The 288,358-nt window shown below is 35.3% G+C and overlaps 17 protein-coding genes, 3 long non-coding RNA genes, 1 other non-coding gene and 5 pseudogenes across 22 annotated transcripts; 14 read left to right on the top strand and 12 right to left on the bottom strand.

Annotated features, from left to right (window-relative positions):
- Positions 1–38,567: 38,567 nt before the first annotated feature.
- On the bottom strand, positions 38,568–40,583 carry LOC143556212 (uncharacterized). Its single transcript, XM_077045599.1, has 2 exons — positions 40,481–40,583; positions 38,568–39,406 (listed from the first exon to the last, which is right to left on the bottom strand). Exons 1-2 carry the CDS (start codon positions 40,550–40,552, stop codon positions 38,603–38,605), a joined length of 876 nt encoding a protein of 291 aa, XP_076901714.1. The 5' UTR covers positions 40,553–40,583; the 3' UTR covers positions 38,568–38,602.
- A 26,303-nt stretch (positions 40,584–66,886) lies between these two features.
- LOC143556211 (axial regulator YABBY 5-like) lies at positions 66,887–71,742 on the top strand. Its single transcript, XM_077045598.1, has 7 exons — positions 66,887–66,973; positions 68,032–68,193; positions 70,570–70,690; positions 70,769–70,817; positions 71,030–71,105; positions 71,199–71,270; positions 71,636–71,742. The coding sequence occupies exons 1-7, from the start codon at positions 66,887–66,889 to the stop codon at positions 71,693–71,695; spliced, it is 627 nt and encodes a 208-aa protein (XP_076901713.1). The 3' UTR covers positions 71,696–71,742.
- A 13,566-nt stretch (positions 71,743–85,308) lies between these two features.
- Positions 85,309–87,239, top strand: LOC143556210 (equilibrative nucleotide transporter 8-like; annotated as a pseudogene).
- Positions 87,240–92,630: 5,391 nt separating this feature from the next.
- LOC143556218 (EIN3-binding F-box protein 2-like) lies at positions 92,631–95,504 on the bottom strand. Its single transcript, XM_077045602.1, has 2 exons — positions 95,349–95,504; positions 92,631–94,753 (listed from the first exon to the last, which is right to left on the bottom strand). Exons 1-2 carry the CDS (start codon positions 95,371–95,373, stop codon positions 92,919–92,921), a joined length of 1,860 nt encoding a protein of 619 aa, XP_076901717.1. The 5' UTR covers positions 95,374–95,504; the 3' UTR covers positions 92,631–92,918.
- Positions 95,505–105,543: 10,039 nt separating this feature from the next.
- On the bottom strand, positions 105,544–108,633 carry LOC143556208 (uncharacterized). Its single transcript, XM_077045597.1, has 5 exons — positions 108,507–108,633; positions 106,955–107,165; positions 106,316–106,401; positions 105,926–105,992; positions 105,544–105,698 (listed from the first exon to the last, which is right to left on the bottom strand). Exons 1-5 carry the CDS (start codon positions 108,560–108,562, stop codon positions 105,645–105,647), a joined length of 474 nt encoding a protein of 157 aa, XP_076901712.1. The 5' UTR covers positions 108,563–108,633; the 3' UTR covers positions 105,544–105,644.
- A 13,343-nt stretch (positions 108,634–121,976) lies between these two features.
- Positions 121,977–123,754, bottom strand: LOC143556207 (uncharacterized). The gene is made up of 2 exons (XR_013139345.1): positions 123,513–123,754; positions 121,977–122,250 (listed from the first exon to the last, which is right to left on the bottom strand). It is a non-coding gene; the product is annotated as an uncharacterized LOC143556207 (long non-coding RNA).
- A 7,190-nt stretch (positions 123,755–130,944) lies between these two features.
- LOC143556216 (phospholipase D alpha 1-like) lies at positions 130,945–135,117 on the top strand. The gene is made up of 3 exons (XM_077045601.1): positions 130,945–131,107; positions 131,997–133,875; positions 134,656–135,117. Exons 1-3 carry the CDS (start codon positions 131,027–131,029, stop codon positions 135,087–135,089), a joined length of 2,394 nt encoding a protein of 797 aa, XP_076901716.1. The 5' UTR covers positions 130,945–131,026; the 3' UTR covers positions 135,090–135,117.
- A 4,796-nt stretch (positions 135,118–139,913) lies between these two features.
- On the top strand, positions 139,914–142,604 carry LOC143556206 (SPX domain-containing protein 1-like). Its single transcript, XM_077045596.1, has 3 exons — positions 139,914–140,193; positions 141,731–141,857; positions 142,066–142,604. The coding sequence occupies exons 1-3, from the start codon at positions 139,921–139,923 to the stop codon at positions 142,503–142,505; spliced, it is 840 nt and encodes a 279-aa protein (XP_076901711.1). The 5' UTR covers positions 139,914–139,920; the 3' UTR covers positions 142,506–142,604.
- Positions 142,605–144,358: 1,754 nt separating this feature from the next.
- Positions 144,359–145,801, bottom strand: LOC143556227 (UDP-glucosyltransferase 29 pseudogene; annotated as a pseudogene).
- A 4,376-nt stretch (positions 145,802–150,177) lies between these two features.
- On the top strand, positions 150,178–154,842 carry LOC143556205 (putative sugar phosphate/phosphate translocator At5g25400; annotated as a pseudogene).
- Positions 154,843–156,459: 1,617 nt separating this feature from the next.
- LOC143556204 (pentatricopeptide repeat-containing protein At4g32430, mitochondrial-like) lies at positions 156,460–158,748 on the top strand. The gene has a single exon (XM_077045595.1). It carries the CDS (start codon positions 156,460–156,462, stop codon positions 158,623–158,625), a length of 2,166 nt encoding a protein of 721 aa, XP_076901710.1. The 3' UTR covers positions 158,626–158,748.
- A 594-nt stretch (positions 158,749–159,342) lies between these two features.
- Positions 159,343–159,424, bottom strand: TRNAS-AGA (transfer RNA serine (anticodon AGA)). Its single transcript has one exon. It is a non-coding gene; the product is annotated as a tRNA-Ser (tRNA).
- A 664-nt stretch (positions 159,425–160,088) lies between these two features.
- Positions 160,089–162,579, bottom strand: LOC143556203 (uncharacterized). The gene is made up of 4 exons (XM_077045594.1): positions 162,453–162,579; positions 161,294–161,397; positions 160,400–160,531; positions 160,089–160,312 (listed from the first exon to the last, which is right to left on the bottom strand). The coding sequence occupies exons 1-4, from the start codon at positions 162,577–162,579 to the stop codon at positions 160,286–160,288; spliced, it is 390 nt and encodes a 129-aa protein (XP_076901709.1). The 3' UTR covers positions 160,089–160,285.
- Positions 162,580–164,423: 1,844 nt separating this feature from the next.
- Positions 164,424–165,558, bottom strand: LOC143556214 (chaperone protein dnaJ 49 pseudogene; annotated as a pseudogene).
- Positions 165,559–170,036: 4,478 nt separating this feature from the next.
- On the top strand, positions 170,037–172,726 carry LOC143556202 (adenine nucleotide transporter BT1, chloroplastic/mitochondrial-like). Its single transcript, XM_077045593.1, has 3 exons — positions 170,037–170,605; positions 170,688–170,849; positions 172,080–172,726. The coding sequence occupies exons 1-3, from the start codon at positions 170,057–170,059 to the stop codon at positions 172,551–172,553; spliced, it is 1,185 nt and encodes a 394-aa protein (XP_076901708.1). The 5' UTR covers positions 170,037–170,056; the 3' UTR covers positions 172,554–172,726.
- A 1,388-nt stretch (positions 172,727–174,114) lies between these two features.
- Positions 174,115–178,325, bottom strand: LOC143556215 (NADH-cytochrome b5 reductase-like protein). The gene is made up of 11 exons (XM_077045600.1): positions 178,152–178,325; positions 176,994–177,036; positions 176,827–176,902; positions 176,683–176,742; positions 176,061–176,111; positions 175,851–175,976; positions 175,710–175,761; positions 175,103–175,180; positions 174,926–175,015; positions 174,732–174,845; positions 174,115–174,331 (listed from the first exon to the last, which is right to left on the bottom strand). The coding sequence occupies exons 1-11, from the start codon at positions 178,314–178,316 to the stop codon at positions 174,206–174,208; spliced, it is 981 nt and encodes a 326-aa protein (XP_076901715.1). The 5' UTR covers positions 178,317–178,325; the 3' UTR covers positions 174,115–174,205.
- Positions 178,326–191,412: 13,087 nt separating this feature from the next.
- Positions 191,413–192,025, top strand: LOC143556200 (uncharacterized). Its single transcript, XR_013139344.1, has 3 exons — positions 191,413–191,738; positions 191,828–191,901; positions 191,985–192,025. It is a non-coding gene; the product is annotated as an uncharacterized LOC143556200 (long non-coding RNA).
- A 1,948-nt stretch (positions 192,026–193,973) lies between these two features.
- On the top strand, positions 193,974–195,000 carry LOC143556199 (uncharacterized). 2 transcript variants are annotated; one of them, XR_013139343.1, is made up of 4 exons: positions 193,974–194,195; positions 194,291–194,633; positions 194,724–194,797; positions 194,915–195,000. It is a non-coding gene; the product is annotated as an uncharacterized LOC143556199 (long non-coding RNA). The 2 variants fall into 2 exon arrangements; XR_013139342.1 differs by having other exon boundaries at positions 194,291–194,797.
- Positions 195,001–200,375: 5,375 nt separating this feature from the next.
- On the bottom strand, positions 200,376–203,068 carry LOC143556198 (protein kinase PINOID 2-like). The gene is made up of 2 exons (XM_077045592.1): positions 202,521–203,068; positions 200,376–201,363 (listed from the first exon to the last, which is right to left on the bottom strand). The coding sequence occupies exons 1-2, from the start codon at positions 203,066–203,068 to the stop codon at positions 200,478–200,480; spliced, it is 1,434 nt and encodes a 477-aa protein (XP_076901707.1). The 3' UTR covers positions 200,376–200,477.
- Positions 203,069–215,827: 12,759 nt separating this feature from the next.
- Positions 215,828–218,816, top strand: LOC143556197 (uncharacterized). Its single transcript, XM_077045591.1, has 9 exons — positions 215,828–215,858; positions 216,653–216,767; positions 217,235–217,271; positions 217,479–217,548; positions 217,724–217,828; positions 217,972–218,122; positions 218,278–218,339; positions 218,443–218,536; positions 218,614–218,816. Exons 1-9 carry the CDS (start codon positions 215,828–215,830, stop codon positions 218,696–218,698), a joined length of 750 nt encoding a protein of 249 aa, XP_076901706.1. The 3' UTR covers positions 218,699–218,816.
- Positions 218,817–219,295: 479 nt separating this feature from the next.
- Positions 219,296–221,275, bottom strand: LOC143556226 (deSI-like protein At4g17486; annotated as a pseudogene).
- Positions 221,276–222,953: 1,678 nt separating this feature from the next.
- Positions 222,954–227,450, top strand: LOC143556196 (protein arginine N-methyltransferase PRMT10-like). The gene is made up of 7 exons (XM_077045590.1): positions 222,954–223,142; positions 225,185–225,377; positions 225,451–225,556; positions 226,159–226,348; positions 226,432–226,617; positions 226,694–226,777; positions 227,039–227,450. Exons 1-7 carry the CDS (start codon positions 222,957–222,959, stop codon positions 227,213–227,215), a joined length of 1,122 nt encoding a protein of 373 aa, XP_076901705.1. The 5' UTR covers positions 222,954–222,956; the 3' UTR covers positions 227,216–227,450.
- A 4,139-nt stretch (positions 227,451–231,589) lies between these two features.
- Positions 231,590–234,290, bottom strand: LOC143556225 (cytochrome P450 734A1-like). The gene is made up of 5 exons (XM_077045608.1): positions 233,951–234,290; positions 232,877–233,100; positions 232,559–232,800; positions 232,098–232,470; positions 231,590–232,033 (listed from the first exon to the last, which is right to left on the bottom strand). Exons 1-5 carry the CDS (start codon positions 234,216–234,218, stop codon positions 231,590–231,592), a joined length of 1,551 nt encoding a protein of 516 aa, XP_076901723.1. The 5' UTR covers positions 234,219–234,290.
- Positions 234,291–250,808: 16,518 nt separating this feature from the next.
- LOC143556223 (F-box protein ETP1-like) lies at positions 250,809–251,734 on the top strand. Its single transcript, XM_077045607.1, has 2 exons — positions 250,809–251,291; positions 251,345–251,734. Exons 1-2 carry the CDS (start codon positions 250,809–250,811, stop codon positions 251,732–251,734), a joined length of 873 nt encoding a protein of 290 aa, XP_076901722.1.
- Positions 251,735–254,859: 3,125 nt separating this feature from the next.
- LOC143556222 (F-box/kelch-repeat protein At3g06240-like) lies at positions 254,860–256,160 on the top strand. Its single transcript, XM_077045606.1, has 3 exons — positions 254,860–255,025; positions 255,281–255,985; positions 256,033–256,160. Exons 1-3 carry the CDS (start codon positions 254,860–254,862, stop codon positions 256,158–256,160), a joined length of 999 nt encoding a protein of 332 aa, XP_076901721.1.
- Positions 256,161–270,981: 14,821 nt separating this feature from the next.
- LOC143556221 (TATA-binding protein-associated factor BTAF1-like) lies at positions 270,982–272,497 on the top strand. The gene is made up of 6 exons (XM_077045605.1): positions 270,982–271,033; positions 271,469–271,563; positions 271,671–271,888; positions 271,963–272,017; positions 272,096–272,177; positions 272,271–272,497. The coding sequence occupies exons 1-6, from the start codon at positions 270,982–270,984 to the stop codon at positions 272,495–272,497; spliced, it is 729 nt and encodes a 242-aa protein (XP_076901720.1).
- Positions 272,498–288,358: the final 15,861 nt, after the last annotated feature.

The following is a 288,358-nucleotide window of genomic DNA, read 5'->3' as shown; positions in this document are numbered from 1 at the left end:
AGGAGCATCCCTCATCCACTGCTGCAAGTTCTGACGAGATCTCCCTCTGATGAGGTAAATAAAAATCTTTTGCTCTCAAGCTTGCGTGAATAAAGTTACATATTATAGATATCTTCAGATGAAGTTTTGAAAAAAAATGCAAAACTTCGTCAACTAAATGCTGAATATGTAAAGGCTGACAAGATATATGTGAAAAGATTAAAACACATCACGATGATGTTGCAAATCTTAAGCTTAAAATCTTTCAAGAAGAGCACAATATCATCTATTACAAGGACATAATAAATAAATTAAAAGATGAACTTGAAAAGTTAAAACTTGAAGTTTCTGACAAAAAGGAAAAATAAAAACAAGTTGAAAGATTTGAAGCATCATCTGAACAATTAGATGATCTTATTGGAGCTCAGAGAAGTACTAGAGTCAAAACGGGGCTAGGTTATGATTATTCAGCGGTGCCTCCACCAATGAATGATAATTACACTTGCCTACCCCATTTTAGCTATAATGCTTCTCCTGATGAAGAGATGGACTATGGTATTGGTAAACTACCAAAACCAGTGAAATTTGTTTCTGCTGCCTCTCCATCAAAAGCTCAAATTCCATCATCTAATAAGTCTAACGTCAACATGTCTTGTGTAGCAGGTGATGTAAGTGGTGATTGTGGGAAGGTTAACCAGGGTTGTAAACCAAAAGGAGAGTTAGAACCCCGTTTTGTATCTTGTGTGGGTCTAACAAAAACGATTAACAATCCTGTCTGTAATAAAGTGTGTGAATCAATGTTAGGAAGCTTGATGTCAGGATCAAAAGCTGTGTTTTGTGAATCATCTAGTAATAAATGTTGTACAAATATTTGTAATGAAAGTGAAAGTTCTTCTTCTGATTCAGAATGCGAAACTGTTTTTGATGAAACCATTGAAGTCAAGGATAATGAACAGACTAGTCAGAGTTGTTTGTCAACTGATCATAATGTTGAGAACCTATCAAAAGAGAAATCAAAATTTGAAAATGAAAAACCAAGCACCTCCTGTAAATATACCACCTAAGAAAACTCCATTTTCTCAAAATACAAATAATAACAATAGTTCTCAATATTATGATCAATTTGATAGTACTTATTACTACTCTCGACAGAAACCTAGGCAATCAAATTATTTTGCAACTCATCATTCAAATACTTATAATTATCAGTCAGACGGAGGTCACCAACATGTTAACCCAACTACATCACCTTATCCCACATATCTCAGTGAGCAAGATGTCCATAAATGCAACCAAAGAAAGTGTTGCTTAGTCTGTGGAAATCCGTCTCATCTTGCAAGACATTGCAAGAACTGGCACAAACAACAAAAGGATTTAAACTGTAAGTTTGGTCAGACATTTCCTAAGGTTGACCCTAAACCTAAGAAGATGTCTAACCAAACTAACTCCACTGCCAGTGAGCCAGATTTCAAATCCAAAAGAAGTGAGAAACCAAAGAAACCATTTTGGCTAACCCAAAGAGAAAGAAAAAGGTTAGCAAAGGGTTTGGAAGCTGAAAAGCCAAAGAGCCCTTCAAATTTTTTCAACAAGAAATACACCGAGGACGTTGTTGTTAAGTCCAAACCTAAGCGAAGGCAATCCAGAAAACCTTTCCAAAACCGAGAAAATCATAATTCAAGTTCCTCGAGGGATTGCTCTTCAGATTCTGACTCACCAAAGGATTACATTTTCAGAAATCATAAAATTAAACTTGGTGATTTTGTGTTTAACTTTCTTGAGACAAGTGTGTCTCGGGAAACCCTCCACTAACTGGTTCTTCGTGTGTGTAGGGTCAGCCTGGACGACCTGTCAACAGTATTTGGTACTTAGATAGTGGCTGCACCCGACACATGACAGGAGACGAGTCACTGTTGTTCGACATCAAACCATTCAACTGTGGTCACGTTTCTTTTGCCGGTGACATTGGAGGAGAGATAACCAAACAAGGGAAGGTCTCGAATGGTACTTTGACATTCGATGAAGTCAATCTGGTGGAACATCTCAACCACAACCTGCTCAGCGTGTCTCAGATCTGTGATAAGAAATTCTCTACCCTATTTACAGAAAATGAATGTCTTATTTTGAAACCAGGCTTTAAAGTCCCTGAAGAGTGGATTATGATGCGTACTCCGAGGCACAACGATGCCTACATTCTGGACATGAGAAGCAATTATTCCATGCGTTCTGCTTCTTGCTTGATGTCCAAGGCCTCAGAGAATGATTCATCCTTATGGCATCGACGTTTGGGTCACGTCAACTTTAAGAACTTGAATAAGTTGGTTAAAGGTGGCCATGTGAGGGGTTTACCAGTAAAATCTTTTCACTGTCCTGAAAAATGTTTATCTTGCTCTAAATGCAAACAGCACAAACTCCCACATAGACCCAAAACCGTCAATTCGGTAAATTCCACTCTTCAGTTGTTGCACATGGATCTTTTCGGTCCAATTCAACAAATGACAATAGGTCAAAAAGCCTATTGTCTGGTTATTACTGATGACTTTTCGCGTTTCAGTTGGACATTTCTATTAGGGCACAAAGACGAGACGTCACAGTTTCTGCTCAGGTTTATTGTGTTGGTTGAGAATCAAACTGACAAGAAGGTGAAATGTATCAGAAGTGACAACGGCACAGAGTTCTGCAACAAGGTGGTGAATGAATTCTGTCACAACAAGGGAATTGTTTATCAACTCAGCGCACCTTACACTCCCGAACAAAATGGGGTGGCTGAAAGAAGGAACCATACGTTGGTTGAAGTTGCTAGAACAATGCTCTCATATTCCAAACTACCATTGATTTTCTGGGGTGAAGCTATCAACGCTGCTTGCTTTACCCAGAATCGTGTGCTTCTGAACAAAAGACTGAACAAGACTCCGTATGAAGTTTTCTATGGAACGAAGCCAAGTGTAAATTTCTTCAGAACGTTTGGATGTCCCTGTACCATACTCCAAACAAATGCCGGAACAACCTCCAAGTTTGCTGAAAAGGCGGATGAGTGCTATTTTGTTGGTTATGCTGTCCACAAGTGTGCTTATCGGGTCTACAACAAGAAAACTAGAGTAATCTTGGAGTCTTTCAACATTGATTGGCAAGAATTGAACCCTACTGATGCACACAATGGTCCGAACTGGATGTTTGATTATGAAAGTTTGTTCAAGCAATTTCGTGGAATGTACATGACTCCCACTATACCAATGGTTTCCCCCGTTGTTTCACCACCGGTTCAACCTGCTGATGATCAGTCTATCCTGATGCATGCGGTTTTGAAAGATCTTGAAAATGTTGACATAGCTTCTGCCACTCCCATAATCAACGAACAACCCGTGGCTAATCAACCAGCCCCGATCAATGATGAGCAGCCCTCTGCTGACACCACTGAAATGCCAGTTGTTGAAGACATGACTGATTCAGATTCTGATTCATATGTGTCAGCCGACAACAATCAAATCGATCAAGCAGAACCACCTCCTGCAGAACCAAGTGTGGTGGAATCTGTCCCCACACCTCCCTCAGAAGAAGACAATCAAGGTCCTGCAATGGAGGTCGATGAGCCAAATGTGCAGGTTGAACCAAGTCCGAATGAGACTTCTGATAACATCAACACAACTTCTGTTCCAGCCGTTGCTGTCCCATTTTATAACAACCTATGGGAAGGTCCCATTGCTCCAGAACACTTGGTCAGTCAAGAAGAAGATGAAGCTGATCCTCAACCAAGTGCTTCTGTCCCTGCGACCACTGTCTTCCATCCCATAGAGAGCCTGACCATTCAACTTGAGGCAACACCAGTCGAGCAAGTTCCACAGTTACCGATTCATCGTCGACATCCGACTGAGAACATCATTGGTGATCCGTCCGCTGGGATCCAAACACGTAGCACCTATGGTACCATTAACAGATATCTTTTTGCTTGTTTTATTTCACAGGTGGAACCCAAGGACTACAAAGTTGCACTGAAAGATAATTCCTGGGTAGAATTCATGCAAGAAGAGCTGTTACAGTTCAAGAAGCTAAATGTTTGGAGGCTAGTAAAGAAACCAGAAAATAAAAAGCCGATCGGAACGAAATGGGTGTTCCGAAATAAAAAGGATGACAAGGGGGTGATCATTAGAAATAAAGCCCGACATGTTGTACAAGATTTTTTGGAAACGTGAAAGTCTTGATTACGATGAAGTCTATGCACCGGTAGCCAGACTAGAAGCAATTCGCATCTTTCTGGCATACGCCTCGTACATGAACTTCAAAGTGTGTCAAATGGACTGAAGACTGCTTTCTTGTACGGGAAAGTAAAAGAAGAAATCTATTCAGTCAACCTCCAGGCTTTGAAGATCCAACTCATCCTGATCATGTTTACCACCTTAACAGCACTTTATGGTCTTCACCAAGCACCTCGTGCATGGTATGCCACACTGGCTGATCATTTAGTGTAGAATGGTTACAAGAGAGGAATCGTTGATCAAACTCTCTTTGTCAAGAAGGTCAACGGTGATTTGATTTTGGTACAAGTTTATGTCGATGACATCATCTTTGGGTCCACGAATGAGGATCTGTGCAAGGAGTTCTCTGAGGTTATGCAACAGCGATTTGAGATGAGTTCCTTAGGGGAGATGACTTTCTTCCTGGGCTTACAAGTTGAGTAAAAAAAAGACGGGACTTTGATTCACCGGACATCATGTTCCCTGTTTGTCAGTGTGCCAGATATCAGTCTAACCCGAGAGAATCCCACATGACGGCTGTCAAGCGTATTTTCAGATACTTGAAGGGTAGACCACGTTTGGGTCTTTGGTATCCAAAGGAATCTCCCTTGGAACTTCATGCTTACACCGACAGTGATTATGGGGGATGCAACTTGGACAGAAAGTCAACATCTGGTGGATGTCAATTCCTGGGAGATCGGTTGATCTCATGGCAGTGCAAGAAACAAGTCACCGTGTCCACCTCCACAGCAGAAGCCGAGTACATTGCTGCATCCAGCTGCTGCTCTCAAGTGATTTGGATCCAGCATCAGCTGCTGGATTACGGTTTGAATTTCTATGGATCCACGATTAAATGTGATAATGAGGCGGCCATTGCAATTGTTAAAAACCCGGTCCAGAACTCAAAGACCAAGCACATTGACATCCGAATACACTTTATTCGTGATTGTTATGATCGTAAGTTTGTCGATATAAAAAGGGTCCATACTGACTATAACTTTGCAGATCTCTTTACCAAAGCTTTTAGTCGTGCTTGATTTTTGTTTCTCATTGAGTCATTGGGCATGATTTATTTTGAGTAAATCTTATCTTCTAGGTTTTAAAACTGTAAATATTTTTCAAATATGTCACAATTTTAGAAGGAGAAAATGAGTTAACTTTAACTCACCAAAAAGATTTTAAATTTACTTTTAGTAAAACAAAAATCAAGTCACTTGACTTAACAAAAAGATTTTAATTTCTATATATAATACTAACTTCATCCTTACTCCCATTTAAGAAAATCTTAAGAAAACTTTAAAAGTGTTGTCCCGCTTAGAGGGAGCTCCTTCATAGAGGGAGTCGGTTATTTTAAAAATTTTCAATTAAGAATTTGATCCGACTCTTTGGAAAGTGATAGTACGTTGGTATGTAATGATTCTAGCGTGTTAAAAAAGTAGAACAAAAGTCTACAAGATCATTCATAGATGTGTAGGTAGGCTTGACAAACAAGTAAGTGTCGGGTGATATAAACTTAAACTAATGCCGTTGCCAGTGGCTATACATTTAATAAGCGGTTGCATGATTCCGTGAAGTCATATTCATGAAGGCAAAAATGTAACTATACATGTCATACCCAAGCCTCTCTTTACCTAATCACAGTAGTCTTATGAAAGTCAGTGTCAATTTTAATTTTCATTGAGTCAAGAAAAGAGTCAAGTAAAAAGTTAAGAAAAGCAAGAAAAAGAAAACAAAAGAGTCAGAAAAACAAAAGAAAAAGAGTCAGAAAAGGAGTCAGTCCTAGGAATTTTAAGTTATGCTTCATTTCTTCGTTTATTTTTGACTCAAGCCTTGGACTTTCTACGTTTGTAGTCATACAAGATCTGATTGTTAAGACCCTGAGTCTTCTGCTTTATTTTATTTTCTTTCTTTTGTTCAAGCCTTGGACTTTCTCTGCGCGATAATATGGTATTATCCGACCTGATTGTTATGGCCTGAACTTCTGCTTTATTTTAATCTTTCTAGATCGAGTCAAGTGTGCAAAGCACAAAGTGTCATGTGTATAGTGTACAATAAGTCAAGTATGTTAAAAAGGATACTGTGATCAACTAAGAAAGGTTTAAGTCAAATTGAGGTGATATGTTAACACAAAGTAAGCCTGAGATACGATGGAATTAGTAACATGTCTGATTAAATGGGGACCACATAAGCACCATGCCTAATCAAACTTCAAATGTATCACTCTGGCATCAAAACACTTGTCAAGTTAAAAAGGAGGACAATATCTGCAGTCAATGATGAACTTGTGTCACAATAATTTCAAAATGGAAATGCGATCTAGGGCTTTGCAAATCAATATGATTCCTTGTCGCGATCGCTCTTTGTAAATTAACTAAAGAATAGATCTATGTAAATTAATTAAATATTATACTTTTAACTACAAAATGTTTTAAATTTTCTTTTATTTTAGTTTATTTTATTTTATTTTTTTGTTTTCTAAAATATTCAGTACCTGTATAGTATAATATTTTCAGTTTCATCTTTAATTTTTAATTTTTATTTTTATTTTTATCTTTTCTTTATTTTATTTTTATGCTTATGTTCAAGAGATCGTTAGTGCAAAGTTTAACAGTAATAGACCGACAAAAGAAAATCATAAAAAGTAAACAAGTGCTCGGATTCGATGGGTAAATGTTTTTCAGGGTTTGAAAATGCAAATATTTTTAAAGAACGAGGACCGAGAGTGTATTTTCGGTGAGTACTCACGATGTTTTGACTTTATCGCGAGATAGGCTGACCCTATATATATGGGAAACCAAAATATCTTTCACTATTCACCAAACATTTTTACTTTTCACTCTCTCTCTTCTCTCTCATCTTCAAACCTTTAAACCCTAAATTCTCTTCAAATCTTCAACGATCCATCCTTCCATTATCAAATATGCCATTGAATCCTGATTATCCTCCCTCGGTATAACTTCATAAACATCACCGTTCATCGATTCATCCTTGTTTCTGGGTTCTCACGGATCAAGACGGCGGTTCACTTGAACCGTCGGCTAGATCTAGTTTAGATCTTCATAAATTAGTGTTGCTATCATGCTTAGATTCTGATATTAGGACCTTAGATCGGGTTTATCATCATTAAAATTGTTAGTTTTAGGTTTGTTTGTTATACAGTTTGTAGATCTAGGCTTGTTCATGTGTTCAAGGGTTCAATTGACCATGTAAATCTAAGGGGTTTCTGGTTCAAACTTTCCAGAAACCCAATTCAGGGCTAGGCGACACCAATGAATGAAAAAGAAACAAAAAATTGATAAGTTGAACTTTTTCGCATAAGAGATTTTCGCTTCCCATGAACATGCGAAGCGAAATGATCTTTGTTTTGCTTCGCTTGTCCATGCGAAGAGAAATGATCTTTGTTTCGCTTCGCTTGTCCATGCAAAGCAAAATGATCTCTGTTTCGCTTCGCTTGTCCATGCGAAGCGAAACTATCTCTCTTTCACTTCGCATACCCATGTGAAGCGAAACTGGACCCCATGCGAAATTTTCATGCGAAAAGGTCACACTTGGAGAATTTTCAAAACCTTAACAATGACAGCTACCGGACTGTTTTAGAAAATTAGATTGCTTGGACACTTGGACTGTTTTGGACCTAATATTTGTACATTTTGGACTAAGTAACTTATATGTTAAATTAACTTTTCTATTTATTAAATCTAAAATGTATATAATTAACCACCTACTAGTAATTAATTAAAATATGTAACATGTACATACTTAAAGCTTATATATATATATATATATAACTTATTTGTTTTGTTTGTGTCTTAATGATGATTCTCATGATCATATGGTTTAAATTTCAGGGTCACAATCTGTCTGTGCTCTCGAGTTGCCACAGGCTAAGAAGGACAAAGTATTCACATCTATGGTAAAGGGGCTCAAGCTATCACCCCTTGCACATGCCATCTCAGCTGACCCAGCTATATATTACAAGTGGATTTTGGATTTCTGGGCATTTGGGAAGGTTGCTGATGATTCTCTGTCCTTTACTATGAAAGTTGCTGGGAAGGAATTAACAATTACTGAAGCTGATATTAGACGGGTATTGAAGATAGCTGACGAGCCAGATTATAAGTATGAAAAAGGGAGACAGGAAGAAGTTGGAAGACTTTTTGGTAAGTATGGGATATGATACAGAGTGGAAGAGCCTTGAGAAGAAGCATCTCCCACCATACTGGAGATTTCTCTTTCACATAGTGATTCATTGCTTTGCAGGTATACGTAGGGGGCTTAATAGCATGAGTACTGACTGGGTCCGCATTATGTTTGCATTGACAGCTGGAGAGAAGTTCAATTACTCTCGAAGGATATTCCTATGCATGTTGGGGAATATCAGGAGCGGAGCTACATGGCTTATGTACCCGAGATTCATACAGATGCTCCTTGATGATCTGATCCCAGATGTTCCAAGGCTGGGGACAAAGAAAGCTAAAGACAAGAAATCATTTCCCGAGCCATATCATGTGCATGAAATCAAGACATCAATCTTTGGTGTGTTGCTTAGCACCAAAGGAAGGGGGCATCAGTATCAAGGACCAAGACCGGGTCCTAAATTCGGGTTATTTGAGGAAACTGAGACTGTGGGTGATGAAGATGTCGAAAGTGAAGAGATTGAGGAGTTGGATGCTGAGATTGAGGTCGATTTTAGTGACGAGCCGACCGAGGACCGCACAAAAGCCAAACACGATTTAAAAAGGAAGAAGGCTGAGAAGGGAAAGGTTATAGAGCTTGAGGAGGAAGAAGAAGACCAGCCACCCTTGAAGCGTTTGAGGAAACTTGAGGACTCCCAGAAGTCAACCAAGTTTCTTGTCAAGATTCCCTCACAAGACAAACCATCTGACCAACCCAAAATCACCAAATAAGCCCTAGCCCAAGCCCTCAAAGTATTAGATGTAACCAAAATCCAAATCCCTGCCTATAAGAAGCCAAAGACCCGAAGAAAACCAAAGCCAAGCTCCACGACTCACCAGAATCCTCACCCGAACCTTCACAAACAGACCAACCCATATCAACATTCCTGCCCCAAATACCAATCTCACCACCCTCACCACCACAACAACTAACCCAGACCGAACCAGAATCTTCCCAAGTTACAACACCACCCACCACTACAACTTCACCAATCCTTACCCAACCCATTATCCTACCTTTACAAACAACCTCACCACCCACAATGTCCATCACACCACCATCCATAATCATCTCACCCAAACCCATAGCCCGAGGGAAGTCTTCGACTCCTCCAGTGTACGCCGATCCTATTCTCGATAGGATCGTTGCACTGGAGGAATCCAACGCTAAAAGGGTGGAGCGAGAAATTGTGCTCCTCAAGTTTATTAAAGAAATGAAACAGAAGGTGGTGGAGGATGAGGAAGAGAAGGCGGCTCTAAGGGATAGGATAAGGGTGTTGGAAGAGCAAAAGGAAGCAAGCGACGCACTTGTTGAGAATCAGAGATTATTGACCAACACCTTCCACACCCGAATCCAGAATTTGCAAGTGCTTATGAACCGTGAAGCCTCTGATAACGCAAATTTGAGGGCAGATCATTCAAGGCTTGGAGACAGATTGGCTACACTTGAAAGAGACTAACCAAGTGCTAGTGCCCTCAGATCAAGTGTAAATAAGAATATCGAGGATGCCACTAGGAAATGGAATGTTGAACAGGAAGCTACAATCTCCCGAGTTACAAGTTTGGAAAATCAACTTGCTTCATCCGCCTCTCTCGATACACTCAGAGCCGAGATGGAAGCTGTTCAAGAGAAGCTCAAGAAACAGGATCGTCTAAACGAGCTTCAACTTAAGACGAATGAAGACATGGTGAGTAAGTACCAGGCAGTCTCAGACCTTTTGGGCATTCATGAAGATGATATTCATGGTCTGGAAGATAGGCTGGACGCAGTGTTTGGGGCTTTGAGAAGGTCTGGAGAGACTTCTCTGGCTGGTGGTTCACAGCCTACCGCAGGTCCATCTGTGACTATGCGAGGAGTTCAGGCTATAGCATCTGAAGGTGAGGCGAATGTTGGTCGGTTAGTACAACAGGGCGGCCAGTCTAGTGGTAGTGGAAAGGAAGGTGATAAGAAAGATGTTGGTGACGATGGTGATGATGAATATGATGAGGATGATGATGATGATGATGATGATGAAGAAGATGATGATGATGATTACGTTCATGATAGTTTTGATGAGGATGACGACGGTGATGATGATGGCGGAAATGGAGGAGATGGAGGGGGCAGGGCAGCAGGAGGTAGAGGTGGAGATAACACTCAATCACCTCCACAATCTCAACATGATATTCAAGACCCTGCTGATCCAGACTCTCCAGCAAAGTGAGGGGGAGCACGACTCGCAGATTGACGATTTATATAAAGATGTTTTTTCTGCAGGTAATGTTACAGGGATGGTGGATGCTTTTATTGAGGCGGGTATGAGCTTTGAAGATTTTATAACAAGAACGGAGGAGGCAGTGAAAGAAGCAGATGACGATATCAACTACTCGCCAAATCCAGATACTCCTCCTGCTCAAGCTTCAGATGCACCTGCAACAGATACCGTCTCAACTCCAGCAGCCGACTTGACACAAGAACCACCTAAGAAGAAGAGAAAGACGCACATTGTGTCAAGTCGTGCGTGTGCCCACTTGCTCAATTACCCTTATCATGACGATTCGCTGATCGTTTATGCAAAGTATGATAAGAGGAACAGTGTTTGGGCCATCAGAAGATATAGCGGAGACCTTATTTATCTCAACCACCACGAGCTAAAGTCCCTACCAGAGCTTTATTGACATCAATTATCTCCGAAAAGCTCTAGGTCATGGTGCAGTTGGGAGTACGTTAGAAAGATGGGTCCCAGACTATCTCCAACGTCAATCAAGGGTGGACTACAAAGATTTCGAGCCGAATAAGGGTCGCAAGTACAAGAACCCAAAGGAGATAGATCCAGTTACCGGAGAGCCTCGCACCATATGGAGATACAGGGCACCGAAAGACTGTCACGAAATTTATCACGGCGAGCCTTATCTTCCCAACACTCTCCGAGATTTCATTGACTGGGAGTTTGATAATAAAACCGGTGAGGCCGTCATCCACTACCGTGAAATGCACGAGATTCGAGTGTTTGATGAGCATGAGCTTATGGGTCTACACATTGAGGATGTAAAGAAGCTCTACAATAAGCCACTGGGAACCGTCGAGGACTTGGGACGTCAGAATACAGACCGGATAGTTGAAGCCTTCAACAAGTTCGTACGTAGACTTGTTGAGCTTCCACTAACCGAGGACGAATGTTTGGTCTACGACACCGACGGGTTTCAATATTAAAGACTAGAGGGAGATAAATCATTGTATGTCCCAACGTGGGTGGATCTAACAATAGTCTTGGATCAACCGAGCTTAGTGCTAGCGGAAATCACACTAAGCCACCTAAGCGGTCTCGGATCTTGAGATGTTATTTTCGGATGGTTTGAGAGAAAGAAAGAGAGAGGGCCGAGAAAGTGAGATAGAGAGATTTTCAAAAGGTTTTTCCATAAAAATGAACAACCAACCTTACTTCTCATGGCATGCTTCCTATTTATAGGGAAGCATGCATGAGAAGTAAGTCACATCAAATGCCCAATGGGTTTTACAACATTATTTCTCTTGGGCATATTACATTTAGTACTAACAACTAGAGCCCAAAGCATATAATTACAATACAAAAGACTAAAATAACAAAATGGGACTAACAATAGCCTACCGGGACCATCTCCATCTTGACCCACTCCTCATACGTATTAGCTCATATCCGATCATTGATCAAAAATGGATTGAAATGAAACCGACTGTTCATAATATCATCAATGGTTTGATTAATATCATCAAAATATCATCATAATATTAGGTAACCTTTTAGAATATAGTTGCCTCTCGTAAGTATTAATATGTGCATCTTAAAAGAATATAAAGTTACCTAACATCTAAAATTATTCTTGTTAATTACATTATTTTTTAAATAACGTATTTTTAAAAAAGTAAAATAAAATTAAAAAAATATATAAAAAGATAAAGGAGAGTTGTCAAATCAAGTACAAAATCACTATTCATATCCGCCATTTGAAATGACGGATGTCAGTCAAATATAATAAAATACAATGAACTTGTCAATCAGTGGTCAGAAGAAGGTACATGGCACTATTCACATCTGCCATTTGAAATGACGGATGTCAAGAAGAGGACATTTGTCATTTCAAACGGCGGATGTCAATCAAAAATACTTTTGACATATAAGGGTAAGCTAGGTGTACCGCCGGTCAACTATAAACTGACATCCGCCATTTCAAATGACGGATGATGGTCGGATGTATTTAAATAGTTTAATTTATAGTTTTTATTTAGTTTGTAGTTAAGATTATGGTACTTCAAATGTGTTTTTATGTTTTGTAGGTTTCAAGAGAATATGAGCTAAAACGTTGAATTATTCTATTAAACATTTTAAGGACGTGTTCATGTTTGCATTTGACTTAAAGATGGGGCAAGTGAATACTAGTAAAGCTATAATAATAATGGCTAGATTTGATTTAGTAATTTAAGTGGTATGAAAAAGAATTAGTAAAGGGAGCAGCAATTGGTCACGTAAAGGATGATAGCTAGCTAACTAAAAGTCATGTGGGCTTGAGTAATTAAATGAGCATAATATTGAATCAGTTGGAAAGAAAACCGGTTCGTTACATTGACTTTGAATGATATATCAAATTATTAATTGGATTATTTAATAGGGTCATCAAATGGGCTGCAAGTTGACTCCCCACAAAAGGAAAGAAAAACAACAGCCTTGGCTGTTGGGGGTTACGGACCCAAAGAAAAGGAAGAAAAATTAAATTCTTTGAAAAGGAGTTACGAGATCAGGGAGGAGAACAACAATTATAAAAAAGGTTCAACATCATTGGAGGTCATCATTATGGAAGATTGCAAAAGAAGATTGAAGATTGTCTCCACAACCATGAGCATCTAATTCACCCTTAATCATTTCTGGGTGTAGGGTTTTGTAAGTTTTAGGTTTCCACATTCATAATTTGAGACAATATTTTATGCAATTATTTGGTTTGAAAGACATTAATTAAGTAATCTTTTATTATTATGAACTTGCGTTGTTAAGATTTCCTTGCGTCATTGACTTCGTAAGATGATAATTGCTATGATTCTTTATTTGTGTTCAAGGTTGTGAATGTTCTTAATCTATATTGCATATATTTGTCCATAATTCATATTGTGAAGGTTTTCCTTGCACCATTTACTTGTAATAGACGAATATTGATGCCTTTCGTTATGAATTATTTGCTACCTAAATAACCATTGTGATTACTTGAGCTCATTTTTATAGTGTTTTTAACCCGAATTGCTTATAAAACTTGAAACCCGGGTTTGATTCGTTTCATAATCATTGTTTACAACTCAATTATATTTCTTGAAAATTGTTATTTGTTTTCATTAAAACTTAAAAATATAATTATTTCAAATCAAAATTATATTTGGTATATACGACTACTCAAAAAAGCTTCATAATTATTAATTGATTAAATTTAGATCACCGACTACAAACTCTTCGTGGTTCGACACCCTTCTTACCCTAACTAGTTTAAGGTGATTAGGAACACAATTATTCTTTATCTTTGACCGGTCCGACGACGATCGATCAGCGGAACACGAATAAAATATACAAGATCCGCCATTTGAAATGGCGGAACACAAGTGTCTGGTCAACCTCACCAGACAAAAACTGACGATGCCTATATTTAATTTGAGATCCGCCATTTCAAATGGCCGTGGATCTCCTACAAATTAACCATCACCAACTTTTCTCCCTCTTAAAAACTATTTTATCCCTACATATTTTCCCATTTTAAAAAAATAAATTCCTTAAGTTCCCAATGTTTACATATCATGACATGACATCACTTTGATAAACTAAACATCACCTGCAACACATTGTCTACATCTTGACAAATAAGTTGCTAACGTTAACTATAAATTACGTTAAATCATAGGCAAAGTGTAATAATCAAGTTCACTTTCTTCTTCATTCAATCCAAGAATGGAATATAGTTTTTTTTCTTTCGCTTTTTTAAGCAGCAAGCAAGGAATATAATTAAAATCTATGCATGTGCTGGGAGCAAGGAATAAAAGTGTGAGTGATTTTTGTAAGAATGATTGAGATTTCTTGTTAAATGGTTAATACCTTTCTTGTAACCACACATATTCTTTTACATTCCTATATTTAATGGTGCATTGGGCTCTCAGACATTATTACTCTCTTTGCAATTTGCATGGTATTCAACAATTTCTGAATTGAGAAGGAAATTTCATGGACACTACAATTGGTAGGTCATTTCACTTGTTAATGATTTCATCTTAGAGCATTCCCAACCCATCCCCTAAAATTATGTGAGGAGGGTTTGTAAATTATAGGATGGGGTTGTGAGTGTAAATAATAGGGTGGAGAGAGAAAATGTATTGATTTTTTGTAAATTTGAAGAAAAGGTAGTGATTTTTTTTTGTAAATTATAGGGTGGAGAGAGAAAACTGTAATGAAAAATATATAAAAAATATTATTTAATTGAATAGGAGAGAGAAATGTAGTGTTTTTTTAATGTAATTATATGATATATATGGATACAGGGATAGGGAACGGGATGAGAATGCTCTTATATTTGTTTTCAGTGCTAATTTAGGTATGTATGCTTATGGAATAAGGCGGTGAGTAGGCAACAGTTATCATTAGGATTGTAAACGAACCGCACGTTCAGCTAACACTTTCTGAACCATTCGGCCGGAAGTTTGTTCGTTTAATAAATGAATGAACATGAACGAGAAATTATGTTAGTTTAGTTAAATGAACGAACGTGAACAGCGGCTGCGTTCATTCATTTGTGTTCATTTGCGTTCGCTTGCTTATGCTTGCTAGTTAAAAGGTTTGTTTTATTTTAATAATACTTTGTTTGTGTTCAATTCGTTTCGTTAATAGTTCGTTTTGTAAATTCTTGTTTCAACTAACGGTAAATCTAACTTATGCTTCGTTGACATTATCGAAATAAAACGGCAGGTTTGGGAATGATTATGTTTATGATTATTATTATCTCAAGTGCTTAACTTTATATTTAATTAAGGAGATTATGTCTAATGTTTTGGATTAATTATGTTGTTTGTTTCTTCCCCCCCCCCTAAATAGTGCGTGTTCGTTTGCGTCAAGAACAAGTTCAATTCCTTAACGAAAGAACACAAAAAAGTTTTTTCATTTGGCTAGCGTTCATGATCCGTTCATGAATAGCTAGTCATATGAACAATAACAAAACTTCGTTCGGTTCGTTTGCAGCCCTAGCTATCATGCTTATGGTACCATCTTAAATGTTACCCGATGACGGTACGAGCGTAACCCGGAATAGATGCTTAACCGGCACTGGTATGCACACAACCTGTTATCGGGCGCGCAACTTGTGTCGCTACGCCCGTAACCGATGCCGGTACTCGTGCAACCCAACATTGAACGCCTAACCCGATGCCGATACACACGTAACCGGTGTCGGTACTCACGTAACCTGAAGCAGTACACGCGTAACTCAAAATCGAACGCCTAGCAGGTGCCGGTACGTGAACAAACCGCCATTGAACACGTAACCGGTATCGGTACACGCATAACCCCAATTCGGTACACGCGTAACCTGAAATTAGACTTGTAACCTATGCTAGAAACCATAAGCAAGCTGAAATGCACAGTAATTTCAAAAACAACAGTTTCTAAACCTCCATATTTTGATCTGAAACCCGTTCTGGCCTGACCCCTTTGACCCGAACTAAATCAACCCTTTTTTGAATTGACCCTTTCCGACCCTAACCCGTCTTGACCCGAACCGCCCGACCCGATCCATTTGCTAGTCTTAGCAGTGAGAGATACAAAGCTACTTTGTATTTCTCTTTTTCTTTAGAATCTCTCTTACTCGTAGTGATCACCGAAGGAAACATTAAATTTTTATTTTTGAAATCATGATCTTCTTCTGGCTTTATCTCATGTTTAGTTTCATTTACAACTTGAAATCATGATAAATATTTCATCGATGTAGTTGCAATGGACCAGATTGATCACTTTGATCACCCTCATCCGCTGAGTCTTGTACATCTGCAGCAGCCTAGTAACAAAAGTGAAGAAGATGACGATGAAGATGAAGAGAAAGAATATGAAGATGAATATTTAGATAATTTTGTGGAGAAAGAGCATCATGGTGGCACATGCAACCTGTGTAAGGAACAGATCTGGTCATTTCACTTGCGTTACTACCAGTGCAAGTCCTGTGACTACTCACTGCACAAATTTTGTGCAGAACTACCCTCGATCCTAACAAATCACCCATCACATCCTGACCACAAACTTTTTTATGGTGATCCTAATGCATATACTTGTTTTGTTTGCAATAATAAATGGAGCAATGCAGGTTATTATGATTGTTTAGATTGCTATTTTCGCATGGACATAAAGTGTGCCACAATTTCAAAACAGAAGATAAACCACCCTAGTCACCCTCACCAATTGGAACGAATGTGTGGGCACATAGTATCTAGTTTTCACGCTTGTGGTAATAAACATGAAGGGGTCTTCTATCAGTGCATTACTTGTCTTGTGTTTCGGATATATGAGGACTGTGCATTATTGCCTGCCAAGTTACTAATACAAAGTTATACTGATGGGACTTTCACACATTCTCATCCACTTACCCTTGCCTATTCTTGTCCCCGTGTGGAACAAATAGCTCTTTTTTACCCCAACTGTCGAGTCTGTGGCGCTCGTTTCCATTCACATCTATGGCTTTACAAATGCGATAAATGTCGATATTACGTGCATGTTGATTGTGCAACTTCAAATACAGAGCCATTTTTGTCCATCCTCCCGCCTGCAAGTGAGCAATCTCTTCTTTTAATTTTATTAGTATCTGCGAAGATTATCTTAGTCTAATTTCAAGTATGCCATTAATCAGTTAACAAAGATGAGTATCCGAATTTGCTCCACTGTCCATTTCCCGATGAAGGTGACAACCTTGTCAAGATGCTTATGCCTTTCTTGTAACCATACATAATCTTTTACATTCCTATTTAATGGTGCATTGGGCTCTTAGACATTATTATTAATAATCTGTTTGCAATTTGCATTGTATTCAACTTTCTGATCTAAGAAGGAAAGGTATGTCACTTGTTAATTATTTCATCTTATATTTGTTTTCAGTGCTAATTTAGGTATATATGCTTATGGTATAAGGTGGTGAGCAGGCAACAGTTATCATTAGGGTTGTAAACGAACCGCACGCTAAACGAACAGTTTCTGAACCATTCGGCGGGAAGTTTGTTCGTCTTATAACTGAACGAACATGAACGAGAAATTTTGTTAGTTTAGTTAAATGAACGAACATGAACAGAGGCTTCATTCATTTTTGTTTGTGAATGCCTGGTATTGTGTTCATTTGTGTTCGTTTGATTATGCTTGTTAGTTAAAAGGTTTGTTTTATATTTTAATAATACTTTGTTTGTGTTCAGTTCGTTTCGTTAATAGTTTGTTTTGTAAATTCTTGTTTTAACTAACATGAGGGTGAAACGATCAACCATTTTAGTCATCAACATTCACTCGTCCTTTTTGACAAGTAAACATCTATTGGGAAAATTCTTCACGACCCCATGAAAAGAGTTCGACTATTATGTGACGGATGTGTGAAACCAATCATGAAAGTACCATTTTACATATGTTGCCAATATGTTGATTGAAAATGTTGTTTTGTTCTTCATGAGTGGTGTTCCAAGCTACCCTCGGGGGTACGACTCCCTACAGTCCATCCTGAGCATACTTTTCTTCTCATGTCAAAAGTCTCTAGTAAGTTTTTTGGTGTGTTTGAATGTACCATTTGCGAATTACCATCCAACGGTTTCGCATATGGGTGCACAACGTGTGGCATTTATGTTGATATCAATTGCGCATTCATACCAGGAGAAATCACACATGACGCTCATCCAGATCATCTCCTATCAAAATAAAAACCTTCAGCTAATTTATTGGTGAGGTATTGCATAGAATGTAGTTTTTGGATGCAATCCATTTGGGGATATCATTGTCCCTCTTGTGATATCTACATCTGTTGTATAAATTGCGTACCTGGATGATGAATTCAGTCAAAGATGCAAACTTGTAATCTTGATTTCAATCTTGGTTTTTTGAACAATTGCCTGGATTAATCTATGAATCGTGAATCACTTTCAGATAAACCTATTTGTGGGTTACACACAATGATTTATCGGATAAGACAGATAATTTCTGCACATGGAATTGAATTTTGATTGTTCCATTTGATGAAGAACCAGAGAGAACCAGTAACCGTCATCCTCTCATCTGTATATTCGATTGATCTTAGTATGGCTATGAAAACCATCGGTTTATTAAAACCAATTACATGAGCCAAGTAATAATCCATTACAAGCCCATTTAAATTTACAATTAAGTCCAAGTTGATAATTACTTAAGCCCAAATAACATTAGTTTTAAATTGAGCACGCACTTCCGCGTCACCTAACTCGTTTAATCTCTAACGTTATTTCCTCGATCGACGAGTTAATCCAATAGCACTAAAATAACCAACACATTCATGTAAAGTGTGCTTTGTTCTGGCCTAAAGTGATTAAGCACAAGTGTGATAAACATCCTTTGAGCCTAAGGTACGAGCCAGTGGAGAACCATACTAACGAATACTTTTGTGAAATATGTGAACTTGAATTTAGCCCTTGGGGTTGGTTCTATCATTGCACTGCATGTGCCCAATCTATGCATACCCGTTGTGTGCCCTTAATACTTCAACGTGAACAATCTACAGGGGCTGGGGCCTATTTTTTAGGCCCTGTCTACAAATTTCTCAATGTCAAATTTGGAGGAACGCTTGAGATAAAAGGCCATTCACACCACTTGACCTTTGTTGAAGGGCTTGTGAATGATGGAGACTGCATTAACTGTCCTTACCCTTTACAGAATGACATGATATTTAAGTGCTTGGAGTGTAAGCTTGCAATTCATTATGTTTGTGCTTCTTCATTTGTTAGTTAATCAAGCTCTATGGCTTATACTATTGTAATTTTGGATTCGATCTTTTATCAAGTAGTGCCAACCATTTGACTGTTGTAAGCTTTTTATGTATGCCAAAGTGTGGGAACATGCAAATGCAATAAAATAGCACAAAACTATTATTAAATTATATCACCTAAAATAAACGAATCCGTGGCCTGATAGCGTATCGACCTGTGACCCGTAAACGAACCGACTAACCCAACACTGTGAATAGTACTAAACACGGTCTCGTTCTTCTTTGGTGTCCAACCTATCTTTAGCAAGCAGTGCATGTAAAATCCACCATACAGGTATTTTAGGTATTTCACAAAAACGTCGCACTTGACTAGGGCTGTAAACGAATCGAACCGGACGAGACTTGTCCCTGTTCGTCCATTAAGTTTTTTATGGACAAACAGACGGTTCACGAATACTCTACCAACGAAAATTCTTGTATGTGTTCGTTAATTAAGCTTTTATCGGACTAACGGATGCTTCATGGACAAACAAACACATGAACACTAATAAACCCTAATGAGCGTTAATGGACAAAGAGCTTAAACAACTCTAATGGTCAAACAAAGATAAATGACTTAAACGGACAAACAGACAAACCCACAGCTTTACACGAGTAATCGACGCCGATTACGTGTGTTTAATGTCAGTCACGGGCATTTCGTTCTTAAACCCAACAAAAACTAGGTGTCACCTCTCTCCATTACCATTCTGCTAACGCCCAACACCATCATTACAATTCTTGAACGTTTTTTTACGGTCCATCCATCACGTTCACCATAACTTGTTAAATGGCCCACCCCACATACATGGTTAATGAGTTAGTTATTTAATGTCTCACTGTCTGCATGCCAGTGACGTGACATCATTTTGATTAACTAACCATCATCCGCAACACACCGTCCAAACCTTGGCAAATTAATAAGTTGCTAACATTAACTATAACTTACGTTCAATCATAGGCAAAGTGTAATAATCAAGTTCACTTTCCTTTTCATTCAATCCAAGAATGGAATATAGTTTTTTTTCTTTCTTTTTTTTAAGCAACAAGCAAGGAATATAATTAAAATCTATGTATGCATGTTCTGGGAGCAAGGAATAAAAGTGTGAGTGACTTTTGTAGGAATGATTGAGATTTCTTGTTAAATGGTTAATACCTTTCTTGTAACCACACATATTCTTTTACATTCCTATATTTAATGGTGCATTGGGCTCTTAGACATTATTATTAATCTGTTTGCAATTTGCATGGTATTCAACTTTCTAATTTGAGAAGGAAATTTCATGGACACTACAATTGGTATGTCACTTGTTAATTATTTCATCTTATATTTGTTTTCGGTGCTAATTTAGGTATGTACAGTGGTGGATCCAGAAAAATTTTTCACAGAGGTCAGAAATATTTTTTGGGTCGGTACTCGGCTATATATATGTTTATATATATAAATATATAAATCCGTTCGGTTGGGGCCGACCGGGTCAGGCCAAATCGGGTTATAATTTTGTTTTTGTCCAATTCGGTAGTTCCAATTGTTCATATAATGTATTAGTTTACATGTGTGCAACTGCCTTTACGAGAGTGTTTGCAAGCGGTTTGATGACCAAGAATGGATTTTTAAAACAACCAACAACTGGTTGGGTTGGTTGAAGTAATCAAACTAACCAATTCGGTCAATTTTACAGTGTTTTCAACAATTAATGAGTAAATCTTTATGTATTGCTATATAATATATATAATTTCTGGTTCTGAGTCGGGTTAGGTCGAGTCATATGATAAAAGGATAAAACTAAGTTAAATAAACTTGTATATGACAAAAATGTTTTCTATATATAAATAAAAGTATACATTTATATATTGATAAACTTAATGTGTTTATAATAATAATTAAAATGAAATAGAAGAAACTTATAACCTATTCAATAAGTAAAAAGGATAAAACTAAGTTAAATAAACTTGTATATGACAAAAATGTTTTCTATATATAAATAAAAGTATACATTTATATATTGATAAACTTAATGTGTTTATAATAATAATTAAAATGAAATAGAAGAAACTTATAACCTATTCAATAAGTAAAAATATTATACATTAAAAGATATAATATATAAATTATCAATACAAAATGAAAGTAAAACCCAAACATATTCTTGATCAAACAAACTAGTAAAAAGATAAACAGGATAAATTATTTAAGTTAATTACTTTTATTAAAGCTATTGTACTTTTCAATATTTTATAGCATAATTTAATGAAGTGGTAAAGAGCTCATACTTCAATATCTAATAAAAAATCAATAATAGTGAGAGAGAAATACAAGTTATCATCTTCTTTTTCATATGTATGTCCAGACTCCAGACCTTCATATTTCCACCCATAGCTCTTACTGGAATTTTTTTTATAATAATCTTTTTTTTCTTCTCATATCTTACAGGGGTCGATCGGAATTTTATCTTTCATATAACACTAATTATTTTTTTTCCACAGGGGTCGGCCGACCCTCACGGTAAAGCGTAGGTCCGCCCCTGGGTATGTATGCTTATGGTATAAGGCGGTGAGTAGACAAAAGTTATCATTAGGGTTGTAAACGAACCACACGTTCAGCGAACAATTCCAACAATTCCTAAACCATTCGGTGGGAAGTTTATTTGTTTAATAAATGAAAGAGCACGAACGAGAAATTTTGTTAGTTTAGTTAAATGAACGAATATGAACAGAGGCTGCGCTCATTCATTTGTGTACGTGAATGTTTGGTAATGTGTTCATTTGTGTTTGTTTGCTTATGCTTGTTAGTTAAAAGGTTTGTTTTATATTTTAATAATACTTGTTTGTGTTTAGTTCGTTTTTTTGATAGTTGGTTTTGTAAATTCTTGTTTTAAATAACAATAATCTAACTTGTGCTTCGTTGACATTTTCAGAATAAAACGACAAGTTGGGAGATGATTATGTTTATGATTATTATTATCTCAAGTGCTTAAATTTATATTTAATTATGGTGATTATGTCTAATGTTTTGGATTAATTATGTTGTTTGTTTCTTTTTTTCTTAAATAGTACCTGTTCGTTTGCGTTCGAGAACAAGTTTAATTCCTTAACGAACGAACACGAAAAGGTTTTTTTGTTCGGGTAGCGTTCATGATCCGTTCATGAATAGCTACGGTTCGTTTACAGCCGTAGCTATCATGACGGTACGAGTGTAACCCGGAATCAACGCTTAACCGGTGCTGATATGCGCACAACCTGTTATCGGACTCGCAACTTGTGTCGGTATGCCCGTAACCGACGTCGATAATCATGCAACCCAACATTAAACGCCTAACCCGATGCCGACACACGCGTAACTCAAAATCGAACGCCTAACAGGTGCCGGTACACGGGTAAACTGACGGTGAACACGTAACCGGTGTCGTTACGCGCATAAACCCAATTCGGTACACGCATAACCCGAAATTGGACTTGTAACCTATGCTAGAAACCATAAGCAAGCTGAAATGTATAGTAATTTCAAAAAAACAGTTTTTAAACCTCCCTATTTTGATCCGAAACCCGTTATGACCCGACCCTTTTGGACCCGAACCAAATCAACCCTCTTTTGAATCGACCCTTTACGACCCTAACCCGTCTTGGCCCGAATCCGTTCTGACCCATGACCCGAACCGATCCATTTGCTAGTCCTAGGGGCATGGTTGCAAAAGTCGCTAGGCGCTCCCAGGGCAGTCGACTAGGAGTTGCGAGTACTCGGTTTATGTGGAGAGTACTCGGGGAGTACTCGGACATGGTAAATTATAAAGAAACTTATTTTTGGGAACTTATATATAGGTCAGGTATCATACATCTGCTAATATTTATAATGAATATAAATAAAAAAGATACATCTTTAAATACATCTAAAATTTGAAAATCATTAATTAAAAAAATGACAGTCAGTCTTTAATGTTATAGAAATATGAATTATGTTTAATTTTTTAAAGTCAAAATATGTTTGAGTTGATCGACTAGATCCAATTGTGGCGGAGGTTGACCATTTTTTATCAATTTCGAGTAACAAGGCGGAGTTAAAGAAAGTTGACTCGGCACCATACCTTGTAGCAATTACTCAGTGAGTACTCGACGCCTAGACGCCTAGTCAGGAGTTTTACAACCATGCCTAGGGGTGAGATATACAAAGCTATTTTGTATTTCTCTTTTTCTTCAAAATCTCTCTTACTCGTAGTGATCACCGAAGGAAACATTAAATTTTTATTTTTGATTTTATAGTCAGTAATCACGTTTTGGAGTCCCTTTCCGTGACATACTTGCTTACATGCCCAGAAAGGATCTTGTGACTTTATCTCATGTTTAGTTTCATTTACAACTTGAAATCATGATAAATTTAATATTTCATCGATGTAGTTGTAAAGGACCAGATTCATCACTTTAGTCACCGTCATCCGCTTAGTCTTGTATATCTGCAGCAGTCTAGTAACAAAATTGAAGAACATGCTGATGAAGATGAAGAACATTTTGTGGAGGAAGAACATCATGGTGGCACATGCAACCTGTGTAATGAACAGATCTGGTCATTTCACTTGTGTTACTACCAGTGCAAGTCTTGTGACCACTCATTGCACAAATTTTGTGCAGAACTACCCTCGATCCTAACAAATCACCCATCAGATCCTGACCACAAACTTTTTTATGGTGGTCCTAATGCATATACTTGTTATGTTTGCAATAATAAATGGAGCAATGCAGGTTATTATGATTGTTTAGATTGCTATATTCGCATGGACATAAAGTGTGCCACAATTTCAAAACAGAAGATAAACCACCCTAGTCACCCTCACCAATTGGAACGAATGTGTGGACACATAGTATCTAGTTGTCACGCTTGTGGTAATAAACATGAAGGGGTCTTCTATCAGTGCATTACTTGTCTTGTGTTTTGGATATACCAAGACTGTGCATTGTTACCTGCCAAGTTACTAATACAAAATTATACTGATGGGACTTTCACACATTCTCATCCGCTTACCCTTGCCTATTCTTTTTCCCGTGTGGAACAAATAGCTATTTTTTCCCCCAACTGTCGAATCTGTGGTAGTGATTTCCATTCACATCTATGGCTTTACAAATGCAATAAATGTAGATATTATGCGCATGTTGATTGTGCAACTTCAAAGAGGGAGCCATTTTTGTCCATCTTCCTACCTGAAAGTGAGCAATCTCTTCTTTTTAATATTGTTAGTTTGTGTGAAGATTATCTTAGTCTAATTTCAAGTATGTCATTCATCAGGCCTTGGAAAAACTTCTAAAAACTTTAACGAAGATGAGTATCCGAATTTGCTCTGTTGTCCATTTCCCGATGAAGGTGACAACCTTGTCAAGATGCTTATGCCTAACCAAAATGAGTCTAATGGTAGACAACATGATGGTGAAATGGTCAACCATTTTAGTCATCAACACCCACTCATCCTTTTTGACAAGCAAACATCTGCTGGGAGAATTCTTCACGACCCCATGAAAAGAGTTCGACTACTATGTGACGCATGTGTGAAACCAATCATGAAAGTACCATTTTACATGTGTTGCCAATATGTTGTTGGAAAATGTTGCTTTGTTCTTCATGAGTGGTGTGCCAAGCTACCCTCGAATGTACAACACCCCGTGGTCCATCCTGAGCACACTTTTTTTCTCCTGTCGAAAATCCCTAGCAAGTTCTTTGGTGTGTTCAAATGTACCATTTGCAATTTACCATCCAATGGTTTCATGTATTGGTGCAACATATGTGGAATATATGTTGATGTCAATTGCGCATTCTTACCCAAAGAAATCACACATGACGCTCATCCAGATCATCTCTTATCAATAGTAAATCCTTCTGCTATTTCTCAGAGGAGGTATTGCAAAGCATGTCGTTTTCTAATGAGCTTAAGTTGGGGATATCAGTGCCACTCTTGTGATTTCTACATTCATGTAGCGTGTGCTTTGTTATTGCCTAGAGTGATTAAGCACAAGTGTGATAAACATCCTTTGAGCCTAAGGTACGAGCCAGCAGAGAACTATACCAACGAATACTTTTGTGAAATATGCGAGAATGAATTTAGCCCTTGGTATTGGTGTAAGTCTCCCGCGGGGCGTCGCCGATCGATACGAGATCCGCATGAGGTCTAAGAGTGCGGAATCCTCCTAGACTCGTTTATGGTGTAGAAGACGAAGAACACGATTACACACAAACACATACACGAACAAACACACGAACGGGATAAACACATCTGCAGATCTTTTATATCATAATCATAACTCGTTACATACCGAACATAAAAACAAATGACACGGCCGACCCGAGGTGAGCTCTACCTCGGGTCGTCCCACACGGCTCTCCCTCTCTGTTTCTCTCTAGACAATTGAACTGTAACACAAATCTCTCTAACTTTCTGGATTCCTAACCCTAAACACGACACACATATATATATATAAACTTCGCGGGCTTGGGCCTGTAGGCGAAGTTGTAACAACTTCGCATATTGCGAAGTTGTTACAACTTCGCCTATGGCGAAGTTGCTCTAACTTCGTACTTCCACAACGCTGAACAGAATTGCATAGCGACGGTCACAAAACATGCACCAACAGACTCCCCTTTGACCGTTGCTCTCAATTCTAACAAACACAAAAGATCATCTGTTACAAAACATGCACCAACAGACTCCCTCTTAACTGATGATCTTCTGTTTGTTCTTCAACCAGCCGTGTCTGAAACTGTCTTGTAGCTTCACAAATCTACCAATCACCCAGCGTCTTCCATATCAGATCTCCCCTTCAGTGTAAGCTTCTTCGACTATAATGATTGAGGTCTTTGAAATGCATGCATCCCCGTGCCTAATTGATCATCTCAACCAATCACGTGAGTCCTTCTGACTTCACCAACACGTGAAGTTCTTCTAACTTCACCAACACGTGAAGTTGGGCTCCCTCCACAACTTCACCAACAAGTCGGCATACGATAAGGTTTAATCTTCAACTACTCAACATCAAGTGATCAATTTCATCACAAAACCACCTTGACAGAATCTAACACACATGACCATTAATTAATCCGAAGCATCTTCAATCACCAGGGATAACAATCAAGAACATAAACACTTTAATTCCCGATTAAATCCAACTTGTTCCAGAATTTTCACTTTAATAAATAAGCATCACGTTTCAGGATCCAATTCTCGAACGCCTTGAAAATAACATAAATAATATGCTCTGACCGCAATCCAGTAATGACAAAAACCTTCATTTCAATTTGACTTTCTTCAGTTGGTCAACCTCGAACAACAACTATTTTATTGCCCACAAACACCCAAATATGTGTCAATATCCAGTTTCAATCAATATCCCATTCACAAACTCAACTCCATATCCAGAGTTGACACGTATTTGTTCACACGTAAGACCAAGAGATAACAAATTTCACTCTTTGACGGAACAACGTCTCCGGTCTCACAATAATCGTGTACACCTGGCCATACAGACGAAAACTCCAAAACACCTTTTTTTTTCTCGTTAACTTCGCCTAAAGTCAACATCGCCTGTCCATAACTTCGTCTGGCTATAACTTCGCCTGGCTATAACTTCGTCTGGCTATAACTTCGCCTGGGATAAGCGAACTTGTGAAGTAGGCGAAGTTGTGAATAACTTCGCTTAACCTTATATCTTCGCCTAAACCCTAAAATTTAAGCGACAACTTCGCCTGAACCCAATAACTTCGCCTGCGGCGCTGATCGGCCAGAAATGCATCAGAAACGTGCCAGAAACACCAAAACGCAGATCTCGAACCATAGCATAAGAGCCTAAGGCTTTGATACCACTTGTAAGTCCCCCGCGCGGGCGTCGCCGATCGATACGAGATCCGCACGAGGTCTAGGAGTGCAGAATCCTCCTAGACTCGTTTATGGTGTAGAAGACGAAGAACACGATTACACACAAACACATACACGAACAAACACACGAACGGGATAAACACATCTGCAGATCTTTTATATCATAATCATAACTCGTTACATACCGAACATAAAAACAAATGACATGGCCGACCCGAGGTGAGCTCTACCTCGGGTCGTCTCACACGGCTCTCCCTCTCTGTTTCTCTCTAGACAATTGAACTGTATCACAAATCTCTCTAACTTTCTGGATTCCTAACCCTAAACACGACACACATATATATATATAAACTTCGCGGGCTTGGGCCTGTAGGCGAAGTTGTTACAACTTCGCCTATTGCGAAGTTGTTACAACTTCGCCTATGGCGAAGTTGCTCTAACTTCGTACTTCCACAACGCTGAACAGAATTGCATAGCGACGGTCACAAAACATGCACCAACAATTGGTTCTACTATTGCACTGCATGTGCCCAATCTATGCATACCACTTGTGCGCCCTTAATACTTCAATGCGAGCAATCTATGAAGAACTATGTTAGTGTAGGTGTCTATAATCTTCTCAATGTCAAATTTGGAGGAACGGTTGAGATAAAAGCGATGGAATGTGCATTAAGTGCCGTAACGGATTGCAGGAGTGCATGATCTTTAAGTGCTTGGAGTGTAAGTTTGCATTTCATTATCAGTGTGCTTCTTCATTTGTCAGTTAATCAAGCTCGACGGCTTATACTATTGTAATTTTGGTTTCGATCTTTTATCAATTAATGCCAATGACTTGACTATTGTAAACTTTTTTTATGCGTGTTCAATCAGTTATCAACTTTTATGTCAGTTAATCCGGTTCTTTCAACTATTGTAAACTTTTTATCGTGTAAACACTTGATGCAAAATTGGAGTATTTTGCATATAACAACTTTCCTAATTATAATTGAACTATCAAAATTATCCTAGATGTCTATAAATTCGAAATTATGGTCACTATTGATATAATGATACAGATACTTAACAGTAAAAGGAGATTGAGTGTTTGGTAATTTTATGATGATTCTCATTAACTCAAAAGTAAGTTTACAACTGTATTGTATATTCCACAATAACTAACTAAGCATAATATTAAAATAGGGATGAGCTCAGCCCTGGTATCGGTATCGTATCAAACCGGTAACGGTACTGATCTCGATTGATAATCGTCAAAAACGGGTTGTCCAAGCTGCTCGCCGTTCGCTCGGAAATCGTCGGAAAATGGTCGTTTTGATTCCGTTTGTTTAGTTTGAGTTGTTTTTAAGTTTATTATTATTATTATAAAAATATACAATTTTTATAGTTTTCTTTGTTAATTCTCTTTTGTGTTGACTTCAAAGTTTAATTTTTAAAGCAAGTATATCGGTAAACAACATGATAGTGAAATGGTCAACCATTTTAGTCATCATCATCCGCTCCTTTTTAACAAGCAAACATCCGTTGAGAAAATTCTTCACGACCCCATGAAAAGAGTTCGATTGTTATGTGACGGATGTGTGAAACCAATCGTGACAGTAACATTTTACATGTGTTGCCTGTATGCTAATGGAAAATGCCAGTTTGTTCTTCATGAGTGGTGTGCCAAAGCTACCCTTGAAGGTACAACTCCCCGTGGTACATCCTAAGCATACTTTTTTTCTTCTGCCAAAAATCCCTAATAAGTTCTTTGGTGTGTTCAACTGTACTGTTTGTGAATTACCATCCAATGGTTTCGCGTATGGGTGCACAATATATGTGACATTTATGTTGATATCAACTGTGCATTCATACTCGCAGAAATCACACATGATGCGCATCCACATCATCTACTATCTAAAGTAAACCCTCCAAGTAATGTATTGAAGTGGTTTTGCAAAGCATGCAATTATTCGATGCGCTCTAGGTGGGGATATCATTGCGCCTCTTGTGATTTCTACATTCATGTCGAGCGTGCCCTTTTATTGCCTAAAGTGATTAAGCACAAGTGTGATAAACATCCTTTGAGCCCAAGGTATGAGGCTGTGGAGAACCATATTAACGAATACTTTTGTGAAATATGTGAGTATGAATTTAGCCCTTGGAAGTGGTTCTATCATTGCACTTGTAATATATGAATATTTGAAAACCCTAAAATAATAAATATATTGTATTAATGTGTTGGATTTAAACGAATTAAATATATAAAAAAAATCAATTTAAATGGTGTCGACTAACCCAATACGAGATATAATAAACTAGATTTTTCACCCGGCGCATTGCGCCGGGGCAATTGGTAAAACCTCAATGTTGAAATCTGGGCATTAGTAAAAACCCGAGCGTTACGTCGATGAGTTGACGCGAATTCAATTAGTATCGTTTACGTTCATTATGGTAATTGGTAAAATCTTATCGTCCAAAAAGAAATATATTCGTTAAATTAACATAAAAAATAAATTATTTAAAACGAAGTTTATTTTGTTGGTAATTTATTTTTAAGTCTAGTAATATCCCATAATAAGTAAGAATTAAATCAATAATCAAATCAACAAATGAGATAGATACTACTTCCTTCAATCAAAGGTATGCATACATACAATCTATCCTTTAAAAATATTCTCTTATAATTAGACTTGGGCCCACCAAAATATTGACCACAAAAAATAATACAGCATTTGTACTACCGAGTTGCAATCCGGTAACCCAGCGCCCAAACTAATGGTAACACAATCCGGCCAATTAAGAAGTTATTGATTAATCATAGAATAATTATCATATATACAAAAATTCAGGAAAACCAATTGTGGCACCAAACTCTTCTTTTATACTAATTAGATAATGTTACTTAATCGATATACTTATAATAATAAGTTTAGGGTGTTTAAAATTTACTTCTTAACAAAGAGGGTTAAATGTTAAATTGATTATAAAAGAAACTTAGGGATCATTTTTTGCCATATATTGAAAGTTAATTTGAAGAAATAATGTGCTCGTCTTGTTCACCGATTTCCCAGCGGAAGTTACCAAAATTATAATTGTAAAGCAAATAAAAAACAAATCAATTATACCGATAATCAAGGTGATTAACATTCGCTTAAAAGCAGGCTAACGGGTTCATAATCATCACAAAAACCCTAAAACTGTGTTCTTTTGTTTGCCGCCAAGACCACCCGCTTTGTGAATTCGCCAGAAAACTGCACCACCACCGTTCCGTTACCGCCCCCTCCTCGCCATCACCCTCTGTGCTTCCGTATTAAACCGCCCCTGTTGCCGCCGTCACCGACGCCGCCATAGCCATACGCCGCTGCTCTCCGCCACCCTTGTTTAGTCCGCGTGAAGCCTCAGCGCTGTAATCCGTTTGCCACCCGAACCGCCATCGAAGGTAACCCCATATGGATTTATGATGTCTGTTTCATTCTATCGATTTTAACAAAGGGTAGGATTAACAAGTCTTAGCTAGTGGAGTTTAAAGATGAAGGTAAAACGTATGCTTAAAAATTTTCAGAACCAAACTCCTGGCCACGTATTACATACTAACCATTGTTCTTGAAAACACCTCCATGGCACCATGAATTCACACGTAACTTGATCTTAATTTTGCATGGCACCTTGTTTTTGAAACCCAATATCCAACTACAAATTTTAAAACGTTATTTAATTAATTATTTATTTATTTTTTGTTAACTACTTGTGATCCAAAGGTATTGGTGACTAAATTATATAAATAAAAATGTAATTATCTGTTTGAGTTATGTTGAAAAGTTATGTTTGTAACATGAGGTTTAGTAGTTTTAAAATATATAAATGAAATTCACGTAAACAGTTTTATGAATATTAAATAACTATTAAAGCATGTAGTATATATTACTGAAAACTGGGAAAAGGTAATTATAATAAGACAATTATATATATACATATATAAAGGACATCACCAAATAAATAAAGAGTATATGGATATCAAAACATAATCTAAATTACAATAAAATTGTAGGTCCTCGTGAAGTTTAATTCAAGCTTAATTCTTATTATAGTTATCGCCATTCGCTTATAAGGTACGGATTCTGTGGTATTTAAATTATAGCGTAAATATTGTTTTCATCGATCTCATAGTGTACGGGTTTCGTCACCTTACACTGGTAGCGTTATATTGTGTCATTGTTTTCGGAATATATCGGTTCTTGAGTTGTTAGTCGTATAATAGTTTTTGATCCACTTCATAGTATCGTGTCACTTCATCCTTATTAAGTCATTTCTTTTTATATTGCAAATTGTTAGATTGCTATTGTTAAATTGATAACTGAAATGCATGCGATAGAATATATTTTGTTGCAATCATTATCGCATGTTTCAAATAGACCATTGTATATTGACTTATTGTTATGGAGACATATTATATTGATATTGACCATTGTTATTGTCTTTTATTTGACCTCAATACCCGAGCATTTATCCATGGGGACATAGGGCGTCAATCGAGGCACCTTTGACGTGCTCTATCTTTGGCGGAGCGATTAGTCCACAGCTTCTCTATATTATTGTGCGACGAGAGCACTTATTGAGTTACTGATTATTGAGAGGCGTATGGATCGATCCTAGGTAAATTGTTACTGGAGTGAGATGGTTAGGTGTGTGTGCCCACATTCCTATCTCACTTAATTATTGGTGCATTAGTCTGCAGCTAATGCGCATACTGTTATTGTTACTGTTACTGTTACTGGCTCACATGGGTATTTCCATAGATATATTGTTATTAACTGACTCATAATTGATCGTTCAGCGTATTGTTACTGGCTCGCGTACTTTATTGGTTTCTCATTTGATCATTCATTGTATCGTATTGTTCTTCATCGTCTATTGTTATTGCTATTGTTTCCTCCGTCACTGGGAAATTTTTGGCTCAGCCGTGTTTCTTTGTTTTGTGTTTTCTTTTATTTGATACAGATACTCATGGGAAGCAGGGGAATGTGTGATAAGAGAGTAAAAGAAAAATGCTAGAAGTGGGAAAATCGAGGAACTTAATAAAATTTCTTTTGAGTTAAACAACTTTTTTTTTTGTGGTTTTGTCGAGCACTTTAATTTGAATGCTTTTGTACCGTTGTACAATTTTAAAAATTAGGGTTAAGACTTTAATGAAAACGTTTTTAATGTCTATAATTACCGTATCGAGTGGCACGTCAGCCCTAACCGGGCCGGGGTGTTACAGCACTACTTGCGCCCGATCTAAAGATGCCATGTGTATGCCCTTAATACTTCAATGTGAACAATCTAAATATGCCTATGATAGCATAATTGTCTATAAATTTCTCAATGTCAAATTTGGAGGAAAGCTTGAGATAAAAGGTCACTCGCACCACTTGAGCTTCGTTAAAAGGGTTTGAGAGCGATGGAGTGTGCAGTACGTGTCATTACCGATTAGAGCATGACATGATCTTTAGTTTGCGCTTCATTATGGCTGTGCTTCTTCATTTGTATGTTAATCAAGCTCTATGGCTTATATTATTGTAGTTTTTGTTTCATTATGACTGTGCTTCTTCATTTGTGTGTAAGCTTTTTTATGTGTGCCAAAGTGTGGGAATATGCAAATGCAATAAAATAGCACAAAACTATTATTAAATTATAACACCTAAAATAAACAAATTCGTGGCCTGCTAATGTGTCGACCTGTGACCTGTAAACGAACCAACTAACCCAAGACTGTGAACAGTACTAAACACGGTCTCGTTATTCTTTGGTGTCCCACCTTTCTTTAGCAAGCACTGTATGTAAAATCCACCATACGGGTATTTTAGGTATTTCACAAAAACGTCGCACTTGACTAGCGCTGTAAACGAACTGAACCGGACGAGACCTTGTCCCTGTTTGTCCTTTAAGTTTTTGACGGCTAAATGGACGGTTCACGAACACTCTACCGGCCGAAAATTCGTGTATGTGTTCATTCATTAAGCTTTTGTCGGACTAACGGACGCTTCATGGACACTAATGGACAAACAAACACATGAACACTAATAAACTTAATGGACAAACAAACACATGAACACTAATGAACATTAATTGACAAAAAACTTAAACAACTCTAATGGTCAAACAAAGAGAAATTAATGACATAAACGGACAAACGGATAAGCCCACCGATTTATAAGAGTAACCCGCTTCAATTACACGTGTTTAACGTTAGCTAGTCACGCGCATTCCATTCTTAAACCCAACAAAAACTAGGCGTCACCCCTCGATCTCCATCACCATTCTGCTAATGCCCAACACCATCATTACAATTCTTGAATGTTTTTTTCGGTTCAGCCATCACATTCACCATAACTTGTTAAATGGCCCACCCCACTACACATGGTTAATGAGATAGTTATTTAATGTCCCAATGTCTTTTAATGTTCCACTGTCTGCATGCCAGTGACGTGACATCACTTTTATTAACTAACAATCATCCGCAACACATTGCTTAAATCTTGGCAAATAGGTTGCTAACATTAACTATAAATTATGTTAAATCATAGGCAAAGTGTAATAATCAAGTTCACTTCCCTTTTCATTCAATCCAAGAATGGAATATAGTTTTTTTTCTTTCTTTTTTTTTTAAGCAGCAAGCAACTAATATAATTAAAATCTATGTATGCATGTTCTGGGAGCAAGGAATAAAAGTGTGAGTGACTTTTGTACTTAATGATTTGAGATTTCTTGTTAAATGGTTAATACCTTTCTTGTAACCACACATATTCTTTTACATTCCTATATTTAATGGTGCATTGGGCTCTCAGACATTATTATTAGTCTCTTTGCAATTTGCATGGTATTCAACAATTTCTGAATATGGACACTACAATTGGTATGTTACTTCACTTGTTAATTGCTTTATTTTATATTTGTTTTTAGTGTATGTATGCTTATGGTATAAGGCAACAGTTATCATTAGGGTAGGGTTGTAAACGAACCACACGTTCAGCGAATAGTTTCTGAACCTTTCGGCTGGAAGTTTGTTCGTTTAGTAAATGAACGAACACGAACGAGAAATTTTATTAGTTTAGTTAAATGAACGAATATGAACAGAGGCTACGTTCGTTCATTTGTGTTAATGTATGGTGATGTGTTCATTTGTGTTCGTTTGCGTTTGTTTGTTTATGCTTGCAAGTTAAAAGGTTTGTTTTATATTTTAATAATACTTTGTTTGTGTTCAGTTCGTTTAGTTAATAGTTTGTTTTGTAAATTCTTGTTTTAACTAACAATAAATCTAACTTATGATTCGTTGACATCTTCGACATAAAACGGCAGGTTGGGGGATGATTATGCTTATGATTATTATTATCTCAAGTGATTAACATTATATTTAATTAAGGTCATTATGTCTAATGTATTGGATTAATTATGTTGTTTGTTTCTTTTCTTTTTTCTTAAATAGTACATGTTCGTTTGCGTTCGTGAACAAGTTCAATTCCTTAACGAACTAACACGAAAAAGTTTTTTCGTTTGGCTAGCGTTCATGATCCATTCATGCATAGCTAGACATACGAACAATAACAAATCTTCGTTCGGTTTGTTGACAGCCCTAGCTATCATGCTTATGGTACTATCTTAAGTGTTACCCGATGACGGTACGACCGTAACCCGGAATCGATTCTTAACCGCGTGCTGGTATGCACACAACCTGTTATCGGACGCGCAACTTGTGTCGGTACGCCCGTAACCGATGCCGGTACCCGTGCAACCCAACATTGAACGCCTAACCCGATGCAGTACACGCGTAACCGGTGTCGGTACTCACGTAACCTGAAGCGGTACACACGTAACTCAAAATCGAACGCCTAACAGGTGCTGTTACGCGGACAGACCGACATGGAACACGTAACCAGTGTCGGTTCAGCATAACCCCAATTCGGTACACGCGTAACCCGATATTGAACTTGTAACCTATGCCAGAAACCAAAGCAAGCTGAAATGTACAGTTTTTTCAAAAAAAAAAACAGTTTTTAAACCTCCCTATTTTGATCTGAAACCCGTTCTGACCCGACCCCTTTTGACCCGAACCAAATCAACCCTTTTTTGAATCGACCCTTTTCGACCCTAACCCGTCTTGACCCGAATCCGTTCTGACCCATGACCCAAACCACCCGAACCGATCCATTTGCTAGTCCTAGTGGTGAGAGATACAAAGCTATTTTGTATTTCTCTTTTTCTTTAGAAATATAAGTTTTTATTTTTGATTTTGATAGTCGGTAATCACATTTTGGAGTCCCTTTTCGTGACATACTTGCTTACATCCCAGAAAGGATCTTCTGGCTTTATCTCATGTTTAGTTTCATTTACAATTTGAAATCATGATAAAGATTTCATCAATGTAGTTGCAATGGACCAGATTGATCACTTTAATCACCGTCATCCGCTCAGTCTTGTACATCTGCAGCAGCCTAGTAACAAAAGTGAAGAAGATGACGATGAAGATGCAGATCATTTTGTGGAGGAAGAGCATCATGGTGGTAAGTGCAACCTGTGTAAGGAACAGATCTGGTCATTTCACTTGCGTTACTACCAGTGCAAGTCTTGTGACTACTCACTGCACACATTCTGTGCAGAACTACCCGAGACCCTAATAAATAACCCATTACATCCTGACCACAAGCTTGTTTTCCTTGGTAATCCTATCTATAGATACCTGTGTTCTGTTTGCAATAATGAGTGGGATGACGTACGCTATTATGCTTGTTATGTTTGCGGTATTTTCATAGACATAATTTGTGTCACAATGCCAAAACAGAAGATAAACCACCCTCACCAACTGGAACGAATGTCCTGGCACATAGCATCTAGATGAGGGGTCTTCTATCACTGCACTACCTGCCTTATGTTCCGGATACATGAGGACTGTGCATTGTTGCCTGCCAAGTTACTGATACAAAGTTATACTGATGGGACTTTCACACATTCTCATCCACTTACCCTTGCCTATTCTTTTCCCCGTGTGGAACAAATAGCTATGTTTTCCCCCAACTGTCGAGTCTGTGGTAGTCATTTCTATTTACATCTATGGCTTTACAAATGCGATAAATGTAGATATTATGCGCATGTTGATTGTGCAACTTCAAAGAGGGAGCCATTTTCGTCCATCTTCCTGCGTGCAAGTGAGCAATCTCTTCTTTTTAATATTATTAGTTTGTGTGAAGATTATCTTAGTTTAACTTCAAGTATGTCATTCATCAGGCCTTGGAAAAACTTCTAAAAACTTTACGAAGATGAGTATCCGAATCTCCTCCACTGTCCATTTCCTGATGAAGGTGACAACCTTGTCAAGCGTCATATGTCTAACCAAAATGAGTTTGTTAGCAAACAACATGATGGTGAAATGTTCAACCATTTTAGTCATGAACACACACTCATCCTTTTTGACAAGCAAACATATGTTGGGAAAATTCTTCACGACCCCATAAAAAGAGTTCGACTATTATGTGACGGATGTGTGAAACCGATCATGACAGTACCATTTTACGTGTGTTACCAATATGTTGATGGTAAATGTTGTTTCGTTCTTCATGAGTGGTGTGCCAAGCTACCCTCAGAGGTACGACTCCCGGTAATCCATCCCGAGCACACTCGTTTTCTCCTGTCGAAAATCCCTAGTAAGTTCTTTGGTGTGTTTGAATGTACCATTTGCAATTTACCATCCAACGGTTTCGCGTATGGGTGCATGTGAAATATATGTTGATATCAATTGCGCATTCATGCCCGGAGAAATTACACATGACACTCATCCAAATCATCTGCTATCAAAAGTAAAACCTTCAGCGAATTTATGGAGGTGGTATTGCAAAGCATGTCGTTATTCGATGTCCTCTAAGTGGGGATATCAGTGCCCCTCTTGTGATTTCTACATTCATGTAGCGTGTGCTTTGTTATTGCCTAAAGTGATTAAGCACAAGTGTGATAAGCATCCTTTGAGCCTAAGGTATGAGCCCGCGGAGAACCATATTAATGAATACTTTTGTGAAATATGTGAGAATGAATTTAGCCCATGGGAGTGGTTCTACCATTGCACTGCATGTGCCCAATCTATGCATACCACTTGTGCGCCCTTAATACTTCAATGCGAGCAATCTACATATGCCCTTGATGCATATACCCATAGAAATGTCGGTGTTTATAGCATTGCTTATAAATTTATAAATGTTAAATTTGGAGGCACACTTAAGATAAGAGGTCACTCGCACCAGTTGGACTTTGTTCAAGGGTTTGAGAGTGATGGAGACTGCATTAATTGTCGTGACGGATTGCAGTATAACATGATCTTTAAGTGCACAAAGTGTAAGTTTGCATTGGATTATGAATGTGCGCGCATGCTTCTTCTTCTCCTGGCAATTTAATTCATAGAGCATGGCGCCGTACACTATTCTAGTTTCGGTTTCAATCTTTTATCAATTACTGCCAACCACTCGACTATTGTAAACTTCTTATTTGTGTTCAGTCAGTTATCAACTTCTATTTCTATTAATCCGGTTGGTTCTTTCGACTATAGTAAACATTTTATGCTGTAAACACTTACTATAGAATTGGAGTATCTTGCACATAACATTTTTCATAATTATAGTTAGAACATTCTAAATGAATATTTCAACCCTATAAATGACATTGGAGTAATTCAAGAAATAACGCATATTGATATATTATAAAAACTAGTAGAGCCCGTGTGATACACGAGTGGCTAAAAAACAACAAAAAAGTTAACTTAAGCTTCGGTTATTGACAAATCCCGTGTAACACATGGTTCAAAAGCTAGTAACAGCATATATAACATATAATTTACTTTTATAACTATTTGTTTGGAAAATTGAGCCATGACTTTTCTGACTTTCACTTTTGTTATTGAGTGTAAATTAAGTATAAACGTATGATAATTGCGCTATTAAGATTACACTTGGAAATGAAAATAAAGTTATGAGTGTCACTGACCGAACGCTAACAATTGATTATTACCTGCCAATAGATTATAGTTCGGATTAATAAAATCCAATAGTTCCAATTTTTAAGCAAATTCACCTAAAAATCCTCAACAAAATTTTAAAAAACTTTGTGAAAATGGCAGCCAATTACCTTCACCGCACAGTGAAGAGAAATAGTGTGTGAAATCTTGCATAGAGCAAACAGTTATGCAAGAATTACAACAAAGACCACAAGAAGACATTCAAAAGGTCCGGTTTCATGGTGGATTTATAACAGCAAATGTCAAATATGTCCCTTTAATGTTCCTAAAGATAAGGTTTTCACGATTCCTAATTCTATGACAGATTACAAAGTAACAGATTACAGACATGTTCCATCAGTAAAAAAGATCATCATTCATAACCACTTACTCTATCTTTATCTCCTCCCACGAAGGTTTGACCTCGTTGACTTCCACCGCTGGACACCCGTTCTCCGCTGCACTCTCTCCTGCTGCTTCTGGTTTTGTTACCGGGACAGTTTCCTCAATGGCAGGCTTGGTAATTACTTCAGCCGGTGGGGGCGTCATCGGGTTTTCAAGCACTTCTTCGTTAGCCTCCTCGCCTTTTGACTCTTGTTTGTTGACTTCTTCAGTTACAGGGTCAGCTACTTTCTCTGGTGAGGGTATTTTTGGTATTTCAATTGTTTCCTCAGTCGCCGCAGTAACGGACTTAGCTGCTTCCTCGGAGGGTATTTTTGGGATTTCACATGTTTCTTCATCAACCTCTTTTTTCGACTCGTCTTTGACCTCATTGACCGGTGCTTCTTCAACCTCCTTTTCGGACTTAGCTCCTTCCTCCGCCAGGGGTATTTCTGGTATTTCAGTCTTTTCACCGACCTCTTCTTTTGCCTTCTCATCATCTTTCTCAGCCTCCTGCATTTCAACATCTTCCTTCTCTTTCTTGTCTTTCTTTCCAGATGTTGACTTTCTAGACCGTTTCTTGACCGGCTCGGGTTCAGCTGGAGGTGGAGTTGACTTTGACTTCTCACTGATCCTTGTTGACCTCCTTGGAGTCTCGCCACTTCCCCAGTCAAACTCTGAGATCTTGGGCCCACCAGGGTGTGATTTCAGATACTGTTCTAACTGCTTCTTGTTCGTTATCTCTTCCCCTGTTGGTGCAGTGAACACAGTCTCGTTCTTCTTAGGCGTCCCTCCTTTCTTTAGCAAACACTATATACAGAATCCAACATAAGAGTATTTTAGGTATTTAACAAAAATGTCAACATACTTGACACTACCGTCACATTATATGTTAAGTAAAATTCGTTTTGTTTCAAATCATGTTACTTTTCATATGCTAACTGGTTAAACTGAGAAAACAAAAACTAAAAATTATACCTAGAATTCAATTCATACAATAAAATGAAACAAAAACTATAAATCTATCACCAAGATCTTAACTTTACCGATCTTTAACCCTAGATATGATCAATCAGACCAAAGTTCATATTGAAACAAATCAAAGATTAACAAACTGAAAGTGTGGAAGAAAGTATCCAACCTACTAGGACTGGAAAACGCGTCGGTTCGGGCACGTTCAGGTCACGCTCAGAACGAGTTAGGGAGGTCAGGTCGAGCCAATTCAAAAAAGGGTTGTTTTGGTTTGGGCGGGGCGGGTTCGGGTCGAAAGGGCTCAGGTCAGAACATGTAGATTCAAAAAAGGATTATTTTTGTTCGGGGCAGGATGGGTTCAGGGTGAAAGGGGTCAGACCAATACGGACTTTGGGTCAAAACGGGTCTGTTTAAAAAAATTTTCTTTTGAAATTACTGTCCGTTTCAGCTTTACTTCTGGTTCCCGACACCGGTTACGAGCGTTCAGGCGTTGGTTACACGGATTCTGGTGCCAGTTACACGTACCGGAGCCGGGAAACACGCTTAACCCAACGCTCCACACGAGTAACCAGCATCCATTACGCGTGTTTCACGCATTCCGTTATCACATAACTAAACTTAAAAACCCTAATCCCAAAATTAAGCCACAATGTAATCCAACAATCAACCAAACACCTTAAAAACCCCTAACTCAAAACCCCCAAATTCATCAAAAAAACCCTAATTTTCAAAACCCACAAAACGAACCAAAATTCACCCAAGAAAACCAAATTCAACCCAATTAAACCACAAATCTAACCTCAATTCACATAATTAACAACCAATTAACCCCAAAAGCTAACAACTAACACAACCCATATCATTATTATTAATATTATTCAGTTTAAGATGAAATGTAGAGAGAATAAGAACCGTTTTCTTCCATCCTTCGGGTGCAGGAAGATCCATGGAAGCAAGTTCATTGTTTTGACCAGAATTCGCCATTTGTTCACAGCAAGTAAAAGCTTTGATTTTTGAGTTTTGAGTCTTCAAACTGAAAGAAGTGGGTGTTTACATTTAATTAATAATAAAATGTGTTGGATTTAGCCCTTGAAGTGTAATAAACACTGCATTTATGGGCCCTGTGGTATTGTTTTTATTGTTTTCGAGTCCTTATTGATTTATTAAACTTAGTAGGAGAGTGAACTAATTTGAGCTACTTTAGATCGGATTGATAAAGAACTTAAAATAAGTCAAGTCTTGTTGGGTCGGAGTCTGAGTTTTGTGTGGAAAGCTCGTTTAGGTTTGTCGAGACTTAACGAGTCTAGTGCATTTTAAGTTTTGACTCTTATGGACTTCTATGTGTTAATTTCAAAATGCATAGCCCAACTCAAACCAAGCTTTGGCTCATTTAGGGTACTGTAGATGAGCTTAAGCTCGTTAAGGTTTTTTTTTTCTAATGTATAAAAATGTATTAAATTCAATAGTAAATATAAAATGAGTTGAGACCCAATTGAGCCTAGTCGAGCTTGTGCTTGGATCAGGTCTAAATTTTTCTTTTTATTAGGTGATTTTTATCTTTCAAGTTTTTAAATAATTAGATATATCAAACGCTTCGGCATCTGATTCCTATGTCTTCTTAAACCTATTTTATCATAATTGCTATTTTTGGTATTTACTGAGTACGGTCGTTGTTGTTTATTTTTGAAAATCATGCAATCAATTTCAATGCACACCTGTGGACATCCCATTGTAAGATCATAGCAACCACTTTTGTGAAAAAAGACCCCAAAGTTTTACTTTGTTGTAAGCCTTCAAACTAGTTGAGACGCTCTTGATTTAAAGTAAATATAACTAAAATTAGACCAATGACAAAAAAAAATTGTTTTGCTATACTTTCATCATATAATGTTTTATTTTGGTTAATATGATCTAAATAACTTCATGGTGCATATTCTCAAAAGTTTATGAACTTAATTTACCAAAAAAATCAATTAAAGTGTAATAGTTGTGTTAAAGATAACTACACCTAAGTTTGGTGTTTATTGATTACATAAATAAAGATTGAGGGGTTAATCATACAATGTAAATTGAGTTATGGAAAGTTAAGTTGCTGATCTAGTCAACTCACTCTTGAAATTCTTAAATAATAAAAAGTCAACTATCAATACATTAACTAGGAATAGTATTTCTATTGGTGTATGTATATATACTTGAAATTGTTTGATCTTGACCCAAGACTTGTTTTCACGAGAAATATGTTGTTTCAATGATGACAATCACCAACTTTTTGAAATATAGTTGAACCAAGTCTTCAGAAAATGTGTTGATTTGAGTAGTTTTTAATTGTTTACTAAATATGTTGAATTAGTTATACACAAAGCGTCAAGCTACATAATAAGTAAAAATAACCAATTTTATTAAACTTGATAACTTAGGATGTGTTTATATAGGTGAGCACCATCACTAGTCCACTGCTACTTACTGCCCATCACCACAAGGCCGTCGTCACCACCATACCACCACCTAACGGTCTGTCACAACCAGCGTCGACAGAACTGTCGTCATAAATTATATCTCTCACCATTATTGTCGTTACCTCATGCATTGGTGTTAGCGACCAAGAAAAACATATATAATAAACAACGAAATTTTCACTCAAGCTAATTTAGTCAAAATCTAATTTAAAAGTACTTTTTAAAATGGTATATTTCGACCCGAGTCGGTTTTAACATATTATGTGGACCGACCGGACTCGACACTCCCATTTTGCAAAGCTTAATGAAAATTCAAGGTATGATATATGCAATTGATGGGTTAGGAAATAGGTGGTCATCCAAATTTCCTTTTTTCTTCAAAGTTTCATTTAACTACATTAATACGTGTCATCAAAAACACTTCAATGATGATCATCACATTTCAAATTGCCTAAGTATTGATGTTCAAAGACACAATTTATATCAAATGTCTATATCAATTTTTGAAAATAAATATTCATACATCACAATACACTATTATATGTTATTAACATTTTGTGTGTATAAAATGAATTTGTTTTAAAATGAAATATAATACTAACAAACACTAGATGAGAGTTAGACTCTAGCCTTTGAACCAACACCATCCACACCATTCCTTCAAATCTATGCAAGGTTATGACAAAAAGGAAAGCAAAAAACAAAATACTAAATACGTACACAACATCAAACATAAAAGCACCACAAGTACTATGCAATATCTTATGTTTATTATAATCTTTTAAAAGATCATGGCTTGTAAAAGATTGCCATTTCACTATTACCGAGGAATTAACGGTTTCACCATCAACACACATTTTAGGTTTTATAATTATTCAGTAACTAGTATTTTATCTGGTGCGTTACGCTGGGCATGTTGATAAAACTCAGGCGTTGGTAAAACTCAAGCACAGTAGGTCTCTGCTTTGAAGCGGTAAGTCGACACGAATTCGTTTAGTGTTGGTTATGTGCGTTATGGCATCATAACTAAAACGAAAACAATTTAAAAACTAAGGTGGACCAATGAGGTGTCATTGGTCACTAAAGCTCGGGCTTTGGTAAAACCGGAGTGTTGTCGATCTCGGGCGATGAGTCTACACAAATTCGGTCGATCTCTGTCACGTTCGTTATGATACTAGAACTAAAAAAACAAAAATAAAATTTGTATCATGTCCGTCTTTGTTATTGTGCCGTTGCTAAAACAAAATGCGGTGATTGCACGCAAACTCGGTCGGTTTCACTTAACAACACAACTATCCGATCCACGTTAAAGTTGATGTTGAAAGACAAACCATTCTATCATAAACAAAAACATAAATAATACAATTAAAAAAAATAAAGGAATGATTTGCTATAGCTAGGATTTGAACTTGGGTTGCAAACTAACACAAAGAGTTTCAGTTACCAACACAAACCACTCAACCAACACCAACACCAACACCAACACCAACACATGTGCTATATTTCAAAACCATTAATAAATATACAAAAACAAAAAGAATCTACTTTTGTGACACCAAAGTTCTCATTTATACTAATTAGATAATTATGAATGAAGCTAAGTCACTAACCAAATCATATATATATATATATATAGATGCTAGAGAGGTATCACGTAGGTTCTGTTTGTTTTTGCTTAAAAGGTCTGCAAGGGGCTTACGTCTGCAGGCACGCAGACATAAGCTCCTGAAGACTGTTTGTTTTTTTTTTTTTAAAAAAGATCTGAAAAATGTTTTTATTGTCTTAAAAAAATAAGCTATTGTTCAACTTATTCACACATCTTCACACTTCTTCACATCCTACCAACATCCAATGTCCAACATCATCACCACCCATCATGAGCCTCCACCACCACCCACCGTCCGCCGCCACCATCGTCCACCACCCATCACCACCACCATCGGCCACCACCATCACCCACCCTCCCCCACCACCACCAACCCCCCCCCCCCATTCACCGTCCACTACCACCACCACCGTCAATCACCACCGCCACCACCCACCGTCCGCCGCCACCACTACCCCACTGTCGACCACAACCACCGCCCACACCACCACCACCCACCATCGACCACAACCACCGTCCACTACCACCACCACCCACCGTCCGCCACCACCACCACCCATCGTCAACCACAACCTCCATCCACCACTCACCGTCCACCACCACCACCCACCCATTCGCCGCCACCACCACCGTTCACCACCTACCGTCCACCACCACCACCGTCCACACCCACCATAATTGTCCATCACCACCACCCACCGTCCTCAACCACTGTTCATCGCATACCATAATCGTCTACCACCAATCGTCCACCACCACCCACTCTCACAATTTGTACACAACCACCAATTTTTTAGCATTTACAGACGTTAAATGACCTATTTCTACTATGATATATATATGATAGATAACTAATTTTCAGCTTATGCAGACAATATTCAGTTTATAAAACAAACGGTATTATATTTTCAGATTACAGATCTTCAGACCACATCTTCAGTTGCAGACATAAAATCAGATGAAATAAGATTGCAGACAGTTTTTGTCTTAAAAAGCAAACAGCACCGTAATGATGTCGTCATCATCATCATCATCGTACTCAGTATATCCCACCAATAGCAAAGCTATGGTAGGGTCTGAGGAGGGTAAGATGTAGACAGCCTTACCTCTACCCTATAAGGATAGAGAGGCTGCTTTCGGTGAGACCCCCGGCTTGATAGTAGTTTTGCATCAAGCCTTGGACATAAGGCACATAGCACTCAATCATCGGGACACCGGCTGATCGGTGCATGTACCCTTGTCTTTCGGCTATCAACGCCACTACATGATGTCTGATTAACCGTCCGTCACTTTTAACGTTATTTTCACGAGATTAGTAAAATAACATCAAAATTAGTGCAATTTCACTTTTGCCCACCGAGGGTTCACACATATATACATCATATGTGCGCACCGTAATGATGTCGTAAATAAAGGTATTGCTAACCACGTAACATGTTAATCTTTTTTGAATTTAGGAAAAAACCATATATAATAATACTTTACACAAATTAATGAGAAAAATAATCGTTTTTATATAGTTTATTGTTTTTTTAAATATTAATGTTTTAAAAAAGTTACGTCCGTGTAATAATTGTGAGAGAACTTGGTTTAAAAGTCAGCAATATGGTTAAAAAATTCAACCACATATTTTAAAAGTTATAATCGATTAAACAATCATTCATGCATATATACATATAAGGTGTGTGTATATATATACAACATGCATGTATAAGGAGAAACATAAGCTTATTTTTGTCCTTTTGATCCCTTAATTTTATGATTTTAATTAAGGTTGACACGAAATGTAAGTTGATTTTGTGAAGTGAAGAAAAAAGTTGAGATTCACAAGATACATGGACAAACAAATCATGTACTCATAACAAAAAGACCATGTATCATGCCTGTTTGACAACACATAAAGTGTAACGTTTGAAAAAAATTGTTGTCCTTTGAGAATTGAGACGTATATATCAATGCGTATGCATATATCTATGAATGCACATGCTACATGTGCTATCGTACGTGATAAGACTGAACTAGCAAATATCTATATATATTGAGTAAAAAATGAAGCTGATTATGTGAGCCATGCTCATTTATCAAGGTTTTACTTAAGACGGGGTTTTGCTTTCACTTCGTCTTCCTTTTTTTTATTGTAAATAATAATCGATATAGATAGACCCGTTGGCAAAGCAATGCAATTGACATGCATATAGACGTGACCCTGACACTAGAAAATATACTTATAGATTGCGCATATGCAACATTTCGGCCACTTGTGAATCCATGAAGTTTTGTGTGAAGCTTGGAAACGAATATACATAATCTAGTTATTATGACAAACATGTATAGCAATGTTTTTACTGTCTACTATGCGCGTCCCATACCCGCATAATCAATGACGGATTAGGAATTTTTTTCAGATTGTACACTACTTTTAGATGCTTAAATTTCATGGAATCAGATATAAATATTCCGGGTCGGTTCGATGGTTCGAGTAGGTTCATTATATAATAAAAATACGATAAAATAATAAAAAAGACACCATCATTCAAAATTTAAAAAAAAACATATAATAAAATAAAATGGTCTTTATGAATTAAAAAAAATACTTATAGTTGTTCCATACGAGTCTTCATCTTTTGAAATTGTTGCATAATATAAATACGATTGTTCGGCCGGATTCCCGGACTACCGGAGGAAGGAGGTGTGGCGCCTGCATAATCATGGTGGAGAGGGGAGAGAGGCAGAGAACAGCGTTTGTAATTATATCTTGGTTTAAAAATTTTGGTTTATGAAACCCTAAAAGGCTGCAAAGAAAAAAATAAAAATAGTGTAAAACGGAGTTGAACTCTAAAAGGATGCATAGAAAAAAAAATAAAAAAAAGTCGCGTAAAACAAATTTGAACCTGTGACCTTCACTTAACTAACTTAGAGGTTTATCCACCAAACCAGCAGCTTATATTAAAATTAATATGGTTCCTTTCTAATTTATAAGGTGGTTCACTCTATTATTTTCTATATACTAATACACTATTATTTCGAAATCGGATGGTTCTTGGGAACCACCCATTTACATGGTAGAACCGCCCATTTACATGGTGGATCCGCCCATAGCGGCATAATATATATCTATTTAATTTTTTTTTCAATTTCATACCCAGTGTTGTACCCAAATACCCGTCCCGGCCGGTTTGGGCTTTTTTTTCACCGTCCCTACTTGGAACCTTGCTAATTAAAGGGTCCTTGCCATTCATAAACCAATAAATCAAAATGTACTCCACATCTTTTAACTCGTATCGTCAATTAGTTTCAGTTCCTTTTATTTTAAGTAAATGCAATTATACAAATATAATCATGATGACACTAAAATCATCAACAATAGATATCCGACCCATTTAATCTTAGTTTTACGAAAACTAAACGTACATGGCTAAACTAACATGGATGCAATATGAAGAAAGTTGGACTAAACAAATGGGCCTAACCACTACTTTGACCATTTATGGGGCATTATTGCAACTACATTGACCATTTATGTTCGTCCCTTAACCACTACTTTTCTTTCTTGTTCCTTTTTTTGGGTCCCAATGTTTTGGTAGGGCAAAAATTCGGTATTCAACGATTATCAAAGTCGACATATATACTGTAAACTTTTAGCATACCACAATATGATCATGGACTTCTTTAATTAGTTCTTGTTAGTAAGTGTTTGTTGGCTTGAAGTTCCTGCATGATTTTTACTTTTTGTGAACAGTGTTTGGAACTGCCCTCGATTATATTGAGCTGGGCATTTCAAAGACAAGATGCCAACCGTCCATATGATTTAAGCGTTTCAGGCCTAATTCACCTAGGAACATCATTAAGGAGAAAACCCACCATTGTGGAAAACTCGAATCTGAGACTCTATGATTCAAGCCTTAGCCATCACATTTATGTCATTGAACCAGAGGGGCGAAGGCCAACAGCTCTGCATGGTTAATAGTAATAGTAAATCTTACGTCGGTATCTAGAAAATCTTGCCGTACACACACAAGTTTCGTTGTAATACGAATTATTGTCCCACATTATTAATTGCAATATTATACTCTTTTCTATCAAGTTATTGAGGGAAAATTAATCACATCCTGGTACACCAATAACGTATTATGTAATGTTCGTTTATAGGTGTCTGAAATTTTCGATGTTCGAATATCAAGAGGGATTATATTTTTCGGTTCGGGCCATTGAAACCCTTTTAGTAGAATGAGTCGGGTCACCAAACTTTTTCTTATGGAATTGAATCAGGTCACTGGCCAGGTTTTGATATAGATCTAAGGTCTTGTATTCGGTTCGTATCTATAGAGTTTTATATGGTTCATAACTCATAAGTCATAACTTCATTTTTGTAGATCAACTTTTTATATTGCCTAACATTGAAAGCCAATAATTTAACACTTCACGACTAAGTAATATACTAACCAAGTAACACTTAATAAAAGATCTCAAGATTTAATGTGCATTCAACTAAGAACTCAATCTAACTAGTAACTACCAATATTATCTTTTATAACTCTATTGTAAATAACAAGGTTAAGTGGTTTGGCTTTGGCAACACTTTTTTGAATGCCTTTTAAAGCAGCTCTTAAATCTCCTACTGTCAGCGGCGCGACTATGTCTTTCATAACAGTTATTTATATTCCTTTCACAATGCGTTCTGCTTTGCCTGCACGTCGCATCTCATGGCTCGATATCCTTTCACACGTTCCTTCTAGTCCATCCACATTGTCCTTGTTATAGCATGGTGGTAAAATACAAAGATAAGCCAGTAGTTAGTAGTTTGTCGACAATAAAAAAAAGAATTACATTATATAATAAAGTTAATTACAAACGTTTAGAGAAGGACAACGGTAGATGATGTTGTGCAAATGATACTCAGTTTTCTAGCCGTAGTTTCTTAAGGGAAAAAATAGAACAAACTACAGGAATATGATGGTGTTGGAGGTCTTGTCACATTCATTGTCACATTTAGTGAAAATTGCTATATCAAACACTAATTTGTGTGCATTTAAGTGATGTCAAGTATAGATGGTATATATTTGGAATTTTGTAAAGGATGAGCCTGTTCAAATTTGACCAATTTTCTAATGATGTCGTGAGTTTTGTGAACATCATATAGTCCGTATAAAAAGTGGTTGTTGTCGTTTTTTTATGTCGATCCACCTAACTTAAAAACGGTTAATATAAATGCATCATACATATTCAAGTTGTTTAGTATGTCTTTATAGTTCATATCGTATCATCATCTATATATACGCATATTTTTTGAACTCTCACGACTTACTATACAAGTGACTTCTATTTTCATTCCTTTTTAACATTAATCAGCCAACTTATTTTGGGGTGTTTGGGACTCCTTATTTTTATAATCTCCTTATAACTTATTTTTTAAATCATTTATAAGTTATAAGTTACAATATTATAACTTATCAACTTCACATAACAAATAATCCCAAACACCTTTTTAACTTTTTAAAAAGTTTAAGTTAATTATAAGTTGACTAAAATCAGCGATCCCAAACACCCCCAAAAGACACAAATACACAAAATAAATATATAAACATTTTGTTTACATGCTAGCCTATTTATAATTATGCTCAAACTAATTTAAAACCCAATAAACATTTAAAGCGCATTAACCTAAACTAAACTAGTAGCAATTTGGAAGAGAAGGGCCGGTCAATTTGATAATTCAATTAGCAGGTGAACGATAGTCAATTTGATAATGCATTTTTTTATATATAAGAGTCCAATTTTTGCGTATTAAATCTAAACTCTCTAGGACCGACCCCATAGCTAAAAATGTTCACATATATGTTTGATACGATATTAACATATGTATCAGATTAAGCTAACACACTTTGTCCTTTTTACTAATTTACCTTCAAGAGTTGCAAGTTTATTTGATGTCTCCGTCGCTATATTAGTAAAATTGCACGATCACGTGGATGTGTGGAGTATGTAGCACCAATAATTCAGGAAAACACTTGGCCATTTATTACTCTAGACAATGAAAAGGACTCGGGGCCTGAAGAAACACTAAGTGACCCCGGCAGATTACGGATAATCTTAGGGTCAAGTAGATGTTTCCCACGAGGGTTAGGTCCGGCAAAGATGGTTATTCTTCTGATGACCTGCAAAACAGACACCGTGAGCTCGTCACTGAGAAGGGGGGGTACCTCCTTGTGACCACCCTCCGGCGTGAGAATCAGACTAGATTGCTCTGAATATAAATGTATATTAAGAGAAATAGCTAGAGCAGATAAGATATGTGATTGTATAAGATAGTATATAAGATAATGATACCGTTCCAATGTGTTGGAGTATTTATAGCCGAAGGTAGGTTTCCAAGCAGGTACAGCCATCTGTATAATATTCCTTTTCTACCAACTGTGGGCTACGCACGTGCCATGCTGGTGGTTGGTGGGTAGGCAGCGGCTGATAGTGACATGGCCGGCTGTGTACTATTCCTTTTCCACCAACTGCAGGCTATGTACGTGCCACGATGAGGGTTGGTGAGTAGGCAGCGGCTGATAGTGACATTAAGTACTAGAGCGTGCTGCTCGTCGTACTGTTGTCAGTGAGCTGTCACCCTGTGATTGGTTCATGGGCTGCTTTGGTCAGATCTTGTCTATTTTGTCCATACCTTGGCAAGTATAGTACAAAAGATCCTCCAGAAGCGTACGGACTGGCTCATTTGGGCGGGAGTATTCCCGCCTTGCTCATTCCTTCTTCAGGTGACATTACTGAATTATTGAGAGTTAGTGCCTTGTGCGTGTAGCCTTGCTATTAGTGCGGGTAGCCTTCCCTGATGGCTTGTATCCGCAGCTGCGGGAACAGGCGGGGTACTTCACCATTGGGAGGCTTTTCCTGCGGGAACAGCTTGCGTACTGCGCGTAAGGTCTTCCTCTCTCTGAGCATGGTGGGTCCTGCGGAACCAGTTGGTCTTTGCGCAGACGTCCCTCTTCAAGGTGAGTCTTGCGGGTCCAACTGGGCTCTGCTGGGACCTACCTCTTCAGGGCCAATTACAAGATAAGCCCTTCCCCTTTTGACAACCTTTGTCTTTTCACATTTTTTTAACGACATTTCTAGCTATCCCTAATACCTGCGTGAGGCTTTTTGAAATGGAGTGTCAACAATTCATACTGATTTTGACGCTAAAGACTTGACTTACCCAAGAACATCATCAAGAAGGAAAACCACCACTGTAGAAAAAGCCATGTTTTAAGTCTGAGACCTTAAAGATCCCAAGCATTGATATTCATCGCCCATGTCATTGGACTAGATTGCCTTTTCACAAGTTTTAAACTAGGATTTTACTTTTTCTCACTTCAACACTCCCCAAAATATTACCTATTCTTGATATGAATCTCAATTTAACCTTTGTTTTTGTGATGTTCATGGGGAGTTCCATTGCAACAAAACATATACATACATATATAGATACACACATATATATATATATAAATCAAATATAAATAAAATTAACGTGCTAATTGTGATAATCAAGTAGATTAATTATGTAATTACATAATTACTCTACATATGGTGTAATCACATAATTACTCTACTTGTATATATAACTACTCTACTTGATTCTCACAATTGGCACGTTAATTTTATTTGTACGTTAACTTTCCCATACATATATATATATATATATATATAATCAGGACCATGTGAGAACTTTTTGAGAATTGAGAACTATGAGAACTATTTAGGACCACAAAAAAACCCAAAAATAAAAAAATCATAAAACAAAAAAAAACACAAAAATAAAAAAAAGTAAAAAAACCAAAGTTCTTATTTATCATTCGGTTTCTTAAAAAAAAGTAAAAAAAAATTCTCGGTTTAGCTAAATTATACATATATGTATAGTATATACATATATGTACACACATGTTTTTTTCCTATACACATATGTATAATTTAAGGTAAATGATAATGTACATTATGTAACTAGAGATTAAATGAAAGTATACATATGTGTATACGTATAATACGAATTAAAAAGAAAAAAAAAATCGGTTTTTTTATTATACATATATGTATAATATGTACACACATGTTTTTTCCTATACACATATGTATAATTTAGGATAAATGATAATGTACATATGTGTACAATACGTTACTAGAGATTAAATGAAAATATACATATGTGTATAGGTATACGAATTAAAAAGAAAAAAAAATCGGTTTTTTTTTACTGAAACCGAAATGAAATATAAGAATTTTGGTTTTTTTTACTTTTTTAAAATTTTCGGTTTTTTTTTTGTTTTATAATTTTTTAAATATTTTATTAGAGGTTTTTTTTAGTGGTCCAAAGTGGTTCTCAAAGTTCTTAATTTGCCAATGGTTCTCTTAGGATCCTTACCATATATATATATATATATATATGTGTGTGTGTGTGTGTGTGTTAATCATGGTTTTTTTTTCAAAAGGAAAACCTTATGACCGTTTCGAATATCATATTGTCACGAGGCCGTCACAAGTTGCGTGTGGTGTCCTTATCACAATAAGAACTAGCTTTTCGTCAAGTGTATAATCGAGATTCGCTGGTTTGTACTACCTTGAATCTATAACTGGTTTCATCCAGTGTGCTTTGACCATCATTCCTTTTAGGCAAAGTCTATTGCTTTTCTCAAAATCCTCAAGTGGAGCAATTGTCTCAACAACACATAGAGTATGTTTGGCAAAAAAAAATTTTTAAGAGCTTTTAGTTTTAAACTTTTAAGAGAAAGCTCATAATCAATAAAAAGCTTTATTTTGTTGAAGAATTTTCAAGCTTCTAAATTTAGAGAAAAAGCTTTATATTTAAACGTTACCACTACTATCGTTTGAGAAAAAGATAGAAGTTTTTACATTTGAATTTACAAGTTTGTTACTTAAACTTTTATCAACTTTTGTTAATTTGCATAATAGTTACATATTTTACCCTTATTCAAATCTAACTACCCCCATGACTTTTTAAAAGACCATAACATTTTCACACGTTAATATTTTTTTAAACAAATTAATTACATCATAAAAAATAGCATTTAATTCTCTTTAATTTGAGTATGATATTGCTATACTTTTTTAACTTTAAAAAAATTAGTATATTACGTGATTACTGGTTAGGATTGGCAACAAGTCGAGTCAGACGAGCTCGGGTCATGTGTAAGACCAAATTAGGGTCGGAACGAGTCGATACAAAAAGGGTTAATTTAGTTTGGTTCGTATCGGAACGGGTTTGAGTCGAAAAGGTCCAGGTCAGAACATAATTCAGATTAAAACGGTGTCAGGTCGGAAAGGGTTTCAGATCAAAAGAGGTTGGTTTAAAAAATTATATATTTGAAATTACTGTATATTTCAGCTTTGTTTCTTGATTTTCGCCACCGGTTACACGCTTACTGCCTTTGCACGAATTAAACGTCTGCGTTCGGGTTATTTGTGCACTATATCAAGTGAATCACGTACCGACACTAATTATGCGGTTGATGTCAGGTTGCGCGCGCACTTCGCCGCATTGCGCGGGCACCCAACTAGTTTTATTAAAAGCTCCAACTACTCTGCCAAACACCTAAATATATCTAAAAAGCAACAGCTGCCAGCTAGCAACCATCAGCCTCTAGCTAACAGCTACCAGTTAGTTTTGCCAAACATACCCATAATGTCACCTCTTGTGACATCCAAATAATGTTCTATATAATCTTACTATAAAACCCTATTTCATGGTTAATCCAATATCCATCGGGTATCATACCCGGCTACCAGTTACATGTCATGGATCTTAATATGAAAAGGCAAATATATACATTGATTCCAAGCTCTCGCCATGATAATTTTGTATAGTTTATGCTTTTAACAACTATAACAAATAAAATACGATAAACACATACTAATTACCCGACTTAAAGAAAAAAATAAAAAGAAAGAGTTGCGGGTATGCTCTGGTTAAAGATACGCGTATATTTCTAATCGGACATGATATCACCTAGAACTATACCCATACCCAAATCACAAATTCTTTTTTTCTACTAAACTCATACCCAAATTCTCGTTCCATTATCAATCCTAAATGTTTCGACTTTCACGGATTTGTTTTTCATCCATAACATGTTATTATTAGGCAACTAGTCTCATGATAGTGTGCCTCTTTCTAGTGTTCTTTCATCTAAAAACAGTGAAACACATGTACTCTAATAATTTATTATTCTTTAATTTTGAAGCTCTAGTTTTTCAATGTGAAAGAAATAATTGAAATGGACAAAAACTTCGCCTCCTAGTACGCTGTACAAGGTCCCACGATTATCAAAACAGAAAAGTAACAAAATCTTTTCTCCCTTATCATAGTCATCAAAATTTATAATTCTTTTCACAAAAATTTATTAATTTACTTTTATTTTTACCATTAACATTATGATCAACATTATATTGGTTTTCATAGATCATAGTTAAGATCTTAGACATCAAATGTTTGGTAGGTTACGGTTGGGTCTTCTCCCGGTTTCGTTGATTTCTTAGTGTATCGGTCTGCACTGTCTACCACATTCATTTCACTCGAACTATATGATAATATCCGGTCTAGTCCAATATTCCGTCCCTTCAACAGATAAGGCATTGGGTGGTTGATATTCGGCCCTAGTTCGGAGATAATCATTTAATTGGATTTCTTCATAAGTAATGTGAAGCGTACTTCCTATCTTGACCTGAACATTGATTCTAGGGTTGCCGGATTATTCAAAGTTAACCTTTGCAACTTATTTTACATGTATGTTGACTTTCATGCCAGTCTAGGGGCTATCCCAATAGGCAGCAACACTCAACAACCATGTATACCATTTAATCTCACCTTTATCAAAACTATTGGTAGAGCTTGTGAAGCATGAGATATAATCAAATCATTGTAGGGCCAATATTCTATATTATTTTTAGGATTGCATATGTTGTTTTAGTTTGCTTTTAGTTTGTGTTTTACGTACTCGGTACGTTTATTTTGTAGGTTTATTATGTAAAGTTTGGAGAAATGGGGACCCTATATAAAGGGCACTTTACCCATTTCTCCATAACTCTTTCACAACTCTTGGAAATAAAAAGAAGTTCTCTCTCCACTTCTCATTTTTCTCTCTTTTACATAAACAAACTAAGATCCGAGATCCGAGTGTCGTTGGTGATTTCCGCTAACCAACAACACGGATTGATCCGAGTCAAGTCTTAAGATCCATTTAGAGGACCTACAAGTGGTATTAGAGCTTCGGCTCACTAGTTAAGGGTTTTTGGATCACAACCTTGGGTTTTGATCTTAAGAAGAAAAATACAAAAAGAATCGGCAAAATCTTCATAAAAATGTCTTAGAATGTGTTCTTGGTAAATATAGCAAGTGTTCAAGTTCTAGATCCAAAAGTTTTGGTTATAAATGTGTTAAAGTTAGTGTTTACGGGTTTGAGAAGTGTTGAAATTAACAAGCAAAAAAATTTCGCTTCTCATGACATGAAAATCAGTGTACCAACCTTTGACCTAATACTGACAAGTTTGGTGGAACAAATCCCAAGAAGATCTCTTCTAGAAAACTGAACTTTTTCGCTTAAGAAAGTTTTTTGCTTTGCGTGGTTTTTTGCTTCGCTTGGTGTTTCGCTTCCCTCAGAATTTCGCTTCGCTTACTTTTTCACTTCGCTTCACTGTTCACATTTCGCTTCGCATCGCTGTTCATCAGAAGTTTTTCGCTTCGCCTGGAACAACTTTTTCACTTCGCTTAGCTAAGCTTTTTCGCTTCGCTTAACTACATTTTTTCGCTTCGCTTGAAAAGGTGTTTCGTGCGAAAAAGTTAACTGTCTTAAAATTTGAAGCTGTTTAAAGTTTGTTAAGTGTTTGAGACTACTGAAATCATGACAAGCACGGATTCTGAGCTGTTGAAGATGTATATGTTGTTGGAAAACCAAGTGGGAACACCTACAAAGCCACCAAAGTATATGACCTTGGATGATAACTTTGCAGACTTCAAATGGAGATTCATGAACTATATCTCATTTACTGAGACTTATTTGATAAGATGTTTTGAACAAGGTCCTCATGTTCCCGTGACTCGCACAGATACTGGGGAACAACTTAAGACTCCTGAAAACTATGATCAAGCTGACAGGGACCTGTTAGCACAAGACAAGAAAGCCTATCTCATTTTAACTGTTTGCCTTTCAAATGAGATCACTGAAACTCTTCGTGAACACACAAGTGCCAAGGGTCTGTGGGAAGCACTTGTTGAGAAAGTTGAGGGCAATGCTGAAATTAGGGAAAACAAGAAGGCCCTATTAAAGGAAGAGTTCAATATGTTTAATCATCGTCAAGGTGAAGCTGTTTTGGATTTGGTTAAGAGATTTGAGAAGTTGATGGTAAGAACTAGGGCTGCAAGTGTCAACATTGCAAATGCTGAGGTCAATCACAAATTGATGAATTCACTACCATACAGCTGGAGTGCCAATACAATTACAATCAAAAGAACTACAAATCTGAATGCCATGACAAACAGTGATTTGATCTCCACCATCAAGTCATTTGAGATGGATGAGCAGATGAGAATGAATAATCATCTAAGTTCCATAAATCAAGCTAGAGTGAGTTCAGCTTCCTCAATGCCAACTGCTTTCATAAGCAAGACTCAACAGAATGTGTATCCCGTGACCACTCCTAAGTACTCCCCAAATGTGTCTTCACAACCAACTGCTTTCATCTCAACCAGCAATCCATCAGACTCCTCAAGTACAAGTTCATTTCAAAAGGCAGTCGACAGTGCGGTTGCCCAAGCATTAAAAACTCAAGGGATTTCCTCATCCTCAGAACCTCAACCAAGCAAACCTTCAAGTTACTGTGAAGCTCTTCCCTTGCTGAACGACTCAAACATCGCAATAGTTCACGGTTTTCAGTCAAGTCACGAAGAATTGATACAAGGAAATTTGTTGCCACCACAGTTTGAAGCTAGAGATTTAAGAGATATCAACCAGAAGGATCTTGAAAAAATGGATATCAAATGTCAAATGGCAATGGCTATGCAAAGAGCCACAAATTTAATGAAGACGTATGGGAAGGATAGCTTCAATGATTCTGAAAGAAAAAGGATCGGTTTCGATAAGTCAAAGCTACGATGCTACAATTGTGGTGAAATGGGTCATTTTTCTCGAGAATGCACGAATCCATCAAAACCTGCCAATGATATTCGTGTAACTGAAGTGACAGAGGAAGAGAACAGCAAGGCTGCAGGAAAAAGACATGAGGTGCAGAAGCCAAGCAGCTCATCTCAAAGAGTTGGAGGTCATCCACACAAGGGCAATTCAAGCTTAAATTCTAAGGCCCTTGTCTCCCAATCGGAGGTCCAGGTTGGTGTGGATTGGGATGATCAATTTCAAGAGTTGCAGAACCCTCTCAACATGGCAGGCATGGCTTTCACAGAAAACGAAGGAGCATCCTCATCCACTACTGCAAGTTCTAACGAATCACCTTCTGATGAGGTAAATAAAAATCTTTGCTCTCAAGCTTGTGTGAATAAAGTTACTTATTATAGATATCTTCAGGATGAAGTTTTGAAAGAAAACGCAAAACTTCGTCAACTAAATGCTGAGTATGTGAAGATTGACAAGATATATGTTGAAAAGATTAAAACACATCATGATGATGTTGCAAATCTTAAACTTAAAATCCTTCAAGGAGAGCACAATGTCATCTATTACAAAGACATAATAAATAAATTAAAAGATGAAATTAAAAAAATGAAACTTGATCTTTCTGATAAACGAGAAAAAGAAAAACAAGTTGAAAGATCTAAAGCATCATCTGAACAATTAAATGATCTTATCGGAGCTCAGAGAAGTACTAAAATTAAAACGGGGCTAGGTTATGATTATTCGGCGGTACCTCCACCAATGAATGATAATTACACTTGCCTACCCCATTTTAGCTATAATACTTCTCCTGATGAAGAGATGGCCTATGGTATTGGTAAACTACCAAAACCAGTCAAATTTGTTTATGCTGCCTCTCCATCAAAAGCTCAAATTCCATCATCTGATAAGTCTAATGTCAACGTGTCTTGTGTAGCAGGTGATTTAAATGGTGATTGTGGGAAGGTTAACCAGGGTTGTAAACCAAAAGGAGAGTTAGAACCCCGTTTTGTATCTTGTGTGGGTCTAACAAAAATGATTAACAATCCTGTCTGTAATAAAGTATGTGAATCAATGTTAGAAAGCTTGATGTCAGGATTAAAAGCTGTGTTTTGTGAATCATCTAGTGATAACTGTTGTACAAATATTTGTAATGAAAGTGAAAGTACTTCTTATGATTCAGAATGCAAAACTGTTTTTGATGAAACCACTGAAGTCAAGGTTAATGAACAGACTAGTCAGAGTTGCTCGTCAACTGATTATAATGTTGAGAACTTATCAAAAGAGAAATCAAGTTTTGTAAATGAAAAACCTAGCACTTCCTGTAAATACATACCACCTAAGAAAACTTCATTTTCTCAAAATACAAATTATAACAATAGTTCTCAATATTATGATCAATTTGATAGTACTTATTATTACTCTTGACAGAAACCTAGGAAATCAAATTATTTTGCAACTCATCATTCAAATACTTACAATTATCATTCAGACAGAGGTCACCAACATGTTGACCCAACTGCATCACCTAATCCCACATATCTCAACGAGCAAGATGTCTATAAATGCAACCAAAGAAAGTGTTGCTTTGTCTGTGGAAATCCGTCTCATCTTGCAAGACATTGCAAGAACTGGCACAAACAATAAAAGGATTTAAACAGTAAGTTTGGTCAGACATTTCCTAAGAGTCATCCTAAGAAATTGTCTAACCTCACTCACTCCACTGCCAGTAAGTCGGATTTCAAGTCCAAAAGAAGTGAGAAACCAAAGAAACCATTTTGGCTAACCCAAAGAGAAAGAAAAAGGTTGGCAAAGGGTTTGGAAGCTGAAAAGCCAAAGAGCCATTCAAATGTTTTCTAAAAGGAATACACCGAGGACTTTGTTGTTAAGTCCAAACCTAAGCGAAGGCAATCCAGAAAACCTTTCCAAAACCGAGGAAATCATAATTCAAGTTCCTCGAGGGATTGCTCTTTAGATTCTGACTCACCAAAGGATTACATTTTCAGAAATCATAAAATTAAACTTGGTGATTTTGTGTTTAATTTTACCGAGACAAGAGTGTCTCGGGAAACCCTCCACTAACTGGTTCTTCGTGGTGTGTAGGGTCAGCCTGGACGGCCTGTCAACAGTATTTGGTACTTAGACAGTGGCTGCACCCGACACATGACAGGAGATGAGTCGTTGTTGTTCGACATCAAACCATTCAACGGCGGTCACGTTTCTTTTGCCGGTGACATTGGTGGAGAGATAACCAAACAAGGAAAGGTCTCGAATGGTACTTTGACATTCGATGAAGTCAATCTAGTGGAACAGCTTAATCACAACCTGCTCAGCGTGTCTCAGATCTGTGATAAGAAATTCTCTACCCTATTTACAGAAAATGAATGTCTAATTTTGAAACCTGGTTTTAAAGTCCCTGAGGAGTGGATTATGATGCGTACTCCGAGGCACAACGATGCCTACATTCTGGACATGAGAAGCAATTATTCCATGCGTTCTGCTTCTTGCTTGATGTCCAAGGCCTCGGAGAACGATTCATCTTTATGGCATCGGCGTTTGGGTCACGTCAACTTTAAGAATTTGAATAAGTTGGTTAAAGGTGACCATGTGAGGGGCTTACCAGTAAAGTCTTTTCACTGTGCTGAAAAATGTTTATCTTGCTCTAAATGCACACAAACTCCCACATAGACCCAAAATCGTCAATTCAATAAATTCCACTCTTCAGTTGTTGCACATGGATCTTTTCGGTCCAATTCAACCAATGGCAATAGGTCGAAAAGCCTATTGCCTGGTTATTACTGACGACTTTTCGCGTTTCAGTTGGACATTCCTATTAGGGCACAAGGACGAGACATCCCAGTTTCTGCTCAGGTTTATTGTGTTGGTTGAAAATCAAACTGACAAGAAGGTGAAGTGTATCAGAAGTGACAACGGCACAGAGTTTTGCAACAAGGTGGTTAATGAATTTTTTCACAAAAAGGGAATCATTCATCAACTCAGCGCACCTTACACTCCCGAACAAAATGGGGTGGCTGAAAGAAGAAACCGTACTTTGGTGGAAGCCGCTAGAACAATGCTCTCATATTCCAAAGTACCATTGATTTTCTGGGGAGAAGCTATCAACGCTGCTTGCTTTACCCAGAATCGTGTGCTTCTGAACAAACGACTGAACAAGACTCCGTATAAAGTCTTTTATGGAACCAAGCCAAGGGTTAACTACTTTAGAACGTTTGGATGCCCCTGCACCGTGCTTCAAACAAATGTTGCCACAACTTCCAAGTTTGCTGAAAAAGCGGATGAGTGCTACTTTGTTGGTTATTCTGCTGACAAAAGTGCTTAGCGTGTGTACAACAAGAAATCAAGAGTGATCTTGGAGTCCTTCAACATTGATTGGCAAGAGTTAAACCCTACTGATGCACACAATGGTCCGGACTGGATGTTTGATTATGAAGGCTTGTTCAAACAGTTTCGAGGAATGTACATGACATCAGCTGCACCAACGGTTTCCCCTGCTGTTTCTCCACCTGTTCAACCTGCTGATGATCAGTCTATCCTGATGCGTGCTGTTTTGAAAGATCTTGGACAAATTGACATAGCAGCTGCTGCACCTATACTTAATATACAACCCGTGGCTAATCAACAAGTCCTGGTTAATAATGAGCAGCCTTCTGCCGACACCACTGAAATGCCAGTTGTTGAAGACACGACTGATTCAAATTCTGTTTCATATGTGTCAGCCGACAACAATCAAAATGATCAAGTCGATCAAGCAGAACCTCCTCCTGCAGAACCAAGTGTGGTGGAATCTGTCCCCACACCTCCCTCAGAAGAAGACAATCAAGGTCCTGCAATGGAGTTCGATGCATCAAATGCTCAGGTTGAACCAAGTCCAAACCATGCTTTTGATGACACCAACACAACATCTGTTCCAGCCGTTGTTGTCCCATTTTATGAAAACCTATTGGAAGGTCCCATTGCTCCAGAACACTTGGTCAGTCAAGATGAAGATGAAACTGATCCTCAACCAAGTGCTTCTGTCCATACGACCACTGTCTTCCATCCCATAGAAAGCCTGACCATTCAACTTGAGGCAACACCAGTCGAGCATGTCAAGCAAATTCCACAGTTACCGATTCATCGTCGACATCCGACTGAGAACGTCATTGGCGATCCGTCCGCTAGCATCCAAACACGCAGTACTTTAGGTAACATTAACAGATGTCTTTTTGCTTGTTTTATTTCACAGGTAGAACCCAAGGACTACAAAGTCGCACTGAAAGACAACTTCTGGGTAGAAGCCATGCAAGAAGAGCTTTTACAGTTCAAGAAGCTAAATGTTTGGAGGCTAGTAAAGAAACCAGAAAATAAAAGGCCGATCGGAACGAAATGGGTGTTCCGAAATAAAAAGGATGACAAGGGGGTGATCATTAGAAATAAAGCCCGACTTGTTGTACAAGGTTTTTGGCAACGTGAAGGTCTTGATTACGATGAAGTCTATGCACCAGTAGCCAGACTAGAAGCAAATCGCATCTTTCTGGCATACGCCTCGTACAAGAACTTCAAAGTGTATCAAATGGACGTGAAGACTGCTTTCTTGTACGAGAAAGTAAAAGAAGAAATCTGTGTTAGTCAACCTCCAGGCTTTGAAAATCAAACTCATCCTGATCATGTTTACCGCCTTGACAAAGCACTTTATGGTCTTCACCAAGCACCTCGTGCATGGTATGCCACACTGGCAGATCATTTAGTGAAGAAAGGTTACAAGAGAGGAATCGTCGATCAAACTCTTTTTGTCAAGAAGGTCAACGGTGATTTGATTTTGGTACAAGTTTATGTCGATGACATCATCTTCGGGTCCACGAAAGAGGATCTGTGCAAGGAGTTCTCTGAGGTTATGCAATAGGGATTTGAGATGAGTTCCTTAGGGGAGATGACTTTCTTCCTGGGCTTACAAGTTGAGCAAAAGAAGGACGGGACTTTGATTCACCAGGAAAAGTACATTCAAGACATTGTTCAGAAATTTGGTTTCAAGGACTTATCATCTTTCATGACACCAATCGCCACGCGACCTGTTCTAGCTCCTGATCCATCGGGAAAACTAGTCGATCAACACCTTTACAGGTCAATGATTGGTTCCCTGATGTATCTCACTGCAAGCAGACCGGACATCATGTTCCCTGTTTGTCAGTGTGCCAGATATCAGTCTAAGCCGAGAGAATCCCACATGACGGCTGTCAAGCGTATTTTCAGATACTTGAAGGGTAGACCACGTTTGGGTCTTTGATATCCAAAGGAATCTCCCTTGGAACTTCATGCTTACACCGACAGTGATTATGGGGGATGCAACTTGGACAGAAAATCTACATGGGTGGATGTCAATTCCTGGGAGATCGGTTGATCTCATGGTAGTGCAAGAAACAAGTCACCGTGTCCACCTCCACAGCAGAAGCCGAGTACATTGCTGCATCCAGCTGTTGCTCTCAAGTGATTTGGATCCAGCATCAGCTGCTGGATTACGGTTTGAATTTCTATGGATCCACGATCAAATGTGATAATGAGGCGGCCGTTGCTATTGTTAAAAACCCGGTCCAGCACTCAAAGACTAAGCTCATTGACATCCGAATACATTTTATTCGTGATTGTTATGATCGTAAGCTTATCAACATAAAAAGGGTCCATACTGACTATAACTTTGCAGATCTCTTTACCAAAGCTTTTAGTCGTGCTCGATTTTTGTTTCTCGTTGAGTCATTGGGCATGATTTATTTTGAGTAAATCTTATCTTTTAGGTTTTAAAACTGTAAATATTTTTCAAATATGTCACAGTTTTAGAGGGAGAAAATGAGATAACTTTAACTCACCAAAAAGATTTTAAATTTACGTTTAGTAAAACAAAAATCAAGTCACTTGACTTAACAAAAAGATTTTAAATTTACATTTAGTAAAACAAAAATCAAGTCACTTGACTTAACAAAAAGATTTTAAATTTTTATATATATAATATTAATTTCATCTTTACTCCCATTTAAGAAAATCTTAAGAAAACTTAAAAGTGTTGTCCCGCTTAGAGGGAGCTCCTTCATAGAGGGAGTTGGTTAGTTTAAAATTTTCAATTAAGAATTTGATCTGACCCTTTGGAAAATGATAGTACGTTGGTATGTAATGATTCTAGCGTGTTAAAAGAGTAGAACAAAAGGCTACAAGATCATTCATATATGTGTAGGTAGGCTTAACAAATAAGTAAGTGTCGGGTGATATAAACTTAAACTAATACCGTTGCCAGTGGTTATACGTTTAAGAAGCGGTTGCATGATTCCGTGAAGTCATATTCATGAAGGCAAAAATGTAACTATACATGTCATACCAAAGTCTCTCTTTACCTGATCACAGTAGTCTTATGAAAGTCAGTGTCAATTTTAATTTTCATTAAGTCAAGAAAAGAGTCAAGTAAAAAGTCTAGAAAAGCAAGAAGAAAAAGAGTCAGATAAAGAGTCAGTCCTAGGAATTTTAACTTCTGCTTTATTTCTTCATTTATTTTCAACTCAAGCCTTGGACTTTCTACGTTTGTAGTCATACAATATCTGATTGTTAAGGTCCTGAGTCTTCTGCTTTGTTTTATTTTCTTTATTTTGTTCAAGCCTTGGACTTTCTCTGCGCGATAATATGGTATTATCCGACCTGATTGTTATGGCCTGAACTTCTGCTTTATTTTAATCTTTCTAGATCGAGTCAAGTGTGCAAAGCACAAAGTGTCATGTGTACAGTGTACAATAAGTCTAGTATGTTAATAAGAGTGTTGTGATCAACTAAGAAAGGCTTAAGTCAAGTTGAGGTGATATGTTAACACAAAGTAAGCCTGAGATATGATGGAATCAGTAACATGTCTGACTAAGTGGGGACCACATAAACACCGTGCCTAATCGAACCTCAAATGTATCACTCTAGCATCAAAACATTTCTCAAGTTAAAAAGAAGGACGATATCTAAAGTCAATGATGAACTTGTGTCACAATAATTTCAATATGGTAACGCGATCTAGGGCTTTGCAAATCAATATGATTCCATGTCGTGATTGTTCTTTGTAAATCAACTAAAGAATAGATCTATGTAAATTAATTATTTTTAACCTCAAAATGTTTTAAATTTTCTTTTATTTTAAGTTTATTTTGTTTTGTTTTTTTTTTCTAAAATATTAAGTACATGTACAGTTCAATATTTTAAGTTTTATTTTTTAATTTTATTTTATTTTTTTTTTTATTTTTATTTTTTTTAAGATTTTATTTTGTCGGTTCGTTACTTGTTAAACTTTGCACAAACGATCTCTTAGACAAAACATAAAAACACAGTAAAAGAAGACAATAAAATAAAATTAAAAATAAAATAATAAAATAAAATTAAAAAATAAAACTTAAAATATTGAACTGTACAGGTACTTAATATTAATAAAATTAAAAAATAAAACTTAAATATTGAACTGTATAGGTACTTAATATTTTAGAAAATAAAAACAAAACAAAATAATCTTAAAATAAAAGAAAATTTAAAACATTTTGAGGTTAAAAATAATATTGAATTAATTTATATAGATCTATTCTTTAGTTGATTTACAAAGAACGATCGCGACATGAAATCATATTGAAGATTTAAAACATGTTGTAATCTTTCTCTCAAAAATATTAAAATCGTTAGAAAATTCTGTAAATATTATTGATATGTAATATTAATTTCATCTTTACTCCTATCTTTTATTGTTTATTTTGATTTTGTTTTATTTTAGTTTCAACTTCAAAATGTTATGTATATATTTTCGTTGTTTTTAAAATATATGAAAATGCCAAAAAGATTTTAAATTTTTATTATGTTCGTACATATTATGTTAAACTCTGTGTCATTCAAAATCATGTGTTTTGTTGTCAAGGTCGTTCATGCAAAGTTCGTTGGAAATCTGGGACTTAAACAAATCATTTACAAGTTGAGGTACTGAATCTGGGAGGGCCTATGAACGATTTCTTTTTGACCCTCGAGAGGGTCTGTGAACGTATCTTATTTGTTCTAAGTTTTGTGCAGGTGTACATGGATAGGTAGATCAAGTCTGCTCGGAGTTGCAAATGTTGGAATGCTTAAAAGAAAAGAGAACTTGAAAGTTGGTGATTGAACCTAAAGATGAACTGATTGTTTATGAAGACAAGGAAAGAAACCAGTCGGCTCAAGAAAGTCAACAAAAGAAAATTAGATGTCGAGCCTCCCGCATCTGATGTTTCTAAAATTTGCTGATTCCGATCCTTCCCAGAAAATAAGATTGAAGTTCAAGTTTACAAGACTGGAAAATAAAGAATTGTCCGAGATCCAATCTAGTTCAAGCTACTGGATCAAGACAAATACTAGTTTCAAGAAATAAAGACGAAGCAAAGAACTTGACGAAGGTTCCTCGACATACTCAATCCTAGAGGGAGATTGTAGGGCCAATATTCTATATTGTTTTTAGGATTGCGTATGTCGTTTTAGTTTGCTTTTAGTCGGTGTTTTACGTACTCGGTACGTTTATTTTGTAGGTTTATTATGTAAAGTTTGGAGAAATTGGAACCCTATATAAAGGGCACTTTACCCATTTCTCCATAACTCTTTCGCAACTCTTGGAAATAAAAAGAAGTTCTCTCACCACTTCTCCTTTTTCTCTCTTTTACATAAACAAACTAAAATCCGAGATCCGAGTGTCGTTGGTGATTTCCGCTAACCAACAACATAGATTGATCCGAGTCAAGTCTTGAGATCCATTTAGAGGATCTACAATCATACTTCTATTCTAGAGGATAAAAATGTGCTTCTAGGAAACCCTCTCCAACACCACATATGTATTAGTTATTAGGTTTATTATTAGTAGCCCACGGCTTATTGTGGTCTCATAATAATAAGCTAATATTAGAAACACTGTTCTTCACATGGATTTAATGTAATTAGAAGAAAACATAAAGAATTATAAATACAATAAAAAGTATTATAGTAGGCTACAAGTAAGAGAAACATGGTGAAAAAATTTATCAGGTATATATCATAGAAGACAAGCATACGACCATAAAAATATAACAAAAATTAAGTTTCTAATACAAAGTTAAGTCAAAACTGTATCATCACCTAATAATTCTTAACTTTAATCTCACGTCTCTATTACTATCCATAGAGAGATATACTTAATGATTTTGTCGTGAAATACTGCGTTTTGGAGTGTGTGGTGGTCAAAGAATTCTCTTTGATTTAATTCACGGTATAGGAAAATCAAAACCTAAAACTATCTCCAACGTGGGTCGTCGAATCAATTCGTTGCTTGTGAGAAAGAGATAAATATATGTAGGCAAGGATGACTTGGTAGGAAGAGAGAAGGTGAAAATGCTTCTCTATGGCATGGAAATGGCAAGACTCTGAGAGGGGAAGGCCAGGCGTAATGGTGATTATAGAGGCATTATAGAAGCGGAGAAAGTCTATCCCCCCCCCGGCCCATTCTAGGGGCGTGAAGGACACGAGCATTTCTACTAAAATGTACATCATGCATATATGGCTTGAAGCCGTAACAATTGAAGGGAATTAAGGGTACTATCCGTTACACATGTTTTTAATTAAAAACACTTAGAAAGTTAAGATGATGTAGCGGAAAATGCCCCTTAAAGAGAATTAGCCATTATGCGTGTCTTTAGTTTGGAATAAATGTATCAAAGAAAATGAATTTAAGGTAAATCACCTGTGCTAGCTTAGTCTTACACAAAGTATAATAGACATACTCAAAATATGTTATGATGTCTTAAATATATGGCTCGGACCAATTGAGTTTGTGCCGATTTGGTTGCATGGATCAGGGCCCGCATGCACTATCTGAACCTACACCTTTTGCTATAATGCCTTTGCCCCTTAGCTCTTTGGATCCTATCCCAATTCCCTATTTCTTATTTCCCTATTCTCTCTCCCTCAAATATTGCATATAATCTATCGTTATATGTTTCTTCATCTATAAATAGAAACAACTTGAAACAAACAAACACCATAGTGATCACCTAACTTCAACAATATTTACACACAAAGATTTGAAGTTTTTATTAGTTTTTAAAGAGAGATGTCAACCAGCAGCTGCATAGATGTAACAGCAACATCTGAGCAACTGTGTTACATCCCTTGTAACTTTTGCAATATTGTTCTAGCGGTACACGCTCTTAATTTAGCTTTGTTTTTCTTGTGATTTGCGTGTGTAGCTTGAGAAGGATGGGAAGAAGAATATGGGTTGATAAAAGATGATAATATAAATAGCATATGTGTTATTGCTTGAGATCAGATTAGTTTTGTGTACATAATATTGAAAACAAGATTTGGTCCATTGAAATCAAGTTTCTTTTTCACTTTGGATGCACACAAACTCATACAGTCAAGTCTCCATCCTTTGAGGCTTTCCTTTTTTCATTTCTTCTTCAGTTTGCAGTCAAAAGAAAAAGTCCTTCAAATATATGAACTCTCTCTCTTTCTCTATTTCTCTCACACAGAGAGAGAGAGAGAACCAAGGACAACGCAGCTTGGTACCCGTTTACCTGGCACTTTTTTGTAATCGTTTAAATTGGAAATGAAAAACTTGCTAGTTTGTTCTTGTGGAGATTATCCATCATCAAATTCAGTTGATTTAGCTTTTGAACAAATTAAAAGAGCCATTTTAGTTCCCCCTAAATATCATTTCATGTGAGTACACTTCCAAAAAGCTTGTGTTTTTTCATGTTCATGTAACAAATCAAGATCCCACTTGTAAAGATTCTTCCTTTGTTGGTTCAAGCTAGTATTACTTTGGATTCTTGGTTCTTCTTAATCTTATGTTTTGATCTTTATGTGCTTGCAAGAGTAATTGTGGATTGGGTTTCAAGATCAACGAATGTGATTTTTAAAACACTGGGTTTTCAATTCAAAAGGGGGTAGCAAAGTGGCGCAGCTTGTTGCCCGTTTGCCTTGTGTTTCGATGTAATCACTACCTTGCTTATTACAATTTTATGGAATTTTGTTTAATATGGCCTTCAAAGTTTTAACTTTTAAGGAAAATATTACTTAAAGTTCATTATTCTAGGGTTCTTGATCATATAAAAAGTTGCAATTTTGGAGCCCTAAAAGTCTTGTTTTTAGGCTTGATGACAAAATTGAGTGACCAAGATATGTTCTTGATTGAGTTTCTGAAATGGGTTTACTTGATTTGGAGGTAATAATTAATGCTTGGTTAAAATGCAGGTGAGTGTACCATGCAGCAGCTTGTTTGACATGGTGACAGTAAGATGTGGGCACTGCTCCAATCTATGGTCTGTGAATATGGGCATGGCTGCTGGCTTTCACCAGTCTCTCTCAAATCCCAACTCCAACTCCCCAAATTCTATTTCTCATCAGCATAACCAGGTGATGTTAATTAATATATATTTATTAATTTATTATTTGTTTTTTTATCATAACCCTAGTCAATTAATTTCAGCTTTCTTTTTCAAGAAATGTTAATTTCAACTTTAAACTTGACACTCATGTTAGTAATTAAACTATTAAAGTGTCCTTTTTTTTTTGAAATTAATGATTATGAAAATGGAAATGTATTAATGGATTTGTCTTTCTATAAATAATACAAATATAATTCTTTAAAACCTAAAAATATTGCAAGTAAAACCATATTTTCATCAAAATTTCTTAAAAGAGTGTGATTTTATAAAAATGCAGGTAAAACCATATTTTCATCAAAATTTCTTGAAAGGGTGTTACTAGGTGAGCCAAACATGTAATGTTAAAATCAGTTTGTCAGCTCACTCAGGTATATGTTGTTAACAAAATAGATTGTGATTTCTTAAGAAACAAAATTATATAAAAAAAAAATCAAGTGTAAGAAAAGTAATTTTTTTTCAGTTCAATGCATTAATTTACTAACATGGTTGTTTAATATTTTCTGCTATAAAAGTATAAACTGAAATATTAACTATTTGACTGGTGCTTTCAAAACTCAAATGCAGATTGGTAAATGCAATTTAGCCTGACTAGGGTTAGGTTTCAACTTTTTTCAGAATTTATATCACTACATTTTGCTACTTTTTGAGAATTTATCAGTAGATCTACATACTCTAGGTCATACATTGGATAATTTAAAGACTTTGCTGTTACATCATAGATTCAAGCTGTTTTTCATAGGGTTTATTTTTGCGGTCAACATCTGTATAAAATGAGTCAGGGATTCTCTCTTTCTTTCCTTCTTTTTTATTATTTATTTTTATATTTATTTTCCTTAGTTTATTATTATAACCCTTTTCCTTTGCATATAATTTGCTTCTTAATCTAATTAAAATATCAAGTTAATTAAACAAGTTTTAATATATGAAAAATTCCCAAAACGTCATCCAGAAGTGTTCCCAAAATCTCGAAATTCTCATAATGTCCCCGTCAAATTAACGTGCATTCACACTGTGTTTAGTAGTTTCCCCGACGTGTTTGAACTCCCAATCACAACATGCCCACTGAAAACAAACGATGTGTCTGAATTTGGTGCACAAAAACGCCGTCATGACATACTTATTGGTGCTCAAAGACGTTGTCAAGACGTATTTGATGTGCAAACACGTCGGCTCCAAAATATTTCTCAAACTTGCGTCAAGACGCATTTGGTACGTAAACACGCCGTCAAGACGTATTTGATACGTAAACACGCCGTCTAGACGGATTTTGTACAAAAATACGTCATCAAGACGTATTTGATGCGCAAACACTTCTAGCAGTCCTAGAATTTTGAGGCTTGTAGAGACAATTCTAAGATATCTCACTTTAAAAATGGATATTTTGGAAAATTTTCATTTTATTTTTTTTTTCTTCCAAGGTTTTTTTTACCAAGATTTTGTCGGTTTCTTCTGCAACTCTTTACTGAGATTAAAAAAGTGGTAGATATGTTTGGGACATAATGACAGAAATGTCATTCAATTCTGTTGTGTTTTTTTTTTGTTTTAACCTTTACCTTTGCTTCCAACTGATTCAGTCACTTCAATCTTGTTAGTTCAGTTTCTTTTCACAAAACATCGTTTCAAACAGTAACATCTAAAGTAATAACAAGACCATATTTAACCTGGAGAGTTAGTAGTTGGATCTTGTCTTTTGTTCGGTTTTTAAGGTGTTACATCATTTATCTAATTAAAATTTTTCATTTTTAGTTAAATAATAAATTTAAATTGTATTCATATTGCACCAAGTTTTTATGATTTTTGTGTCAAATATTTTATGTAGTCGTGCATTCTAAATCAAAGAATAACTTTCTTTTAAACGACAATTGTCATAAACAATAGCGAGACGCTACGAAAAAGCAAACAACAAAGAAAACCCTAAAATTAAAACAAAAACTTACACCGGCCAATCATGCCATGAAATACTAATTAAAGAAGAGTGGTACTTGATCCAGAGGTAACCCTAAGACCAACGAGATCAATGTATAGCACGTACATTTCATGAAACGCTCAAACCTAAGCAAATTTTGAAGACAAAGTGGTAATATGTAGCGATTAGGTGCGTTATGTAACTACAAGTACAATTACAAAGGAATTTTTATTTCAAGGGTTTGCTACAAAACAGTATTTTTAAGTAGGAAATTATGTAGAGATCAACTTATAGAAATTATGTAGAGATCAGTTGATCTCTACATAATTTCCCAAAGGAAAATACTTTTTCCCACGCTTCAAATTTAGTTATAATACAATAGTGAAAGAAGTCATTTACATTAATTTAATCATAATTATGCAATTCTTGATATTTCAGAAGGCTCCAACCCACATTTCAAATTATAGGGTTGATTTGGGTTCCTCTTCAAAGTACCACAACAGGATGCCAATGAGGCCATCTCCGCTTTCCATCACCGCTGATCAAAAGATCAATCGCCGTAAGTTTATTCATTTTACATAAAGATGTAACACTCAATTTTAATGGTCCTTATACACGAAATTTTTGTGTTTTTTAGCTCCGGAAAAGAGGCAACGGGTTCCTTCTGCATACAACCAATTCATAAAGTATGAACGCTATTCAATACCTCTCAATTGTTTTAGTTAATAAGACAAATAACTTTTATTTCTAGTTTTGAATTGGGAAAACTTTATATAATAGTAACCAACTTTATCAGTGTACCAATTTGGTTACCCTAAAGTTTGAACAGGTTTTATGATTTATCTTTATTTTTTCCTTGATTTTCTCAACAAATAAAATGAAGTATCATCATTTGTAGAGAGGAGATTCAGAGGATTAAAGCAAATAATCCAGATATCAGTCATAGGGAAGCTTTTAGTACTGCTGCAAAAAATGTAAGTGCACATGATAACATGCATGTGTGCACAATGTATGTATCTTTTGAGTTATAAATTTGACATGTAAATTATTAATCTCTTGCAATATAGTGGGCACATTTCCCTCACATTCATTTTGGATTGATGTTGGAAGCAAATAATCACCAAACAAAACTTGATGAGGTATGTTAATTCATGTTTAGATTTTTTTTCAATTTAATTTTAATATTTGATATCATGATAACTTTGCAGAAGTAATTCATAAGATTATACTTTTTGTGCATGTCTACACAATAACTTTTACTTTTTTGTTTTCTTATTTATAAATTCAAGTAAATTTAACACATGAATATAGTGTTTGTTAACAACTGAATTTTTTTTTAAAAAAAGATATGATTTAATAATTGTAATCAAAGAAGATGCTATAAATGTCATATTTTTCAAAAATAAATCTCAAACATATTACTAAGCGTGTTAAAATGGTTCTTGCAGTTCTAAACTTTATGTATGTGCGCACGTGTGTAAACGCGTGTTGATTGTGTATGCAGGTGAATTATGTGCAAGGATCTGAGAAGCGACTAAGACTGAGAGCTCCATTCAAGAAATGATTAAAGAAGAAAATCAAAGCAAACGACTTATATATTTATATTTTGAGGGGAGCCATGGCTTTGCATGCTTTTAAGGACATAAATTTATATTTGAAGATTTTCAAATTGTATTTTACAATCACGAGTGGTGTTATTTGTGTATTATTGTTTGTTGAACAAATGGTAAGCTAGTTTGGCTTATCTTTTAATAAGGTAGCTCCCCAAAAAAATTGTCAATTTGCTATGTGTATGCCTGAGATAATTACAGTGAGTAAATGAGTAATAGCATGCATCTGTCCGTACAGTACTAGAAAACTGCTCATTATTCAACGATATTGTAATCATCGTTGATCAGCACGAAGAATATTCAACTAAAATTTCCTGCAAAATTCCTACAATATATAATTCCTAACAAATTTCATACGAACTTCTAAAAGAAAAAAAAACAAAAAAAAATACCGATTTTGCTACATCAGTGCAACAAATTAGTAACAACATGATTTTGCGTTGGAAAATTGTTAGTAAGTCTCCAGAAAAAAAATACATTTATTAATTATGTTTATTATTTCGTTGAAAATTGTTGAAAGACATTATTATATTTATATAATACAATTATAAAGTTTGGTGCCACAAAGTCCCAACTGGGCAATTTTGCGGCACCTTATTGGTCCCTTTAGCTTGTTTCAGTTTTGATCTGTAACGAAAATCGGCCGAATACCTTATTTGTCATTTTTGGTTTGTTTTAGTTTCAGTCCATAACGAAAACCGACCGAATGTCAATTTTGTTTTTTTAGTTATACTACCGTAACAAACGTAGCTAAAACCGACCTAATATCGATTTTTTTTTTTTTGTTTTTGTTTTTGTTTTTGTTCCGGTACCATAACGAGCGGGACAGAAACCAACTGAATTTGCATAGACTCACTGTCTCAAAGCCTGGGATTGACAACGGTAGGGTTTACCAACGCCTGAGTTTTACCGGCCGACGCCACTTAGTCCACCTCAAATTTTATTATTTTTTGTTTTTATTTTGGCTTTAGTTCCCGTACAATAACACAAATTCGCGTCGACTTACTGCCTCAACATTTGCGACCGATAATGCTTGGGTTTTACCATTGCCCGGATTTTACCGACCTGCCCCGGCGCAACGCGTCGGGTAAAACGCTATTATAAATATAATTACTTGAGTAATTCGAAGTGTTAACTTTGCAACAACATCCTTTTCCAGGAAGTTTTATGGGAACAGTGGTTGGAAATGATTTTTTTTTCAAAAAGTGTGTTTCTCACGCAACTTTTTATAGGAAAATTGTTAGAAAACAGGGTTCCAACGAAAACCACACGTACCGTGAAGAATTGACTCGTTTTCTAAAAGTGATACATTTGTGTGGCTGAGACATGGAACAACATATTGATCGAGAAACCGTGTATTCAACCGGCCAAATAAGACAGTGGTTTTGGGCCTCTATTATTTTTAGGCATTCAATTTTATATTGGATGTATTATATCTTTTAAAAATGGGCCTTTTTTTTATTAAAAACTTGTTGATAGGCCACAAGTTAAGAGTAAGGTCCATGTCGTTAATGATTCATCCTTGTATTATGGTAGGGGTGTTCTTCGAGTTTCGTTTTTCAGGTTTTAGGTTTTTCGGGTCGGGTTCTTCGGGTTTCAAAGTTTCAAATCTTAACCCGAAACCCAACCCAAATATCTCATGGGTTTTTTGGGTTTGGGTAATTCGGGTTCGGGCTTTTTAGGGTTGGGTTAATCATGTTTCGAGTATCCTAGAATATGAAACGAAAAACAAAAAAAATTAGAAAAACTTCAATGTTAAAATTAAAGCAGCATATTATTCTTTGCTCTTAACGCAAATAATCAAATAATAAATCAACATAACTTGATAAAATCATAAAACAATTTAATAGAATAATAAAACTAAGTAACTAACACGAACCATAAATCATCTTCAGTTAGACGTGATTTGGTTGTTCGATTACGGTTGCTATTAATAATAAACGAAAAATATAAATTAACAATAAACAACCGATCCATAATGGTTGGAATGACTACAGTCGATTAGCTAGGCTCAGATTCTGATAACTTTAGTGACTAAGACTAAGCCAATTCAGGTTTTTCGGGTTAACACGAAACTTATAAATCAAACCTGAGAACCAACCCGAATTATTTCGGTTCGGTTTCGGGTTTTTCGGGTCGGGTTAGTAGGGTATGGGTTTTTTCGGGTTGGGTTTCGGGTAAAAGTGACAACCTTATATTATGGTATAAAAAATAATATAAAAATAAGGATATGAACTAATGGCGCCGATAATTAGAATCTTAGATTATTTATAGTTATATTTTTTATAATGTCAAATAGAATTCAAAAGTTTGAATCGGGTCATTCTAAAAGGTTAAAGAAACAATAAAAGTTGTAATTCCGCCAACCATAAACTTATTAGTTTATTATTTCCGGTCCCAAGTCCGGGAAAGAAAAAGGTTTTACATCAAATAGATTTTTGAAAAAGGTCTCAACATTTTAATTTGCTTTAGACCTCTACAAACGTTGAGACGGCCCTGTATTCGACATTGATACACTAAGTTAATAATGAAAGTGATTTAATTTCCGTATTATAGGACTATGTTAATACGTACCGAATTGAAGTCTGTCTTGATGAGTTAAATGCGGTTACATGCAGAAATCACATGGTTTATTAAGTGTTGGAAACAAATGCAATTTAAATGAGTGGCCGACAATACCAAATCGACCAACTTAAATGCGAAAAAATAAATAAATAGAAAAGAAGATGCAAATTTATTGTGTGTACTTGAGACATAAAGCCAAAAGGTACTAATCTATTTTGAATTTTGAAAGTAGAAATAGAAGTTGTAAGATTGAAAAGAATTAATATATTGCTATATTCATATATCAGTTGTCAACTTCTTGTGAGGTTTTCCCAGAGTACTTGCCTAGAGAGTCATGTTAAATGGCCTTGCTATATTTAGTAAGTGAAGCCATAGCCATTGATTCTTGATCTTAATCATTCATTGAAAGATTCACTCCAACGCTAGCCATTGATTCTTGATCTTAAACATGAAAACTTGGGTTATAGCAGTCCAAGGTAAACCCGTCAAGATATTTTCCCCTTTGCAAACTCATGCAAGACGCATCTTGGTAGAGAATGTTTCCACCCCCTTATAAGAAAGGTTCATTCTACTCTCAACCGATGTAGAACTTACACCCCCCCCCCCAATTAGGGGCCTAACGTCCCCCGCCAGCACAATAGCTCTAATGTTATTTGTAGCACCAAGGGGCTATTTGGTTCAGTGTCACATTCAGCGACAACATGGAGTCTGACTGATTCAGACCAAATATTCAGAAGTTTTTCTGTTTGAAACCAAACAGGTTGAAGTCTGAATGAATCAGATGATTCCATCTAAATAGTTCCATATAGATGTAAACAAGCAGCCCCTAAATCGGCCAAGATATTGTACGCTTTGCCCCCAATAGATTGACCATGCATCCAGGAACTGACTGTTTTGTATTCACTCGACAAATTGCTTGTCCAGGTAAAACACGTCTTGGTAGAGAAGGTTTTTATCTTCTTATAAGGAAGCTTTCGTTCACCTCTCACCAATGTGGGACTTGCAAACCCATTAAATAATAAGAGCTTAGAGTTGAATAATTACATACAATGATACAATTATATGTATAGTATTATTATGTTAAGGTAACCTATAAACCTATACTTGTACATATGTACTAAAAAGGTTTATGTGTCGAAATGCACATAGCTTAGCTCATGGAAAAAAGAGAACCCTTTTTGGTTTGGACCACATATATACTTGGTAATCTTTCGTAACTCATGATTCTTCATCCACCAGACCACTTTTGCAGTTCTACATCAATGGCTTCAAGCTTTCATTTTTATCATAAAAGTTTTTTAAGTGGTAGATGAATGTGCATATCGCCATCTCAATTGCCTTTCCAATCTACTCTTAGGTGGAAAAGACCATGACTGAGATAAAGAGGCATCTCACTTTTGGCATAATTAGGGCTTTAACTAATTATATCCCACTGAATAATTGGAAATCCATGAATATAACAATATGCATATACACTTAATCAGAAAGATTATTTCAATGAAAATAGCTGGAAACAATTTCAATGTAGAAATAGGGTTCACAATGCTCTCATGACACTATGATTGTGTCACGTACATCCGGCATCAGGGGCCTAGTCATATGATCAATAGTTGGTATCGGTTTTGTTAACTTATCAAAATTTGGTTATGCAACAGAAAATGTTTAATAAAATATTTACTTTCATAACATAAGGAAGTAAAGCATACCCTTTTTCGTTTACAAAATTACTTGCTTTAAAAACAAGTTTACATGTGCTTTGTTTACAAAATTAGCTAAGCCATCAGCTATATTCTATGTATATGGACCTTATTTCTCCACAGGGCATTTTCACTTCTATGCCTTACTCCTGGCTACCTGAAAACACTTTTGAAAATACGTCAATTATATGCTGGTGAATAGCGTCGAATCATAAAAGGTTTTCATAATTTGTTATAACACAACACCAATATCGTTCAACGACTCTGTGGGTCTTATGTCATATCTCATTGGAACTAAATATACGCACCCAATGGCCAGTATGTCTGCAGTATACCCACTACAGTTCATATATGTAAAGATCCAGACACATGTATCCTTACTTTAGCCTGAATGTTTAATTTCTACCTTGCATCAAAACGTTTTAGAGGATTTGAACCAACCCCATGTAACTTTTTTTCGACTCTTTAAAGATGGATAAATATCCATATTTTTAAAAGAGTAAATACTTTGTAAAAGGTAGACATATTCACGTCGTAAAGAAAGTTAACCTATTCACGTGACAAAAAGGTTGATCATATTCACCTTCTTAATTCTCTTACAATCACTTGTCAATAACCTTGACACTTGATTGTGTTCCTTGACCTCTTATTGCTTATAACTTAACTCAACTATTTAAGTTTGGGGTGAATGAAAATGAATTTATAGTCTTTTATTTATAGTGTTAGGAAACTTAATGAGCAAGCACGAGGTGTTACTAGAATTCGACATGTGTTGTTCTTTGTGATGACTCATTTATTATGTGCTGACATGTGGCGTTTCATGTTGATTAGTCATCATCCACATGTCACTTCGTGAGGATAAGTATCATTCGATGTTGACACGTGTCATTCCATATCGATTCGTCATCAGCTACATGTGCTTCTTGAGTCTTTTATATTTTTATTTTAGCTAAATGACTAACGAGTCCCTCAACTTCCTAAATTGTGAAAATTGAAGATGAAAATTTTGAATGTTACAGATTGCCCTCACACCAACCCAACTCACAACCATGATACGGACTAGCAAAGTGTTGTGCCGTTATCGTAGGTCCGACATGATTGTACACCCATTATATATAGTGGTATCAATCACGCTAGCTATGTTTTGTTTTGAATAGAAAATTTATTTTCACAAAAAATCTTTTTCGGCTTGCAATTTCAAAAATTTAAATCCACCACCTTTGTTTTAAAAAGGTAGACACCATACCACTGGAAAACTTGATCATATGTCGGCCATGCTTGTTTAAATGGATGATTTAAAAATACAAAGGTATAATTTAAAAAAATTTTAAAGTCAATGCCGTTATTAAATACCCATTGGGTAGATTTAGAAGTAGCCTTGTCTTTAATTGATGTGTATAGAAGGAACGGCTGAACCAGAATCTGAAATGTCACTTCATGTCTAATTTTCATTCATTTCCTTTCGTGTCCCTTCAAACCAAACCCTGCATTTATTTTATTAGTTTATAATAAAAATAAAAATAAATCTGTTGAATTAAGACATAGTAGCTCATAGTCACTCTTTTTATGTGTTTGGGATCCAAGACACAAAGATTGGGTTATATATATGGAAATGGATTAACGCTCATTGTCAACACATCTTATTTGCACGTTGAACACCGTCTCAGTAGGGCGTTTTGGATGATGGACGGATGAACATATGATTAACCAATGATTGGTTTAAAGAACATATGATTTTAGGGTGGGTGGAACACGGGATGCTAATATTGTTCTCCTCTTTAAATTGTTGTGGAAGTTTATGTTAATAATTTTGGATCGTATTAATAAGTCGAATATGAAAGGACCTACGTTGACAAGTTGGTTAGGTTGATTTAGTTTTCTAATTGTAATATGATTATTGTGATAATGTCTTAGCCACCAAGTTAGGGTTATATTTACAAATATGGGGCTTGGGTAGAGAGTTTAGATATGTGATCAACAGAGCGAAAATTGTTGTAGCAAGTTTTTGAATTAATTTTCTCTTGCAATAATAAAGTGTTTGATCGATCGTGTGACGTGAATTTACAAAAGGAGTTGTTCAATTATAAGATCATTATTCATTTTGGACCGAAATGTTTCATTTTGGATTAATAATTGGGTTGATGCGCTATGTGACAAGCTCGTGAAATGTTTTGAACTTGCTAAAATTATAAAAAGCTAAAATAAGTGATAATTATAGCAAGGTTGGGTTGGTGGTTCAATGGTATCAGAAGTGGAAATGAATCCTAGAACGGGTTAAGAATGACGTGAAATGGGGTGCCTAATGACTGAAATCGGGAAGTACAACATCATTAATTAATGTCGACCGGGTGATAAATGGTTGTGGAATACGAACGAAATGATTGGTGGCGATCAAAATGGGTGGATGTTTCCTTGGAATAGTTGGGCACCACTTAGATGCTGTTTGTTTTTACAAAGGTAAAATGTCAGCAGTCTGCGAACCACATTTGCAGACATCTGTAGAAGAAGATGTGGACCAAACCACCGTAGTCTGCAAGAATAAGATTGTTTGTTTTTTAACGTCTGTAGACAGTTAAATAATTGGTGGTGGTGTACGAACTGTGGTAGTGGGTGATAATGGTGGACAGTGATAGTGGTAGTGGACGGTGGTGGTGGTGGTGGATAATTGGTGGTAGACGATGGTGAACGGTGGTGGTGGAGAATGGTGGGTGGTGGTGATGGACAGTGGTGGTCAGTGATAGTGGTGGTAGATGGTGGTGGTGATAGTGGACGGTGGGTGGTGGTGGTGATGGACGGTGGTGGATGGTGGACGGTGGTGGTGGGTTGGTGGCGGACAATGGTTGGTCGTGGTGGTGGACAGTGGGTGTTAGTAGGGTGTGAAGAAATTTGAAGAAGCTAGATATTAGCTTATTTTTTAAAACCATAAAAGCACTTTAATGTCTTTTTTTAAGAAAAAAACAAACTGTTTTCAGAGGTTTATGTCTGCGCGTCCGCAGACATAAGCGCATTGCAAACCTTTTAAGCAAAAACAAATAGAACCTTAAAGTAAACTATTTTTCTTTGCGTGCTGAATTGGATAATAACCGTGTATAAGTCTTATACAATTCTTGGATATCATATATAAACACCATGTATAATTCTTATGAAACATATATACTTTAACCGATTCTTTATCATATTAATCAAATAGTCAAAATTACGAATTTTTACCAAAATAGTGTTGGTGGAAAAAGTATTTACCATTTTGGTGTTCCATGAAAACTATTTACCAAACTAGTGTTTACCTTTATTTTCTATTCACCTTTTATTATTAAATCATCATATTAGAGTTTCTTTTTTATTATTTTTATATTAGTTAATCTTTTTTTATATTTGATCAACAAAACTTTTCTTATCTTTTTTTTATCTCGTTGCTATTCTTTTTATTTCTTTTTTTTTAATTGTTTTCAAATGTATTTATTTTTTGCTTTTATTTAAATATATTCATTTTACGAATTTTATTTTTTAGGTTTAGTTTCATTTTGAATTTATTTAGATGATTTATTTGTTTTTATATTTGACAATAGTAGATAAAAAATAAAATAAGAAGAAAAGAATTATAACAATTAGTGAAAATACAGGGAAAAAAAAGAAAGAAAAGAAAAGCTGACTGATAAGAAAATATAAAAAAAGAAGATACTGGATTGATGGATAAAAATATACATAAGCATCGTGTTATAAAAAATAAATAATCGATTAACTAAATAAAAAAAATTAAAAGACTCCAATAAAAGAATTTAAAAATAAAGATGAATATAAAATAAATGAAAAACACTAGTTTGGTAAAAAAATTCCTTTTCTTTTATGGAGTTTTTTCCCAAACTAGTGTTGGTGGAAAAATATTTACAATTTTAATGTTCCATGAAAATCCTTTTTCTTAAGGCCGAAAATTTATTTTCGCCTTTGGCCTAAATTTTTTTAACATTTATAAAAGACGACTTGATTAACTAGTTCTTACGGTTATCAAAGACGACTTGATTAACTAGTGTTGGTGAAAAAAAAGGAATAAAAAGAATAGCAACGAGATAAAATAAAAAGATAAGAAAAGTTTTGTTGATAAAATATAAAAAAAAGATTAACTAATATAAAAATAATAAAAAAGAAACTTTAATATGATGATTTAATAATAAAAGGTGAATAGAAAATAAAGGAAAACACTAGTTTGGTAAATAGTTTTCATGAAACACCACAATGGTAAATACTTTTTCCACCAACACTAGTTTGGTAAAAAATTCTCAAAATTACCGTATCAAAATACCATTAGTATTTAATAGGCTTAAAGTTGTTTGGAATCATGTATAACTCTTACACAATTCTTGGCTATCTCTATATATATATACCTTTTAACGAATAAAATTATAAAGTTCAATTATTGTGTACATTATTTAGAAACCTTATGATTGATGTTTGTCTTAAAAGACAAACACCATGTCATCAAAGAATTTCCTCCCTTTCATAAACACCAAACACTGTTGAATTGTTGGGTCCCAAATAGATGTAAAATGTCCCATCCATCAACTTGGATACTTGGATGGCTCTTAAGCTTTGTCAAACATGGATAAATTCCTACAAATCCCAAGTGTCTCGAACTCGATTAGTGGGGAACATTTCGAACAACAATAATATATAGCGTATGATTCTTATAGCATCGTGTTCTTATGATGGATTCTCAAAGAAAAAAACGAAAGTAGATATTTTCTTAAGCGTCCTAGCTATACTTCTATGACAACATTAGAACAATTTTACGTGAAACATTTAAAATATTTGGCCGTGTATATTTTCATTGTATACAATTTACTCATTCATCTACATTTAGTCAGCCAGCCTTAAATATATTTTCATCATATACACGAATGATAATACGTATGTAAATCTATATGTGATAAGATGATGTTCATCACATTATTTTAAGCAAAAAAGTATGATTCACAAATAAAAGAAAGCACATAACTCTCGTTCACGAATCTTGTAGTTAAAACGAAATGTTGTCTTAACATAGCTATATAGATGTAAGAGCATTCTCATTCAACCCCTCATTTTATGTGAAAGGTGTTTTTATAATTTAGAGAGTGATTTAGGGTGTTGTGAGTGAAGAGTTTTTATATTTTAGAAAAAGTAGTGATTTTTCTGTATATTTGAAAAGCTACTGTTCACCCCATATATTTTTTTAATATATTTTGAGAGTGGTTGTGAGTGAAGGAAAAAGAAAAGAATGATAAATGATATAAAAAGTATTATTTAACTGAAATAGAAAGAGAAAATATGATAAGTTCTAATATAATTTTTGGTTTAGGAATATGGGGTGGGATGAGAATACTCTAACCCACCTAAGAGCATGATTATTTTAAGATTTTTTATTTCTCTATCTTATGGCACCGTTGTTAGTAGTTAATAAGAAAATGTCAATGAGAGGACTAGGTATGTTTTGAAATAGGCTCGATGTGTAAACAAGTTGATCCCAAGCCAAGGTATACCAGCCCGTTAGCTGCCTTGGTTAAATTAAAGCCTAGATTGTAAAAATATATAAATTATATCCAAAGGTTTTATATACATATATATGTGTGTGTGTAAACATACAAATAACTAGAGTAATTATGTTGTAAAATATAATATAGTGTAATAATAATTAATCTAGTGTTAACATAATTACTCTAGTTATTTGTACAGTTCTCGCGATAAAGTAATTATTTTAAAACTAAAGTAATTATTTATTACTCTGCAATGTTGAAGTAACGTGATAATAACTAATGTGCATCAATTTGTTGTACTGTAATAACAATTACTCTACATCAAAATGTAGTTATTATTACGCTACGTCCAAAGTGTATGATAATAACGAGTCTAGCATCAGCAAAACAACTGTAATATTTTTTACACTTAGCAAGTTAAAAGTTGTTGTGTAGCATCCCACCATGTGTACACATAAATGAGTATGTGGAATCGTCTTGTGCCATATCTATAGGGACCGTTCGGGAGAAATGGTCCTAGCTTGGTACAAGGATGACTTATGTGTGTGTGTTAACGTGTAAAAACAAACTTGTTGGCTGGGAGTGGTTGGGGGGAGGGGGATGTTAATTTACAAGTGAAACTCAAGGTCAGCATTTCAACACAGTAAGAAAGACAGAGTTAGCTCAAATAACGCTGGCTCGGCTTAGCTTGTTTACATCACCGTAAAAAAAACAATGAAAAGAAACGATTTTATGTTTTGAAACATATAAAAGATCGATGGTATTCATAAAAGAGAAATTGTTTTTAATTTGAGTGGTCAAAATGGTCAAAATATTTTAATGCCACAAAATTATTGGGCTGGAACCTAAATATATGGCCCAATCAGAAAATTACCTAACCCATTGGATCCACTGTGAAAATCAGAAAGATAAAAAGGTACCAAATCCATATGGAAGATTTTGATGCATGACATTGATATTGAAAAATGGACCAGGGCATCTCTAATGCATGTTTTCAAATATATTTGCATGGATCACATATTTGGGCCAAACAAGTTTACGTTTAAATCGGGTCGGGTTGGGTCACGTAAACATGGATTTCGGTGAAACTGGTTCGGTCCAACTAGGTTTCTAAAGGGCAAATGGGTGGGTTTAAGTGGTCTCAAACAAGGCTTTAATCGATTCGGCTTGGGGTTGACCTTAAAAACCAGAAACCTGATTATTTCCATGCCATTTTTCGAGCTGAATACTAGTCAGAAATAACTATATACAAGAATCTTTCAAAATAATACTAGATTCACCGTATACAAGACACCATGTAACACCCTAGGCAAATCCCACATCGGCCATGGACAGGAGAGATCCTTGGTTCATAAGTAAATGTCCCGCCTCTTAAATCACCGTGTTTTGGCCTTAATGCTAGTGGACGAGAGGAGAGTTCCACAGTTAAACATGCTCAGATGGGAGCAGTAGCAAAGTCTCCACCTGGGTAACCAAAAGCAAATCTGTGAGCTATTCATGGGCAAAGCGGACAATATCCGTGATAATATATATACAAACATATTAACATAAATTATGCCAATGATTTAGGCGATAATCATGGCAACTATTCTATACAAAAAATTTCCTATTCTAATAGTCACAAAACACATGTACTTCAAAGAATTAAAAAACAAACACGTGAAAGGTGAAATGACAAGGGGTGGTGGTTGCCTATCACCTTATGCAAAAAAGAAAAAGAATTGTACAATAGTTAAAAGAATCAAGTTCTACATAAGCCAATGGTCCATGAATCACAAAAGTTTTGTTAGGGCTCACCAAGAGTCATTTCAAGATCATGAGCCATTGCTTTAGCTCCATTGATGTTCTTTCCAACCCTAAAGAAAGATAGGTTCACTATTTTGATGTTGATGTTCACTTAACACCTTAATTGGTCTCTAAACATCACCTTTAAATTCCCACTTTAATATTCTATATATGGATGGATATGCATCGCAAAAACTTTAGCTAAAAATGGAAAGGGACGGTGAGCTAAACATGTCAAAAGCACAAAAAATATTGTTTTCGGGTCAACCAAGCATTCATGGACCATTTTGACCCGTGCTAAAAGCGACCCATTTTGACCCATACTGCGATGTTGCCCAACCCGCCTTGGATCATGCATTTACTTATTAAAGTATAAAAAAATTAATGAAACATGAACTTTTGTTCTGGGGATGGAGCGACAGAAGTTTTGAGAATTCAAGAGAAGGTCGTAATGTCAGAGGAATCATTACCGCAGGGCATAGAGGGGGAGTCATAAGCGTCTATACCGTAAAATGGCAACAAAACAAGGAAACCAAACACAAGAAATTCAAAACAAGCGGTTTTCAAACATGAAAACAAAACTGCACCGTCATTGATTTTTCCCCAATAATTAAATACTTTTGTCTGTAAATACTACATACCTGATTCCATCCATAAATCGATTTGATTCCCTATAAGTTCTAGTCTTTTATTAGTTAGCCCAGGTAAAGCCCCTCAGGCGACGTATTTTTTTTAAACGCTTTGATTCTATCGAGAGGCCACAATTGCTGCAAGGAGTACGGTAGGGGCAAAGGGAATTTCCGGTGGAGCGGTGAAATGCATAGAGATCGGAAAGAACACTCCAAATTCGGGAGTCAAAAAAAACGTTCTTGGTGGAAAAAAATGATCGACCCCGTCATCTCCACCGCGTAGGAACTACGAGATTAACCCTAGATGCTAAACCATAATACTTTCCAAGAGTCAAAATCTAAGATTTGTCAAACCCCTAGCAAATAATCCAAATATGGAGTACAAGACAAATTGTGTGTGTGAACAAATAATATAAAGATGAAAAGAATATATGGAGAATATTTACTAATGAGAAGCTAAGGAATGGACCATTTAGACTCCAAGGTGTTACATGATCCATTGGTAAAACCAATATGATTCCTGCCATATGATTGCAAAGGATCAAAACATCAAAGAAACACAGAACATGTGTTACACCAGTACAATATATACAAATCAAAACCACAAACCATTGCGCACCATCCGTTTATATCCGGACATGATTCATTTTCTTGTATGATAAAGTCACAACATTTCAGTTTAAACTCATAGCAAAAATAGTAATGAACAGAAGGATACAATTATACATATAATCACACAAATAAAGCAAAATTTTCGTCTGTTTATTGTTCTTGTGACACGTTGATGGAACGCGTTACACAAAGAAAATAAAAGGTACCCACTCAAGTCCCGGATCGATAATCAAGCACGAACTAAACGAATAACTCCCGTTTATTAATCAGAAAATCTAACTCAAAAAACTTATTACAATTTCTCAAACCCTAACTCGGTTTGACTCTTGATAAACCCTAACTTGGTTGCATCCAGATGAACCCTAACTCAGTTACATCTCGTGCGTGTCTCTAGATGAACCCTAACTCGGTTACACCTCACACAATCTATAACGTCTAACAATAACTTGGTTTATATAGACTAACCTAACTTACTAGCCAAGACATTACCTATTATAGTTACGATACAATTAAGAAACATAACTACATATGACCAGCTTGTCAACATTGGTCCCTCAAATTCACTGACTTGTGACTTTGGAGTCCGAAATTACTTCCAACACCCGTAATACAAAAAGTGAGATATTTGATATATCACAAGTGACATCAATCTTGAACTTAAGAGTTGGAAAGAATCTTCCTTTTTTGAAAACTCACACCAAAAAGACGTTTCTTTCGGCCTATAACACCTTATATAATGATTGTTCTACGACGAAAATGTTAAAGAGACCAAATGGAGAGTTTGAAGAGCGACCCGAATCAAACTAAACCGAAAGACACCTACAAACTAGCTTACATTATTCATTTCTTACTTGGTGCAGGAAACTTACTTCCTTGAATGCTTTTATTACAGCCATTGATTACTTTGGTCATTTATATCCGGATAAACATGTGGAGAAAGTGTTTTCGGTTGCTTATATGAGTTCGTCGCTTTTAACATTAGTTGTTATGATAAATTGGAGTAATTTCAGCAGATTAGTGAGCTTCAAAGTGAGGATGAATATTGGCTTTGCCATGTTTGTTGTGTCTCTTATGGTAACTCCAGTTCTTGATTGGGCTTGTTGGCCCGAAAAGTCCACGTCAGCATTTTACGCAGTGGTTGGGTCGGTTGTGATATGTGGTTTGGCAGATGGTTTGATTGGCGGGAGCCTTGTGGGGTCCGCGGGGAAATTGCCTAAAGAATACATGCAGGCTGTTTTTGCTGGAACTGCTTCATCAGGTATATATGAACTGGTCGGGTAACGGGTCAAAACTGTCAACTTTTTTACTTCAAAAATAATTTGTGTATTAAATCAGATTTTAATTTATGGTGTTAAAGTAATAATCTTTTTTTTTAATAATGCGATTTAAGCGGTTTTAACTTTTAAACTTTTGTAAAGACAATTTACCGGGTAGAATCGTAGATCCTTTTGTTATGTTTCCATTTTTCCTAATTTTAAAATTTTACCATTTGGAGATAATATATAAAAAATAATAATAATAAAAATTGACCTATTTTTATATTGAGAAATAAAAATGGAATTATGAAAACTATATTGATAAAGTAATAATCTAGTCTTTAGTTAAGCTATATAGGAGGTTTTAAGCGTTAAAAAAAGCTTCGGGTGACTTTTGACCCGTTTGGCCCGTTTCCATTTCAGCAAAGTTCCAAACTTTACTTGTTTGACCCGTTGCAGATTAAATAATAACATACAACCCAAAGGACAAACCAACCCATTTTAGGCAACGGGTCAAACAGGTAAAGTTTGAAACTCCAAACTTAATTACCTGTTTTAAGGTTTTAAACATTTAAAAAGATTTGGGTAACTTATGACCCGTTTGACCACACGTTTGACACGTTGCAAATAAAAAAAATAACTTACAACCCAAAACAAATAAAACACAAAAATCGACCCATTTTATTCAAACAGGCCGAACTTGCCATCTCTAGCATCGACACTCAGATAAACTTATCGACCAGAAAACATCTTTTTTCAGGAATTTTGGTCTCGTTTTTGCGGATTATTACAAAAGCATCACTCCCACATGATCCACAAGGTCTCAAAAAAAGTGCACACATATATTTCCTAGTCAGCACACTCATTCTCCTAATATGCATGCTTTGTGGTACCTTCCTATACAAGTTACCAGTCATGGAACAACATTATAAACTCCTCCAACATAACATTTCGACATCAAGAACCAAGTTTTGGGATGTTGCAAGAATAATCCAATGGCCTGCTTTAGGAATATTCATCATATACACCGTAACGTTATCAATCTTTCCCGGTTTCTTAGCAGAAAACATTGAGTCAAAGCTCCTCAAAGATTGGTACCCAATAATGTTAATAGCCACTTATAATATTGCAGATTAAATGTTTTACCGCGGTTTATTGTTTAAAAAGTGTTACTAAAGCCACATGGTGTTGTTTAGGGAGGCTGCTGTTGTATCCACTTTTCACAGGTTGTTTGCATGGGCCTATATGGTTGAGAAATGAGGTTTTTGTGTCGGTTTTGACGGTTGTTTTGGGGTTTACAAACGGGTATTTGACGAGTGTTGTTATGATCTTGGCGCCTAAGTCGGTTCCACCTTCGGAAGCAGAAATGGCTGCGGTGGTGATGGCTTTGTTTTTGGGATTTGGGTTGGTTTCGGGCTCGGTTCTTGGATGGTTTTGGATCATTTGAAGATGTTTTTTGGTGAATCTTGTTTAGTTAATTTCTCCTTTGTTTGTTCTATTGTTTTGTTGTTGATATTATGTGAGAATATATGTACTTTTAGAACTTACATTTGATAGTTAACTAGTTATCAGTTTATCACCTTCACTATATAATAATAACTAGAAGACTTGGATGATAATATTAAGAAATAAAATATGGTAATTATGCTTTTTTTAGTATATATATTTGTTTTCTACTTAAATATTAATGCAAATATACTTTTTTTTAGAGTTGTCACTTGAAAAGAAAACATGCAACAATAATTATGGATTATAATTATTTTGAATTGTTTTTTAAAATTAATTTGTATTATATCTTTTTTTTTCTTTGAATTGTTTTTTCATTTTTAGATTAAAACTAATTTCGGATGCTAAACCAAAGGGTCTTTAGCCTATATTGTCCCTATCCAAGTGGTTAGGGTTTAAGTCCGTGAAGGACGAGGATGTAGATTTCGAAGAAGGATTAGACGGTCGTTAATTCATCAAAAAGAAAAAAAGTTTAATAAGAAAGAAATAAATGGCATAGCTCAAATGTTTTTTGGCTTAAATGTGTAAAAATCAGCTAATTATTAATTTAAAAATTAAAACCAAAGTTTTATGTCCGATTTTATTATTTTGGGCCATTTTTATCCGAAAGCTTAAGCCCAACTGGAAAAGGCAAAAAAGGTGGAATCCATTGTGAAAACAAAAAATATTGAAAACAGACAGTTTCCAATTCGGATTTTGGTGTGATTTGAACCTAAAACTGATTCAAACCAACCCGTACTCTAAAAATGTATGCATTAAAGATGACCCTTTATATATGACTTTCAACTCATTTCCTTTCTAGTTAATGTTGATTTAAGTGTTAAAAACATAACATAACCCAAACCCAGTCATAAAACTAAATGTTAGTGAAATCTCTTTTTTTTTACTGTTTGAAAAGGTTGAAATTATGAATTAAAAAAGCAGGCTTATCTTTAATTGCCAATTATACATGTTTCTTGACCCATAAAAGTTAAATCGGCTAAGTCTTGTATAAATGGGTTGGGTTTTAGTTCACATAATGGCCTTTTATAGTAATGTGCCTCAAACCCTCAAGAGTCAAGGCCCACAACCAGGACCAAAATTTGATCATATGTTAACAGAATTAACAGTTAATGCATTCAAATACGTAGTCTTTTAAAAATAGGAAGTCATTGGAAGGGTATTAAACAAACTTTGATTGAACTCAAACTAGCTGTATTGGCACTGTTTCTTCGAACTCAATAATATTTGATTTTGGTTTTCGCTTTTCAATTTTTAGTTTGTAGATTTTAAAATTTTTGTTAAGATCAATATGTCATTTTATTTATCATTGTATTTATTTTTTATTTTCATCAATTGTTTCTTCTTTCTTGACATTTGTGTCTTTTTTTACTTGATATTGTGTCTTTTTCTCTCGACTAATGTACTTAGGGAATAGTGGTTTCACAGTCGTCAAGCTGCTTCATGCAAGGTGACTAAACATAAGAAGGCGTGTCTTGCCAACCAATATGTATTTATTAATTTTGCCTTTAACACTTTTGGTTTCCTCGCGACTAAAGCTATGGAGTTACTTAGTCGAGTTCAACATGTCATGCATAGTAATGTTATGACTCCAAGATCAGTCATGGTAGTTTTAAAAGATTGGGATTTGCAATTCAAAAGGGGGGTAACGACGCAGCTTGTTGCTCGCTTGCCTTCTGTTTTGATGTGATCACCATTTTTCGATTTAAAAAGGGTTGTGTTATGTTACGGAGCATTGTGTTATATTTTGTGATCCATTGTATCTTTGTACCCTTCCTATATTTAGGAGACTGAGTAAAACAACTTAACCCTATATTATAAAGAGACAGGATATGTTATTAAATTTTGAATAGGTTTTTGATGGCTTTCAACCACTCTTTACTCATCTACTAGTCTACTACTACTATTGTTCCTGCTGTCGCAACCGCTACTGCTCCTATTACTACTGCTGCTATTACTACTGCTACGACTGCTACTGCTGCTCCTATTACCACGACAACGATCGCCACTACCACCATCACGGTGATAACTTATTGGTCTATTTTATAGAAACATTAACGTTTTTTTGTTAAAAGAACCTTTAATTATCGTGTTTCACTTGCACACGATAAAATTTACGTGCACGGGATTTCCACTCACAAGATTACGGTCAAATCTTATTATTATTATTATTTGTGTTCCAAGTGTTTGGTTTATTATGGACAAATATAAGAAAAAGATGTTTAAAGTTGTTTCGCTACTCATCTAGTTTTTATCAAAGCGGGTTACACTTTTATTAAAACAATATACGATAAAATGATAAATTATCAGTGTGTTTCATAAAAACATTAAAACTTTTTCGTTAAATGAACCTACGATTGTCGTGTTCCACTTGCAAACGATAAAATTGACGTGTACTCGTAGGGATTTCCAGACTTGTATGATTACATTTATATCTTATTATTATTATTATTATCTTCTGTGCTCCACATGTTTGGTTTATTATGGACAAATATATTTTAAAATTAACTCGTTTCAACAAAAAAAAAAAAAAGAAAAAAGTGATTGAAATATTTTCCTTCTCGGACTTCCATCTATCTTTTATCTAAACAGGTTAGACTTTTTCTGAAACATCATACAGATAATACACCGTAGTAATCAATCAATCAATCTGTTTCACAGAGACATTAAAAGTTTTTCGTTAAATGAACCTAGGACTGTCGTGTTTCACTTTCACACAATAAAATCGACTTGCACCGGTCGACTTATTCAAACTCAAACGATTACGTTTAACGTTTAAATCCGACTCGACTGAAAACAACATTCGTGCAAATATGTGACATAGGATTAAGACAACAAACCATGACTAGATACAATGTCAATCTTTGATACGAATATTAACCGGACCGGATTTTATATGATATGATTTGATAACGTTGGCCCCACCATTTGATACCATGTCCATTGCACCTTAATTATTTTATGTATTATTATAATGATCATAAGTAACCATATGGGCAAACATACAACATCAATATCATTATATCAACTTTTCATATTTTAGTTTTGGTGTCTTCGACAGCTTAGGAATTTGTTTTTACACTTTCTAAAAGCTCACATATTTGTTGGAAAAATCGGAATTAATCGATGATTAATCGTTAGTCGGTCGGTGCCTTAATATTTTTTACAATCGTATTCTCTTAATTGTAAATTTTTTCTCTCAATAAAGTGTCACCCGCTAAATCGCTAATGACTTTATTTATTGTTATTCGTATAAAAGTTCTTTAAAGATTACAGACGCCGAAAATTTTGTACTCAAACCCGTTTAACTATAGAATTCTTCCCTTTGTAAAATTCATAGCATCCGGCGCCGCCTAAGACACGTTAATGAGACGGGTTTTGTTATTCAAATAAAGACTTTTGAGATCACATCTACTTAAATTTCTTGCATAGCCTGCTTAAGTGTACAATTGTTATATCATCCGCAACTAAAGGGCCCCAAGGCTTATTAATAAGACGTTCTTTTTTCTTTTCTTTTCTTTTCTTTTCTTTCATGTTTAAATACTTCTTATATTTAATTCTATTAAAAATTCTCATATTTGAATCCGCTTAAATCTAATTCTTTTTGTGAATTCACTCATAAAGCGTACAAGGCTTGTTAATGATATTTTGTTTTTTTTATTATTCAAATAAGACCTTTGAGATTACATCTACTAAATTTCTTGCCCCGTTTGGGTGCAAAATTCTCCTCTCAATCATAACTAAAGCGTCTAGGACTTGTTAATAAAACTTTGCTTTTTGTTTAAAGACTTATTTAAAGATCACTATAATGCAATTTCTTATACTTAACTCTAATATTCTTTCCTCATTCACACATAAACCGTCAATCAAGACTTTTGAAATCACATCTACTAAAATTTCATACATAGCCCGCTTAAGTGTAAAATTACATAGCCCGTCAATCAAAATCGCTCCGCTCTTAACATTTTTCGCTCAATCAAACAACTCAAAATCGCTCAACTCTTAACATTCTTCACTCACTCAAACAAACCGTCCAAGGCCCTTAATGAGACTTCGTTTTTTATTGTTAAAATACTACATCTATCGAAATTTCTTATTCTCTCATTTATAACTAAAACGCCTAAGACTTGTTAATAAGATTTTGATTTTTGTTTAAAGATCTCCATATTAATAGTTCTTAAACACAAAGTCACTTATATGTAAAGTTAACTTAAAGCTCCCAATAACCATTGACATTTACACATCACTAAAAGAATGATTATGATTTGATAAGTTTGTTTTCTAACAAATTTCTTTATTATAATAAATAACAAAGATAAAAGGTATATTGGTTTTTATTAATCACAACTATCTTTGGTCGTTGTTGGTCTCAACTAACAAATTAGCCGCTGACGGTCCCAACTTTTAACGTATTTGTTTCTAACGGTCCGTGACTAACGGAATCCTAACACCGTTAGTTGCAGGTCGCCGGAAAAAAACGTTTTTAATTGAAAAAGTCATATTTTGTTTCCAGAAAACACCACCCGAACACCGTCACCACCACCAGATGACTCACCACCAACCAACCACCAGCCGATTCCGATGATGGTTCTAAGGCTCCGACGACCTTAATAATTGGGACTTTTACTACAAAAAGGTTCCTAAAAATCCGATACAAGGTTGCAAAGATGTTTTGACAAAAATGTTTTCCGAAAAAAAAATTGAGTTTTCCAGCCAAAAACGTTTTTTCGTCGACCTGCAACTAATAGCATTAGGATTCTGTTAGTCGTGGACCACTGGGAACAAATACGTTAAAAGTTGGGACCATCAGCAACCAATTCGTTAGTTGGGACCGACAGCGACCAAAAGGCAATAATTGAGATTAACAAAAAACAATATACCAATAACAGATGTAAAATCAAAATATTTACAAATTTTGTACACTAGAAAGACCACATTTATTCAAAACACTTGAGATACTTATACAATACAACTAGTAACAACACATAATAGGTAGAACAACAAAGCTTAAAACACTTATACAATACAACAAGAACAAGAACAAGACAACAACAACATATTACATTCACGTATTAAACATAACCATTCATTATATAACTAAAAAAGGTAACAACTTGAGGTAGCAAGAAGATGAACCTGAGAAAACAAGACCCTAAAGTCCCATAAAAAACATGGACCATGGTTCATAAAAAAACAACCACAAAGTGTTGCTAAATAGCACCAGACCAACAAATCTGTTACCATTTACCATAGCCCAAAAACCAGGTGCACCCTCCTTCACCCTCAAATCGCCGAAAACAGAACCCGACCGGTACAACTGACTCGAACGATAAGACCCCACCCCGACCCGACCCCTCCATGGCTTGGACTACTAAACTAAACTAGACCCGAAACGAAAGCACCCAACTTTTTGTCAGGGTGTGACTCACCATGGCCTCGGTCGTAACAGTCTCGTTTTCCGAAAACGAGACCAAAACAGTCATAAACGGGCTAAGAAGCCCGTTTGTGGCTGGAAAACCGACAAACGAGCCAAGATTTACCACAAGACAACCCTGACACACGAAACTGATACTACGATCTTTATTCTTGATTTAGGGTGGGTGGGGGGGGGGGGTTTGTTCTAATAAAGGATGTCACATCTCCAAAGAGTCTGGACAAGAGAATCGACTGAACCGCTGCTGATGATATTGCATTGTTGGATGTTTAACCCTACTAGGGTTTGGCCGAGTTTCTTCAAGAAAGGTACACTCTTGTTTGAAACCTTGGAGCAACCCGAAACCGAGAGGATTTGCAAGTCAATCTGAACACCTTCGGACAAACAAGACAACCCGTTATCCGTTATGCAACACTTTGAAACATCAAGATCGTTGAGCAACACGCAGTTGTCAGCAATCGCGACCAAACTTTCATCGGTGATCCTTCTGCCGCCTTCAAGATTCAAGACTTTTAGGGTACCGCCATGAATCTTAGCAAGATCCACCACGACTCGGTCGGTCAAGTTTAAGCAGTTGCTTATGTTGACTTTCACAAGTCCAGCCTCGCAGTTTTCAAGAAGCGGAAACAGGCCCGAATCAGTTATCCCACAAAGCCCGCTTAGTTCAAGATTTTGTAGCTGTGGGCAAAGTGACCCGAAAACCGACAAATTTGTGTTTCCGAACCCGATACAGTCTTTGATGGTCAAAGATCGAAGAGTCATGCATTGGGTCAACTCGGATACATCTTGGGCTGAATCTTTGACTCCCATACATTTGACTATCGTTAAAGACTTCAACTTTGACTTTAAGGCACCCAAGATCCCGTGTTGACTGATTCTATTGCATTCTTCCAACTGCAAACATTCTAAAGATTTAGCAGCTTCGGTAAAAGAAACCAATCCTTTATCAGACACAAAGCAACATTTTTTAATCAACATTTGTTTCAAGAAACCGCAACCGTTGCCAATCGCTTCAAGGCTCAGATCCGTGATCCCATAACACGAAACCACGGTTAAAGACGTTAACGATTGAAGCCCTTTCGCATTACCCATTGCCCAAAACCCCTTTTGAGTAGGGATCTGAAGATCCATAAGGGCAAGATTGGTAATTGACTTCCCGTAGTGCCCGATCACCGCGAGTGAGAAGTCGGTTATGTTTAAAGATTGAAGCTTTACTTTCTTTAGAACCAAAGAAAGTGATGACAAGAGTGTAGCAACTCCTTGGTCACCGACATTCGGGCAGTCTCTGATGGTGATCGATTGAAGATTCGGGCAGTATCGGGCAACAGCTTGAAGACTCTCGTTCCCGATGTTTTTACAAGATTCGATCGTTAAAGACGACAAATTCGGGCAGTTTTGCGCTATCGCTAAAATACCCTTGTTGGAAACCGAATGGCAATGCGAAAGATCGAGTCTTTCCAACAAATGGCATTCTTTCGAGATCTCGACTAAAGATTCATCCCCGACTGACGGAACATTCCATAAAGATAAAACCTTTAGTGACGGGCAGCCACGGGCAATGGCTGCAAACCCCAATTTGGTAACTTTATTACTTCCCCTAACCGAAAGCTTGCCCAAACCACCTCGGGCAGATGTACCAACCGCAACCGATTGAAGTCTGCAATCGGTTGCTTTCTTTCCATCTAAGCATCTTGTAAGAAACCCGTCGTTTTCTTGAACCATTTCAATATCATCAGACGACCCGTGAACCATCTCTGATGACCTGACATTACTCAGAACCGTGAGCCAACGGTTCGAGACACAAGCCGAAACACTTCGGGCTTGACCGCAGGGCAAACGTCTAAAGATTTCATATAGAATCTCATCTGGGAGGATCTCAATAGATGGTTTCTTTTCTTCTTCCAAGAAAAGAATGTACGAATCGTTGATTCTTTGACGTTTGCAAGGTGGACCGTAAACGGATAGTAAACGAGTCGAATCTTTTGAGCATAGTGATCCACCTGTGTGATATTCATCATCTCCTGTAAATATGATAAGCAAATTATCAAAAAAACAATCTTTTGCCCAAAATATAACTCAAACCCTAATCCCCCTAATCAGTGTTGTAAAAATCCCGACCAGACGCCGATTAATCGCTAGTCGCTACCCAGCCCGAGTAATCCCCATTTGTCCAAAATCAGTCAAAATTAAAAATTTTTACATAAAATTTGGAATATATATGTATATTTGAAAAGTAACATAAAAATTTCAATCTGATTAATCCCGACTAATCTATATTAATCCTGATTAATTGCCAGGCCCTACCTCACCGCCTGACTAGCGCCTAACGATTTCTACAACACTCCTTGTTAGTACACAAGATATATAACTAAAGGCTTTAAAATCCTAATTTGCCCAAATCCCAATATGGCAATATCCCATAAGAATTATAGAAACTAAGCATAATTTCCTAAAAAATTAATCTTTCTAATATATATAAAAGATATCTAACTAAAGGCATTAAGATCATCATCCAAACCCTATGCATGATCTATTTTTTTGTGCCTAAATCATATTAAAAAAATTAAAAAAACCTATCAAGAACTCATAAAAATCAAGAATTTAAAGCACACTAACCTCTGTAATTAACCAAAGCAGGCATCTTTGCAACTCCTGGAAACAACCCACAAAAAAGATCAAATCTTTCACCAAAAACCACACAAAAAAGACCAAAACACTGCAAATTATCACCAAACTGTGTTCAAGATTTGGTTGCATTCATGTAAAAAAAACCCTCCACAGGGCAAAAAATATACATAAGAAACAGGAGTTTAGAGAAATAACAAGTCTTGATAATATGATATGAATGCAAATGTGAGTTTCTTGTGTTATTGAGTTTGTATGTTATATATACAACAAGGGGGATGTATCAATGTGTATCATGTATGTAAATGTATATCATGCTGATGTGTCACAGTCTTCAGATACATCAAAACCACTCCCCCTTAATAGTTACACATTCATTGAATCTGACTGGTTGTTCCGGTTATCATGTTCTTGGAGTTCACACTTGTTGCTAAAGTGTGAGTTGCTTTTGGTTAGGGGATGTGGGATTGACGGGTTACCGGCTAGAGCCGGTTATTATGGTGTTAGTTGAATAAATGCTTAAAAGTTTTAAAAGATTTGATACAGGTTTTGTGTGTACATTGTATGTGACAATGTGACAATGATCTGATCTTAAATCTTGGTAGGGAAATGGTGTTATTTCATATTTCAATTTAATTTGATTAAAGTTGTTTAATTAGTCTTGTTAATATTGTTAAATTTTTAGCATAACCACTTTTATTAAAAAAAAAGTTGAATACAGTGTTTAATATTTACTAGGTCTGTAAGCGAACCGAACGTTCGTGAAACGTTAACGTTCGGCGGTGAGTTCGTTTATTTCGTTTATTTAATAAACGAATGAACATGAACAAAAATTTGTGTTAATTTAATTAAGCGAACGAACATGAACATGTTCCGTTCATTCATTTATGTTCATGAACGTTCGTTTATGTCTGTTAATTTATGTTCGTTTATGTTCTAATAGAAAATAATTAAATATTATCTACATAGGTCATCTGCTTAAAGGTTTTATATTTGTTACTTTGTGTTTATTTAAGTGTTTTCATTTAAGTTTGTTTATATTTGTGTTCATTTACATTTGTTCACACGTTTTCTTTTATCTTTGTTCAATTATGTTCGTTTAGATTTTAAACAAACGAATACAAATGTCTATTTTTAAACAATATGAACATGAGCATAAATATTTTTCAATTAAGTGTCCATGTTCTTTTAAAATTAATGAACGAACACGAATAAGGGCTTTACATGTTTTCATTATTCACATTGATGAATACATCGGTCTCAATCTCTAGGCTCTGCCGATTTTAATTGTGTTTGTTTGTGTTCGTGAACATATTAATTTCCTTAATGAACGAACACAAACATAAAATCTCGTGTGGTAAGTGTTCATGAACACATTAATTTCCTTAATGAACGAACACGAACATAAAATCTTGTTCGGTAAGTGTTCGTGAACACATAATTATCTTAACGAACGAACATGAACAAGGCCTTGTTTGTTTTTGTTCAGTTCGTTTACAACCCTGATATTTATCATGGTTACTAATTTAAATTTGGCGACAAAAGTGACACGACACGAATCAGGGTTTGATTTGCCTATTGTAACTTGGATTAGTAAAAAGATCAACTGTAAAACACATTTTGATAAGTGAGATAGTGTGTTGACACATTGACTTGTTTATTGAAAAGTTTATATTTAGATTTTAGAGAGCAATCAACGTGTTGATTAAAGCATGACCCGAACAAAACACAATATACGTGAGTATGTATAACACAACACAAATAAATATATGAGTCTATTTTGGCCTATCAACTCTACTCCACACGGATATTGGCAAATACAATGTACCGGACCATATCTTTCTAGATAAAAATTATATTTATACTTATCTAAGTATGACATCTAGACCCACTGGTATCGGAATGTATCTCTCAAAATCAACTCTAAATCAAAATTCTATATATAGCCGATCTAAGTATGACATCTAAACCCACCGGTACACTTTCCCGTACTGGATCAACTCTCTCTAAATCAAAATTCTATTTATAGCCGATTTGAAAATGACATCTAGACCCGCTTGTACACCTCCCCGCGATATGCGATATCTATACTAATGTTTGAGGGGTTGCGGGGAACACGCTCCGCCATTAGAAAGAATTTTGTTATCATGAAGAATATACATTTGTTTTTACAATTGTTTTTGTGATATATTTATAGAATTTGTTTCAAGTTTGTAGCAAATAATATGGGTATTAATTAATGAAAACTAAACAAAAATATATAACAAGAACAAACCCTATTGGCTAGGCAAAGGATGGGAACACATGGGGAGACCCGGGTTCGATCCCTAATGCCGACCAGATTTTCCCTGATGCATAAAACCTGTCGTGTCTTCGGGCGAGGTGAGCGGGGGTTTTACCGGAATGCCAAATGATCCTTAGGTTCCAGCGTGGGTCCCGATAATGTCAACATAGTCTGGACTGAGGGTGATGGGGCCGCAAATGCGGTCACGTTATCACTTAACTGAGAAAGTCGCCGTTCAAAAAGAACAAACCCTATTGGCATCATACAAATCCGTTATTTGTGTCTTGACGTATAACAACTGCATTAAAAGTATTAAAAGACTTATATCAAATCATCACAAAAGTCTTTGAAGTAGCAACATACTTATCTCTTGACTTTAGTGTTTTGTGTTTATCTTTGATGTGCCTAGAAACTTTTTAATTCCCATTTAACCATTGATTTGACATATAATTATTGATTAGTGAGTTTAATTGTCTTTGTTAATTTTAGTTGGTAACTTCCAAACCAAAAATTGATCACCTATAACCAATTAGTCTAGTTGTATCATGTTTGTTCGTTATAAATGTGATGATATAAGTTAACTACGTGGAATTTTGAATGTCAAAAGAACTGTTGTCTGAAAATAGCAATAGTCAAAACCAGTTAGGAAATTGAAAACCGGCTCAATATTATTGTCAAACAGAATACCATTTTTTTAACGGGATAACAATTCGGGCTCAAAGGCATACATCTTCATAGCACAGGTGTATCCATACCTCATACGGGATTTCAACAGTTCATCGTTAGTTTGACATTCAAGGATAGCGTCAACCGTTTCCAGAAAGAAACCGAATGGCTCGTAAAACACCCTGACTTGCTTAAGCCTCGAGAGCCCATTGGCAACCCCTGATAATGGTAATAAGATTTTTATGCTAACGGTAGATTCAAACTTGTGACCTTAGAATCATAGAGCTACCGGTGCATGTGGCTATGGATCAAATGGCCACCGACCAAACAGAATACCTAATCATTCGGATGTTTTGGGAGTTAATGTTATATAAGTTTAGCTTTAATTTAAATATATTTTACCATAGGATTTGAGAACTACAGCTTTTGTCCCTATGGTTTGTCCAAATCTATGGTTTTAGTCCAATAGTTTGAAATTTGCGATTTTTGTCCATATGGTTTAATTCCACTTGCAATTAAACCCGAACTCACTAACCTCGTTAAGTCTGATCAGTAAACCCATCAGCGTGCCCTTCACGTGAGGGGCGGTTTTGTTCCTTTTTTTTCTCAAATACCCCCAGCCCCTCACGTAAGGGGGCTTGAGAATTAGGGTTGTAGTTTATTTGGGAAGAAAGTACAAAACTGCCCCTCATGTGAGGGGCACGCTGATGGGTTTAATGACCAGACTTAACGGGGTTACTTAATTTAGGTTTAATTGCAAGTGAAATAAAAAACACAAAAACGAAAATCATAAATTTAAAACTATTAGACTAAAACCGTAATTTAGACAAACTAAAGAGACGAACACCACAGTTTACTCAATAATTTTAGGTTTTCCTTTTCAATATGATTTGTATTTCTGTCTGGTAAAGTTCATTCACACACATTCCTACATAAATTCATGAATCATAATAATATTTAGTTTTTATTAATGCCCACTGAAGACTTGAAAGTTACGTGTTGATGATTAAAAAATATAAATGTGAAGCAACTTGAAGAACAATATCCCTGTCAACAAATCATAATTCTTAACGTTCCATATATGTCTTTTATTCACAACTGTACCTTGTGTATGGTATCATTTTTTGCCCACACATAGCATGGGATCCTAAATCCACTTGGTATATATATTTGTATGTGTGTCATATCCTAAATCCACTTGGATATAAAATTTTCATTGCATATCTTTTTTTAACGACCAACAAATATATATAGCATTAGGATCATATAACAATATGAGATCTATTTTAAAATCGAGAACTTTGAAAATTATTTAAAAAAAAAACACTTTTTAAGAAAAATGAAAAAAAGTTATTAAAAAAAATGCGAAAATAAAAAAAAAGTAAAAAAAAACAAAAAAAATTATCTTTCATCCCGGTTTCATAAAAAAATATTTAAAAAATATCAGTTTGGCAAAATTATGCAAATATATATAATACTTATTTTTTTTAATTTTATACATGCTAGTTTTTATACGTATATGTAGAATTAAGATAAATGATAATGTACATATGTGTACATTATTTAAATGGAGATTAAATAAAAATATACATATGTACGTTTTTTATTAATGAAACCGGAATGAAAAACAAATTTTTTTTATTTTTTTTAACTTTTTTTAAAGTTTTTGTTTTTTTTTATTGTAATTTTTTTAATATTTTTTAATGGGTTTTACGTGACACAAAATGGTTCTCAATTTCTAAAAGTTCTCTTGAGATCTTCACCTTATGTGTGTGTGTGTGTGTGTGTGTGTTATAAACTCTAGCAAGGTGTTAGAGACCACCAGATACAAATATCAAAGCACGGGACATGAACCATTATAGCCACACTGAGCCACATAAAAAATAAATACACAAGCATTTATTATAAACGAAAGCTACACTCATTACATACTTGAGTTCTGATTTGATAAATGTGTATAAAGAAATTTTGGGTAAAATTATGAGAAATATTTAATCCTAAAGTTAGTTATAGTTGCATTCTTTTTAATGAATTAAAGAAAGATGACAACTTTTGTGTGACAATCAATAAAGTCACATGATATTTATGCCACAGCTTTGAATGACATTAGGATGCATGGAATGTTGCAAAGCAAAGGTGTTTGCAAAGGTGTGTTGTGTTATAAGGCAATTTCTCATTTCAAGAAACAAAAAATGATTTGATTTTGTTACAAGTTACTCTTCTGATTAAAAAAAAAAAGAATAAATATTAAATGAGTTTCTAAGTTTAACAAATACATGGATACTATTTAACTATGGTAGAATTAGCAATTTAGCATGCAAAATAAAGCAAGTGTTGCATACACCAAATAAATTCTCAAAAGGTTAAGAGGTATTGTTAATTTTTTTCATGCTCGTTTTAAGTTTTTAGTATCATTCGTACAAATAAAAATCCACTTCATTAGATGATTTCTTTATCATATAATAGATAAAGAATCTATGGAACAATTACTTAAAATTACATTTTATGTTGCAGTTCTTCATATCTGATAGAATATAATCTCATGGTCCTGGATCAATCTAGCCTTAAATTTGTATATGAAGAGCATATCTAATAGTATTAGTTAGGGCTAAGCACGGGTCGGTTCGGTTCGGTTATTAGGTGAAACCCAAACCGAAACCGAAGTAATCGGTTATTTGAATATGCAAACCGTTCGGTTTTCGGTTTTCCGATTTTTCGGTTAATTTCGGTTTCGGTTTGGTTATTTTCGTTTTTTTTTTTTTCAATTATGTGTTGACATTGCTAAAAGAAATAAAAAAGTATATTTTAAGCTTGTATAAGAACGTGTTAGAGTACCACAGGTCACATATATAGTGAATTCAAAAAACAAAATATAGGCATGTGTTACGTGGAACTATACAAACACAAAGTTGCTAAATAGAGTTTAAAAATTAAAAAACATTAAAAGTTTAGTCCCGATCTTCATTCATCATCTTATTTATTTATCTTAAAAGTTTAGTCCATTCCTCTTGATAATCTTTTTCATCAAAAATCGGTTCGGTTCGGTTTTTTTTGGTTTTTTAAAAATGGATAACCGAATCGAAACCGAAATTTCGGTTTTTTTTAAAAAAAACAAAATATTAACCGTCGGTTAATGCTTCGGTTCGGTTTTTTCGGTGCGGTTTTTTCGGTTAATTCGGTTTCGATTCGGTTAATTCGATTTAATAGCTCACCCCTAGTATTAGTATTTATAATTAATTTATTATGTTTAATACTAATCGATGGAGAAGATAAGAAGATTAAGGATATCCACTAGAAAAACTAATATAAACAAATATGCCTGAAAATACAATATTTTTGTTTTAATAATGTTAAAAGAAATTCCAATAACTAAAAAACAGTATATTTACCTGGGGTTAGTGACTCGATGACAGACAAATTCTCTTAAACATTCAAAGGTAATAAGTTCAAGTCCTAGAAAACAGGGATGAGCTCACTAGTATCGAAAATCACCAAAAATTGGTAACCATATGGTGTTTGAAGGTAAATCAACCAAAGATACCGATCCCAAAACGTAAAAAAAATTACAATTGAAAATAAACAATACTGGTACAGTACCATCAGTTGCAGAGCCAGGAAATTTTTTCTATGGGTTCGGGATTTTTAGTGCTCGATATTTTCCGACATCAAAGATTTCGGGCCCAAATAGGCTGGGTTGGTCATTCGGTGAGATAAATAAACTAAAATATCACTATAATAATAAATGTACGTCGTCAACATTCATTAAAATACGAAGTCATTATTTAATAAATATATATATATATATATATATTACATATTATAATTATTCCCTACACATTTTCATGTTTTCAAAACAATTCATAACATCTTCAATTGGCTTTAAAAAAGAAATCATTTTCAATATAACAAATGCAAGCATCATATATAGTTGTCACTAATCTAATTACGCAAAATCAAAGAAAGATTTGCCGTGAGGGGTGGGTCGATTGAAAGCTTAAAGCAAATAACAAAAGAGTCGGTCAGCCGGTCGTTATTGTCGTCTGAGGCCAGCAGGTAAGGTGATGGTTGAAGCCTTGAGATGCAATGTGGCAATGGTCGTTTGGTCGATAGAAACATAATTTATCCGTCATTGAGGCATATATGTTATTTGTTCTTTTATTTAACTTTCAGTTAAGTATTATGTTTAAGAATGCTAATTATGTTGGGTTTACTCAACAATTCTATAAATTATTTGGAACTTTTGTTATGATCTATATGAGTTATTACTGGTCAATTTATAATATTTGTTAAAAAAAGTTAAGTTTTTTTATACATGTTTTTTAAGTATTCCTTATTAAAAAAATATTTTAACTATAATTTCCATAACTAGTGGGTTCGAATCTTTTTTTTAAATGGTACTGAGTTCGCTCGTCGAAAAAGAATGAGTTCGCTACTTGGTTCGAGATTATAGGTTATATCTGGAACCGAAAGAAGACCGGGTTCAGTGGCTCCGCCACTAGATACCGTGCCCGATATTCGATATCATTTGTTCATCCCTACTAGAAAAATAAATAAAAATTATAAAATGCATTAACGTATAATCCTGGGAGTTGGGACGGTTGTTCAACAAGAGACCCTACGAGGGGGCCACGTAACAACATAAACAGGAACAAGAACATTAACCTGCCTCAGCCTGCCTACTATTTTTATTTCATATTTAAATTTTATTATTTTGTGAAAGTAATTACATATACAAGTCCCTACAATTATTCTAGAAAATACAGTTTTGGCTGCACAATAACTATTCATTGGTTTTACTTCTTATTTGTGTTTCACATCTTTGTAAATGTAAAAAATATGTAATTAAAGTTGTATAATCTTATTGTAGCTGTTCTTTTACATTATAAATTAGTCACACAATGTCGTATCTATAGATCTTTTGCATTGGATTAATCTGAAAATTGTGTTTCACTTTTAGATTTAAACAATTTAATGGTACTCAGGAGTTTCTAAATGGTATAAGACTCAGAGAGAGTTTGTTTCAAGAAAGAATTATGTGTGTCTAGTATTTGTGTTCGCGACCAAGAGTTCGTATTTTGAATTTTGGTGATTACTGCTTCACGAAAGTTATTTCGGGTCTAAATTAGGGTGAAAATGGGTTTCGTTTTAAAATCGGATTCTTCATGTAAGTTAGTAGAATTTACAAAATCTAGGCCCTTGGAACCTCCCATTGCTTAGGGTTTCGTCCCTAACAACCAAAGAGGTTATTCATTATACTCAAAATATTTAAAATGGTCCGCAAACTTATATTTTACTCCATGTATTTAACTAGCATATACTTAAATTGTTTATTGTTATTATTATTATTATTATTATCATCATTATTATTATTATTATTTATTTTTTTAAGCCATCGATCACCACTTTAATAGGGTAGTCAGGAGTTTTACCTTAAGTTCACATAATGAGTTTATTCTGTTTGACGTTGCTAGTTCGAATCTCACTCATATGCTATCGCAAGATGAATTAGGCCTTACGACATAAAAAAATTAAACATATAAAATGGTCCACAAACTTATATTGTACTCCAGCTATTTAACCAGCACATATTAATTTATTTGTTAATTAGATCCAACTAATATATAATCAAGGTTCTAAAACCAGCAAAGTTGTTACTGTCATTGTGAGTACGGAAACTTGGTTTCTTAAACAGGAAAAAACAGCTAAAAAGGCAATAATCACAAGACTCTTTATTAATTGTTAATTGCAAATTGATTATTCTATATTTTATATTAAATCTTTTGAATAAAAAGTAAAACATTAAATAAAATTTAGTTCATGCAACTTCCCTTTTTTGTTGATAAAATAAAACAAATCATGGGGAATGAACACAATGGTCAAAAGGGTGGTTGGAATTTAAGGATTTTTGGTGGGTAGATTCATTGCAGTCTTATCAACTTGGTATGAGTCTTGTAATTTTATAATATGAACTATTATTAAAATTAAACTTAAAAAATATTTAATTAATCATCCATTACTCCATTAGACATTATTATTTTGAGTAAAGGACGGACTAGTACTACAAACTGTGGATGATAATTATTTGTTTAGCATTACCACAAGTGGACATTTAACATTTTAAGTCATCATTAATAATTTTTTAAATATAAAATAATAGTTTTATTATGCTAGAGGGAAACTTATGTTATATGTAATATTTTAATTGACATGTAGATTTCCGACAGTGCATTAGCGTCTTTTAGGAATGAGCTTGGTACCGGTACTTATAACAAAAGTATCAATACTGAAAATCGTAAAAAATTGGTACAAATACTGAAAGTGCTCAGTACGATACTATATCGGCACCCTTAGTATGTATTTAAGAGATGGAAAACATATAGAAGTTTTTGATAATTCAAACTGATACATATAACATGCTTGAAAGTAAGAATTGTGTCTTTGATAATTCATACTGAGACATAAACCATCATTTTACTCCTATTAAAATTTATTTATATTCTTATAAATTACTTGTTTTTGTTTCAAAAAAAAAAAAGAAAGAAAGAAAAAAAGGGAGGTTTTCTACTAACTATTAGAAAATGCAGTATCTCAAATGCTAAATCACCAACAGTTTAAGAGAGTGCAGCATCTCATACAATAAAAAGAAAAATGATAATAATAATAATAATAATAATAATAATAATAATAATAATAACAACAACAACTTTATAAAAAAAAAGATGATTTTCTCACAAATTATGATTTTATGATTTTGCTATTTTTTTTTTCATTTTCTTGGATGATAGTACATGGGTATGTATTGTGCGTAAGGTTCGGTTTTTAACCGAAACAAATTTTCGGTTAATAGTTTTTAAAAACCGATCAATTTCGATTAATTGTGTTTTAATCAAAATAATCAAACTTTTAAACTATATAATTTGGCTTGGGCCAGACTTAACTTTTCAAGTAATGGGCCAAAACTCAAATTTGAAACAAGCAATGTCATTGATTTTTAAACAATGGGGTCTATCCATTTAAAGCATTCTTAGTAGAGCCGTAGAGGTGTTAAAAACCCGAATCCGGAACCGAACCCGAAAATAAATCCGGAACCGCTTAATTTAATTCAATTTATGTTAAGTCACTTAATTCAATTACGGTTCGATTAATTCGCTTAGTTTCTCGCCCCTATAGTGAGTACACTTCAAGATTTCTCAGTATCAAAAAGAAAAAATTAATAGAGGAGTTTTCGATACAATATTATGCACATACACATCATAGTATCATATATTCTAACAATTTTTATCAAGTTTTGATAGAAATAAGAGAATGTTACAAGATGTTGCCATTAAATGGCTCATCTAGTCATATAATCCTTCCATCTTCCATATGTCAACTAGAAACTCAACCATTTCCTGTAAACCAAGTCGAATGGGCCGGGTCAAATAAACGGGCCAAAAGGGATACAAATCAAACGGGTCAAAAGTAGCCCAAAATGTTTATTTTAAATTTGACCAAATACAACAACCGGGAACTATTGTATTAAAGATTTCATATTATTATTGTCAAAAGTGTGTTGGTAAACCCAATCCGACCTGTTTGACCCATGACACGCTTATAGTTCGAGAATCCAGATACTCACGCTGAGAGGAATGGGCCGAGGAAAGCGTTTATTGGTACCCAATAAGCTATCGTATGTGGCATTCCAGCTTCAATAGCACAATGGTATTAACTATTGAACACATATAAACGGAAAAATAATTTTATAAAAATGGTAAATTACAATTTTCATCCTTTATACTGACAGAAAAGTCCTTGTTATTACACTTTTCTTCATTTCGTCCTTTCTACTAACAGACGCTGGATATTCTGTTAGTAGAAAGGACGAAAAGTGTGACAACATATAAACATCATGGAGATTTTTTTTACTTACTAAAGTTAAATGACACGATTTGCAAGTTACTCCAAACATATAGAACAAAGACTGTAATTTACCCTAAAAAACATGAAAATAAAAAAAAAATGTTGTAACCTTAAAACGGGCTCCTTAGCTTTTACGTTGTCGGGTTTTCCGCTTCCAACCCATTCTAGTCTTGTTTGATTCCATAGAAGCAAACCTGTAAAAGATCCACTTTGACTTCTTAAGTCAAATATGCTCGTTTTGAATTTCGGATCAACGAACGATTAATGATATTCGTGAGAGAATATAACTATCCAAATCAGTTGTATGACAGGCATTATAAATATACAAAATTATTGTGTATAGATAATAACAAAATCATATCAATTTTTCACTTAAAAGAGTACTGGGTTGACCTCAAAAGTCAAAGACTACTCAACTTTTGTCAAAGACATTCTTGTGCAGGCAACTAAAATGAAAAAAAAAAAAAAAATTGGGTCAAAACTCAAAACGGGCTGTTTTCATGTCAACCTGCGAATACACGTGTCGTGTTCAGGTTCTCATGCGTGACACAATTTTCAGGTTCGTATAAAATTTTTGGGTGCGTATCAATTTTAACACACCAACCCGTGAGCACGACCTACTTAACACCCCTACTAAAACTAACCCGTTTCAACACAAACCTGTTTTGACCCGTTACTCAACCCGCCAATAATTTTGTGATAAAAAAATGTTTTAAATCAATTAGAACTCCAAATATAAAAACTTTCCATGGTTAACAAACTCTTGCTGGATTCCGGTGTCAGCAGCTGCACTCGGGTCCGAGACAAAAATAGATGACAAGCTTTTCTGAGACTGCAGTGTACCAAAATCAATATCATAAGTGCTTGTGCTCCAAAAACTATCCGAGAGACCAGATTTCTTCAGGGTTTGACCTTGAATATTAAGAATCTCTAATGGCAAACAGCAACCAAAGCAACAACTGCACTGTTACATATGACATGAAATTAATAAAAACTAATATAAAGAACTTAAAATTTATAAACTAAAAAATTTTCCTAGCATTTAGTAAACGCAGCAGTCGCTCGTGAGCTATTTGAGACCGGCTTGCTAAAAGCTTGAATCGAGCTGAGCTTAAATGAGCCCGGTCCAGAGCTTGACTTATCAAGCTCGAGCTAGCTTCTGAGCCTAAACGAGTGTATATTTATATAATAACTATTGCATAAACTTAAGATAAAAATAAATAAATAATATATATAATGTTATATATAAAGGGGAAAGTTAACGTACAAACTAAAAAACTGTACTAAACATTCAAATCAAATAATGTAATTATATATACAAGCAATGTAATTATGTAATTACACTACTTGATTCTCACATTTAGCACGTTAATAATTATTTGTATTTGATCCAAACCCCTAACTTAAATATATAAAAAAAATATTTATACAGGTAAATAAGTTATTATTATATTATTATATAGTATAAAAGATAACTTTGGTGCCGCAAGGGCCCCTATTGGGCCACTTGGCGGCATCTTAGTGGTTGCCGGCATTTTTTTTTTGGTTTTTTGTTTAGTTATCGTACGGTAACGAACATAACGTAAATCGATCAAATGCCAATTTTGTTTTTTTTTTAGTTTCAGTACTATAACGAACGTTATGGAAGCCGACTGAATTTGTGTAGACTCACGTATTTTGTTTTAGTCCTTGTATTGTAACAACGTAGCGAAAACCGTTTGAATGCCAAATTTGTTTTTGTTTAGTTTCGGTACCGTGACAAACGCGATGAAAACCAGCCAAATTTGCGTTGACACACCGCTTGAACACTCGGGTTTTACCAACGCCCGAGTTTTACCGACCAATGCAACCCCATTGGTCCAACTCAATTATTATATATTTTTTTGTTTTATTTTTTGTTTTAGTTTCGATACTATAACGCATGTAACCGAAACCGACCGAATTCGCGTCGACTTACCGCCTCGGCGCTTGGGTTTTATCACCGCCAGTGTTTTACTTACTAGCCCAGTGAAACACTAGTTTAATACATACATACAAGCCAAGCCCGAGCAGAGCTCAGTCTTGAGAAATTGTTCATAATCAGAGCTCGAAATGAGTTGAACTCTAAGCTAAATGAGCCAAGCTCAAGCCTAGACAGGCTCAGTTAATTTACACCCCTAGCTACCACTTTCAACACCTATTGAGATACTAATAATAGAAAGAAAGTAACCACATGAAAACACCATCTAATACTATTCATATTACTTTTATTAATCAAAATAATATCATTGAGATACGAATAATAGAAAGTACTTACTTACCCCATGAAATCAAGAAAATGATTAATCCAAGAAGTTGATGAAGTCTTGAGAATCATGTTTCAAATAAAGAAATTATTACAAAAACAAATTATAGCCCATGTATTGTTAATCAATTGGAATCACAAAAACATAAACTTGTGGTGATTGATCAACAATAAGATTGGTGGATAGCGTTATCTGAATTATTATTATTGAATTCAATTATTGGCGGGGGTTGGTTATATGAATGGTTGCCGCATAAGCTTTGGCTTTGCCACTAACTCATATAAAAAAATGAAAAATAATAAAATGAGTACTGATACGGGTACTGATATACCGACACCTAGGTTGTGTAACCAGTACACAACCAGGAGTGTTCATTGCATTGGATAACGGGTTATTCGGTTCGAATTTTTCGGATTTGAAAATTTCATGGCCATATCCGAAATCCGATCCGAATTAGGTATATTCCTGTTCCTATCCGATTCGAATATATCTTAATATAATTCGAATCGGACTCGAATAAAATCCGAATAATCCAAAATTATCCGACTAATCCGAAAATACTAATAACAAATTTTTTCTAGTTTTTGGTCCCCTTACATTTTTTACACGTTTAAAATCACAATAAACGTGAAAAATATAAATTAGTTTTGAGCATAAATTCAAAGTTCAAACTTCAAGCAATAGTATAAATAAACATACAAAACTGTAAATACCAGTAAAAACATGTTATTTATTCGGATTAAACGGATATCCGAATAATCCGAATTTTTTTAAATTTCATATTCGAACCCCTGATCCGAATAAGAACTCGGATCGATTTATTTGGGTTTTGATTTCGGTTTGAATTTCGGTTTTCATGAACACTCCTAATGTGTAACGATTGCACAACTCAAAAAGGAAAGTCATGGCATATTTAAAAGGGTATCAATTTGTGTTTATATAATTACTAGCTTTTGAACCCGTGTATTACACGAGATTTATTAAATGATAAAAATAAATGAGGTCTTATTTTAATTATGATTCTCACAATACTTATGAAGGTATTAAAGTTGTGTAGTTGATTAAACCTAAGGTATGAAAATGATATTTAACTCAATAATAAATAAAATCCACACTATGTTATAACCCAACTAATAAAATGGTTTTGGTCCATGACCCATGGATAGCTAGAATGAATGAGATGAGAGATTAGAAATTAAGAGAAATGTAGGTTTGACACCTAAGCTTCAACGTTTTCTTTTATTAGTATTGTAAGATGTAAGATGTAAGATATCTATTGAATACCATAAAAACGAATATGAGTCCTGATGATGCTGATCCTAGTGCCTAAGTTGTTCGCCATGTGTTGGTCCGATTCGTCACGTTATTGGTACGGTAAGCCACTTGGTATAGTTTATGATGCTAGAAAATGTTTTATTTTGAATGAAACTATGCATTTAGTAATATTTAAATGGAAACTGAGAAAAAAAAAAGAATAAAGTGCAGTTTCGTCCCATGGTTTGTTTGAAATTGTTATTACAGTCCAAACTTTACAATTTGTTAATTATGTCCATAGATTTTCATATCTGTTGCAATTTTTGTCCCTATGATTTGTTAAGATTTACTATTTTAGTCCAAAATATGTTAAATGGCAATCTTTAACAGTTTAACAAACTGTAAGGACGAAAACCGCAGTTTACTAAAAAAGAATAAAAATCATCATGATTTTAGGAGTAAAATGTTTCATGGTGAACAATAGTTTAAACCTAGAAGTATGATTAATGAGTGTGTGTTTAGGGTTTAAAAATAAATTTGATAAATATTCATACTTTAAATTAAGGTGGTCATTTTAGTGGTTTATGGACTTTATGGGTATTTTGTAAAAATGTTGCAAATGAATCATCTATCAGTTTGGGCAGTTGTGTGATTATATCTTCGGCCCATGCTAGTTATTGGGCTTGCTCACTTTATTCTGTTCTATTTTATTACTTTAGTTTAGGTAAATAGTTAGAACCAACATGTTTTTGTCCCTCTGGCTTTTGATACATTTGGCTCCTTGGCACCGGAAGCTATCCGTTTTCTAACCAGGGTCCAACAGGTTGTGCATAGCAATGTGTCGACTCCAAAGGGGCAGGGGTATGTCTTTAGCAGGTTAGGGTTTGCAATTCAGAAAGGGGTGGCGGCGCAACTTGTTGCCCGCCTACCTGCTATATTGATGTAATATCTATGTTTCTACATATTGGAACGCAATTTTTGACAAAAAAAAATACTTACTAAAAACAAGGATGCTGTCTTCTTTTGGACAGCTTAATGAAGAAACAATTGTACTTGGACTAATCCATATGATTCATATGTTTATTATTAATTGGAGAGAGATTTATTATTCATCGAAATAGTATTTCCATCACAAATCAAGTTTGCTAATTTGCTGATAGTTATAGTTATATTTATAGTTTTAATTTAGTATAATGAAAATAAGGGTAATTATAAACAAAATCCCATTAATTAAAACAAATAATACGTTTGAAGGTCAGTGAGGCAAAGGCATTGCCGACACTCCGAAGGTTAAGTCAGTATTCGTATAAGTGATATGATGTATCGAGTATAAACATGCTCGAAAATACAGTAGAGACTAGAAAGCGAACCTTCGTTTTCTATTTTCTCCGGCTTTTTTTTTCAATTGTGCATTATAATTCAATAAATTATTTCTTCTGATCACCCTCCTGAACATAGACTCTTGAGTCAGTTTCTTTCAAATTATAATTAGTAAATTTTTTTACATAATTTTTTTCTCTAAGGATATTTATTTATTAATAAAAAAAATAAATAGCTAAAAAGTGTGTATTGTTTGGACTTTGGTGCAATGGTACCATGAAGAAGAGGCCCACCGTAACATCGTCCCACGCTTGGGCTTGGTTAGAGCCCGAGGCCCAGCAACGGATTAGTGCAAGTCTGCGAGGGGTGTAAAAAAACCGGCTTTGGACTATGAGCCCGCCAACTCGGTTTATAACCCGACCCAACCCACCAGTTCGTATACCAGTTACTCAGTTAGTAGTCATGTTCCCTCAAACCATTTTGAACCCGAACCAATTTAAAAAACAAGCAATAAGAAACGTTCTTTTTTTGTCCCAAATCCGTTTCAACCAATCCAAATCGGTTTGATCAGGCCAGCACTCTGGCCTCCAAACCGGTTTCCAACCAGAATCGGTTTATCACAAACCAGTTTTGACCAAGAGTTTACCAATCCAACCAGTTTTTAACCCGAACCAGTTGGATATAAAACCGTTTTGAACATGTCTAATTTGCTACTCATCAAAATATAATATTACACATAATTTGTTTTTGATGTGTTATTTTTTCTAGCTGCGACGACATACATGATGACCAACCACATGTCTTATGTAATTGTGTTAATACTTATTAGTTCAGATTTTTAAGGATTAGTTGGCAAGTTAATGAATATTGTGCATGATTAATGTGAGTTTGGCCACTTTAAAATGACACGTGGCACAACAAAAGCTTCGTTTGCCAACTTTGTTTTCTCTCCTCTAGTTTTATTTTTAATTTTTTATATAAAAAGGACAGATCATCGATATGTGTGTGCAGATAATGGGTATATATCTTTCTAGTAAATAACAAAATTCACCTAATTTATATATATTTAATTAATAATATTTCAGAAAATAATAAAAATTATTGATTTTAGATATATTTGCATGTGAGTAAACAATTAAATTGTGGTCTGTATGTGTGTGGCTTATGCCTTAGTTTGTTTCCACAGTTCCACTCGTGTAACAAGTCTCGTATCCTTCTCTTTCTATTCTATTATGTCGGGTGGGCACCCTACTCGATCGGGAGTTCGGCCGAGGCCCCCCCCCTCCCCTCTCCTCGTTAGAGTACGGCTAGCGAGTGGGTTCAAAGGAGATGTTTGAAATTATTTTATGTTTATATGTAAGTCTTTGAATATACTATATATATACTATACAGATAATTTATAAACTTTGATGAATAGTTATGTTATATGATTGGTGTAGATGAAGTTGACCAACCGGTAGATGCTATTAACCAAGTGAAATTGTTGTCAGTGTTTTTGCACAACTGAAAGTTAAAACAAGAAACACATGTAATTGGTGAACTATTACATGCAACTTGTGAGACCCCGGTCCAATCCTTGGGGTTTCTGGAATAAACTTAATTTTTTTACAAAGGAAAATTATTTGGTTTTTTCTTTAATATTATATAAATTATGTTCAATTTTAATTTTTTTTTCTCTTACTTTATTGTCTTTGTACAATGTACAGATGTCATCTGCTTACTTTTATTTACGTTTCCGTTTCAAACCCGCGGCAATGTGCGAAGTAAAAAAACTATCTAGTTTCTTTTAAGTATACATAAAAACAAAGTATATATACTAGGAATAAATAAACAAAAAAAATTGTGTAATCTATTATAGTGTAACTAGGTAGAAAATCTTTGATACATTAACACACTAAAATAAAGTAGATTTTGGATTTTATTTGTGTATTTATCATGGTTATATAGTTAAAAACTTGTCTAGCATGCTCACCAACATCTACTTCTATCTATTCTAATAAAGTAAAATAAGTATGACATGTGTCAGTTTGTGGTTAAACCTTATCTTTTTTTCCCTCCAAACTAATAATTATGTCATAGATTAATAATTATTTACTTTCCTTTTACACTCTATTTATATTATATCTATAATATGTTAAATTATTCACTTAATTTCCTTTAAACTTTATTTTATTATATATACTATACATTTTTATAAAAATAAATATTCTTATAAATTATAAATATATGCTTTAAATCTATCCATTTATTTTCAGTTAATTTACTAATATATATATATATATATATATATATATATATATATATATGTTAAAATGTAATAATATATACCATTCACTTTCATATATAATAAAGTTTATAATAGTCAGTTTCTAGGTTTTTTTTATCAATGATTGTTTCAAGTTTTGGAACTTAAATTTGATTGTTATGGATCAAAAGTTGGTAAATAGATTGTGTAGTACAAGTTAACTATATTTGGCTCAAAATTTGTTACGAATCAATATGAGTATTTTTAAAAGTTTGAGAGTGCAAGTATATTTATCATCAAATTTGCTACGGGTTGAAAGTTTTGACTTGAAAATGTCAAACAAATGAAAGTTAGAAGTTTAAACGTGATTTAGGTTTCGAATTTATTTTCAATGACATTTTTGGAAATAATGAATAGATTCGGTATTTGGCTAATTGAATTTTTTTCCCATAACTAATAAAATTTAAGAAAAGAGGGCAAAGACTTTTGACATGCTACCTCCAGGTTTATCAATACTTCTAACTTTTATCATATTTGAAACATTTGTGTCAACATTGACTTTTCCTTTAATGGTGATTAAAATGTACTATGTCAAACATGTCATACAAAATTATGCTCAAGTGAAGCAAAACATTCATAAAATTGAAAAGGTTAACGCGTTATTTTTATGTGTTGTCATTATGACAAAGTCGAGAAGCTCCATCAAAACTATTATTGTATGAAAGTCTTTATAGAAATTGGTTCATAACCAAAATTCTTTCAATAATATACTGAGAATCAAATTTCCAATAGATGAACCGTTCTCATGTATGTTTTTGCACTTGCGTTGTTGTTGTTATTATTATTATTATTATTTATCAAGCTCATTTATTTTTTTGAAAAAATCATTTTCTGATATAAATAAAATCAATTCATATACACATAGTATAGAAATAAATATATATGTAATCATTCTTTTATATACAGTATGTACTTATTTGCTTTATTATTTGGATCATTTCGTGTATTACACTAGTTCAAAAACTAGTATAATAATAATTAAACTAAAAATTATAAATATTCTTATGATATTCTGAAACTTATACACACATGGTAATAGAAGTATTCCAATCTTGGTTAGTGTCATCATTTTGTATAAGTATCGAATCAAATGATGTGTTATGAACTTTTGATATATTTAACCTAAAAACCAATTAGGAATTATTGTTCAAAACAAATAATGCGCTATAAAATATCACATTTTTCGAATCATCTTCAATTAACAGGTTGTAATTGAAGATAGAATTAAAAGAAATAAGCGTCACCGTTATTATTGTTCCTTTATGTAAATAAGCATGGTTTAACAGTTAATTTTAGGGGTTTATCGAATTTTTTGTTGTTGTCATAGCAATAGATTATACAATATAACTTGACTTAAAAATACATGAAAATGAGTAGGAATCTTTTGTTATTATTGTTCCTTTATGTAATTGTTTTCCCTACCCCCTTGCTTTACTTGTTCAAATTTCCCAGCTTGGAAGTTGAAAAGAACACCACATGAGACCTTAGCAATCATAATTGGTGGCTTTTGTGCGATTATATTCTATTTTAATTGGTATGAGCAGACTATGTGTAATGAAGCTGTGAGTTATTCTCAGACGCCAACTGACATCCAGGTCAGCCCATACGGGTGTGAAGTTAAACCACCACGTGGCTGCCAAGGAGTGGTGCCACACCCTCCTATGTCAAGGCTTCAACGAGCGTGAAAAAGGAAAGAAAGGCAGCAGGCTAAGTGTCACACCCCAAACTAAAGCGAAAATGCCGGGGAGTGATCCGATTGCTCACAGCTCGAAGATACTATCATATATAAAATGTGACAATATCTAATTAATTATTTAATTCAAATAACACACAATATTCAAATACAACAATACAATTTAAATAAATAAATACAATCAATTAAATTTAAGTTTGTCTTCAAAATAACCCTAAAGTCTTTCTAAGTGTCCATCATTCAACTCAGGCAACCTGCATATGCGTAGAAAATAGAGTTTTTGGTCAACAACACATGTTGAGTGAGTTTACCACCAGTTTTGCAATAAAATAAGGATAATATAATAAATAAGCAAAACGTAATAAATGCGGTAATGAAATCAAACCATAAGCATGTAATTTGTCGATTAAACCATTGCCAAGCGAATCGGGCGCCAGTAAATCAATCCATAAGCATATAAGAATAAGACCGTTGCCAAGCGAATCGGGCGGTGGTCAATAGAATGAGAACCCTCTCCAAAGGGATATGTCAAACGAATCAATACAATAACACATAAGCACATAACAAGTAGATTTGATTAATCACACACAATTACACGTTTGCTATTTTTGATATGTATGTATAGTATTATATACGCATATGTCCCTAAAACGTTTATGAAAATCGAGTAAAATAGGGGAATGATAACACTCACCTGATTGATTAAGCCAAACGGGAATGCCTACAACAAGAACGATAATCACGATCTTCAAGAATTATCGACAAGGATCCTAATTAATGATATTACGAGTAAATTATAATGATATAATATGTATAGCGAATTTAAGATTTTTATGTGATTTGAGTTAAAATTATGATTGGTATATTATGGATTGAACGATTGATCACTACGGATTATTGTAATCGTTTAATTATAAAAATCATTGTTTAACGTATAATCGAATCTTACAAATAATTAGTTTAGTTTAATAAATATAAGTTGGGATCTATTATAATAATAATTGTTCAAATATTTAATTATAGTAAAATTTATATCTTAAAAATTGTTTAACGAAATTCGATGGTAAAAATATAATTAATACTTTTAATATGTTTAATACATTTATTATAGTTTTTGTTTAAAAATAATAATACATATACACACACACACACACAATAAATATGAGCAAATTTATAAAGATGTTCTAACGACAAAAATATTAATATTGGTGTCGAGTTTTTAATTAAATAATTATGATTTATTATTATTAATAAGATATATATATATATATATATAGTTTAATTTTCATGTTGTCGGTTTAATTAAAATATTGTTTATTGAATATTTAATATCAATTATTATATATTAAAAATAATTAAAATAAGTTACAATAACTAAAAATAAAAATAATAAAGCTGCTGGGACTCGAACCTGCGTGGGAGCCGGACAACTACTAGAACACACACACCCTAGCCAACTGAGCTAGGGTGTCAGTTGGTTTAAAATTGAAAACAGATAAATATATACAGAATCCATTTGAAACCCAATTTGTTTATAAACACTAGCGTATTCAATCGCTTGATCTGTTAAACGTTTATCCAATTAAGGTTAGGGCTAATGTTTAATGGTGTTATACGAACAATATGCATGTTTGAATTACCTTCAAAAACGATTAAATCATGGAGAAACACTGCCACCGTCGCGAAGGCAAGAACAAATTGAGAACGAAGGTTTACGGCCACAATCAGTGTAATTAGGTTTAGGGCTTTTGTTCGTCGGGTTATAAAGGAGATGCAGATGAGAGCAATTGCATTATAATCCACCCTAGGCTATATAACAGATTCTAGGTTAAGCCGGCCCGTTTCATAATCAAGTTCGTATTATGTTTGATCTTTTTTTCCTAATTAATGTTGTTATTTAGGCCGATATTGATACGGAAAATCATAAACATGATTCAATTCCATGTTTACGACGAGAATTGTGCTTCAAGTAACTAAACGAGTCCGGGTTTGGTTATACGGATACGGGTTACTGGTTATGGGTTTGGGTAAAAGGGTTATAAAATATTATACATAAATTGCCATTTAGTTCTTGAAGGTTGTAGGAGGAAACAATGAAAATTCAAAGTTTAGTTTTGGGTTAGAATTGTATATTTCCTAAAGTTATAAACATATATTAAATAAATATAGATTGTAAAATGATTTCTCGATAAACGTGCCATTTTTTTTAGTGATAAAATTTCCCGAATATAAAACGGGTCGGGTTATAGATATAAATCTGTATGTGAAAAATCCGAGTGGTTACACTAGGGGTGGCGTAAATTTAACAAATTGAGGTTAAAACCACTACACCAATGTCCAATGCTAAAAGATAGGTTAGTTAAAGTTACACTGCCTACGTGACACTTTAACTTGCACTCTACACGTATTTTTATTTTTGTATGATAATTTTTCACTTCTAGTCATAAGCTAGCAACTAAAAAGTATTATAAATTCAATTTATTTATGTGAACAGTTAGAACTGTGCGTTTGAATGTATATGGAAATAATATAAAAGGTAGTAATATCACTTCAAATCATTAGACCAAAATTTATTAAAAAAATAATAATAAAAAAAAAGGTTGTAATCACAAAATAAGTTGAGAATTTCCTTGGAATGCATTTGGAATAAAAGTGGCATGAGTATACTTCTTTACAATGTCAATAGTACTAGTATGAGTATGATATTAGATTATATTTTAACTATCAAAACCCATTTACATGTAGGGCCAACCCGTGTATATATTATAACAAATTGAAACTCCGGTCTCCGGGGCCTCAGTTTTTCTAAAAATAACCTTTTTATTGAGTATTATTGCATTAAGGTTTAAATCACTAAACACAAAGTCACTTAGGTTCTGCCAAAGCGTCGCATGCGTTTCTTTCAAAATTTCAAAACAACTAAATTAGTCTGTTTCCTTTTGGGCTTTAATTATTACATTCTTTATAGGTCGCACTCCTCTCAAATATCCTAAAATCATTTTTATTTAAGAAAATAACGAAGATGATAGATGATTGGCTGAGGGCTCACTTGCAAAGTCAAACACCCACTATCCTAATCGGTTACTTGTTACCGATTAGGCGATTAACACTACCCCATATTACTACCCAATAGGCGGGAATGCTCCTCTCTTAGTGGGTACTATACTCTGTACCCATACCCGATACCCGATTGTGCCCTTTTCCCCCTGACATATGTTTTCTTAGGTATTTACTTGTTACCGATTAGGCGATTAACACTACCCCATATTACTACCCAATAGGCGGGAATGCTCCTCTCTTAGTGGGTACTATACTCTGTACCCATACCCGATACCCGATTGTGCCCCTTTCCCCCTGACATATGTTTTCTTAGGTATTTTGAGTGCTAACCTACCACTTATTGTTTGGTGTTAAGAAAGTAGCTAATGAGCTTTACTCTTTATATTGTGGACACCACCATCGGTTGGAGAAAGAATAACAAAAAGAAAAGAAAAGAAAAATAAAATAAAATAAAAAACAAAAAAATCCTTTCCACCACTAAGGTGCCGCCAAATGGCCCAATAGGGTCCTTGCGGCACCAAAGTTTTTAAATATACATATTAGTAATTTTCGTAAATTGGATGTTAGTTTAATTATGATTGAACTACACATCGACACGGTCTAGGGTTACCAGGCAACATATGGCTCAACAATATCTTGGTGTGTTATAATATGTTTCTTTCCTAATAGGTCGAGGAGTTAGTAGTTTCTTTAAAAATTTTAAAGTTATGTAATGAACATAACCGTAAACTGACGCTAGATTAAAAAGCTATTGTTCAAGAACTCTTTATGCTTAAAGATTATGTTTTTATATGCCTAAAGAATATATGCATCATACCTTTTTTTTATTATTTGAAGAATTAAAGCAAGGTTAACGATCATAGTGATGATAATAATGATATATTTATTCTTAATACAAAGATAGTATACTATTTTTATAGTGGAGTACCTTTACTTTGTAAAAGTGGGGATGAGGTCATGTGGGAAAGCACTCTTAACCAACAGATTTTCATGTCATTTTCCAAACTTTTGCTTATCAAATCACATGGCCATTGATAAATAAATCTAATTTATTATTGTTTAATAACATCAATATAATTGAATAATAGTTGAGCGTTTTTCTTGGTAACCATAAAAATTTGTTCTAAAATTTACTAGTAGGAAATAAATGCTAAAAAGATTTAAACTTGAAACCTCTATTATAGAAAAATCAGATACTTATCACTGCATCACATTTGAAAATTAATAATAATTGTAACTGTAATGTGGTTGCACGCGTATGGAAAATGGCTGTTTAGCACGACAATCATGTAGTGATTTGTGATTTCTTTAAACAAAACTTTTTATAAAAATCAGTGATGGTGGATTCAGGAATTGTTTTTGTTTAAATTTTTACATCTTTCAATAAACTTTAAAAGAATTATAAAAAAATGCATAATTCATAATTCATGTACAAAATAGATGCATGCAATATAGGCATAGATACTAAGAACAAGTAGATTTAATGTTGGGTATCATTTTCTATGGGTCAAATAGTTCAATGGCTATAATAACGATGTTTAACGAGTTAGCTAATCGATCTTGACATGCACCAAGTATGTGTACGGATGCTCCCTACACCCTAGTGCTATGATACATCACAACCATCCCTCTTCCATGTGTATATCTTGATGTTGTGTCGTTATCATTTTACTAGTATTGATGCTGATACTTTCGTTTAAAATTTCTTTGAATTATTGTTATTAGGTAGAAATAACTAGAAACTAAATTAAATACTTTTATAAAGTTTATTATTTGATATTCCGTTATAAGTGAGTTTTAAATATAATCATTTGTTTATACAACTTATAGTTATAACCGCAAGATCTATGAATATAATTTTTATCGATTTATTTTTGCTATTCAAATAGGAATGACAACGCAGCTTGTTACCCATTTAACTTTTATTTTGATACAAACACTATTCTTTAATCAATGAAAGTACCCTTTATCTGGATTTATACGAACTTGATACACTTAAGATAACTCTAATCCAGAAATGGTTACATATTCCATTCTAGAACCAAAATTTGTTGATTTTTATCTTTCCTTAAATATCATGTGTCCCTCCTATCTCAATCTCAATCTCAATCTCAATCTCAATCTCACACCACTCCTTGGTTGGTTAGTTAAGAACCATGAGATGAGATACATTGACAATGACAATCTAGCCATTGGCCATCATGTTATTGACAACACATAAATGGTCACGATCATTGCCATTTCTCCAACAAGATTAATGAGGCTATGTGTAATGGACTACAAATTGAAATAATAACGGGTGATTTCTTGAAGGACCCCCCCCCCCCCAAATAAGAGGGGCGATAAGCAGGGGTCGTGTTTTTGTCGTCGTGGGTGGGTGGAGAATATTATTATTTTAATATCTTCTGTGTGCAATATATATATATATATATATATATATATATATATATATATATATATATATATGTATGTATGTATATATATTGGGCTACGACACGACTACACCCTATTCCCCCTTTGCTGACTATGCGCCACATGCAAAAATCGTCCCATTTTGTAGCCCCTTCACTACACATAGCCTAAAAAGAGTTAGTAAAATCATCATCTTTATGTTAACTTGCTTCCTCCTCCTATAAGATTAACCATCAACTACTTTTTTAACTTATCATAGTTTGAGTTTAAAGACGTTTAATCGTCTAGTTTCAGCTTCTTGGAAGTTATGTATTCTCATAAACTATTTTTAATAACAACATTTGTAGGGGCGAGTCCCCTCACCTAAACAACTATTTCTTTTTTTTGGCTATTGAATCATATTTTTAGAAAATGACTAATATCTAAGATAATTGCGATTCTTTTCCTTCATATAACGTGACTATCTCGTTTCCCTTATGCTATGTGACCATACACTAAAGTTAATGTACTCGGTTATCAATATATCGTGTCGTACACGTATTAGTTATCAATATCTTTTCAACATGTGTATCTACTACGTTTCTTTAAAAAGAAAGTAAAATGTAAAATGATTCAACCGTTGTCGCGCTAATTTAATACATAAAGAAACTATTTAAAAACAATATCATTGTGTTAAACGAATAAAACTATAAAATGGTTATACTGAACTTTATCTTCTTTGAATGATAAAATTCTTTGAACAAACCAACAAAATGCACGACGACAAAAGAAAATCTTGTTAAAAGATTAACTTACACTTCCATCTTTGACCATGAATATTTGGAATTTTGCACAATTTTTTCAATGATGTCATAAACCAATTAATCATTTTTATCAACATCACCAACAACTAATATTAACCCATCAAATTCAATAGTAGTCACTTGATTTTAAGTTATTTTTATCAAAATAAACAGTTACAAACTGATCCGTATTAATGTGACTTAAGTTTTTATTTAACGGGATGTTACTCCTACTACATTTTACATGCATAATTCTACTCATTTGACCAGGTTTGAACCTGTGACATACTCTCTAAAAGATAAGTTCCTCAACCAAGTGACGACTTGACTTCAAGTTAATAACTTAATATATGCTTTGAATTAATTAAGTCACTAATATTTTAGGAAAGTATTCCTTTTCATTTAAGTATGTGCAAGATTGTACAACATACATACATAACACACTAGCAGTTGATAACTAGATACAAGCAAACGGTTGTTGTAACCAAAAGAAAAAAGAGTTAGAACTAAAGGAGGAACAACTTATACATCCAGAAAAGATGTGGACTGAAACTAACTATTTACAAATTGACAGGAAAAGAAAAAAAGTCCAAGTGAGTTAGCTCTTTGCTAGAGTTTTCAAGCTTGGACCGGACCCGTTGGTAAGTCAGCTGGTTCGATAACTGGCCTGTTTATGAAAACACTGCTTTTAACAATATGTCGCCCGATGAACGCCACGATCTCTAAGGATTCCCGAGTAAAGAGCCATCCTATTTGCTGGAATACCCTTGTAATCCCTCGCTAATTTCTTTTTACTCCCTTCATCTTTTGAACTTGACGAAAACGACCGATTCTTACTTTGAAGCCTCCTCCTAAACTCTTCTCCATTACCACTTGGCTCCACCACATCTTCTGCAAAGTGTACTTTCTTGTTCTTTTTCTCTCTTTTCTTCCCTTCTAAAAAATAATAAAAATAAAATAGTTTTAGATACATTTTAAAACTGTATATAATAATCATATAATTAACATACTTGTAGCTATGCACAAAAATAATCAAAATAGTAACCGAAAGTGTATTATACGGTTCTAAACATATTATTGATCATAAAATAATCACTCTGGTACACTATTATTCACACACACACATGATATATAGTCTTTAAAAAATTAATAGCAAAAAATGGTTTTATATACATGTTAAAGCTAAAATAATAATAATATAACATTGTTATAGATTATGCATAAAAGATAATCAACCATTCATAAAATAAAAGTAGGGTAAAACAACATAAAATAAAAGATGATCAAAACGATACATAACCGGTTACGTGACCGTCAAAGCATTACATACAAGTGCATTATATATTATAAAATACCAAACACATTATTATTGATTAAAATATAAACACTCCGGTATATTCGCACATACATACAAACACACACACATATAATTATATGTATATATATATATATATATATATATATAGGAGAAGTATAGTTTGAAAACCCTCTTGAGTTGAGAAAATCCGTAAAAATCCTATGTAACATCGGTTTTTTTTTGTTACATCTAATATATGTTGTTACATTTAATACAAAACATAGAAAACATAAAAAAAAATGTTTTGATATTTTTTTTATATTTTTTTTGTAATTTTTATATATGTTTTCAGGAGAGAGAAAATGTAAATGAACTTTTATATTTTTTATTTTTAATTGTGGACCACAAGATTTAATCTTTAATATATATATATAGGGTTAAGTTAGAATAAAAACCCATTTGAGTTGTGAAAACCCGCGAAAACCTTATGTAACATCGTTTTTTTTTGTTACATTTAATATATATTGTAACATTTAATACAAAACATCGAAACATAAAAAAAAAGTGTTTTGCTATTTTTTACTAATTTTTATATATGTTTTCAGAAGAGAGAAAAAGTTATATTTATATTTACATTTTTTATTCACTTTAATTGTGGACCACAAGATTTAAACATTAATTAAAAACATGTGGTTGAGAATGGGTATCTAGAGTTTTCACAACTCAAGTGGGTTTACATTTTATACATAGTCTATATATATATATATAGAGAGAGAGAGAGAGAGAGAGTTTGACCAAACAAGAATTCAAGAAACAAGTAAAAGAACTTGTCAGTCCGTCTGCCTTCTGTTTCGACGTAATCTCTACTTTGTGAAAACTTTTAGTAAAAGAATGAAACCTGAATTGGAGATGCAAGGTCTTGGGTGGTGGACGGCGGAGGGTTGTTTCTGGAGGTGGAAGGCAAGGAGGAGTACGGTGCCGGAGACGGCAGCCATGGCGGTGGCTAACACCATCCCATTTGAAGCCAAGATTGATGACATGATATGATCACTTTAATTTTCAACCTTTTTTTGATCAATTCTCACAAGTTTGGATGATTAAAGCAATGGGTGTGACACAAAATTCAATATTTGTTTATGGTAATAACTAATAAGAGAAATATAGATGAAGATGACATGATCAAGATTGATCAAGATTCAAGAAACTTGTAGTACAAATGTGTGTGTGTGTTTTAGTGTGTGTATGCATATAATATTGATGGATGGGTAGTTTGAATGATATGGGAAATTTTATATTGATGAGTTGGTTGGTTGGTTCTTGAAAAATATGGGGTTGGGGTTGGGGTTGGGGTTGGGGTTGGGGTTGATGACTTCTTGTTGGACAAGTGAAGAAAAAGTATTAAATGATTGGTCTAAAAATGGGAACCCTTTTAATGAAAAGAATTTCACATTCACACACTAATTAAAAGGTAAGTTTTACACTTTGATTAATTGAATTTATATTTTGGTTTTAAATCAATTAATTAGAAAGTAAACTTGTTTGCATGATTAGTGGTTAAACCTTGCATAAGACTGCTTACAAATATTAATGCCATTAATTAACTCTTGTGATGTTCAGGTATTATCAGAAGTAGTTCAAATCACGCGAAAAGAGCTTTTGCTATTGCATATGCTTGACGACTTATTTAATTTTGTTAGCTGGACAGTCTTGTGTAAAACGTGTCCCTTTGTGAACAACCGACATATACCTTTCATACGTCAATGATAGTTATCAAGTATGTTTGTGAAGATTATTATTATTATTTTTAGTGGTTGAGGCTTTTATATAAAATTAAAAACTAACAAAATATTGTATTTTTTTTATAAATTCTGATCTCAAAATTTTATAAGTAATAGACATTTGGAATATTAAACTTAAACTTACCAAGACATGTAAACTAATACTATCTGCCAGTCCATTTACACTTAACACACATATTTTTACTTGATTTGCCTCTGTATATATTTCTAAAAAATCCACAAAACTTGATGAAATACTTTATGCTCGTATGATTAAGGGTTTAGCCTTGTCAAGATGACTTACAAATATTAATTATATTAAATGTCGTAATATCACGATATCATCATCAACAGTTCAGCTTACATTAAATGAATTATCATGTTGCGTAAACTTGATATCTTAATTTAATTTTGTTAGCTAACAATATTGTGCAATCATGTTACTTTGTGAACCATCGAGTGTTCTTTTCATACATCAATGATAGTTATCATATCAAGATTATATATTATTATTTTTTCGAGCGGTGAAGGCTTTTATAAAATATTAAAAACTAGCAAGGGGCTTTATTTTTTATGTAAACCACACTAATCTAGAAATTTTATGAGTTGGGTTGATAGACATTCGAATATTAAAACTTATTGACACTAATAAATTAAAATTATTTATCTATTACTAGTCTATTTGCATTTAGCACATGATAAAACACTACTTATTTCAACTTGATCCATCTCTATATACATTTAAACACTTCAAAATGTTTGTTGATAATACTTTACGCTCACATGATTAATGATTAAGCCTTGCACAACATGACCTTCAAATACTAATTAAATTAGTTGTGATATCACAATATCGTCAGAAACAGTTAAACTCGCACTAAATGAACTTTCCACTTGCGTAAACTTGGCGTCTTGATTTAATTTTGTTAGCTAACAATATTGTGTAAATCGTGTAACTTTGTGAACCACCGACCGTTCTTTTAATACGCCAAGGATAGTTATCAAGTATATTTGTCAAGATTATTAATTTTTTATGACGATAAAGACCCTTATATAATACGAAAAAAAAACTATCAATATGGTATAAAAGGTACGATCACCAACATTCGACTCTTACAGATTTCATGATATTCGAAAATTAAACATACACCATAATCTTCATCCTAATAATTTACATTTTGTTCGATTCTTAATACATACGCGTTGGATTTGATTTCTTTCATCACCATGTGCACCGAAGTTGACCATTTGACAAGATTGATTAAAGTTAAAATTTATTCTTTATGTAATTTTTTTATAACACTAATCATAAAAAACTAGTCAACAATAAGTTTTTCTTAAAAATTTCTTTGATTAAGATCTTATTTAATTGGTACTCTTGTAGAAACCCAAAATATATAAAATAATACAACGTGAAAAAGCTTAAGGGATAAAGATAATAGATAAAACCAATTTATAAAGGTTTGAGTGAATGTTAACAGATATACTTTATGTAATTTTTTATTCTTCAATTGAGAGCTGTTTCATTAATATTTCTCTTAAACAAAAGAGATCACCGACACATTAGACATTTCACTATGGTAAGCTCAACGAAACAACCTTCCTAAACACAGGATATTACAAGTATTTGCAACAACGACAAATCGACAATGGCAATTCACCTCATGCGTATAATAATATACACAAAATACATGTTAGAATGTACTCGCTTATTGTTATTACTAAAATTGATTCAATCTTAATCGTTTTTTTTTTTTTGAAAGATGATAAAAAGTGGAAGGCGTTACGTTGGTATTTGGCTTCTTTCCATGTCCGTTAGTTTGATAAAAGTTACTTGTTGGGCCCCAACGGTTGGGGTTCCTAAATAATCTTCTAAACTTTTATAAATTTTATATAATTTAATTACCTAATTCAATTAAAAATATAAATACTAAAATAGTGAAATGATAGTTTATTCTCTTACCAAAGATAAAATAAAAGTAGATATTACTATTGTGATTTCGGTAAATGGAAATCTATGTTTTGTATAATTTGGTCAGGCATCACCTAATACGATACCCATTTGAGAGGAATTATGCAATCAACAACATTTGAGAGGAATAGCAATTGCCGATAGCTATGTGTGTGCATCAACAGCAATTCAAAAGATCGTTAGTAACTCAGTTATTGTTGAAGGAGATTATTCTAATGATTTTCTTGCCAATGTGACTAATTATTTGCCAACGGTTTTTAACCGCTAGGTCACCAAAATGCATGCCTTTTCACGGAGAATTTTTTATTTAACAAAACATAAAGATTTTCACTAATTGCAGAACACATGTATTTGGTCATTTTCTTAACTAGTTTTCATCAAGTGCGGTTTCTGTTAATGAAAAAAAAGTCGATGAAAACCGAATTTAAATAGAAAAACACGTGTCATGTGTGAATACTTGCTTCCTTCTGTTGTTGATGAGTAAGTTCAGACCTACATAAAATTATTAGAGTTGGTAGATTGTGCATTTTTTTCTCATAATACGTGTGATAAAAGTGGTGGTCGATGTTAGTGATAGAGATGGCATTGATCATTTCGAATGTGACAATGTTGTTTGATATGCCATCGGATCTATGTCCCCAACAGTTGCATAATATGGTAATATAAGTCATATTTTATTAAAAGAAAAAAAAAATACAATAATTTATCCTATCTAATCTAATTTATCTAATCTATACTAATAAAAGAAAATAATAAGGATGATGTGGCAATCTCACATTTATTCTTGGTCTAATCTCTCTTCTCATTAATCCTACCTATCCATGGGTTATGGAGCAAAACCATTTTGACAAATGGGTTATAATTTCTTTTCTAATTTTCTAATCTCTTATCTCATTCATCCTATCTATCAATGGGCCATGAGCCAAAATAATTTTAACAAATGGGTTATAATTTCTTTTTAACTCTATAATTTTTCAACTTATTTATCCTACCTATCTATGGGTCAAAACAATTTTAAAAAATTGGTTATAATTTCTCTTTTAATTTTCTAATCTCTCATCTTATTTATTATAGTTACTCATAGGTAAATGGTCAAAACAATTTTGACAAATGTTGTACATAAAGAGATTTTTGAAATTGTAAATTTGAGATTATAGACTTCTTATTATTTGCATCATATCATTTATTTTCTTCTTACTTTTAATTTTGTTCATTTCTTTCAAATAATGAACCTTATTTATTTTATTATTTGATAAATCTCGTGTAATTTACGGGTTCAAAAGCTACTCCTTGTTATAAAAAACAGTAATTGAGAGTATGTCTTGGACAATGTGATTTTAAGCCAATTAGGCTGAGGGGTGTGGAGCGCTAGAAAGGGCGCAAGAGGCCAGACGCTCGCGCCCCGGGGCGCGAGCTCCACACCACCGAGGCGCGAGAGGGGCGCGAGAGGGGCGCGAGAGCGGAAAAAGAGGCAGGCGCCAGGGGGCTCGCGGGAGCTGTTGCGCGTGAGGGTGCTTGGGGAATGGTGAAAGAGCCGTTGGAGGCTTAATGTGAATAAAAAAAAAAAATTTTTTTAATAAATTCCTCTATATATATCACAATATATATCACATATATATTCCTAAACCAATACATACCACACCCAAAACCCCATTTTTTTTTTAAAAATAATGTCGTCGTACTCGTCTGATTCCGACTCCTCCGAAGAGGATGATTTGCTTCTTCATGTAGGGGGAGTTTTGACCGCAGCCGTGGTAAATCTCTTGCAAAATCAAGCCCATCAACCCCGACTCCCGAGGGTTAGAGCACCACCTCGTGAGCGTGATCGATCGGGTGCTAACGATACTTTGATGAGGCATTATTTTAGCCCTCAACCGGTATACGCGGAGTCGGATTTTCGAACTCGTTTTCGAATGAGCAGGCAATTGTTCACGCGTATAGCGAGTGATTTAGAGGCACGGTATCCCTTTTTCCAACAAAGGGAGGATGCTAGGGGTCTTCCCGGTTTTACCCCTCTTCAAAAATGCACGGCTGCTATCCGTCAACTAGCGTATGGCATCTCGTCGGACGCTTTGGACGAGTATTTACAGATGTCGAAAAGGGTTGCACGTGAATCCCTTCATTTTTTCTGCCAAGGTAAAAAACATTAATTTTACTTTTTATTAAATATTTATTACATTTTTTAATATATATTGTACGTAGGAGTCATATCGACTTACGCTCGGAGATATCTGCGTAAACCTACAACGTATGACATCCAACGCATATATGAGGTGCACGCAGAAAAACATGGTTTTCCTGGGATGCTAGGTAGCATCGATTGTACGCATGTTGGATGGGCTATGTGTCCAACGGCCTGGCGAGGTCAGTTCCACCGTGGTGATCATGAAGGGCCGACCCTCATACTTGAGGCGGCGGTGTCACAGGATCTTTGGTTTTGGCATGCTTTTTTTGGTGTTGCTGGGTCAAATAACGACCTTAATGTTATCGATCAGTCACATTTGATCAACGACCTTATCGACGGGGTTGAACCACCTCAATCTTTTGTTGCAAATGAAGAACTCTTCAAGTACGGGTACTATCTGGTCGATGGTATTTACAACGAATGGGCTGTGTTAGTTCAAGCTTTTACAGATCCAGTCGCCGACAAACGGAAGTATTTTACGAAGAAGCAAGAGTCTGCTAGAAAAGATATTGAAAGAGCTTTTGGAGCTATAAAAAAACAATATTATGTTCTGGCGAACCCGATACGTTATTGGACTCGGGAGAGGATAATGGACGTCGTCTACACGTGTCTTATCCTACACAACATGACGTTAGAAGACGAGGGCAAAGCTATATGCCAAAACTACCAAGGTGACATTCCGCCACAACTGTCCACAATCAGTGATCAACAAAAACTTCATAACATAGCAAATATCAAGAGCCGTGAGATACACGGGGATCTTCGACATGAGTTGGTTGAACATTTGTGGGCGAGGCGACCAGAGGATCTTGTATTAGATTAGTTTTATTATTAAATATTATTGTTTGTTTAATTTTTAGTATGTTTTTTTTATTATATGAATTTTCAAAAAAATGTGTGTTTTTTTAAATAATTTTTGCGTTTTTTTAATAATACGTTTTTTTACTACATTTAAAAAATAATAAAAAAATAAACCGCTCGCGCCCCCTCTCGCGCCCCTCCACACCATGGCCCGGGGCGCTATCACCACTACCAATACCCATCTTATCAAGTTTCTCTCTCTGGCACACGTCACAATATTATTGGATGGCGCCCCCACTCACGCCCCCTCTCGCGCCCCCCACACCCCTCAGCCTTAGAGAGAGGAGGCTTTCTTGTAGAAGCGTGTAATATGGGCTGCCAGCGTTATATGAACAAGTGTCCACTAAATAAACATAAAAACAATGATTTGTTTTAAAACTTTATTTTTGTATCACACAATAATAATATTATTTTTCTTTTCTCTCCTTTTAACGATAAATATCTATATCAATCCTTTTCACTTTGTAACGTTTGAGTGTGAACTATTAACTTAAAAAGAAGATTATAAAATGTTAATCAAACTTTATTGTTAAACCTTTTCTACTTAATAATGTTTACAAGTTTGTACCCTTTTTCTCTTTTTTCTTCACCTTCGTCGTGAAAATAACGAAGAATATAAATCTTGTAATACCTAAAGGCGGGGAGATGTTCTCGTATGGTGTCGACTTGTCACCTTGTTGTGCACTCAACCATCTTTATTTTTCATCATTTTTTCTGAACGGCGCAAGATTTATATAAAAATACAAAACAGGCTAGCAAGCAGCTAAAACACCTGAAACAACATAAACATCCAACAAATTACAATTACAATTCAAATTTTAATCTTAGATATACTTTTAATCCACAAGAATGATTTCTCTTTAATGTCTTCCCCCATTTTAGTGATAGGAATATGATTCCTATTAAACTTTTTTTCCTTTCCTGATTTTCAAATCTGCCATAAAGCGCTTCAATTGATTTTTTTCACTCCTTGAATCCGAACCATTTTGACCCGTCTTAAATAACATATGATGGGAAATATTCTGATCATGGACTGAGTTTTAGCTTGTAACCACACAAGCACCTACCACCAAATCAACCTAGCCACCAAACAAGAGGCCAAAATATGCTCGATAGATTATATCACTCTCCATTTGTTTTTCCCATTTTCAATATCCACTTTACACCATAGAAAACAGGTTCATCTTCATGATTTTTCATCTCTTTTCAATTAAGTATTTTCCTTGTAAAGGGTTTGATAATTGATTATATCATACCCCACATGACACAATGTCCAAATCAACCTGCCTATAGTGTCACTAGTTTCCAAAACACAAAGATTTATTATTATCTTCAATGTGAAACATGCATCTTGAGTATTTCTCACCTAATCTCCTATTGCTTAATTTGTTGATTGCTGTTATTATTTTTCTTCTTAGTTGGCTTCATTCAACTTGTCATTTTTATAAAATTATAAAAGTATCTTTCCCACTCTCTCTATATATAAATACATACACGTACACCTCTCTCTCTCTCTCTCTCTCTCTCTCTCTACATATACATACACATATAGACACAACCTTGCTTCTCTATAATTGGAGATATCAAGATTAGTTGTTTGAAGGTTGGCGATATCTATGGCTCAAATATTGCTACATGGAACACTTCATGCCACTATCTATGAAGTAGACAAACTCAAGTCCAATTTCCTCCACAAGGTTAGTAGGTTACTTACTTTCTCTCACTCTCTATGTTTCATGCTATATTTCATTCATTTACCATCTTTAGCAATTTCCGATCTGTTGTGGCTCTAATAACATGTAAGATTATGAGAACTTATTGTCTTCTATATAATAGAGGGTTACACTATATAGAGATAAACTGGGTCATAGGGTCTGATATTAAAACCCTAAATACTATATCTTCTGATAAGATTGCTTGCTCTAATATTGTTGATGCCTTTATTATATCTTTTGTATGTATATGCATACCTAAAGGTAAAAGGTAAAATTGTAATCTCTAGAATATATAGATGGTCAAGGAATAAAGAAGTGTATTTGAAAATAGTTTTAACTTGGGGAAAATTGGGTTTTGGATCTTCACTTAATTAAACATTCACTATGTGAAAAAGATGCATCTTATCAATACTTAGTTTTACTAGGACTAGAGTATATTTATAGCGGAGTTAGAGTTGTGCTAGTGTTTGAAAAATAAAAGTAAACTCGGCTCTAAATTATTTATTGAGTTGATTTAGTTTGAGTAAAAACCCAAAACTGAATTTTAGTTTTTGATTCGGTCTATTTAAAACCGATCAAACCATTCTGTTTAGCTAAACATATTCGCATGTTAAGAAGAAACTAAATTAACTTGTTTAAACCAAATTTAAATTAACATTATTTTTAATATGTCTTTAAAAGAAATGAATTATTTGTACTCATCAATAAGAGCACATGGATGTACAAAGTTTGATTTCAACTGGCTGCCTTGTACCAACTCCTTTATAAAACACCCACCTACCCCAATAAACAAACGACTTTAAGAGTTTGGTATAGCTTTTTATTGTTGAATAAACACTTAATTGATCATGTTTGGTTTTAAATTGTATAGATTGTAGATGGACTGCTAAAGAAAAATGGTGCAAGTCTTTATGCATCCATAGACTTGGAAAAGGCTCGAGTGGGTCGAACCCGCATGCTAGAACATGACTCAAACCCGCGATGGTATGAGTCATTTCATGTCTATTGTGCCCACATGGCATCCAAAGTCATCTTCACCGTCAAAGAAGATGAAGCAATAGGCGCGACTGTAATTGGTCGCGCCCACATCCCTGTTACCAGGCTTTTGTCCCAAGAAGTAATCGATGAATGGCTAGACATACTTGATGACCGTGGCAAACCAATACAAGGTCATTCTAAGATCCACGTTAGGGTACACTTTTTTGAAGTCACACGAGAATGCCAATGGTCTAGAGGTATACAAAGCGTAAAATTCCCAGGGGTACCCTTCACATTTTTCCCTCAAAGAAACGGGTGTAAGGTTACACTTTATCAAGATGCGCATTTACCTGATAATTTTACGCCAAAAATACCCTTAACCGGTGGAAAATTATATGAACCTCATAGATGTTGGGAGGACATATTCGATGCCATTTCAAACGCGAAACATTTAATTTACATAGCAGGGTGGTCGGTTTATACTGAAATCACTTTGATACGTGATTTGAGAAGGCCGAAGCCCGGTGGGGATATGACTCTTGGCGAATTACTTAAGAAAAAGGCTAGTGAAGGAGTTCGCGTGTTAATGCTCGTTTGGGACGACCGAACTTCGGGTGATTTGTTTAAAAACGGGTTCATGGCAACCCATGATGAGGACACAGGAAGCTACTTCCGTGGCTCAGAAGTTAACTGCGTCCTGTGTCCTCGTAACCCTGACGATGGACGCAGTATAGTCCAAAACATCCAAATTTCCGTTATGTTAACTCACCACCAAAAGATCGTAGTGGTCGATAGTGCGTTACCCGATGGCAACCCCGAGAAACGAAGAATCGTGAGTTTCATCGGCGGTATTGATCTTTGCAACGGACGATACGACACCCCATTCCACTCCGTTTTCCGAACCCTAGATACCGTCCACCACGATGACTTCCACCAACCAAACTTCTCAAACTCTTCGGTTAACAAAGGCGGGCCCCGCGAACCATGGCACGACATCCATTGCAAACTCGAGGGGCCCATCGCGTGGGACGTGTTATTCAACTTCGAGCAACGGTGGCTAAAACAAGGCGGGAAAGATTTACTCAACGACATCCGTGACCTAGACCACATCATCATTCCACCATCCGCGGTCATGCTTCCACATGACCACGAATCCTGGAATGTGCAATTATTCCGCTCAATCGACGGTGGGGCCGCCTTTGGGTTTCCAGACAAACCTGAAGACGCGGCCCGCGCTGGTCTGATTAGCGGAAAAGACAACATTATCGACCGAAGCATCCAGGACGGGTACATCAACGCAATTCGTCGAGCTAAAAAATTTATCTACATCGAAAACCAATACTTTCTAGGAAGCTCATTTGGGTGGAATTCAAATGACATTAAAGATGAAGACATCAATGCATTACATCTAATACCAAAAGAACTATCATTAAAGATTGTTAGCAAGATCGAAGCCGGAGAAGATTTTCGGGTGTACATCGTGCTACCAATGTGGCCCGAAGGCGAGCCGGAGAGTGCTTCGGTTCAGGCAATATTGGATTGGCAAAGGAGGACCATGCAAATGATGTACACTGATATTGTTCATGCATTGAAAGTGAAGCGGATTGTGGCGAACCCTAAGGATTATTTGACGTTCTTTTGTCTTGGCAACCGGGAAGTTAAGCGGCCCGACGAGTATATTCCGGCGGAGAAGCCGGATGCTGGTAGTAATTATAGTAAAGCTCAAGAATCACGAAGGTTTATGATATATGTTCATGCCAAAATGATGATAGGTAAGGTTTTCACTACTCTCTTAACAAACTCATATATATAATATATATAATTCAAATATTAAATACTACTCACATCTTGGATTCGAACATGACACGTAAATAAACAGGTTTTCGTTGGCATATCTTGCATGTTTAATAAGACAATGTCGATGTGTCAACTTGTTAACCAGTTTAATTAAAGAGGTTGAGCAACTAACTTGTTTAACCCATTTTTTATAACCTTCAAACTCGATTTACGTGTTTACATCTTGATTATTATTCGTCAACTCGTCATTGGCGAAGCTTGGACGAAAACGCTTGGGTGGTTGGACTCAATAAATATAAAAAAAATATCATAAACTATGGTGATTGGCTCAAAATTTTCAAACAACAACGGGTAAATTTACACCACCTATAAAATGTTTTTGGTGAAAACGCATAAATTTACCCACTACCAGAGCCACCCCAGGCCATAATACAAGCTTCACCCTCATATTACATGTTAGATAATTGGGTTAAATCGGTTGTGCTCGGGTTACACCAATTTAAGTGTGTACAGAGTAGGTTGATATTTTTTACACGAATAAAAATGTGAGTCTTGTTCTGGTTGATTAGTTCAACCCGTTAGCCATCGACCCACCAACCCGACACCCGACTGACACTTCTAAATTAAGTTGATAATCATTATTAGATAAGTTGTTAAATATTTATCAAATGATACTTATTTTATTGAAATTTTATAGAAGGTATTTGTCACACATCAAATGAAATAGTAATCCAAAATTTGTGAATATTTTCTAGTGGATGATGAGTACATGATCATCGGATCCGCAAACATCAACCAAAGATCAATGGACGGAGCACGAGACTCCGAGATAGCGATGGGGGCTTTCCAACCGTGCCATCTATCCAAAAGACAACCAGCGAGGGGCCAGATTTACGGTTTCAGAATGTCGTTGTGGTATGAACATTTAGGGCTCCTTGACGACTGTTTAACGTGTCCAGAGAAGTTAGAATGTATCAGAAAGGTAAATCAAATATCGACAAAATATTGGGATCTTTTCTGTTCCGAGACATTGGACCATGATTTACCCGGACACCTACTTAGCTATCCCATTGGAGTTACCGAAGAGGGAATGGTTACCGAGCTGCCAGGGTGCGAGTACTTCCCCGACACAAAGGCTCGGGTTCTTGGAGCCTTGGCGGGTTACATGCCTCCGATTCTAACCACTTGAAAAATCCGAGGTACAAACTTGAGTTATTGTAAAATGATTAAAATACCCTTACGTCAAGTATTGTGATGAGGTGTATTTGGTGTTTTATAATCGTGTTGTATTAATAATGAAATAAGTTTTTTTTAAGTGTTGAGTGTTGATTAAATGGTGTTTAATAGTTTAGATGTTTTATTTGGAGTTTAATAGTTTGAAAAGTATTGGTTGTTGATTTTTTTATCAAATAATTTAATGCAAATTTGTTCAAATTTGGTATGTTATGTGCTCATTATGTGTCTTCTTTGTGATATTATTTTATCGGGTTAGGTTTTTCGTGTTTTTAAAGGTAGAAATGTAGCCTGAAAACTGAACCATTCTATATTCAGATTATATGGTTCTCGGGTTAATTTGGTCGGTTTATTGTTTATACAAGGCCGGTTTAATTCTGGTTAGGGTTGAGTGGCCTGCGAATTGAGCCGCTAACTCTTTTGCTTTTTTTGGGTATTTTGGTAAGCTGACTTGTGAAGTTTTTTTGGTGGCTATGTTGGACTAGAGGTGCACAACCAAAACGGTTAACGGGTTTCTAACTGGTTCCAACCCAAAATCCTAACCGGTTAGTAACCAGTCCACCATTAACCGATTTATATCCGGTTCTAACCGCCGGTTAATATTATTGATCTCCGAAACCGGGTACAAACCAGTTAACCGAACCGATTATTTGGTTTCTTAATTATTTTTTTAAAACCGGTTTCTCCGGTTATTTACCGGTTAACCAGTTCGGTTATACCCGAAACCGGTTATATCAAGTATGGGTTTGTTGCCTCAAAACCGGTTAGTACCTGACCCAAGTAACATATCTAAAACTTGTTATTTGACCGTTAACCGCCTGTTTGTGCACAACTATGTTGGACAGTGGGGTGAACAAAACAACTACAACTTGTATTGTATCAATTCTAACATATTTGGGCATTTCAATAAAAAAACACTTAACAAAAAAGTTAATTATTTAAATGTAATAAAACAAAACCACAATCTCAATTCGTTACAAGCAATCTTGAAGTAGAGCTATTAGGAAGCCATTTTTTGAGGGCAGATTAAACTCTCATCAGGGGTCCAAAACCGTCCAACCAATTAAACTACCCAACTCAACTTTTATTAAAAAGGAAAAAGAATTATAATAGTTATTTTATTAATTTCTTAAACCATTACGTGTAATTTATAGAAAAGTTAGTGAGCGCCTTCACACCTACCTGACAGCAAATAAACGTTTTTAGCTTTTAGTTAAACCATTACGTATAGTCTAATGTTTGCAAATGTTCTATGTGTGACTTGGCATATTAATATGTAAGCATTCATTAATTTTTTTATGGATTTTATTAATTATCTTCTAACAACGTTATTACTTATGTTATTATTCTATAAATTTATACATTCACACATATATAATGGTATAAAATAAACCTCATACTTCAAACATAAAAAAACATGTCAACTTTTAAAAAATTATTTTCTAGTAAATTATAAATATATAACAACACATTAATAATTATTACCGGCCATACATTTTTCTACGTTAAGTCACTTTTTTAAGTAATTCCAAATATTAAAAAGCGTCACAAGATATTTATATATATCTTTCTCATAAAGTAATATATTTTATTTCCACATGTATTAATGTATTTTATCTTTTTGACCGGCATTGGTGTATTATATTAAAAACGGTCACAATATTGAACCAAAAGCCTCATTGATCAAAATGAAAATTCAAAATTCGTAAGTAAAACACATATTTAAACATTTTTATTTTATTTAAATCCAGCTGTATCAATAATCAAATAGATGAACCGTAAATATGATCAGTTATGAAGTAAATATGATCATTTATTTCATAACCACCAAGTATATGAAAGAATTGCGAGAATTGTATAATGAAATTGTACAACTTGCTTTAAATGTTTTATAGAGAGTGGCTACATAATTGCCTATCTTACGATCTCATTAAATCATTAATGTGCAACGTGTATATGTGTTCTATACGGTTCTCGTAGCTCTTAACATAAAATTGGTTCTTAAAATAAAGCACTCATATGTATTTCGTTACTTATACTTCTATTTCTCTCTCAACAGATTTCTTTCTTTGTAGGATACTTTAAACCATTATTTTATCAAAGTGTTGAGTTTATTTTTACTAAATATTGTTGTCCATTTATTAAGTGCATAATATACTACTTACAACATGGTTAGCATAACAAACATTAACATATTACAACATATACATAAATTTATAAAGCAAAATTCGTTAAGAGATATAGAAGTAGAAGAACAAATAAAATTGTTTTGGAAAATCTTTAATTATCATAAATGTAATGGCATGACATATTTTAGTTGGTTTGCCATTTACCAGTAAAATCGGATGCTATATTCAGTGCAGTAGTGAGCTTTTTAACTGGTTGGCTCATCCTATAAGTATGAGAGTTGTGTATCGTTTAACACACACATAACTATAACACGTGATAAGTTTTCACTAAATTAACTGAAAACCTAAAAGTCAACAACTATTTTCTTACGATTATGACTTAACGTGACTCTTTTCTCAAGACACAAGGGGCATAACCTTCTCAATCCAAGCTGGGCGGCCATTTTAAAAGAGTCACCTCATTGGTACCCGATTGAGACCAATTAATTGGCGGCGATGTTCTCTCCATACTTGAATCACTTTTCTTCAACAAACGTAACCAATAATTGGTTCCATCACACACACCCAAATACATAATCATTTGGCAAAGTTAATTGATTTGGGTTCAAGAAACCAAGTCTACAAGCGAATCACTTCTGTATTTGCGATGGCGTTGCCAATGAAACAAGGGCACCCGATCCTTCTTAGAAGAGGTGCCCCGAATACCCTTAATTTTCTTTAAACAAGTAGTAGCTGAGCCTTTTTCATAAAAAAAATGTTTCAAATACAAATGTGAAAATGACATGAACAAAAAACCATTACAATAATAACATGTTGCCATGAGCTAAGATCATCATGTTTTTTATATCAAAGTGTCAAATGGGATACTAATAAAATAATGTTCTAAAAAGCAAAATATATAGTATAATTAACAAAAAAACTAAATGTGAAAATGACATAAACTATAAATAAATAAGAGAAGATATAAAGTAAATAGATTTTAATATTAAGAATGAAGGAGAGATGAACAAGTGGGTGGGACAAAAGAACCAAACCTTAGAATATGCCTTGATCCCCCTTTTTCTTTGGATGCTAAAACTTTGAATATTAAAGGGATCTTTCATAATATGCTTTTCTATCACATCTAATCTTACCATCACCCTTTACATATATTATTTGTTAAATGTCATAATATGTTATATTATAGTATACACTTATGTAATACAATCTTACAATACAACATTATATTATGCGTCTATAAAATATTATAAATAATCTACGATATAGTATAATACTATACATATTATAACAAGGTTATTTTATAACTCAATTTTCTAAATAATCAAAATCTCACCACTAGTTCTTGGTGGCTCTTTTAGGACATCGCGATGCGACTCCTCCTAGTTTTAGAGGTTCAAAGTTCGAATACTAAAAGTTGTATGTATAACCAGAATATAATCACGAGTCGTTCTTATAAACGCGTTCCTCTTGTTATATGTGCTTTTTAGTTTTATACATCACTACTTATATGTCTAAATAATGTTAAAGTAAAACACACTATACTATATTGATGTTTTAGAAGCTATATAAACCGTTTAAGCATCCTAACCAATTTTAGATTTATGCGGTCACGCTACAATCAAATTTCTATGATTTGACAGTTTACAGGTATGCCCGATGGTTTAAAACTAGGTATGAAACCGACATTTAGCCTCTTTTAACTTTAGAATACAAAACAATTTATGTTTTAAGAATTTTCAATCCAATTAGCGATTTAAAAAGATTATCAGTTTAGACGTCAGACAACCAAAACCAAACCAACAAACTACAAAACATTAAAATCGCTCTTTCCGAGCCACCCACCCCAATTGATTTTGTTTGTTGCTTCCCACAGCCATAATTAATGGTATAAACCAAAAATCTTTATCAAAACAAATCGAACATAATTAACCTAATATTGTACCGGTTCTATCTGCTTAGTACTAATTGAGTGATTGGTACCAGATCCATTGAAAGTACCTAAACAAACCAAAACCGAAACCAATACTTAAAACATGAAAAACAAATACCAATACAAATTGTGTTTGGTAGGCATCGGTTTGGTGCAGTTCCTGACTCAATAAACAGGCACATTATTGAAGGTTCACAAACAAAAGTGAGCGAACATGGCATATGTACATGTTCACTCATTTAATTAACCAAACAGATTCCTTTTTCATATAAGCGCCTAGGTCTGGTCAACAAAAGTCAAAAATCAGTTTATGATCAGTTTTGGTTCGTTCCAAACCGGTTCCAAAACTACGGTTTCAATCAATTCCAAATCGGTTTCAAACCAGTTCGGTTTTATTTGATTTTCAGATAGGTTCGGTTAACCGATTAACCAGTCTACCTCTCTTCGGTTATTATTAAACAAATGAACAAAAACGAATTCCCCGCCAAACATTTCTTCCGGCCCCCCACCGTCATTATCTCACTCTCTCTCTCTCCCCGGAAAAGAAGAGAATAAAACCCCAAATATTCTCTCCAGAATATGCTTTTCCTCTCCTCCGCATATTCCCACCTTCTCTATAATGATATTATTACCCCCCCACACCTTCAACCTTCATATTCATATTCATATTCATATTCATTCACAAACCCACAAATCAAACCCAATTTCAATCAAGCAATCAAATAATAATGAAATTCGGCAAAAGCCTAAGCACCCAGATCGACGAAACGATACCCGAATGGCGTGACAAGTTCTTATCCTACAAAGAACTCAAAAAACGATTGAAACTTATTATTAAGCCACAACCCATTTCAGAATCCGACCCGCCGGCGAAGCGGATGCGGGTTTCCGGTGAAATGTCGAATGAAGAGAGTGAGTTTGTGCAGCTGCTGGAACAAGAAGTTGAGAAGTTTAATTCCTTCTTTGTGGAGAAAGAAGAAGAGTATATTATTAAATTGAAGGTATTATTATTATTATTGTTATTATTAGTATTATTATTATTTGATCTGGGTTATTAATATTTTGTTGAATTGGTTGTTATGAGGTTTGTTAATTTGGTTGTGATTAGGATAATTGATGAATATTTTGTTGAATTGCTAAAAGTTTTCATATTTTCAAGGTGCAAATGATTATGCTCGAGCTCGGCAAGTTTTGACTTAAAAAGAGCTCAGGTTCGGCTTGTTTTTTATTTAAAAAAGCTCGAGTTCAGCTTGTTTTGACTTAATATAGCTCGAATTTGGTTTGTTTTGACTTGAAAGAGCTTGATTTCGGCTTGTTTCAAGTTTTTTTTTTTTCTAAATCTCGAGCTTGTGACTCATTTTTCAAGCTCGAGTTTGGCTCGTTTCAGGCTCTTTTTTTTTAAGCTTGAGCTTGGCTCGTGAGTCATTTTTTCAAGCGAGTTTGGCTCATTTGTTAGTTGTTAAAGAATTTATATATGCGTTTTTAATATTTTTATATATTTTGAGAAAAACCTTAATCGAGCTTAAGCTTGGTGATTAATGATTTGGGAAAAGTGTATGAATTGCATTTGCATTGAAGCAGGAAAGGAGTTTTGGTTATGGTTAGGGATGAAAGTATTCGGTTTGAGGTGTAAATGTTAGGCTCGCTCGGCTCGGCTTGTTTCGAGTTTTTTTTTTCTAAATGTTATGCTCAAGCTCGATTTGTTTTAACTTACAGGAGCTCGAGCTCGGGCTTGGCTTGTTTCGAGCTCCTTTTCTGAAGCTCGAGCTTGGCTTGTGAGTTCAAGCTCAAGTTTGGCTCGTTTTGAGTTTTTTGCTTACAAGAGCTCTAGCTCAGGCTCGACTCGTGAGCCATTTTTTCAAGCTCTTTTCTAAAGCTCGAGCTTGGCACGTGGGTCATTTTTTCAAGCTCGAGTTTCAGCTAATTTATTATTTTGATAATTAATTTACATAAGTTTTTTTATTTTTTATTTTTATATAATTGGAGAAACCTTAACGAGCTTAGGCTCGGCTCGAGCTCGTGTGTAGTACCTTAAACGAGCCAAAGCTCAGCTTGAGCTCGGTTATGCACTGTGAAAAATTACTATATAGAAGTCCAAAAGAGTTCAACTTAAAAATACCAAACGCTTGACGAGCCTAAATGATCTTCCCAATCAAGACTTGGGTTGTTTGCACCTCATTCATATTTCTTAGAATATTATAAATTGCATTTTCTCATTGTCATCTTATGAAGAATTGATACTATGGATTTAAAGATTCTATCTTTTTGGCATTTTTAATGATATACAAGCCAAAAATGGTAACTTGACTGATGGAATATAATACTCTTGCCATTGGAGAGTTAGAAAATAAGACATGACTGTATATAGATTCTTTATGTTTTTTAAACCACATAAACAGTTAAAACAGCCCCTCAATACCTTGAAGTGGTGGATATGAATATGAATATATGATATGAAACTTTACTACTTTAGTCAACTCTAAAAGTCAAAACTTTGAAGTCAAGATTTTGCTTATTCATTTGTATTATTTTTAATAGGAATTTCAGGATAGTGTTATGAAAGCTAAAGACTCGAACGAAGAGATGATCAAGATCCGAAAAGAAATAGTCGATTTTCATGGCGAGATGGTTTTGTTAGAGAATTATAGTGCTCTTAACTATACAGGTAAATCACTAATCTCTTTTTGCAAATTATTATTATTATTATTATTATTATTATTATTATTATTATTATTATTATTGCTGTTGCTCTTATTATTATTATTATTATATTGTTATTATTATTATTGTTATTGTTGTTGTTATTATTATTATTATTATTATTATTTGTAAAATTTTTTATATTAAATCTGTTGTTTTTATTGATCAAACAGGAATAGTGAAAATACTAAAGAAATACGATAAAAGAACCGGCGCCCTTCTTCGTTTACCGTTCATTCAAAAAGTCCTGCAACAACCGTTCTTCATGACCGACTTGCTTTACAAGCTAGTAAAGGAGTGTGAGGCGATGCTCGACCGCCACTTCCCGCTAACTGAATCACCGGACGCTGGCGGCAATACTGGCGGTGGAGGGGTTGAGGGACCCTCCACCACTGCAGCCGCCAACGAGGCGCCAATGCAAGCGAAAGAACTCGCTGAGTTGGAGTATATGAAGAGCTTGTACACCAAAAGTACCATTTCGGCTTTGAGGTCTTTGAAGGAAATAAGAAGTAAAAGCTCGACGGTTAGCGTGTTCTCGTTGCCGCCTTTGCAAGTTAGCGGGATTGAGGAAACTTGGAATAAGCTTCCGATACACGAGCAGCTGGCGAAATGACGATAATATGTTTTGTTTAGCTTGTTATACATTGAGTGCACAATGGTGCTTTGGTTTAGATGCTAACTATGGTTGTATAATACATAGCTGATGATGATGATAATTAACCACAAAGGTTTCTGTACCTTTTGTTTTCGCTTTTCTACGGACGAAACTATGCTTATTTTTGTGTTTGTGTAAAGTTATGATAACTTTCTGTGTTTTTATGCAATGTGTTTCGTTCGCGTGTTGTATGTCGATTTCGTCAACATGGTTGTAATCATTTTTTTGTTATGTTGGCAAGCATAGCAGCAACTGATAAATATGCAAATGGTGTCAAACTATAAACAATATTCATTGGCTTTGTTATTTTGGAGGCATTACATTTGCTTCATTTTCTGATGGTTACATACATTTTAAGTACTGGGATCAACCATAGCCTAATGTAGTTGCATGGGTTTGCGGGTTAGGTTGGGTCAAATAGGTTGGCGGGTTAAGTGGCTTAGGGTTCGGTTAACTTACACGGAGCTCGAGCTCGGCTCGTTTCGAGCTCTATTTTCAAAGCCCGAGCTTGGCTTGTGAGTAGATTTTCAAGCTCGAACTCGGCTCGGTTACTATTTAAAAATTAATTTTTATAATTTAAATTATTATTATATATTTTCAATTCAATTATAATTTTATGTATAGAATAATATGTGTTATTTAGTTATGTTTTTATACCATTATATATATATTAACTAAAAAACTATTAAATGTAATGACGGGCTCATTTAGGCTCGTGAGCCGGCTTGAAACCGATAAGTGAATCTCGGGCTTGGGCCTGTTTATTAAATGAGCTTATTTACAGGCTTGAGCTCGGGCTGGGCCTCGATTAAGCTCGGCTCGATCGAGCTTTTTCACAAGCCGTTCTCGAGTAGCTCGTGAGCGGCTTGGCTCGTTTGCACCCCTGGCCGGTCAAGTAAACGGGTTATCCAACCCAGACCCGAACTATTCGTTAAATGGGTTGACCCATATGCGCCTCGAATTTGTTTCTTTTTGCCTAAGAGATTGTCAACACTAGCCCAACCTGTTCAAACTTCAAACATTGTAACTGGTCTTTAAACGCATTGAAAATCAACTTGACATACATGTACATAAAAATTGACAAAACACATTGTCATGATTCTTTTCAAGGCAACCAAAGAAGTGAAAAAAGCTCAACAAATGATATCTGGTTTTTTGTTGATTGACCTTTTGCACTTCTAGTGGTCCGGTTCAGTTTCCGGTTAACCGGTTCTAGACTATTTCTTTTTGTACATGTCTAGTCACAAACGCTAATATGCAATCAAAACTCTATTGAAATCAACTAACATACAACCCAGAAGAATCGGATCGTTGTCACGAATTGATTAAAGAAGCATAATAAAAGTTAATTCTCTAATCAAGAACAAAATAATCGTCAACCCACAATCAACAACGAGTACCCAAAATCCATATTTTCTCAACACATCATGAAACATGCATGAAAACCAATTATTAGAAAGAAATAAACATATACACTAAACACTTGATATTGAAATAAAACATAGCATAAATAGATAACTTAAAAAATGTAACAAGCAATCAAATTTTTCATAAATAGTCATATATTATATTTAATAATAATAATAATAATAATATAGGCTACACAAAAAGAGGGTAGCCTTTCCCCTTGCATATAAAACACCAGAAATTGAGTTTGTTTTAGTGAAAACAATTATAAAAACAATTTTCCAAAACAACCCATGTAGCTAATTAGTCTATAATAATACTCTGAAGGAGGAGTCTAATTAAACTCTCACTTTGGTATCATTACTTTCAAAGGCAAAATGCAAGGGAGATTAATGATGCAATTTTTAAACTTGAGTTTTCATCGCAAGACGCGAATCAACGACAAACGTCTCGCTTTTCGTCTTTGGAATCCCCTTCCGAAGACCATCAGCACGGCGTTTGTCACCACCGCTTTGACACAACTCCAGCAACTCCTTCACCACCACATCTATCTCCGAATCGTCTTTCTCTCTCAAACAAACACTCATTTTCTTGGCTTTTTCTCTAACAACTTGACCTAAATCACTCGCTACCACACGTTGCACAACCGCAGCCATTCTATCCCGCATGAGCCGCCCATTTGCGTCTCTAATAACCTCCACCGCAACCCCAACCTCCACCGCCAACCGAGCATTGACCGGTTGGTCAAGTTGCATCGGCATTGCAATTATCGGAATACCAAATTTCATTGCTTCTAGTACCGAGTTCCAACCACAATGACTCACAAATCCACCTATGTTTTTGTGCCTTAGTATTTTTGTTTGTGGGGCCCACCCATCAACCAATAAACCCCTATCTTTTACCCTGTCAAGAAACCCTGATGGCAAATGTTTTGAAAGGTTAACCTTTGTTTCACTTTTTGGAAACCTTAAAACCCAAATAAAGTTCACATTGCTCATTTCCAAACCATAAGCTATTTCTTCCAAATCATCACTAGAAAGAAAATACTCACTCCCAAAAGAAACAAAGACAGTGGATCCAGTTTCTTTCGTGTTAAGCCACTCCATCACACTGTCTTGTGTCACATCAGCATGACACGGTTCAACAACAAGCGGACCCACAGGCACAATGTTTTTACCAGTAAGCTTAGAAAGATAATCAGCATACTTACTTTCAACCTCCTTGAAAGACTTAACAAGAACAATACTCGACGAACTCCCAACGCACTCCATTACACGATCTTTATCTTTCAACCCATTTGCCGAGCTCTCGAGAATCTCATGCACATGCTTATACTCATAAGCACGAAAGTAAATCGTCTTAAATGGGAAAGCAATGCCTTTGGAGTAGTTTAAGTAAAGATGAAACATATGGCTAGCCATGGTGGCACTTGTGGTGACAAACACCACCGAAGGGATTCCAAGGGCCGCGGCCAACGCCGGGGCCCATGATTGAATCATGTCGTAAATGAGCAAGTCGGGTTTAAGCGTTTTCAAGATTTTTGAAAACCGGTCACTTGACAAGTCAAAAGCTTGTTTAAGGGTAGGCATAAGATGAAGAGGTAAACCATTGGTGGTGTGAAGGTGTGGTGGCAAATCGGGTAACGTCGGAAGGTGGAGTTCGATGAAACTTATCGACGACGAACCACACTCTGCTTTGTTGACAGAAGCTAGGTTAGCAGGAGTTGAACAAAGGTAGATGTTGAAGAGGTTTGTGTTGCTTAGTTTTTTGGCTAGTTCTAGGAAAGGTGAAACATGACCATGGCCTAACCATGGGAACATTAAAATAGTTTGCTTCTTTCCTGTCATTATAGTAGACATCAAAAACTGTTTGTTTTTTGAGGTTGTTTGTGGAGAATATGAATAAGCATGTAAGTTTGAATGGTGGTCTTAATCATATATATAGTAGAAGGTGTTGGTTTATTTCAGGACATGATTCATTTTCTTTATAAACTTTTAGAACCATTTTTTTAGGATGATAAATATGTATTCAATAATTCATAAATGAAAAAGATTTATTATTTTGGTTTTGGATTACAACCGTTATAACAATATATCCATATGTTTGATTTTATTATGGAAAATATTGATTGTTTCTAGTTATTATTGGAATTGATTTAGGGTTTTTAATGAGATACATATATAGTCTTACCAAAATTTTTGCATGGTAATTGCATCCGCAAATAATGCCAAGTTAATTTATAGGTTTTATTGTGAAAAGATTGGTGGTTATCCTATAACAATGCTAAAACAGTAAAGTCCTAATTTTCATTTCGAGGCATTAAAGATATCTTTTTTTGTATTAAATTTGATAAATATTATGGGAGATATATATAAAGTAAATATTTTTTTTATCACGAATATACTTTTTATAATTAGGATAAAAACTCTTCTATTAAACGGGTTGAATAATATAAATATTAGACCGTTAACAAAAAAATCATATTATGTAATAAAAGTTTTATAACTTTTTGTTATTTAATTTCAACTTTGGAAACAGATTTCATTAACTTTTCAGTTAATTTTCGTTTTTAACTGCAATATTATATGCTACAAATTATTATTCTTTTGACTCTATTATATATCAATTTTGGATTTGGATTATCTTGACAATGTGTGTGTGTATATATATTTTTATTAGAATGGAAACATATTCTAATTAAACTAGGCAACTCAATGAACTAAATAAAGTAAGTATAAAAATAAATCGCTTGGGTTTATTTAATGGCTAATATTTACACCCCCACATCATTGTATAAGTTAAAAAATTAAAAAAAAAAAACAATTTGTTGTCCGAATAATTAAAGATGTTTTAAATAATCAAATCCAAACCAAAAACCAAAAATCCTTAAATAAATTATTACTATAGCGTTTTTTTTTTCTTAAGATAAATTTACACTATTTTGCTTACAACGAAACTTATGTCTCACCACTTAAAGACTCCATATTTCTAACACATTGATACTATTAGGTTACAAAACTTTTGATTACACTAAATTTTTAGTTACACTAATGACAACTTAATCTCTTTGATTGATTGATTGAAAAAATTAGTTGTTTAGTGTGATGTATGTTTGTGATTTGGGGTTTGAGTGGAAGAAGAAAGAGTCTGTTGCGAACAAAAACACGAGAAATATTGGAAATAAATGGAAATTGTTTTTTACTGGAATTGGCTAATTAAGATATGTTACTAAAAGCATCTATTGATAGTTTATTTGTTATGAAAATTTTAAGTGGTGCAAAAGGTTTTTAATCAAAATTAAAACATAATTAATACTTGACTCTGATGATATTATTTTTTTTTACCAGTGTTAGTAAGACATTGGTGAGGAAAGTCTACTACTTCTACACGAGTAGACCGACATGTAGTAATATGATGTTAATACATGTCATAATCGGCGTTAAACTTATAGAGTAACAAACAGTGATGGTCACACATGTTGTATTGAGGTTGGTGGTTCAGTTACAATGATAAAAACAAAGCCTCTTAAACACCTAAAAATTTTTAGTTTGAACGTCATCAACTAAAAAGAAAAATTGCCTTTAACAAAAGTAGCACTTGTTATAATTGGTTCAAAAGTTGTTAATTTTAATGTAAAATGACTATTTTGATACATGATATGTATTTTGATTGGATATAATTATTCATGATAGTCTTATTGATAACAAAAAAATAAACAAGGCAACTGTTACAGCCCATTCTGGCCCAATCATTGCAACCGAAGCCCAACGAAAGAGAAGCCCAGTAAAAGATCCAAGAGAGTATGCAGGGTATTGGAATAAATATGAATGTTTGAAACGTGGATCACAACAGGGGGAATATTTGGACTTAGTTATTTTCTTTTGCACGTGTTACATTAGTTGTTTCTTTTAAAGTAGCATGTAGGTAACGGAGCATAATAGGTAGTTGTTGCGTGTATGTATCCAAGAAATAAGGATCATGGACATCATTTGTTCTTATTCATTGCATATTTAATTCATGTACTTGGCTTTTGAGAAATTATCCATAAAATTGTTCCAAAAAGTATCCTTGTTTCTCATCTAATTCTTGGAATTTTTGCCTACTAAAAAAAAGGCAACATTGAGTATTGTCGCTACATGGATGCACCAAGGTAGAGATACATATCCAGATATCCTAGTAGCGATTGAGGAGACGGATCAGGTACACTTCGTCTTCTCTGATTTCTTTTGGACTCGCACACATCAAAGAGAACTCGTCTGAAGATGTTAGACTGGTGCCTTTAAACCATCCTGATATCTTAATAGTTAATATTGAGCAATATTGTATTATCTAAAGTTCTAAACTAGTTTAGTTTGTAATATTATATATAAATAAATATTTGTATGTTAGAAAAAAGGTTACAAAAGAATAAGTCAGAGTGAACGTGGCATGAGTCTTATGATAGCTGATTTGGAAACTTTAAAATATTTACGTGTATATTTCCTAAAAGGCCCACGTGGCCATTCTTATTTTTTTATCACCTCCCTTTGTGTCGGCATATTGTCGCTTTTATAATATTTTAAATAACTAGCGTAAGACAAAAACCTTACAAATTAATACACAAATCAAAATACTGCTTCACCCATAAACTGATAAAATATACGACAAACTCATGAATTTGTTCGTCGGGCACTTTATAGAATGTCAAGTGTCATTAAACATTTAAACTGTTTTCATTAACAAGCTTTAATTATGACGATATCATTTCATTCGTAATCAATACAATCAAAACATGTTTATGTTTTTTAAGGAGAAAACATGTTCACGTAACTTGTAACATATATAAACAAATAATAAACCAGTTAAATGTGAAAACATAATCCGTAGAATTAAAGCAACATTATCATTATTGTCTAGAAAATCTAACGAACTTAAAATCTGTTCATAGAATTAGCAGGTTAAATAACTAATCACAACTTAGAAGTGGAATATATAGCCTAAAATTTGAAATAGATGGAATGTGAATCCAAGAGTCTCTTATGGAATACTAAACGATTGAAGTCTTGAACGTGTGGCACCCTAATAATATTAAGGTATAAAACGCATAACGGGTTTTTTGGGTATACCTGAAATCCACTAAACGAGTAACTGGTAATTAGTGCCTCAGTGGCGGATCTTGAACAAATAATGTGGGTGCGCCGGAGGATTTTGAACAAATAATCTGAATGAACCGGACTCAAAACATATAATATAATTTTTTGAGCTTTTCAAAAATCACACTCCTGAGCGAAAAAGCTGGGTGGGCCGAGGCCAAGCTTGACCCAAACTAAGATCCGCCGGTGCCAATGACCAAACCGAATTAAAATGGTTTGAGTTCCATGGATATGACTTACGAGTTTTTTCGGTTTTGGTTTAATAGTTTCTCTACTTGGGTTTCGGAGTGTGGATAAACTCATAAGGGTGGACATGACTAATCTTAATCTTAATCTTAATCTTAATCTTAAATATATATAAACAAAACCTTTCTATATTATCTCAAGCTACTATATTGCTTTATTTGTAAATGAATACTTATTATGTATTTGACCTGAATTTACGGGTATGGGTCTCACCAAACCCAGATAGCCTTAAACGAGTTATAACATCTCATTAAATTAAAATTAATGTTAATCGGGCTAGGATATTATCCGCCATTATTGCAACAATAAGATATGAAAATCATATAAAATAAAGATTTACTAAAATTAGTATCCGATTAAAAAAAGATATTATTTATATTAAGAAATAATTTTATAATAAAAAACTAACCGGGTCATGGGTCACACCAAACCCAGATAGCTTTTAAATTGGGTTATATCATCTTATTTTGTTTGTAAAACATTTTCATCATCAAATACTAAGTATATTATTAACGTTTTACAATAAATAAAATCAAAATTAAAAAATATATAAATATTAGAAACGAATAATGTAAAACACCCCGTAAAATATGATACATAAAAACTAGTATTATAATAATATTTTCGACATAAAAATAGCATGCAATTAATGTCGGTGAAATTATGAAATTCATTTCGTCCGGAATCATGTCTGTTCGGAAACTGGACGACCTTTTGACACAACAAGAAGACACGTACCATCCAACCTCGACGTCTGTAACAGTACAACACCCTATATCACTTTGTACCTAAACCTTAAACCTTAATATCGCCAAACTCAACCTCAACATCATCAAACCATTAATCCATGGGAACCTTAACCGAACCCATCTTAAAAAAAATAATAATCTCATACACCTACGTCTTCATCTGGATATGCCTCAGCTTCACCGTAATCATCTTCAACAAGTTCATCCTCGACCGCAACATGTACAACTGGCCGTACCCGATTTCGCTAACCATGATCCACATGGCGGCCTGTTCGACACTGGCTTATGTCATTCTTAACGTGTTTAAACTAGTGGAACGAGTTCAAATGACTCGAGAGGCTTATATCAAGTCAGTTGTGCCCATCGGGTTGTTGTACTCGCTTAGCCTTTGGCTGTCGAATTCGGCGTATATTTATTTGTCGGTTTCGTTTATTCAGATGATGAAGGCCTTGATGCCGGTTGCTGTGTATTCTATTGGGGTTTTGTTTAAGAAAGAAGGGTTTAAGTCACAAACTATGGGTAATGTTTATTGTTAAACATGTTGCGTAAATGAGTCGAGCTGAGCTTGAGCTCGGCTAGTTTAAGTTAGGGAGGTTGAATCTAAGTTCGAGTAGTTTCGAGCTTTATTTCTAGAGTTTGAGCTCGGATTTTGAGTTTGTGACTTGTGAGTGGTTTTTCTAAACTCAAGTTGGCTCAACTTAATTCGTTTATTGGAGTGAACTGCGGTTTTCGTCCCTATGTTTATTCAAATCTACGGGTTTAGTTTAGTCCAGTAGTTTCAAATTTGTGATTTTCGTCCATGTGGTTTCATTTCACTTGCAATTAAACCCGAATTCACTAATCCCGTTAAGTCTGGTCGTTAAACCCGTCAGCGCGTCGTTCACATGAGGGGTAGTTTTGTCCTTTTTCTTCAAAATACACCCCAGCCTCTCACGTGAGGACTTGCGGATTAGGACTGGGGTTTATTTGAGGAGAAAAGTGACAAAACTGCTCCTCACATGAAAGACATGCTGATGGGTTTAACGACTAGACTTAACGGGATTGGTGAATTCGGGTTTAATTGCAAGTGAAATGAAATTACAGGGACGAAAATCGTAAATTTAAAACTATTGGACTAAAATCATAGATTTAAACAAACACATGGACGAAAACCGCAGTTTACTTCGTTTATTATTTACGAATTAAATCATTATTTATAATTATTTGTATAGGTATTTTATTTTCCTTTTTTATATAATATAATATATATTATTTAGTTACTTTTATCATAATTCATAATTTTATATATAAGAAATATCATTATAAAAAATTTATATTTTTTATGTTGAATAAAAAATAAATAAGTAATTGGCCCATTTAGGCTCACTAGTTAGCAAGCTCCATAATTTCAGCTCGGACATCAAACAAGCTTATTTTTAGGCTTGAACTTGATAAGTTCAACTCTAACTTGGACTAGAATCCTAGATTATTAAACAAACTTATTTTAGAGAGCCGATGACTCATTTACACTCCTAGTTTTCACTAGTTCAATGCATAAAAAATATTATTCACCAATATCATTATGTTCTTTGGTTAATTTTTTTCAGGTAACATGTTGTAACATCCTAAAATTTATAATGTTGAATAAAGAAAGTTACGTTTAATGATTTCCGCGTTATTAATTAATTAATATCGAGTAAAGAACGGATCATGGATTTAGATTAATTGAGATGGGTTAAATGAGAATGGGCTTTAGGTCCATGGGCTTTAAGGGATATAAATATCCCCTAAACCAACCTAAAACCCTAAACCCTCATTCATTTCCATCATAATTTCTACACACTCCAAAACACACACACACCACACACCGCCATATACGGCTGGCGGCCGAGGGAGAGAAACGAGCAAGATCCGAGAGAGAGTAAACGATTAGTTGTGATTAAACAAATTAAACGAGATCCAAACGAGCACAAAAGGTATGTTCTTGACCTTTAAAGTTTATGTTTTATTGAATGTCCTTAAGCTTAAAGATCCAAGCTTTATAGTATATACGGGATATATATACGAACGAAATGGTTAGGGAACGTTAGTGGGTGATGTCGAACCATAACAAGGGTATTAAAATCGCCAAAATGCTTGATAAAAACCAAACCCGTAGCTGAACTGGGCAACTTCGCCTGCGAACTGGGCAACTTCGCCTGCAAACTGATAACTTCGCCTTCAAAGCTTAACTTCGCCTACGGCCAAGTTCGCCTAGTTGGTAACTTCGCCTAAAGCTAAGTTCGCCTAAGGTTTAACTTCGCCTAAAGCTAAGTTCGCCTAAGGTTTAACTTCGCCTAAAGCTAAGTTCGCCTAAGGTTTAACTTCGCCTAAAGCTAAGTTCACATAAGGTTTAACTTCGCCTAAAGCTAAGTTCGCCTAAGGTTTAACTTCGCCTAAAGTCAAGTTCGATTAGAAAATAAATTAAAAACCTAATGGAAAATGTGTTAAGACAGTTAATGTAAATAAAATTTTTCCAAGCTGACCTGGCAGCTCGACCCCAGCCAGGGGCTCTGCCCCTTGGACCCTGCTAAGGGCTGCCGCCCCTAGACCCCGCTGCCAGGGGCGCTGCCCCCGGACCCCGTTCGTTGTGGGTTGTATAAAGATAGAAATACAACATGAGTAGTAGTAGTTAATTGATACATGTAAATATTATACAGTTAGCCGTGCACAGCTCAAGAAGGGAATAACGATTAACGGAGAGCGTAACAGGATTCAGGTGAGTTTCTAGCCCCATTTATGTGTTATGTTTTCGGGGCTGTGTGCATACTCGATGTGTTGTTAATACATTTATCCTAAGTGATAAGTGTATGCCATATGTGATATATGTGATGGATATGAATGATTGCTTGTCGGTACGCGAACGATCTTTGGATATTGCGCGTACTGTCAGGTCAAAAATAAAGGTACGAATATTATATATCGAAGATGTATGAACATTACAAATGAATACTTGTCGGGGCGTGAACGATCTTCGGATATTGCACGTATCGACAAGAGGTATGGTTGTTAAATGAATGATGTAAAGAACGCCTAGAGTGTTCTTATGCTATAATGTAATTATTGTATATGTGAAGTATGTGTATACAGGTACACGAATGGTATGTGAGTTCTACGTTCGACATAGTAAGTTAGGATGGCAAATCCCTCTAGCTTTTGTCGGACATAGACTCGGCTGGTGATGGCGTAGTTAAGGACTGCGGGCCTTATACGTAATGTAGATGATAGATGTAAACGTAGATAGGGACGGTGGGCCTTATACGTGTTACAGATAATAGACGACAACGTAGTTAAGGACTGCGGGCCTTATACGTAAAGTAGATGATAGATGTAAACGTAGATAGGGACGGTGGGCCTTATACGTGTTACAGATAATAGACGACAACGTAGTTAAGGACTGCGGACCTTATACGTATTATAGATAGGCATCAGCATAGGAAAGGACTGTGGACCTTATACGTGCTGTATTTGTATTGTGGTAGCATAGGGGAGGACTGCGGACCTCGTACGTGCTATGGTTTAGGTTGCAACATAGGGAAGGACTGTGGACCTTGTACGTGTTGTGGATGTAGGATGGTATAGGGAAGGACTGCGGACCTTGCACGTACCATAAATGGTGAACATAGGTAAGGACTGCGGACCTTTTACGTGTTCACGACCTTGAGTACAGGTATAGACGGCGGACTATGAACGTACTCTCGGTAGACTGAGGTTAGTGATTGTAGATATGTATGTATGTATGGTAGTAAGTATGTATGTAGAACAGAAGGGTAACTAGTTAGGTATGGATATGTATCTTCGGATATGTATGTATGTGTATGTATTGTATGGCGTCCGATTAACTAGAACTCACTCAGCGTAGCTGACTTTTAGTATGCACGCAGGTGAGTAGAATGAGACAACTAGCTTGAGCGGGCACATGGTGGGCGAATAGGAGACTGGCATTTGAAGACTCAAGATGTTTTAATGTAATTGACGTTTATTTTGAAAGACAAGAATGTTTAAATAAGGCAAGTTTTGGATTGTTGTAACGTTTCATGAAAGTTTTTATAATCCGCGAAAGTTTTAATGAACTCTGATTTGTAAGAACTGTGTTTATGAGTAAATCCGACGCTAAAGTAAGGCTACCGGGTTCGGGGCCTTACACATGTTGTCCATCTCATTCGGTGTCGCGATTGCTGCATACGGTGAAGCAAAATTCAACACATGGGGGGTTATATTACAACTAGGTGCGGTTGTGTTCGAAGCGACACGACTAGTTTTGATTCAAATATTATTAACATCCAAAGGAATCACATTTAACCCGATAACATCTTTTACTATGTCGCTCCGTGTTGTCTAGTGTTCTTATCGGTCCCATGGATCATTATCGAGCTTCCAAAGTTATCGGATACCTCCACCTTTCACTTTGATTATTTTATATTCTCAACAAACGCATTATGCGCGTTTGCATTGAACCTAGCGGTTTTCTTGCTTGTTGGGAAGACGTCCGCGTTTACTATGAACGTTGCGGGTGTGGTTAAAGACTGGTTGTTGATTGCGTTTTCGTGGTCAGTGATTAAGGATACGGTGACACCGGTTAATTTGTTTGGTTACTTGATTGCTTTTATAGGGGTAGGTTATTATAATCATGCAAAGTTGCAAGGGCTTAAGGCAACAGATGATGCGGAGAAGAAGGCTGCTCAGTTTAATGATGAATTGGTAGATGAGAAAGCAAGTAGAAAGATGGAATCTAGCGAATGATTTTAAGGTTTGATTGTGTTTAATTGTTGATTAGGATTTAGGTTGTATGATGTTTGTGTTTGTTGGTTTGTGTTGATTGGTTTAACATGTGAGTATGTGACTTGTGTTATAGTACACAGATTTATTTACACCATGTCTTAGGTGTTAGAAGTTACATTTGTTTCTTATTGTTTGGAATTTTATAAAGTTGCCTTTTCTGATCTAGATTTGATATGTAAATATGTTGGACTAAATTGGATCAAGCAACATGAACAACACCGATAATTTTGTTGTAACTTATCACGACTCTTTTAATATTTAAAACCACACCATATACAATGATCTTATACCTATATTTATGTTTTCAATCCAACTATAATTTCTAATAATACTCAGCATATAATAAATATTATACTTCATCTCTAACTAAATCTTCTTTTATTTTTTATTAGATTCATCCTTTCTATTTCTCGGTTGTTCATAGTTAACCCTCGTTTATATGTGAAATCAAAATTATATTCTTACCAAGCATACAAACCTATGTGTTATACGGGCTAAATGATAACACTAAAAATTAACAACACCATTGAGAGAGCTTTTAAACTTTTACATTGGAGTCTCTATTTTGTTCTCAATCTCTAGATTATGGGCATTTTCTCCATTTTTCTTCTGTATCCGGATCCATATCTCTATATTCATCTTTACATATCTATTCACACCTATAAAATTTAAATATGGTACTTTAAGCATTTTGGATTGTACTTTAAAGTTATTTGTAGTTGGGTTACGCCTATGCCACCTCACCCACTACACCAAGCGTCAAACCATTTCACAACCCAAACTATTAGGCGCCAAAATGGCAAAGCCCTCTTAGGTGCCAGTTGGATAACGACCTAAGGAGCTCAAGTGTGCGAATCCACAACCAAATATTATCAATTAAATTAACCTACTTGCATTTTTATAAGGCACTTCATACAACACTTTGGATTTTCATACACCATTTTTCGCCTATACGACTCGTATAGACCTTGAGTTGTGTTGGTTTGTGTCGGAAGTTGTCGATTTTTGTTTCTAGTGCCTCGTATAGCTTTATATGAGTAATATAAGTTTTATGTTGTATCAGGCTATATATGAGATGTTGAAGACCTTTATGGCTTGTACATGGCTATACGGGGCGTATAGACTGCAAAAAGTTTTTTTTGTATCCCTTTTGTACATTTGTCAGTCATACATGACTTATATGACTTGTACAGACCTATACGAGTGAAGATCGCATCCTTTTTATAAAACTAAAAGACTAAATTGTAATTGTATTATTAGTTTAACCGTTACGCGTTTTTACAATAACATTAGTGTTTTTTTTTTTCAATAATATATAAACTCTAAAGTGATTTAAGGTACTAGGCAGTCAACATTCAACACAACCTTATCAGCCTGTCGTTCATCGTTACACACTAAACCCACAATAAACTACCCGCCAATCCATCGTTATACCTCCATACCACTTTAAAGATCACCCGCCAATTAATATCCAAACACTTCCACACTAAACCCGCAATAAACCCCCATTCAATCCAACATGCATACCAACTGTTCGACCAAATGCCTCAACCAAACTTCACACCTTTGCACCACTCAATGCTCAACCTTATCCACCAAAACCGCCCATTTCAAGCTCTTGACATGTTCACCACACAAATTCAGCATCTGGGTGTCAATCATATTGACGAAGTGTCGACCGCACTCGCTGTTAAAGCGTGTCGTGGCGACCCGAAACTCGGGTCCCAAATCCACGCTTTCGCAGTGTCATCCAAGCTCGATTCGTTCCTCTCGGTTTCGAATTCGTTAATGCACATGTACTCGAAATCGGGACAGCTTGATCGCACTTTGGTTATCTTTAACAAGTTGGATAGACCCGACACGGTTTTGTGGAACACGTTGCTGTCTGCGTTTAAAGATAACGAAAATGCGTTGAATTTTGCGTGTCGAATGAATCATTTAGGGGTTTCTTTTGATGCAGTGACTTACACTACTGCATTGGCACATTGTGCAGACTGTGAAGAGTTTGTGTTCGGGACGCAGCTGCACTCGTTAGTGGTGAAAAACGGGATGCAGCGTGAGGGGTTTATCGGGAACGCGCTTGTGACTTTGTACGCGAAATGGGGACGAATAGCCGAGGCTGAAAAGGTGTTCGATGAAATGCCTGAAAGAGACTTAGTGTCGTGGAACGCGATTCTTTCAGGGTATAGTCAAGAAGGGAGTTTTGGGATAGAAGCGTTTTCGACTTTTATTGAAATGGTAAGGTTAAGATTGAAACTTGATCATGTTTCGTTCACTAGCGCGGTTTCGGCTTGTGGGCATGCTAGAAATTTAATGCTCGGGAAACAGATACACGGGTTGGCTTTGAAAAACTGGTATAGGACACACGAATCAGTCTGCAATGTTTTGATTTCGACTTATTCAAAATGTGGCTGCATCAAAGATGCAAAGTTGGTTTTTAACGGGATGGTTAACCGCAATGTGGTGTCGTGGACCACTATGATTTCGATAAGTGAAGAACACGCTGTTTCTTTGTTTAATAATATGAGAAGTGATGATGTTTATCCGAATGAGGTTACTTTTGTTGGTTTGATTCATGCCATATGTGGTAATGATATGTTTAAAGAAGGTTTAACGGTTCATGGGTTATGCATAAAGTCGAGTTTTTTTCAAGAGTTAGTCGTTGCTAATAGCTTCATTACGATGTATGCAAAGTTTGAGTCGATAAACGACTCGATTAAAGTATTTGAAGAGATTGAAAACAAGGTTATTATTACATGGAACGCGTTAATCTCGGGGTTCACTTTAAACAAAATGTTTCAAGAAGCTTTGAAAACGTTCTTGGAGACGATCGTGGAGTCAAAACCGAATGATTACACGTTCGGGAGTGTGTTAAGTGCGATCGCGTCTTCCGAGTCTATATCGTTAAGATACGGCCAATGGTGCCACTCGTATTTGTTAAAACTCGGGTTAAACGAGAATCCGATTGTGTCGGGTGCGCTTCTCGACATGTATGCGAAGCTCGGAAGTATCAACGAGTCGTGTAAAGTGTTTAACGAAATCAAGGACAAGAACCAAGTCGCGTGGACCGCGATAATATCAGCCCATTCACGACACGGGGATTACGAGTCGGTTATGAAGTTGTACGAAGACGTGAAAACCGAGTCTTTCGGGCCTGATTCGATAACGTTTTTATCGGTTTTACCCGCGTGTGGAAGAAAAGGGATGGTGGAGAAGGGAGAAGAGGTGTTCGGGTCAATGGTTAATGTTTATAACATCGAGCCGACCCCGGAACATTATTCGTGTATGGTGGATATGTATGGGCAGGCCGGGCGGTTAGCCGAGGCGGAGGACTTTTTGGGCCGAATCCCGGGCCGGGTCGGGCTCCCGGTGCTTCAAAGCTTATTGGGCTCGTGTAAAGTTCACGGCAATATGGAAATGGGGAAGCGGGTTTCGGACGCTTTGTTGAAAATGGAACCGAGAGAGTCGGGTTCGTACGTGTTGATGTCGAATTTGCACGCGGAACGAGCGAACTGGGATGAAGTTGCGAGAATAAGGAAAGGGATGAGGGAGAATAACGTGAAGAAAGTTGTCGGGTTTAGTTGGATCGATGTGAATAACGTTAAAGGGTCGTGTCACGCATTTTCGTCGGATGATACGTCGCATCCGCGAACGAATGAGATTTATCGGATGGCGTGGTTTTTGGGGGCGGAAATGAAGTCGGTTAAGATGGACGATGTTATCGAGCAAGTTAAAGTTTTGTAGCGCGTAGAGACGCCGGTTTAACGGGTCAAGATCCGGATAACTAATGATTCAACATTGTGTTTAGAGGTGTTTATGAATTCAGATTGTTGAAAAACATTATAGAATATAGATGACTTTAGAAAGATGAAACCGAGTGTTATTTATTAATCTTCTTTTAGTCACTGCCGGTGCCAACAAATAAATGGGCTACTGACGGTCTCAGCTTTTAATGTATTTGTTCCTAATGGTCCGCGACTAACAAAATCCTAACACCGTTAGTTTCAGGTCGTTGGAAAAACGTTTTTGGCCGGAAAAGTCAAATTTGTTGCCAGAAAACACCACCTGAACACTGCAACCACCACCAATTGACTCACCGCCAACCAACTACCACCACTTGAGCACCACCAACCAATTCCAACGATGGTTTTAGGGTTTTCAGCGACCTCAATGATTGGGCCTTTTGCTAGAAAAAAGTTCCTAAAGGTCCGATACAAAGTTACCAGGATGTTTGGGACGAAAATGTTAAGTTTTTGGGAAAAAATTTGAGTTTTCCGGCGACCTGAAACTAATGACGCTAGGATTCTGTTAGTCGCGGACTGTTATGAACAAATACATTAAGAGTTGAGACTGTCAGCAGGAAATTCGTTAGTTGGGACTGGTAGTGACCAAAAGATGATAGTTGGGATTAATGAAAACCAATATACCTAAAAAAATTAAATTAAAAAAAAAAGCTGAAAACGTGAACGGCAGGATTCGAACCTGCGCGGGCAAAGCCCACATGATTTCTAGTCATGCCCGATAACCACTCCGGCACGTCCACTTGATGTTCTATATCTGCAAAAACTAAAACCCTTTATATATAATATATCATATATTAAATTTTTTAATATGTTAGTTTTCACTAGCTACTAACTTTAGGACAGTTTTACTATTTTTATCTTCCATGGCTACACTACTTTTTTCTTTGCAGTGAAAATATGAAAATGGGTCAATCATAATTATTTTCTCATTAAAATAAAAAACGATTACATTCAGACAAACGGGCAACGAGCTGTGCCGCCGCCACCACAACCCCTTTTGAATAGTAAAGCCAATCCTATTAAAACAAAGCTTTGGGACTTAGGAGCCGAAAACGTACCATGCACGACACGCCGAAAAACGGGTCCAAAAAATTGATTCATGATTTCGAGTTTTCAACTATTTATATTTCTCAACTGCAAACCTACCAAAATTTGTAACAAAGGCATTAAACATTCTACCAAAAACCTTTTGCGTTTTTCGGATTATAATAGGTTACGCGTTAAAACATTTAGTAGCGTTTGTTTCGCCTTATTCATATTAGCTTTATAACATACAAATTCATATTCGATCCTACCCAATCTCAGAGTTTCTAAGTTCATTTGGGCGTGGTCCGGTTTCAACCGATGCACGCCTCTAAGTTCTAACTACCATTAGACCAAAATAACATTAATGACAATAATATATCAAGCACAAATAGAAGAAAATTTCTATCAATCATTCAATCCATTAAAGAGAATGTTCTCAAGCATAAACCAAACTACAAGTCATTTGAGTTCATAATTCATAAAGAAAATCTCAGTACAATAATCATAGTTGTTTTAGGAAAAGAAAGATCAAAGCCGATAACCGACCCATCACACCGAATTTCCATAATCCATCTTTAAATCAGAAGCTTCTCAATAGCATCCTGCGATTTGAAAAAAAAAACAGCAAATTTAGAAACATTTAAACAAAATTTGGGCTAAATATAATATTAATGGTATGTAATAAGAACCTTGAGTTGCTGTATTTGGGACCTCAATTGGCTGCCTTCATTGCTGGTCACTGAACACGCAATCACGGGCCGAGTGACACCGCATGCTCGTCCGAGTGCTTGCTTTGATGGCACGAAAACATAGGGTACATTCTGCAAAATAAAGTTTTATATGATGAACTATAACTGTAGAACAAAATCTTTTACCTTTCTATCGAGATTTTTTCACCATTTTAAGACCCGTGATGCTAAAAACATAAGCGACTGTTGATAGACGCCTACTAAAATTGTTGATCTTTTCAAGATTTTAATTTAACAGCATATAACATAATCTTGAAAGGATCAAAATTCCTGATTTATTTCACCATTATCTTGTGCAAAAAATTCAAGACAAAAGGCGATCGTTTCTACCGAAATTCTTGATATTTTCACTTTTGTTCAAATCTAACGCATCAAGATTCCAGATTTATTTCAACATTAAAATCTCACCATTATAAAATTCCTGATTTATTCACCATTATAATCTTGTGCAAAAAATTCACGACAAGCAATCATTTCTACCAAAATTCTTGATATTTTTCAATTTTTTTTCAAATCTAACGCATGAAGATTCCTGATTTACTCATCATTATAATCTCATGCAAAAATTTAGAGAAAACCGGTTGGTTATACTAAAAAGCTTGTTCTTTTCATGCTTTTAATCTAACAGCATCAAGATTTTTGAATCTTTTAACCATTTTACTCAAAAGCTAAAACATTTAACAAACAACCGAATCCCACTAAAATTCTTGATTTTTTCATCAGACAGTTTATAATTATATACATATACCCTCTGGTTAAAACATGTGTGAATGCATATGCAATCTACCTACACAATAACTAAATACAGGTTATATCAATATAAACATAAATTACCTTATCTTCAGCAAGGAGAGGAAGATGAAGAATAATTTCGAGAGGCTCAGCGTCTGCTGCCATCACCACAAACTCAGATATACCCCTGTTAAGGGTCTTTGTAGCTTTAAATCACAAAATTAAAATCATATTTTAGAGTCATAAACAACCAAAATTAAAAGATACCCATATGAAATCCAAATAACTTAATCTTGTTATACTGTTTGAAAGATTTATAGTTAACAAGTTTAAAAACTATATCAAGAAAAAGACATCCATATATAAGTCAAATATATAGCTTTCATAAACATTTACTTTTAACCAATTACAAGAAAATGAAACGTCAGATGACCTCCATTATTATTATAGACTTATAGTAACGAAATTTGTAATGATTTCATTTACACAAATTCATCCAAATATGAACAATAAAAAAACTCTCAAATAAACAAATCACCATTTTTCATGAGTTAATTGACACAATATTCATCCAACTACGAACAATATAGAAAATGATTTTCATGATTTTATACATTTACAAGAATCAATTTGAACTCGTATAGGAAACGATGAATCAACAACGCTTTCTTGACATGAATTCATCCAAATATGAACAACAAAATAGAGTTGTTCACGAGTCGAGCCAGGGTGGGTTTGAGCTTGAGCTTGAACTTAAATGAGGCAGCATAGCTAGGCTCGAGGTCGATCTTGAAGTTAAACGAGCCTAAGTTGTTTCAAATCAAGTTTTTAGCTAGTTTTATTCGAGCTTTTACTGAACGAGATACGAGCCCGAGTCTCGAGCCGCAAGCTTTTTGAACATCCCTACAACGAAAGCACAACTTCCCATCCCCAATCAACATATTAACATCTTTCATGTGTGAATTTGTATACAAAACAAGTCAACTGCAATAAGACCATCTTACTTTACATAAGACATCCAAACAATTAATTCCTTAAGATTTATGATATTTATTTATAATCTATAAAATAAAAAAAAATCATTCACCGTTGACCTAACAAGCACCAACATTTAACCAACAAAAAAACACCAAATCCTCACATGAATCATCAAAAACAATCAAACCCATATCACCAAAATCCCTAAACTCACATACAAAGCTTCAAACAACCACCAAACCAAACAAGGGTTTTGTAAATTACAAAAATTTAAAGCCCATACCTTCATTAGCACCCTTCTTAAGCTGCTTATAATTAGCAGCCTGCTGCACAAGATCCAATATAGTAATAGTAAGCTGAGCATCAGCCAGTGGGTAAGCCTTTGGGTTCACAGCTTCACCAGTCTGCATCAAGAAACCAAGATTAGCAAAACCCAGATGGGAAATTGATTAACTATTAAAACCCAGATGGGAAATTAGCTAAAGATTGATGGATTTGAAGATGAGAGTATAAAGGTACCATTTTTACGGCGGACGCAAGATTAGGGTTTTACAGATTTGCGAGAGAATGATTACAAGGGTTTAAAGGTGAAGGTGCTAGGCTTTGTTTTAAGGGCTTTTTGGTCTTTTTGTTGACAACAAGTTGACAACTTGCTTTTATTGATTTTCTTTTATATATTTTTTTTCTTTGATTTTTTTGTTAATTAAAACGTTTTTAATATGCCGGTGAATTTACGTTGATCTCGTGTACTTTTGGTTTTTTTAATAGTTTATTTAGTGTTTTTTTTCGATCTTTTGGTTTTGTTGGTTGTTTGTCTTCGGGTTTTGCTAGTTTCCCGCTATTATGTTTAATGAAAAAAGGCTTTAAAACGTTCAACGAATTGTTTGTGAATTGTTTGCCGGGAAGTTTGTTTATATTTGTTCATTTAATATATAAACGAACATTAACACGAAATTTTGTTCAATTAGTTAAACAAACGAGCATGAACATAGCCCCGTCCGTTCAATTGTGTTCGTGAACGTTCGCTAATGTGTTCACAAACGTTTGTTCGTGAGAGTTTTTATATGTTGTTCATAAGAGTATTTTTTTGTACTTTGATTTATGTTATCTAAACAATTTATATTCTTTAATTTATCACTCCAACACAAAATGTTAAACCATATTTTCACCTTAGTTTTACATTACTCTCATTTCGTCATTATTCATATTGATGCATAGATCGACATCAATCTTTAGATTTCGTCGATTTTATTTCCATACACCTCTAGTTAGAGCTTGATTTTAGGCCCAAACTTAGATATGTTGGGCTTATTGGGCTTTACCTACCACTATAACACATCCACTCATATTTTATGCTTATATAGTTATATACATGTTTACAACTTTTACATTGACTCTCTTTTTTATACCAGCTTGTTACATCTTTTACCATGACTCTCTTTTTCATACTAACTTGATCGTCGGAGGGTGTTCTCATTGTTTTAACCTCGGGTCATCTTCTAACGAGTTCCCTACACGTTGCATATTGATGCTCAATCGTTTCTTATACGAGTCTCCCTATGATGCTCTAAATGAAATCGTTCCATCTCTTGCTAGAAAACACGAGAAAACTATAACTATACTCATGGCCTCACGCTCGATTGTTTCTTCATTTGCAATCTTTCTTGTTTAATCAAACGATAATCGTGCCCAAGTTGTATACTTATGTCCGAATGTTTCTTCAAGTTGTAATCTTTCTTGTTTCAAGTTTTAGTCTTTTCTTGTTTAATCAAATGTGCCAAAAGATTTGATGCTTTTTACACTTATAAAATGACGATATAAATCGGCTCATTGAAGAACATCAAATGCATGAAACGGACCGGGGGGGGGGGGGGTTCCAAATGTGTATGTGTCCGAAAAATCAAACGGGCTCACATGAGGGAGAGGTGAGCCCGTTTGCCAAAAGAACACGATCCAATTACCAAACAACTCGTTTCAAAGAAGATTGTATTGTGTAACATAACGCGTATAAACCATTGTTAAATCCCATACAAATACAATACAACACAAAAATGTATATCAAACAAAAAACCAGCAAAAAAGATCAAGATTCAAACTTTTATTCTATAAATATATACCAAAACAAATCATGATATGAGAAGGTACACTTGATAGTCAATATGCAAAAACAATTGCATACTTATTGTCTTTAATTTCTCTTTTACCAATAGTATGTATGCATCAATTAAACTTACATTTTCATCAAACAATTACAAATAGAAACTCAAATTCAACTCAAATTATAAAAACTAGACCTTTATTAAAACGCATCAAGCGATCGCCTCAAACCGCTTCAACCTGTCACAGTTCGGTGTCTCCTGCTGATAATATCCCCAATGCAGCCGTTGCATTTCAAGCCGACAATTATGAGAAAGAATTGAAACATAACCATTCTCAACTCTTTCTTCAAGATTCAATCTTTCCTCACTGTTTTTCGGATACTCCTGCTCAAAGTTCCTAGATTTCACATAAAAGTTAACGCCTTTTTGCGTCGTAAACACATGATCATACCCATAAGTCCTCGAAAGAGTATAAACCGGCTCATTCGACGGCAAAAAGTTCAACAATAATATCAAAATCACCGGCAAAACCTGAAGCAACGTCCTCATCCCACCCGACCCGTTCCCACCCTGCACCCCCCCACCCGACCCGAAACTAAAACCCGTAAACTGCGCTGTGGCCAGCGGATTCACCCCGCCAAAGAAAAAATTCCTAAAAATCTCCTCAGCATCCACATCACCATCATAATAAAACCCGTTAACATCACCGTTACCCCCTCGTCTCGCACGCCTCTCGTAAACGGGCTCATCCGACCCGACAACATCATACTGTTTCCTACTCTCCTCACCACTCAAACACTGAAACGCTTTCGACACTTTCTTAAACGCCTCTTCGGACCCGGGAGCCTTATTCTTATCAGGATGCACCTTCAATGACAACTTCCTATAAGCCTTCCTGATATCCTCAACACTAGCACTTCTTTCTAACCCTAATATCTCATAATAATCTTTCTTCCTCTTAATCTCTCTCACAATCACAACTTGCTCATCCGAGTAAAACCCAGATCCGGATCCGGACCCGGGTCCAGACCCAGTTGCCGGAATCCTCCGCCGTGCGCCGGAAAACTCGCCGGAGTTTTCGCCGGAGGTGTTTTCCGGCTGTTTTGGAGGTGGGTTCTGGTTATCTTGATGACCCGGATCAAGATCGGGTAACAGATCGTTGACCCGGAGTGATGGGTCTAATCTTTTGGCCTTGGTGATGAATTTTAAGGCGCGGGTTTGATCGCCTGAGGTTAGGGCTTGTTTGGCGATGTGTAAACATCTCAAGGCTTCGTCTTTATTGCCGTCCATGGGTAAAGATTGAAGAATTGAAGTGGGAATTGGGTGAATTGAAGAGTGTGTGATGGGAATTGAAGTGGGTATTGGGTGGAATTGGAATTGATTGTGGGATTTGGTGAATTAAATTGGGGGTTGATGATGGATTGATTGGGTATTGGATACGGGATTTGGGGGAAATTGTTTAATTGAGTGCCCTAGTGGAAGAAGGTTTCAATGTATCATTGTTTTGATGGAACTAGGTTGTTAACCGGCGCGTTGCGTCGGGCGCCCCGGGCAGCTCTGTGTTGGTTTCACTCGGTCATCCTTTACGTAAGTTGGTGCGAATTCGGTTGGTATCAACAACGTTCTTTACAGTATCAAAACTAAACCAAAAAAATAAATCCTTAAACTAACGTATTTAAAACAAATTAAAGAACGAACCACACCACCACCACCTTACTTTTTCATTGCTTGATTTAGTATGAAGCTTATAAATACAAAAATCTATTTCTATTTAAAAAAACACAAAAATAAATGGCTTAAAAAAGGCTCGAACTCGAGACTTGCAAGTTACAACAACAAAACAATACCACTACAGCAGCCTCCTCTTTTTTTTTTTACTTTCAAATGAAACAAAAAAAAAATAGCTCAAAGAGGTTTGAACTTGGGACCTAAAGATGTAGAACTTGAAACATCATAACAAAGCTACCACACCAACTTCAGCTTTTTGTAAAATTAGTTTCAAATGGTCAAATACTAAAACAGATGTTAAAATATAAAAAAAAGAATGAAATTAGTGGCTGCCACATGACAACCACTGATTGGGCCTTCCTAAAATTACTGTAGCTAGAGGTTTGCATTTATATATAGTATAATTAGTATTTGTGTTATTATCAAATTAAATAAATATTTATTATGACTTTTTAATATAACAAAACAATCTACTTTTTATTTTGGGTTTTTTGTTTATATATTTTTGGTAAACGACGACTTTCTTGTGTATTTTAGGTCATCGCATTTTTTAATTTTGGGGAGTTTCGTTGACTCATTGTGGTCATACTACATTGTCTTAACTCTTAACCGGGTTCATATGGGCTTCAGAGTTTGGCTTGGACGTTTCTCCTGAGAAAACATACCATTGCCCGTCACTTGACAGTCATTGTGCCACCACAAGAGCAGAACTCTCTGGCGTAACACACAGTTGGACGAAAACCTAGGTGGGATTGGGATTCGAATTGCAACCTTGCACAAGGTTTAGCTCAAATCATTAATTGCTTTAATCCATCAAAAATGACGTAGGTGGAGATCGAACTTGGATCTCCACTAGAGAACCTAAGCCTCCTACCACTATGTCACTAGAATCATTCATAATAACTTTAAACTATTTGTCAAATATAAATAAATATAAGATTTATACATATTACTTTCTTTAAATTGACTCGGTGTTTGTATAGCCGTATTTTGGAGTGGAGCTTCCGCTCTTCCTGCTTGTTCCGAGCTCTCTCCAATTCTCCATTATGCATCACTCTCCCGTTTCATCCATTTTCTTCTTTCTGGCAAACCCAAATTGAGTTGACTCTCTCTCTCTCTCTCTCTCTCCTCTGCATAATGCAAGAAGTTACACATCAACCGTTGTACCATTCTCCATCAAGAGACACCAATATCGTCCTCTTGACAAAATGGTGATGCATTTCTGATGTTTCTGTTGAAATTGTTATTAGTTATAGTTTTGATATGTTTGGAAATCGTATGGACACTTCTGTATTGAATTCTTTTGTTGACACTCAGTGAATATTTAATATTGAATTCTTTTGTTGACACTCATGAATATTTGGTTGGACATTTCTTGGTGAGATAAATAATAGGTGTGAAATATTTTAAAATTTTCGTACCCTATTTTGGCCATATCAATTTTTATTTATAGGGTGAACATGTGCTAGAATCATCGCAATCCTTTATGATACGACATGAAATTTGACTGTTACAACCACCAAAATCGTCAGTTAACAACCATGCTATAGGTCCCGAAACCGGATCAGACAATGAACGGCTTTGTTCTTGATAAACGCTCAAGACGGGTGCGGTAAAACGACCGAACATAATAATATAAAGATAAAATAAATGAACGATCTCGTTGTCGGTTAAAGATTTTATATATTAACAGACGAATCGACCCACCCAAGGTGAGCTCCTCTTGGGTGGATGATTTACACCATACAAAAACACACATACAAAGACATATGAAGTCATATTTATAACCAAACATAAAAACATTCTAGAAGATCTCTCGTTGAAGCTAACGCGTGTCGAAGTTCTCGTCTCGTGTCCGGTTTTCTCGCCCACTTTAATTATTATCTTGACCGTGAATAAATAATGGGTTTCGTAATTTGATATCGCAAGTCACAAATATTGGCCTTACACATACCGCGTTTGCTACTGATCAGTTGGCTAGCTTGCGCCTCAAATTTGACACCGACCTTCAGATTTGACACTAAAGAACAACGTCGGTTATAATAATTAGTGTGATAGTGAAAAACAAACGATTTTGAAGGTTAGATTCAAGTAACTTTTAGTTGCTTTGCAATTTCGAAACAACTTGACCCAAACATGGGCGATGCCACCTTAACTTTTAAACTAGAAACCCTGCTCCCCACTCATCAAAATTCACATCTTCGTTTCTCCCTTTCCTTCCTCCCATCGGCCTCCAAGTTCCACGAATTGTCGGCTCCTTGTCAGCCTCATACGATTATCATCAAGTGTTTTCAACTAATTATGTGAAGTACATGCATGATACATACTTCGAATGAGTATGTCCAAAGCTTGAGTTTAAGAACCTTGTTTTTGTATTTATTTATTTTTTCAAATTAACAAGTTTGTTTGCGTTCATCTATAATGTTAACAAAAGAACATAAACAAACAAAAAGTTTCTTACAGTTATATGTTCATGAACTGTCCGCTTGTCTGATAAATATTTAACGAATAAACATAAACAAGACTTTCTTTAATCAGACACAAATTGAAATAAATTATACAATTGAAAATGATTTATAACCCTTCACATAAACCTTGAACTAAAAATTTCCTCTTATTCATGTATGCTCATTTTTTTTTCCAAATTAACATGTTCGTTTACGTTTGTTTATAAATTTAACAAAAGTACAAATAGCAATAATTTTCTTAAAGAACACATGAACAAGAAGTTCCTTACGATTATATGTGCATGAACCATCCGTCTATCTAATAAATATTAAACGAACAAACATGAACAATGCCTCATCCAATTCAACACAAATGAAAATAAATAATACAATTGAAAATGATATAACCCTTGAACTAAATTTGACAACATGAATTGAAGCGTATCTTGTGGGCTTGTGGCTCAATATAAAATTAGGTCAAATTGTGTACACCACCCAAACGACCTCCATTGCCCACTCACCAAAACCCCCAACCTCTCTCTCTCTCTCTCTCTCTCTCTCTCTGCAATTTGTATTGAGAGAGAGACCAATAACTCACCTGGTAACACTCTTTCTTTAATCCCTCTGTTTCTTAACCAAGACTCAGTTTTTAATATTCATAGTTCTTCACAGTGCTCATTACTTACATGGGTTGTTCATTTTTTTCAAAAAGATTCAATCTTTATCAGCTTTTTATCATCATATGGTTATGTTAATCAAAACCCTAATTAGTATGCTAAAATGGGTATTTAAATTTCTTGAAAAAGATTGGTTTTTTAGTAGTCATTTATCATATTCCTAGCTTAAAGACACAACCATTGCCATATGTTAAGGTTTTATTTTACTAATTGTTGTTCAAAAAAGATTCAATTTTTATCAATGTTTTCATCATATGGTTATGTTAATCAAAACTCTAATCAATATACTAAACTGGGTATTTATATTTATTGAAAAAGATTGGTTTTTTATCAATCTTTTATCATATTCTTAGCTTAAAGACACAGCCATTTTTCTATATATGTTAAAAAAAGATTAAATTTTTATCAATGTTTTCATCATATGATTATGTTAATCAGAGCCCTAATTAATATACTAAACTGGGCTATTATGTTTCTTGAAAAAGATTGGTTTTTTATTTATCTTTTAACATATTCTTAGCTTAAAGACACAGCCATTGCCATTTGATAAGGTTTTATTTTACTAATATTGTTTTTTATGTAATACTCTTCAATCCCTCTGTTTCTTAACCAATACGATGAAAAAGATTGATAAAGATTAATCTTTTTTCAGAATTTAAAGGACCCAATTAGGTGATGAACTATGAATATTAAAATATGTCAATCAAAACCCTAATTAATCACTAAAATAGGTATTTATATTTCTTGAAAAAGATTCAATTTTTTTAATCATTTATCATTTTTAACAGTCAGCATCATAACCGCATGTTCTTAGCTTAAAGACAACCTTTGCCATATTTTAAGGTTTTATTTCATGAATTAGTGTTTTTATCATCATGTTCTTGTAGAAAGCAGGCACTTTTATTGGGTTTTATTTTAATCTTGGTGGTGAGCTTAATGGATACAAGGGGTTTATTGGAGAATAATAAAGACGGGCTATTCCCAAATTCCGGAATAGGGTTTCTTTGGTGTTCTAGAGATGATAATCTTTCTCAATCTGGAGCCTTTTTTGCAAGTGTTGGGCAGATGGGTAGGGGTAGTTTTGGAAATGTGAACGACAATTCACCAAATTCAATAACAACAAATGATAATGAAGGTGTCAAACTGCAATCTTTATTGGCCCCCGAATCTGGTTTTGCGGTTATCGAGGTACCAAAAATGGAGGTATCGAACGGTGTTGTTTTAAAGAAAAAAAAGGGGTTGAAATTGAAGATCAAGATTGGGAATCCTTCATTAAGGAGGTTAATTAGTGGTGCAATTGCGGGTGCGGTTTCGAGAACTTGTGTTGCTCCATTAGAGACAATAAGAACTCATTTGATGGTTGGTAGTTGTGGGCATTCTAGTACTGAAGTGTTTCAAGATATTATGCAGAGTGAAGGTTGGACCGGCCTCTTTAGGGGCAATTTGGTCAATGTCATCCGTGTGGCTCCGAGCAAAGCAATTGAGGTATAACTTATTTGTGTTTAATCTTTATATGTTAGTTTTAGTAGCAAATGCGTTATGAGATTGTATGTGATATTTTTTGCAGTTATTTGCTTATGATACGGTTAAGAAAAGCTTGACTCCTAAAGCGGGAGAAAAGTCAAAGCCGCGTATACCCGAGTCATTGATTGCAGGTGCTTGTGCCGGAATTAGTTCCACCATATGCACCTACCCTCTTGAATTACTCAAAACTCGACTTACGGTACAGGTAAAAAGTTAACCGTTTTCACTTATGAATTGCATATAGAGGTGGCGGTTTCTGTAAACGGGTCTATTTTGGTTGTGCTTTATGTATAAGCGATTGCATATACTCATGTTAAACAAATAGGTCGTTACACTAATGAGTACCGGCTAGCACTCACATATCACTTTATACTACTATGTTTGGCTAACGCAATTTAGGTGTAATATCAAAAACAAAAGAACATGGCATTCTAGGTAAGTGATTAATTACACAACATGGATTTAAGTATCAAAACTCCATTATAAATCAATGGTCGATCCATAAGACGTACAAGAAGTTAGTTATAACTTTTAACTAATAGAACAAAATAAGTTTAGATGAGAATATGGAATACGGATAGGTGGTTGTGATACTTATGGTGGTGGAATATATGTTGCTTTTTACTCTGGGAATGAGAATGTTGGCATCACCGTTGCCCCCGTTTTTCTTTTGGTGCCGGTGTTATTGGTGGCCATTATCATCCTTCTATCTCATGCCACCAATTTGAACCAAGAATGATGACAACAGAAGAAATAGCGGGAGTGACGGTGGTGCTAAGGGTCTCATTCCAAGAGGCAAAAACAATAAGCATCCCACCATAGCAAGCATTGCAATCGGTATTCGTATTTCATGTTCTCCATTCTAAACTCTTTTGTTGTTTTATTCGTTCAAATTTATATTTATGTTGATGTACGTCTTCAAGGTTGGACCAATGGACCTTTGATTTATAGTTGAGTTTTGATAATTGATTTTATGTTGTGTAGTTGATCGATTATCTAAATGTCGAGTTCATCTTTTTTCGAACTTTCACCTAAACTGTGTCCAATACTTGTATTCATTTTGTCCCAAACCAAAGTTGGTTTTCCTGAAAAAGAGAATTAAAAATGGCATGCTGCCAATTAAGTTGACATATTATTACAAATTTAGTTAATGATTAATATCTAAAAGCTTTATTGCAGCTAAAATAATCATTTTTATTCAAGATGATTTTTGTAATAAAATTAATAAAATATTCAATATATTTAAAAGAATGTATTATTAACGAAATATTTCTAAAAAGTATGAACTTTAGTTTTGGCCTTGTTCACGCTTTAGACAAAAAACGTTCACATAAAAGTTACGATTCATATTGTCATTTCACGATAAAAAATTAGAAATAAATTTTATAATATATTTTGCAATAAAAATATTTGACATTATATTTCCTTTCCTCAGAGGGGCGTGTACAAGAATCTTGTAGACGCATTTATAAAAATCGTGACAGAAGAGGGTCCCACCGAACTCTACCGAGGCCTCACACCAAGTTTAATCGGTGTCATCCCGTATGCTGCTACAAATTATTTCGCATACGACACTTTGCGAAAAGCATACAAGAAAATCTTGAGAAAAGAAGATATTGGGAACATTGCAACTTTGTTAATCGGGTCAGCAGCGGGCGCAATCTCAAGCAGTGCAACTTTCCCACTTGAGGTGGCACGTAAACATATGCAGGCGGGCGCTGTTAACGGGCGGGTCTATAATAACATGCTTCATGCACTTTTGAGCATTCTTGAAAAAGAAGGGCCTGCGGGTTTGTATCGTGGGCTGGGCCCTAGCTGTGTTAAGATAGTGCCGGCGGCTGGGATATCGTTCATGTGTTACGAGGCGTGTAAGAAGATATTGGTTGAGAAAGAAGATGATGAACCGTGAGACGTGGGTTCGGATGGGTAGCTGAGATTTGTTTTTTTTTTCTTGAAAGGTAATAAAGATTTGGTTTTTATAGGTTTTTTGTTGAGGATGAGGAAAAATTTAACATCTTTTGGTCAAAGGGATATTTGATGTTACATGAAAGATTCAGAATGAGAAAATTTGCATTTTGGAAATGGTTCATGGTTTTGAGTTTTGACATGATTTGAGTTTTTTTTTTTTAATAACATTTTGAGTCAAACAAATGACTATCAAATGTGTTTATGACAGATCTACTTGTGAAGTTGTGATACTATGATGCTGACCTGCACATGTCAAACCGTTGTAATAAAATGTATACAGGGTAAAACTAGAAAAAGAAAAGGATGAAACGAGTTGAATGGAACGAGAAAAACAAAGGAAATTTTTTAGTTTTTTTACCTTTTTAGTTTTGAGTTACATTTCGAGTTATGATTTTTTAGTTATCTTTTTTGAATTTTTTAACGAGGGTTTTTTGAAATCTCAACCTATTTTGACTCATTTAAAAATCCATCATTAAAAAATTCAAAAAAAAAAAATCTCGAAATATATAAAAAAACTAAAGAAGTAAAATTGCTGAAAAGTTTCCTCCATTTTTCTTGTTCCATTAAAAAAAAAAAACTCAAGAAATGTCAACCCGTCTTGACCCGTTTCAATCTTTTTCTTTTTTTAGTTTGACAAATTCTGACCCATTATATAAATTTTATTACAATTCATTCAACCCAATGGGTCACATTTGCCACCCCTAATAAAATCTAATGAAAAGTGTTTTAAGATCATCCCAATGATGAGGCTAAAAATCTTCAAAAAAATGACTAGCTTCATAATTATGTAAACCTTTTTATTCTTTCTAGGTTAAATGATAATCAAGTTGATGTCGTTGTTAGACTCCGTTGCGCCAATATATGCATGTCAAATCTAGAGATCATATGACACAACTGTCTCGAGCATAATGGTCAGATATCCATAGGCACCTTGTGTATATAGACTTTTCTATGCAAGTGAGCAATTTTTCTAAGCTCAAGGCATACAATCAACGCTTTATAGCTTTCCTAAAAGTCGGTGTTCAATTGAATGTGCTTCTAGTAATCGTTGGATATCACTAGGACTTCACTTTCTTAGGCAATATTTTGAAAAGATTTCAATAATACATCTACGAAACATTTGAACACAATCGTATGTGTTCATCGTGTTGGCTATATGACGTGCAATATGTAAATACGACACATTTGCATGTTTGTACACGGGAAAGCCCTTTTCTTCGTTAATGTAATTCAGTTAACCTTCCAATTGCAGATGAAAGAAACCAATTGCAGATGATGGTGAAGGCAAACAAAAGACATTAAAAACAACAAAAACCAAAACCGATTGCAGACAAAATCGATTTAACCTCAAAATCAAGTGTGAGTTTTGCCATCGACAGTGAAATCGACTTAAAAACGAGCCATACATTTATTCTACTAACATTTGCCACCAACCCAACTACCCAAGTCTTTCTTTCCACAATAACAAAAACCGAAATCTTACACTTCCACGAGGTCATAGATATTGACTTGTTCTCAGTATGAACTCAAAAAGTTTTGAAAAGCGCTCTCGCACTTCTGATAACAAAACTTATTCCTTTAATTAATTCTATTCTAAAACTTGAAAACCATATCTTCTGTGTATCCAAGCTCCTTAAGCACACCGCTCACCTCCCCTTGTGTCCAATCTTTCGCCTTCCCGCCAGACACATGTTCCATCATTCCAGGTGGTCCACAAACCTAACACAACCGACAACATAGTATGTCATATGTAATAATTATAATATTAAGATAATCAGTTCTCATTAGGGCTGTTCACGAGTAGAGCCCGAGTCGAGTCAGGGTGGTTTCGAGCTCGGGCTCGAAATTAAAGGACGCAACTTAGTTGGGCCTTAGGTCGATTTTGAAGTTAAACGACCTTAAGATCGAGCCAACAAGCCGAGCCATGACTCGAGCCGAGCTTGGGTCGATTTTGGATCGGTTACAAAAATGAACCAAATCAGCTCAAGATGTTTCAAATCAACTTTTAATAGCTAGTTTTATTCGAGCTTTTATCGAGCAAACCATGAGCCCGAGCTTCGAGTCTCGAGCTTTTTGAACAGCCCTAGTTCTCATATTATTTATGACGAGATGATCTTACGAGTATAAGTGTATCGTCACTTGGAGCAGGCAACCCTTTTGAGGCCATATCTTTTGATATGTAACCTGTACCTCCAACCCAATACTTCGATGGAGTGTCAACCGTATAAAACACCTGATATTTTAAATAAAAAATAATAATAAGAATAAATCATAAATACGCATATATGCCAAAGAAACCAAAAAAGGTGTTACCTTTAAATTGGGATGGCTAGCAGCAAGCATATCGAGTTTCTTTTTCAGTAAAATGTCATCAGGTGATACATTTGCATAAATCAAAGATACCTGAAATAATATCAATAGTAAATTACCTTTTTGTCCTCGATTATGTACACGACACATGACACACTAAAAGAAGAAAGACTTGCTTACTTTGGTGTTATCTTCGGGGTTCTTAAGAATGGCCTCAATGACTTGAAGCATTGGGGTGATACCGGACCCACCTGCAATCTGGAAAGCATAAATTTATTAAGGAACGTGCATGAGCCGAACGACTATGAACGGAGCATGTTCGTGTTCATTCGTTTAACTTCAACTGAACTAGCGATCGAACATGAATAACTAAACAAACATATTTTCTTGTTCGTGTTTGTTGCTAAGAAAATGATCGTGTTCGTATTCGTTTTATGTTCGTTTGTTAACTGCATAAACAAACGGTTCACGAACATAAGCGAACGGGCACAACTGAGCTAAAACCAATTAGACGTAAATGCACACAACAATGTGTTGGGCCTAAAAAGTTACTAAAACTAGACTAAATTGTAACGAGTCTGAAATTTTTTATAAATGCATTAACGCACGTAAACGAACTATCCTATGCAAACGTAAAGTAATGAACAATAAACGACCGTTCACGGGTATATATGAAGTGATTATGCACGAACAAGACGTGGTCATGTTCGCTCGTTTATTTAATAGAACATAAACAAACAGTTGACTGAATGTTCAGCTCGTTTACAGGCCTACAAATTGCACTCACCATGCCAATGTGTTTCTTCATGTTGGGTGTGTACCGGATCTTTTCAATGGGTCTGCAAAAGATCCATTCAATCAGTTGTAATTAAATGTACAGGTCATTTTGAATTCAAGAGTTTTATACTAACTTAATTAAAAACTTTACCCTTTTACTTCAAGCACATCACCTGGCTTTAGTTTATCAAAATGTTGACTCATTTTCCCTTCGGGATAAATCTTAATCATCAAATCAAAGTAACCCATAAAATCTGGATCTGATATCGGGGTGTACCTGAACATACACAAGTCATCAAGTTCAATATTATTATTCAGTTACAGAAACTCATAATTATGTTCATATTCACACGAAACTTACGGGCGCACAACGTATTTTGTTTTTCCTTCAGCATCTTCTCCCAACGGAGCCCTACAAATCAAGAAAAAACACACAAGGTTTATTTCTAAAACCACGTAGTTAACCTAAGTTGATAACATTATAAATATCTTAAATATATATAAACGAAACCTTCCTAAATTCTCAGAAGCTACCAGATTGTTTTATTTGTAAATGAAGGTTTCTAATGCATTTGACTAGAATTCACGGGTATGAGTCTCACCAAACCCAGATAGCCCTTAAACGGGTTATAACATCTTATTATATTAAAAATTAATCTCATCAAATAGGGATATACTAAAAATTAATATCCGATTTTTTCTTTTAAAAAAAGATATTATTTATAATTAAGAAACAATTTTATAGTAAAAAAAAAACGGGTCGGGTCTCACCAAACCCAAATAGCTTTTAAACCGAGTTATAACATCTCATTTATTTGTGAAACATTTTCGTCGTCAAACCCTAAGTATATTATCAACTTTTTTGCAATAGATAGAATAAAAATAAAAAAAATATACAAATATTAGAAACAAATAATGTAAAATAACCCCCGTAATACGGGGGATAAAAACTAGTGATTTCATAAAGGTGTTAACAAACTTGCCTTGTGATGAGGCATGATGCAACATCGAGTCCCAATTTGAGATTCGGATCGAACGAAAACCTACAATTATAATATCATTTGTAATTTTAGAATTGCAACTTTCGATAATTATACAATAAGAATATGAAGAACTGCGAATGTAACCTGTATAGCTGAGTATTATGGCTAACTTTAGCTCTTTCTTGAAGCTTAAACTCTACCCATTTATCAGAAATGAGAGCTGAAATACAAGTTACAGAAGAACCACCGTTTGAGCTAAAATTACAGCAGTTTTAGTATGAGATGAGAGATATGCAACAAATAATAGTTACCGGTTTTAGGGCCTGCGTCCTCATTGATTTGATCCAAATGAACCTGAATGTAGAGAAAACAAATTGGATTCAGTATCCCTGAAGAGTTAAATGATTTCTTAGACACAAGTGGTGTAAACCTCGAAACAAATGATTGAACTATGTTACATTGAAAGAATGCATAAACATTAAGAGTTTTGTTTATTGTTAAAACACCTTACAACATCCTGCTATATGTATCAGATTATAGCACATATTGCTGTAGACTTGTTGTAACATTCGTTATATGTAGAAGCATGAAGGCAATTATAGAACTGCAGCCTATTTGAGAGCCTAGATTCACAACCGAGAAAGCCGAGTGGCAACTAATCATTCACCTTCGGTTTTACAACAAACCGATTATACTAGAGGTGGTGTTTGGCATTCACAAAACTAACCGAGTACCCTTATTCACTATATAATAATAATAATAATAATAATAATAATAATAATAATAATAATAATAATAATATTAATAATAATAATCAGTTCATAAACAGCACCCTAACATCTAAAATCCACCTTTTCAGCTATTAACTAATTTAACCTGTAATTACCCTAACACACATATCACATTATCATAAAAACCAACCAACAATCAAACAATTAGCTCCTAACTAGCAAACACAGAAACCTAAAAACCAAACCCTAACGCTTTCACGTGTTCCACACAACGACATATAAACACATAATAATATCAATCCTCTTTTTAACTGTAGTCAAACCATATACCGTACCGATAAACAAGTGAAACCATATACTGAATAGTGAATACCATACCGATTTTTTCAGCCCGGTACACGCACCAATTAAAATACCGAAATCTAACCGTAACAACCAAAACATGAAAAACGAGTACCGTTACCAACTTTCCTTTTTGGCCCAAATTTTCAAGCTCAAATTTTAAACCGAAAAAACCAAAATCCCAAAAAACCTAAACTTCGAAACCCGAAACTGAACCGGTTTCAAAAATCATAACTTTGGACCGAAACCGACCCATACACACTCCTACAAATAATAACCACTTCCTAATCAACAAACTGCTTAAGAACCACAATTTCAAATCATAAAAGAACCACCTTTACACTGTAATCAAACCCAATACACAAATAATAATAATAATAATATGCAATAAATTACCAAATTAGGCTCGGAAAAGTAATAAAAATACGAGATTCCACCGGAGACAGCGGCGATCGCTCCGACTGGAATTCGTAAATGCGATTGCGATTGCGAGTGGCTGCGAAAGGCGTTGGAGAATGCGATCGGTGTAGCTTTGGTTAGTCTTCTGAAGCAAGTCGACATGTTTGGCGATTGAGAGTGATGACGGAAGGGAGATTTTGAGGGTTTGGTTTGGTTTTCAGATCGATGGATTCCAAATAAAGTGGAACCGGGTAGTAATCGTTTCGGGTGTGGTCAATAAAAGCTAATAGCCGAATAGGGTACGAACTGGTTTCGGGTATGGTTGGGTTTTGGTAGGGTCGTGTATGGGTAGAGATGGAACCAGTTCTGGTGGGTCCGGAGAGAAACTGAAACATGTTTTGAGGTCGGGTTGAACTAGGTTCGGTTTAGGGTCGGGTACACCGGGTCCGGTCCGGAACCCACCTCTGGGCTAAGTGTGCTTTGTTTGGTTCGGTTGTTTGCGTAAATCGAGATCAAAGTCGTAGGTTAATCTATTTTATTAATTAATTTGTTTTCGGTTAATCAATTTGGTTTATTCATATAGTTTGTTGGTTTTTGGTTTAGTTTGGTTAGTTTGGTTAACAAACCAAAACTAATTAATTAGTTTTTGGTTGATTCGGTTTTCAGTTAATTTTGGTTAAGTTTCCAATTATATTTAAGTTAATGTTTACCCCATGTTGCAATGCCTTTCAATTTAGTAATACTTTGAAGATAGGTTAACAATATTAAGGGGGCATGCTATAATTAATAACGAGTGTATAATCAATAAAACCCCCCTTTTGAACCCTTGGCATGCTATAATGTTTATGGAGGGGCAGCTTTAAAGCCCCTTCACGTCATTATTACGTAGGAAATTGGGCTTCGAAACTCTTCTTCATAACGTCACCGCGTCACGCTGTGGTTTAAATCTCCTTTACCACCCCATTATCATACACACACACATGTATGCAAGTGTGTGTGAGAAAGTGAGCCACCCCCTGGACGCCCCCTTCTGAACATATTTAGTGACCATTTTTAATATGGTCCTCCATATAAGTATCTTCTGATTTTGGAATTTTAAGATCAACAAAGCCCATAATTTCTCTTTGTATCCACAAGGGAGGTATGGAATAATTATTCCCATAATCACTTTCAACAGGAAAACATGCATTCACACACATAATACACATATAATGCGCATTACACCTTCCTAATCATCAAAGGGTTAGGAGATCTTGAGTTCAGGTATCTCAGCTGACAAAAATTCGTCGTTAAAAAAACATATCTGGAACTTTACGAAACATCAAGAATTTAAGATTGCCTCTTGTTTTAAGATTATGCACATCTTTAATGTTTTTAATGATATGCTTTAAAGATATGCCATGGTTTCCACAACAAAATGATTTCATTCATAGTTTAACTACTATTTATGAAATATAAAACTAGTATTCACTAAGTATATCCGACTTTTAGCATACATGTCTGTAGGGCCAATATTCTATATTGTTTTTAGGATTGTATATGTCGTTTTAGTTTGCTTTAGTCGGTGTAGTACGTACTCGGTACGTTTAGTTTGTACGTTTATTTTGTAAGTTTTTGAGAAATGGGGACCCTATAAAAGGTCACCTATCCATTTCTTCATAACAACTCTTCATTACTTCAAGAAAATAAAGTTTCTCTCTCCAAAACCTCTCAACTCATTTTCTCCCTTTTGTAATAACAAACTAAGATCCGAGATCCGAGTGTCGTTGGTGATTTCCGCTAACCAACAACACGGAGTGATCCGAGTCAAGTCTTGAGATCCATCTAGAGGACCTACAAGTGGTATCAGAGCTTTCGGCTCGACTTTTTGTGGTTTTCGGGTCAAACTTTTCGGATTTTGATCTTAGTTTTTGTTGGATTTGAGGTTGATTTCGTGTTACTCATCTCTTTTGGAGTCCCTTACACCTTAGAAACATATGAGAATCACTAAATTTAAGTTTTTAGTATTTTAAGTTTTTGTGTCTGAGCTCAGATTCGGCTTAAAACTCAGATCTAGGCCGATTTATTGATTTTTAGACTAAAGTCTTTTTGACTTTTTGGAAGTTTGGGTGTTATATTCTCAAAAAAAAAAAAATCGCATCGGGTACTGTAGCAGTCGCTTCCGAGGTACTGTAGCAATCGCTTCGCACGAGGGTAAATCGTTTCACTTCGCACGGGGGTACTGTAGCAACCGCTTCGCTTCGCACGGGTATTGTAGCAATTGCTTCGCATCGGGTACTGTAACAACTCATGCAAAACACTGTAGCAACTCATGCGAAACACTGTAGCGACTTGGTACTGTAGCAACTCATGCGAAACACTGTAGCACCTGTAGCGACTCAGTACTGTAGCAACTCATGCGAAACACTGTAGCGACTCAGTACTGTAGCAACTCATGCGAAACACTGTAGCGACTCGGCACTGTAGCAAAAAAAAACCTTAAATTTTTTTTCTCTTAAAAAAAAAATTCTAATCGAGTAAAAATAAAAAAAGAATGTCTTATGAACCTAAGCTTGGAGGAAATTTGGATATGGGAGAAAGCCGAAAGAAAATGTTAAAAAGAGAATTCGATATGTTTACACATATTAAAGGAGAATCGGTTGCCTCTCTCATCAACAGATTTGAGTCGCTCGTCACCAAAATGAGAAGTGTCGGTATCATCAATGGTTTGTTTCAGATCAACATGAAGCTGTTGAATTCACTGCCTTATACATGGAGCATTAATGTGGTTACCATCAAAAGAACCACAAACCTGTATACCATGATACTCTCAGAGTTGGCTTATACCATCAAGTCTTTTAAAATAATGGAAGATAAGCTCTAAATGAATAATCAGTTCAAAGAAAATAAAGTTGGGACAAGTAATAAAGTTTGGACAAGTGCTGCCGGTAAAAGCAGTCACGCATGTCCTATCATTCCCGACACATCACCAATCGATGAGGTAAATCACAATCTGTGCACTCAAGCTTGCATAAATAAGGTTACATATTATAGATATCTTCAGGATGAAGTTTTGAAAGAAAATGCAAAACTTCGTCAATTAAATGCTGAATATGTAAAGGCTGACAAGATCTACGTTGAAAAAATTAAAACTCATCACGATGATGTAGCAAATCTTAAACTTAAAATTTTTCGAGAAGAGCATAATGTCATTTATTATAAAGACATAATTAATAATTTAAAAGAAGAGATTGAGAAACTAAAACTTGAAGTTTCTGATAAGAAAGAAAAAGAAAATCAAGTTGAAAGATTTGAGGCATCATCTAAAAAATTAGATGATCTTATTGGAGCCCAGAGAAACGCTAAAGTTAAAGCGGGGTTGGGGTACGATTACACTGCCGTACCACCACCATTCAATGATAACTACACCAGTTTGCCCCACTTTAGCTATAATACTTTTCCAGAGGAAGAAATGAAATACGGAGTTGGTAGAATACCAACGCCTGTGAAATTTGTTCCTGCTGCCTCTCAAACTGCTGCTCCAGTCCCATCATTTGATAAATCTGACATCAATGTGTCTTGTGTAGCAGCTGGTGATGTAAATGGTGGTGAATGTGGGACGGTTAACCTGGGTTGTAAGCTAAAAAGAAAGTTAGAACCACGTTTTGAATCATGTGTGGATCTAACCAAAACTATTAACAATCCAGTTTGTAATAAAGTTTGTGAATCCATGTTGGGAAGTTTAAAGTCAAGGTCAAATTATGTATTTTGTGAAAATTCAAGTGATGATAGTTGTACAAACGTTTGCAATGAAAATGAATGTTCTTCTTTTGACTCAGATTATGAAACCGTTTGTGATGAAACTTTTGTTGAAAAATGTGTCAACGAAAGTAGGCCTGTTGAGGTGAACATATCAAGTTGTTCATCATCAAGTTGTGAGACTGAGGATAATTCATGTAAAAGCAAAGTTTTTGAAAATGAAAAGGCAAGTACTTCTTGTAAATATGTTCCACCAAATAAACGATCATTTTCTCAAACAACCAATCAATCAAGAGATCCTCAGTCATACAACTTCTGTGACAACAACTACTATGGTCGTTATCAACAAAATTTTGTTGATCCATATTACACAAATGTGTTTTATAATCATGTTTCTTTCCAAGGATCACCTTTCCCACCACACCAACCACATTATAGTTCAGATGAGTTCTTTGGCACTCCTAGGAGAAAGTGTTGTTTTGTGTGTGGTCACTATTCTCACCTTGCAAGACATTGCAAACACTGGTTCAAGCAACAACTTGATATTCAAAGGCGACTTAGTCAGTCCCCAAAAAGGAGCTTTTAGTAGTCCTGATTCAAGGACTGATCAAGTTGATAGTGAACCCAGTGAAATGGATGTGAGATCCAAAGTAAATAAAGTAAAACACAAAAAGAAACCTTTTTGGAAAACCAAGAAGGATAAAATCAAAAAGGATCCTAAGACTGTAAAGTTTGAGGATTCACCAAAAACAGTTTCAAAAGCAAGAAAACAGAAGTCCAAAATTGCCAAAACCAAGGAACAAGTTTTTGCTTGGATTCCTAAGGGCCGTTCTTCATCAAGTGAGGCTCCAACAAAAAATAAATGGTTTTCAGGAAATAAAATTAAGTTTGGTCGATTTACGGTTGACCTTCCCGGGACAAAAGTATCCCGGGAACCCATGTCTATTTGAACGCTTAGTGCATGCAGGGTCAATCAAGGAGGACAATCAATAGTATTAGGTACTTAGATTGTGATTGCACCCGGCATATGATGGGAGACGAACCCTTGCTATTTGATGCTAAACCATTCGATGGCGGATTCGAGTCTTTCATAAGCGACATAGGAGGACAAACTTCAAAGAAGGGAAGCCTTGTTTAAATGGTTCAACAACAACTTTCGAGCGTTTCTCAACTAACCTCGTCCAACTACTTCTCTCAAGTGATGGATCCAGCATCAGCTGTTGGATCTCGGTTTGAATCTCTTCAACTTTGTCATACAATGTGATAATGCATGCTTAAGATAGTCCATCTGACAACAACTTTGGTGACCTTTTCACTAAAGCCATCGATCATGCTCGATTTGAATTTCGGGTCGAATAGATCGGCATGATCAATTTTGATTAAAACAAACTATCTATCTTTTTGTATATAAAATTGTAAATATTTTTCAAATATGTTACAATTTTAGAGGGAGAAAATGAGTTAAGTTTAACTCACTAAAAAGATTTTCAATTCATCTTAAGAAAAACAAAAACAAATCATTTGATTTACCAAAAAGATTTTATATTACTTTTAAGAAAATCTAAAATGAATTGTCCCGTTTAGAGGGAGCTCCTGCTTAGAGGGAGTCGGATATTTAAAATTTTTAAAATTTTGAGAAATTGATCCGACCATTGGAAAATGATAAGAAATTATCTCTAACGATTCTAGCACAAGAAAAGAGTAGATCAAAAGCCAACAAGATCATTGCTTGATGTGTAGATAGGCTTGACAAATGAGTAAGTGTCATAGTGATATAAACTTAAATATCTGCTTATGCTAGTGGTTACACGTTATGAAGTGGTTGCCGACTCCAACTAAAATCATATTAATGAAGGCTGAAATGCAATTAAACATGCTATACCCAAGCCTCTCTTTACCTTATCACACTTGTCTTATGAAAAATCAGTGTCATTTTTAATTTTTATTGAGTCAAGTAAAGCTTCAAGAAAAGCAAGAAAAAGAAAAACAAAAGAGTCAGAAAAGAAAAAGAAAAATCAAGAAAAAGAGTTAGAAAAAGAGTCAGTTCTAGGAATTTTAACTTCTGCGTTATTTCTTCATTTATTTTGATTCAAGCCTTGGACTTTCTCCTGGGCGATAATATGGTATTATCCGACCTGATTGTTAAGGCCATGAATCTTCTACTTTGTTTTATTTTCTTTCTTTTGTTCAAGCCTTGGACTTTCTCTGCGCGATAATATGGTATTATCCGACCTGATTGTTATGGCCTGAACTTCTGCTTTATTTTAATTTTTCTAGATCGAGTTAAGTGTACAAAGTTTCAAGTGCACAAAGTCAAAGTGTCAAGTGTGTTAATAAGATTACTATGATCAAATAAGAAAGGTTTATGTCAAGTTGAGGTGACATGTGAAAGCAAATTAAGCCCGAGGTATGATGGATGTAACACCCCGACTGATGGCGGATTATACATCGGGGCGCTACGAATTGTTTCATTACTCGTGACACTATTTGGGTGTCAATATTTGATAAATACATTTCATTGCGCATGCGCAGAACACACCATAAAGTAACATAAATCACATATCATAACTCATAATATTCAAATACATAAATTTGTCTTGTTATATTTTAAACTAGGTCCAAAGTAAAAGAAAACATCCTACGTGTCCTCGAGTTTCCAAAAGCAGCTACAGCAAACCTGAACATGTGTTAAAATAAAACGTCAACACTTGCGTGTCGGTGAGAAATCAAGTTTAATAGATATAAATAGATAATAACAAAGCACTGCGCGCAACATGTGTATAACTGGTGTTCAACATAGTGTGTAAACAGATTGTGATCAAGCCTAAATAGATCATAGCTCATAGTTCATAGCGTGCTCCAAATCGAGCAAAAACAAATAATCATTCGTGTATGTGCAAACAAACCAAGAAAATCGTAACAATAGGTCTCCCGTGTTCATCTAATGGATCCATGAAAACTTCGGAATAGGCCGATCAAAGCGGTTAATGATCAATACATACAAATATACAACACTAGTAAACGTCCATAACACATGGGTTTTGCGCACATAATTTCATAAACAAGTTTAAGACTCAAGTTGTACGAACACATGAACATCCCAAAACGTTTAAAATAAAAGGGGATTAGGTACGAGATTACTCACTTGTAAAATGTGCGTTGAAAGATAACGTAAGAACCAACTTTTAAACAAGCGAAAGTTAACCTATAAATAAGAGGTTATTGGTTTAACGATTGGTTTTTATGTCTTGAATATATGCAAGTCACTTAAACAAATTATTTTAAAAAAAATTATATATTATATATTTACCGAGATTTCTGGGCAGAAAAGAAGAGAAGACGGATTGCAAAGAGGGGAGTGGAGGCGTCGCTGAGGATCTTCGGCTGAGAGTAAGGGAGAGATTTTGGGGAGTGTTTAAGTGTTTGAGTGTAGTGTTTAATTATCCAAGAAATTAGTTTTATTTATAGGAAAACCCTAGGGAACACATCCCTTGAATTGGGGAAAAAGATCTTATCAAATCAAAGCAAAAGATATCAAAAGCAGGAGATATGATGGCAGCTGCAGGGGATGGGGACGGCTGACAGGTTACTGTTCATAGCATGGGAGGGGTCAGTCAAAGTACTGTTCAAGACATGGAAAAGAAGATTTTAAAAGATTATGCCAGTTACTTTTTCTAACAACCAAGAGGGTTGGTAAGCAAGCTGCGCCGAAAGCGACTTTTCGGACAGATGTCAGATCTGGCCTACTGTGCCCATACCTTGGCAGGTATAGCACAGAAGATAAGATATTTCAAAAGCATACAGGCTGGCTTAAACTGGAGAAAAGACTTAAGTGTCTAGCGCGAGAAGGCTTGAGTGCGCGAGGGCGAAGGCAGACAGAACAATCCTTAGCGCGCCGCGGGAAGAACTACAATCCTTAGCGCGCCGCGGGAAGAACTACAATCCTTTGCGCGCCGCGGGAAGAACTACAATCCTTAGCGCGCCGCGGGAAGAACTACCATCCTTGGCGCGCCGCGGGAACAGCTGGTCTTCACGCAGGCTTCCTTGTAAGGAGTCTGGCGCGTGGAGCTGCGCAGACATTCTTAGGCGGGAAGAACCAAAGGACAAGCAAAGAGTTAAGAGAAAAAGGGGTTCAAGGCTTAAGGGTTAAGCAGAGGGGCGGGACGGCGACAAGAGAGAAAAAAGGGGCGGGACGGCGGAAAGGAATTAATATTATTATCATTATTATTATTAGTAATATATATATATGATAAATTTATAAAGATTATAATCAAATTTAAAATCTTAAAATTGGATCCGAAAACGGGTACCTGGGTCGGGTCGGATTTGGGCAGTTGCCACAATGGAGTCTGTAATTTGTCAGATTAAATGGGGACCACAAAAGCATTGTGCCTAATTGTACCTTAATGTATCATGTTGACATCAAAATACTTGTTAAGTTTAAAGTGGACAAAATATATCTACAATCGACTTTGGGTTCTTGGCATAATAATGTCCAAATAGAAGTGTGATCTAGAACGTTAACAGATAATGTGATTCCATGTTGTGATCTTTCTCAGAAAAATAATTTAGTAAACGTTTAAAGTAAATATTTTTGATATATAATATTAATTTCATCTTTACTCCTATCTTATTTTTATTTTATTTTTTGTTTCAACTTCAAAATATTATGTATATATTTTCGTTATTTTTAAAATATATGAAAATGCCAAAAAGATTTTAAACTTTTATTATGTTCGTACATATTTTGTTAAACTTTGTTTCATTCAAAATCATGTGTTTTGCTGTCAAGGTCGTTTATGCAAAGTTCGTTGGAAATCTGGGACTTAAACAAATCATTTACAAGTTGAGAGACTGAAATTGGGAGGGTCTGTGAACAAATTCTTCTTTGACCCTCGAGAGGGTCTGTGAATGAATCTTATTCGTTCTAAGTTTTGTGCAGTTATACATGGACAGGTAGATCAAGATCAAGTCTGCTTGGAGTTGCAGATGTTGAAGCACTTAAAAGAAACGAGAACGTGAAAGTTGGTGGTTAACCTAAAAAGAAACTGATTGTATCTGAAGACAAGGAAAGAAACCAGTCGGCTCAAGAAAGTCAACAAAAGAAAATTAGATATCGAGCCTCCCGCATCTGATGTTTCTAAAATTTGCTGTTGCCGATCCTTCTCAGAAAATAAGATAAGAACTGGAAAATAAAGAACTATTCAAGTTCCAATCTGGTTCAAGATCCTGGATCAAGACAAGTACTAAGTTTCAAGAAACAAAGATGAAGCAAAGAACTTGACGAAGGTTCCTCGACATACTCAATCCTAGAGGGAGATTGTAGGGCCAATATTCTATATTGTTTTTAGGATTGTATATGTCGTTTTAGTTTGCTTTAGTCGGTGTAGTACGTACTCGGTACGTTTAGTTTGTACGTTTATTTTGTAAGTTTTGGAAAAATAGGGACCCTATAAAAGGTCACCTACCCATTTCTTCATAACAACTCTTCATTACTTCAAGAAATAAAATTTCTCTCTCTCCAAAACATCTCCTCTCATTTTCTCTCTTTTGTAATAACAAACTAAGATCCAAGATCCGAGTGTCGTTGGTGATTTCCGCTAACCAACAACACGGATTGATCCGAGTCAAGTCTTGAGATCCATCTAGAAGACCTACAATGTCAGATTGATTTTAGGTTAGGTTGCTAGATGAGGATCTCTTGGCTGCTTTATGGAGTTACCTCTAGAAAAGGCTGACATTTTATGTTAATTTGTTTAGTTGGATCTAGACTTTGTTTGACTTGATTTCGTGTTTAGTCCGAATGTTTGAATGCTTTCTGTTGCTAAGGTATTATTTATTTCTAGCATTGAACTATTATGCTTATGAATGGCCAACTTTTAGTCCTCCCGGGTTTGGGTCTTACAATCGGCTTTTAAGGGTGTTATATGAAACTTTATTTTTAAAGGAAACTGCGGAAAAGAATTTCAAGACTGGAAAAGTGAACTATGGATATTAAAAGTGCGGAAAAGTGAACCTAAGAAAGGGGTGTCATAATAAAATTGTAAAAAAGAAAGAGATCGCTTTTAACGTGGTTTGCTAACGCTTATTGCAACATTGCCTTCAAGATCTCATGACAATTTAACAATTTCATCGTATTTGTGCGAGCTTCTGACGAACACACATAAGTGAGAATCTAAATGCACGTTTCAAGATTCTAGTCGTCAAGACAATATCGAAATTGTTCGGTCACAAAGAAATTGTAGAGATCTAAGCGATTAATATGTTATGATTCATAAAAAGTTAGTCAAATAATATAAACACTCGATATTTGAAGATTTTTCTAAAAAATATATTCCTTATATTATATTACCACAAGTGGAAATTGCAAGAAAGAGAATAACTTGAAAGCCATTTCTTGTCCAAATAATGCAAGGGAATCATGTAAAGTGCCAAAGGGAGGCATTCTTAGAATTTATAGCTTGTGAACTGTTCTTTGGTGCATTGCCTCCATCTAAGTGTGTTAATTTATAATATGTTTACTTTTCATGTTGGAGTTAGGATAGCATAATTTACAAGACATGGATCGAGTAAGAATATTAAGGTGCTGTTTGTTTTTGCAGACATAAACTGTCTGCAAGCTGATTTCATCTGTTTTCATGTCTGCAACTGAAGATGTGGTCTGAAGATCTGCAAGCTGAAAATATAAGACTGTTTGTTTTTATAAGCTGATACTGTCTGCATAACTGTCAAACTTATCTCACAAGATAGAAGTCATTTATTCAAGTTACATCTAGTTTTTAGTCTTTGCTTGCCATGCCGATTTGGTTTTGGTGGGTGGTGGAAGGTGGTGGTGGTGGATGGTGGTAGTGGCGGCGGACGGTGGGTAGTGGCGGTGGATGGTGGTGGTGGACAATGGGTGGTGGTGATGGATGGTTTTGGTTGGTGGTGGACGGTGGTGGTGATGGATGGTGGTGGTGGTGGGTGATGGATGGTGGTGGTGGCGGTGATGGATGGTGGTGGTGGTGATGGATGGTGGTGGTGATGGATGGTGGGTGGTGGACGGTGGTGGTGATGGATGGTGGTGGTGGTGGCGGACGGTGGTGGTGATGGATGGTGGGTGGTGGACGGTGGTGGTGATGGATGGTGGGTGGTGGACGGTGGTGGTGGCGGTGATGGATGGTGGTGGTGGTGGCGGTGATGGATGGTGGTGGTGGTGGGTGATGGATGGTGGTGGTGGCGGTGATGGATGGTGGTGGTGGTGGCGGACGGTGGTGGTGATGGATGGTGGGTGGTGGACGGTGGTGGTGATGGATGGTGGGTGGTGGACGGTGGTGGTGGCGGTGGATGGTGGTGGACGGTGGCGGCGGGGTACGGGGGTGGTGGTGGCGGCGTACGGTGGGTGGTGGTGTTGGCGGACGGTGGTAGGAGCAGTGGATGAGAGGGTGGCTGCAAAGGTTTTTTTGTGAAGATGTTTTAAGCAAGATTTCCTTGCTTTTCTTTTAAGATGAAAGAAGATAACTTCAGATCTGTTTTAAGAAAAAAAACAAACAGTCTTCAAGGGTAATGTCTGCGCGCCTGCAGACATTAGCTCCCTTGAAGATGTTTGAAGAAAAAACAAACACCCCCTAAATGAATTTAGTACACATGCCATTAAATATTTTATTAGGGGGTTGGTGTGGGGGATGGGGGGTTCAGAAAACCCCTGGGTAATCACTTTGCTGATCATCAACCCCAACGTCGATGCTTTGCCCCTTGTTTGTGGTTATATTCCACATGTTATAATACCCGATGCAAGTAGGTGAGCTCGAGAGTGTGTGTGCGGAGGAGAGAGGATATTAAAATGGCATAGGGTAGTTGAAAGACAACTAACGTAATTAAAGATAGTGTTCTAAGGTAGTCCAGGGCAATTGATGAATAAAAAGAGATGACAGTACAACATTGGTGAATCTAGGGTAGTCTAGAGTAGGCCTGTAAATTTAGAACGTTCGGTGAACTATCGTGAACCGTTCGGCGGGAAGTTCGTTTATTTAATAAACGAACGAACATGAACAAAAAATTTGTGTTCGTTTAATAAACGAACGAACATGAACACATGTTCCGTTCGTTCATTTGTGTTCATGAAAGTTCGTTTATTTATGTTCGTTTATGTCTGTTTATTTATGTTCGTTTATGTATTAATAGAAAATAATTAAATATTATCTAGATAGTTAAAGGTTTTATATTTGTTAATTTGTGTTTATTTAAGTGTTTTCATTTAAGTTCGTTTATGTTTGTTTGTGTTCATTTATGTTTGTTCATGTATGTTCGTTTATCTTTGTTCAATTATGTTCGTTTAGATTTTAAACAAACAAAAATAAATGTCCCTTTTTAAATAAACCAACATGAACATAAATATTTGTTCGATTAAGTGTCCGTGTTCTTTTAAAGTTAAATGAACGAACACGAACATGCCCTTGATTGTGTTCATTCGATTCTTTTATAGGCTTAAATTATTCGCATTAATGAATACATCGGTCTCAATCTCTAGGCTCTGGCGATTTTATTTGTGCTTCGTGAACCGTTCATGGACACATTAATTTCCTTAATGAACGAGCACGAACATAGAATCCCGTTCGCTAAGTATTCGTGAACACATTATTTTCTTAACGAACGAACATGAACAAGGCCTTGTTCGTGTTCGTTCGGTTCGTTTACGGCCCTAGTCTAGAGTTCTCCTAAAGAAGCACCCACTCCCCTTATGTTTAATTTAAATGAATTTAATATACATGCCATTGCATAAATAATTTAAAAGTGGACATGAAGACTAAAATAAACAAAATATAGAGTTTAATGTAGCAATTGAATTAGTAAATGAGATTTTGGAAGAAAAAAAGTTATTTTTTTAAATCTGGTTCAACCATTTGGTCCAATTCATGGTGACCGGCCAGTCGGCTCAAATAAATCCAACCTAACCGTTTATGTCACTCCCAAGGCGGGCTCAACGAATGTGAAAGCCTAAATCGATACAAGATTTCGTGGCCTTTTCAACCATTTGGTCCGATTCATGGTGACCTGTCGGCTCAAATAAATCCAACTTGACCGTTTAATGCACTCGACTCACTCCAAATACATGAAACTTTGGTAGGGATGAAATTTGTTAACAAATGCATGGAAGGTTTATCTAACCAAGATAAAACTTATTAGAAAGGTTTATCTGAACAAAATGGCATTTTTCCTACTTCAGGAATCTCATTCCGAGGAGGCCATATGCAAAGACACTACCAAAAATGTCTTGTAAAAAGGATTAATATTTCATTTGGTTATATGGGTCCCATACTTTAGAGCCTTTTGGCAAGTATATAAACCCTTCGTTCAATCAAGAAAATCACCAACTCAATATTGCCATATCCTCTCTTCTTTTTCCTCACAATATCACACATTCTCAAGGTATTTTCTTCTTTCTTTGGAGATTGACAATTTCAATGCTAGCTTTTAAATGATATGAAATGTGATGGTTCTTTATTTGGTATTTTCAGGTTATAAATCAACCTTACAACAAGAGAAAATGAGCAGTGGAGATTGGATGTGTGCTGCATGTCAACATTTGAACTTTAAGAAGCGAGACGCTTGTCAAAGTTGTCATTGTCCTAAATTCGCCACCCAGGATGAGGTGGCGTTTTATGGGATGAATAGAACGAAAATCTTAGCCGGAGACTGGTATTGCGCCACATTCAACTGCGGGACACACAATTACGCGAGTAGGACCGCATGTTATATATGTGGTGCACTTAGAGATTATGGTACCATGATGGCTGCTCCAAACGCGTATGAGTATGATACTAGTGTTGTTCCAGGCTGGAAAACCGGAGATTGGATTTGCAATAGGTATAAATAACATTCTCAAGTGAAATAGATTAAGTTAATGTGAAATGTTACTTAAAATCTTCGTTCATATATTGTTTGATTTCAAGTAGATTAGGCTGTGGACTGCACAATTATGCTAGCAGAATGGAATGCTACAAATGCAAAGCACCAAGGAGTAATTGAGGTAATCAAGTAAAACTTTTATTTTCTAAATTATGTTTTCTGATTAATGTATTTAGATTGCAACTTTTTTATTTTTATTTTCAGGATGCAAATGAATCTTGAGGAAGATAATCAACCATGTGCCTCAATGATCATCTTTTTTTTTTCTCTCTTTTCATCATAATGTAACCTTGTACTTTTTTTTTTTTGCTTCAAAGTAAACTAGTCTATGACATTATGTTAAGTTAAATGATATTGCACTGGTTTTATATCTTATTACATACAATTTCGATATATGTCTTTTGGACACATTTAGGCGCAGCTAACTAAAGAAATTAACTTACAACTTAGTTTAAATGAGCAAGTCATATGGAATATTTTGATTAAATATTAGAATGAGTACAAGTTAAATATCTAATGATGTATTTTTAAAACATTTTTTTTGGATTGGGAAAATTTTGAGTCAAATTTTGTCATATTCTTTGAAAAGATGCAAATTTCATGCCAATACTAGATTCCAAAATGTCATGGAATTTGAGGAAGCAATTTCATGCCAATCTTAACACATTTTATTGCCAATTTCATGCCAAAATTTCTTTAGAACTCCATGCCGATTTCTCGTTCTTTAGTCACAAGTTGAGCCGCCACCGTTCTTTCATAAACTAATGCTTTAATAATCTTTAATACTTTAATTACACCATTGTGGGTGGCTGCTTGGAATGTCTTAGGTTAGAGATCACAAAGGATGTAAACTATTTGGGGATTTTGGCATTAAAAGAAAATCCAAAACACTAGCACTCAAAAGTCAAAGGAAGTGATGCAATGAAGAAATTGAAGTGAGCTACGGGTAAATAAAAGAAAAAGGAAGATAATATATAGAGATGTCAATCTGTCATGATAACAATTAAGAAAGACCAAAATCTTGAACTGAAACGAAAATTTATTAGAAATAAAATGGGTAATATGAAAAAGAAAACAAAAACCTAACGAAGCGATAGGAGTTGACGACGCGGGAAGAAATGCTACAAAAAGTGGCGGTGACAGGCCGCTAATACGATCCTATTATATTAATAAGTTTATTACTATTAAGTTATCTTTTATTTAGTTTCCTTATTATAGTCAAATTATGTTTTCTTATTTTTTTTTTACCTTTTTCTATTTTTTCGTCTTTGTTTTCCTATATATTGTAATCTCGTTATTATTAATTTGGGTCTATTTTCTCTTCTTCTCTTGTGTTCTTGAGAGATTAACGGTTGTCTCGAATAAACCATAACAACCGCCCTGCCTAGGTATTGAATTAAGTGGCGGCTATGGTTTCTATGTATATGTGTGGCGCGGTTAAGGTGGTAAAGAGCCAGGCCACTGTCCATGCCATGCAATATTATTAAAGACTTAATTGATACAAATAAACCTAAATAATAAAATATTTCAATACAATGTAGAAATTTGGGTGATTTTCTCTTAACAATTGTGATCCTGATAATATATCATGACTGCAAGTGGAAATAGCAACAACAAAGAGAATAACTTAAAGCCTTTCTTTACCCAAATAATGCAAGAGGAATCATGTAAAGAGGGGCATTCTTGTGATTTTGTTTCATTCATTGGTACATTGCTTCCTTCATCTAAACCTTTTTTCTAAGTTTAATTACTTATCATGTAGGAGCTAGGATAGCATATGGATTAAGGATTTAAGACAGATGGCAATAACACAAAGAAAACTGAGCCTATTCTTTAACTGAATAAGAATCTTAAATGAATTTATTTATACATGTTATGCTATATATTCATACAAGATTTTATGATCTTTAACTGATACTCATGTTTACATTTAGGCTATAGAACATGCCGTATTAATGGTTCACCAAAATTGATTTCGAAAAACAGGGCAAACGTCATAAATAACATAAAACTAACTAATTTAAAACAAAATATGGATACGAACTTGAAAATTTGACACAACCCAATCCTAAAAATCATGTCAGACACGTGAACCCGAACACGAGGCGTATATTTGCAGTTGAGCATGGAAATAACACTTATTAGAAAGGTTTATCTTAAACTGAATGGCCCTTTTACTACTTTTGGAATCCCATTCCAAGGAGGCCATATGCAAACACACTACCAAAAATGGCTTGGAATAAATATTAACACTTCATGTTCTTTCATGGGTCCCATGCTTTAGAATCTTTTGGCAAGTATATAACCCCTTCAAGTTTCAATCAAAAAATCACCAACTCAAATATCAACATATCCTCTCTTCTTTTGCTATTTTGCTTTCACCAGTCCTTGATTAAAACATAACACATTCTTAAGGTGTGTACAACATTAAGAAATTGGCATTTACAATGCCTTTAAATGAGATGAAAAATAATGTGATGGTTTTGATTAATATTCTTTGTTATTTTCAGGTTATAAAACTTAACAAAAGAAAATGAGCAGTGGAGATTGGATGTGTGCTGCATGCCAACATTTGAACTTCAAGAAACGTGACGCTTGTCAAAGATGCCATTGTCCTAAATTCGCCACCCCAGATGAGGTGTCATATTATGGGACGAATAGAACGGACATCTTAGCTGGCGACTGGTATTGTGCCACATTCAACTGCGGTACACACAATTACGCAAGTAGAACCGCGTGCTATATATGTGGTGCCCTTAGAGATTATAGTGCAATGATGGCTTCTCCTAACGCATATGGCTATGATGCTAGTGTTGTTCCAGGCTGGAAAACCAGAGACTGGATTTGCAACAGGTATAATTAAGATTCTCAAGTGAAATAAATGATTAAGTATATGTGAAGTGTTACTTAGTCTTTGTTCACATATTGTTTGATTTCAAGCAGATTAGGTTGTGGGCTTCACAATTATGCAAGCAGGATGGAATGCTACAAATGCAAAGCACCAAGGAGTAATTGAGGTAATTAATTTAGTAATATTTTCGTTTTTTTAAAATGATGTTTGTGTTTTGTTAGTTTTTTTTTTCTTTTATTCTTTTTTGATTGATGTATAAAGATTTCTTTTTCTGTTTTTACAGGATGCAAATGAATTTGTGGAAGATAAGCATGTGCTTTGATGGCCATTTTTAATTTGTTTCTCTTCCTTTTTATATGTTTGTCTCTCTTGTCATGTAGTCTTCTAGTTTTTTCTTTCTTTTCTGAAAATGTTAGTTTGTTGGGTGTAATCTCCTCTTACATGAAGTTTATGGAACCTTACAAATCTTTTGTTTGTGCATGCACGCCTCCCCCCCCCCCCTCTTTTTCTCACCATCGTGAGGCACTCGAGGCCGAGCAGCTAAAAATTCGATTCAAATATATCAAGCTTAAACAAGCCCGTGCACAAGTTTGAGCTCTTATGAATTGAGGCTCATTTGATGAATGATCTTAAGCCTAAACTTCATATATCAAGCTCAAACTAGCTTGCGAGTCCAGATGAGCCTTTTGCTCATATAATTTTTATCAAAGTATTATATATATATATATATATATATATATATAATTAAGATAAAATAATTAAACAATATATATTACGTTATATATAAAAATAGAACTATAAAGATATTAATTTAAAAATATCTAAAAAAATATAATTTAGTAATAAACGAGTCGAGCACGAATTTAATAATAGAGCTCTATACGAGCTCGAGTTCGAGCTCTGTTAAGTAAACCGAACAAAGCTCAAGCTCTGACGAGCTTGACTCGACTCGACTCGTTTACATCCTTATATATGTGTGTTTGTGAATTGTGATTGTGTGTGAAAATATTTAAACACAAACAACGTACTGTTAATGTTCAAAGATACTATGTGGAATTGAAAAATATATAGGTTACACAATTATTATCATAAGTTCGCAGTCTTTGTTGCATAATTATTTATATATGTTAGCTAGATGATTATTATGTGTAATTAGTCATATATACCGCGCAATGGTTTATTATTGTATGTAATTAATTGGTTATATATATATATATGTATATATATATGTTGCGTATTTATTTAACCTTGCGTCATTGTTCACCTATATGTGTGTGTGTGTGTTTGTAGCAAAGAACACACATGTATGGCGACATCTATAATTTGGTGACCTTCGGTCCATACTAGAATACGAATATTAACTGTAGAAAAACAATACTGATGCTCAGATTGGATAGAACTCCAAAGAACCAATTATGGACCACCATTCTTGAAGCATTTCCCGCCACATTTTAACCCATAATTAAGCTAATGACAAATTGAAATTAAAAGTATCCATTGATTCAGGAGCAATATATACAAATTTATTCCCTAAGAATCCGAAGACACAATAATGCTTCAATAATTTGCATGCATGGAGCCAGAACCAAATGCTATTTTTACCCATTTTTATTTTATACATAACTGGCATACCCATTCTCATTTTTTTCCATAATAAATGAACATGAACAATGGCAAAGCCTAAACGAAAACACGCCAGGGTGGGTGGGGGTGACCCAGGCCACAAACTATACTTCGCCACGTGCCTAAATAACAAGGACTTTATCTATAGGCTAGCTTTTGAACATAATCCTAATATATGTAGATAATGAATAGAAATAATTGTTCATTTATTTCTTGAATGAAAGCAATGCTTTTCTAAAACATCCTGTTTAGGCTTGAACCAAAATAAACACATTTTTAAAGGTTCGTTTAGACGTGAATGAAAGTGACACAGATTTTTTTGTACATTGTGCCTGGTGTTGTTTGCAATGTTTGATTAGTCTTTTTTTTTTCTTTTAATGTCATATAGACAATGTATATACATTTTTCAAATTGGAGCAATTACAGGAGGATCTCAAATGAGCTTTTAACTTTTATGACATATAAACATGAAATGCTTGTAAGTTTAAAGAGATTATATAGGATCTCAAATGTTCGGGAGAAATAAGAGTTGATCTTATAGAAAAACAACGCGTGTCGGATAAAGTTATTTATTTATTATAATATGGATTTGTAACGATTGCTTTCGTTGGTCCATATTAAAAGGCTTTGTATAGTTGCATATTCTTCCCTAATTAGAGAGTTGACATTTGTTGAAACAAATGCCCTACAATTTTTCGATCTCTCGCGATGTGCTCTAATATTGTTCTTATGCATTTCCAATACAAGTCAACTAAATTAAGTTTGTTCCCTTTCTTAATCAAGATGAATTATTGATTTGAACATCACTTTATAATCCTTCATAGATTCAAGAACAAAAGAATAAAATAAGAGCTTTTATAATGGACCAAAAACGCTCCAATCTTCAATAAGAATATAGTGTTCATAAAGGTAATTCTATAATTTTATAATAAGAATATAAGTTGTTACGGTTGGTCTTAACGATATGATATTGGCACACGTATCTAGCTATGGTGACGTGACAATGATTGCTATGTTACATGTAGTTAAAATATGTGTCAGTTATGAATGATAGCTAGTTAAACCTTATTTAGAAACTCCACAGCATCTGGGATTAGGAAACTGAATGTATCAAAAACAAATGGGATAAAGGCGTATTGATTGCTGGCAAAAAAAAAAAAAGAAAAAGAAAAAGAAAAAAAAACAATATACTATATATCAGTCTTTGTTTAATATGAATTTAGTTATATGGAATAGTTTGATTGCATGCAGTCAAATGAAATATATTGTGATATATTTTTAAAATGATTTTTTGGATATGTATCAATGTATGAAACAAAATTTCGTCTTAAGTTTTGTCATATTCCTTTGAAATGGTGCAAATATCATGCCAATGGTGTCACATTTTCTTGCCTATTTCATGCCAAAATATCTCATGAAATCCTTGCAGGTTTCTCATAATGCTTAATTAGCACCATGTTTACTTGCATCGATACATTTGGTAAAAGTGATTTTCATGTCCATTTTTTCAATGTTTTAGTGAAGATTCGTTGTTCATGTGTTTTCTAAAATAATATTCTAGATGATGAAACTTTTGTCATTGGTTGGTGATTGTTGTAATCTTGGCGTTTAGTACATGGCGTTACCACGACAAAAATATAAGTATCACCGAAACAAAACCCGTTTGATGGATACATGAAATCCCAATAAACAGACGACAACGTAAATATATAAACTTGAATATCGTCGGACCTCACAAAATAAATTTTCTTTTAACTTTTTCCGAATTTTGCCGATGAATCCAATGAAACCCAAAATAAAATTAACTGTTTTGTCTGAAAATTTCACGATAACTTTTGGTGATTAGTCAACTCGTGTAACTTATATTTTATCATGTAACTAGTTTAAATATACTGTTATAGTCAACTCGTTTTGAGAGAGTCCCGAGATCAGTCACTGACAATCAAGTCAACAAGAATACATTATGTTTGTAATGTATGAGCATGTCTATGTATGTGTGTCTTCAGATCCATTGACACGCGAGTGATGGTTCTTATAGTCTCAGGTTTGAAATCTTGCACAATAGGGTTTTCCTATAGTAATGGGTTTTCTCTTTAATTGTGTTTCAAAGTAAGTTAGGTCTGAAGTGTCAAAATCAGTATTAACGGTTAACGGTTGATATCTCGTCTTAAAAAGGCTCACTTGAGTATCGAGGTAGTTCTAATTGTTCAAAATGGGAGAAGAAGCAAAATAGATTAAATCCCATTAACTTGACCTTTGCTTAAGTTCGATCTTCTATTGTTAAACACTAAATTATTATTTCACTCTCTATGTGTACACTATCCCGTATAAAGGAACCAAGATGATATGTATTTAGCATTGGTCTTAGATGATATCAAGAAACATTAGAATGTGAAAATCTGAAACATCTAAAATGTAAATATAATAGAGAATTCCGACACAAACAAATATATTTTCCGACAACTTTATATATAGAACTTATCTAGAAAATCTAATCTTTCAATTTTACGACAGGTAACCGATAGATTGTTCATGGTACCAACAAATACCATATCAATTTGGAAGAAATATTATCTGAATCTTATCAGCATATCATGCTGATAATATCCATCGAAAATGTTATAAATCAGATCAATAAGATTGTCACTCGTTTCATTTCAAGTGTTCAATAGAAAAAAAGACACGTAGTTTTAAATACGTGTGGCTATTACATTTTGATACATTATAATGATTAATGATACAAGATAAACTTGAAATATTGTCTTATAAATAAATATTTTTTTAAGACAAACCAAAATAAAAGGATTAGCATTGTTCTTTTAGAAAAAGAATAAAAAAAGGAGAAGAGGGATGAAAAAAGGGAGTGCCGCATGCAAACTGTTAGCTGACAAAGTGACCCAAAATTCATGAAGAGTCTTTTTGAATGATGAAATCATAACATCCTCCACTTGGATGCTTCATTATTTTGTTTTGACTACTGTCTTTTTGGACTCATACAATCTAGTAAAGTATATATATTCATAATCATTTTTTTAAATTAAATTTAAATCTATGTTGTGTATAAGTTTGTAGTACAAATTAAATTAAAACTGTGAACTAAGTATTTGATTTAATGTTTAATTACTTGATAAATTAAAGAAAGCTAAAAGTTGGCAGTCAAGTAGTTTGAAAACAAATTGGTATGGTTCAGCCGGCTTAGGATTTATACAGTTTGATAATTTTATGCGGTTAGTCTTGTGGTCTAATGGCATAGGGGTAATATTCAAGGCTTGAATTTTATTGTCGTACGTTTGAAACATGACTCAAGCTAGTTTACCTATAATGATGAGTTTCTTCATTGATGGTATTCTTGGATGAGCCATGACTAGAGTGTTAAAATTAATAGACAGTTGACATTCCGTTTTAAAAAGATTCACTTGGGTATTACCGTATTGGTGGTAGTTTGAAAATTTGGGCTACCACTTTTATAGATGTTTTTTTTGAATTCTAAGATTTTAATTTTTTTTCATGATTGAGGAGGTAAGTAATAATGGTGATCACATGAATTCATGAGAGAGAAAAAAAAGAAAACTATAATGAGTTGCCCCACACTTTGCAGCTACAATTTGCTCATATAATATGAATTTAAATAAAAAGTATATGCAAGAAATCCATGACTGCAAGTAGTAAATATTCCAAAAAGTGCTTTGTAATTTGTTAATCACATGTCAATGATCTAACTTTTTCTCAAACTAAATACTTAACATATGATTTTTTTTCTTTTCTTTTGTTTTTTTTATAAATCAACATCGATACAACTAGTTTCTAGCTCTGCGTTTACTTGTGTAAAAAAATTGAACTAGCTATACGTAATTATAATATAGTCTTTAAATCATAGATATATAATGCTAAGGTATGAACATATAAATGGAATGTATTTTTAGGGCTCGGGGCTCCTATAGATTCAATAAAACCTTTAGTTTACTAGTTTCCCACTAGAACATTCTATTTGTGAACGAAAAAAACAGTTGCGAGTCAATCACTAAAGATTAAACGAATGCAATCACCGGCCAGATCCTTTTTATCAAATCTAATTTTCCTTCATGCGATAGAGCATTGTTATAACGATTTGTACTCTCATGTATGTATTAACATTAAACGAAGTAAAAATCGAAAATTAACAACCAAAAAGCAAGTCTAGCCTAGAATTAGTTGATCTTTATTTACATACATATATCTTTATTCTAAAAGTAGTCAAAATGATGAGTAGGGATTTGAAATGGTGCATCTCTTTGTTTCTTGCTCATGAGCTTGGGCACCACAACTACTCTATTTCTCACCTTCATCATCTCACTTGGGACCTCTGGGGGCCTAACTGACCTAATCAATGCCCAATTAACACCCTTAAAGAACTCATGCTTTTTAATCTCTATGGAACTCTTCAAGCTGCCAATTCTTTTTTTAGGGTTCTTCACTAGTAGTCTTGCAATAAGATCTTGCACTTTCACCATTTCTTCATATTCTTTACTTGTACTCACACCAATTCCTGGAAAACTTAGTGGTTGCTTCAATATGTTGATGAGTGTCTTCTCATTGTTCTCACCCTTAAAGGGTGTGATCCCATATAATAATTCGTACAAGAAAACCCCTAGGGTCCACCAATCGACAGCACTCCCGTGACCTTGGCCTGAGATCACTTCGGGGGCCAAATACTCGTGGGTTCTCACGAATGACTTTGATCTTGCGTTTAGGGGTTCAGCCACTAACTCAGTGTTGTATTCTTGAAACCTGATTGTTTCAGTGATTATGGTGGTTGGAGGGGTGCATTTGGTTCTTCGTAATGAGAAACATGACGTTAGGACAGGTTGTATTGGGGTAACACAAGAGGGTGTTGAACATTTTAGGTTATGGTCATGGTCACTATTATCGTCGTGGTCAAGTTGTCTAGATGCGTCAGGTTTAGACTGAACAAGTTTAGGGACAACGTCGCATTTTAATGACAGATCAAAATCTGAGAGCATTATATGACCATCTTCTCTAACAAGCACGTTTTCGGGCTTAAGATCTCGATAAACTATGCCCATCATGTGAAGATACTCTAGGGCTACCAACGTTTCCGCAGCATAAAACCTAAAATGATTAGAAAACATATATATGTTAGCAAAATAACTCAACATAAAAACTAAAACTATTTTATAAAATTAATAAATTGTATTGTCTACAGTAACGTAGACGTAGTTTCTTCGCATATATAAGAAACATTTTATATGCATTACAGAATATAAACAATTTTATTTAAAAATATCGTAATCATAATAATTCAACCATAGATCCCTCGTAAAATACGAAGCTGATTTACAGTATATAAAATAAAATCCAACAGAATTTTTCTTTCTTTTTTTTTTCACACTAATATAGATAATAAAAAAAAACACTGTTTATTTTGCATTCATAAATACTTCTACAAGCTTATACAATTTGTACTATCAGCCATATAATCATTTTACTTTTACGATACTTATACTATTTCTCTTATTTAAGAATTCTGATTATAAGACTTTAAGGTATATATAAAGACAAAATTAAAGAACAATACAATGGACATATATTTAATAAAAGCATAATTTCATGTTATTTTATTCAATAAATTTAATATTATACAAGTTTATATATATCCTTTATAAATGTTGCTTTGTTATATCATTTTCGGCCTAAAATCCTAAATCATCATCTAACATATTAAAATACTGTAAACCACAATCATTCCTGTCGAACGCAAACTACAAATTTTATTAAGAGTAAACTGTGGTCTCGTCCATGTGTTTTGTCTAAATTTACGGTTTTAGTTCAATTGTTTCAAATTTGTGATTTTCGTCGTTGTGTTTTCATTTCACTTGCAATTAAACCCGAATTCACTAACCCCGTTAGGTCTGGTCGTTAAACCCATCAGCGTGTCCTACACCTGAGGGGCAGTTTGTTATTTTTTTTCCCCAAATAAACCCCAGTTCTAATTCGCAAGCCCCTCACGTGAGGAGCTGGGGTGTATTTTGGGAAAAAGGGACAAAACTGCCCCTCACGTGAAGAACACGCTGATAAGTTTAACGACCAGACTTAACGAGATTAGTGAATTCGGGTTTAACTGAAAGTGAAATGAAACCACATGGACGAAAATCGCAAATTTGAAATTATTGGACTAAACACTCTTTTATTAATTACAAACCTTCTAAGCAAATAATAATAATAATAATAATAATAATAATAATAATAATAATAATATGTTTACTTACTTGGCTGATGAAATCCTAAAACGTTTTGCCGGCTGCCTTTGCCGGGCAGCATGCAAGTCACCACCGGGACAAAACTCCATAACCAAACACGAATAATGTGAAGCATCAAACTCGGCATAAAGCGTCGGTAAAAACGGGTGATCCAAACCTGACAAGATCTCCTTCTCCATCTCCGCTCTTTGCAACTTTTTCCTAATAGCCAACGCCTCCCTATCCACCACTTTTATCGCATACAAGTTATTCGGCAAACCTGCCACTGGATTCCGGATTTGACACAAGTACACGTTCCCTATGTCGCCTGACTCGACCCGTTTCAATATCTTGAAATGGTCTAGACTTACATGGCCACCTTTTTCACTACGTAGACGATTTATGGCCTCCCATGCAGCTTGGTTTGCCTTGTGTGGTTTGTTAGAGCAGTCGCTGAATACTGATATCCGGCGACTGCTGACACTAGCGTTGCTCGTCCAGCTCCTGCTGGAGTCTGGCATGGTGATGGACGAGCAGCTGTCGTAGTCGGATTGATCATCTCTTGTTATGGTTGGCATGATCATGGGGTGATGGAAGAGAGAAATAAGGAATGGGAGATTATAATTTGTTTTCCGTGGTTTTTTATATATGTATAATGTGTATGTGGGGAGACAGGCTTTTAATGAGAAAGTATTTTTTGTTATTACATTATGTTTATTTGTTTATTTAGTGGCTCCAAATCTACTACCAGTATATGAATATTCAAATATATTCAAAGTTTTGATAGAAAGAAAACACATTACCAACAACATTTTAATTGTTACCTACTAAATACTTTAACTTTCACCACCATAACTTATTAACTTATTTGTCAAGCAAAGAAAGTCACCTTTTTAATTGGTTTGGAATGCATATACTCCGCTTTTAAGACCCTTTGTTATGGGCGGATCGAAAAGGAGCGGCTTGGGTTGGGACGGTATGGTGAAGATACACATATATATAACATGGTAAAAGGGGTTTAAATCGTAGCGGTGCGTTATGAAAAGAGGTTTGAAAACCCCATTTTCTACGTGGTGATGACGTGGAGGGGCGACGAAGCCTCTCCAGTCTCCACAGTGAATAGTCTAAAGGTTGGACGCTGTATGTTTTGAAGCTTGGATCAGCTGTTTGTTAACAATTATTATTATTACTAAATTTTTATTTTCGAAATATTCATTAACAAACCTTACGTTTTTTAAATTTAATAAAAAAATTATTTTTTTAAAATAATTTTCTTTTGTCTAAAATCACCATAACTGAACCATCAAACTGTAAACTATGAAAACCAGTCGTCTCACCCAACCCGACCGGTTCAGTTTCTCTTTTTCAAAACCACTGTTAGTGATTGATCAAAAACTTTTGTTAAAACCAACTGAATCAAACCCTCAACATGATTGCCAATACATAAGACAATTATTTAACTCTTTCAAACCATTTCAAATTTTCAATATATCCCTAATGGTAATCACTACATGCAAGTACATGGGATTCCATAGTTAAGTTTCAAAGTATGGAATGGATTTAGATGCAATTGAGGTAGTCAATTAATAATTTATTAATATTTAATAATTATGTAAATATATTATTTTCCACCGTTTGAAGATGGTCAAACGTACCCTTGCAAAAGTGAAAAAGGCACCTCTTTCCAACGGTGGATATAAAGGAGAGTGTGCTTTTGATCATTTTTATATAGTTAGCCATAATTGCAAGAGATATCAAGCTGTAAGAAACAAAGATGCTCATGCCCACGGATTTGCCGTGCAACATATTAATTTTTATATAATTGTTTTACTTCATATATGCATATATATGATGTCTCTAGACTCTAGTATATGCATATATGTCGATCGGGAAGGTTTTGACTTGGTACCAAAAGCGCAGGGTGATGATCATGTCGGTACTGAACATACCCCAATACCACATTCCCACCCCGCGACCATTTCCAAAGACAAGCATGGACTTTAATCTTCTTATGGATATGCTACGTGTATCTTATTATATAATACGAGACTGATTACCCGAAACAATTTTATAGTGGTTTACCCACATCAATATTGAATTTATTAATATGTTATAAATTATAAGGAAAGCTTATATATATATACTTTAAAGATGTTAAAAAGTTTTAAAGTATAAAATTGATGTAAGTGTAGTTAAATATTTTACGGAGTTAATTATACGGATTGTTCCTGTGGTATGTTCATATTGCAAGTTTGATCCCTATCTTCGAGAAATTACGTCTATGGTTTTCAATAGTTTGTAACCGTCTGCACATGGATTTTTCTAAAATGGACGGACGCTAGTTTTTCCAGTTAAGTGGACATAAAATGACTAAACGACCCTTAATGATTTCACATAATAAATCTGAATAAAACACAAAACAAAACCTTGTGATTTGAGAAAATGGTAGAAGAGAAGAAGAATTTGGTTTGTGATGGAGGGATATTGTGACACACAAAAGAAAACAACCAAATGAACACAAAAATCTTCTCTTTTTAGCATTGACAGGATATATGTCATCTTATGTGATATTCTTTGATTTGTTTGTTTGTTTGGTTCACTTTGTATATATGACACTACAAAATCTTATCCTTTCCCACTTTTGAGCTGCATCTTCTTCAGTTAACAACACACACGTACCAGAAAATGTCGTGCTTCAAAGTGGCATTTTTATGGGGACCTTCAATCCTCCATAACATATATGTCCCATACATTCTGGCCTCACAACCCCACCACCATCAACCTCAACATTTAGGAATCAATATTCTACATCATATCCTTACCAACTAGCATATCTTTGCACCTACCTAATTGTCTCAACAAACAACATTTAGTGAATAGTGATCTATATGTTGTGTGTGTGTGTTTTTTTAACTTGATCAATAAGAGGATAGTTTAGGATCTTTTCGTACTTTCTTTGTAGGGCGTTTGCTGTTAGGTTTGTGAAGGCCTTTTGGGTTTAATTTGGTTGACATTTAGAAGACAAATGGGAGCGACGCATTTTCTTGAGGAGGAAAGACTTGTTTATGTTTTCAACTTTTCATGGTCCCTATAAGTCATTTAAGCCAATTGTATCTTTACACACACACACACACCGTATCATTGTATTTTAATATTTGTATAGAACATATAAAGAAACCCTCATTGCAGCATGTTAACGTAGGCCACCTTGACTAAAACACTTAAAATTCACTTGTCTAGTTGTGTGTGTGTGTGTGAGAGAGAGAGAGAGAGAGAGAGTTATTCCGTTATGTGTTGCTCCGATCGATACCTAAAAGTTGCCACACAAAACTTAACTACTTAAAGGTTGGTATTCGTAAACCTTGGCATCTCATACCAATTGATATTGTTTGTACTTTGTATATGAAAAAAAGCTTACAAATTTGTATTTTGTTGCATGAGTGGTTGGAAACTATTCATGAGCTCACTTGCAATGGATTGCTCAGAAGACTGAAGTCCACTTCTGGTCTTATCCATAACCAATGTGTTGGGCCTCGTTTTGTATATTAATTAGTCTTTTATATTGTACTTAGTTTGGGCCTGTCTTTGTTTATGTTGTATTGGGCCAAAGGCCACTTGTACATAAAGCTAATTGGGCTATGTTATAATAGAGTATGTCTCATGCCATACTTCCCTATAAATAGGAAGCATGTGCATGAGATAAATAAGCTTTTGTAAAACAACTCTCATAAGACTAACCTGTTCTCTCAAGCTACAAAAGCCGAAATAAACTAACACACTATCACAAATGTTGCACTCTTATGTCTACGTTTGATGTGTGATTTGCGTGTTATAATATTAACTTTTGGCTCTATTTGAAAAACATTTAGGGACCAGAAAGAAGATCTTTAAAGCTAGGTTTAATCTTTGCAAGATCTGTCTGTAAAATGTTTACACCTACAAATCTTTAAAGGTTTGATTTTTTTCCCTACTTTATACGTGATAAAAGGTTTTGAGATCTAAAAACAAGATAAATATTTACAGCTTTGATAGATCTTTGGTAGGTTTCTTGTTGCAAAACATTTGAGATAAACTATACTATAACATAAGTTGTAAAGTGCATGGTACTGTGCATGGACCTGTAGCAGAGGGGGCATTTAATTATGGGCTTCACTTTCTTTAATTCTCTTTACATTTTTTCATTTTAACTTATCCTGAAAAAATATTTATTTTATTCTTTTACTTGAATATTTTGTCAAAATGTTAATTTCTAGATAACTAGTTTGACCAACAAAGTCAAAAATTAGTAACTAGTGATAATAAAGATTAGAGGCTGAACATTCTTGTTACATTACATGTACTTGTTTAACTTAAAAGTGTAAAAGTGAATGACAATCACTGTTACGTTGGCATGGGAGCTGTTACTAGTGTTTCTTTCAAAAAACACGTAACGCTTTAACTAAAAGTATAATTTTTTTGAATAAAAATTATAAGTTAAGAGGCGATTGGTTAGAAAATAGACCGGCCCCTCACACCCATCAAACCCATGGTGCCTTCGCCCTTTGACGCCCCTCGCGCCCTACATGTTTCGGCGACTTGGATGGAACGTCACCTGATTTGTTTTCTAAGTTTGATTTCTTTTTCTTGAATGAAAAAGAAAACACTTTTAATCTATTGCTTGAAACAAAAATACCTGTTTTTAACTAAATATGTATGACGATAAAGTCGTAAAACCACTTTTTGAGCTAGGCCTTTTGTAAGGTTGTCAGTTAGAATCTCGAGTTTTTCGGGTTTCGTCCCACGGTATGTTACGCTAGAAAGGTTAACTTTTATGGTGGCTCAACGACTTTCAAGTGACAGTCAACGATATGATTTCTCGGGAGAATGTCCAAGCCAAACTATAAAATTGATGGGTCCAGTTAAGACAGCATAGTCTATTAGGTACAGAACGAAAATCTCAAATTAGAAAAAAAAAAAAAATTGGCGTCAAAAGATAAACCCCAATTGAGAAACCTCACGGTAATGGCTTCAGCTGCCGACGGCGGCGGCGGTAATGTAAATATATCACCGCTGCTGCGTACGTTAGCCAAAGGGGCAGCTATAACCATAGGTGGCATCTTCTCCATCACTGCAATTTCATCCACATTAATCACTCTGCACAAAAGGGTAATTAGCACGAATTCTTGTTACTTGATTGCTTAATTTCACTTTTTAAAGATTCAATTGGGGAAATTAACAAGAAAGACCCAATTTTTTTCTTTCGGGCTTTTCGGTTTTGGGTTTTTCAGGTTTTTTGCTAGGAAAAAGTGACCCGATAATGGACCATTTAAAGTTCGGGTTATTCGGGCCGGGTTAGTTCGGTTTTCGGATTTAGGTGTAAAGTGGTTTTTTTTTTCTTTTTTTCACAAAATATCATCAAAATTCGGAGTTGTCGGGTTCGGCTTGTTGATTTTTACTAAGAGTGTTTTTTTTTTGGTTTTTGGGTTGGGTTGTTCGGATTTTTTGCTAGGAACATTTAGGTGTAAAATGTTTTTTTTTTCTTTTTTTCACAAAATATCATCAAAATTCGGGCTTGTCGGGTTCGGCTTGTTGATTTTTACTAAGAGTGGTTTTTTGTTGGTTTTTGGGTCGGGTTGTTCAGATTTTTTGCTTGGAACAAGTGACTCGATAACCGACCCATTTATTCGGTTCGAGTCAGTTGGGTTTGGGTTGTTCGCTTTTCAGGTTTAGATGCAAAATGAAAAAAAAATTTCCGACAAAATATCAAGGAAATTCATCATGCTACTAAAAAAGTTATCATATTTTTTGCTAGGAACAAGTGACCGATAACCAACCCATTTATTCAGTTCGAGTCACTTGGGTTTGGGTTGTTTGCTTGTCAGGTTTAAATGTAAAATGAAAAAAAAAAAGGTTTTTTCCCCACAAAAAGGAAATTCATCATGCTACTAAAAAAATAATCTTCAAAATTTAGACATCATTTGACAATATGATATGATAATGCTCAAAAGTCCCAAAACAAACTTTAAATTCAAAACTTAATATTCCAAATACCAAAAAACTCCAAACCAAAACACATCTTAAAAAATGACTAATGTTCGGGGGGTTTTCGGGTGGGGTTGTTCAGGTTTTTTGCAGAGAAAAAGTTACCTAATAACCGACCCATTTAAGTTTGGCTTTAGATAGGGTTCGGGTAAAAATGACAGCCCTAATTTTTACGAAGAATTTGGGTTGTACCTTTCCGCTAATTACTTGTGCTGCGAATGATTTTATTATTATTTTGGTGCAGAAACAAATTAGATCATCATCATCTATGGTGAAAAAGAATGCAAGATCATGTGATGCATGCAAATCAACAGGATTTTACATGTGTAAATTATGCAAAGGCAATGCTACAATAGAGTGGTCTCCATTGTATGATCCTGTGTTCATTAATCCATGCCTTTGCCCTACTTGTGATGGACATAGGTATATTCATTTCCATCTTCGAGAAACAAAAACTCCGTTAATATTAGGCGTGCAAACGAGTCAAGCTGCTCGTGAGCTCTTGGAGCTTGGATCAATAAAAAGGTCTAGTTTCTTAGAGCTCGAGCCTCAAATAAAGCTCATTTAGTTATGGGAAGCTGGTTTAGGCTCATTGAGCCTTGTGTATTAGTTTCACACGGCACAACCGAGCTCGAGCCAATCTTAGGCTCGTTTAAGGTTTCTTCTTGAAATATATAAAATAATTACAAACGAATATAAGTTAATTAATAAATAAATAAATCAGCCGAGCCAGAGCTTGAAAAAACAACTCACTAGCCGAGCTTGAGCTCTAGAAAAAGAGCTCGAAACAAGCCGAGGTTGAGCTCTTGTGAGTCAAACGAGCCGAGCTCAAGCTTTAGAAAAAGTGCTCAAAACGAGCCAAGATCGAGCTCGAGCCTAGTCGAGCTCAAGCTTGGCCCAGCTCGTTTATACCCCTAATTAATATGTGTACCTATGACTCTTATTGCCTTTTGATTAGAGTCAAATGAATAGTTGTTAATCTTCAAATTACATGAAAGTTATGTTAAATTTTGATTTGGAATGAAAAATTTTGGACTGTCTTTATCGGGACGAAATTATTATCATATAAAAAAAGAGAAAAAATGTAAATTAAAGTGGATAGTTGACGGTGAAATTGTTAATGTTAGGCGTGCAAATGAGTCGAGCTGTTCAAGAGCTACTCGAGCTCGGATCGATAAAACGCTTGAAACAAGCCGATCTTTCTCGAGCTCTACCCGAGCCCAAGCCTCTAATAAAGCTCATTTAGTTATTGAGCCTGAGCTTGAGCCTTGTATGGGAAGCTCGTTTAGGCTCGTCGAGCTTGAGTGTTGTGTATTTCTAAGTTTCTGCACAGCCGAGCTTAGCGCTCGTTTAAGATTTTTCTTAAATTAAAAAAATAATTACAAATGTATATACATTAAGTAATAAAAACAGAGAATAGCCCGAGCTTGAAAAAACAACACACGGGCTGAGCTCGAGCCTAGTCGAACTCGGGCTCGGCTAGGCATGTTTACGCCCCTAATTAATACGTGTACCTATGACTCTTATTGACTTTTGACTAGAGTCAAATGAATAGTTGTTAACCTTCAAATTTTACTGAAGTTATGCTAAATTTTGATTTGGATTGAAAATTTTTTTAACTGTCTTTTTCGTGACGAAATGATTATAATATATATATAAAAAAGAAAAAAATGCAAATTAAAGCGGATAGTTGACGGTTAAATTGTTGTTTTGATTTTAGGATTCAAAGATGTCTTAACTGTTTGGGGAATGGATTTATTCAACAAGCTAAAGGTATGTATGAAAGATTGGTTGAAGACTTGAAGTTACATGTATGTTGACTTTTGTGGTCAACTGGTCAATTTTTATTTTTCAAAATTCATTTGGATTCTTTAGAATACCAAGAAACTGAATCTTGCATGAAGCTTCTTTACAAATGTTATAAACAAGTAAAATGTTACATTTAAACTATCAATATGGATCATAATATTATCTTTAATTTCAAACTAGCCTGTTTGACCATAAAAGTCAAACTTTACATTTTTGTTAATTCTGTGAGGTAAGATATGTTTTATTGCTTTAAATTTCTTGCAGCAGATGACTAAATGCGTTGGTGCCTGGATAACGGTTTCATGGAAGCTCTTCTCTATTGGCGTGTAAGGATTCTCTTCGGTTTTGATCAGGCTGCAAACGGGTCAGTTTAAGTTCAACGTGAGTACTGAGTACATGACGGGTTAAGGCTAAGGTTTCGGATTCATTTGTATAGCTTAGTGAGTGTTTTTCTTTCACATAGCTGCGTGTAGTAAAAACAAATTTGATTCAAGAGTTAAATAACTCGAAGATTACCTATAAACAAGGTTGGTATTGCAAAAAAGATAAATTCTCTCATTGATGGTCATCGGTGACCGACCGGAAGTAGGCCTTCTCCAAGAATCTCTTAAAATTTTGGGGCTCGAAACAACATAAAAGGGCATTTGAAATCACATTTTTACCAATTTGGTCGCATTTTCAATGTGCTAAATAATTTGACAATTTTACCAATTTGGTTGCATTTTCAAAGCTCCAACAACAACAAAGTTTTTTACATAAAAATAAATACACCGCTAACGGGATTGAACCAATGACCTTTAATTTCATACACTACCACTTCTTCCATTGCACCAATGATCCATTTTGAAAATTTATGTTTTAAAACAAAATTCAATATAAAATATATATAATTTTTTTAACAATTCTGGGCCTCTCCATTTTCGTAATCATGCAAATAACGTGATTGCACTACAAAATATTTTCCAACTAGCGCTATAAGTGGCGTAATAAAATGACGCTACTTGTAAATTGTAGTGTAACTATAATTACACTAGTTCAAAAACGTTGTAACGTAATTACGATAATTACCAACATGCCACTCCGGCACACCGTGATTCTCTCATTCTCTCTTTACACTTCATATTTGTGCATGATCTCGACTCCAAAACAACATATTGTTTTTGTTTTGTAAATATCATTCTTTCTAACTGAAAATAGACGGGGTTAGAAAAAAAAACTAAAATTGCAATTTTGTGACCCGATGATCGCCTAACTAAAAAAGAGCTTTTTATGCGGTTCTTTATAGTTCTTGGCTCAAAGTGGTTCATAAAATTAGACAATGCGTTGATAGGTATCTTGTTTTTGTTATCACTATAAGTCTTGCTTCTTTGGTTCCATCTTCACGTTCATAATCATCCCATGAATTCCTGATAGCCCCATTCATCGACAACAAAATCCCACCAGTCGCTGCAAGCCCCACTCATCGACAACAAAATCCCACTAGTCGATGCTAGGCCCGTTCAGTGAAAACAAAAACGACACTTTTTAAACGAACAAATGAAAGCCCAAATGAACAAATGGAGACCTCACCGATTAAAAGAAGATTAGAATGAGGGAATCACCTCCTTAATCATCCCACGAGTCCTTGGATGTCCCGTTTAGTGAAAAACAAAAGCCTGCCGGTCACTGTCCGCCTCGTTCAGTGAAAACGTAAGCAATAGTATTCAAACGAACAAATGAAACCCCAAACGAACAAATGGAGACCACAACAAGTGAAATAAGACTAGAATGAGGGAATCACCTCCTTAATCATCACACGATCCCTGAATGTCCCGTTCAGTGAAAAACAAAAGCCTGACAGTCACTGTTAGCCTCGTTCAGTGAAAACAGAAGCAATAGTATTCAAACGAACAAATGAAACCCCAAACGAACAAATGGAGATCACAACGAGTAAAATAAGACTAGAATGAGGGAATCACCTCCTTAATCATCACACGATCCTTGAATGTCCCGTTCAGTGAAAAACAAAAGCCTGACAGTCACTGTCAGGCTCGCTCAGTGAAAACAGAAGCAATAGTATTCAAACGAACAAATGAAACCCCAAACGAACAAATGGAGACCGCAACGAGTAAAATACGACTAGAATGAGGGATTCACCTCCTTAATCATCACACGAGCCCTGAATGTCCCGTTCAGTGAAAAACAAAAGCCTGACAGTCACTGTCAGCCTCGTTTAGTGAAAACAGAAGCAATAGTATTCAAACGAACAAATGAAACCCCAAACGAACAAATGGATACCGCTACGAGTAAAAGAAGACTAGAACGAGGGAATCACATCCTTAACCACCCCTCGAGTCTCTAATGACCCCGTTAAGTTAATACAAAAGCTTGACAGTCGATGCTAGCCTCGTTAAGTGAAAACAGAAGTTCGGGTAAAATTTACATCGAAACGTGGGTAAATTAGTAATTTTGATTATTTTATTAATTTTCTCTTTTGAGATAATTGTCATGTTCATACCTTTGGTTTGTTCAATTAAACAACTTTAGTACCATTTTTTGAATTTATTGCAACTAGATACTTTGATTAGTTTTGAATAGATAGACAAATCAAGAGAGACATTACATACATGATAGAAGATGAAAAACACCCATGAAATGTATAACATATTTTTTAGCCTTTTGTTCTTAATTGCCAATTTACTTCTAGTAGCTCAAGATCCGAGTTCATCTTAGCCATTTTTTTTGCATTTTCTTTATGTGCATTGATTTTTTTTTTCAAAAGTTCGGGTGTTATAACAGTTGCTCTTTAACACATTGATTCCAATCACACAACTTTGCACCTCTTAGTATAACATCAACTGAACTTGTAGATGAACGACGGTTGACGAATCACATGGGCAAAAACTTGAATAACATCAACTGAACTTGTAGATTAATTGTATTATGTAATGTCTCTCTTGGTTTGCCTATCTATCAAAAACTAATCAAAGTATTCAGTTGCAATAAATTCAAAAAGAATGTACCAAAGTTGCGTAATTGAACAAACCATAGGTATGAAAATAGCATTTAGCTCAAAAGAGAAAATAAACAAAATAATCGAAATTATTAATTTGCCCCTGATTTAACGGACAAAATAGATGGGGCTAGAATAAAATACTAAAATTGCAAGTTTTAGAAAAGTGAGGTAGCCATTTACAATTAATTAAAAAACAGTACTAAAGTTGCGTAAATGGACAAACCACATGTACTAAAATGACACTTAACTCTAATAAAAAAGATAATACATATTATAATTGCTTCCTACCCATATTCATGCTTTGGAAATGATTCATAACATCTTCAATCGCGACTCAAAAAAAGAACTCATATTCAATATAACAAATACACACATCATATATATGTATATATGTAAGATAAGGATCTTAAGAGAACCCTTTGTAAATTGAGAACTTTGAGAAACCTTTTTGGACCATTAAAAAAACCTCTAAAAAGATATTTAAAAACTTATAAAATAAAGATTTTTTTTTTAAAAAGTAAAAAAACCAAAATTCTTATATTTCTTTCTGGTTTCATAAAAAAAATCGTATTATACCTATACACATTTGTATAATTTTATTTAATCTCTAGTTACGTAATGTACGCATATGTGCCTTATTATTTTCCTTAAATTATACATGTGTATAAAAAACATGTGTGTATATATATGTACATCATCAACATCATCGTACTCAGTATATTCCACCAATAGCAAAGCTATGGAAGGGTCTGAGGAGGGTAAGATGTAAACATAGAGAGGTTGCTTTCGTATATATGTATAATTTAGCTAAACCGAGAACTTTTTTTATGAAACCGGGATAAGAATTTTGTTTTTTTTTTACCTTTTGTTTTTTTATGATATTTTTTATTTCTAGGTTTTTTATGGTCCAAAATGGTTCTCATGGTTCTCAATTTTCAAATAGTTCTCACATGATCCTGATCCTATATATATAGTTGTCACCCATTTAATTACGCAAAATCAAAGAAAGATTTGTTGTGAGGTCTGGATCAACTGAGATTCATCAAAGAAAGAGGCAGTCGACCGACTGTTGTTGTCAGCTAATTGAAGTGCGGCAGGTAAGGCGATGATTAAAGCCTTGAGGCAAACTGGCAAAGGCAATAGTCGTCTGGTTGATAGAAACATAATTTATTAGTCACTAAGGCGATAGATGTTGTTTTTGTTTTTTAATATAATTTTCACTTACGTATTATGTTTAAGAATGTTAATTGAGTTGGGTTTATTGGACAATTATATGAATTATTTGAACATTTTTTTAAATAATCTATATATGGGTCATTATTGGCCCATTTATAATGTTTGTTAGCAATTTTTAAACTTTTTTATATTTAAAAAAATTATTTTACTAAAACATTTTAAGTAAAATTTTTATAATTAATGAGTTTGAATATTTAGGCAAATAATCAATCGGCGACACTAACGTGGCTTAAAACTTGAAACCGGCAATGTAAACTTTATTAACCATTAGCCATGTCACAAAAATAAAAATAAAAAAATCAAAGACAACATTACATGGTACATTTTAGTTGCACGTATGTTATATTTGGGCACACAATCAATCACTTGGCACGTAGCATGCATGCAACAGGTGTGTGTACATACAACTATCCAGGTGTGCATAATTGGAATATACCCTATATGCAAGATGTACATTTATTAAGTCCAATTGTTCATAAGACATATTTGTAACTCGTCTTCTTCATGGTAAACAAACCAACAAGTGTTTTCTGACTATGACTTAAATAAAGTTTGTTTATTTATCGAGCTCAAACTTGACATAAGAAAAATCGTTTAGGCTTGTTGACGGTCCTAGGGAGGGGCGGAGAGGGTGGCCGTCCCTACCTAATCTGCTGATCATCTTAGTAAGGCCGAAATTTTTTTATATATACATATTTTATAAAAAGAAGTTATGTTTTCTTAATGTTTAAAATTAAACCCTCACCAAGTTCTTTGAATTCCATTTACATAAGAAAAAAATTGCACACCCAAATTAAAATCCAATTATTTTACTTAAGGCCCAATTTTTTATTAATTGTCCTTGTCTTTTGGTTTAAAATTTTTTAACGATTTTTGGTGACGATACTGCTCGTTGAGCCTTATAACGAGCCTAATCTATTTTTAAGTTTTAACTCTTGATGAGTTATGTGTATTAACGTCACACTGCATAGCTAGCTTGAGCCAAGCTTAGGCTCATTAAGGTTTTTTTTTTTTCAAAAAGTAAAGATAAATATAATTGGATATATAAATTACTCAATAAATAACAAACCACCCGAGCTCGAGTTTGAAAAAATGAATCACGAGCCGAGTCTGTTTGCACCCATAATCTGGCGTTTTCGATCGTAAATTTATGTAAACAGTGGTTTGGTTTGATTCATAGATAAAGTAGAAGTCAATGTGGAAGTGTGGGATTTCTTCATCACATGTTTTCTTTTTTGTGGCCTCGATAATGGGGTGCATCTCTGTGATCATGAACATGAATTATACGGATGCTCCTTCGGATACTGGTTAGTTTGTGTGAATCTGTGGTGATTTGTAGGCCTGTAAACGACCCGAACGAACATGAACATGAACAGTTACCCGAACAAATATTCGTGTTCATAGTCGTTCGTTTAAAAAGTGAACAAATATTTGTGTTCATATTCGTTCGTTTAAAAAGTGAACATGCATGTCCGTGTTCGTTTATGTTCGTTTACAAACAGTTCACGAACATATATGATCATATTTGAACAAATATAAATGAACATATATGAACAAACATAAATAAACTCGAAAAATCATAGATAAACACAAACGAACAAATAATATTTAATTAGACATATATTAGGTATCAGGGTGATATAAAAAAGTGAACGCGTCCGTGTTCGTTTATGTTCGTTTGTTTAAAATCTAAACGAACAGTTCACGAACATAAATGATCATATTTGAACAAACATAAATGAACATATATGAACAAACATAAACAAACACGAACAATCATAGATAAACACAAACGAACAAATAATATTTAATTAGACATATATTAGGTATCAGATGATATAATTTGTAAAATACAAATAATATTTAATGTTTTTTTTATAAATACATAAATATACATAAACGAACATCCACGAACATAACTGAAAGTACGAAATATGTGTTCATCTTCGTTCATTTAATTAAACAAATTTTCATGTTCGTTCATTTATTAAATGGACTAACTTTCCGCCAAACGGTTTACGAACAGACCACTAAAATTCGGTTCGTTTATAGGGCTAGTGATTTGTAATGACAAAACTGATGTTTTCATATGAAATGAAAGGTGGTAGATTTGCAAGCAGGGCAGTTAAGTTTGGGACAACTTATGTGGTGGAACCTAATGGGAAACACCAGGCAACCATTGTGTGGTTGCATGGTCTTGGTGATGATGGTTTAAGGTATGACTAGTTATGTTAGTTAATCTACTAAAGATATCCAACAAAAACTCACAAACTAGCTTGAAAAGGCTTGCTTGAAGCCGACTCGGTTGGGCTCATTTCCAAACCGAGCCAGCTTAAATTATTATTATTATTATTATAATATAGTTGTTTGTGTGTGTTGAATTTTTTGATTAGTCAACTCTTCACTTTCTAACATTAATAATTATACATTTTTAATATATGCTTTAGTTTTAGAGCAATGCAAATGTTTAATTGCTCCCCACTTGCTAATACTAAATCTTGATATGTTTAAATAGCTTGCGGCTCGAAATTAGCTCAAAAAAGTTTATAAAAAAACTAGCTAAAAATAAGCTCGTTTTCAAGCTCAGCTCGTTTACAAACCAATCCGAGCACGAGGGAACCCTGGCTCGGCCAGCTCGTGTGCGCCTTTGCTCTCGTTTTATTCATCTGTTTTCTCTTTGCAGCTGGTCTCAGGTGTTGGAGACTCTTCCTCTTCCAAATGTGAGCACAAGTTTATCGTCTAAGCCACTATTATATATCGTTTTCTTTATGAGCCGAGGTCCTTTTTAGATGGTACAACAAGAAACTATTATGACAAAACTGGTTTTATCCTACACTATCTGTTAATGCCATCAACAATCGGCCTAAATAGGTATGAATTCTTCGTAAAGTTTATTTGACGCCGTTTCTGGGCTTAATACATTGCAGATCAAATGGATATGTCCTACTTCTCCTGTTCAACGATTAACTATATTTCGCGGGATGTCTACAACTGCATGTAACTATATTATACCTATATATTATGTTCTTTATTAGCATATACTTTTACTACTTCATCTGCGCTAAATGAATGCAACGTTTTCTTCCTTGACGCAATTTTAATCCAAACGTTGTATTGTTTCTGTTTTTATTTCCATAACAAAATCATCAAAATTTAGTGTCATGAATGCTAGGGTTTGATGTCGTTGGCGTCTCGGAAGATGCAAGTCCGGATGTTCAAGGAATGGATGCTTCAGCAGCATATATTTTGAGCTTGCTCTCCACCGAGCCTCCAAACAGTAAATTTCCGTTATTTTTATCCTTAACCGGTCAAATGGTTAAGATAAAAAAAAATTAACTAAAAAAGAAACAGGTTGAACCACCTCTACTTATCCTGTTCACTATTTGTTTTTTTTTCTCTTTTTTTTTTTGACTTTTGCAGTCAAACTTGGTGTAGGTGGATTTAGTATGGGTGCAGCAGCTGCAATATACTCCGCAAGTTGCTTTGCGTGTCCAAAATTTGGAAATGGGACCGGTTGTCCTACTCATTTGGACGCGGTTGTTGCCCTTAGCGGTTGGCTTCCATGTGCCAGGTCAGAATAGGTTTCGGTTGAAACTTTTAGTTTTTAAAACTATATAGTTCTGACACTTTTTGTCAGATTTTAAGCAAAACGTTAGATGGTTAACGCGCTAGTTATGATTATATAGACAATATTATTATCATAATAATCGTCGTTTACTATGCTAGGGCTCTAAGCAACGAGGTTGAAGGTCGGGCCTCCTTACCTATATTGCTCTGTCATGGCAAAGGCAAGCAAAAGTTGAAGAATTATTTGGTCAATATTTTACATAACAAAAGAAACCAATCTTTGTTGTCATTAGTTTTAAAATTTTTTATGCAATATTATGGCAGGTGATGAGGTGGTTCGGTTTCACTACGGCGAGAAGTCGGCCAAGAAGCTAACTTCAGCTGGCTTTGAAAACTTGACCTTCAAGCCCTTTAACTCGTATGCAACTGACTTTCTTTATGTAACGTCTTTTTTAATTTTGTTTCGTGTCAGTTACATTATTCTTGACGGTGCAGGCTCGGTCATTATATAACTCCTGAAGAGATGGCTGAGGTCGCTTCATGGCTAACTTCAAAACTAGAGCTCGAGGGTAAGTCATAGTTCGGTTCATTCAACAAAACAACTAACACATGTAAATTATAGATACCGATGACTATACGGGGTTGCCTCAACCAACCAACCAACCAACCTATCAACCTTTGATGTATATTACGAGTGTTTTAACTTTTGATGGTTACATGGTACATTGCTACCTAGGACTAGATTTTAAGTCATGATATTGTATGTTGTGTGTGGTAATGTCATGTTTTATGTTTTTTGACCTTCCGTAATTTAGTTTTCAAGAGTCGAAAAACAAGACTGATCCTGCTATATATATACCAATTCGTAGCTTGGTTGTATAACAGGATCAATCTGGGGTATTTTAGTCACAGATGAAACGAGAAATGACTAAAATACCCATCACATGTCATGCACGGGAGATCTAATATATTAAGCATAACCAAATAGACAAACCTTGTAACACAACATATAACGATCGTATCAAAGTACATATACGATAAGTACAATACATGACTACCAAAAAACCTATACTCAAGAAAGAGAGGAACATGAGTGTGAGTGCGTGCATGCTTAATCGGTCATTGTACATTTGTACACACAACCATTGTTGCCTAAGATCATATAGAAACAAAACTATTACTCCGGGACCGCTTTAATGAAACCTACTTCAGTCTGTGACGTTTGTGATGTTTGTGAAAGGAAGACTTTTTGGTCGGCCTTTTCGCTTTCACTGCTCGAAGTTGACTCGGAATCATTCTCCTCATCTTCTGTAAAGTCATTGAAACAATCTTTCAAACTATATATATCCACTTGGTTTATATATGTCAAAAGTGAGTAGTATATATAGTATTTTGTCTAGTAATATCAAAAATACTTTATATTGTATATAACATTTTTTAATAAAATTTATATCAAATAACTAAAGTCCAACTTACAAGAGTTTATTTATTGTTGAATAATAAAGATACATACCATATGCATAGTACTCAGTCAACTGTTTGACAGTAGTTGCTTCAAGGCTATCTGGAAGCAGACAACTACATAGACTACCTGAAAAACAAACATTTCTTATTTGACTCGTGTAAGATAAATAAAAATGTATATATGAGCGCGAATATAGAGAGGCTAAGGGGTGTTTGGGCTACCTCTCAACTTTCACGGCGAAGTATAAAATCAGTTCATTTTTTTTCTTCTACGTTTTAGGCATTTGGATATCATTCAACAAATATTATGATATCTCTAGTACACAAATTTTTTTGAGACATCCCTCAATTTTTCTTCTAGATCCGTCATTGTAAACATTTTAACATATTTACAAATAAACTCGTTAAAATACTTACCAATCTTTGCCAATCGATTTATCCACCCAGGAATCGCTTTGCAATTGAGTCTATGAGAAATATCATCCGTGAAGTTATTGCAATTCTTGGAAATTAAGTGATATGTGTCCCCGTGGTATTCAGAAGCAATGCTCTTGATGAACTCCCTAAATTCAGAAGCCGACATGTCTGTATGACCTTATGAAATCGAACATCTGTAGATAAAACCCGGGCAACTTCTTGGCTCAACTTCAAAGACTCCACTAATCGAATAGTCATGGGCTCCAAACCCGTATTCCTTGCCATACACTACAACAAGCTTTTATTGATCATTTTTCACGTATCATAAAATATAACAGAAAACAACATCCACATGAAAACATATAAGTCGTCCAAACTAGAGGGGTTTATTCACCCGTCCAACTAAATTTTCTATTATTAAAATGATTGCGACTTTATTTAAGTTTTACCTTTCAAATAGTAGTAGTCGAAACTTAAAAGGGGGGGGGGGGATGCTATAGAAACACCATCACAGATGTACATGTCACATCACACGGGCCATATGATGTCAAACCAAACTCTGCAGACTAGGGTCTATCACAATATACGGTTGTATCATAGAGTGAAAAATGGTTATACTAGATGTATGACTTTGCGAATAGTAATCATTTGTTAGTCAAAACATTATGCGGGTGGTAAAATTGCCACTCACACAACCCATATGCCCATTTTGTTTATAGGGCCAGTGTGATCATTTTCTTCACGCCATAAGACTTGTATCATACATCAGTGGTGTCTGAATAGTATATTAATGGTGTTATTCAGCTATAAAAAATGTCTAATATAAAACACGCTCAAATTAAAAGCTATCATAAGAAACCCTATTTATCCATATGAATCATTTCAATAAACCTCAACAAGATTCAGATACATATAACATAATAAAAAATCAATACCAAAATTGTCATAATCAATTTAATTCTTTAAGGCATTTCACCAAATAATTGGTACAGATAATCTTCTAATAAATGCCATTTGACATATGAAAGATTGAGCCCAAATCTTGAATTTTAATTTCAAAATTGATAAGCTATACATATAATATAAATGTGAAATGAATTATAAATGAATTACCTTCAATACCAGTATGGAAAATACCAAATCCAAACCAAATGCTATAAGAATTGAAAGGTGTGAGATCATATACATTCAAAAACACCTCTTTATCCATGAATCCTTCATCAATTGTTGCACAATTTGATAATGATGATGATGTTGATAAGGTGCTGCCCTCCATTTAATATTAAAGATCAAACACAACTTATTATTCCTTTTTTGGTTAAATGAAGAACAAAAAAACCCTTTTATTGAAGGAATGGATTGTTCTTGGGTTGCATAATATTAGCATTTGCAGCAAACACATGTCGATCCTCTCTCCGGCCACCGGAGTTAAAAAGATTCAAAGCTGGAAGGAGGGTTAACCCAGACGTACTCCTGCATGGGTAACTTGGATCAACTTTTTTTATGGCTCATAAAATTAATACCAAAAATGAAAATGGTTGTTGATGTCATCATTATTCTTTTTTGAAGAGATAATATAATTTTTAATATAATTAGTTAATTATAAAATGTTAATTATTGTCTATACGAATTGGAATTTAGTTGATTTTTTTTAGTTCAGAGGAGGAAGATAGAACGAGGGACGCAAATTGCATGCATGTAAAGCACGTGAATGCAATTGTGACATCATAAAAGGGCATAAAAATGTTTTTCAATAGATTTTTAAAGCGAAACATGATGGAGGGATGCAAAGTGATACTGATCGACAACCACATGGACGCACACACTTCATATTCCAAAGAAAGGGCTGAAGTGGTTCCCGTCCCAAAACCACAAAGACGCAAATTGTAATTTACTCTAAAGCTAATTAAACTTCTTAGTCTATCACGTTTAACTAGCTCAACAACTTAAATACCAAACCCGCCTTTTTAACTACTTACAGGGGTGTTTTGGATTCCTTATTTTACCTCCGTATAACTTTTTCCCAAAAGTTAATAAGTCACAACATATGTTGTGGCTTATTGATATACTCCCTCAAAACATAAACCATCCCAAACAACTTATTAACTTTCAAAAGTTAATAAGTTATAAGTGTAGGTCCTGAAACCGCCGGATCCGACAACGAACGGCTTTGTTCTTGATAAACGTGTGAGACGGGTGCGATGAAATCAAACGACCGAACAAGTAATATAAAGAAAATATAATAATGAACGGCTCCGTAATCGGTTAAAAGGATTAATAGATTAAACGAACCGACCCACCCAAGGTGAGCTCCCCTTGGGTGGGTGAAAACACCATCCAAAACACACACACACACACAAATGAAAATACATATGACATATTTATAGCTAAAATCATTTCATCTAGAAGCTTTCTTCCCGTCGAAGCTAAACGCGTGCCTGAAGTCCTCGTTTCGTGTCCGGTTTTCTCGCCGATATATATTATTAACTTGACCGTAAATATATAATGGGTTTCGTAATTTGATATCGCAAGTCACAACTTTTTGGCCTTACAATAAGTCGGTGAATATAAGGTTTCCAACTTTTAACCATTTGCGTTCTTTTAACCCGTTTCAAGTTTCTTATTAGTTATCATAAAATGACTAAAATACCCCTGTTAGATTTTTCTAGGCGTGAGTAGAAAAAATCCCAAATAACTTTTGAATTTTTCAAAAAGTTATATAAGTTGGTGAGTATAACGTTTCCAACTTTTCACCATTCCTGTTCTTTTGACCCGTTTAAATTCAATTTCCAATTCCAATTTCAATTTCCTCGTCAGGTTTTCTATAATGACTAAAATACCCTTAGTCCCATTTTTCCTACGTGGCCAGACTCCTTGTGCCCTAAATTGAAAGACACACATATAAATCTTCCCTCTTTCTTTCTTTCTCCCTCCATAATAATATTATCATCAATCAAATGGGCAGCAGAGTTAACACCAACACCACCAGCAGCAGCAATGGCGTTGACAAAGGCGTTGACTTTGCAAACTATTTCTGCACCTACGCCTTTCTTTACCACCAGAAAGAGATGCTCTCTGACCGTGTTCGCATGGACGCTTATTTCAACTCTGTTTTCAACAACAAGCATCACTTCATTGGTAAAGTATGTATCTTTTTATAGTAATCTTTCGGCCCGTAAGACCCAAAGCTTCGTTTTTTTAGTAGGAACAGTTTTGCTATTTAAAAGAGGTTGCGTTTACCTGCCACTTTATTTGTTGTTATATTAATTGAATAGAATGCATTTGATTTTGATGAATTTAAAGGTTCTTTTTTTAAGTGTAGAATAGATAGTGGCTGAGCACGGGTCGGTTAATAGGTGAAACCGAAACCGAAGTTATCAGTTTTTTGATTTTTTGATATTTTTTATAATTAATCTTATGAAAAATAAAAGAATCCAATTACAATAGAGAGGCAGTTAAAATAAAATGAATAATGGGCCAGAATTAGGGGTGCAAACGAGCCGGGCCCGGCTCATTTAACTTACACAGAGCTTGAGTTTGGCTCGTTTCGATCTCTATTTCTAAAGCTCGAGCTCAGCTCGTGAGTAGTTTTTCAAGCTCGAGCTCGGCTCGTTTATTATTTCTTAACTAATATTTATATATTTATAACTATTTTCTTATATTTTTTTCTTAATTATAATTTAATATATATTATTTAGTTATTTTTTGATAAAACATTATATAGATTACTTCACAATTATTAAATATATATAAATAAATATTATAAAATTATATTAATGACAGGCTCGTTTAGGCTCACAAGCCGGCTCAATCTGGATAAGCTGAGCTTGGGCCTGGGCTCGTTTATTAAACGAGCTTACTTTTAGGCTCATTTAAGCTCAGCTTGAGCTTTTTTTTTTTTTTTTTGAAAGGGGGCAACAGAGGAAACTTTTTAGTTTTTGATTTATATTTTGAATTATGATTTTTGAACATTTCTTTTAGGGGTTTTTGATATCTCAACCCATTCTGACCCATTTCTAACCCATTATACATTTTACTTAAACCCATATTAACCTTCTCCACCCCTAATAATGGCTAGAATGTATTGGCTTTTAACTTTTAATTTATATGAGATTTATTTTTTTAAAAAGTATAACATAGATAGTCTTTTCTTTCTTTCTTTTTAGTCTAAATGCACTATACATATACACTCTAGACACATGCATATGTAAATGTGCAATTTTATTTTAGCATTTTTGGCAATGGTTAAAGAGAGTCATGAGAGATAGCCAGATACGGGTGTAGACAAGCCAAGCTGAGCTGGGGCTCGTTTAGGTCCTGGCTTGGCTTGTGAAAATTTAAAAGGGCTCGAACTCTGGCTCGGTTTGTTTCGAGTTTGTTTATTAAACGAGCCTTAATAAAAGCCCGGCTCTTTTTTTAATGAGTCTTAATAAAAGCGCAAGCCCCTAGTTTATTAATAAGCCTTAATAAGTGTTCAGGCATGGGCTTGAGCTCGTTTATTAACGAGCCTTAATAAGAGCTCGGGCTCAAGCTTTTTTAAACTCGGCCCGGCGCACGAGTGGCTCGGCTCATTTGCACCCATATTGAGAAATAAACAATTGTTTTTCAGCTTTACTATTTTTAGGGTCTTATACAAACATCACTCGGCATCATGCGTTTCATATGAAGTCAAATCAAGTATACACACCAAAGCATGTTGCGTCATACGAGCTATATGATAGGGCGAAATGGTCATATGACTTTGTCAATGGTCACATCAATTATATTTTGTTTGTTGGTAACATCATACGAGCTGTATGATTTGTCACTCATACAGCCCATATGACTATTTTTTTCATGTCATGTGATCCGTACGTGTTGCCCATTTTCTCCCTGTCATACGGCTCATATGACCATTTTCTTCATGTCATGCGACCAGTATGACACGTCACTGGTTTGTTTAGCTCTGCACATTTTTTTCTTGTTGAAGCGGTATGCACATGTTTTATGCAGTTCGCGTGGTTTTCAACCTCCAAGATTAAGCAATGGTGTTTATGATGCTAACTTTATTCTAGCTTTGATTTTTCAGAATAATATGTTTGATATAAGTGATATAACCTTCAAAATTCAAACCCGAATGGCGCGTTTAAATCTATGTTCGAGTCTTTGAAACTGGAACTAAATCGGTTATTATTCCATGGTGAAGACTGTGTTGGATGTAGGAACAGGTAGTGGCATTTTAGCAATTTGGTCAGCTCAAGCAGGGGCAAAGAAGGTATATGCAGTGGAGGCCACTAAAATGGCTGACCACGCGCGCGAGCTCGTTAAAGCAAATAACCTTCATGATGTCGTTGAAGTGATCGAGGGTTCGATTGAAGACATAACTTTGCCTGAAAAAGGTTAATTTCAAATAATATGATTTTTCTTTTTTTTAATAATATTGAATACTTATGAATTATGATTAATGAACAGTTGATGTTATAATATCCGAATGGATGGGATATTTTCTTCTGCGTGAATCCATGTTTGATTCGGTTATTTGTGCCCGTGATCGATGGCTGAAACCAACTGGAGTTATGTAAGTAATTTTACACATTTTCCATATTTTATAATCATCATCATCATCATCGTACTCAGTATATCCCACCAATAGCAAAACTATAGTAGGGTCTGAGGAGGGTAAGATGTAGACAGCCTTACCTCTACCCCATAAGGATAGAGAGGCTGCTTCCGGTGAGACCCCCGGCTCGATAGTAGTTTTGCATCAAGCCTTGGACATAAGGCACATAGCACTCAATCATCGGGACACCGGCTGATCGGTGCATGTACCCTTGTCTTTCGGCTATCAACGCCACTACATGATGCCTGATTAACCGTCCGTCACTTTTAACGTTATTTTCACGAGATTAGTAAAATAACGTCAAAATTAGTGCAATTTCACTTTTGCCCACCCGAGGGTTCACACATATATACATCATATGTGCGCACCGCAAGCAGGGCTATTCCATATTTTATAAATTGTTAGATATTGTCGTTAGGGTATGCATGGGCCCGTTTTGGGCTACAAACGAACCAAAAACCGAAAATTCGTTGAGTTTTTGAAAACTGTTCGGTTTCGGTTTAACCATTTGAGCTTGAATTTTTTGGTTATTTTGGTTGCGGTTCTGTTTTAATTTGCAGGTATCCAAGCCATGCTCGTATGTGGTTGGCACCGATTAGGTCTGGATTAGCAGATCATAAAATGAGTGATTATGAAGGAAGTATGGACGATTGGCGCAGTTTCATTACTGAAACCAAATCTGATTATGGCGTTGATATGAGTGTTTTAACAAAACCTTTTTCTGAAGAGCAAAAAAAGTACTACTTGCAGGTTGGAAACTGGAACCTTATTTTTTTTTTCTGTTTAATTAAATAATTTTTAAACAATTTTTTAAAATTATTTTGATGGTGTAGAATTCAGTGTGGAATAACCTTCATCCAAATCAAGTAGTTGGAACCGCTGCAGTTTTAAAGGAGATTGATTGTTTAACGGTTACCGTTGAAGACATCCTTAAAGTTGAAGCTAGCGTTTCGTCAACGATTATTAAAGAGGATATGAGGTTATGCGGTTTTGGTGGCTGGTTTGATGTTCATTTTAAAGTGAGTTTTTTTTTTTTTCATTCGTCTGCAACGATCAATAAACCGATGTTTATATAATTAATATTTATGATTATAGGGAAGAAAGGAGAATCCTGTTGAGTGTGAGGTTGAGTTGACCACGGCTCCCAGCGTAGACGACGGTACACATTGGGGTCAACAGGTTAGACATACACAAACTAGTTTAATTATTAATTTTTCCAGTCTTTAAAATTTAAAACAGAAATTTTTTTATTCATTTCTCATTGAATTTAGTTACAAATATTTAACCAAAAAAGCATATGCACAAACTAGTTTAATTATTATTATTTTTTTTATGTTTTTAACATACACATTTGTAACTAAAAATTACAGTAAAGAATTATGAATCACTGATAAAAAAAAAATAAATAATTTAGGTATTTTTTTTTTTGGTTTTGTGCAGGTCTTCCTTTTGCATCCTCCTGTTCGAGTGACCGAGGGGAATGAGATTCTTGTTGACTTTTCAATGACTCGGTCTGAAGAAAATCATCGGTTAATGAACGTTGATCTCAGCTATGAAATTAAGTTGTCGTCTGGTAAGACGCAGCCACCTGTCAGAAACAAGTTCTATATAGAATGAAGCCGAACAAAACGACTACAACATTTCGAAGGTTGGTTATGAGATTATACTTTAAAAGAGTGGATTGATTTATGATGAAACCAACATGAAAAATGTTATTTTTTTCATGTAAGTTATGTTGTATGGTATCGGGTAATTTTGTTTTCGATACTTTTGCCTGATGTAGAAGTCCGAGTTAGTTGTAAACCTTAAATGCCATATGAGGATATTTTTGTCTTTTCACCGCTAGAGCAAACCTGACCACTTTATGGAACTCAAAACTTAATTTTGTCGGTGGTACATTTTATGAGGGTATTTTTGTCTTTTCACCACTTATTGATGCCAGAGCACACCTGACCTCCGGTCTTGTCACAAAAGTTTATTATACCTTTACATACATATTTACATTTTTCTTGAACGGTAACTTTCCATTCAACAAAGCCGAACACTTTAACTACTTAACTAGCAAGAAGCTAGAAAGGCAGGCAAACAAACAAACAACACAATTACACCGTCAACGTTTTCCACCTATCCAAATCGATATCTAAACAATTAACTTTGTTTTTAATCCACAGAAAACTAAGAACTTTTACCTCTTCAAGAATGTTCTCGATCTACACTGTCTTGTTTAAAAATCCTTTTTTACGCGCCTTACATAAGCACCAACACGTGACGGACCTACATCAAGCCATTTAGTATATGTGAACAATGAACACACAGCTTGAAAAGTTGAAACGATAAATTGATCATAAGTCTTTTTTGTGGCCCAATTGAAAAGTCTATAAGCACTAGCCCAACAAATTTATTTTCAAATTTTTGAGAATTGTGTAGATTTAAATAATTGAAACTGAAAACTCATTCTTAACTAATAACCTTTTTGTACTTATAACTTATTCATGTAGTGTAGGTCTTGGTTCAAGAAAATGAATTAAAAGAGTAATGCTTAGGTTTAGCCGTTTTAACCTGGCAACACAGTGGAGTAGGTGTCTTGTAAAACTTGTTTCGTGTCTTTTTAACCTGTAAAAAGCATCTTACTGAAAAACCATATAATCTCATCAATACCCTATTATATGAGATCAGCTAAATTACAGTGGCATGAAGCAAAACCCTAAGAGACTACTAAATTTACAAACCAATGTGGCCTGGGTTGGTGGCAAAGTACGTAGCAGAGACAAATTATAAAAGAGAATAATGAAAGAAATTTATTTGTTTTTTTTTGTTTTGGGTTGGTGGCACAGTACGTAGCAGAGACAAAATTCTCTTAAACATCTAGAAGTCTTGGGTTCAACTCTCGCAAAATACAAAAAAATTTACCTTTTCAATAAAAGTTTATCTGTTTTTATAAACCCTGTTCTTTAGGATATTATAGAAAAGTAAAATGAAAGTCATTACGTTTATTGTGAATAAAAATTGGTTGTAACACATAAAATAAAATGAAGGACCATAAAAAAGAAATCTGGTGAATCTTGAACTTATATCAAATGAATATATGCAATTTTAAAATTAAATATGTTATAATAAAACTTAAATAGATAAAATATTAATATTAAATAGATAAAATGTTTTATTAATAAAACTTAGGTTACCTAAGATAATAGTTTAACAAAAATCACTAGCTTGATATAATTATAAAAATGCCTAACTGTCAACCAAATAATTATGGGTTTTATTCTCGTTTTAAGGCATAATAAGTTAAAGGCAGTTATTTAAAAAAGTAAATAAAAAAGGAAATTTGGGTGGCAAAAGGGATTGCTATTGCTGCTTTTGTCCCTCTCTGACTGGACAAAGATGTCCACGTGTCATTCCCACCTGACCCTCACTTTTCAAGTTTTTTAACTCACAAAAGGACACTTCTAAAAGGATAATTCAGATATTATTATTAAATAGAGAAGAAAAAACAATTTTTTAAATGATAATAATAATAAAAAATAACAAAATAACTATAAAAAAACAAAAAGTCTAAATCGTATTAATATAAAACTTGAGGGGGAGGGAGGTGGGGAGGGGGGGGGGGGGGGGAGGGAGTAACAATAATGGTATGGGTGCGTTTAACAACACCCTTAACGGTTCAATCAGGAATACTAAATAGGTCGTGTTTGAATAAACCTATTTATTAAACGGTCCTAATTGGCTTAACCCATTTAACAAACAATTCATGTTAATTAGCTAGCCTAAAACCCAAGGGAGGAAAGGGTACTCCAATTAACTTCTATCAATTTTGAACTACAATGCCATTTATACTTTTAACTACCCTAAAACACTTCAATCATAAAAAAACACTCTTCTCAACACACTAAAACCATTTTTCTTTTTTAAGAATTATAAAATTGATGAATGATTGGTTGATGGTTCACTTGCAAAATGAAACATCCATTACCCATTTTGGTTACTTATTACAGATTTACACTCCCCAAAGGGGTGCCTTCAATAGGTGGAGGTGCTTCTCCAATTGTTTAACAAGTACCCCAATAGCGCCTGTTCTCCCTAGACGTTTTTGTATCGTGTTCCAATCTTATCTTGGATTATGACAGGAATATTCATTTTGTTAAGGTTCTAGAGTCTCTGATCAAGTTATATTTTCAAGTTATTAGAGGTGAATTCACTGTTAGGGAGAGATGAGTGATCTTCTCAATTATCCCAAGTTCTACCAATAAGAGGTGACGACGTACCCACATGAGGGTACCATATATACCCGTGTAGCCCTACCTGCAAGCGCCCCTCCCTCTCTTAGGGATGGCAAACGAACTCCAAACTGGCATTGTCAACCTCAAACACGGGTTATGTCAAGTCTCATTTACTAGCAATTTCAATTTTCAAGTTATATTGAAAAAAATAAGCGTTTAAAGTGCCGATAACAAACATAAATTCTTATTTGAAAGACAACAACCTTAAAAGTTGCAATAACTTTTGTACTTGGAAACTTTATTGAATGGAGTTTTAGGATGTAAATTTTGTTGTTTAGTGCAATGTGGGAGACATCTTCAAGATTTTATATTAAAAAGCATGCTTAGGGAAAAAGTCACAAGGTTAATTATTTAATATATTCGTTATTCTAACTAAGTTTTGTTTTTTTTTAATAGTTGTAACATATATTTGATTTAAAATAAAGGAAGTAATTAAACCGACCACTAACTTTATGTATTGATAATATATATGCATGAATAAACATATATACTTCAAATTCTAATTTGTATATATTAAATCGTTTTCGCTTACATGAAAAAAATCTATTGTACTAAGAAGTAAGATCTCATATTATAATTAAGTTACATATTATAACAACTTATTAGTTACATATATCTTCCAATATGATTTTTAAGTTGATATTTTACTCTATTGCGCTAGGGGCAACGGGTGAGACTCGTACTAAACACACATAGATATAACTATGAGAGACTTATGAATAATGAGTGTATAAATTTTCATTACACTTTAGACCATGGATTAAAGCTACGAAACCATTAACATTTTTTATTTCTTTTACTTGAATCGAGAGGACAACACTTTGTTTTGTTTTTCCCTATTTTTGGGAACTCAACTCAACTTAAAAGGGCATCATTTCGTTCTCTATGCCTTAGGATTTATGAGAAAATATGTTTAGGTTTTTGTTTTATTATTGGTAAATTGAATACTTATATATATACATATACCTATAGTTTAAGAGTTTCCTTTACTTATGTTTTAAAAAATATGTCAACCAGTTAAATTCAAAAACCAGTTGGTTCACAATGGAGAAGACTAGCATTGATGATTTTTAAATGTTTTAATTGATTCGCCTAAAATCAATATTTTCAACACAATCATTGTAGCATGATTTTATTATTTTGCATCTCACTTATCGCTCCCATTTAAACCATCAGTGAGTCTGGTTTTCGCAACATCATTATGTGTAAGTTACATAGCCAGATTTGTAGATAGAGCAATTTATTATACGTATCATAATTATAAGCATTAAAATACAGCATATATTACTATATCAAACATTGATGCTAAAACAAAAGAACAAGCCAAAGGATCAACCAAGAAAGTAAGACCACATATTTACAAAAGGTGGTGTAGATTGGAACAAGATTTATATAAAATACATATGAAGAGTGGATAAAGATATCTAACTAGCTAGCTACATGCCCAAAATCTAAACACTAATACCAATCATACATTACTTGGTACTTGAGAAGGGTCATTTATATAATATAGTGAAAATAGAGTAGATATGAAAAAATAATTTAATATTTAATCTCAATAACAAAATAATTGGTTTTTTATGATAGTATTGGTAGTTTTTTTTTTTTCACGCTGCTCTTTATGGTCGTTTCTATGTGCACTAAAAGGCAAATGGTCTACTCACACAAGTAGGGTACTACTCTTGGGCAAACTATATGACCATCGAGTCTCCTAAACAATAGGATCATATCGGAAATGTTTGAAAATAATTGGTGCACCATATTGCGGATGAAGCATCATAAGAACAGTTGGCGCATGCTGATACTTTGGAGATAACTCAAAAGAGAATCTTTGTAATATCATTGCAATAGTCAATTTCACTTGTAGCATTGCAAGATTTTGTCCAATGCACGTACGAACACCGAGCCCAAAAGGAAAGAAGGCCATTGGGTGTTTAGATGCGCGTGCCACTCCATTTGAGAACCGACTTGGATTAAACTCATTAACATCATTACCCCATATAGTTTGATCATGATGAATTGCCAAGACTGGAATTAGAAGCTCAGTTCCACTTGGGATCTTGTACCCTCCTAATTCAACATCGGCTTTTGCTCGTCTAATCGATGCCACAATTGGTGGGTATAGTCTTAGTGACTCATTAAGTATCATGCTCAACTGCATAATAACATTAGTTAACATTTGTAACTAGGATACCAATTGTGTTTGAGAGTAAAATTACCTTCTTAAGCTTGGAAACACAATCTTTGGTTGGGATATCATGTGATCCGAATACATTAAGCACTTCATTGCGTGCTATCACCTGCCACTGTGGGTGCATTGCTAGCAACACGGTGGTCCACATTAGCAGATTGGTGGTGGTTTGCTCACCGGCAAAGAAAAAACTCTTGCACTCCTCCGCAATGTCACGTGTAGTGATCAATGGCAAGCATTGTTTCCTACTAGCTTCAATCATCAGCCCAAGTAAATCCTTAGGCCCATCTACATTGTCCACATCACCCCATTTTTTCCTCCTCTCAATTACCCTAAATAGGCTTTTCTTGATTTCATCATGTAATTTCCAAGATTTAATATTCCTTTTTGTGGGTATAAACCTACAACATCAGAAAAAGTTGTAATATAAATTTCAATAAGAAATCATTTTCAAAAAATGTGTTTAATGATCAATTCCGGGATGCATACCTATAACCTGGAATGAAAACTTCTTTAAATGCTTCAGATGTTAAGACCAATTGTTGAGCTTGCAGTTGAAATATATGCTTTCCATCTATGTAGTTGGCGCCAAATGCGGCCCTAGTCATGGTATCTTCCGTTAGGTTTTGGTACCATTGCGATACTTCGATTTCCACCTCCCCAAAGTTCGACATGCCTAACCATTTGTCTAGCATTTTCATTACGTTACCCGTTAACACGGGTACCAATAACTATAAAAAAAAATAACAAGTTGAATGGTTGAAGTGTTAAACTAATAATAGAACATTGGGAGGTAGAAAATTTTACTTTGAGATTATCCATGTGAAATGTTGGAGTGATGATTTTTCTATGATATGCCCATATTTCTCCTTTGAGACTAAGGAGACCATCACCTTCAAGTTGTTTGATAAGGGGGTGAGCTTCATTTTTCTCATACATCTCCGATTTCAAACAAAATACTTCTCGAATGAGATCAGGATCGGCAACTGTTAGACGTGCCGTTGGTCCAAACCATACAAGAAACATGGGACCTACATTATTTGCATCAACAAAATCCATATCAATTACACATACCCTTTAAAATAAAGTGACATAACTTGCAAGAACTGGTCATATATAGGAGTTCAATCATTTGTATATAGACCAAAATTGGAGCTAGATTTAGTAATCATTAAGCAGAAGAACTTTAAACAAGTACAAGGACACATAGATGATGATGATGATGATGATGGTATTTGAATAGTAATAGTTTATGATTTAAAAGAGTATTTATAACCCCTTGAAGGACATAGTTTAAACTTTATATGCCACAATTAGCATTGATTCATGGGGACTATATCTACATATTTACAAACACCCATGTGCTATATATACCATTCAAAACAATAAACATAAATAGAAAAATACAAGAAAAAACATAAACCCATATAAAAAGGATGAACAAAAGGAGTATAAAACTTTTCTAAGAAACAAAACTGTTGACTCAAACTATTCATGATCATGGTAATTGACAGCATTAAATCGAAAACACATATTCATAATCATAATCAGTTTGAATCTCGTTGATCTTATCATGATCAGTTAACATAATCTTGAGGATAGTTTAAACATCACAAACACATAATATATTTTGTTCATATATGCATATACACCCATGTGATATATATGGTTATAACTTGTAAGTGTGTGTGTATATTATATGTACCATCCAGAAAAACACAAGAAATAACACAACCCTCACAAAAGAAATAACCAGAAAGAGTATTATTAACATGATCAATGATCATGGAGATTGAAAGCATCAAATGATCAAGAACTCATATATTCAGATGATGATGATGATAATTTAAACCAAAAACAATTAAAAAAATGAAAGTATACCATATATTTTGTTCCAATGATGGTAGAAAGATAGAACCCTAGGGAGTATATTGTGAGAGAAAGGCATAGGCATGGGCTGTGAAGAAGCTTTCTCCATTAAACTCATAATCTCTTTGGCATTACCAGTGAAGAAACAATATGGAGGTCCCTTTATGCCTTGTTTCCCAAAATGATCTTCAATCTTCTTTGGCTTCAACCATAACACCTTCACAACAAAAATTAGTAATCCTATCAATAATATTATTAACATCAGCATCTCTCCTTTCATTTCTCTTTCTCTCTCTCTTTCTATATCTCTCTCTATCTAAAATACTTGTCTTTTGGGCCTTTTATGTAGCAGCTTTTGTCTTTTATGTTTGAGTAATCATCCCTCAACTACTCTACATCTTACATTTTAGTCACTCAGCTTTTGTCTTTTGAATAAATACCAAACTTTATATGTACATGTGGAACTGATTATGAGCTACTTGAGTTTGTATGACTAAATGCTACAATCGAGTCGAACTTAAATTAGCTTGTAGAAAAAAATATGCCCGTTTAATAAAAGAGCTCAAGTCGGAGCTTTAGAAACCGAGCATGGTTAAACTCGCAAACATAAAAAACGGTCTATTATTGATATAAATATAATTACTTTATATAAAAATATGATAAAAATTACTAGATAGTATATATTTTATACGTATGTGAAATTTTCGTTATGTATATATATATAAATTAAATAAAAAACGAGTTGAGACTAAGTTGAGCTCAAGCTTAAAGTTTTCTCACAAGTCAAGTCGAAATATGCTAAGTTAAACGAGCCAAACTCGAACTCGCTTAGTTCAAAGAAGCTGGTTTTAAACACTATTAATTTATATAAACCAAGGCCGGGCTCAACAAGCATGACCTTGATTTGGTTACTTTAAATCCCGCTATATATGTATATTATACATAAAATATTATCAAATATTAAACACTTGGCATGTATATATATGCGTCATCAATTAATTGGTCGAGTGTACATATATAAGACGCACACTTTGGCAATATCTCGCATCCTCGCCCCAAGGACATGGTGTTGAATATAATAAAGGTGCATGTCTTCCATCTAATTATAATAATGGTGGAGAATTCAAATTCTGTAAGGTCCATATATAAACGGTTTATAGTAATATATTTAGTAGTGAGTTAGTTTATCTCACTTCCAAATGTTAATTGAGAACCTCATAAAAATAAAATTATATAAAATTTAAGGAAACCCTTCATGCTTGTTCATTTTTTCTTTATTTTCTTTATAGAGTAACAGAACAAAATGCTAAAAGATTCTATAGGTGAGTGCAAAAAGTGCAATAAATTAAAGTACATATACCTTTTTTGTAACTCGAAGTATATGTTCCCAGGGCTTATGCTGCTTCTCATGATCTTCCGTTTGTTCCACTTGTAATGCTACCAAAACTGTCGGTTATAAAACACTTTTCATAAGTGAGAATGGAAAACATGTCGGGTAAAACAGGAATTAAACATTTTCTTTATAAATGGTTAAATCAAAAGTTCAAAACGTACAAGGTCTACCAATTATCATAATTAAAGATTCTGGTAGCGGTTAAGATAATATCATGATAAGTTACTTGAAAGGAGTATGATCCTTTTCACCTTTTAGTTTTAACTGATTCGTACTTGATATTGAAAGTTAATCTTGAAACAAATTATTAGGAAAGATCGCAGGTCAGTTCTGAAACAAATTGAAAGTAGTTGAGGTGGTATTTTGAAAAATTTTAATTGAATATGATTTAATAATAGTTTGTAGCATCTGGCTTCTCGTACGTACCATGAATATTGCTCGTTTTGCTCACGAAGAACATACGAATTTGTTTTGGTCGTCAAAACGGAAATTTTCAAGAGGTCAATCACCTACTACTTCTATCTTGCACTCTTACCAGTGATGTTCTTCGTGCATCCACTAGCATTAAGCCCAAAATATGTTGGTCATTTAAGAGACCGTCATTCCATATGAACCAAGAATCTCGTATGTCTTACTGATATGTGATTGGCCTATGAGTTTAGAATTATCTTTAGTTTATTTATTTGCTATCAACTATCAAGGGCTTGCAGCCAAAAAGGTAATGATTCCGTTATTTAAAATGTCTTGAATAATGGATATATATTATGGGTGACTACGCAAGACATGAGCAAACGGTTAAGATTCATGAGTGATTGTTTATGCAAAGTCATAATCAAATTATGCATGTCGATCAATCTCCAACAAATATCGGTTGTGATCATAAATGCAAGAAAGCTATGACAGTAACATGTTATATAATATTCTTTATATATTTATACGATAGTGCTTATGTCACATTAATTTTTTTTATTACAATTGGCCAATGTGTCATGGCGAGTAAAATTACAAGACTGACTCTACACGTTTAACCTGACTATTCAATTCAAACCCAACAAGACACATTTAACGTACATTAACAAAAGTATAAGCATGCCTAATAAGTGAGTTACACAATACGATACGATATACCATGACATATTTAACAAAATTAAATATAACGGGTTAATTAACTCGAGTGACATGACACATTGGTACGATTATTGATCATACAACTCGCTTATCAAATTAAAGTAGTCTTTCCGATAAACATATCTCATGTATAAAAAGTTTCTACTAGGACTATTACTATTTCCCATATGGTTTCAAGCTGTATACAAAAGATTTTTATATTCTTTTACCCTAGTTAAAAAAGGGTAGTAAAAGTACTTCATCGTACCTTCTTATAATGTCTGTGGAAATGATTAATCACGTAAACACAAATTTCTAGCTAAATATTGTATATAAACTTTAAGAAGTAAGAACATTATTTATTTATTATTAGATCCACACAATTATTTAGCGATTATTGTTATATCTCTCGATCTATTATTGTCAAGAAAAACGTTTTTTTTTTTCGTTTTCACGTCATAAACTAAAATCATATTAAACTGTCTGATCATTTGTGCGGTGGAAGAAATCTATGGTCGACTTGGAAGAGAGAGGAAAGGAGAATAAAGCGTGTCTGATATGAAGAGAAGAGGGGTGAGTTAAATAAGTTAAATCCTCAAAAATGGACTGGTAAGTAGGGGCGCAAATGAGCCGAGCTGAGCTCGAGCTTGACTAGGCTCGAGCTCGGCTCATTTAACTTACACAAAGCTCGAGCTCGAACTTGGCTCGTTTCGAGCTCTATTTTTAAAGCTTGAGTTCGGCTCGTGAGTAGACTTTCAAGCTTAAACACGGCTCGGTTCGTTTACTATTTATTAATTATTTTTTATATAATTATAATTATTTTTATTATTATTGTTTTATGTATAAAATAATATATTTATTTAATTATTTTTATTTATTTTTCATAACATTATATATATATATATATATTCTAAAAAATTATATAAATAGCAGGCTCGTTTAGGCTCGAGCTCTATAAGTGAAGCTCAGGCTCGGGCTTGTTTATTAGACGGACTTACTTTTAGACTCGAGCTCGGGCTCGGGCTCGTTAAGCTCGGCTCGGTTGAGTTTTTTAACGAGCCGATCTCGAGTAGCTCACGAGCAGCTCGGCTCGTTTGCACCCAGACTGGTGAGGACAAGGAATATGAAAGGAAGGGCCAGTCGTAGAATTTTATCCGGACAAGCCCACCTGGTGATGGATATGGACTCATTAATTAAAATAATATTATTGGTGAGGGGTTGGCGCAAAGAGGGTTGTGAAGTTGGAATGTTGCTCTTAAATTTATGCACATGGAAACAAGGGTGTCAATTTGAGAGCTCCTTTGCATTGGGTAGGGAAAGATGCTTGGGTGCACCCAAACAAGAACTACCCCACATAAAGGCAACTACCCTCTAATATTGTTCTAATAATACCAAAACATGTTTGGGATATGCGTCCTTCATTCCTCCCATACTATTTTTTAAATAAATTATACTTTTAAATTGATAATTCTTGTTTTTGTTTATTTACATCAAACACAATCCAGAAAGTATGAGACAATCACAATATTGTAATATAAAGTGGATGAAATATTTGTCATATGATTCATAGATTCAGATTGTTGTCATTTTATGTTGTTATTTTATGTTTTGCTTTTATAGTTGTTGCATTAATTGTTCATAAAGATGGACAAACAAGTAGTTGAGAGTTACTCTGACCCGACCAGGTTTTTTTCATCACATTTTAAAGAAAAGGACTCGTTTCAAATTGATGGTGTATGGTTATGTCCAGGGCTCCATCTCCACACCATGTCGGGCTGCCGGCCATACTCTATAGGGACAAAGCAAAGAATGTTGAGGGGATCAGGTCGGATTTTAGGGAGCCCATATTGACGTCTAAGACAAAGTCTGAGATGAGAGATGAGTCTGACTCCAAAAGGGATGTCATATGGCTCCTTATGTTCGCAATAATCAAACACAAGATAAATATACCAGACATATATGAACATTGATAAGCATATGTAAAGGGATTTATAATAACAATATACGTATGAGAGTGACTGAGTGAGTATGTACAACAGTTGCTGACAGCGTATCTTATCTGATTTTGATAGATTTGACTTTGTTAGTAGTTGATATCACTCTTTCCTTAATACAATTCTGAGTGCAAATTGCATTTTTTTTTCTATGTATATGCATGGAAATATTATGATTAAAGTTCGATGTAAGCACCAATATTCAACCCAACAATCAATGCCAACTTGTTTCATATAGATTAATCAATGTATATGTGCTTGTGTACGTGCGCGCGTGTACTGGTTTATTTCAACTAAAATGTTTTATCTATAAAACAAAAACAAATTATTTTACTTACATGATTTAAAAGACTGTAACGCAATATAAACATTAACTTTTGTTTAATTTTATCTATAGTAACTTTCATTTTATTTTTGTAGTCTAACAATTATATGAACTAAATAAAATATGATGTGTGCATAAATAAAATTGATATTAATAGATCGTTAAAAAGAAACTTTTCTTTTATCATGTGGATTAGTTTTTTCTAACTTGCATGCTTATCTATATTTTTTGCAGTTAAAAAAAAATAAAAAGACAAAAAAGCAACTTAACATGTATTGTAATGATGTGGCGTTACAACAGATTTTGTGTATTGAGTATGAGAAAATATCTTTATTAATACACTTTTTTATTATGAAATTAAAAATAATATTAATTCATGCATGGTTCGCTAGTCATTGAAACCCTTTTTTTTCGAACTATAAACATTTAGAACACTACTGCAAAACTTTAGCCGAATTTTAAGAATGAAAAAATAATCGGAAATTTAATAATCATCATTTTCGGCAACAAGTGGTTTTTAAAAATCGATTTATGGCCGAACGTGACAGTTACATATACACAGATTCACAGTAGTAAAATTATTCTACGTACTATAAAAATATATGAAATGAAATAAACATAATGTGTGCTCTTAATACAATTTTCACTACTTTTGTTTGTACTACAACGATTTGATATATTAATAAATTTTCACTCTGATTTTTATTGTTACTGATTTCAATATGGATGTGATTCTGAGTTTGCCAATTCACTGCCCACTTCACTTGATGGAACTTGTTAGCATGCAAACAAACAAATATTTCTAAAACTTGTACATATTTATATATAAAAAAAGACATTATTGTTTTATCTCTTAAGTTTTATGTTTTTTCGATATAAACGAGCCAAGTCGCTCATAATCACTCAAAAAACAAATGGTTACATGAGACTGAGTTGAGCTCTAACCTAGAATACTCATTAATAAACAAATATGAGACAAATTTCCATACGTAGTGTTTGATTCCGTTATCACTAAATGAATTTATTTTCACATAAATATAATATAATACATACAACTACGTGATATGTGTGCGTATACACACACAAACAAATAACTAAAACAACAAGCAAGCTACATTCAAGCTTTTACAATACACAAGTTGAACTTGAGTCTTATAGAAATAGGTCAAAACAACTAAAATTCAACTTGAATTAGAGGTGCCGAGGCAGAAATTTTAATTATTTAAATAAAAACTAGTTGATATAGTATGTTAGTTTGGTATATGTTGATCATTACTTGTGAATTTGCAAAATATTAGCAAAACATATAATTCAGTAATCTAACTCGATCTTTTGGTCTATTATTATTATTATTATCGGTCTAGTGGTATGAATCCTCTCTTGCAAATGTGATCAAGACTATGAGTTCAAATCCTTACAGGTGTAAGGTAAAGATGAAATTTTGATGTTAAAAAAATCGATCTTTTAAGCTTAAATATGTTCTATTATTAGAAAGATAGATATAAATTCTATTAATTGTTTTTGCTTTGGACCTTTGTGAATGACACTATTGGTCTGTAACTAAACAATATAAATATAGATGAATAAAGCTGGTAAACAGTTGGAAGGACACATCATTTTTGGCATTTTGTTCCTCAAGGAAAGCTGCCCGCCATCTCTTTTATGGACTATGGATAGTTAAAAATCCCAACCTTTTGTTTCTCTCCTCTTTTCTTTTTCATCTTAATATATCATAATAAATTAACATGACATATTTTTCATTTACAGGAAACATATTTTGAATTTGGACTTTTACTAATTACTAGGTAACAAAACCTGACAAGTTGCGGCGGGGTAGGGAGGCGAATTCGATTGATACCAGTTAGGTTCGCAATGGTAGTTAACGAACTAACGATAATAAACCATAGAAAAAAAACTACAAGAATAATAGTAGTTCTCGTATAGCTTATGACAAAAAAACATATTTAAACGATGTGTGGTTGGTTGGTGATGGTTGGGTATATTTCATGTATTTTAGTGCATTAAACGTTTATTTTTATTACGTTTTTGGTGTGAATTGTGATAATTCAAGCGTGTTTTTGTATTTCAGGGTGTTGAATGTTAATGATGCTTATTGAGGCTAGATGCGAGCCTGCATTGACATTTTGGAATGAGTGAAAGTGACCAACACGCGTTTCAAGGCCTAAATGAGTAAAATGGGAAAAATTCTAGCCTAGGAGCCTCGTCGCACTATGTGACGGGTTGGATCACACGCCTCGCACAAAGTGAGGGAGGCAGGAAGCAAAAAACAATTATTTTGTCCTACGTGCTACACAAAGGACAAGTTTTCAGGGTTCGTGCTACGCGAAGGAGCTCAAGGACGGGAAAATAACCTAATTATTATAAAACCAATTTTCTGCCGTCATTCAAGCTATCTATCTTTTCAGAGATCAGCGGCGACCTAGAGGCAATTTTACACCATCTCAGAGCTCCCTGATCGTTGATTCATCCATTCAACACATAATCAAGTTGTTCATCATGTAAAGGCAAGGCTAAAATATTTGTGACCGCTTTAGGTGTAGGGTTTATGCTTAAACTGAATGTATCTGTGTTTCTTGTTTAATAATTGGATTGAAGTTTGATTGAATGTGTATTTAATCTAGCTTTATGTTGGTTTTGATTGTTTATACAGTTGTTTATCTGGGACTAGGGTTTATCATCAATCAGTTGGTTGTGTATTTGTGTTCATCAACATTTATTTTCCATTTTGATGTAGATGTCGTGCTCTAGTAAAAACAAGTATTTTTAAAGCTTAAATACCTATAACTAGCATGAGTAAGTAAGGTCGCCTTCTCAGGGAATCAAAGGAAACTGCAAGTCAAACTTATGATTTATTAATTAATTAACTGAAGTGGACAAACGATGTCATGCGGTTTTAAAGAGTTGATTTGATTATGAAAAGACGATTACTTTGGTTGTAAATTAATATGAGAAAAGAGTAACACACTTCGGGTTCAGGTTATGCAATAAACTGAACAAATATGAATCATATCAATTGGATAAATATATAGACATGAATCATCTGCTAAGACTGATAAGCAATTACTAGATATAGTGGTTTGGTCATGCTGATACACAAACTAATCCGATTAATTGGCACAACTGAGCGTGATCTACCTAATTGCTAGATTGTTAATTATAAGATTTCAAGCTAATAAATGATCAAAGGTAAAAGTTCAATGACGATAAGTGTTTCAATTCTGACATTTAAGTACACCTATTTGGCAGCTTAAATCCCTAAACTATCTTAGTTTTATGACGAAGATAGAAGTTCAGAAATTATAGTTATTGACATTTTAGTCAAACTTTAACAATAATTAAGACCATGCACACAATTTGAGTGGATGTTTATCATTATTGTATCAATTAAAATACTTTTTAAGATATAGCACATCAAAAAGTTAGGATGTTACAACTTACCACCTACAAAATTACAAACCATTCACAACAGTTGTTGCTTTTTAATTTATAAGGGAACATATGATGACATGTAATAGCGATACATTAGGGTAGTTACAATGCATCTATATTTAGTTCCACCCATTCTCAAGTGAGGTTTATAGGCATATCATTAACTCAAATTTTATATTATAATAAAATGATCCAATTACAATTGAGAGACAGGTAAGCGAATAACAAGCTGCTATGATAATTAACCGAAAGGTTATTAGCATCATTACCCAACTGGTCATAAGTAACGAGTGCTCCATTGTCGAACCAAAATAAATAATCTCTTTTATGATCGGTTTTTCAAAATCCGACACTAGTTTCCAAGGTTCTTAGCTTCTTGTTCCGGATTGCCCGTATGAGATACAATCAAACCGCATGTCAAAACAATTTTTTTCTATAAAAAGTGGCGGCTTTTATTTTCCGGTGACAATTATTGTATCGTTACAAGACAAGCATAAACCGTGAATGAGAAGGAAAATGATAAGTGAAAGTTACCATATATGATTGAGCCATCCTTAACACGTGCTATGTCTACTGATGTGATGATTAGTTGTAGAATTATTAGTGCCTAGTGACGAGATATGTGTCCTTAAAATAGTTTGGAAATGAGCTATAGAATCAAGTTTTATAATTTATATATTGGAAATGTTATTGAAGTAGGCCACTCAATCTTTGTCACAATTGAAAATACCATAGGAAGTGTCTTTCCATTGAAATAATTTGTGTTTTGTAACACAAAAGGTATCAATAGAATTGATTATTTAATTAAATACAATTATTAATGGGCTGTTTGGTAGCTTTTTAATAATTTCATTAACAGACTGTTTCTGAATCAATCATACGTAAAGTATGTTTGGTTACACCTCTTAATGGTTTATGAAACATCTTAATGGTTAAATTTAAGGGGCATGCTGAATGATATAGATGTTACTTCTTAATCAGTCATGCCTCTTATTAATTCAGCATATGATTCCAAACAAATCCTTAATAATATTTTCAAAAACATACTTATATGGCAACGAAAATCACAAGAAGCCTTTATTATTTACTTTTTTTTCACACGTTTTTGGGATCGTGGGAGTACAACCTTCGAACCATGTTCTAAAGGACACTTTTGACAAACCGTGTAATTTTTCACGATTATCATGGTTTGTTTTAACAACATATGGAACTACCCTTAAACTTGAGTAAGCTTTCTGAGACTAGATGCCAATAGGCTGTATTGATTTCAACTCTTCAGACTTAACTTATATGGGAACATCATCAAGAAGGAAACTCATCACTATGGAACATCATTAAGAATGAAACTCATCACTGTGGAACCCCCCCCCCCCTTCCCGAGTCATGTTTCGAACCAAGACCTAATGATCCAAGCCTTAACCATTATCCGCATGCATTGAATCAGAAGTTCAATTGCACGATTATCATGTTTATAAATGTATATTTGTGTCGTACACTACTACATGAATATAACATGTTTCTAAATTTGTCTATATAAATGCTTTGTCTAAATAAAGCTTGGGTTGCTTTCGAAATTTAAATATTTATATCTTAACATGACATTTGATCTATTATATTTAATTATTTATATTATTACATGACAAACCGTCTTTATTTCGACCTATTACTATATACGTTTACATATTATCTACTTAAACTTTAACATTTGTTTTTATATTCTAAATGCTTATTTGTTTTTATTAAAACTAATATAGTATAGTAAATGATTATGCATTACTTGTTCCTTTTCCCCTATTCTATTGGACATTCTCCCCTAGTCTTTATCTTTATATATGAGTTGGCCACCACTTTGCTTATTGATGATCCCAATTTGACCCTATGATTGTTTAGCTACTCTTGTACGTGAGACCTCTAATACCTTTTAGAGGTATCAAGAGTCAAAGCAAATGTCTATTTCTTAAATCCATGTTTTGTTTTAGTTTATAGTTTTAATGTTCATTAATATAACAAGCAAAGCATATCTATAATTCTATATGATAAATGTGAACCTTAAGCACTTATTTCATCAAAAACTATATACAAAATAAATGATAGAAAATAACTCTATATGTCATGTGGATATATATACATATACAAAAACTATTTACAAAATATATGTATCATATATCATATGCTACTTTTATGTTGGATCGCAAGATATGATACTACAGTAATTTTTTATATTCTCGACTGAAAACGACTACCACTCTCATGTCTTATCTGTGTTCACATGTCTAGGGAAATTTTTAGGACCTACATTAAACCGAGAGTTTCAATCCACCATCCATTATGCACATGTTCAACCTTTGACTAAGAAGTGCTCGGATAAGGAACACGCCCCATGACCTACATCAAACAAATCATTGTACCGTTTCTTACTTACGCACATTCATTTCAACTGTTGTAAATTATACTTTTAGCCGTGGGATTCATCCATATGAGACACATGTCACAGACTTGTCCTGAGAACGTCATGAGGCGTTCTCATATTTGTCTCTTTATAATGCTTGTGATCATGAATCTATAGTTTCATCTTGCGATGACTCATTGCCCAAACTCCCGACCGTGGGGCTATTAAAGTGATGCAAGCACTACTACTACATGTCTTTAATTAATCACCGAGTCATTCCCTGAAAGATATGCAAAAGTGATGGATGACCCAAACGGTTAGATACATTTATGACTAGCTAGATACAATCTTCAAGGACTTGCCCCGCTACACATATCGCAACAAGAATGATTCGAACACACGAAGGAAGATCAGATTACTTAGTATGCATGTTAGTAGTTATGTACACAAATGGGCCTTCTGGTTCTTTGTTTATGAATGACATTAGCTTCATAAATTAAAATAAGGTCTACTAGTGAGAAAAATATATGAATTAGCGTTCACACAAAAAAAAATGTTTTGGGTAAGTGGTCTTTTGGGCCTAAGATAATTTATCAAGGAGTGAGCATATGAACAAGTCATAAAAGTTATGCTTTTGTAACACCGGTGGTTAGTGGTGCACAAAACAAGTTTTCAGGTCAAACCTTGAAAAACGATTAAAGGGGTGGGGGGTGGGGGGGGGGGGTTTCCGTTTAGTTGTAGACAACAGTTTATAAGATTTCACGGACTGCCAGCATGTAACTAACTCATCCTTGTTTTAAAGAGATCAATCCCATACATGGTTACAAAAGTCGTTAGGCGGACCCTATGCGGTCGACTGGGGAGTTGGGTGTACTCGGGGTACTATAGGAGTACTCGGAATTGGTAAATATAAAGAAAATTCATTTTTGAATATTATATATATTTCAAATATCATAGTTATACTAATATTTATTTTATATAATAAAATAAAGGAATATTAATATAAGTAAGAGAAATACATTTTCAAATACATTTTCAAATACTAAATTATTCTAAAATTTCTAATCATTAACTAAAAAAAGTGCTATATATTTTTTAATATTATAGAAATATGAATTATATTTTATTCTTCAGTCAAAAATGACCCTAAGTTGACCGACTAGATGTGATTCTTGGCTAAGGTTGACCACATTTGATTAATTCTTAGTAAGTAGGCGGAGTTGGAGAAATCTCCTCGGATCCATACCTTGTAGCGAGTACTCGGGGAGTACTCAGCCTTGGAAACCTACTTTTACAATATTGTTTCAATATTACATTATCCAAAAGCCCATACTTTCATCTAATTACATCACGACCCTTATACTTCTTGATGATGAGTGATTAATACTACAGTCCATAATTTAAAAAAAAAAAAACAATTCTAAAGTTATTTTATAACAAAAAAGTAATCCAAGTTTTTCAACGAGTTTTTCTTAGATAAAAGTAATCCAATTATCCAAAGTCAGCTAGTTTTTTACCCAAAATATGGAAGGTTACATAATTATTTTTCCCTAAAGGGGATGTTCGGGATTGCTTATTTAAGCTTCATTTAAATTATTAACTTAATAAGGTGTTTGATAAGTCAAGGTATTATGAGTCATAAGCTAACAAGTTAGGATATCCTGACAAAAAATTATAAGGAGACAAAATAAGGAATCCCAAACACCCAAAAATATCGGTATTTCAGCAAAATTTAAATTTTTAAAATTAAAAATTGAAGATTGTCAAAACCGGTTCAACGGTTTGAACCAGTAAACCGGATTTACCGGTGACATAAAATTAACGAATACCGTTTTCTAGTTTTACTGGTCCTTATCGTACCAAGCTCATGCCTTGAATCAGGTATTAGCAGGCTGTTCGAACCAGTATTTAAAACACTAGTTTCATATGTTTCAATAACAACTCAGCCTATTGTATAGAATTTAAGAATAAGATCACTAATTAGTAGCAGTTACATTAGCATATCCCTTAAACCAAACCCAATGCAATGCATTTAGGTCGTATTTGTGACATAGATGATGAGTTAGAGGAGAGAAACAAGAGAGATTATAGGAGAATTCTTGGCTAAATACATGCATTTAGGATGTTATGAGCGCAAGAAATGAGAGCAAAAAAATGATGCATAAGAATGAATGACAGGAAAAAGAATGGGTATAGAAAAAAAAACGTTTGATAAAGTAAAAGAAGAGGATGTAGTGGCTCGATTTTAAGCTTTCAAAAACCAAAAAGAAGAAATCTGCATCCCATATGTTTAAATTTATTGTTTATATAATAATGTAATAGTATATATATGTCCCCTTTATAAGCATACTATAATAATAAGAGTGAATATATGTTTAATTGAATAAGATCATTTCAAGGCTAGCTTGAGCTCGGGTCGGCTCGATTGTAGCTTTTAGTAAGCTGGTCTCGAGTAGCTAATGAACGGCTTGACAAGCAAGTTCTCAGTTTTGGAACATGCTACAAAATTGTCTTCACCAATATCATTTAAATGATTTCGGGTAATATGTTAGAATTCGGTGGGGTTAGTGACAAATATATTGGGTTTAGATTCAAATGTTTTTCAATCGGATCACATCAAATAACTTAAGGGTTATTTTCATCATCTATTATTATGATTATTATTAAAAGCAGCCCAATAGCCAGCGTAAATAAGTCTAGTCCATGCAAGCAAGCCCAACTACGTACACTTTTAAGTATTTGTAATAATGCAGCATTTGGAATTGGATACTTAGAAATTATTGGTCGGTTGACCGGAGGCAGGGTGCGGCTACCGGCGACGGAGGACCGTTTAAAAGCCCCATGGATCAAATAACAACCTGAGCTGAGCCGGCTCGTTTTTGTGAACAACTAGGGGTTCGATTCCATTTGCTGAATTGAATTCAGGTAAGTTAACAAATGCTGATGAAATTAGAAATATTATTTGTTAAGTGTTTCTATTTAGAGCATCATTTTCGTTTATTTATTTATATGATTTTTGCTGAATTTTACACCAAAAGTTTAAATGTTACGTGTATGATAGGCTACTCAAAAAACTAGTAACCGATGATAACAACTCAATATGTTCACAAAAGACAAAACTAGTATAAAGAACAGAATGAACAAGCTTTCTAATCAGATATTGGATCTCTGTTTTATACTCATCAGATCAAAGGGTGAGTTTGCATGCTTGTTAAGAGTCACAATCAACAGCTGGCTAACAAGTTGGACCTCATATAGTTTATCAAAAAGAAAACAAAAGCTAGCTAGCTAAGGGGTTATGCCGGAGGCGGGAATGGTGTGTAGCGAAGCTGCGCCCACATCTTTTTGCGAGGTAAAAAATCGGTAGTAATCTGCATTTGAAAAAAAAAAAAAACAAAACAAAACAAAAGAGTTGAAACACAATGTCATAAACTATGCCTAATTAACTTTGAAGAAGTTATACAATATTATTTGCTTATCTTACATTTTGTGTTCCATCTACTACTGAGATCTCACTCAAAGAAGCTTTATAAACTTTTATAAATGCCGTGAGTGCTAGATCACTTTAACATAAAATAAAAACGTTAGTATTCGCAAAAGTCATAGATAGTTTTCATAACAGACTTGTGAATACCTGAATGTGTTGCGCTAATTCTTGTGTGTTTTAGGAAACGACACTCATTGGTCAGGTGGCATAGGCCTATGACGGACAAATCTCGGTTGTTTGATATGTCCAAAGACTGCAACCCTGGGCACCGGTTTGCAATGGATACCAAAGACCGGTTGGTCAGCCTTGATTAACAAGCAAACTAAGTTGGCTAATTTAGTAACAACAGTTTAGGGGTTTTATATATAGATAGGTTAATGATTCATTTGATTTGCTTGGTTTGGTTTGGTTTGGTTTGGAAGTTTCTTTTTGTCTCTAATCGATCCGAATTCGGATATTGATTAGGGGAAAAAAAAGATTTCAAAATCGAACCGAATAAATAGAATTACAGCATGTTCAAAGATTGTTTAATGTAGACACTCACCTACAACCACGTAAACCAAGCTCTTTCAAATTCCTGCCGGTACTCGCAGTGACCTCCATCACGAAATCATCACCGGCTCCATGTGTCATCGATACGTGTAGCACCTCCAGTCTTACCATAGTTCTCAGATGCCTAATGCATTTTCCCGCCTGACACTGCTGCACCGGTCCATATACAACTCAAGTAATGTGTCGTTAAGGACAATAGCCACCCTTTCAATCCCATAACTCGTGATGTGCTGACATAGACCAACGTTCACAGACTAAAGTAACGGGGCTAATCTATGATAACTTCAAGTCCACTATCTGTTAAACCAGAATCTCTCATAGATAGTATCCGGAGTGATGGCAACGCCATCGGTGAAGTCACGAACAATCCATCAATTATCTCATTGATGTTATATAACCGGCAATTTTCGATCCTAAATTTCAAAAACTCTAGTGAAGAAGCAAGAACGGGGAAACAGGGTTCTCCAATTGGAGAGTGCGGTGGCCTAAACAAATAAAGAAAGTCGTTCGTTCTAAAAATATTAATTACCCTTATTATTTTGAAAACATTTTTATTTTTGTCAAAGTACCTTTTTGGATGTTTATAAAGGCACTCTCGTTGAAGGGTCATTAGAACTTAGAAGACTTATGTAAGGTAAGACCATCACCAACACATTTAAACCATAAACTCATAATCAATTCCAATAAACACATTATCCAATAAACAATAGAAGTAGAGTAACACCTAAATAAAACAAGTAAAAGTTAAACCGTGGAAGAGGAACCACCACCCGGGGCAGAGAGGTCACTGGCGATCGGAAGAGGGCAGTAGGGCATAAAGGGGTGACTGGTGGTGTAGTGTGGAAGTACTATTTGTTGCCTGGCCTAAACCCAACAGGAGGTAATGAGTTTTAATTGGTCTGAGCTTTAAATTTTGATTGGGCTTTAAACAAATAGGAAAAACCAATGGATCATCTTCTAGATTCTGAGATGGTCTTGGATTTTGGTTAACACCTCAAACAGGTAACGTGAATTTTGGTTTTGATTGGGGTCAAACCTAATATATATATGTGTTTAGTGCTTTGATCTTGCTATTGATTTGTTCGGCAAAGACTAAACATATTCAAATCAAACTTTACTTTAGTAGACTTTGAAAGTCAAAGTACAACATTAAGATACTCACAATTTATCCTTTATATATATTTTTTAATAGAAGCTTCACAACAGGAGATGAAAAGCCACAAAAGCACGCGCCAGCCTATACTTTTAGTTTTAGGTGTGATGAAAGAGATGAAAAACGTTAAGAGGTTCGAAAAAATCCACACAAAAGAAGATGGAAATAACACAATGCAAGCGAAAACCAAGGTAAATTTAAGCTTTTTCAACACGCTTAAATACTGTAGACCACATTATGATAGTTTATAACAACAAAATATATGTTTATTAATCTGTATTGAATTGCGCTTATATATTGTATTTTTATTAATTACCCGTATAGTACACGGGCCTCAACCTAGTATTAAATGTGTCACACTTGTGGATGGTTTGGTTTGATCTTAATGGGGTGGTTTGAAAGAGATTATAATCAAAGAGACTTTAAGGAAAAATCAAGCGAAACTTGATGGCTAAGTTTTCTTAACATCATCTTTAGTTTATTTGATTAAAATTAGAATTGGTGTAATTAAGTTTTACTAACTACTTTTTCTTACTCCTTAAGTTTTGTTTACCTATGCAAGGATTAGTTGTTTTATATACCTCTTTTTTCTTGTTTCCAATTGATAGAGTCGCTCGTGTGACGTTTGAGCAAATATTGTTCGATCGTCTATTGAGTCCTGGGTTTGTTTATCGATTCACTTGTTTAAACGCAACAACTAGCTAGTATAAGATAAGTTGATAAATGTATACTTGTATATAAAGTCTATGTTGAATTTGGTTTAATTTAAATTGAATGTGATATTGAAGTTTAATTTGTAATTCCAATATTAATAATTTATAACCCAATTAGAATTTCATGACTCCTATTATTTTTCCTTGATTGTCTCACTCGCTTATGTTTCTTCATCATATAATATCGTATAAATATATAATTAGCCTCCCATGCATGTATCAAATCAAATCAAATCAAATCAAATCTTTGTATCGAAACCCTAGCTAGCCGTGTCCTGTTAGACCCCCAAAACCTCAGATCGAAGCCATGGTTTCACAAGAAGTAGTGTTGTTTAACATCCTACCAAGGGTTCCAGCCGAATCCACCACCCGTTTCATGTGTGTTTCCAAAGCATGGCACTCATTCCTTACCACCCGTTTGTTTGCCCGCATGCACCTCTTCCACCATCAAAACCAACACAAACTACTCTACAAATCCAACACTACCTTCTCCACCGTCGACTGTGAAGCGCCCGAACATGGTTTAACCACCCCTCTACGTTTCCCGTTCAACCTAGACATCCCTGATCAAACCGTGTCTATTATAACATCCTTCGAAGGACTCGTGTGTGTTGGCGTAAAGGATAAACGCATCAAGAATGAATACACTAGTTTCATCTTATGGAATCCCCTAACCGGTGACTACAAGACGTTGTCGAAAGCCTATGCTTGTAAAGAATGCTACGAGACCAACACGAGAGCATCCACGCTCTATTACATCTCTTCCGAAGATGACTACAAGCTTCTTCGCGTAACAAACTCTTGCAATGTGTATATATACTCTTTGAAATCTGACTTGTGGAGAAAGACCGAGCCGAACGAGGACATCCATCGTGTATCCGGCTGGTTTCTCGTCATAGTGTGTCGCTGGACGAAACACTCTATTTCCTTAAAGAAGACAAGGCGGATGAGTATTCGGTTGTAAGGCTCGATCTCAAGACCGGGAGTTTCACAGAGGCAGCAACTCCCTTCTTAAGAGATTTAACGACAGTAACTATTCTAAGAGGCTACATTCATGTTTGGATGCGGGCAGATAGTAGGTTCGAGTTGTGGAAGATGGATGCAAATCATAGTGATTGGACGAAGGCGGCGACTTATTGGCCGCCTAGTTTGGATCAGGAGCCATTCCCCTTGATGGCTGATGGACATTGGCTCATGCTTAAGGAAGGGTGTCTTTTAAAACATATCCAGTGAAGCCACACAACTATAGGTGTGTATATACCACTCTGAGATACAAGTGTACTTATACGGATATGGATATCCCTCCAATGGGGAAATACCTCGAGACTTTGGTGTCGCCCAACTGATAACATGCATCTAAGTTTTGGTTTACGCAAATGCGGAATAGAGGGCCATTGTTATGCCAACTATATATTTAATTTAACCTAGCTTTTGAATTGTTCTTATTTATTTCCGTTTGAATTCTGTTTGTTTTCTCGATTTTGTAAGGGTGTTTACGTTGCACGTTTGGCTGTTTAAAGACTCGCTTGAGTATTGAATAAGTGCGCAATCTTTCCCAATTCAATTAGCTTTCTCTCCACATTCATTAATCCTAAGTTACTTACTTTCGTTCCATTTCTTGTATATCATAAACCTACCTTGTCATTATGAACATCCAACGCAGACTCGGTCGTTAATTCTTCACCCTAGAAGTTCGAGAAGAAGGAGAAAGGAGGGGATCAAGTGACAAGGTCTCCAAACTTCAATTTCTTCATAATTTCTACCCGAAATAGCAACATATCATAATTTCCACTAAGCGTGTGCAGCTAATTAAAACCCTCGTTATCACAACTATGTTGCTAAAACCATGTGCCGCACCTGACTCGAACCATGAATAAACGGAGCTGGGAGGTTTCGTTAATTTTCAGTTGCAGTAAACAAATTTGTATTCCTTTCTGAAAAGGAGATGCTCATTCACCTTTTTTAAGTGTTCCTTTTCAGCACTTTCCTCTTATGACACACTCATGCACAAAGTAGACACACATGCTCATGTTTCAGTACCACTAGTACTTGCACTTGTTCTGAGTGTGCTTAATCTGCTGACATGTCTCCTAAATTGTTTTTCACATGTTACACACACACTTTACTTACAACTCCACACTTATAATCATGGATACATATATATAGGCGTCTTCTCAAGGAATCCGGTGCGTGGATCTCCTTTCCTTACACATATTTACTCATGAATGTATACATAAGCGTCTTCTCAAGGAATCTGATGCGTGGATCTCCTTACCCATAAATATGGCTTCTAAGTTTCTGATTTTCATACTCAAAATTAACCACAACTCTAAATTTCATCAAAATTCCACTCCAACAAATGGCTCACATTAGAAAGACAATTGGACCGTGGTGGTGTATAGATAGCAGTGGTCATGCTAATGGAGACATTGATGGTCATGATCATGGTTATGACTATGCACCTACACTGGCTCGCTTAGAGGGAGACGGTGATGACGATGATGGAGATTATGATTATGCTCCAGCAGCGTAAATTAGTTGTTTAGTGAATGAATAGCGTTGACTAGCATTGGGTTTTCATGGATCATGGTTTCTTATTGTGAGAGGATTTAAATTAGTTAGATTATAGTTGTTCAATATTTTGGTGTATGTTTTGAAATAATAATAAATTGATATATGGAGTTATCCCTTTTGATCTAATTGTTATTTTCTTTCAATCTTATCAATCAAGGACAATATAGCATAGCATGAAGATAATGAGATTAACTTTAAATATTATCAATCATAAAAGTTTTGGTTTTCGAATGACTTCATTTGTTCGTCATGATAAAAGGTTCGGTTGGATCATATCAAATTTCGTACTTTTATTCAACTTTTATTATGTTTTTGGTTATGTGTTCTTAATGTACAGACATTATATATGCTGGTTTGATGATAGAGATGCAAACGAGTAGAAAGAATAAGCTAGAGGGAGAGGGGATTTACTAATCGCTTTTGCATAAAAGAACATATAGGGTATGTTTGGTAAGGAGCTTTTAGAAGTTTTTAGGGGCTTCAAGCTTTTAAGAAAAAGCTCATACTCAATTAAAAGCCTTGTCTGGTTGAAGGAGCTTGAAGCTTTTAGGTCATGAGAAAAAGCTTAAAGCTTAAAGCTCCAACTAGTAGCGTTTAGAAAGAGTTACAAGCTTTTAGTATTTTAATTACTTAAATAATCTTTCAAAATAAGTATATTTAATATTATTGTTTTTTAATTATGCCCATTTTGGTCATTTTATACATTTATTAAAAGCTCCAGCTACTCTGCCAAACACCTAAATATATCTAAAAACTACAGCTTCCAGCTACAGCTTCCAGCCACCAGTCACCAGCTAGTTTTGCCAAACATACCCATAGACTCGATGACCTTTACGAGATCTAATAGACCCAATAAACAATTACACTAATTAATAAACACCCAATAGAATGAACTAATGATTCACTTGGTGACAATTAAATCAGTTCGACCCAAATGTTTATTGTTATCTATAAATCAGGCTATTTGGTCTATTGTTTGATCGGTTGTTATGATGAATTAAAGAGTTGTAAGCTTTTAAGCTTGCCGACTGAATGATTTAGTTCGGGTTATTTGATAAACACCATTTTGTTCTTAAGCCATTTGAATATTAGTATGAATTCGATAACAGATTCACTTGGTCAATTATTCATTGTCTTATGCATCTCGCATATTATCAAAAAATATCGATTTTTCCGAACGGCTAATTTGGATCACTGGCAGGTCACACCATGGGTCACTGGTCCACCCGGCCATCTCCATTCCCCAGGTATAGAACCTTGAGATTCTAGGCTCGCATGTCCCCGAAGGAAAACTCGTACGTACATCAGTCCCATAAGTCCCGACACAAAGACCACCCTCACGAGAGGAAAGTAGGTGAGAAAACCCCTGACCCAAAACCTGAAACCCCTGTTTTGTCGTTTTGTCACAGATAAGACATAATCCAAGACCTCCCCATTTTAATGAAGTCTTGGGCTAGCTCACTTAAATAACAATTTTATTATTCTAAATAATATAACTATAAAATAAACTTTATTTTTGTGAGAAATCCTATACTATAAATATGATAACGTAGTTTTTAAATAAATATCCGATCAATAAGTTTGCCTATGGGCCTTAAATGTTTTATTGTTTGACAAGTATTACATATGAGTATCAAGATTCAAGAGTATCAATTTGTGATCTTATAAAAGTTTGTAACCAACTAATATCTATTATCATTAATACGCAGGATTCTCACAAACCCTAAAATTACCACCATAGTCTCCGATCTGAAGACAATCATTCTGCTTTGTTCATAGACAACATGCATAAGCGTGTTATGATCAGGTCTGCAAGAGACATACTGAAGCAGAAAAAGAAACAAAAGCAGTATCAGATTTTGATCAATAAATATAGAGAAAATCGTGATAATCAAGAAGACGTCATCGGTTTGGAGATTTTTGTTACAAAAGAAGCTGAAACTGAGTCAGGTGACATAATTCTTGACAATATTATTGGCAATATTGACTATGATGATATATTGTTGTGTCACATATTACCAAGGGCTCCAGCCAAATCGATAATCCGATTTAAGTCCGTTTCCAAAGGATCATACTCGTTCTTAACGACCCCTATGTTTGCCAGAATGCATCAAGACCACCACCAAAACCACCACAAACTACTCTTTATATCCAATACTACAAGACCACTCACCTTCAGCACCGTGGATTGTGAAAAACTTTAAGATGGTTTCACCTCCGAACGCCATTTTCCATTTGAAGTAGACTGTCCTCAGGACGTGACCATCATAACGTCTTTCAATGGACTGGTGTGCGTGGGCATACATGATAAGCATAGCAAGTATGAACTCAAATACTCTCAGCTAATCTTATGGAATCCACTAACCGGTGACTATAAGACGTTATCTAAAACCAATGCGCATGAAGAATGTTATAAGGCCGTCTCAGGGAGAGTATTCGTGTTGTGTTACGTCTCTTCTGAAGACGACTACAAGCTTCTTCTTGTAACCGACTCTTTTAATGTTTATATATACTCGTTGAAATCTGACTCGTGGAGAAAGATTGAGCCAACTGAGGAGTTCCATCGTCTATCCTGCTCGGTTTCTGATTACAATGCATCGCTGAACCATAAACTCTATGTCTTAAAACAAGACAAGGCAGAAAAATATTCAGTTATGAGGCTCGATCTGAAGACCGGAAAATTAACAGAAGCAGAAACTCCCTTTAGAAAGTTTGAGGCATGTTTGGGTTTCACTGTCCTAAGAGGCTGCATTCATGCTTGGATGCGCAAGTATTCGAACAGGAATCATTCTATTGACTTGTGGAGGATGGATGGTGATGGTCATGGTAATTGGATTAAGGTGGTAACCTTTTATGAGACAGTTGCATTTGATTATCGGCTTATGCAACCGTTGCACTTGATGGCGGATGGTAAGTGGCTCATGCTTCACAAACAATGTCTTTCATAACAAATCCAGAGAAGCCTAACACGTTGATATGGTCATATTCCTCTATGGTATACAAGTATAGGGACACGCTTATGGAGATCGCTCCCAGAGGGAAATACCTTGAGACGTTGGTGTCACCGAATCAGTATGTGAAGTAACATAGTACTCCATTCTTTTTTATTTTCTCTGGCAACTCTTGCATTGACTTCTTGCTTTCAGTTGCTTGGTTTTTGATCATAAATGCACACCCTATATGTACCATATAATGTTATGTGTGTCACTTTTGAGTTGTGTACCAAAGTGTCATGTTGCATACTACCATGACTCAATGTCTCCTAACCGGACATAGGCGTCAATCATAGCGTTAAATGAAGTTGTGTCTCGAGATAAATGTGTTTTATCTTGTCTACTACTAGATTGTTTTATCTTACCTATATAGTGAATCAGTAGCGAAAACATTAACCATTTATGTTGCACAGTTGCTTGTTGATACTTGCACAACTAGTTCGTTCGCCTTACATAGTTCAAGCTTTTAGTCGTTGATGTTTTTTTATGATTTGTTTTCTTATTGCAGTGAGGCTTTTTATCATGTGCATTTCAAAAATCCAAGTATAAGCATAGACATAGAATGAGGAATTTGCTACTTAGTTGCTTTGCACTTGAAGGACATCCCATTAAGTTTTGCCTATACGCATATAACTTGTTTTGGTATTTTTTGACTTATTGTATACAAATGGGTCGATTTGGGTTATGCCTTAATCTATAGAGGGTCAATGGCGTTACCTTTGAAACTCGTTCTCTGCCTTTTTTGTTCTAAAATCATAAATCTCTTTCACATGGCACCTTACTTTGATTTTGTTCAATTCTTAATTGCCAAATAATTGGCTCTTGCTGAGATCAGGGGTCTCGTGTTTAGTGGTAAGGCGTGTTTAGAATTCGATTTAGATTCGAAAAATTCATATTTGATTCGATCCAAATTCGAGTTCAGTAATCAAATTCGAAGCGAATATGGATATATGATTTTCCATTCCTCAAAAATTGTAGCTAAATTATAAGACCCTGTGTGGTAGATGGAGCCCCCATCGAGGCTTTTTGCACTATATGCCGCCACGTCACTATAGGGGCTTTTTGACAAATAAAAAGATGTAGTGGATGGAGCCCCTTGCAATCATTACCTTCTTATTAATTTTTATTGTTTTATTAAAAATAAAACAAATAAACCCAACCCACCAATCATCATTGGTCCCACCTGGCGCTTTGTAGGACCCCCCCCCCCCCCCTCAACACACACTCACAAAAAATCCCAAAGCGTCCCTAAGGCGGTATTTCCGGCGCTTTGGATAGGAGAAAAAGCCCCATAGAGCCCGAAACACCGTCCATGGGGTGCTTTGGAGGCTTTTAGGAGACAAATATGGCTTAGGTATTTTGTGAAAAACGCCTTGGTTTTGTTGACTTTGGTCAACCAAAGTTCCAACCAATGATCAAGAAGAGGAGGGCGTTTCCTCCTCCACCACTACAGATAGTCTTACACACAACTTTTTTTTTATTAAAACATGTCAAATCAGATTGTGAACACCACTCAATTACATATTCAACAAGTTAAAACTAACATGTAATTGCATTATATGAATATTTGACTAGCAGCTATATGCTCATAAAAGTCAGGCCCTACATTCAAATAAGACTAGAAAAGTCAGAATCAATATTACTTTAAGCCTTCCAGCTAGGATGAAATTTGCTTTTCTTTGAACCATTAAAAAAATAAAAAAGAATATGCATACATGCTTATACTGGCAGAGTTAACAATAAGTCGGGTACGCGTCAGGTTTTAGTAATCTAGTCCTAATCCATACCCGATTATAAAACTATGTCTCGTACCCTATTGAAACCATGAGTAAACGGAGCTGAGAGGTTAATTTTCAGTTGCAATAAACTAATAAGTATTCCAATTTGAAAAGGAGATGCTCATTCACCTTTTATAAGTGTTCCTTTTCAGCACTTTCCTTTTATGACCCACTCATGCACAAAGTAGACACACTTGCTCATGTTTCATCACTAGTACTTGCAGCTGTTTTGAGTGTGCTTAATCTGCTGACATGGCCCCTTAATTGTTTTTCACATGTTACACTCACACTTTACTTACAACTCCACACTTATAATCATGGATACATATATATAGGCGTCTTCTCAAGGAATCCGGTGTGTGGATCTCATTTTAGACACACACTTCACTTATATCTCCACACTTATACTCAAGGATTCCTTTTCTTACCAATAAATATGGCTTCTAGTTTCTCATTTTCATACTCAAAACCACAACTCTAAATTTCATCATAAGCTCACTCCAACAAATGGCTCAGGTTAGCAAGACAATCGGACCATGGTTCTGGTGTATAAATAGAAGTGGTCATGCTAACGGAGACATTGAAGGTCATGATCATGGTTATGACTATGCACCTATATTATTGGCTCGCTTAGAGGGAGACAGTGATGACGATGATGGAGATTATGATTACGCTCCGGCAGCATGAATGATATCATTGACTCTAACTTTTAGGATGCGTTTTTTTAACAATGGGTTTAAATTAAGGATTGTAGAAGACTACTAGAAGTTCAATGTTTTAGTGTATGTTTTGAAATAATAATGAATTGATAGTTGGAGTTATGCCTTTTTATCTGATTTGTTCTTTTCTTTCAATCTTATTAATGACAATAGAGCATAGCATGAGATTTATACATATGATATCTAATATTGCATGTATACAATTCTTTCTCTCCATAACATGTATACAGATGTGAGTGCATAGCTTATGAGGGGGCAGTGGTGTCCCCGGTCACCCCTATTTTTTCGCTTCGTAGAGTAAATTTTCACGATTTTGTCCACAAATTTATATACGTATTGAGCCCAGCCCGTCAGTGACTTCGGTCACCCTATGACTTAGCCTAAGTTTCGCCACTGGCGTTATATGACGACCACTATGCAATGATGCGTAAGTGATCATGATTATATCCTATGCCTTAGGAAGTGATATAGTATTTCTCCCATACGTATCACATGGACATCATCCCAATTAGAGGTGTACAAAAAAACCGGTTTGGGACCGGTTTTAGGCAAACCGGACCGAACCGGTTTGGGTTCAAAACCGGTTTAATCCAAACCGGTTCCCAAATCGACCCAACCGCCAGTTTCAGGACCAGTTCCCCTTAAGATCGACCAAACCGGTTTGAGGAAAGCTGGTTTAAAACCGGCTAAAACCGGTTTAAAGCCGGTTAAACCGGTTTATAAACCGAACCGAACCGACGTGACTAGACCGACCTATCTTGTGTCTAATCGGTTTATAAACCGAACCGGTTTTGACCAGCTGTTGACCAAACCGGTTTTGTACACCTCTAATCCCAAATTCCCAATCCATAACTTGTTTGACGGTCAAACAAACATCCACGGCCCAACTGAGACCATACTAACCCAAACAGGCCCAAACAACTTAGACAAACCATAAACAATGTTTAATGTACTAGACTGACCCAAATAACGAAACAAACGAAAGACTAAAATAAACGAACTAGACGGGCTTTAAACTAATGAATTACGGGTCACGCTCGGGTACTTAGACACTAGTTATGTGGTATGTTTATGTATATTCATATTCAATCTTCCTGTAGAAATCAATAACTAGATAAAAAAATTACATTTATCATATATACATATAAAAAAGAGGTTATAAATGTGAGAAGCTTGTGATAGTGATATTAATATTTTGGGATTTTGTCACCTAATAGTAAACGAGTTTCTTTACCATTCCAGTATTCCACCAAAGTTGTTCAATTTTATTTTTTTAATTTTATTTATTTATTTATTTATTTTTGTAAGAGTGAACTGAGGTTTTCGTCTATGTGGTTTGTCCAAATCTATGGTTTTAGTTCAATAGTTTCAAATTTGCGATTTTCGTCCTTGTGGTTTCATTTCACCTGCAATTAAACCCGAATTCACTAATCCCGTTAAGTCTGGTCGTTAAACCCATCGGTGTGCCCTTCACGTGAGGGGCAGTTTTGTCTTTTTTTCCCCACAAATACACCCCATCCCTCACATTAGGGGGGGCTTGCGAATTAGGACTGGGGTTTTTTTGGAAATGGGCACGCTGATGGGTTTAACGACCAGACTTAACGAGGCTAATGAATTTGGGTTTAATTGTAGGTGAAATGAAACCGCATGAATAAAAATCACAAAAAAACTATTGGACTAAAACCACATATTGGGACAAATCACAGGGATGAAAACCAGTTTACTCAAAATAACTACAAAACGTATTCAAGTTCCGTCATTGTGAAAATTTCTATAAATTCTATAAATGTTAAAATTAAGTTACCTAAATGTGTTATTCTTTTTGAGTTTTAAGGTATGGTTCCGTTTTGGTCATTCAGTTTAAACAATACTTAAATTGGTTGCCATTTCAAGACTGTATCCTAATATTAACAATATGACTAACTTATATACAAATGTCACATTTGAAGTCAAGAGAGAACAACTAACAGAAAATGTGCTTACTATAACACAATAATAATAAATTATTCTTTAAATTGGTTCAGAGTGGACTAACTACTAGCTACTAGCTAGTTGTTAATGTATGCTTAGATGCATATATCCCACATACATGAATTGAATACAATCATATACAGATGGTGATAAGAAGTTAACATTGTTCGGTTGTAATTAATTAATTAGTATTTCTTACTCAAAAGAGAGATGCTCATTCACCTTTTCTAAGTGTTCCTTTTCAGCACTTTCCTCTTATGACCCACTCATGCACAAACTAGACACACTTGCTCATGTTTCACCACTAGTACTTGCACCTGTTTTGAGTGTGCTTAATCTGCTGACATGTCTCCTGAAGTGTTTTTCACATGTTATACACACCCTTTATCTACAACACCACACTTATAATCATGCATGGATATACTTACGCGTCTTCTCAAGGAATCCGGTGTGTTGATCTCCTTTTTACCTTTTCTTGCCCATAAATATGGCTTCAACATTTCTCATTTTCATACTCAAAAGTCAAAACCACAACTCAATTTCATATATCATAAGTCTAGCTACTCCAAAAAATGGCTCGGATTAGCAAGACAATTGGTCCATGGTGGTGTAGCAAGGATCATGCAAATGGAGACAATGATGGTGATGATCATGGTTCCAAATATGTACCTATATTAGGTCGCTTAGAGGGAGACGGTGATGACGATTATGGCGATTATGATTATGCTCCAGCTGCATGAACTGAGTGTCTAGTGAAAGACTTGCATTGACTCTAACTTTGAGGATGTGTTGACTAGCATAGTTTCTTCTTGTGAGAGGACTTAAATTAGTCAATAAGTATAAAAGCTAGTTTAATATTTTAGGGTATGTCTTAAAATAATAATGAATTGATTTTTGGAGTTATCGCTTTTGATTTGATAGTTATTTTTTTCAATTTTATTAAGGTCAATACAGCATAACATGGGTTCTATTTGATGCCAAATATAGTATGCATGCAATTCTTTTTTCTTGATTTGATAGCTATTTTCTTTCAGTCTACAGATTGATCTATATATCGAAATAGAAGGCAAACAGGCAACAAGTTACGCCACTAACTCCTTTTGAATGGCAAAACCAGGTCTTTATAAACTACATTGATTGATCTTGAGAAATGAAAAAATAATTAACAGGTTCTTTTTTAGTTCTTCTTTAGGTACACCTACATAAGATCAATAAAGATATGAAATTTTTTTCAGCATGTAGTCATTTCAAAATCACATAATCTCCTTTTGGTTGTGAAAAGCACTCTTAATTCAATCTAGTAGGTGTACTTGTGAATAAAAATGTGCCAAGAAAGCAATGACATAGAATGATTTTCCATGCGCACTTCGCGTGTAGTTGCCGACACCTCCCCACTTGCCATGCGTGCAGCACACTTCGCGTGTAGTTGCACACACCTCCCCACGGGTATGACACACAATTTTCCATGATCACTACCTTCTTTGCTTTGTGTCATCATCTCAAAATAAAAAGTCTTTCACTATGTGTTTGCAAATCAAAGAGATTACAAAGAAAAATATTCGTCAATTTTTTATGGACGGAGGTAGGAGATACTCGAACATTATGGAAAAGGAGTTGTTGCACTTATTCGTATGTCGCGTTCGTTTCATTCTTGAGTTCTCTATTTATTAGTAGTTTATGTACCTATCTTCACCAAACATAAGTCACTTTGAGAGTGAAAAAGCTTATAGTAACTCACATGTATTTACCACTCATCTCTCTGTCCCTAAAGAAGGGGAAAATGCTTCATGGTATGCGTAATCCTTATGATGATGAAAATGAATATCATGGTCATCATCATAATACTCTTCATGATCATGCTTATATATATGATGATACGCATCCCATTGATGGTGATGACGACGACGATAATGATGATGATGACGGGGACAGAGATTATGCTCCCGCTGCGTCCATAGAAGGCAATGGCAACGAAGGTGGCAGTATTGCTCCTATTGCTAATTGAACTGATCAAGATACTTGGTCTAATAACTAATTGAACTGATCAAGATACTTGGTCTAATAACCAAGTGAGAAATCCTAGTTTTAGATACAGAAATATGTTGCTTATATACAATAGGGAGATGTAGAATTAATATAGATATATCTTCAATAAGTGGCCTTGGAGGCTTTGTATAACAAATACTTTCATTAATTTCATATCCTGCTTATGAGTAAAGATCTACTATCCCAACTGATATCCAATAATAGTCTTCCTTGATTTTGGTTTTCTTGTTGACGTGTTTGTATGTGTGTTTGAAGCAGGCTGACAGCTCATGATATTTCTGTGAATATTTTTTATAGTATTATATACCATACATGTACTGTAATCAACAACAATTGTGCTCATGATAAGCTCAACAAAACATGATAAGCCACTTCCACAATGACAATTGTATTTCAGCCTTTTTTTAAACTTCATTGAAAAGAAAAACAGTAAGATCACACCATTTATACACATGTTGCAGATATGTAGTCATTTCAGTCAAGAATGTTATATGGTAGAACATAACTTATTTGTAATGATAAAAGTATCAAATGTGAGTGTACGTGTAATTGATACTTGAGATTAAACAGTATTCAATCAAGTTTACTGCTTTAATCTTTTGCATTATCATACTTTCTTGTCATATAACAAAACAAACAAGCATACCCTGTAATTACAACCAAAAGGGAATTAAATGAATCTTATCATATATGTAATTATAAGCAAAATTAAATAAATCTTAGTCAAATTGGATTTTAATAATCCCACGTTTTGCAGTTAGCCGATAATAATTCCACCTAAAAAGATTCTTACCTTTCACCCTATTTATTTTCATTGGGCCCTGTTAAAAATCTCGAATTTCAAACTGATTTTTAGGATTTTTGATCGTAAAGAGGATACGAGTCAATTTATATAAAACTTATCTTGAAACGGTGCACCAAACAGTTTGATTTTTGTTAATTGGAAGTTTAAACTCCCTGGCATTTCGTCATTTCGAGGTAAGTTGTACATCAAACGGCTCGTATCCTTATTTCGATCAGAAACTCCTAAAATATCAGTTTGAAGTTCGGAAATAACTTAACGGAGTTAAGATTTGTTTTTTAACAGATATCCAATTATAAAAAATAAATTAGAAAAAATAGGATGAAAAATGGTACTAGTGACAAAAATTTTATAAGAAGATATTACTATCAATCAACTTAAAAAAGAGAACTTATTGCTGAGCATTCTTTAATCAACTTGTAAATAGAAAAGTCAGAAGTATTGAAAGTCAAAGATATAATACACTGTAGTCCTCTACATCCATATAATATATAAAATCTAGACACTACATGCATGCATGAGGCTGATAGAGACTTCTTAAATTAATTTAGTGATGTACAATTTTCCAACACATTAAACTTGGGCGCCGCCCCACATCCTCGATGGAAAAATTGGTCAAATCCGTCATATAATATAACATTTAAATTAGATAAAGTATATATTAATTTGGGATTTATTGTAACTATTTTTTATTATAATTATATTAATTGGGATTTATTGTAACTATTTTTTATTATATTAGCCCTACATCCCTTCTTGTGTGCTGACTCTCTCTCTTCTTCGATCGCCTCACTCTCTACATGCCCATGACACATATGTGTGCGTTACTCACATAGTTGTCATAGTTGTTTGCTTCCATTGAGCTTAGTTTAAGTTTTTCTTTATGTATTTTCATTTTGTGAGATTGCATGCTCTTCATATATAAACACCTACATCATGTTCTTCCACATGGATTGTGAAGGAGCATTAGATATAATAGATTAGTAGTGGATTTTTATATAAATATAATTTATTTCAATTATCCTAATTATAAATTTCTATTATTTATTTTCATATGTACCCTTATAATAAACTATAGTTCATATAACTTTTATTAGATTATGTGTAGTGAAAAAATTAAGGAAACCATTCATTGACTATATATTAATTGTGTTTCCATTCTCACCTAAAGTTATATTTAGATAATTATTGTGGTTGTTATTATTCATCATAGAATTAGTCATAGATTTCTCCTTACCATATTGTATGTATGTTGTAAATGGCTATTTATAGCTCATTGTAATCTACCTAATGTGTAAGCATTTTCATTCTATAACCAAATCTCCATAAAAATACATGGGACATTAAATTAACAGCCCAACTCATATTACATTGCCCTTTAACATATGCAACACCATTATGCAAGCGCCAAAGAGAGACGCCAAATCTCCATATGGTATCAAGAGCCTCCATCTCAAACGAGACTTGATCCTACTGCAACTTCAATTTTTTTTTTCAATCAAACACTCTTTCCAATCACCTTCCATGGCACCAATCACAGTAGTTCAAATCACGGCCTCTACCCACTTTAACGTCACTCTCACCGACGACAATTTTACGGTATGGCGTAAGCACGTGTACTCGACCCTGATTGGTCTCGATATCATTCACTTCGTCACCGGAACCAAGCCAACTCCGGCGGAGTTTCTAGATGCCGAAGCCACCAGACCAAACCCGGACCACTATCCATGGTTCAGGCAGGATCAAATCATCCTGGCAGCTCTTCTAGGCAGTTGTTCACCCACCATTCAAACGATGATTGCATCGGCCAACACCGCCCGGGAAGCATGGGAACGATTGGTCACTAGTTTTGCAAACCCATCTCGGTCCCGCGTCATATCGCTAAAAACCAAACTTGCATCTAACCCCAAAGGCACACGTACCGTCACGAAATACTTACGTGACATGAAGTCAATTGCCGACGAACTCGCACTCGTTCAAAACCCAGTGAAAGACGAGGATCTCATGGTTCATATTCTCTGCCAATTGGGCGATGACTTCAAAAATTTTGCACAATCGCTTAGACTCCTTGGTTCAAGTCTCACATTCCCAGAACTATTTGAGAAGCTTATCGACTTTGAGAGGGAACTTAAACAAACCACTGTTGCACCACCTCTCATGCCTACAGCCAACTTCACCCAAAAATTCTCAAGGACTAATTCAAGATCCGCACCCGACCGGCGCAACATGCAAAGCAACTCCAACAACAGACCATCCCGCAATCAATGGCCTAATGGCTCCAACTCCAATAATGGTAACCGTGATACCCGCACCAATATCTACTGCCAATTTTGCAATTTTGCAGGGCATAAAACAAAAGAGTGCCGCAAACTTGCCCGTTTCCTCCATGATAATCATGTTATCACGGGAAACTCTATGACCCAAAGCAAGGCTTCACCAATTGCTAATGTTGCAACATCCTCCTATATGTTTGATACGGGAGCTTCCAATCATGTCGTTTCGGATCGTGCATCCTTTCATACCGTATCCGAGTATGGCGGACCGGATGAAATTGTTCTTGGAAATGGTAACACTCTTTCTATAACCCATATTGGTTAAACACACATTCATACGCCCAAAGGCTCTCTTGCCTTAAAAGATGTTTTGTGTGTTCCTCAATTCAAAAATAAACTCATTTTCGTTGCAAAATTGTGTAAAACTAACCAAGTTTCTGTTGAATTTTTTCCCACTCATTTTTTTGTCAAGGATCTTCGAACGGGGGCACGACTAATGCGGGGCGAGAATTACCTTGATGTTTACTATGCAAACTTTCCAGCCCAACCTCAAATAAATGCGGTATCCACTACATCGCCTCTTGATTGGCATCATAAACTCGGGCATCCTTGTACTCGGATTCTCAAGAAAATAGCCAAATGTCTGGGCTTACATTTTAATTTACTCAATTTTCATTGTAATTCGTGTTCCATCAATAAAAGTCACAAGGATTCTTTTGGCATGAACTCATTTACTACTACAAAACCCCTACAATTATTATATTCGGATGTTTGGGGACCGGTAGAAAAATCGGTTGATGGTTTCACTTATTATGTGATTTTTGTAGACTATTTGGCTATATCCAATGAAAAACAAATCCGATGTCTCCATTTTATTTCCACAATTCAAATTGATAGTCGAAAATTTTTTTCAAACACCTTTAATTTCTCTTTTCACCGATAACGGTGGAGAATATATTGGTCTTACCGCTTATCTTCAAGCTCAAGATATTTCTCATTTCACCACCCAGCCGCATACCACAGAACAAAATGGTGTTACCGAACGGCGTCATCGACACATTGTGGAAACCGGTTTATCACTCCTTCACTATGCTCACCTTCCTCTCTCATTTTGGACACATGCTTTTCAAACCGCCGTTTATCTCATAAACCGGCTACCCACTCCAATTCTTAATTTCAACTCTCCATATTCAGTTCTCTACAAAAAAGAAACAACCTATACCAAACTCAAACCCTTTGGATGCTTATGTTATCCGTGGCTTCGCCCGTATGCAAAATCCAAACTTCACCCTCGCTCGGAACAATGCGTGTTCTTAGGCTACTCATCATCCAAATCGGCCTACAAATGCTTCGATTACACCAACCGACGTCTATACCACTCCCGACATGTGGAATTTATTGAGACTAAATTTCCATTAAAATCTCAAAGCAATTTCTCAACAATTCCTAATGTGGACCAATTTTTTGGTACTACCCCACTGACCCAGTTCGCTTCCAACACCCAACATACCACTCCCCCTTTATCACCTCATCCTACTCACCCAACCCAATCCATACAAAACCCACCACCAGACCCACTCAATCAACCAACACCAATCCAACCTAATTCTCCTATTTCATCTCACACTCCAACACATTCTCCCATGACACATCTTCTGCCACGAGTACTCCCAACCATTCGCAAAACACCACCGAACCCAACACTTTTGCTCACTCTCAGAACATTACCGAATCTCAAACTTCCTCGTCCACCTCACCTTCATCACCATCCCTCCCTACATCTTCCACCACCACCCCTTCACCGCTAACCCCGCGCACCCGCAAACCAAATACCAAGTATTATAACTCCAAATTTATTAACCACACTACACTCCATCCAATTTCTTCATCGCTTGAACCAACAACTCACAATCAAGCTTTAAAAGATCCAGAGTGGCGGAAGGCAATGGATAATGAGTTTAATGCTCTTCTAAAAAATGCCACCTGGGAACTTGTCCCTCCTTCGCAACACAAACCTATTGGTTGCAAGTGGATATTTCGCATCAAACGGCGCCCCGACGGGTCCGTTGAGAAGTACAAGGCACGTCTAGTTGCCAAGGGATTCCTTCAAGAATATGGCAAGGATTACTTTGAAACATTTAGTCCGGTCACTAAACCTGTAACTATCCGTATGGTTCTCGCCATTGCTTTATCCCAAAATGGGTCCATCCGGCAACTCGATGTCAATAATGCCTTCTTGCATGGTACTTTGCATGAGGATGTTTACATGTCTCAACCACCGAGCTATGTTAATCCAGATCTTCCCAATCACCTTTGTCATCTACGAAAATCTCTCTACGGGCTCAAGCAAGCACCGCGTGCATGGTACATGGAACTTGCCACATTCCTCATTGAACTCGGTTTTTGCAAATCCTTAGTCGACCCATCTCTGTTCATCTATAACCGGGATGGCATTATCTCCTATTTTTTGGTATATGTTGATGATATTGTCTTAACCGGCAACAACAATTCATTCATTCAACATATCATTCATACATTATCCCAAAAATTCTCCATTAAAGATCTTGGCATGCTACACCACTTTCTTGGCATTGAAGTTATTAACACAACCACTGGTTTATTTCTATCCCAACATGCTCATGTGCAAAATTTACTCACCAAGTTTAAAATGGATGGAGCTAAACCGGTTGCTACACCACTTAGCTCTACTGAGTCACTCTCCCTTGTTGATGGATCGCCTACCATTGACCCTACCCCGTATCGCCAATTGGTGGGCTCACTCCAATATCTTGCTTTTACTCTACCCGATGTTTCTTACGCGGTCAACAAGCTCTCTCAATACATGCATGCACCAACTCAACTCCATTGGCAAGCCTTAAAGCGGGTTCTTCGATACTTGAAAGGCACTATTCATCACGGTTTGTTTCTAAACCGCGGGTCTCCCATCGACCTTACCGCTTTTACCGATTCTGATTGGGGTGGAATTTCAGACGGGGGGGCGTTCCACAACTGGCTATATCATCTACCTTGGTTCCAACATCATCTCGTGGCGCTCGTCGCATCAAAAATCGGTCTCTCGTTCTTCAACTGAGGCGGAGTACAAGGCATTAGCAAACGGTGCAACTGAACTATCTTGGGTCCAAAATCTACTATTAGAGCTTGGTCTATCAGCAACTAAACCTCCAACATTATTTTGTGACAATGCTGGTGCTACTTACTTGTGTGCCAACCCGGTCTATCACTCGCGTATGAAACACGTGGCACTTGATTATCACTTTGTTCGGGAAAAGGTAACTAATGGCTCATTACGGGTTCTACACATTCTTTCCGCCGATCAACTTGCTGACGTGCTTACCAAACCTCTCAGCCGGGGTCCTTTTCACAAATTTCGATCCAAGATTGGAGTCTCCGATGGATCCTCCATCTTGCGGGGGCGTATTAAGGAAACCACTCATTGATTGTATATTAATTGTGTTTCCATTCTCACCTAAAGTTATATTTAGACAATTATTGTGGTTGTTATTATTCATCATAGAATTAGTCATAGATTTCTCCTTACCATATTGTATGTATGTTGTAAATGGCTATTTATAGCTCATTGTAATCTACCTAATGTGTAAGCATTTCATTCTATAACCAAATCTCCATAAAAATACATGGGACGTTAAATTAACAGCCCAACTCATATTACATTGCCCTTTAACATATGCAACACCATTATGCAAGCGCCAAAGAGAGACGCCAAATCTCATTTCGCCAGATTTAGCAGGCGTGAGCGTGAGGAGTGTGAGATTGGCCGGGTCTATTCCCAATCACACAATTTTATTTATTATTTTTCTCTTAAATTTATCTTTTAGTTAAAACCGTTAGTTAAAGTCTTATTGCTACATAACAAAAACGTTTAGATATATTAGCATATATACAAATTTTCAGCCTTCAAGAGTTTTGGCTATATATATACAACTTTTCACATGTTTTGTGTGGAAAAGACAGGTCAAATAAACACCCCTATCACAAAATAAATAGAACATGACCTTTCCTTACACAACTTTACTTTCCAGCACCTTATGTGACCCACACATGCTTCACTACCAGTACTTACAGATTCAACAATTGTACACTATAGACATGTGTTCACTCGTGTGTTACCATACAAGACACACCCTTTACTCATAACTCCACACTTATGCTCGTGCATGAACGTGAACTCCAAATCGAATAACAATCACTTGCCCATAAATATGTCTTCTCATCACTTTCTTTCACTCCAAACCAAAGCCATAATATTAAACATCACCAAGAATTCAAGAAAATGTCACCTGTTACCGAGATAATCCAAGGGTGTTCATTCAAGAGCAATGCAGATGGCTACGGTTATCTGATATCAGCTCGGTTACAAGACTATGTGCCCGAGCCAGCGTTGTCAGAGAACGATGGAGATGATGATGGAGATTATGATTATGCTCCAGCAGCATGAATTAGGCATATAGTGTTTCTAGTGAGCATGTGTTAGTGAGAAGAAACCCTAATACTAGGGAATTTTTACTCTTTGAGAATTAGGGGGTGTTTGGTAGAGGGAATTGAGGGGTGAGAAATGGAATTGGAAAGAATTCTCTTGTTTGTTTATGAAAGAAAGAGGTGAGAAATGGAAATAAACCATTTCCATTTCTCTGAATTTGTTTCTCTACAAAAAGCGGAGAATTGGATTTCCAGGTTTCATTTCTCAGCCTCACTCTCTCACGCCTCTCCCTGCCCGATCGACTTGCAGCCTGTAATCACCCACAAATCATCTCCAATCCAAGAACCGATCTCAGTTATCATCATCATAATAATAATAACCCGAAACCCTCATTCGTTCTTCATCTTCACCGTACAACACACACACACACACACCATCACCGTAACACACATCCGCCACGTCACCACGCCGATAACCGTCAATTGAATCGAATGCTTCACACTTAATATTATTATTATTATTAATTATTATTAGGTTTCTCAATTCCATTCACAAAAAAACCCTAAGGTACGTTCAATTTCTCTTATTTCTGTATATTACCATCACTGCTAACGATTCAATCGTTATAATAACGAAATTGTTAATAGTTATTGGATAATGCTGTGTATTGCTAGTGTAATTCGATTGGAATGTATTTATTATTATTATTTAGGTTTGGATGTTGATTTGTATATTTTTTTTATAATTTTTGGTTGGTGTAGGATTGTGTGTTGGTGAGAGGAATGAAATCATTTGACAGGATTGTGAAAGATTATTGTTTTTGGTAGAATGAGAAATGTTGTGAGTGGTATAATTATTAAGAGATATGGCACAGCAACAATCTTCTCGCCTCCAACGGTTGCTGACTTTACTCGAGAGTATCTTTTTATTGCAATCTTTCTTTTCTAGGCTTATTGTTGTTATTATCATTATTATATTGTAAATGCATATTTTGTGGGAAAACGGATGAGTTTTTAGCAATAAGTTTATAGTTTGGTTTCATAACCGACTTGCCTTTGAATTGTTTAAAAAGTGATTAGGTGCCATGCATGTATGCCTAATCATGCAATATGGGAGTTTAGTTGAAAAATCATTAATATATATAGTTTAGATGGATTTAGAGTGGTGATACTATCTGATGCAGCAGATTGACATAATTAACGGTTGGAACTTGAATGTCACAATTTGGATTTGGTATGAGAGAAGCAGCTTAATCTAGAGTTAGGTTAATATTAGCTTGAAATAAGGTAGAGTGAAAATGTGTACTTTTTCATGTTCATGCTGGCTGCTTGTATTTCTTGACCGTTGTTAAGCTGACTCGACACAAGCCACACGATTCACTGCAGCTCGCCAGATAGGGGAGATTGCAAAATTACATCCTCAAGATTTAAGCTCTTTGCTACGTAAGGTATGTATTACTGCATTGATTTATTTTAGTATTGTTTTTTAGTTTGGGACATATTATGGCGGTTGTGCATTCAAATTGGTTTGATTATTGCTTAATGCATTTTTCAGGTATCACAATATCTTCATAGCAAAAACTGGGATACCAGAGTTGCGGCGGCTCATGCCATTGGAGCAATTGCTGGATGTTTCAAGCATTTATCTATGACTGATCTCTTTAATCTTGTTGAGACAAAGATGAAGGAGGCTTGCATAAACTGTTCTGTTGAAGAGGTTGTTTTTTGGCCAACATCTCTCCCCAAAATAAGTGCTAGCACTTCATTCCAGAGGTTTTTCTTGGTCCCTTACGTACGCCCATTTTTTGCTCTGTTTCAGCTATTGATCTGACATTTTTTATTGACAGCTTTGAACTCTCTAAAGTGTTGGGACATGGGGCTCTTTTGGCTTCCAGAGGACAGGTACTGTATTTTTTTGAACTTTTAGCTTAGAGTCTTGTGGATATAGTTAATCTTGATATATTGATTATTCTGTTTTAGGAGTATGACCTTGCAAGTGATTCTGGCAGCAACTCGAAAGAAAGACTAGCCAAACAAAGGCAAAACCTAAAGCGGCGGATGGGTGAGTTGTGAATGTGCTATTACCCTTGGCTATATTTGCATCGTGAAATAATTTCTTTATTGAATTGCTTTAAACTTGTATGTCTGATAGCAGGTTTGGATGTGTGTGAGCTGTTTACGGATGTACAAGGTTTGATTGGAGACGAAGATCTTGTGATGCATAAACCTAATCCCGCTGGAAGCAGTGTACCATCTAATTTTTACCTACAAAGACCGGGGCGTAATGTCCAGCAGTTTGTTGTAGATGTGGTTCCTGGTTACATATCAGAGGGGGAAAGTGCTCGTCAAAGAAACTCTTCAAAACGTAAGTGTTTGGAGTGAATACGTGAAGGTATATTCTAAAAAATATATTTTTTAGATTTTAAAATTTTAGTCTAATTTATTTGTAATTGTCTTGTAGTCTCACAAAGGTGCTGTGAATTTTCGTGACAAGTCATTTCCTTTCTATGACAAATTGTGTACCATATTCGGTAAGGAGGTAGAAGCACGGATGCAGATGAGATATATCGAGAGTCTTGCAAAGATATCAAGGAAGTTTTGCTTCGATTTGGGGAGATGGTGGGTGAACAACTTAGCAAAGAAGGTATGGAGGCTCGTGAAATCTATGAAAAGGTTAGTGATGAGTTGAAAGCTTTACCAGGTATCACTACGAAAAAACGGTTCAAAGCAGCTCATTTGATTGGTAAAGATGTGGATCTAGGACGTTCTTTTCTTGCGTTGACAATAGAAGAGAAATTGAGATGGTCGAGTTGTATACCGATGGTTCAATGGGATAGTTGTGTATGGTTGAAGTATGTTTTGTATGTGAATTGGTTTTAACTATGGTTGATGTTTTTTGCTTAAAAACTATGTTTTGTATGTGAATTGGTTTGATCAATGCATATTTTGGTTGGAATTTATGCATCTTTTTATATGTTTTTTATTTTTTAATAAATATTTGTTATGAAAAAAATACTTGTGCTAATGATAAAGTTGATATAAATTCTCTGTTTATTTTCTATGTACCAAACAAGAGAAATGATTCTCAGCTATATTTTTCTACTGAAATCTCTGTACTACCAAACAGAACAGTCAATTCTCATTCTCCAGACCAATTCCCTTTCTCTGCAATTCCATTTCTCTATTCCATTTCTCTACAATTCCATTCTCTGTACCAAACACCCCCTTAATGTATTTGATTTGGTAGTCCGGTTGGATGCCTACATTAATTATTATTATTATTATTTAATAAGTTTAGTTATTGATATCATCTTTGACTATATATTTTAAGGGGCATTTTTTTATTTGAATGGAAGTTTTTTCATTTTTAAATTTTATTGGATTATAGTGGAGATGAAGAAGATGACAGTTTTTAAAGAAAGTCCCATGAGCTGGTAATTAACTCCAAATTTGATGATTCTTAGCCTATTGTTCATTAGGTAGAAGCCGAAAGAGGTGAATAGAGTCCCAAATAACTAAAGATATGTAAAAAAAGGTCCAATTATATGTCTATTCCTAATCATCGAACACGGCGTAACTGTTGAGTTCTACACGGTGTAACGGTGTAACTGTAAAAAAAGATTCTTAGCCTATTGTTTATATGTAACTGTTGAGTTCTACACGGAGTCTCACTTATTACCATCAAATAATATGCCAAACACCGCTCAATTGGGGGAAATCACCAACTTGTTACTTAACACAAGTATTATTTGGTTGTTTACTTAAATCACGCGCCTTTTAACCTTTGGGCGGACAATAAAACTAAAAACTCGATTGGATTACCTTAATCAATTACAATTGTAGCAACTATCAAATTAAATAGTCACGAGTCATGACAAATTTTAGGTTTATAAATGGCCCCGTCTATTGGGACCCGCCGTACTCCTTATAAATATTTAATAATTTTAGTTATTTTTGTCACCAGCCTATATTGGCACAAAGGTAATTATTGACAAAAGTATAGGGTTGGTGTAGAAGACGAAAAGTTGACGAAGGAGCACAACGTCAACACTATTTTGGTTATTCAAAGGTTAGTTTTATATTTTTTTTCTTTTTTTTGTTAAGTGGGTTGTGTTGATGATTTTCCCTATATCTTAAGTACAACTCTTCCTGACAAAATAGCCCGGTTGTAATCATAAATCTTAAGAAAATTGACCTTATAACGCAAATGCTTTTCTGAGATTTTAAAGTGATCATAATATGCTGTCTTTTGCAAGGGCCTACAAGGAATCAAGATTCTGTCTTATATATATAACCATATCATGAAAACAAATAACCCACTAACCTTCTTTTTGACTTGTGCGGACAAACAACATTTGAGATTATTAATTAACATATATAATTTTGGAAAGAAGTAGGATAATGTACTAAATTACTATACATAATTAATAAGTTTGGTGTCACAAGTGGGCCAGCCTATTGGGCCACTTGGCTTGTTATATATAATTAGCAAGTTTGGTGCCACAAGCGGTTTATTCGGCCATTTGCGGCACCGCATTGGCCGATAACTTTTTTTTTGTTCAGTTACCATAATAAACGAAATATAAACCGAGCAAACGTCAATTTTTTTGTTTTAGTTCCGGGACCATAACAGATCTAAAAGGAACCGACCGAGTTCGCGCAAACTCGCGTCCTTATTTAAAGCCTATTACCGACAACGCTACTGACCGAACCCCTCCCCCAAAATTGGTCGTTGGTCCGCCTCAAGTTTTATAATTTTTCGTTTTTTAGTTTCGGTATCGTAAGGTACTTAATCAAAACCAACTGAATTCGTGTCAGTTACCGCCTTAATGCTCAGGACCGACAACGCTTGGGTTTTACCACCGCCTGGGTTTGCCAACCAAATAAACATTGTCTTAAATATTTTATTTTCTTAGAGCATTCTCATCCGGTTTCTTATCTCTATCCTGTAATTACACTAAAAAACACTGCATTTTTCTTTTCTGTTTAATTAATAATTATTTTTTTTGTACTTTAATCATTACAGTTTTCTCTCCACGCCCTATAATTTACAAAAAATCACTACCTTTTCCCCGAATTTACAAAAATTCACTACCTTTTCTCTCTCCACCCTATAATTTACACTCACAACCACTCAAAACCCCACCCTATAATTTACAAACACCTCTCACAAGAATTCAGGGAACCGGATGAGAATGCTCTTATATGCTAATGTTTTTATATGTTAATTTGAGGAATTAATTTTTGGGTTTTAACCCTCAAATTTTACCAGCGATGTCTATATCATAACGAACACAACCGGTACTGACCGAATTCTTGTCGACTCATCGCCGTAACGCTCGGGTTTTACCAACGCCCGGGTTTCAACGCTGAGGTTTTGTCAGCAGCCCCGGCGCAATGCACTGGGTAAAAAAACTAGTTATACATATATCAGCTTTTAAAACCACCCTGCGTACACACACCCCTGTATTACATACTATTTTTACATTTGTCGTTTCTAGTATTGTAAATATATTTTTTTAGATTTTAATTTAATTTATTACAAGAAAGTTTATAATAAATATGCTTGGATCTATTTTGATCAATTTATGTTTGGTTATGTTCATTTTTGGATGAAATATTGAATAAAGTATCTACTTAATGTTTTGTGCTTGTATGTTTGTGATAATTTAAATGTGTTTATTTATATTAGTTTGTGTTTGTTTGTATTTGTTTACGTTTGTTTATTTATGTTCGTTTATGATCGATGTCTAAACGTCAATCAAAAACATTTATAAACTACCTTTACTAGCAAGGGCAAGTAAGGTGTCGAATCCACAAGGAATCAGTGGAAAGTGCCAATCAGGTTTATTGTTTTAATAATAATTATATGCTAGGCGGACAGACGATATCAAGCAGATTGAATATTGATTTGAATGTAAAACAATTAAAGAAAAGTAACCGCACTCCAAGTTTCAGGTTGTGAGGGCAAACTTGACCAATTGATTAAAACTTATTAGGAAAACTCGTTTGCTTACACCTATAATCAAAATATAAATGTTTGACCTTACTGATTGACAGAACTAAATCCGAACAATTAGTTTGGATGAATAATAACCTAATTGGTTACCAGTTTTAAGGTTTGATAAATGCAATCGGCTTAATGGTTAAAAATAAACGGGTCAATGACTCTAAGAACCTAATCCTAAAAGGTGATAACCACAAATCAATTAACTGATAAAACCTCAAAGCATTCGATTATGAAAAATTATTTAAATGCAAAAACAAACATCATAAGTTAATTAATCAAATGGTTAATCAAATACATATCCAATTTCGAGGTTTAGAGCATCAAAAGTCTAGATACAAACACAGCCATACTTCCATAGATGGTTACAAAGGATTTAGCTAGCCTTGCATATTGATCTTAAATAGCTTCATTGATTGTTGAACAAATGATAACATGGATATTTTTGGTGATTAGAGGGTGTTAGGATGGTGAAGAATTGATCAAAAATCGTCCTTGGTGGCTAGGTTATCCAGAATAATCATTCTAGGTTTTTACCCGACTTAAATATGGAAGAAATCACTCAAACTGACTTTTCCTGTCAAACCTCACCGTAAGCTATTACCTGATCTCTCTACATCACGGCATTTTTTCTTCCATTTCATACTCGTCTTGTCGAGAAATCCAAATTCATATGGGTCCCGTAACTCATTTTCTAGCCCCGAATATACCCATTTTACTTTAAACGCTTGCAAATCACTTCCAAACTCCGCCAGACTTCAAAGGGAGTTAATTGTTGTTAACTCACACATTGAGTGTGATCTAAAAACCTACTTTATGAAATGAGTAGTTTCGAATATCATTCCCAAATATGTGTTTGGTGTATTCTTACAAGTAGGTGTTGAAAACAGGGTGATTTTTACACTTAACTTTATTTAAAAACTTTTCATCAAAACATTAACAACAATTTTTAACTTTTAAAGTCATTAGATTCTCTTTGATGCCTAGCTAAAGAATTTATATCACTTCGACACCCTATCCTTGTCAACTCTCTATCCTAACATGAAAATGCTTTAAAATTAAAACATACGCTAGCGTATGCTGGTGAATAACGTCAACAAACTCAAAATAGTTTTATGACTGGTATAATTAAATTATCAAACATTTGGACACATATAAATGATAGCTCAGCACTAATTGTACAACTGCTTGTACACGCTAGGTCATCCAACAATGCTTTTACGTATGCCTATAACCGAGTTATTTTTAACATAGTTACAAAATACCATATGTAACACATGTATGGATTGGACTGTGATGTTCGGTTTATTTGTACATATTTAAATGTGTTAACGTACTTGTTTTACGTGTTTAGTTTAGTAACTTTGGTACTTCATACGTGTTTGTTGTGTTTCAGATCACAGGTACTTAACGCGTTTAATTTGGACCTGTACGAGCATGGAATGAAGACCCGGGATGTCCAGCACGCTTACCGAGGCAATCATGTGAAGTTGCTAAGAAAGGAGACCCATCGAAGGTGGGGCATCGCGCTACGCGATGCCCTGTAAATGACTGCGTTGACTTTTGGTCCATCGCGTAGCGCGATAGACTAGGAGAGGAGGCCATCGCGCTACACGATGGTCCCCAGAATCGTGAAAGTTAGGGTTTTGTTTTATATTACGTTTTGACGACCCGAGACGCCATTCTTCACCTTCCAGGCGATTTCCAGAGCAGAAGAGCAAGTCCCGATCATCCCCAATCATCTATAAGTGTCCTACATGGCCTACCAGATCATAACCGAGGCCCGAGAGATGCCGATGCGCGGCTAGTTTCTTCGAGTCATACCCGGGATGTAGAGTATTGTATCTTTCAGTTTTTCTCATGTATTTAGAACGAATTGATTGTAATGATCTTTGATTAATCTATGAGTATTGATGTCTAGTATTATTGTGCACTCAGTCAGTTTAGGTTTATTTCGATCAGAACGATTATTGTGCCAGTTGCTATGATACTTGCTTATAGGATTGTTTTGACTAGTTGAATGTGATGAAGCATACGCTTTCCCTTAGTTGAGTCACACTGGCAGGGACTGTTTGATAATCAGTGCCGTGTGTTAGTAAGCGTTGATGCCTAAGGTTTATCTAGTTAGTCAATCGATATTGATCAGTGATTGTCAATTTGTTAAGTTGCATAAGTTTGCTGTTAGGTTAATTACTTGGATTCCCGGGTGTGATTTGTCTTTGTTAATTGATTGAATACGTGATTACTTGGTTGCTTGTTATGACATATAAACCGTTTGCTAGTGTGATCAGCACTTTAATTGAATTACTTCATAAGTTTAGGAATTGATTTCACTTCACACTGACCACATACTCCTGGTAGATACGATACCTGACTTACCCAAGCTGCTTAGGTTAATTAGATTTTTGCATGACTCAAACGACGGTCATCAAAATGGTGCCATTGCCGGGGAGTTAGTGCGCTTAGTGTTTTTGTGATTAATTGATTTCTTTGTTTAGTTTAGTTTAATTTAGTTTTTGTTTTTATTTTCAGTTTAGTTTTATTTTCCCATTTTACGCGGGGTGTGTTATTTGTGCAGGTAACAAGTTTATGCACACCCGCCATTCAGGAAGAAAGTCTCCACTGATTTACGAACCAGAAATCGAACGGTTAGCTCGGCAGAACCGAGCTTAGATCAGACAGCCAGATATGGAAGGTCAGAACCAAAACCAAAACCAAGACCCACCACCCGAAATTAACGTTTTCCAACCTGAACTGAATCCACCAAACAATGATCCACCACCACCAATAAACACCAATCAACAATCTTAGAATTCAGCCCGACACTCCAGAAACCGAAACCGAAACCATGAAAGACCCAGGCCATCAGCCCCGAACAATACCCCTCGTCACCGACAGACGATTATTCAAGAGTTTGACCATGTCAGTATTCACACTGAAGATGAAGAAGAAGAAGGAGATGAGGAGGAATTTGGCCCGAGAAATGAAAATGCGGGTTTGCGTGTTGAAGAGGTTGATGAGGTTGAGGAACCGGTTAGGGTGAGAGGTAACAGGTGGAGGAACAGGAATCTTGATCGAGGTGGTATAGGAAGATATCGGGAGGAACAGAGACAGCCTATTCAGGTTAATCGGGGCGGTTTTGAGGAACCAAGGTCCAGACAAAGGAATTACATGCCTCCGGTTCAGGGTGTTAACAGTCGGTTCAGACCGGCTATTTCAGATGGTGCATCACCGATTGTCCCTTAGGTGCGTGTTCAGGGACAGCTGACATTTAAATCTCGTCCGTCCTACATCAACATAGTTCCCCATTTTCACGGACTGGGATCAGAAGACCCTTATTCACACTTGTCAGATTTTTCAGCGATTTGCGGGTCTATTGGTGATGGTACTTATGATCAAGATGAGGTCCGGTTGTGGTTGTTCCAGTTTTCATTAAAAGACAAAGCAAAATACTGGTTCAACTCACTACCGATGCACAGTATTGAGAGCTGGGCCGAGATGCAGCAGGTTTTCCTTAACGAGTATTATTCGCAGTCGAAGACTAACGAAGCCCGGATGAAGATTTGACATTTTGCACAGTCACCGGGTGAGTTATTTCATGAGGCATTTATTCATTATAAGGAGATGATCAGGAAATGCCCGCACCACCAGATTGAGTTGTGGGAGTTAGTGAAATGTTTCGTTGACGGGTTGACTTACGAGGATCGAAAGTATTTGAAATCGTCATGTAATGGAATGTTATTGAACCAACCAGAAGAGGATGATTGGGATTTTCTTGAGTTTATGTGTGAGGATTCCAAGTCAGAAGTAGCAGCTGAACGAAGACGAAAAGTCGGGGTCACCCGAACAGTTAAATCAGCCTCGAGCTAGTCAGACAGAATTGCAGAGTTGGAACGGGAACTCGCGGGTTATCGAAAAGAGAAAAAGAAGGAGGTTGGTAAAGTCGGGGTGAAATTCCCGATTTGTTCAGATTGTGGTGGATTGGGGCATAAGGTTGAAGATTGCCCTGGGTTCGATGATGACGAGTATACCGATGAGGAGGAAGTCAGTTACGCGTACAGGGAGTCCAAGGGCCAAGGGTTCAATTCGAACACTTATCACCCGGGCCTAAGGAATCACCCGAATTTCAAATACGGGAACACGTCGAACCCGAACTTTCAGGGGTCCAGTCAGAATCGACAGCAGACCAGCTACCGTCAGGGTGGTTCGAACAGTCAGTATAACAGTCGGGGGTACAACAGAGATGGTTACCGGGGTAACAGTTCGTCGGGTAATCAGAATCAGGACCAGCAGAAGGGTAAGTCAAAAAATTCAGACAAGTCAATTCATTCGAAACTCGATGCGTTGTTGAAGCTCGTGACTGATAATCAGAAGGAAACGCAGAGACAGTTCGAGTTGAGAGACAAGTCAGCAGAAGCGATGTCAAAGCAGATTGGTCAGCTCGCAGCAGACGTGGCGAGATTTCAGAAGAACGTGGGTCAGCTACCAAGCGATACCACAGTAAACACGCAACATGCCAGCTCAAGCTCGAAGAAGAGTAGCAGTATGCACATCAACGCGATAAGTCTTTTACCTCATTTTGAAATTACTTCTGTTGAAGTTGAGTCGCCACCACAGTTTGTTGAAGCAGTGGTGAATGATGTTAGTGATGAAAATGAAGGTGTTGGTCAAAATGAAATGGTTTTCCAAAATGAAGTGAAATTAAAAACAGATGAATTATTTTTTGTGAAAACTGCACTTGTGAAAAATGTTTAAATGTCAAATTGACCAATACGGGAGATGAGGATGTGGAGGATAATACCATTTCAAGTAAACTCCAAGACCCGGGAGTGCCATTTTTATCAATTCAAATTGGTGATTTTAAAACTGATCGGGCACTTCTAGATCTTGGAGCTTGTGTTAGTGTCATGCCCGGCAGTTTATATGATCAGTATGAGTTTGGCACGTTAGAAAGTGTAAACACCACCGTGGTGTTGGCGAATCAAATTCATACACAAGCCCGGGGCATGGTCACTAATGTAATGGTTCAAGTGGATGAATTTAGTTACCCAGTTGACTTCCTTGTACTTGATTATGCTAAGGGTAATATTAAACAATCTGAAGTCATACTGGTAGGCCATTCCTTGCAACAGCACATACGGTAATTGATTGTGCTGAGGAATTTTTGGGCATTAAGTGTGGGAACCATGTTAAGAGGTTATTATTGTTTGAAAATGCTACTAACCCTCTTGTTGACAAGTGTGTACCATCATGCATAAATCATACAAGAGAGGGATGTTTTGTAACTGACAGGAACGAGCTGAAAAGTAGCATGAAGAGAAAAGGATGGAATGAGAGAGTCATTAAGATGAAAGATGGTGAGAAACCGACAGCAAAGAAGGGAAGGAGAGAAAATGAATTTATGAGTTCCATGGTGACCTCATCGGCTTATGAAAATACTTGAGGCATTCGAGACATTGTTGAGCTGTAGACACACAATTCAGCGCTGACCGGGAGGCAACCCGGGGTTTGTAAGTGTGTTCAATTTTATTTTCTTTTCGTTGTGTCGTTGTTTGACTTTGGTCTCGAGTTCTGTGCAGCATATCTCAAGTGTGGGGAGGCTTTTGATGCAGTGTGCGTCTTGGAGGTTCGGTAAGTAATTGGTTAATTTCACGGCTTTCCAGTTAAGTATTGCAAATTCCGACTTCGGAACCATGTTCAGGGTGTTGTCGGGATGTCGAAAAGTGACTGGGTCGGAAAATGCCCGACCCCAATTCGGCAAAAACTTTCTGTTTGCTGGGGACCATCGCGCTACGCGATGGCCCTGGACAGCTCACCATCGCGCTACGTGATGGTGGCTGGGACTTCCCAGACATCTGACGTCATCGCGTAGCGCGATGACGCCCAGACTAACCCCATCGCGCTACGCGATGGGGTCCAAACCCTAATTTGAATTAATTGGGTCGCGTAGCGCGACATGTGCTTACCTGACCCATCGCGCTACTCGATGGGTCCACGGATCTCTTAAAAAAAACCAAAAAAAATATTTAAAATAAATAAGTAATAATAATATAATAATATTTATATATAACAGCCCTCCTACCTTGTCTGCTGTATTTGATCTGTATATTTGTATATTTGTTTGCGTTTCTGTTGGAACTTTGTGGGTGTGTTCACTATAAACCCTCACGAGACCTCACTCGTCCACCCGGGCTACCGGGGGGTTTAAAGGGCTTGTTGCATACGCTAAATGCAATCGTGATTCCTACGAAAGTGAGTTAGGTCTTTTATTATTTTTAAATAATTAACAAAAAAATTTTTATGAAATTGACTAACTTGGCTCGGTAATGATTTTATAATATAATAATATTTTTAACTCTCGTAAGACCTAAGTCTTATACTTGTGAGTTGTGACATCTGCCCCGATCCGACCCGACCCAGGTACCCGTTTCTCTGACCCGATCTCTTTCTTTTATGATTTAATATTTATTTATACTTATATTTTACTTTTAATAATAATAATATATTTTCCTTCCCGCCTCTTTCTCTCTCTTTCTTTCCGCCGTCCCGTCCTTCTTCTTCTCTCTTTCCGCTTTCTTTTCCCTCTTGTCGCCGTCCCGCCCTTACGCCTTGTTTCCCTCTTTTTCTTCTAACTCTTTGCTTGTCCTTTGTTCCTTCCCGCCTAAGGTTGTCTGCGCAGCTCCACGCGCCAGACTCCTTACAAGGAAGCCTGCGTGAAGACCATCTGTTCCAGCGATACGCGAGACGAACTCTTCTCGCAGCGCGCTAAGAATTGTAATTCTTCTCGCAGCGCGCGAAGAACGGTAGTTCTTCCCGCGACGCGCTAAGGATTTGTAGTTCTTCTCGCAGCGCGCTAAGAATCGTAGTTCATCCCTCGACGCGCGAAGAATTATAGTTCTTCCCGCGGCGCGCTAGGAATTTTAGTTCCTCTCGCGGCGCGCTAAGAAATGTGATTCTTCCCGCGGCGCGCCTTAGCCATCTCGCGCTAAACCCTTTGAGTTTTCTTCTGTTTAATCTAGCCGTTTGCTTTTGTGTTGTCTTATCTTCTGTGTTGTTGACCTGACCTATCTTATGTCTGAAAAAGCCACTTTTGGCGCAGCATGCGCACCAACCCCATTGGTTGACAGAAAAAGTGACTGACATTATCTTTGGAGATCTGCTTTTTCCATGCTTGACCAGTACCTTTTTCTGACCCGCCCATGCCTTTTTACTGTTCCCTGTCAGCTTTCTCTTGTCCCCTGCAGCTGCCATATCTTTTGATATCTTTTGCTTTTGGAATCTTTTGCTTTTTGAGATCTTTTCCCCTTTTTTCTAGGGATTGTGTTCCCTAGGGTTTCTCTATAAATAATAATATTATTTTCCTAACACATCACACACAAACACTTAATCTCTCCTATTCTCTCTTGCTCCTTGCTCTCTCTGCCGTCCTCCTCTCTGCCTCCGTCTTCCTCCCTGTTCTGCCCTGCTTTTCCGGTAATATATATTATATATAATAATTTACTTATTAATTATGCTAACTTATATCAAGACTTAAAACAAATCATTAAAACAATAATCTTATTTATAGGTTAACTTGTACTTGTTTAAAGTTGGTTCTTGCATTATCTTTCACCGCATCTTTATCAAGTGAGTAATCTCGTACCTAATCCCTTTTTGCTTTTAATGTTTTGGGATGTTCATGTGTTCGTACAAACTTGAGTCTTAACTTGTTTATGAACTTTAGTCGCGCAGTATCCCATGTGTTGAGGACGTTTACTTGGCTGTTTATTTGTATGTGTGCATCATTAACCGCTTTGTTCGGCCTATTCCGCAGTTTTCATGGATCCATTAGATGAACACGGGAGACCTATCGTTTACGGTTTTCTTTGTTTACACTTGCACAGATGTTTTCTCGTTTTTGTGCTCATTTGGGAGCACGGATTGAACTATGAACTATGAGCTATGATCTATTTAGGCTTGATCACAATCTGATTGCACCCTTGTTAAACACCAGACATACACGTGTTGCGCGCAGATTTATTGTTATCTATTATTATCTATTAAACTTGATTTCTCACCAACACGCGAGTGTTTGACGTTTATTTTAACACATGTTCAGGTTTGCAGTAGCTGTTTTGGAGCTTGAGAACACGTAGGAAGTTTTCTTTATTTTGGACCTAGATTAAAATGTATCAAGACAAGTCTTTGCTGTTCGAATATTATGATTTATAATATATTGATTTATGATGATTTATGTTATCTTATGTTTACTCTGCGCGTGCGCGAATGAATGTATTTATTAAATATTGACACCCAATAGTGTCACGAGTAATGAAACAATATGTGGCGCCCCGATGTATAATCCGCCTTTGGTCGGGGTGTTACAGATTGGTATCAGAGCTCGTTGACTTTAGGATAGGTGGTTAGACGTAACGGCCTAGAATACCTAAGAGTCCCTTCTCGCGCATGAGAGAAATCTCATGTTTGCGCGCTTATTGTTAATTACTCGTTATTTATAAATATGCTTGCACAGACGCAGCGTATGGCTTTATGTTTTATTTCGCGATATTTCGATTTTTGCTGAATTTCGATTTTTATTGGTTTTACTTACATATTCGTTGGTTGGGATTGAAAATCCGAAAAGTCATGGTGATACATGAATAGTTTATTTTCAAATTTCATTTACGATTATGTTCTGAGGTTGGAGACTTGAAAAGTCATGGTGATACATGAATTGTCGACCTCCAATACTCATTTTCTAGTATATTTTATATTGAGGATTGAAAAGTCATGGTGATACATGAATCGACAATCTCCAATACTCGTTTACTCGTTATTTTAAATTGAGAATTCGGAAAGTCATGGTGATACATGAATTGTCGATTCTCGATTCGAATTTGTTACCTGTATTAAGTTTGCATTCAAATTCATGTTTTACTTTAGCTGTTGATGGTATCTAACCCCGCGAAACCAAGCTTTATAAGATTATACCTTGCGCTAAGACATTAACCAAAATTAAAACTTTTATAGAATGCCTCCGCTATCAGCTCGCCATCTTAGGAAGAAAGAAGCCGCGCGCAGACGATCGCAGCAACGTTCCCAGGAAATGGCCGCCGCAATAGCCCAAGCTTTGAGCCAAAACAATACCAACACCTCTGGTTACAACATTAAGTCCTTTAACGCGGGTAACCCTCCAAAGTTTACAGGTCTTGAAGGAGCCACCGTGATGCTCCAGTGGCTTGAGAAAATAGAAAACACTTTCCTCCACACCCAATGCCCCTCAGACAGACGAACCCTGTATGCTTCCAGTGTCCTGGAATCTAGAGCGCTCACTTGGTGGAATGGAGTAGCTCATGCGCGTGGCGCAGAAGCTGCTTCCAGCATACTCTGGGAGGAATTTAAGGATCTCTTGACGCGAGAATTCTGCCCTCCCAACGAAGTTAAGCGCCTGGATGAGGAATTTTGGAATCTTAAGCAATACAGCGGTGAAGCGCGCGAGTACGCGACGCGTTTCCATGAACTAAGCCTGCTTGTCCCTCACCTTGTTACCCCTTCCCGCCGAGCCATAGAGAAATTCCTTGGGGGTCTCCCCATGGAAATTCAAGATTCTGTATGGGCCAAAAACCCAGTTACCCTCTCTGACGCTATCGAATTGGCCGCTGTGCTCAGCGACAACCATGTCAGAGCAGGAACCCTGTTCCTGCGGGGATCTGAAAAGACCAAACTCACCAAGACTGTTCCTGAACCAACAGAAACCAAACCAGAACCCTCAAACCGTAACAACCTCAAGCGCAGGCGCAAAGCCTATGCGCCTACCAACCCGCCCATTGTCCAACAACCCATCTACCAACCTCCAGTTTACGCGCCTAACCCTCTGTCAGCCTACCCAACACCTCCTATAGTCCACAACTATGCCTTAACCAATCCAGCACTCCCTGCCCCGCCACCTAAGAAACCTTACACAGGAAATCAACCCTTTTGCCCAACCTGTAGACTTCACCACCCAACCCAAACCCCGTGTCGACAATGTAACCGATGTGGCCGCGTTGGTCACTCTGCCGAATACTGTAGAGTCCCTCCCGCCAACCCAATTGCGCCGACACCACCAGTCTACCCGCAGAACCCTCAACCAACCTACCAAAACCCACGACCAAGGTCGTGCTTTAACTGCGGTGATCCCAGTCATTTCCGGAACGCGTGCCCAAGGCTACAAGTTCAGATCACGCAAGCGAATCCGGTGAACCAGATTTCGAACCAAGTAACACGCGGACGAGCTTTTAACATAACCGTGCACCAAGCACAAGCGAATAATGACGTAGTTAATGGTACATTTTTGCTTAACGGATTTTATGCTTCTGTACTTTTTGATACTGGCGCCGATCGAAGTTTTATTTCTCGCGCGTTTGAGCAGAAGCTTGCGCGACCGCGCAACGATTTAAAAGAAAATTTTTCAGTTGAATTGGCTAATGGCGAAACTGTTTTAATTAACTCAGTGATTAAAGATTGCACGCTTAACCTTAATGAAAGCGATTTTCTAATCGACCTCATCCCCATGCCTCTTGGAAGTTTTGATGTTATCATTGGTATGGATTGGCTTTCGCATAATCGCGCCGAAGTTATTTGCGCCAAGAAGTTAATTCGCATTCCTCGAGAAAATGGTGATCTTCATATCTACGGCGAGAAACCCTCCAACGGTCTTAAGCTTATGTCCTGCGCTGAAGCCCAAAGACTCATGCGGAAAAGGTGTATTGCATTTTTAGCCCATGTGGTTAAACCTGCTGATGAAAAGAAGAAGCTTCGCGATATCCCTGTTGTGCGTGATTTCCCTGAAGTTTTTCCCGATGATCTTCCTGGTATCCCTCCCGCTCGTGAAGTCGAGTTTCGTATTGATCTTGCCCCTGGTGCTTCCCCCGTAGCTAAATCTCCTTATCGTCTTGCACCCGCTGAGATGCAAGAATTGGCAAGCCAACTTCAAGAGTTGACTGCTAAAGGATTCATTCGCCCTAGCTCTTCGCCCTGGGGTGCTCCGGTGTTGTTCGTTAAAAAAGAAAGATGGATCGTTTCGCATGTGTATTGATTACCGCGAGTTGAACAAACTCACCATTAAGAACCGGTATCCCTTACCGCGTATTGACGACCTCTTTGATCAACTCCAAGGTGCCTCTTGTTTCTCCAAGATTGATCTCCGCTCTGGCTATCACCAGTTGCGCATCCGCGATGAAGATGTTCCGAAGACTGCTTTTCGAACTCGTTATGGCCATTTTGAATTCTTGGTCATGTCCTTCGGTTTAACCAACGCACCCGCCGTTTTCATGGATCTAATGAATCGGGTGTGTAGGCCTTTCTTGGATAAATTCGTGATTGTGTTTATCGATGACGTTCTGATTTATTCTAAGACCAAGGCCGAGCATGAGCAACATCTTCGGTTGGTGTTGCAAAAGCTTCGAACCGAGCAGCTCTTTGCCAAGCTCTCCAAGTGTGAATTCTGGTATGATGAAGTACAGTTTCTTGGCCATGTTGTGAACAAGATGGGTATTCATGTCGACCCATCCAAAATTGAAGCAATCAAGAACTGGATTACGCCGACCACTCCTTCTGAGATCCGTTCCTTTCTGGGCTTAGCTGGTTATTACCGGCGCTTCATTTCGAACTTCTCGAAGATCGCTTTGCCTTTAACAGCTCTAACGCACAAAGGTAAACCATATATTTGGGGCTCGAAGCAAGAAGAAGCCTTTCTAACGCTCAAGCGTTTGTTGTGTGAAGCTCCTGTTCTTGCGCTACCTGAGGGTAATGATGATTTTGTCGTGTACTGCGATGCCTCCAACCAAGGTCTCGGCTGTGTTCTTATGCAACGAGGCAAGGTTATCGCTTACGCATCGAGACAACTCAAGGTTCATGAAAAGAATTATACAACTCACGACCTCGAACTTGGTGCAGTTGTTTTTGCCTTGAAGATCTGGAGACACTACCTTTATGGTACTAAGTGTATCCTCTACACTGACCATAAAAGCCTTCAGCATATCTTTGATCAAAAGGAACTCAACATGAGGCAACGCCGATGGAACGAAATCATCAGCGATTACGATTGTGAGATCCGGTATCATCCTGGTAAGGCTAATGTGGTAGCCGATGCGCTCAGCCGAAAACCCTGCCAGCTTAACTGTATCTTGCCGCGCACGCAGCTTCACTTCGCGCCGATCCAAAGCAACCTTGAATCGCGCATTCGTGACGCGCAGCGCGCATCCATCAGTAATGGT

This window comes from Bidens hawaiensis, unplaced genomic scaffold, assembly GCF_021521415.1.
Source record: "Bidens hawaiensis isolate Kalapana, Puna unplaced genomic scaffold, B.hawaiensis_p1.1 tig00018484_1, whole genome shotgun sequence".
In the NCBI taxonomy this organism is placed as follows: domain Eukaryota; kingdom Viridiplantae; phylum Streptophyta; class Magnoliopsida; order Asterales; family Asteraceae; genus Bidens; species Bidens hawaiensis.
The sequence above is the reverse complement of the archived record's forward strand: the minus strand, read 5'-3'. Positions and strand labels throughout refer to the sequence as shown.

Excerpts from the sequence above, each read along its gene's own strand:
- LOC143556212 (XM_077045599.1), bottom strand. The coding sequence starts at position 40,552 with ATGGCGAATTCTGGTCAAAACAATGAACTTGCTTCCATGGATCTTCCT. Across the intron at positions 39,407-40,480 it reads CCGAAGGATGGAAGAAAACG|TGTTTGCTAAAGAAAGGAGG; the intron begins GTTCTTATTCTC and ends TTCTGTATATAG.
- LOC143556211 (XM_077045598.1), top strand. The coding sequence starts at position 66,887 with ATGTCAACCAGCAGCTGCATAGATGTAACAGCAACATCTGAGCAACTG. Across the intron at positions 68,194-70,569 it reads TTTCTCATCAGCATAACCAG|AAGGCTCCAACCCACATTTC; the intron begins GTGATGTTAATT and ends TTGATATTTCAG. Across the intron at positions 70,818-71,029 it reads GCATACAACCAATTCATAAA|AGAGGAGATTCAGAGGATTA; the intron begins GTATGAACGCTA and ends CATCATTTGTAG.
- LOC143556218 (XM_077045602.1), bottom strand. The coding sequence starts at position 95,373 with ATGCCTGCTTTGGTTAATTACAGAG. Across the intron at positions 94,754-95,348 it reads TGCTTTGGTTAATTACAGAG|GAGATGATGAATATCACACA; the intron begins GTTAGTGTGCTT and ends TCATATTTACAG.
- LOC143556208 (XM_077045597.1), bottom strand. The coding sequence starts at position 108,562 with ATGATTCTCAAGACTTCATCAACTTCTTGGATTAATCATTTTCTTGAT. Across the intron at positions 106,402-106,954 it reads AGCAAGAGTTTGTTAACCAT|GGTTTGCTTCTATGGAATCA; the intron begins GGAAAGTTTTTA and ends GGATCTTTTACA. Across the intron at positions 105,993-106,315 it reads GCTAAGGAGCCCGTTTTAAG|CTGGAATGCCACATACGATA; the intron begins GTTACAACATTT and ends GTGCTATTGAAG.
- LOC143556216 (XM_077045601.1), top strand. The coding sequence starts at position 131,027 with ATGGCTCAAATATTGCTACATGGAACACTTCATGCCACTATCTATGAA. Across the intron at positions 131,108-131,996 it reads AGTCCAATTTCCTCCACAAG|ATTGTAGATGGACTGCTAAA; the intron begins GTTAGTAGGTTA and ends TAAATTGTATAG. Across the intron at positions 133,876-134,655 it reads TCATGCCAAAATGATGATAG|TGGATGATGAGTACATGATC; the intron begins GTAAGGTTTTCA and ends AATATTTTCTAG.
- LOC143556206 (XM_077045596.1), top strand. The coding sequence starts at position 139,921 with ATGAAATTCGGCAAAAGCCTAAGCACCCAGATCGACGAAACGATACCC. Across the intron at positions 140,194-141,730 it reads AGTATATTATTAAATTGAAG|GAATTTCAGGATAGTGTTAT; the intron begins GTATTATTATTA and ends TATTTTTAATAG. Across the intron at positions 141,858-142,065 it reads TAGTGCTCTTAACTATACAG|GAATAGTGAAAATACTAAAG; the intron begins GTAAATCACTAA and ends TTGATCAAACAG.
- LOC143556204 (XM_077045595.1), top strand. The coding sequence starts at position 156,460 with ATGCTCAACCTTATCCACCAAAACCGCCCATTTCAAGCTCTTGACATG.
- LOC143556203 (XM_077045594.1), bottom strand. The coding sequence starts at position 162,579 with ATGCAGACTGGTGAAGCTGTGAACCCAAAGGCTTACCCACTGGCTGAT. Across the intron at positions 160,532-161,293 it reads CTCTCCTTGCTGAAGATAAG|AATGTACCCTATGTTTTCGT; the intron begins GTAATTTATGTT and ends TTTATTTTGCAG. Across the intron at positions 160,313-160,399 it reads CCCAAATACAGCAACTCAAG|GATGCTATTGAGAAGCTTCT; the intron begins GTTCTTATTACA and ends TTCAAATCGCAG.
- LOC143556202 (XM_077045593.1), top strand. The coding sequence starts at position 170,057 with ATGGATACAAGGGGTTTATTGGAGAATAATAAAGACGGGCTATTCCCA. Across the intron at positions 170,606-170,687 it reads CTCCGAGCAAAGCAATTGAG|TTATTTGCTTATGATACGGT; the intron begins GTATAACTTATT and ends TATTTTTTGCAG. Across the intron at positions 170,850-172,079 it reads AAACTCGACTTACGGTACAG|AGGGGCGTGTACAAGAATCT; the intron begins GTAAAAAGTTAA and ends TCCTTTCCTCAG.
- LOC143556215 (XM_077045600.1), bottom strand. The coding sequence starts at position 178,316 with ATGTCGACTTGCTTCAGAAGACTAACCAAAGCTACACCGATCGCATTC. Across the intron at positions 176,903-176,993 it reads GGACGCAGGCCCTAAAACCG|CTCTCATTTCTGATAAATGG; the intron begins GTAACTATTATT and ends CTTGTATTTCAG. Across the intron at positions 175,016-175,102 it reads ACCCCGAAGATAACACCAAA|GTATCTTTGATTTATGCAAA; the intron begins GTAAGCAAGTCT and ends ATATTATTTCAG.
- LOC143556198 (XM_077045592.1), bottom strand. The coding sequence starts at position 203,068 with ATGCCAACCATAACAAGAGATGATCAATCCGACTACGACAGCTGCTCG. Across the intron at positions 201,364-202,520 it reads TTTAGGATTTCATCAGCCAA|GTTTTATGCTGCGGAAACGT; the intron begins GTAAGTAAACAT and ends TAATCATTTTAG.
- LOC143556197 (XM_077045591.1), top strand. The coding sequence starts at position 215,828 with ATGAATTATACGGATGCTCCTTCGGATACTG. Across the intron at positions 216,768-217,234 it reads CTTGGTGATGATGGTTTAAG|CTGGTCTCAGGTGTTGGAGA; the intron begins GTATGACTAGTT and ends TTCTCTTTGCAG. Across the intron at positions 218,123-218,277 it reads GGTTGGCTTCCATGTGCCAG|GGCTCTAAGCAACGAGGTTG; the intron begins GTCAGAATAGGT and ends TTACTATGCTAG.
- LOC143556196 (XM_077045590.1), top strand. The coding sequence starts at position 222,957 with ATGGGCAGCAGAGTTAACACCAACACCACCAGCAGCAGCAATGGCGTT. Across the intron at positions 225,378-225,450 it reads CATAACTTTGCCTGAAAAAG|TTGATGTTATAATATCCGAA; the intron begins GTTAATTTCAAA and ends ATTAATGAACAG. Across the intron at positions 226,618-226,693 it reads GGTTTGATGTTCATTTTAAA|GGAAGAAAGGAGAATCCTGT; the intron begins GTGAGTTTTTTT and ends TTATGATTATAG.
- LOC143556225 (XM_077045608.1), bottom strand. The coding sequence starts at position 234,218 with ATGAAAGGAGAGATGCTGATGTTAATAATATTATTGATAGGATTACTA. Across the intron at positions 232,801-232,876 it reads TTCACATGGATAATCTCAAA|TTATTGGTACCCGTGTTAAC; the intron begins GTAAAATTTTCT and ends TTTTTTTTATAG. Across the intron at positions 232,034-232,097 it reads GTGTTTCCAAGCTTAAGAAG|TTGAGCATGATACTTAATGA; the intron begins GTAATTTTACTC and ends GTTATTATGCAG.
- LOC143556223 (XM_077045607.1), top strand. The coding sequence starts at position 250,809 with ATGGTTTCACAAGAAGTAGTGTTGTTTAACATCCTACCAAGGGTTCCA. Across the intron at positions 251,292-251,344 it reads ATGACTACAAGCTTCTTCGC|AAAGACCGAGCCGAACGAGG; the intron begins GTAACAAACTCT and ends TGACTTGTGGAG.
- LOC143556222 (XM_077045606.1), top strand. The coding sequence starts at position 254,860 with ATGCATAAGCGTGTTATGATCAGGTCTGCAAGAGACATACTGAAGCAG. Across the intron at positions 255,026-255,280 it reads AGAAGCTGAAACTGAGTCAG|ATGGTTTCACCTCCGAACGC; the intron begins GTGACATAATTC and ends AAAAACTTTAAG. Across the intron at positions 255,986-256,032 it reads GTTGCACTTGATGGCGGATG|AGAAGCCTAACACGTTGATA; the intron begins GTAAGTGGCTCA and ends TAACAAATCCAG.
- LOC143556221 (XM_077045605.1), top strand. The coding sequence starts at position 270,982 with ATGGCACAGCAACAATCTTCTCGCCTCCAACGGTTGCTGACTTTACTC. Across the intron at positions 271,564-271,670 it reads TAAGCTCTTTGCTACGTAAG|GTATCACAATATCTTCATAG; the intron begins GTATGTATTACT and ends TGCATTTTTCAG. Across the intron at positions 272,178-272,270 it reads AAACCTAAAGCGGCGGATGG|GTTTGGATGTGTGTGAGCTG; the intron begins GTGAGTTGTGAA and ends GTCTGATAGCAG.